At 40.3% G+C, this 288,358-nt stretch overlaps 1 protein-coding gene across 5 annotated transcripts; it reads left to right on the top strand.

Moving 5' to 3' along the window:
* The first annotated feature begins 114,045 nt into the window (after nucleotides 1-114,045).
* On the top strand, nucleotides 114,046-286,838 carry SULF1 (sulfatase 1). 5 transcript variants are annotated; one of them, XM_045063217.1, is made up of 22 exons: nucleotides 114,046-114,362; nucleotides 147,179-147,273; nucleotides 207,083-207,155; nucleotides 207,463-207,694; nucleotides 220,821-221,060; nucleotides 231,353-231,504; nucleotides 233,824-233,993; nucleotides 243,992-244,142; nucleotides 245,110-245,285; nucleotides 246,590-246,718; nucleotides 246,988-247,044; nucleotides 247,769-247,898; nucleotides 259,192-259,408; nucleotides 261,614-261,860; nucleotides 263,709-263,805; nucleotides 264,331-264,425; nucleotides 264,999-265,064; nucleotides 265,951-266,123; nucleotides 269,910-270,052; nucleotides 270,146-270,269; nucleotides 272,120-272,153; nucleotides 286,668-286,838. In XM_045063217.1, the coding sequence occupies exons 4-22, from the start codon at nucleotides 207,523-207,525 to the stop codon at nucleotides 286,696-286,698; spliced, it is 2,604 nt and encodes an 867-aa protein (XP_044919152.1). In that variant the 5' UTR covers nucleotides 114,046-114,362; nucleotides 147,179-147,273; nucleotides 207,083-207,155; nucleotides 207,463-207,522; the 3' UTR covers nucleotides 286,699-286,838. The 5 variants fall into 5 exon arrangements, with proteins under 5 accessions (XP_044919152.1, XP_044919153.1, XP_044919151.1 ...); XM_045063216.1 differs by lacking the exon at nucleotides 114,046-114,362 and adding an exon at nucleotides 137,999-138,444; XM_045063218.1 differs by lacking the exon at nucleotides 147,179-147,273.
* Nucleotides 286,839-288,358: the final 1,520 nt, after the last annotated feature.

Here is a 288,358-nt window from a genome sequence, read left to right as displayed (position 1 = left end):
CACACACACACACATACTTCCTTAGGTACTTTTATCCAATTTATTTTGTTTTCTAATTGCCTCAATATTCAGTAATGTGAAATTTCTCGAGTAACCATGAAAAAGAAAAAACAGATTTAAGAACATTATATCAATTTAGACTAAGAAAGGATATTTATTTCATAGTGTGGTGCCCAACATAACTTTTTTTGTAATTGGATGAATATGGGTAAAATGTATCATCTCTCTGGAGGGGAAAACTCATAATCTCTCTGAAATTATTTTTTGGCTTAGAGAATTACAGGAAATGACAGCTTTAAAGAGAAGAACAACCTAATGAAATCAGAGTTTCCCTTAAATCCAGGCAAGAGGGGCAAGAGTGCTTCAGAGGTCTCTGAATATCACAAACCCAAGCATAAAATAAAGTTCTTAAACAATTTTTTTAAAAGACTTTATTTATTTCTTTGGCAGAGACAGATCACAAGTAGGCAGAGAGGCAGGCAGAGAGAGGGGGAAGCAGGCTCCCTGACAAGCAGAGAGCCTGATGCGGGGCTTGAACCCAGGACCCTAAGATCATGACCTGAGCCGAAGGCAAAGGCTTTAATCCACTGAGCCACCCAGGCGCCCCTAAAATAAAGTTCTTAAAGGGCACATGCTCACCTCTGTCACTCACAAACCAATGCTCAGAGCAACCCATAACCAGCACTATTCAGATGTTTAACAACCAGTGCAAAGGTAAAGTGGAAACCTGCTTTGTATAATGCGCTGATTCCCAAGGTATAAATACTCCCACCAATGGCAGGTTTCAGACTCCCAAAGTGATGTTACAGACCACAGAATTGGCGAAGTTGCCATGAACGGATTTTCTCAAGCCCCTATAGGCTGGTTCCAGTACGCCACCGATGACAGCTCTGATGTGTTAGAGAGAGATCTTGACTAGGAGTGTGGGCGAGATTTAAAAGGTCAAAATTTTACATGTGAGAAAGGGCAAATTAATTAGCTTGTCAAATCTTTCCTCTCTGATAGCTTGAATCCAATAGATTCTTGCATAAGAAAATTTCAGAATTTGAGTAAAACTAACATAATTTCAAAATATTACAGTAAAAAAATAAATTAATGATTTCGCTAAAAGAAAAAAATAAATCTTATGTATTACATTTATAAGAACTTAAAATTGTGTATGTTTTAATGTGATCACTCATCCAAATATTACTAGCCCATCATCAGAACATTTAAGCAAGCACAAGAATAAAACAGTCATCTTTGATATTTGCCAATTTTAAGTTATATTAATAATGCAACTTCACACATACGTTTTATTTGTTATATGAAGTCCTATTTGTCAAGATAGAAGGCTAGAATATGTTATACCTAATAGTTTAATTGTCTGATTTATAGCTTTAAATATTTGGACATTACTAGTTAATTGACTATTACTTAGGAAATTGTTTTTCAGTATTATCACATTCAATATTATATTTGCTATGCAAAAGGACCACAAGTCAACCCTTTTGGAAAAATAATTTGTTTAATTTCTCACATATTATGGAAATATGGATGGAATATTATTATGAAAAATATGTTCATATTGTTATGAATATGGAATATTTTTTGAAATTCAGAATTGTATTTTTAAAGCAAGTTTTCTTTTTCCCCACAAGAATTAAGCATGGTTTTTTACTATAAATACAGCCATTTAAGCTTTTATGTACAGAACATTTTGATATCTGGAAATAGATTAAAGACTTTGAAGACCGCAAGCAATATTTTCTCTTCGTTTAAAGATTTTCTGAAAGCCCAACTCTACTCTTCTGAACAAGTTTTTTGTTCAAAGAATATGGATTTCCTTAATTAAACCTAAGTCATTCACCATTGTGTATAAAATTTAAAACAAATAATTGAACCTCCCCGAGTCTTAAATACCTTATCTGAACACAGGAATTAAGGATAGCACATATGTATCATACCTACATTGTGATTTTTTGTTTTGTGAGAGGACACGTTGCAGAACCCAGCACAAGGTGGACCTTCACTAAATATCATCTTCTTCTCTCTGGTTACTATCAATTAGATCCCAATCCCTGAAAGAGACTATGCCTCATTCATTTTTAAATCTCTAACTCCAACCTTGGGACCTGATACATTTCCCAGTGTTGGACAATGTCAACACCTTAAACATAAATGTGTTATGTTACGTTTGAATTGTGGAACCTGAGACATCAGCCTACCCGTAGGTAGAGTAAGTATTTACCTAAGTGATGGGAAGTGGTTTGAAGCAATCCAGTTGTTTAAAAATCCCCATGCCACAACGGCTCATATTCTATCATTAGAATTTAATTACTTTGAGGGGCACCTGGGTGGCTCACTGTTTTAAGCATTCAGTTCTTGATTTTGGCTCAGGTCATGAACTCAGGGTTGTGAGATCAAGCCCCCCCACCCCAAATTGGACTCCCTGCTCAGCAAGGAGTCTGCTTCTCTCCCTCTCCCTCTGCCTCCCCCCATCCCTGTCACTCAGGCACTCATGCGTGTTCTTTCTCTCCCTCACTAAAATAAATAAATAAACCTTTTAAGAGAAAGAATTTAATTATTTTGAGATTTCCTTCTTTCGATCTTCTTTGAATATACAAATAATCCTGAGAACTTAAAAAGAAATTCATTGTCTGTAGGGATATAGGGGCAGTACCCCGAGGCTAGTAGGAAACTAAAGCTGAGGTAAAAAAGAGTTTTTCTAACCTTCTGCAAGAACTAGCTCTAGGTAGTTAACAGGATGATTGAAAAGTCTATCATTCAGAACTTTCATGGGTAGTAACAATGACACTTATAAAAAAGAAAACAGACATTACACTTTGGAAGTCTCAGTATTTACCAGCATCTCAAACCAAAACTATTCTTTTGTGCCCTTTATTTTTGTTCCCACGCTGCAACCACTATATGCTGTTCCCTCCTTCCAGAGTCATGAAAAGAGTTCAAGGAACTAACTCTCCATTTTCAGTCATCACTCACTCTCATCCTGGATAGAAATACAAAATCAAACAGGAAGGCGAAAAACACAAAATATAGAATATTCACCCGGATCTGGAAAATCGCAAAAGCAAAGTGGAAAATGATGGAATAAATGAAGTAAGTGCAAAGTTTCTTTGTCTTGGTGAGGAAGAGGTGGGCGGAGTGGAGAGCAAGGAAGTGGCGGAGTGGGAGAGTTATGTCCTTTAGACGCATATGGTGCAGAAAAGGGAAAACATGTTTAAGCTCGGTTCATTTAAACTCAAAGTGTCCTAGCCTCTTTGTTTTTTAAGTTATTGGAGATGTTATCAGGCTGTTTAAAGTAAAGTCATTAAAGAGAGTCCTTGGTTTACTCTGAACAACAAGCAACAAAGTTTTGGCAAGGAATGAGGTTATTAATGTTGTCTGAAGGGTAAGTGTCTTGAAATGGGACCACGCTGAGTCCTCTGAATGGAGTCACCCTCTGGTATGAAAGATGGCTTCAGCCCTCTAACTTGTGACTGTTGCGGACACACAGCCCATTTATCAGTTTAGTGTCTGCCCGGGGAACTATTCTCTTTGTTTTGCTTCCCTGTTACAGCCTAGTTTAAAGAAATTATTTCATGCCCCCAGATACAGAAAACTTCTAAAAAATCTCTCTCTGGGGGTGCCTAGGAACAGAAATGTAGAACTTGGTGAGATACTGAGCCTGGATTTCCTTGTTGCCTCATAAAAGCAGAAAATCTAGAAGGGCGGCTAGGAAACTTTCGGAGGTGCTGTTGTAATTACTTAGAGTAAAACATTAGATAAAATTACAAGATTGCATAGCGCCGTAGGATTCTCAATGCATTTCCATACACACTGTCCCATTCAATCCTCACTCAACCCTGTGAGGTATCATGAAATGTTTTATTTTGCAAAGAAGACAGAGATTTAAAGAAATGATTTGTCTAATGCTGCACAACAAATAGGATTCAAACCCAACTTCTAAGTTCATGGGTCTGTCCTCATGATAACTCGTGAGCAAAACCCAAGTAATCCCGTAATTTGGGAGATTTGGGGAACTATGTTTCCTGGCTTTCTTTTCCATTTTAGTTATCTATTTATCTATCTCGAGAGAGAGAGACAGAGAGAGAGTGCTCGCACAAGAGATGGCGGGGGAGGCAGAGAGAAAGTCTTAAGCAGGCTCCACGTGCAGCATGGGGCTCAATCTCACGGCCCTGAGATTATCAACTGAGCTAAAATCCAGAATCTAAAAGGCTTAACCTCTGGAGCCACCCAGGCGTCCCTTCTTTTCCATTTAAAAAGATCACTTAAAGGGTACCTGAGTGGCTCAGTGGGTTAAGCCTCTGCTTAACTCAAACCACCTCAGGGTCCTGGGATAGAGCCCCACATCAGGCTCTCTGCTCAGCAGGGAGCCTGCTTCCGACTCTCTCTCTGCCTGCTGCTCTGCCTACTTGTGCTCTCTGTCTGTCAAATAAATAAAATCTTTAAAAAAAAAGTTCACTTAAAAACCTCTATTATTCCATGAGTCATTCATCTTTTCACCTCCCTGCTTTCATGCCTCATGATATCTTCCATTTCAATAGCTGTCACCATGATGAAGGATTTTTCTGGAGAAACTGTAAATTAGTCAACTGAGAAGGGCATGCAGCTGCAAATGCTCTTTTCAGTTTAGTCTTTGATTTTTTTTTTCATTACTAAATTTATGGAATTAAAAAAATGGCTCACTTTTGACCCTCTTAATCGACTAAGTGGGTCAGGAAACATTGGTCTGTAGAGAGAAGAAGGTGGCCACGCTTGCATAGGACAGCCCTGGGTCTCTGTAATTAGTAATGGTGCCCCTCCTCCCTCAAAACTGTCCTAATTTGAATAGTAAATTACTCTCTTAGGAGCAAACCAAACAAACCACCTTCTGCATAAGCAGAAGATAAGAGAAGGCAATCTTCCTCCTTTACAAAATCCCTCAAAGAACTTGCCTTTACAGGGTTTTGACAACCTCCCGGTAACACAGATACCATTCAATATGCTTGCTTTATTTTGATCAATTATAACCATGAAAGGAGGGAATGCCTGTATTATAAGATGGTATGTGTTCCAAAGGTCCTTTATATTTGACCTTGGGGTCCAGCAACAGTTATTCTCACTCTGCTTTTATTTGGCAAGAGTGTCCAGATTGTATCCCACAAAAGTCCAGAGTCCAGTAACATGTTCATAGCTGTTCTTTGAAAGCTGTTTCATTATTGAGCCTGGGAAACCCCCAGTTAAACAAGGTTTTTAAATAAATATTTATAAAAGCATTTAATATTCTAATGCATATTTTGCATCTCTGGGGGGTAGAGTGATAGTTGATATGGAATGTTTACTGATGGACTTGATCACTGATGACAGTTTGGAAAACAGTGGTGTAAGCTTAGATTTTGTACAGTATTAAAATGGTTTTAATAGGGCTTGCTATATCACAGTAATTGATATTTTAACTGACCTAAACTTCCCAATCACACATCAGCTTACTGATGAGGCATAACAACAAATTGGATTGAGGAATAGTATTTTCAACCAAAGCAGGAAATCTGTATGAAATCCATGCAGAAAATCTTTAGAAATCTTACCAGGAGGAGATGCTATCTTCAGTCACCACACGAAGAATTAATTGCCTAGTTTTGTATTTAAAATGATGTTCCTCACAAATTATTCTGCTAACATTAACTGCTGTATGTAGGACAATAATTGGCCAGAAGTATGGAGAGGTGAAATCCCACTGCCTTACTTTCTAATTCACAAATGAAACAAGTTCAGAACCAATATAATTCATCTATACATATATATACCTTTGTGTGTACGTATGCGTGTGACAACATTCTACACTCTACATTCAGTTTTGTAGCAGTAACCACACTTTTCTAATTGCTTGTTGCTATTTTGTTGTTTCCAACAAGTCTGGAATGGATTATAATTTTTTTCTTTTGGCATTCCCCCAAACCTACAAACAGTGTGTTCCACCAAAGCACATACATTATGTGGCTATGCCAAGAATCTAACAAGTATTTTTAGGGCAAATAAGATCACTAATTCTTGTTTGTTTCTCTTTTTAAAAATAGTACACCCGGGACACCTGGATGGCTCATTTGGTTAAGTGGCTGCCTTCAACTCTGGTCATGATCCCAGCGTCCTGGGTTAGAGTCCCACATCGGGCTCCTGGCTCAGCAGGGAGCCTGCTTCTCCCTCTGCCTCTACCTGCTACTCTGTCTGCCTGTGCTCACTCTCTCTCTCTCTTTCTGACAAATAAATAAATAAAATCTTAAAAAAAAAAAAAGTACACTCTACTGTTGAAGATGACATGAATACTTTATAGTGAGACATATTCATGAGAATAGCATTAGACTTGTGGTGCTTTTTATGTGTCAGTTTCATAGTTGTACCCTTTCACTTAATTCTCCAAACAACATGATGAGATAGATGCTGTTATTGTCTTTATTTTATATACAAGGAAAATGAAGCCAGGAGAATTTAAGTGACTTTCCCAATGTTACCTGACTTGAAAGTTATAAGGCGAGGGGATTTGACTCTCTGACCCCAAGGCATATATTTATAATCACCCTAGCAAGTAATATTTTCATGTAGAGTCCAGTACCTATACTTATACTTTAAAAATAACATATTAAAGAAGGAGCTGGTAGGTTTAATTTTTAAACTATCTCAAAAAAAAAAATTCTTGTCTCTTAAAAAAAATAAATAAAACCATTTAATATCTATAAATTTGAAAGAAATGTTTGTTTTGTTTTGTTTTGCGTTTTGTTTTTTTTAAGATTTATTTATTTGACAGAGAGAGAGAGATCACAAGTAGGCAGAGAGGCAGGCAGAGAGAGAGGGGGAAGCAGGGTCCCCACTGAGCAGAGAGCCCGATGCGGGGCTCGATCCCAGGACCCTGAGATCATGACCCGAGCCGGAGGCAGAGGCTTAACCCACTGAGCCACCCAGGCACCCCGGAAATGTTTGTTTTGATCAGCAAGACCCTTTTACTAAACAGAGAACCCGAAGTCAAACTCTTTCTTTGCCAATTAAAAAGCAATTAAATTGAAAAAGTTATCCTTCCATAAAATATTAAGAAAAAATAACTTGTGAAAACTATATTAATACATTGTTAAACTGGTTGTTAAGATTTTTTTTTTCATTCAGCTGAGAAAAACCGGGTTTTTTTTTAAGATTTTATTTATTTATTTATTTGTCAGAGAGAGAGAGAGAGAAAACACAAGCAGGCAGAGCAGCAGGCAGAGGCAGAGAGAGAAGCAGGCTCCCCACTGAGCAAGGAGCCCAATGCGGGACTTGATTCCAGGACCCTGGGATCATGACCTGAGCCGAAGGCAGTGGCTTAACCAACTGAGCCACCCAGGCATCCCAGAAAAACTGTATTTTTCCATCAAACACTAATGCTAGCTAGGTTTGAGTTTCTTTCCTTTGGTGAAGGAATTGAATTAATGTGTTTGTGCCCCAGGGTTTGGCAGTAGGTAGATTCAATATCATGTTTACACACTGAGCTCTTCAATATCATTTTGAAAAGGTAGGGGCTGACAGGGTGGATCCAAGGTGTCAAGATCTAGCAAACTCTGCAAATAGAGATAGCCCAGCAAAATCAAATCCGTTCATATGAAAACAAAATCCTCTATAATCAAAAGATATTATTTTAAGACCTCAAAGTACTATTTTATCAAAGTATTTCACACCTATGACCTTCTGCTACAACCCCCAGAGACAGTCGCCTGTGCATAAGAAATATGGTTTCCCTGTTTATTTTTGCATTGGGAATATTGTGTCTGCCAATCTGTGACTTGCGTGTTTTAAACTTGGGGAGGAAATGACAGAAATAAAAGTTGTCAGACCATAAAACTTAACAATGCTTTCATTAAATTCTGATGAGACATCAGAATTTATTACGATTATGATTTATTATTTATTATGCAATTACTTATAGTGACATGCTCATCAGTGTTTCTTTTGTGGTACTAGAATTTTGAAATGGGGTGGCAAAGGCGCACATGGGGCCAAGGAATGGGTAGAATGTCACCATATTTGACAGTTTTAACCAACATTCTACTCTTGAAACTTACCCGTACTTTCTAACTGGGAACATCAAATCTTTACCCTCTGAAACATCTTAAGAGTTCAGTGTCCTACGCCCTTGGTACTTGGGAGGAGATTTCCTTCTGATAGCCTAAGAGAGCTAGTCAGTTCGGAAATTGCAGAATCCGGATGGACTCAAAATCCAATTTTCTTTCAGTAGGCTGTCTTTTCTCTGCCTCTTTTTCCATTACTGGCTTCTCTTCATCTGTGTATCATCTAACTGAGGCTGGCCTGGATATTCAGTTTCCAAATCATTTCTTCAAAGATGATTAGATAGGTTTGGGTGTCTGTGTTTACTCTGAATCTATGCTCTGCATGTCTTTTGGTACCCCAGTCAAAAGTACCAGTCAAGTACCACACTTGAACTGAGTGCTATGTACCAATATATGAAACCTAGCATGCGGAAAACACAAAATATTACTTTTATCCTCCCAAATCAGCATTCCTTCCTACTACTTTTTACTACTAATTTTACTATTATTTCCATAGTCTCTTAAATTTATATCATGGAGATCTTAAAAAGTGATGCTCTTGGGGAACCTGGTTGACTCAGTCGGTTAAGCATTCAACTCTTGATTTTGGCTCAGGTCATTATCTAAGGGTCATGAGATTGAGTCCCTCTTCCTCTGCCCCTCCCTCCTGAGTTCCATGCTCAGAGTGGAGTCAGCTTGAGATTCTCTCCCTCAGTCTTCTTCCACCCCTCTCCCCCAACTCATACCCCCTCTCTCTCTCAATAAATAAAGTCTTTGTTTTTTAAGTGATGCTTTTTCGGGAATTACAGCATGAGTTAAGTTTTCAAAGAGTAGCAAGAGTTTAGTCTTCAAAAAGTTATGTTACAGATAATGGTATTGCAATAAAATTAAAAATGGCTTCCCACAAAAATGATTCCATAATAAAGTCCTCCCAGATATCTTTCATAATGTCTCTTGGGTTCAACCAAAAGGTTGACTTTCTTCTTCCATTCTCACAGTTATTAACCTTGACTTTTCATGCCTAGCTCATGACAAGTTAGCTATTCTAACTCTCCTTTGTACCAATATCTAACTGGTGAGATACTTATCCTTAAAATCTCTTTCATTTCATCACTTCTTCATTCAAGAACTTCCCTGAGCTACATTTTGCCCATCAGATAAAAGCTAAACTTTCAAGCTTCTAACTTAGCAACTGCTCCTTCCTTGCTTTTCCAATCGCTTCTCTCATTTATCTCTAATGTTGACCTCTCTCAGGTAGAAATAATTAGAAAGGACGGACTTCTAGGTGGGAATTAGCAGAGAGGGTGAAATTAATGGCAGAATGAAGACAAAGTGTCCTACTAAAAAGTGCATATGATATACAGCCTGACAGAGCTGGATCTGAATGTGTGTGTGTGTGTGTGTGTGTGTGTGTGTGTGTGTGACAGAGAGACAGAGAAAGAGAGAAACCTCTATAAAATAAGGATAATAATAACAGCAACAAGGTTGTTCTGAGCATTTAGATAAATGCTAGGCACATAATAGTCATCAATAATAATAACAACTATTAGATTAACACAAGATTCGAAAGCATTCACTTTATACTACCAATACATTAAGTACTTTAAATATAGTTGCTCAATTAATCTTTAAAACAACCTTCTAAATTAACATAAGAAATACTGCTCATTGTTCTCTAGTAGCCACTCTTCCCCTCTTTCACTGAATAAGAACCTCCCTACCCCAAGTATGATCTAGGCACATGGATGTCCAGCTTCAAAACAGATTTTCCAGCCTCCCTTGTTGCTAGGTCTGGCCATGAGGCTAAATTTTGGCCAATGGGCTATATGAGGAAGTACTATGAGCAAATTTCTGGTCACGTCCTTCATAAAGGATGCTCACTATTTCTTCTCCTACCAGTCTCCAGTGGGCTGACTCATGACATAGTTATAGTTGATCAAATGAGGACAACATTCATGATGATGGTAAGGCAGCAAGCCTCCCGAAACATGCTTCCCTGGAATGATCTTGTGGAGCATAGCTCCTATGTAACCTGGACTGCTTGCTACCTCTAACCTGCTAAATGAGAAAGGTGGAAAGATTATCATCTTAAAGTCTCTGTGTTTTAGGATGTCTAGGTCTTAGCAGCTTAGCCCATGACTCACTAATTAAAGTACATACTGTTCTGGGCGCCTGGGTAGCTCAGTGGGTTAAGCCGCTGCCTTCGGCTCAGGTCATGATCTCGGGGTCCTGGGATGGAGCCCCGCATCGGGCTCTCTGCTCAGCAGGGAGCCTGCTTCCCTCTATCTCTCTCTCTGCCTGCCTCTCCATCTACTTGTGATCTCTCTCTGTCAAATAAATAAAATCTTTAAAAAAAAAAGTTGGTTAAAGTACATACTGTTCTTACTGTTCTTTATTATTATTTTACAAATAAGAAATCTGAAACCAATACAAAAAAAAAAACTTTGGGAAAGTAAAAGATAAAGCAGAGTAAATCTGGGTTTCAGAAGAGCACTCCTGAGTCTGTAAACAGACTGCGACTTACCCAAACAGGGGAGACTGAGTCCAGCCTGGGTGTTCAGATACTGAGAAACTACCGCATGAAGTCAGTACATAACAGCTCGGTAGGGAAGAATGGAGAACCACCCCTGAGCTCCCCTCAGTACATTGCTCACTGAGTGGAGTGACAAGCATTTTGACACGTTCATGGTTAGCTCCCAGGTTATTTGGAGGATCTGCTGCTGCCACAGTGAGATTCAGTAGGAGGATTTAACATTAGTCTACATCTGGTAGCCAAATTTGGCCCTTACCTATACTTTATTTTTGACAATTTTTCTTATGCTCCCTTGTCTTCCCTCTGCCAACATGAGTCCATCAGTTCTCCAGACCCACCCTTCTCAACCAGCCTGATTTGCTTATAGCCTATCCACCGGCAGGAGATTTAGTCCTTTGGTGCGTGCATCAACAAGGACTATAATAGAATCCTAGAAGATTCTCACTCACAGCTGTCTGATACCAAATGGACTTCATTCAGCCCAAAGAGGCCTCCAGGGACTCTGCAGTAACACTGTGTTCTTTAGTTCTATCATCTGGGACAGTTATTTGTTATTCTCTGACTTTGTATCCCTATTTGTAAAACTGAGGAGTTCAATAGATTATATAGATTCACATGGGGATTTTGTGAAGAATAAATGAATTAATTGAAAAAACTTAAAACAGTATAAGCACACATGAAGTTGTCAGTAAAATTTAACTACTGCTGTGATTTATTTATTGGGCCAAAACCTAAAGAAATACGGGCATATCTTGTATGAAGTGCGTAGTCTAATCAGAAGAGAAAGATACATGCACAATTGTATGCAGTAATGTGCTATGAGTTTGAGGAGTCCATAAAAAGCCCAAGGCATTATGCCTGGTGAGGCCGGTTTTCTTACAGAAAGGTCATGAAGGACATCATGGAAGACAGGCGTCCCATCCTTCCAAGTAGACATCACTGTCCCCTTGGGGTTTTCTCCCCTACCTTACCAGTACACGTATAGGGATGTATTAAACAGAATACTCAAGTCAGAGTTTATAATACTGGTTTCTACTCCAAATTGTGAAGTAAGCTAACAACTAACTTGAAAAAGTCACTCTTTCTGGGCCTGGGTGGCTCCGTTGGTAAAGCATCTAGCTTTGCCTCAGGTCATGATCCCAGGGTCCCAAGATCAAGCCCCACATTGGGTTCCTTGCTCAGTGGGGAGCCTGCTTTTCCCTCTGTTTGCCACTCCCCCTGCTTGTGCTTTCTCTCTCTGACAAATAAATAAATAAAATCTTTAAAAAAAGAAAAAAGTCACTCTTTGAGCTTCTCTTTCCACCAGTAAAATAGAGATAGTAATAACTATTCTGCTAGTTCACAGTTTTCATGACATCCACATAAAGTAAACATGAAAACAGTTGCTAAGCTGTAAGGTACTACTCCAGTAAAAGATGTTAATTATTACTTTTTAAAGTCCATTATACTTTCTGTTCCAAGGAGTGCCGATGCCAGCTGTGCGGTAATGGCTGCTCACAGTGCTGGCTGATAGGAAGCTACAATGGCACCATACTGGGAGGGGACCCTGATCAAGGGCAATGGCCCCATTGGTACAGGCTGGACACGAGGACCATATGTTGTCTCATATTTACAGAATTTGCTTCATGCAATATCAAGGTCAAAGCAGATAGATGCTTCTGCATGAATGTAACCTAGAAAGGGAACATAAAAGGGAGTTAGCATTTAGTAGCTAAAGCTGCATGCTTGTGAAAAATAACTGCTCTCGGATTGTGGTTTGCTAAAAGCCAGTCCAAATTTCCAGGACCCAAATAAATTTTATTGGTTTTAAGAGGCTGACGCTTTTCAAAATCTTTCACGATGTGGCCAAGTTCTGAGCACCCCGGTACTAATGATAAACTAGAGGAACGTAAGACATTCTGTACCAGGGCATTCTTCAGTTGGGGCTTTGTTGTTCCAATACATATGTGGCTGTGGAGGGGGGCAACCAGGCAGGAATCAGTACCACAAGGCCCAGGCAGCAGTCAAGGCTGCAAAAGATAGGGCACATGGATCTCTCCAGAAGGTCGGAAGGAGACAGCATTATCCCTAATGGTCAGGAAACAGGGATTAGTCAGCAGGCCCAAGCAGTGAGAGTAGGGCCAGGCGTGGGAGACATGGACCCTGCATGAGGGAGCCAAAGATCCAACCAGAGTGATGGGGACCTGGAGCTATGGCATGTGCTGTTTTACACACAGTCTACTCTGCTGACTGTCTAGCACGAGCAAGTATACGGGAGGAAAGAGGAACCTGAGTACTGGGTGAACTTGGGGATCGTGACCATGACCAACAGAGAGATAGGTTCTAATGGCTAATTTGCAATTCTGAAATTAGAGGCAGTGTCATTATATTCATAACATTTTGCTTGTTTAAAAAAAAAATGCAGGTGAATTATCTTATCTCTTTTTTTTTCTTTTCCCAGCGGACCATGACTCATAACAAGTCTGCCACTGTAATTAAACATGAGTTTTTATCAATAAAAGGCCCTTGGTGGGCACTTAATGGTACGTAGGAGCAAGTTGAACATAATTATTCACACACCTTGAGACAGGAAAGACACTTTAGGATAGAATCCCCTCAGTTACCATGAGGATCTAGGCGACCTGCTTCTGTGGAGTTCTTCAAATATGGTTACATCTGGTCCACGGGGCAGGTGCAGTCCCATGGGGTGTGGGTTTTCCAGTGTCCTTTCCTGCTTCTAAAATAATAGGCATATAATATGCTCTGTTGAAACAGTTTGCATAATATCTGCTCCCTCCATTTTTTTTTTCTGTCCTTCGGGAGACTAGCTACTGAGAAAGAATAAGATAAAGAATTAGAGTAATAGTGTTTGTGCTGACTGTGAATCCCCGCCCCCCGGAAATAATCTTTTTGTCAATTTTCAAGAGACTCCAGCTGAAAATGGAAACCTATAGATAACTACCTCCACTTAACACTTCCGCTGTACATATTATCAGAGCATAAGAAATCAAAAGATGCAAAAGGAAGCATTCCAAGAAATCATGTTTCCTTACAGGAAGGTAGCCATCGGCCCTTGGAAAATGACTGCATATTTATTAAACGCCTGTGAAAACGAAATAGTCCTTTCTATTACGAAAAGCTAAGCATTGAGTCTGGAAATGTTTCCTAATGAAAAGGGCATTCTCATTGTCTCATTCTAGGTTGTATCTGTTTCCTGTTACTACAGTAACAAATTACTACACCCTTAGTAGCTTGAAACAACATAAATTATTATTTATCAGTTCTGGTGAAAGGTCAAGCACCGCTTGCACTGAGCTAAAATCCATGTGTTAGCTGGGCTACGATCCTTTCTGAAGGCTCTATTGGTGAATCCTTTTGCTTACCTTTTCCAGAATCTAAAGGCTCTATTGCCCCTTCTTCCATCTTCAAAGCCAGCAAGTACAGGTTCAGTTCTGATATGGCACCAGTCAGACCTTCTATTGTCACTTCTCCAGACTCTGTTTCCGTTTTTCCCTCCATCTTCTGCTTATTGGGCTCACCCAGATAATCCAAGATCATCTCCTTACAAAGCAAAGTAATAAGATAGAGTAAGAAGAGGCAGCGAGGGCTCCAGAGTGACTCAGTCAGTTAACCGACCAACTCTTGATGTCAGCTCAGATCATAATCTCAGAGTTGTGGGATGGAACCCCCAGTCAGGCTCCATGCTCAGTGGGGAGTCTGCTGGAAATTCTGTCTCTCCTTCTCCCTCTGCCCCTCCCCTCATGCTCCCAATCATGCTCTCCCTCTCTCTCTCTCTCTCTAAAATAATAAATAAATGCTTTTGAGTAAAAGGGGGAGCTATTGATAATGACACTGAGATGACAATCATAAACCAGGATTAAATTAGACAACTGGGATACATGGTAAGCCTACTCACATGTGTGTAGTTTGGACCATCCTGTGTAATAGAAAGACACCAAAGTGCTTTAAATAAAAATGACATGACATAATTTACATTTCAAAAGGTTATTGTTTGCTGATCTGGAATAAGGAGAAGCAAGAGTGAAAGGAGAACTCAATCTGAGATGGACTTTATCAGTCGAGTGATGATATTGGCTTTAATTGAAATGGTCACAGTGGAAATGCAAAGAAAGGGAAGGATTTTCTTTATTTTCTTTTTTTTTGTTTGTTTTTGTTTTTTGGATAGAGAGAGAGAAGGAGAGTCTCTGCCTGTGTGTGCAAATGGGGCAAGAAGTGGAGGGGCAGAGAAAAAGAATCTTAAGCAGATTCTTTTTCTGGGCAGAGAAAAAGAATCTTAAGCAGACTCCATGCCCAGCCTGAACCCCATGAAGGGCTCAATCTGACCACCCTGAGATCATGACCTTAGCCAAAGCCAAGAGTCAGCCATTTAATGGACTGAGCCACCCAGGCCCCCTGTGGGAAGGATTCTTAACATGATGGATGAGAGAGGAAAGGCAGAGAGATGAAACATAAGTTTGTGGCCTGCATAATGGGATGAATGATGGTGTCATAATTACAGGCACCACTGGGGGAGAAAGAGATACAAGTGGGGATGAAATGCAGAGCTCTGCATTGAACATATCATTCTTGATGATCCCTTTGGAACGTTCAAGTAGAGTTACCCATCATTAGTCAGGTATCAGGCCTGTAACTCAGGGGAGAAGCCCATACTGTGAGATACAGAGCTTGGATAGCATCAACTTTTTTATGCCATTTAGAGTGCTTACCACCTGAAGTCATCTACAGAGAGGACACAGAAAGGAGAAGAAAGAAGAGAGGAGGAGAAAAGGGGGAAAGGAGAGAAGGGGCTTAGGACCAGGCATCGAGGTATCTCAAACTTTAAAGGTTGATAGAGGTGCAGGAGCCATCAAAAGAAATTGAAAAGAATTTGGGGGCAAGAGAGGGCTTGCTTTGTTTGTTGTGGATTTCTGTCTGTTTTTTTAGGATGGGGCATTAGAATGCACACACATGTTGATGGAAATGATTCCATAGAGAGAGCACAGAAGATGACAGAGAAGAGAGGGAAAGAAAGGAACATATTTAGAAAGTCAAGAGGGTATGGATCCAGAGCAAAAGAGGTCAAGTTCTCTCTGTATCTGAGTCAAGTCTGCAAAAGTATCTTTGATTGTCCTAATGCAGGAATAGAAACGTTAAAATCTTTCCTTATGCTACCACTTTCTTTAACTGCCAAATCTTTTTTAATATGAAATATAACTTTAAACCTAATATTGCATCACTTAACAATATATGTGCTAGTCTTTAAGGGAGAATTTTTCTATTTTCACTCATTTTTATTATTTAGACCCAACCCTAAATTAAAGTAGTTTCAGTCATCATCAATTTTATTTGGATACAATATATTTTACATATATTGCATCATTGAATGCTTAATATTAACAGAACAGTACAGGCATATGTATTCTGTTCTTAGTAGATCAATGGAAATATTGCCAAAAAAAAAAAAAAATTAACTCAGATGTTTCTCTTTCACTGTTTGATTCATACACATGCAACCAATCCCCTTGACCTTCAGCTTCTTCATGAGGAAAAAGAACATAGAGGAAAAGAGACTGTGGGCTGCCCTACCTTTTCCCTTTCTCTATGTCATTTTCAGCATAAGTGAATAGCTAATACACAAGGGATGTCTTAGTTTGCTGGGGCTGCAAAGTTCCATAGTCTGGGTGGTTTCAGCAACAGATAGCTAGGGTGGCAGAATGCTAAGACTAAGACATCATCCAAAATGATGTCTTCTCAGTCCTTTCTCCTTTCTCCTTGGCTATTTGGTGGCTGTTTTCTCCATGTGTCTTCAGATGGTCTTTCATATGTGTGTGTGTCTGTGTCTATATTTTCTCTTCTTACACGGTTATTAAATTAGGGCCCACACTAACGACCTCATTTTACTTAATTTACTAATGACCAATCTCCAGTACTAGGAGGCAAGAGTTCAACATATGAATTTGGTGGGTGGGGGGTGGCAGTATACCAACTCAGTCCACAGTATTAAGAAAAGATATGATAGTGTTCTCTGGTTGTCCTTGCCTCTTAGAATGGCATTGGCTTCTTTCTGCATCAAAGCAAGCTCTGGTTCTATCAGGAAGCATGGCTTCTTGGAGCTGTCATCCTCTCCACTTACGCAACAGGGCACACGTACTTGTCTTCTCTCTGAGTCTCATTGAGTCTCTGTCTTGCACACTGTGGGCACACTGGAGTTCTGGAGCACTGAAAAGGCTATAGAGAATGGGGTGGCCATGAATAGCAGACACATTGCATGCATCTCCTCCATTCATACATGCTCTGTTTTTCTTTTAAAAATACAAATCATGGAGGCTTCCCGGGGGAATTCTACCAAACATTTAAAGAAGAACTAATGCCTATTCTCCTGAAACTGTTCCAAAAAATAGAAATGGAAGGAAAACTTCCAAACTCATTTTATGAGGCCAGCATCACCTTGATCCCAAAACCAGACAAGGATCCTATCAAAAAAGAGAGCTATAGACCAATATCCTTGATGAACACAGATGCGAAAATTCTCACCAAAATACTAGCCAATAGAATTCAACAGTACATGAAAAGGATTATTCACCACAACCAAGTGGGATTTATTCCAGGGCTCCAAGGTTGGTTCAACATCCGCAAATCAATCAATGTGATACAACACATCAATAAAAGAAAGAACAAGAACCATATGATACTCTCAATAGATGCTGAAAAAGCATTTGACAAAGTACAGCATCCTTTCCTGATCAAAACTCTTCAAAGTGTAGGGACAGAGGGCACATACCTCAATATCATCAAAGCCATCTATGAAAAACCCACCACAAATACCATTCTCAATGGAGAAAAACTGAAAGCTTTTCCACTAAGGTCAGGAACATGGCAGGGATGTCCATTATCACCACTGCTATTCAACATAGTACTAGAAGTCCTAGCCTCAGCAATCATACAACAAAAGGAAATTAAAGGCATCCAAATCGGCAAAGAAGAAGTCAAACTATAACTCTTCGCTGATGATATGATACTATATGTGGAAAACCCAAAAGACTCCACTCCAAATCTGCTAGAACTCGTACAGGAATTCAGTAAAGTGTCAGGATATAAAATCAATGCACAGAAATCAGTTGCATTTCTCTACACCAACAATAAGACAGAAGAAAGAGAAATTAAGGAGTCGATCCATTTACAATTGCACCCAAAACCATAAGATACCTAGGAATAAACCTAACCAAAGAGGCTAAGAATCTATACTCGGAAAACTATAAAGTACTCATGAAAGAAATTGAGGAAGACACAAAGAAATGGAAAAATGTTCCATGCTCCTGGATTGGAAGAATAAACATTGTGAAAATGACTATGCTGCCTAAAGCAATCTACACATTTAATGCAATTCCTATCAAAGTACCATCCATCTTTTTCAAAGAAATGGAACAAATAATTCTAAAATTTATATGGAACCAGAAAAAACCTCGAATAGCCAAAGGGATATTGAAAAAGAAAGCCAACGTTGGTGGCATCACAATTCCAGACTTCAAGCTCTATTACAAAGCTGTCATCATTAAGACAGTATGGTACTGGCACAAAAACAGACACATAGGCCAATGGACCAAAATAGAAAGCCCAGAAATAGACCCTCCACTCTATAGTCAACTAATCTTCGACAAAGCAGGAATGAATGTCTAATGGAAAAAAGACAGCCTCTTCAACAAATCGTGTTGGGAAAATTGGACAGCTACATGCAGAAAAATGAAACTGGACCATTTCCTTACACCACACACGAAAATAGACTCAAAATGGATGAAGGACTTCAATGTAAAAAAGGAATCCATCAAAATCCTTGAGGAGAACACAGGCAGCAACCTCTTCGACCTCAGCCGCAGCAACATCTTCCTAGGAACATCGCTAAAGGCAAGGGAAGCAAGAGCAAAAATGAACTACTGGGACTTCATCAAGATCAAAAGCTTTTGCACAGCAAAGGAAACAGTTAACAAAACCAAAAGACAGCTGACAGAATGGGAGAAGATATTTGCAAACTACATATCAGATAAAGGACTAGTGTCCAAAATCTATAAAGAACTTAGCAAACTCAACACCCAAAGAACAAATAATTCAATCAAGAAACGGGCAGAGGACATGAACAGCCATTTCTGCAAAGAAGACATCCAGATGGCCAACAGACACATGAAAAAGTGCTCCATATCACTCGGCATCAGGGAAATACAAATCAAAACCACAATGAGATATCACCTCACACCAGTCAGAATGGCTAAAATCAACAAGGCAGGAAATGACAGATGCTGGCGAGGATGCGGAGAAAGGGGAACCCTCCTACACTGTTGGTGGGAATGCAAGCTGGTGCACCCACTCTGGAAAACAGCATGGAGATTCCTCAAAATGTTGAAAATAGAACTGCCCTATGACCCAGCAATTGCACTACTGGGTATTTACCTTAAAGATACAAACATAGTGATCTGAAGGGGCACGTGCACCTGAATGTTTATAGCAGCAATGTCCACAATAGCCAAAATTTGGAAAGAACCTAGATGTCCATCAACAGATGAATGTATAAAGAAGATGTGGTATATATACACAATGGAATACTATGCAGCCATCAAAAGAAATGAAATCTTGCCGTTTGCAACAACGTGGATGGAACTAGAGCATATCATGCTTAGCTAAATAAGTCAAGCGGAGAAAGACAACTATCATATGATCTCCCTGATATGAGGAAGTGGAGATGCAACATGGGAGGTTAGGGGGGTAGGAAAAGAATAAATGAAACAGGATGGGATTGGGAGTCATAAGTGATTCTTGATTTCACAAAACAAACTGAGGGTTGCTGGGGGAAGGGGGGTTGGGAGAAGGGGGGTGGGGTTGTGGACATTGGGGAGGGTATGTGCTATGGTGAGTGCTGTGAAGTGTGTAAACCTGGCGATTCACAGACCTGTACCCCTGGGGATAAAAATATATTATATGTTTATAAAAAATTAAAAATTAAAAAAGGAATTAAAAAAAAATACAAATCATGGAGAATTTCAAGATGGCAACCAGAGAGCGCCAAGCCAAGTGCTTCTAAGCATGAAGTCCCAAATAATTGCACAGGTTCCATACCCATGAAGCTGGCCTTGAAAACACATGTGGACACCAAAGGAAAGTGTGGATATGTGGTACAGTGAAGGCTCCTCTGCTTAGCCTCACCCCTGAATTGGCTCAAGACAAGGTATGCTTAGAAACCTTTTCTCATCTTTCTTAGGGTTGCCATGTGGTTTCAGCGAAAATACCAGACACACCTGATAAAAATGTGTAGACTGAAATGTAGCCATAAAATGTACAGATCAAAAATTCACAGTCTACAAACTATGTTCCTAGCAGCCCACATTAGAGTTTCTGCATAAAACACTAAATATTATATATTACATATTATACAAATATCTTATATGCTTATAAATACTAACTAAAATAAAACAATATGCTGATGGTGCTGAACATACGTCATGTTATAATAAAGTGCTCTTAATTTTTTAAATGGGCATTTCCACATCTCGTCTTTATTTCGTCAGCAGAAAGTGCATATAGACTGTCAGCTTCTAAGCTGGACACCTGGGTGCCCTAACCTTTTCCTGTCTGACCCTGCTGTTCCGTTTCAGCAATTTTAAAGTATGTGTCAGCCACTAATGATTCATCGATCCAGCCCCATCTGTGTTGTGGTTACTGAAATTCTTCCCAGGGTTTGGCAATCTATTATGTGATATTCCTGGTTTCTAGTGTTCTTGGAACCTGGCATCTCTTTCTGTGCTTCCAAGATTATTCAATGGGAGCAGCAGGAAGGGTCAATCAGCTGTTTGTCTTCAGAGCCAATAAATCCACCTGCTGTATTGTCACTTAAAAACAAAGAGCCTTGGGTTTTCTGGGATCAAATAAAGCACAAGCTGTATACCACCTGATAATATTGGTTTGGAACACACACACACACACAGACACACAAACACACACACACAGTAGATGATACTCATGTGGGAGACACTTGCTCAAGAATACAACCAGGATTATATTCAGTTCACCACCCTCACTCACCCGCCACTACTGTGTAGTGAATTCTGTTGTAGGAGCTAGAATCCCTGTTCTTGTGGGACAAGACAGAAAAGAATAAAAATGTAACATGTCAAGAGTTGGAAGTTAAACAAGGTGGGGGCGCCTGGGTGGCTCCGTTGGTTAAGCACCTGCCTTCCTCTCAGGTAATGATCCCAGGGTCCTGAGATCAAGCCCCACGTCTGGCTCCTTGCTCAGTGGGAGCCTGCTTCTCCTTCTCCCTACCACTCTCCCTGCTTGTATTCTCTCTCTTTCTCTCTCTCTCTGTATCAAATAAATAAAATCTTTCAAAAAAAATTTTAAAAGGTTTTTGTGCCTGGCTGGCTTAGTTGGTAGAGCATGGAACTTTTGATATCAGGATCATGAGTTTAAGCTCCACAATGGGCAGAGAACTTACTTAAAAAAAAAACTAAACATCTCTGGGGGTTACAGGAAGACAGCATGGGTGGGGTGCTATTTTAGGTGGAGTCACTATAAACATCCTTTCTGACAAGGTGACATTTGAGAAGAGACCAGAAAGAGCAGCCACACAGATATCTGGGGAAGGAGTTCAGAAGGAGCAAGAGCAAAGACCTTGAGGCAAGTTCATGATTTGTTTGATCAAGGAAGCTAGTGTCCCTGGAAGACAGTAGGAGGAGAAGATATTTGAGATTTCTTTTCATTGTAAGATGAGAATCCATTGGCATGTTTGCAACAAGGAGCAGTGTGCTCTGTCTACTCGAGGAGGAAGAGATGTACGAGGCCAAAGGATGAGGCAAGGAGGACCCTGGAAGGGAAAAGTTATAGTGCAGGAGAAAGATGGCGGCCGCTCGCACCAGAGCAGCAGCAGTGGTGACAGGGAGGGGTGCTCAGATTTGGGAAGAATCTGATAGCTTTTCTAATGAATTAGATGTGAGGTATGAGTGGAAGAAAACTATCCAAGTTTTTAGCTCAAAGAGCTGCAGAACAGAATCACCAATTGTAATTTCACACTTTTTCTTTCTTTCTCAGAGGAGTACATTGCAATGCAAGCATTTGATATGATGATAATGGACAACCTATAATTTATTCTAATTTAGAAAATAAAATAACATTTTTAAACTTGGGTTTTCTTGACTGTTAAATAATAAATTACATGTAGCACACCTCAAAATTGGTAGTTGTAATCCCCGTGTATGCTTAGATGTTTCTGCACGTCCTTTATTTGGAGACCTAAAGAATAAATGTTTCCCAGTCAGAAGCTTATTTTAGGCTACTGTCTGAACTGGAAACTACTTTGGAGAACACTGAGTATTTCTTTGTAAAGAGGCATTAATCAGATAATGGCTTATAAACAGACTAATCAAATAATTCATCATCCAATGGAGATATGTTGAAGTGTGAAAGGGAGTAATAATAATTATGCTGTAAAATGAACACAAAAAAGGATGTTTGGCTAAAGGATATGATAAGGATAGGCACAGGAACTAACAGGGTGATATATAGGTTCCAAAAGGCTGATCTGTTGCATAGAGCTGAGATGTGTGACACACCAGCCTTGACCTTGGCCATTTTGCATTAGGAGCTGGTCTACCTTAATGGTGGGCTGTGTCAAGAGTTTCTAGGCAGAGGCGATTTTGAAGATGGAATGTAGGAGAGCCATCTGGTTTGGTTCAGTACAGTGTGGAGTACAGGAATCAGAAATTGGGATATCAGAATCTGGTCAAGAAAGCTAAGCTCGTAACAAGGCTGTCATCCCAGCATTAGAGCACCAGAGTGTGTACAGTCCCAACCAGTGTATGTGACCTAAATGTCACAGTCCCACAAAGAGCTGTCATGCATCCTAAGACAGTCAGTTGTCCCAATCCTCACCTAGTTATGGGGCAGGGCGGGGGCCAGGCTGCTGAGATTCTTTGCGCTCTAAGTGCCATAGCTAAATGAGCCTTGAGAAAGTGGAGGGCTCAAAAAGGAATAATGCCTGAAAGACACAATCTACATCATTTTAAACAAATAGGAAAAAAAAAAAAAGATATAGGATACATATTATAAAACGCATCAAAGGGGGCACCTAGGTGGCCCAGTTGTTTAGCATCTGCCTTTAGTTCAGGTCATGATCCCAGACTCCAGGAATCAAGCCCCCACACTGGGCTTCCTGCTCAGCAGGAAGCCTGTTTCTCCCTCTCCCACTCCCCCTGCTTGTATTCCCTCTCTCACTGTGTCTCTCTTTGTCAAATAAATAAATAAAATCATTTTTTTAAATAAATAAATAAAATAATATGTAAATAAAATACATCAAAGGCTATTGTCAGAGGGTGGTCAAAATTGGTATTATGAAATATTTTTAAACAAAAGAGAATGGAGGAAAAATAACACCCGTTTACTTGTCAATCAGTTTTGCTGAATATATTAAGATATACTTGGCAATATTTGCTTCACATATTTTGTTTTTAAGGAGTAAAACATCACAGGGGCACCTGGGTGGTTCAGCCTGTTAAGTATCTGCCTGTGGCTCAGGTCATGATCCCAGGGTGTTGGGATCAAGCCCCATATCGGATTCCCTGCTCAGCCAGGAGCCTGCTTCTACTTCTACCTCTCTCTAACTCTGCTGGTCCCCCTGCTTGTGTTCTCTCATGTACTATCTCTCTCTCTCTCTCAAATAAATAAGATCTTAAAAATAAAATAAAATAAAAAAATAAAAAAACCAAGAAGTAAAACATTACAGAATGCAACTAAATTCAGCTGTTGACCCTCTCCTAACCCATCACATTTTTTTCTCCCTTCCCAGATGTCGCCACTATCCAGAATTGGATGCTTCCCATTCCCATGCACATTTTCTGTTTTTTGCTAAATATGGATTATGCATTAAAATATCCTACTGTTATGAATGTTTTAAAATTCTATTTAAATGGTGTCATACTATTTGTAGAACTCTGCAACTTGTTTTTTTCTTACCACATAATTTTCAGTTATATCCATTTTGATAATGTAACTCTAATTTATTATTTAAGAATCTAAAATTTCAAAACTACACATACACACACACATGAAAAATCATAGATAGAGGATAGACAGATGTAGAAAAAAAAACTGTTGTCTGCTAATAGATATTTAGATCGTTTCCAATTATTTGCTATTTCAAGGACTGTAGCAATGAAAACACTTTCCCATTTCTCTCTATACCCACTTAAGAGTTATTCTTCAGCTGTGGCTCCCAAGAGGGCAGGATAACCCCCTAGGAAACAGTCTGGCATTTTGTGGGGGGGAGATTTTGTCCGTCATAATGATTAAATAACACTTCTAACATTTCCTCCACCGAAGCCGAGGGAACACAAAGAATTTTCCTTTAACCTACAGTAAGATGTTCATGTAAATTAACGTACACTGATGTCCAAGGAATATACCTTCTATGAAAATTGAAGATTGTATTTTATTTACAACTTCATTAATAGTTGCCTGCCATTTTGAAAAATCCCATCTTCAATAGTAACATCACCTTTGAAATGCCAAAACAATTGTCTGCATTTTTCTTCTTTTTTTAAAATTTTATTTAAATTCAATTAACTGACATATAGTACATCATTAGTTTTTGATGTCATGTTCAATGATCCATTAGTTGTGTATAACACCCAGTGCTCATCACAAATGGTAACTTTCACAGAAATCTTGCATATCCTTCGTATTATCTTCCTGAAGTTTGTCAAGTCCCATTCGCCTGATATAAGCAGGCACGTTGCTCGTTATTTCTTCTAATTCATCATACACAAACATGTACCTATTGAAAAACATGATTCATAATGTTGCTTTATTTCTCCTTTATATTTATGTAATGACATTTTACTGATTTCTGCTTGATATCGAAAGGGAGGCTATGTTGGGAATGCCACAAAATACTTGTTATAAAAAGGGACCATTGGATCTGATAGGCAAAGAGCTGCTACCATAGCAAATGTTCCTTACAGTGACTACCACGTACATCCTTAAATTTACTGTATTTTACCAAGTTTCCTTCTAGTTTGTAATCCCACCAGCTGTGGTTGAGAACTTTAATTGTTCCACATACGTGCCCACTCCTGAATTGTCACTTCTTAAAAATGTCTATCTAATGGGTATGACATAAAATATGATTGTTGTTTAATTTCCATTTCCTGATACTAGTGAGGCTGAGAATCAGTTTCACATGTTTGTGGGCCTCTCTGAGTTCTTCTAAGAATTTCTGGTTCACATCATTCACCCACTTTTCTGCAATTGTTTTTATATATTCCAGACCTAACCATTTTTTCATTATATGTTTTGCTAATGTCCACCACTCCCTGAATGTCTTTTCACTTTGACTTTGATGTCTTTTAGTCTATGGAAGTTTTTCATTGTAAAGAAAACAAACTCATCAAGATATATGTGTGTGTGGGTGTGGGTGTGTGTGGGTGTGTGTATACACACATATATATAGCTTATGCTTTTTGTGCCTTTTAAAAAATCTTTTCCTATTTCAAGTTTAAATTCTATGGGAAGTATTAACATTTTGCTTTTTATAAGCATGCCTTTAACTCACTGGGGTTTATTTTTGTAATTTGGAGGAGATAGGAATCTAATTTTTTCCAATGAAATAACTATTTTTTCCCCCGGAATTATGTGTTGAATCATTCATCCTTACCTCATTTGAAATACCTCCTCTGTCCAGTGTTCCTGAATCTTCTCCTGTTAATTAGTTAATTTTTCTGGTCCAGAAAAAGAAATCACTGTCTTAATTAGTTCAGCTTTATAACAAGTATCAATATTTAGTAGGACAAATTCCCCTACTATTTCTAACTACTATTCCTCTACTATTATCCACTTTCAAAACTGTCTAGGTTATTCTTAATCCTTAGTTTTTCCACATGACTTTTAAGGTCAGCTGCTCATATTCCATGAAAAATCTACAGGAATTTTTATTGAACATGAAATGAAATTTATGTGTAAATCTAGAGAAAAGTAATGTCGTCACAATAAAAAGTCATTTCTCGTATGCATTTACATCTCTTGTTTTTTAATCAAGACTTTGTTTATATTGTGCAAGATTCTGTTACTTGCCTTCCCAACAAACTCCTTTTTTTCTTCCTTAATAATAAAATACTAATATTTTTAGAGATGGCAACCAGCCTCTGATGTTGAACACACAGTAGGCATTCCATAAATGGCAGCTGCTTCCTATCATCACCCCATGGCCCACCATTTAGTAACCAAAGCAAAATAAAGTTCTATGCAGGGGTCCATGAAACTATGGCCCACAGGCCAGATCTGTCCCACTTCCTAATTTTGTAAAGAAACATTTACTGAAACATGCTATGCTCATTTATTTACACATCTATATTTTCTTTCATACTACAGTGGCATAGGCATAGTTGACTAGTTGCAACAGAGTCTGACTGTACGACCATGGAAGCCTACCTACCTGGTCTTCTACAGAAAATGTTTGCCTACCCCTAGTTTAGACCCTATTCTTAGCCAGTTATGGGCTTAAATGATTCTGTTCTACTTTCCAGATGCTTACTGTTCCATTCTTTTTGCCATTGAAAATGTCCATGGGGCTCAGAGATAGGTGAATGCCTCTGGAAAGATTTTTAAATTCCTGATAAAGGCAATGACTATGAAAAAAGACCTTGCTGTCACCAGCTCCTCTGCCTTTTTTCCTGGCTCAAGCATGGGCTGATGGCTGGAGCTTGGAGAGCAATGATGCGATTGTGAGGCAACTACTATGGGGACAGTGGAGGAAGTCGGGCAAGAAGCTGAGGATGGCAGGCAGAGCCAACTATGGAATTTGCAGGAACTAATACAAAAATAAAAATACAGGACCACTTGTTCAAAATACAGGCAGAAAAAAAAAAAGTTCTGTTAAAGGTAATAAAAATATAAAGCTTTTTCCTTTCTTCCATGGTTGCCTCCTTAATCTGCCTTGGTGACCCTTCTTTGCTATTTAAGGGAGTTATAGGTAAAGAAAAACTAAAATCACAAATTACGAGCATGAATTTTTTCAGGTCTTTTATACTTATATATAAATATATACAAATAACAAATATCTATAAATTCTCATGTTCTTTATATTTTTAAAAAGATTTTTTTTGTCAGAGAGAGAGAAATCGCAAGCAGGGGGAGCGCCAGGCAGAAGGAGAAACAGGCTTCCCACTGAGCAAGGAGCCCAAAGTGGGGCTCGAAACCAAGACCTTCAGATCATGACCTGAGCCAAAGGCAGACACTTAATGCACTGAGCCACCCAGGCATCCCTGTTTATATTTATATAAGTATCTTTATAATGGACAATACCAGTTTTAAATAAGAGCATTTGACTCATGTACAGAATCCCCAAAACACACAATTTGTATTTCACATTTACACATGTTTTTGTATTTCATTTCTACCAGAAGAGTGGAAAGGCTGCACCAGACTAATTCAACTGTTTGTTTGTTTTTTCCATGTCTTGATTTGCACACATTCTACCAATACTCTCTACCTTGGACTTACTGATAAGTAAGGACTGAAAGGAAAAGATATAATGGGATGCCTTATCTTTCCCTTTCCTTATATTTCACCATTTTTAGTATAAACAAACTGGCCCAGTAGAGGGAAGTGACAAAAGTAAGAAAGGATATAATAGGGTTCCTTAGTTGTTCATGTTTCTTAGAAAATCATTGCCTCCTCTCTATACTTGAAGCAAGTTCTGATTAGAATGGAAAATGTTGCCATTCTTTCTGGGCAGTCCTTGGGTCAACTTAGTCATAGATGTAACATGCCTAACTAGGATTTTGAGTCTCACCGAACTTCCACACACTGTGGGTCAACCAGAGTCCCCAACTCGTGGGCTATCACCAAGGCTATATGTAAATGAGATGACAAGGAATGACAGATGTGTTTATTTCACATATCTCCTCTATTCACACATGTGGCCCATTGTCCTTTTGGATGTCATTCACTAAATACAATTTCCAACATAAAATTACCAAGACTTTCAGAAGAGCGACACAGAACACTGACCCAGGCTTAGAGCCCTTCCACACGTGGAGCCTCGTGTGACCTTACAGATCAGACTCCCATGAAGCCGACCCTGACGAGGTCCCTAGAGGAGCCAGCCCAATGAGCCTAGCTCCTTGCTCACGTGGTCGAGCCGCCAAATCAAACCAGCTTGAGACATTTTCTTAACTAAACAATAAGTGTTCTTAGATTGAAGAATGTTTTTCATTTTCTGACAGGTGAAACCACTCCATGTCTTTCGTCTCTCCCAGGCACTTTAAAATGTTTAGCACTATTGTCATATATAACCTCTTCGGTTATTTTTTCTAATTATTCATTACTGCGGTATCTTCACACAATTGATTTTTGTATGTTGTTATTTTATTCAGAATCTTTGTTGACTTCTCTTATTAGTTCTTAATAGATCCTCTTAGATTCTCTTGGTTTTAGTCACAAAACGTAGCATATAAATATTGAAGGTGTTGCTTGGCTTTTGTCCATCTTGATGCCTTTTTCTCCAATCTGGCTACAGCTAGCTTGTACCTCCAGCACAATGATGAGCAAGGCTCCTGCTCTTGTTCCAGACTTCAAAGGAATTCTCTGTTCATCATTAAGTACACTATTTGCTATAGAATTTTGATGAATTCTTTTTATCAAGTAAAAGAAATTCACTGCTATTTTTATTTTTTGTTGGGAATTTTTATAATGAAAGAAAGCAGTTTTATCAGATGATTTTTTTGCACCTATTGGGATAGCCAAATGTTTTGTCCTCTAATACTTAATGTCACGAATTATATTAAAAATGATTAATTTTAAGTGTTCTTTATATTCCAGAGCTAAACCCAATTTGACCATGATGCTTTATAATGTTATATACACATGTTTGCATAAACAGTCATACACAAATATACATGTGAATTTAATATAAATATCTATTTCATAAATGTTCTTAGATCATAATTTACCTTTCTTATACTGTTCTTATCTGGTTTTATTGTCAAAGTTATATTAGCTTCAAAAAACTGGATGGGAAACTTTCCCTCTTTGCTTATTCTCCTGATCTACTCAGTAATGCATATATTTAACAAATATTAGTTTAGGAAATACTAGAAAATACAATAATTGTCTGTTGCTTAAATGTTTGAGAGAATGTACCTATAAATGACCTGTATCTTGAGTGAGCTTTTTTATTGAGTGTTGTTTTTTGTTTTTGTTATATTTTTAACTGCTGACACAATATCTTTACTGGTTTATTTCTTCTAGCTTCAATATTAGTAAGTTATATTTTTCCTGGAAATTTTCCATTTCACTTAATTTTTTTTAAAGATTTTATTTATTTATTTGACAGAAAAAGAGATCACAAGTAGGCAGAGAGTCAGGCAGAGAAAGGGGGAAGCAGGCTCCCTACTGAGCAGAGAGCCCGATGTGGGCCTCGATCCCAGGACCCTGAGATCATGACCTGAGCCGAAGGCAGAGGCTTAAGCCACTGAGCCACCCAAGCGTCCCATCCATTTCATTTAATTTTCAAACTGTCCTTCACAACTTTATCATAGCAATGATTATATTTCATACATTTTTATGTTTATAAATATATATCTGCACTAGATTAAAAATTCCTTCAGGCCAAGCATTATTTCTACTCTTCTGTATATTCCTGGAATCTAGTAACGGCAGGTGATTATTACTATATGTTGAGTGAGCAGAAGAATGAATGAATGAATGAATGAATGATAAAAGAACACTTTCTGAATCTCCATTTCATACACTGTTTTGTATACTTGTCTATTTCTATTATTTACTATCTTTTACTAAAATGTAAAAATTAATGCATGCAATTTGAGTAGCCAATTTAGGAAGATTTTGCTGCATTTAAAGAATAATTCAAACTCATTTAAAGCAACCATGTTATTACTTTATGTAACAGTTAATATTTCTAATAACTTAACTCAATACTCTAAAACCAAATTTTACTGCAACATGTTCAGAAAGTGTTTTTTTTTTCTTCCATGAAAATTGAACCTTTCTAACCAAGTAACAGTTGCTAAGGGATTTGGAATGGAGATTAGCATAGATTTGGGTAGCACAAATGATCCTTTGTGCATGGTAAACAGTCTACTTTTCATTTAAAAAATTAATATCCGTGTCTGTGATGCTCACTAAGACTAGTTTGAAAATAAGCTAAATATAATCCTCTTCTCTTTAATTTCCATGACAGCAACACCACTTGATTTGATTATGTAATGTCAAAAATTCAAGTTTACTGTCTAAATGCATAGTGCCTCTATGTCCCGACGCTGACAGTGTGAGGCAAAATTAAACTTCTATCTCATTAAAGAGGTTCTGAAAATACACTCAGGGGCAGGCAGTCAGAGGAATCTTAATGGAGAAACATTTTAATTTTGTTGCCTCAGAATTTTGGAAATTATTCAGATTTTTTTCATTTTTTAAATGGACTCCCACGCATGCTACCAATTTCCTTCACTTTAGATCCTGTCACCTCTTCCAAGGGACGCAACTTCCTATCCTTATTCTCACTGGCTAAAAATCTACTGAACGGACTCCAGGCCCAGCTGCAGCAGGACTGAGTTCAACCTTGCTGCTTCCATCCCAGGATGTCAAACAAAGAAGCCCGCTTTGGGCCAAAGTCACCTGTGGCGCACAGCCCATGACTTCTGTCTCGGACAACATTCCTAGCATTCACTGTATACCTCTGGCTTTTCCTCATGCTCAGATTTCCAAACTCATCCCAAATCTTCAGATGAACAATTCAATTTTAGAATTAGTCCCTGAAGAATGCTTGACCGTAGACACAAAGGACAATTGTACGAGCCACAAACATTTTTCATGCCAATCAAGAGATATTCCAGGGAAGCCGGGTGGCTCAGTGGGTTAAAGCCTCTGCCTTCAGTTCAGGTCCTGCTCCCAGAGTCCTGGAACTGAGCCCCACATCAGGCTCTCTGCTCCGAGGGGAGCCTGCTTCCTCCTCTCTCTCTGCCTGCCTCTCTGCCTACTCATGATCTCCCAAATAAATAAATAAAATCTTTAAAAAAAAAAAAAAACAACTATTCCAAGAGGCAGAATAGGAACTAAGAACTCACAGGAAAATCACTAGTCAAGATGAATCGTTAGGCAGTGGCCAATGCATCCCTTGAATACATCTGTGAGTGAGACGACTAACCTCAAATGTTCATATACTGTATCTTTGAAAATGTTGTGATTCTCAAATTCAGCATTATTTATGGAGAAGCTGCTGTGTGGTCACTATTCTAGTGGTTCTTGGGAGGCACAAAAGAATCATGCCTCTGTGGATTCATACTCCATTGAGAGTGATGCATTATTCCCTATAATTATATTAAAAATTATCTGAATTACTTTGAATTCCAAAATGTATCCTTGTATCAGAACAGCAATCGAACACATATGCCTCTATGTTTTTCTCAATTTTGTCATTTTCGTTATATCGTGTAATGCTGGTAGTAAATGCAAATTTAAAAGCATTTAACTCGTACACAGAATCACTAAAATTATATAATTTGTATTTTGTAGCTCTATAAACATGTATTTTGCTTGTACTACAATGGTGGAAATGTGATACAAAACTAACTCAGTCAAGATGCCTGGGTGGCTCACTCAGTTAAGCATCTGGCTTTGGCTCAGGTCATGATCCCAGGGTCCTAGATCGAGTCCCACATTAAGCTCTTTGCCAGTGGAAGCCTGCTTCTCCCTCTGCCTGCTGCTCCCCCTGCTTGTGCTTGTGTTCTCTTTTTCTCAGTCAAACAAATAAATAAAAAATAAAAAATAAAAAAAACCTCAGTCGTCTTTATTTCACTTATTTGATTTAAACACATTCAACTAACACTATCTTTGGCTACTGATGAATAAGGAAGTTCTAAAAAGTCAAAGCTTTGTCCTATCTTTCCTTTTTCTTCCATGTAAGGGAAAGTCTGAGTGTAATTGAAACGACTGATTTAGGGAAGTGACATAAGTAAGAAAGGATATGACAGGGTCCCTTGGTCATCTGTAGTGCTCAAAAAAATCATTGTTTTCTGTGTTCAAAGCAAGTGCTGGTTTGAATGGAAAGTGTAGTTTTTCTGGGCTATAATCCCCACCACCACCATTTAAGTCATAGTGTAATATGCGTAACTTACACTCACTTGGAGTCCCACTGAACTCCCGTGCAACATGGGTCCACTGTAATTCAAAGCTAATCGGGCACCCCAGAGGTTATACATGAATGACATGCTCCATTGTCCCATCAAATTTCAGATTAGAGCAGATTCCAAGACAAAAGTAGTATACACTTTAAGATGGTGACAGCAAAGCTTTAAACCAAACATTGAGTCCTTCTGAGCACAGGTCCATGAAGCCACCATGGACATTGGACTCATCTGAGGAGCTTTAATAAGTATTGATGCCTAGGGGCACCTGGGTGGCTCAGCCAGTTGGGTGGTAGACTCTTGGTTTGGTTCAAGTCATGAGCTTGGGTTGAGCCCCTGAATCAGGCTCTGTGCTCATCAGGGAATCTGCTTCAGGATTCTCTCTCTCCCTTTGCCCTCCCCATGCTCATATGCCATCTCTCTCTCTCTCTCTCTCTCAAATAAATAAATCTTTAAAAAAAAAAAAGTGTTCATGCCTGGGTGTTGCCTTCAGAGGTTGTAATTTATTTGTAGTCTTGGCCTGAGTATTAGAATATTTACAAATACTCTAAGAAATTCTATGTGCAAGCAAGGTTAAGAACCACTGCGATTTAAAGGTTTTTGCATTATTGTTCAAGGTGAATGGAAAAAGTAACCAATATTCAAAGAAGCATATATGGGGACCATGGGTTACCACTTCTCACTATACTTTTAGAAGGATTACTTTTATTTTTATTATTAAAAACCATTCAGTGTCCCTTACCACGTTGAGAATGTTTCTCAGAAGTTTTGTTTCAATGACAAGTAGTTCCTATTTAGAGGAGATACTGATGGCATTTACCCAACTTCTAAATGGTAATTAAAGCGGCACTGTTTGTAACAAGTAAGTATATAAATAAAAATAAAATGGAGGAAGATAGGAAGGAGGAGGAGAAAAGACAAGAAGAGAAGGGAGAGGGCGCCTGGGTGGCTCAGTGGGTTAAGCCACTGCCTTCAGCTCAGGTCATGATCTCAGGGTCCTGGGATCGAGTCCCGCATCGGGTTCTCTGCTCAGTGGGGAGCCTGCTTCCCTCTCTCTCTCTCTCTGCCTGCCTCTCCATCTACTTGTGATCTCTCTCTGTCAAATAAATAAATAAAATCTTAAAAAAAAAAAAAAGAGAAGAAGAGAAGGGAGAAGAGGAGGGAGAGAAGAAGAAAGAGCAGAAGGCAAACAAACAAAGAGAAAACAATTTACATGCCCAAAATAAGGAAATGATTAAATAAACTATAATATCTCCATGTAATTGATTACCATGCAACCATGTTAAAAAATGACATAGATCTAGACATGCTACCTAGGGAAGAAAATATTTTCAAAGTTATATAACTTATAGGAGTTCATTTATATAAAATATAAGTGGATAGGTTATCCATATATAGCTCTGTGTGTCCGTGTAGGTTGAGAAAAAAGTTCTGGAAGGATATCAATTAAAGGGATAACAGCTTTCAGCTCTGGGTAGTGGAATCTGTGTAATTTCACTGTTTGCTTTATCCATTTCTATGTAATTCAACTGTGTTACACTCCTGTGTTAGCAAAGAATAAGAAAAGAAATGATATTAGGAATACAAAAAGAAAAGTATTAAATTCAAATTCCAAGAACATTGTATGCATTCACGCATTTGTTTTCCACAGGTGATGAAAACCAGCACTTCAGTTGTTTATGCTTTGCTTTCTCCATCTAAAAACTGTGAATGCTCCTTCTTACTTCTCAGACATCAGTGAAAGTTTCTATATGGTTCAGAGACTATGAATTCAAGCTATCATTTTTACAAATACTTAGTACACATTGTAACTTGAAAATAGCATAATTATATGTGAAATATTGTGAACTGAAAGTAATATGGGTTTCCTGATTTTGTTCTCTTTGACAAAAATCAAAGTCATCCCTCTTAGGCCAAGGCCACCATCAAAGACCTTATGATTTCCATTGAAAGAAGCAGGGGTAGGGAGTGATATTCTAGGATATTTAACAAGGAACAGTCTCACTCAAGTCCTTGCCATTGTTCCCAAAGATGTCCTTATTCTTTCAGGGAAAGATAAATGGTTGCAATTGTCCCTATTAGGATGGAGGATAATCAAAAGGAAAGCACTTCCTCACTAATTCCCATCTCCATAGAAACCGTTCGCTCCTCTCCTCAAGCCTCTTGTCTACAGGCATCAGTCCACAGTTTCTGATATTGGGCAGTCTGAGCCCAGAGCCTGCGTTCTCTCACATTGTGATACCTTGTGAGTTGAAAGAACGCAAAGACTCGTGCCAAATTTTTAAAGACCCCACTGCATCAAATTTAAATCCCTTCCTGTATTTTTTCAAGTTTCTAAGAAACTGTCCCAAACACAAGTTAAACAGACCCACGTAAAATGTGCTTGTTATCAGAGCACCCTTAATCCTGCAGATCCCTTTCTGTGATTTACGCTCAAATGGTGCGTTGATAAGAATTTCCTCTCTCCCTTAACTCTTTTTTAAATATGTATATCCTCAGAAAAGTGAGACAGGGCTGTGGGAATTTTTACCTGCTGTGTGAATAAGTCGCTTTAATGTGGAAGTGATAAATGAATAGTATTCAAGTCCCCACATCCCTTTGTTCCCATTCAGATCACAGGTTGGGGGATGTTTTAGTAAATAGCCTAAGGTTGATTGGAAATAATTTAACTCAGTGGTTAATTGGATTTAATAATTACACCAGAGCCTTAAGTGCATTGAAGTCCGTTGACCTGAAAAAGAATGATCAAACTAGAATTCTGTGTTTAGTTGGGTTGATAGAATTTTAGAGCTAGAATTTTAGAGATAATTTTAAGTCAGGATTCTAACCCTTGCTTGGGTCAGCTGAGGAACTTAAAAAATAAACAAACAAAACAGATCCTTCCCCTACCCACTGAGTCAGAATCCCCATGAGTGGGGCTCCCCAAATTTGCATTTTTGTGGCTATGCCAAATTATTTCTATGATCAACTAAATTTGGAAACTGCTTTTCTAGTATCACCTGTCATTCTCCCCCTTGTCTATTTTACAGTTAATAATATTGGTACACCATGTCCAGCTCAGAGATTCCACACTCAGTACCGTCAAGATGCGGATGATGGAGAGGGTGGGCCATCTTCTTTTTTTTTTCCAAGAGAAACTGGACATCTAGGTTTTTAGATGGAATTTTCTAATTTTCTAAATGCTGTAAGAAAAACAAAACAGATGTTTGAACTGAATCATGGCCTTTAGGTACCAGTTTGTCACTTCCTTATAAATTTTTTTTAAAAATGACTCGTCAGACTTCATGCAAATGAGAATGCGACACTGGGAGAGAATAACTGAGGTTTTTTGTTTGTTTGTTTGTTTTTTAATCCCAATCCAAAACTCTTTCCTCTATCCTGTGCTGCCATTTCTTCAAGTGATAGCAACTTGTAAAAGTCAGAGAGGCAGGATGACCTCCCAACATGAAATTCTATGATTTGATCCTAGGCAACAGCTAGAGGTCTTTTTTTTGTAGCGATTTTACATCCTTCTTTTAAGAGACTCTCTGGGCATTTAAAAAAGCCTAGTTTGCACACTGGTTAAAATAAAAGCTAGTGGCTTAATGAACACATTGGACCATTCCTCTAATGATGTCCTTGGCTCCAGACCTACAATCAGAAGCTGACTGCTCGGTAACTTTGTTTTCATTATACCTGTCCTGAAAATTAGCGAATTTTCAAAGTTCAGATTAACAGCCTTGAAAATGGGCTCCAGGGAATATTCACAAGAACTCTAGGGGAAAAGCTTAGCCGAGGACCCTTGAACAGTTTCAGCTCAGCAGCCCTCTCTCGTTGGCTACTGCTGGATGTAACCTTCAGCGACCAGCTCCTGTCCCACCAGCCCCAGAAGCAGTCTTTCCTCCAGCCCCCTCCGCTTCCCTGAGTGACAGTAAACCCAACGGGCAACCATCCTCAGCTGCAAAGTGCCTGAGTCCCGAGGTACTGAGAAGACTCCCAGGGCTACAACTGTCTTCCTCCAAAGGCATGAAATTCCACACTTGCTTTCTCACACGCCTTGATATGCTATCCCTTAGAAATGCATTTTGCTTAAATGGATGACCTCTTTTCAAATGAGAACCACTCCCCCGGAGGGCTGTACCCTAGGGTAGATTTGTTTAGCAGTTGGCTATAGTTGAGAGCTACTGAAAAGCCACGGGGTTGGAATGCAGAGGAAAGGGAACTCAGGGGTCCCGATCTCTTCAGAGGGGCACAGACCAGTGGAGACCTGGTGGGGAGAGCAAACAACACAAAGATCTCCCCACTCCGCTAGGGAGGAAGAGATAAGAAAAAGAACTGGAAACCTAACCGAATCTTGCCTCAAAACTTGGGGATGGCTGGGGAAGGCGTGAGGAATTCAGGCCTGGCTGGCCTGAATTGTTGTCAGCCATGCTGAGGAAACTTCAAAGGCCTCAAATCTTGTTTTTTTCTCACCATACCTACCTCTTTTCCTCCCCTCCCAACAGTTTTTTTTTTCCCTCCACATCTTGAATTAGTAATTACTTTTTAGTCATTTATGTTGAAATTTCGTGACAGCTGACCAGGATTGGTTTTTAATTCATACAAAGACAAGTTATGATTTTTCTGTTAAGACCTAAACCAAGAAAAAAAAATCCTTATATTGATTAGACAGGCACATTTTATTCATTTTTTAATTAGTTAATGATTTTTTTCCTTTGGAATATCTCTGCATTATTGATATGCACTAGAGGAAAAAAACGTTCACCATTTTGTTGCTTAAAATTCAACAAATGTTGCAATTATAGTTGTTAAAAGTAGCTGACTTTAGAGAGCTTCTTTTTGCCTGGAATGCCCACTGAGCTCAGAAAGACTCTGGAGCAATGTGTTCCAAGTGTCTGTAAACTTTTCTGTTTTTTTTTTTTTTGTTTGTTTGTTTGTTTAACTTAAGAACTATGGGTTTGTCAGATACAATAAAAATGAATTCAGCAATAGTAATAACTTTCTTCCTTTCTTTCCTTCCTTTCTACCTTCCTTCCTTCCTTCCAACCTTTCTCTCTCTTTCTTCTGTTCAAAAACAACTTGTTGAATGCCAAAGAATTACTCTAGTCTCTTGGATTGCAAAGATAAATAAAACACAATACCTGTGTTTAAGGAAATACCATATATGTTTGCAAAATTCACAAGGTCATTTGTCCATTCCAGAATGAAGACTCAACGAATTGCTACATTGGAGGAGAGGAGGGAGTGATGAGCTCACTCTCCAAGGAAATAGTTTGGAAGGTCTGCAGAGAATGCACAGGAGCCACACTAAATGACAAGAGGGGTTAGTTAAGTACAAAAGGAAAGGGTCATTTTAAGCAGGAGGAATTGGCCGTCCAAAGGCAAAGTGTGATCAGGAAAATGTGTGTCGATTCCATGTGACTGGCAGAGACAATGGAAAGGTGGATTGAAATAGCAGTCATAGCCGCAGAGAAAGATTGGAGAATAAGCTCAGTATGACATGCTACTAGATTTGGACTTAATTCTGGAGAAAATGGAGATTCGTTGACAAATGTTAAGTGAGACCAAAATTGTATCTTAACAATATGCCTTCTAGATCCATGGGGTGGAGAAGGGAGAGCAGATAAACAAAAGGTGATGTTTTCACATGTCTATTTTCATCCACTAAAGAACCGAAGGAAGGCAAGATTTCCTCATCTTCTCTGTACAGAAGTAGATTTAGGCTGAAAAACGTTCAGTTAGCTGCCCAAGGGCAAGTGGTAGACTGAGAACTCCCACTGGATCTGTTTCTCATCCCAGTGAGAATCCGTTGGCCCCTGCTGTCTTCTTCTCTATGTGGTAACAATAGCTACGAGTTAGAGGACACTAGCAGTTGGCCCCACGTTGTTCTACGCACATTCCCTTCCTTGTCTCTTCTAAATCACAATGCAACCTGTGAAGTCTAGATGACTGCATAGTATAAATAAGGAACTGAGGTATGGAGAGAGTAAACAAGTGCACAATGACACATTTGTCACAAAGCTGAGACTCCAAACAGCTCAACCCGAATCTGGAGACCAGCTCTCAGTTACTATGCTATCGTTCTGCCCAATATTTCAGAAGAAAAACAAAACCAGACCACGTCTGCCATGCAAGAGGCATTCACAGAGGTTGGATAAATGTTGAATGAAAGCTTGAGTGGTGTAGCCAATTACGGGCAGAGCCAGGCCGAGAGAGAAACCAGGTCTCTGCACCAGCATTCTTCCCACAACCACACTTGACAGCAATCTACTTCAGACCTAATTTAGGCAGAAGAAGTTGTCAAGCCCACATGGAGAAAAGTTACAGAATGTCTGATGTTGGCTTGAAATCTCTGGCCTCCAAGATAAATCTTTCAAAACCTCATCTCCTTTCCGGTATGCTGCCAGTCCTGTGGGGTGGCTGAGGCAGGAACGGACCCTTAACAATGACCTAATAATCAGAACTTGAGAAGTTCAGCGGTAGCCTCAAAAAGCTAGAGGAGGCAGAAATCGGGATTTGTGAGGTTAAAATACAGAGCCTTAACCAATTTTTAAATTTTTAATTCATACACAGTGAGATCAGCGAAATAATGGGCAATGAAAAACACTTCCCAAAGAGAGCTCTCACTACATATCATACTTTGAACATTACCTATAACACAAGTTCTCATCAAAACATCTAGGAAAATGTGATTACACCAGAAAGAAAATGAAGGTACATACTAAGGAGACATTTGTCTTCTAGGAATTTAACTACAAAATAATTAAATTCAATGGAGTGTGTAATTATACAAAAACGAAACCTAATCTCCCTAGAAATTTCCCTCCCACTACCTCAGGGGAATGAGCCAGATCCTGGGTTTTTTCTTGTTTGCATTTTCTGTATTAATCTTGTCATGATTTGTAGAAAAGAATCCCAGTATACATTTCAGATGGGTTTCACATCTTCTGGAGTCTCACACAGGGCAAGAGTCTGTTTTGCCATTCTGCATGGTACTTCCGGGTCCCTCCTGGCAAGCAGATGTGTCCGAAGGCACAGTGGCCCTTGGCTGTGGCCCATCTGTGTGCCCGAGACTGTGGCTCTTTGTGGAACAGAAGCCTTTCTCATTACAGGTGCAGAGCTGAGATGAATGACTTTTTTTTTTTAACTGCAAAATTCAGGTATATCTCTTCATGGGCTAAACTCTGACACAGAATATGTCTTCTGAGAAGTACATTTTGAGGTAACCTCATTTTATTAACATTGAGTGGCTTATTAAAACTGTAAGGAGATAAGAAAGGAATGCATTTTTCAGATTCCAGTCCGACTTTTTTTAAAACTGTTAACTATGTGATTCACAAAAATGTAAAACTCCTTTTCACAGTATAACTCGACCAGCCTCTTGCTTTGAGAGAGCGTCTTGGTCAGTATATGGTATCTGAAAATCAATAACAATGTTCCTGGATCCGGTGGCTATGAGTCAATTTATCATTCAGAATTTAATAGTTAGGTTCTTTTTTCTTCAGCTAAGTTTTCAGTCTTCATGTGAGGATGCTTAGAACCACCAGGAAATAAGCATTTCCTTTCAAGCCATCCTTGGTTATGTGTCGGCAGCAGGTTTAAAAAGCAGAGATCTAGTGTCTTTTCTCTGCCAGTTTCTCTCCTTATCCCTTCTCCGTGCCCTTTAAGGGGGCTTTGCGGGAAAGGAAGTCTGAATTACACCCTTAACTGCAGCAAGAGAAAATCTCAGACTCCATTACTCTTGCCTGGCGTCCACATGTATGTCCTCTGTAAGATTAAAGGATTAGTGAGAGAGTAAAAGAGGCATCGTAATAAATTGTCTTTTCTATCTTCCTGGTTCTCTTGCTGAAAGCATGACTGCAATTTTGGGATTCTAGAAGGCTCTTCAATATCAGATCCTCACATAGTTCCTTCCAGAACTTGCCCCTGCTGTCACTGCTTTTTAGGACCCTCGCTTGGCCATGAGGAGCCTGAATCAGAGGTTATAAATTTGGAAAAGCCTGACAGACTTCCCATCTTTCCTCTTTTACTAAGATAAAGCACAACTTGGAGCAAGGCTGGAGTCCCCAGGATAGCTGCTTCCAGGGCTTATCAGTTCCTGAAGAAACTGATTTTTTTTTTTTTCTCCCAAGTCCTTTGATACATACTCTATGGGGAGAATTGGGAGTTCTCCGTAGTGAGTTTTCACATGACTGTTTTAAACCCAATACAAACATTATTGACCTAGAGCATTTGCCAATATGCTACTACTGTCAAATGCCCAAATCAAATCACTGTCTCTCTCCAGGAATCCCGTGGAGTTTACAGATGAATTCAATTGCAGAACTGGGATTTTTCCTGTGATCCTCTTCAGGGCCAGCGGTAAAAAGAGCAGAGGGCTTTTGGGATAGACTGTGGAAGTAGGAACAATAGGACTTAATGAAGTTTTGTTTTGTTTTGTTTTGTTTTTTGAATGACTCCCTTTTACTTCGAGGCAGGAGTGTTTCACGAGAGATAAGGGAGAAAAGATTCCTTGTTCTGTTTGTGTACAAGCACGTGGATTTAATGATTGCGGGTCAAAATACATCACAAAAGCCTGGTCTTTGAGGAAAGGGCTGAATTTGCATCTAAAGAGGATAGCTGAGGGAGAGGTGGCCCAACTGTATCACGTTACTTGGTTTTCTATCTTTGTTTGACCCTTTCCCTCTTCTGAAGAGAAGATACACCAACCGTCCTCATAGGCTGGGAGCGTGAACTGTTCCTTGAGCTGGCCACAAGACAAGAAGCCTGGCTTGTTTTCGTCTTTCTTTTTTCACTTCTCTTTTATATATATGTAATCAGTATATATCAAAATACATTCAATATATTATTGAAAATATATATCATATATATAACATATTATACATAAAAACACATATAAGTATATAAATAAATAAAATATATAAATATTATGTATATATATGTAGTGAAAATAAGTGAAGTTTCAAGTATACAGTAGTGGCTGCACAGATATCAACTGACTTTTTTCTGACTACAGAACCTCTGTGGGCTCCAAGCAATTTCGATTTCAGTGACCCACTGAATTCTCCCTGCATTACAATGTCTACATTTACCAGACCCAAACAGAGAACTCCTTATGCTGGTTTACGGTTTTCATACCTATAAATGTATCTATTAACTATTTTCCATGCATAAGCGACTCTGGCCAGAAACAAATTTTTCATATAGAGTCTGACGAAACTAAACATTAAATTTAAGCGATTATGAGTTAGATGACCAAAATCAGTCATAAAATAACTTGAAAATATTTCAATCCTGCACGTACTAATTTCTTCTCCACATAAAAATTTTGCATCTCAATGCTTTCAGTCTTAAACGACTCCGTTTTCTTTTTTCATAATTACATTTATAAATAGTAAAACTTAGAAAATGAGCATCTGATTCATTTCACCTTGAAAAAAAATCAGCTATAGATTATTAATAAGAAGTATCACATAATCTCCATAATAAAGCATATGCTATCGTGCAATATCTGTATCTTTTTTTTTTTCACTTGTTTGATTGAAACCACTAAGAATAGGGGTTATGTATGGGTGACTTAAGCCTCACAAGTTTGGTTTAACTTTCAAATTTTTGCTGATTTTGATTAAACTGAAGGGAGAAATATAGAGAAGATACTGATTTTAGGAACTGAGAGTGTGCCGTACAGATCATGACATCTGGTTGCCATCACAGTGAAGCTACTATTGTCCCTCACAGAGCCCCACGGGATGTCTACCTACTTCTCTCCCCTTCTCCTCCACACATTCTTGCCTTCCCCTCTCTAAGCTTTTGCTCATATCAAAGGACAGAAATAAAATATTTTCCAAGTCCCGTGCATCCCTTATGTTGCTATGCTATATGAGTTAGCCTGTACACACCATCCTATTTAACTTCCAAAACAATCCTCTGAGGTATGAGTCTCTACCTTCCAATTGAAGAAAATGAGGTATGCTGACTTGACTAAGGTCACAGATTAAGTAAGTGCCAGAATGACAAGTTTTTAAAAATGCTATGAAGTGTTGTTGCTAATGTATATAGAGTAAATGGTAGAAATGTTATGGGAGTGGCCCATTCTGCCCAGTGGGAGAAGAAGGGAGTGAGGTGTTAGTAGAGACTTCAGAGAAGAGATGCCTGGAGCTAAGCCGTAAAGATGAGGAAAAACCCAGAGTTTTCTGACTCCAAAGTCAAAGCTCTTCACACATTCACTTTCATTATCTCCTCTTCCTCTTTGTCCAAATAGATAAAATCTGCCGGTCAGCACCAAGTTCAGATTCCACTACCTTCATAAAAGCTTGCTGATCAGGGCGCCTGGGTGGCCTAGTTGGTTAAGCATCCAACTCTTGGTTTTGGTCATGGTGTCAGGGTCCTGGGATGGAGCCCCATGTCGGGCTCCATGCTTAGCCGGGAGTCAGCTTGTCCCTCTCCCTCAGCTCCTACCCCTACTCACTCTCTCTCTTAGCTCTAAAATAAATAAATAAACAAATCTTAAAAAAAAAAAAAAAAAAAAAACTTCTTGACCATCTTCATTCTCTGAATTCCTTGAACAATTATTTATTAGACAATATAATTGGTGACTAAGAATATGTTTTGCCTAATGAGATCCCTTCATCATTGAAATGTTGGTGTTATAAATTCTTTATGTGTTTGTCCTTATTTAAGGCTTATCTCATCAAGTATACAGCGAATTTTCTTTATCAGACTTTTTGCTATTTTTCTTCTAGTGCCTTGAAAATTACCTCAAAATAATTACATGCTTAATGGGTCTTTCATATAATTTTAAGACATGTTCTATGGCCTTAATTAAAACTGAGTTACTGAAGTTCTAACCATGTACTTCACACTGCTATGCAAGTATGGTATATGAAGGAAGAAGAGGCAGTCAACCGAGTTTTTATCTATTCATTTGTTTGGAGGTTTTCTTAATTTTTTTATCTATTTTCTTTTTTTATTTTATTTATTTATTTTTTAAGATTTTATTTATTTATTTGACAGAGAGAAAGATCACAAGTAAGCAGAGAGGCAGGCAGAGAAAGAGGGGGAAGCAGACTCCCTGCTGAGCAGAGAGCCCGATGTGAGGCTCGATCCCAGGACCCTGAAATCATGACCTGAGCCGAAGGCAGCGGCTTAACCCACTGAGCCACCCAGGTCCCCTATTTTCTTTTTTTAAGTAAACTTTACCCCCAACATGGGGCTCAAACTCAAAGAGAGAAAAGTCACATGTTCTACCAACTGAGCCAAACGGGTGCCCCAATATTTTATTTGATTGCTTTTAATTTTTTTAATTTGAGCAGAGTTGACACACAACGTTGCCTTACTTTCAGGTGTACAACATAGTGATTCAACAAGTTTTTACATTATACTATGCTCACTGCCAATGTGGCTACCATCTGTCACCATACAGCACTCTCACAATTAACTATCTCACATTGACTATATTCCTTATGCTATGCCTTTTATTACCTTGATTTATTCATTCCAAAACTGGAAGCCTGTATCTCCCACTCTCCTTCAACCATTTTTCTCTGCCATGCACGCCCCCCTTCCCTCTGACAGCCATCAGTTTGTTCTCTGTAGTTGTGGGTCTGTCTCTGCTTAAATTTTAAAATCTTTTAAATAAACAGAATCTTATACAGTGATCCGATTAAGCAAACATAAAGACCCGTCCACTTGGTAAAAAGTTCTTTCAGAAGTCAGTGTGTGTCTTCCTTCCCATCCTTTCCTTGTTTTACCAAGATTATACCCTAGAGCCTCGATCTATAATCCTTTATTGCAAAGGCATATTTGTCTCCACGGCAGTTTCCCTCTAACAGACACCACTGTCCTAGAAGAACAGATTGTGACCTATTCATTTTTATGTCACAACATCCACACAGGGCCTGACAGGTATATAGTAGGTGCTTATATTGTTGAGTGAGTAATCAAGGAATGGGCATATCCATTTAAATATAATCCTAGAACTGAGCTGCTCTATGAAGGAGCTCCACAGAGAGCTGTGGAGCTCCTGGGAAGTCATCTGGGACAGGAGAGAAGATTCAATTTAGAATGAAGCTTGAATTTAGTCATAAAAGATCAGTAGGAGTTTAACAACTAGTTATGGAGGAGAAGACATCCTAAGAAGAAAGCCCATGTGCAAAGGCATAGAATATGGGAGAGTCAATACAGTCAGGGAATGTGAGTCATAGTGGCCCTTGGAGCTCTTCAGGAAAGATTCGCCCTACCCCCCACAGAGACCTTGGTACTTGGACACCAACAATAAGTTTTCCTTCTGAGAAAGAGTGATAGGATTTCAACAGATTGTAGCTCCTCTGAAATCATTTATTGCAAGATCTCTTTCCCCTTTTCAGAGATAACCTGCTTATCTACTAGAGGAAGTACCATCTATAGATGCCCCTCATAAAAGTCCCTCTTAATTTATAAAGTATGTTCTTATTTATGTTTTTTAATAAAGATATTATTTATTTATATGATAGAGAAAGAAAGAAAACAAACCAGGAGAGTGGCAGAGGGAGAAGGAGAAGCAGGTCCCCACTGAGCGGGCAGCCCAGTGACATGGGGCTCCATCCCAGGATTCTAGTATCATGACACTTAACTGACTGAGACATCCAAGTGCCCCATCTTATTTATGTTTTATTTAAAAAATAAAAATAAAAAATAAAACCTAGAAATATCCCAAACAAGTTTTTAAAAAGTTGAAGAGTTTAGAATACCTGATTCCAAGACTTACTATATAACTGCAATAATCAAGACAATATAGTAGTGGCAAAATGAGCAAACAAAAGAAATATAAATTAATGGAACAAAATGGAATATTGATACAAAGCCACATGTATATGGTCAATTGAGGTTTTAACAAAAGCCATGATGATGAACTGGAGAAAATCTTGCCATGCCAACAAATAGTGCTAGAATCATTAGACACACACATTAAAAACAAACAAACTGGGGCACCCGCCTGATTCGGTCAGTGTAGCGTGCAGCTCTTGATTTTGAGATTGTGAGTTTGAGTTCCATGTTGGTAGTTGAGATGACTTAAAAACAAAATCCTTAAAAAAAGAAAAAACAATTTTACCTATCATCACATGCAATAATTAATTCAAAATTAATAATGGACCTAACAATTAAACCTAAAAAGTATAATATTTCTACAGAAAGACATAGGAGAACATAATTTTGACTAAGTTAGATAGGACATGAAAAGCATAACTCACAAAATCATGAAAGAAAAAAACTGACAAATTAGAGCTCATCAAAATGTATAACTTCTGTCCATTAAAATACACTGTTAAGAAAATGAAAAGACAGCCAATCCAGAGACTGGATAAAATATTTGCAACACATCTACATAACAAAGGATGTGTGCTCAGCAAAAGGAACTCTCAAAACCTAAAAGAAGAAAACAAACAACCCAATTACTAAATAAATAAATAAATAAGGTTGAATGAATGTATCATTATTGAAAATATGCACATGGGAACAAAACAAGCGAAAATGCTTGACATTATTAATTTAGTTAAATGCAAATCAAAGTGACAATGAGATACTACTAAAAACCTATGGCAATGGCTAGATTTTTTTTTTAACTCTTTTATTTTTAACTCTCATCAAGCTCTGACAAGGAAACAGAACAGTTTCTGGTGAAAATGTGAAATGGTTATAGTCACTTTGGAAAAGTTTGGGAGTTTCTTTTAACGTTAAACATGTACTCGCTATACAACTCAACAATCTCATTTCTTTTTTTTTTAATAATATTTTTAAACACTTTTATTTATTTATTTGACAGAGAGAGAGATCACAAATAGGCAGAGAGGCAGGCAGAGAGAAAGAGAGAAGCAGTCTCCCTGCCGAACAAAGAGCCCAATGCAGGGCTCAATCTCAGGACCCCAAGACCATGACCTGAGCTGAAGGCAGAGGCTTAACCCACTAAGCCACCCAGGTACCCCAACAATCTTATTTCTTGATATTTACCCAAGAGATTTAAAAACATATGTCCAGATAAAGATCTGCATACAAATGTTTATAGCAGCTTTATTTAGAACCTCCAAAAATTGAAAACAATCCAAATATGCATCAACCAGTGAAGGAATAAGCAAACTGTTACACATCCATACCGTGGAGTACTACTCAGCAATGAAAAGGAGCAGAATACTGATACATGCGACATGAACAAATCTCAAAAGCATTATGCTAAGTGAAAGAAGGCAGACACAAAGACTTTATATTGTATGATTCCATTTATATGGCATTCTGGAAAAGGCAGTACAGAAGAGACAGAAATCAAATTTATGGTTGCCAGGAATGGAGGTAGGGTGAAGAAAACCACTAAAGGGACTTGAAAGAGATTTTTAGAGTCATGGAATTTTCTATATCTTGCTTATGATGCTGGTTATACAGCTGTATATGTTTGGCAGAACTCATCAAACCACATTTAAAACAAGCGAACTGTACTGTATGTAAATTGAATCTTACATGTGACAGAAACCAGTCTTAGCATCCCAAGATAAGATGAAAAAATAGAAATTAAACTATACTAAGAATACTTAATTGCTGTCCTGATGGAAAATACAAAAGGGATCTGAGACCCTTCCTTCATTCTAGTCCCTTGGTCATGTTGGACTAACAATGACCTTCTGTTTTTCCCTATCACCTCTGAGCCCAAAACAGCTCAAATGACTAAACACAGCACTTCAAGCAGAGGGCGTGGTTTTACATACCCAAACTCTAAAAGAACACAATGACAACCCCAAATCTTTGATTCAGCCCCCGAATCTTCTGGATGCAGACTCTAGAGTTTTATTTACAGTATATGGACTTAAGGCTGTGAAACATGTAAAGGTGCCTGGATGGCTCAGTTGGTTAAGCATCTGCCTTCTGCTCAGATCATGATCCCAGGATCCAGAATCCCAAAAATGGAGCCCCCCACTGAGCTCACTGCTCAACGGGGAACCTGCTTCTCCCTCTCCCTCTGCTGTTCACCACTGCTGGTGCTCTCTTGCTCTATCAAATAAAGAAATAAAATCTTTTTTTTAAAAAGACTGAAATATGTAGTATACACACAAAATTGCAATTCAGGACATTGGAGTGTTACCAGACTAAATCATTACTACTTGTGTGGGTTTCCAGTGGGACTGCCTTCTTGTCCCCATGACTGTCGTTTATTATCTGCATCACTTGTCTATACTCTGTTAACAAAGCAAAAGTGTCATTACCAGCAATCTACCTGCAGCCATGCCAATCAAATCACATCATCACCACATTGTCAAGTGTCCTTTGCTCATTAAAAACGTGTGATCAAAAAGTGAAAATCATTAAACAATTCCCTTAGGACAGTGCCCCTCTTTGGGTGCCTCTGGTGTTCAGATTCTAGAATAAATCATGTTTTTAAACATTTTATTTATTTGAGAGAAGGAGACAGAGAAACAGAGATAGCGAGAGAGCACATGTGGGGAGGAGAGGGAGAAGCTGGCCTCCCGCTGAGCAGGGAGCCCAATGTGGGGTTTGATCACATGATGCAGGGATCATGATCTGAGCCAAAGACAGATGCTTCACTGACTGAGCCACCCAGGCACCCCTGCAATAAATCATTTTGTACCACGAATAGCATGATGAGAGTGAATCCGAATGTCCAAAAAGAGTATGTGGAGAAGCGAGAGCAGCAGCCCCAGCACAAAATCCTCAGAAGCATCCATAAATGCAGGTATGCAAAAGCCCAAAAATGAATGATAGGAGAGGCGATTAAAAAAGCCAGGTCTGGTGACTAAAGCCAGTGGAGTAGAGATTCAAGAGCTTATTGGTCCACTGTGTCAAAATCTATCAGTAGAGATTGGAAAGTGTCCTATTAAATTTAGCAATGTCATGGTCAAGGTAATATACATTGAAGCCATAATTTGTTGCATAATAGAATCAAAAGCAGGATTTCTGGTTAAAAAAAAAAAGAAGAAGAAAAGAAAAAAGAAAGAAAGAAAAGAAAAAGGGGAGGTGGAATTAAAGATGGTTCTTGAAAGAAATATGCCTAGAAAGGAGAAGAAGGAAGATTAGACTCTAGCTTGAGTGAATGCAGAAAAGAGAGTCTATTTTTAGGTGGTTACGACTTGAGCAAGACGACAGACTTGGAGTAAAGTGTTTAAGTAGGGAGTGAGAGGTTAAGGACAGAAAGCAGAGGATTGATTTATACAGCAAGGTCCTTGGAGGAGAGAGATGAATTATTAGTATTGGATCCAAAGCAGAGGTTGTATGTTTTCATATGTATTCCCTCCATCCTCATTAGATTTTAAACTCCTTTATGTCAGATTCTTACATAAACTGTATTTTTGCAGTTCCTCAGAACTTAACCGTAGTAGAACTATAATGAACAAATGGTGAGTCATTACACGAATCCTCCTTACCTAACCAAGATGGTAACATCTTCTTTCTTTTGGCTCAAAGTCAACAAGTTAAAATGAATTCAAGCCTTAATGGTCCTTATTTCTATCATTTTTATAATGTTGGTTATAAATACTATACATTTGGCCTTGATGTTCACTTTAATGATAAGCTAAAATCAAACATGGATTAGTGCACACAAAGTCTTATCTTCCAATGAAGCCTTCAAATGGGCCATGTATGGGGAGGATGTTTTATTTGTTATGGAAATTTACATACTTGCTTGGATTTCCACAGGTCTTGATAAAAACCAAGACTGTTTTCTAAACCTTGAAGCAACATTAAGACATGCCTGAAATAAGAACAGTGTTTGGAAAATTAATAGCTCAAAAGGTTATTTATTATGAGTGCTTCATTTTAGAGCAAAATTGTGAAGAGTAGCACATCTGTGCCCCCTAAACCCAGAGCTGCTTCCGACTGCACGTTGTAATCTGTACGGAGCCTTCTGGCCATTGTGGTCTGTGCCTGCACTGGCTTCATTTCATTGAAACTTCACTTTTCATTTTTTTAACAGGGCTCTCCCAAAGCAAACGGATCTTCTTCCCATTAAACCTCTCCTCCTACTATTTTTTTTCTTAGAAAAATATCATGAATCATCAAAATAATGAAAACAAATCTTCTGACAAGAAATAATAAGTGTTGGTGAGGATATGGAGAAAAAAACCCTTGTGTACTCTGGGTCGGAATGTACACTGATATAGCCATCATGAAAAACAGTATGGCAGTTCCTCAAAGAATTAAAAATAGAACTACCATTTGATTCAGTAATTCCACTTCTGGGTATTTAAGGAAAATGAAAACACTAAAACTCAAAAAGATATCTGCACCCCCACGTTCATCGCTATTTATGAGAGCCAAGATATGGAAACAACTTAAATGTTCGTCAATGGATGAATGGATTTTTAAAAAGTATAGATTAAGAAATTGCATACATATATAATATTTATTTAATTATTCAATCCTTCGTTTGTGGAATGGAATATTATTCAGCCATAAAAAAGAATGAAATCTTTTTTTAAAAAAAGTGAAATTTTGCTCTTTGCCACAATATGAATGGACATGGAAGACATTTTATTAAGTGAAATAAATCAGACAGAATAAGACAAATATGGTCTGATCTCACTTTTATGTGCAATCTAAAGCACAGTTAAACAAAACAAAACAAAACAAAACAAAACAAAACAAAAGCTCATAGATACAGAAAACAAGATGGTGGTTGAGGGGAGTGGGAGTGGAGATGGGGAAAATGGATGAAAGTACATTTGTCAAAAAGTACAAACTCAGTTATGAAATAAATAAAGCATGGGATGTGATTAGGATCCATAAAATAACTTCCATTTACATCTCATTGTATGAGACTTAGTCACTTATCCATGCCTTGCTTCAAGAGAGGCCAAGAAATATGGGTCAAATTTTTATGTGAAAATAAATCAGGTTTCTTTTACTTTGGAGTGGAACAGGTCCTTGGAGTCAACTCCATCACTGATTCTAAAGGTTAATGTGTAGGTTGATATTTTCTAGAAAACTAGCACCAGTTTTCTGAATGCCAGCTAATAAGTTGTTAATATTATTGTATATCCAGGACACTGTAAGACACTAATTTCCCTATCCTGGCCAGCCAAGTTTCTGAACTTCTCAGTCAAATATCTGTTTCAGAGAATAGAATCTAGCTAGTTTATTAAAGATTTATTGAAAGACTGATTTCTGTTTATTAAATAGCTTATGGAATTGTTGGAAAGGCCAAAGAAACATGGGTCTACGTAGATACGCATTCATTAAAATCACATAACAAAAGGAAAAGCAGTTTCGGGGTGCCTGGGTGGCTCAGTCATTAAGCATCTGCCTTGGGCTTAGGTCATGATCCCAGGATCCTGGGATGGAGCCCTGCATCTGGCTCCCTGCTCAGCAGGAAGCCTGCTTCTCCCTCTTCCACTCCCCCTGCTGTGTTCTCTCACTGTGTCTCTCTCTGTGTCAAATAAAGAAAGAAAATCTTCGGGGGGCGGGGAGGAAAAACTGCCCTGTATGACCCAGAAGCCACTAGCAAGATAGAAAAACTTGAGAACCACACCATTACCACCTACAGGATAGAAGCTGCCAAGGAAACACGAGTCAGTGCCACACAGTGTCAGCTAAAAGAAAGTAGAAGAAAGGGTAGAAATAGAGTTGCCACCTTTCTTTTAACTTAACAAAAGCATTTGAGCAGTTGATGGACAAACTTCTGTGACATCCAAAGTCCTAGTTGAAGAGAGTCTGGAAGAAGGTTGGAAGGGATGAAATGAGAAACCATATGGATAAGATATGATTTACAAATGTCTATCTATTACAAAATAATCCTCTTTTTCTAAAGATTTTATTTATGTATTTGAGAGAGTGTGAGAGAGAGCAGAAGGCAGAGAGGGGGAAGTGGGGGATGGGGAGAGGGGGTCACTGGAGAGGGGAGTAGCAGACTCCAGGGCTGAGCAGGGAGTGGAGACGGGGCTCCATCCCAGGACACAGGGATCACAACCTGAGCCTAAAGCAGCCTCCTAACAAACTGAGCCACCCAAGTGCCCCCAAATAATCCTATCTTTGTCAAGAACTAGAACAAGGGAACATGGATAACTGAAGTCCAAAGGTAAATGGGGCAACATCATTTCAAATAGTACTTAAAATGTCCCCCTTCCTTCCTTTGAGTGGAAATGGTCATTAATAAGCGGCACAGTGTTTTGAGTTTCATTTTTGTTTCTACACGCCTCCTTCCACAGTGCACTAATAAGTAGTAAAAGAACTGAAAGAAAGACAGCTGTCAGGAGGAAAAACAAAATGTTTAGATCACTCATTTATTGGATAATCAGCCAAGGGAAAAATCTGAGCATTGGAGGCATGTTTCCGTACTGTGATGTTCAGACCAACAATAAAATATCTAAGAATATGTAAAAAGAATATGTGAAAAGACATGCAAAGAATAAAAAGTGTTGAGGTATTTGAGTAAAACAGTTCACAGATATTTTAAAACACAGAAGAAAGAGTGAGGGACAAAGGGCCATAAAAGGGCATACTAATATGAATCACAATCCTTAACTAAAAATGTGTGCAGTGAAACTAATTTGAGTTCCAGCACAAAGAGTTTAACTAAGTGGGTTGTAGCCAATATTTGCTCTTCTGTGGGCCTGCACTGATCAGATTATAAATTTGGCCAGATTATAAATAAGGTGGGTGATGGGTCTCGTGCTAGTTGAAGCCCAAAGTTCTTCCCTTATGCGAGGCTTGGCTCTCTTTCCATCCACTCTTCTCCCTGATTCAGCTGCTTTTCTCCAGCTCTCAGTTTAGCCACCAGTTACACTTTTTCTGCAATCCCTAAACTGCCACATAGTTGCACTTGAATGTTTGCTGGATTGATTAATGATTGAGTGTAACAGTCTCTTCATCCTCCCATTTCCCTGCCATTACCCAAATTAGACACACTAGCCTTTAAAAGATGAGTGCCTCTTATCCTCATAACAAAGAAGAGAAATGACTTTTGCTCCGTCATGGTCCCCATTCCCTAATTACTAAAACTTCACTTGTTAGCCAATACCCAGTAACTCTTCTCAGCCAGAAACTTCTTTCTTTTTAAAGATTTTTTTTTTTTTTTTAAAGAATCTCTTCACCAAACGTGGGGCTCAAACTCACAACTCCAAGAACTAGAGTCACATGCTCCACAGACTGAGCCAGGCAGGCTCCCCAGAGACTTTTGTCTTCTTGATCCTGGATTTGAGGCTGAGCAGCTGAAACTCATCCTCGACTTTAAGACTGGCAATGATCACCTGGGTAAAGAAGTTACTTTTTTTCTTCTTCACTCCAGAGACTTTTTTTTTTTTTAACCCTGTGCTTGGACTGCTCCAAACCGAGTTTAGAGATTCCTGTCTCACACCTCCCTAGCACCTGGACCTAGTACCATATGGCAGATGAGTTTACAACAATGGCTGCAACAGTACTTACCAGTCTGTGTGCTTTTCTTAATGACATGATTCTGATTCTTCTCCCAGGGGGAGTCTATGTTCCCTCTCCCTTGAATCTGTGATTATGGTGGAAGGGATGTCATGTGCACCTTCTGGGGCTGGGTCACAAAGGCAATAAAGCTTCTGCTGGGGTCTCCTGGGTGTGGCTTGCTCTTGGAAGCCATACTATGGATGAGACTGTCTACAGTGGTCCCATCTAGAGGCCAGGGAGAATGTTCTAGTGGACAGCCCCAAGTGAAGTCACCAAGTAGACGGTCATTTCTAGATATTTAAATGAAGCCACTACCAGCTGATTACAGGCTCTACTGTTGGAGTCATCCAGACTTTGACAAGCCATTCCCACTGTGGCCTATGCAAATCCTAATCCTCATAATCCATGAACATAATAAAATGATTGTTTTATGCTACTAAGTCTTAAGAGCGTTTATAATGTAGCAATAGTTACTAGAACAATGATTCATCTAAAAGATGTTATTGGGTTCCTAATATGTGTTAAATGTGCATTTTCAGTCCCTCCCCAGGACTCCTGGTCTTTTCCTATGGCAACGTGAAAGACTTTTTCTGGTCTTCAGAGGACTTGCAGCTGCTCTTCCACTTCTCCTAGAAGTCTGTTTGACTTCCGTCTTCAGAAAGTCTTTCCCTTAGCCCAGTGCTCTCTGTGTTATGTGTTTTTGTCTGAAACACAATAGCTGTGTGGTTACTAAAGCTAGTCCGTCCTTCGGAGATGCTAAGACTCTTTGCCTATTATTCTAAATCAGTTCTAAGTCAATGTCTAAGCCAAAGCTTCCCGGTTACCACTTGGTTCAGATGGGGAACCTCCCAAGAGTTTATTTGTCCAGTATGTTGCCTCTGCAGCAGATCCCATCTCACTGACCTTTCTGGCTACATTTAGGGCACAAATACCACCACATTAGAGAATGACTTTGGGGGTCATTAGGACACATACATCAACTATCACATTGCCCAGCACACTGCAGGACTCAATGTATAATAATATTTTGATCTCTTCCTTTCTCATTCAGAAGGTCTTAAATTCCCACAGGCTGTCCCAGCATATTCTTGTTTATAATGGGAGAAATTTCTAAGGTCAAAATCCATTTCCAAAGCCAAAATTATTGTCATGCTCTGTGATTAGTCTTCCATCTGAATTTTTTTAACCTGACAAAATGTTTATCAACATTTTAAATATTGTGTTTTCAGCATCATGACAATTTCACAAATAAAATTCTTCCGCAGTGTTGATGCAAAATTTAGAGAAATTTTCATACAGTTCATCTTAATTTCTTCAGTTGATTTTAATTTAATGCTATTTCTCCTGTAGAAGTCCAGAGGTTTACAGACATGTTCCCAGAGCCCTGAAAGAAATATTGTTGTTGTTTTTGTTGTAAAATGGGCCATGTCTATTTAAATATAATTTTTAAACAATGGTTTCAAATTTGTGTTCACTGACTCTTGACAGGGCCAAGTTAAGGGAGTTCCTGAATCTGTATAGATCCATCATATTTTTAGACTGAATAAATGAAATCCAGCACACAGCTTTTCTATTACCCATCACATGTATATAGATACTATTATAACTATTAAAGTGCTACTGAAAATTCATTCCTATTAGTTTTAGCAAAATTTATTTTTTCAAGCAATGGTTAATGGAAGCATAATAACTATGATAGAGGAATACAGAAAATACTTTCCATGTGAAAAGGGTCCTTCTGCTCAAGAAAGATCAAGTGTCATTTCTACTCATCTCCTAGTTCTATTGTTAAAGATGATGGATTCAGGTGACCACCCTAGGGAACTGAGGGATATTTCAGAATTACAGCTTCTCATATGAAGATTACTTAACCATACATAATATTCATAATTTTCACCAAGGGAAAACAAGGGTTATTTCATAACATAGGCCACATTATAATGCCAGGATCCAACCGGAGTGTGAGTGCATACATGTGTGTGTGTTTCATAGAGGGCGATGGCTGTGGTTTTGTACAGATCTCTGATGTAACAATACATAATGTGATGGAAAATGGTTGGCAAATTAGTCTGTAAACACCCCATCCCAACCCTGAATTGATTAAGATATTCTTCATAGAAAATATTCATTTCCAAAAAAAAAAAAAAGATTAGTTTGAATAAGCCCTTGTTTCAGATAGTTTTTATTTTCCCACACTTACATGACAAAGAATAATTTAGCTAATCTCTTTCTATGGTATTTCTGGCTTATTTCTTAAACAGAAGGATTCCTGTTTTGAGAAAATTCATAAATGTCCACTTTTCTTTCAAAAACCTGGGTGACCTCTAATATGATTTCAATTTTACAGGGGGTGGGGGAGGAATGGCCAATGGGAATCACGTAAAAGTTATTGGTTCACTGCCATTATAATGAAAACCATGTGTATGGGGAAATTTACAGCCATAAATCTCTCAGTGCATATAACTTCTAATTAAAACCTCATAACAATCTTCTCCAAATAATGAACACAATTTTGAGATCGAGTTTAATTTCATTATTTCAGAAATGGACATGAGATCTGAGTGTCTGGGAACGTATTGCTCCGGAACAGTGACGAGGATACCAGGAGAAAACATCATAGTCCCTGTATCTCAAAAAAATGCATTAGGAGGGAGGCTGATGGCAAAAAAAAAAAAAAAAACAAAAAACATTTATTGTACAGAATTAACATCCAGTGGGTTTCAGATATATGATTTGGTTAGGAAGTAATGACTTTAGATAACTAGTCTCTCCAGGAAGTGTGTCATCCTCTAGGCAGAATTCATACTATATTGCATAAAAATTATCTGAGCTATGCCGAGAACACAGTTCATACTATACACTGTTTTGTTGATCGAAGGGATGGAGTGTGTGCACTGTTGAACCCTGACAGCTACTTTGCCTCTTGGCAACTCCTTCTGGCCAATCCAAATAGTGTTAACAAATTCCAGAGAGGACAAGTGTCTTTCCAGAGGAAGACAGATTGCATAGAGGGCATACAATAAAGTCTCAACGATTCCAGTGTAAGCCAAATTTCAAAAACATTCCATGAACAATGAAGAAAATATTTCCTTTCGGTTAGAATCGTAAAGGGAGAACAGTAATTTGGCCTTTAAAAGGGTATGTTAACTGCCTTCTTTATTGACGATGGTTTCTTATCTCAGTTGGACAATATTGATAATGGTAACAAACATGTTTAATCTATTAGTTTAAATGGAGCACTTATTCTGCCCTAAGGAGCCCTCTTTGAACTCCTTCTCCTTCTCCTGAAAGTCATGGTTAATCAACACGCATAAATCACTATTAAAATACAGTAAATCTAATGGGTGTATTACTTGCCTCTTAACATCAAGTTAGTTCAACTATGAATATACTCTGATAGTTGATAGAAATGACAAACGGTACTTTTACTGAAGCAAAACAACATTTAAGAATAGGTAATACAGGTGATAAACTTCCAGCACTGGCTCAGCGAGACCACATATGCAACCGCCTCTGCGCCAATGCAAATAGAGTTTTATTGAATGCACCTGATTTTAAGCCCCTTCCAGTGTTCCCTTTTAATAGCTTCATAAGGACCAGTTACAATCCGGCTTGTGCACACGTGCTTAAAATTCAGAAGCTACATCAGACAAGTTTATCAACGTACAGAAACTCATCAGAAGCAGCCTAACATGGATTTAATGTTTGAAGCGGGGAGAACTATTTTTAAATTAACCTGGCCCTTTGTTGTAAATTATTTTCACAATCTGCTTAGAACATCTAAGGCCCGGCCTATCAAAGGGTTCCCAAGACCCTTAATGCAGGCCCAGGCTTTTTTGTGAAAGAGCTCAAGCTGCTGGCTGCAACAAGGACTCTGGGATTACGACTACAGGAGGGTACCCAAGAGTGATCATTCTTCGCAGACACCTGCAGCCATTGAGAGGCGACCTGCTCTGAGGGCCGGGAAGCAGGCCATTATGGTCTGGCCCTCTGTGTCCTCTCTCAGCTGCAAGCACACACAAGTGCCAGGTGCAGAAGCCTCGCTCAAGAGGAGACTATAGACCAGGGTAATGGTCACGGCGATTACGAACTGATAATTATTCCCTCCCTGTTTCCTTGTTTCAACCAACCGGTTGCTCCACAGATTATTTTCTCTTTATTACTGAAAATGGTATCCTATGGCTCGGGGCTGATTATATCTTTCTTTCTGGCAAGACTTTTATTTCAAAATTATGTAGCACGTAGTCTGTTAGATTGGACCGATTAGCCACAAATCTTAAGAAATCACCCTATTGAATATTTCACAGTGGAAAGTTGGAGGATTAATGCAAAATATTATACCCTTTTTTATTCCAACTATAGCTCCATATGTGGTCCACCTGACTTTTTTTTCTTTTTCTTTTTTTTTTTTTTAGTCTGTACTGACTCTTAGGTTCTCTTTCTCTATCTGCATTTCACTAAAATAGACTGAAGAAGTTGTATTTTATTTCTGCCATACCTACTAAAACACACCACTCTGCTTGCATTCACAAATGTGGCACAAATTTTATCCAATACGATAAAATAAACATTCTTAGGGTTGTGTACTCTATGGCCAAACACTAATTAAAAACAGGATGAAGCTTTTATTTCCCCCATTAGAGATATGAGAGCCAAAGCCTTTCAGGAGAAGAATGGTTTTCAGTGCTGTGCAACGTAGTTGCTAAAGACTGTTGGAACACAAGTTTCAAATGAAGATTGTACAAGTAAGGGGGGGGGTCCTCTCAGTGATGCTACCTTCAGTGGCTATCTGCCAAAACTGAGTGCTGGGAAAGAAAGAAATTTGGAATGTGGTGTTTAAAAATTAAATAACTGGAACAATGGTAAAATGGGCACAGTGTGTTCACACAAGTGAATATATTCTTTCATCCAGACTCTCACAACCACCAGTTTGCCAAGTTTTTATTAGTATAAGAACATTTCAAGTCCTATAGATAATTTCAACCAACATCAGTGACATCTTAAGAAGAGATTAAACATTTCTGGAAATTTTGAAGCCATGAGAGGAAAAATCGTTTTCCATATTTTTGTTCTTTTCCTCAAAGGGGGAAGTAAAAAAGAGAGAGAGAGAAAGAAACCTAATTTGGGAATATTAAGATCATGAAATAGTGAAGCATGTTTTCAAGATCTAAATAAAACTTTGCTACCTTATGAATATTACCTATATTATATAGAAATGAGTTTGCTCACCAAACTCATTTAATATGTATATTAAATTTTAAAATAAAGTTCATCAGGCAGTGTAAAACTTACTACTTTTATTCCCATTTTTAAAAAAGCAAATAAACAAAAGCTCATGCCATTGAACTTCATGGAATCCAACACTTCTTTCTTAACATTTTCTAGAATATGAGAAGCAAACCAAGACCATCAAGAAAAATAATATTTTTAAAAGTACTCTACTGTGTCAAATGAATTCAGAAAGCAGTTCTTCCCCCCAAGGAAGTGGATTTGAGAAGAAAAGAGAAAAAACTCCATTGACCATTACTTTTGCTCTATGAAATATTATCTAGTACTCTCCCTTGGAATTGCATGTTCCATATGACATTAGCTTCTTTCTCTCTTGCGGTATGGAAATGTTTCCATATGTCAGAAGTTGGTCTCACCATTTAGCTGAGGGAAATAAATAAAACAAACAGAATTCTGTGGCCAGCTTGAACATAAACACCAAGTCACAAACATCAGGTACAGATCCAGCACTCACAGTCCTTCAGAGCTAGCTATCCCTAGCGCTTCAGTCCCTTGGGGTTCAATCTTGGCTCAGACTGGCTAGTAAATTTTCTATACAACACCAGATTGTTAGGGATTCCACTAGGATTTATACGTGAGTTGTAAAAATACTTATTATTGAGCCTAATATATATATTGAGCTTAATATATATATTGAACCTAATCGAGATAGATAGATAGATGATATAGATATACATATACATATAGATAGCTAGTGTCTAATTCATATGATATGTCTACTGTGATTCAGATATTTGGATGTTTTCACACACCTATTAATCTAAGGTAGAGAGTGATCAATTTCCTCATTTTCTTCTGCCCTGGTCATTTTTAGCAAAAAAAGCAATATGGTTTTTAAATTCTGATTTCTACAAGAATATATAAGATTGCCCTATTTCTGGTGTAGATCCAAGATCATAGGGTCCAAAGTGCACTGAATTCTCCCAGTTTCTTCTCTGCAGAGCAATGTGAGTGTCACCTCTAGGCAGAAATGCTTTGGCTCTGACTTCTTGGCCTCCGCTCCAGTGTCGATATCCATCACGTAGAATATTTAATAATCCAAAACCATTAATCATTTAATGAAAGTGGCTTCCTGATATAAGCCTTTTGGGCAATTTCCACCACCCCGCCCTCAATTTTTTACCCCCTTATTATCTCACTGTGAACCGATCTGGAGATAATAACATTGAATTCACTGAGAGTTGTTTAAAACAGCGCAAAAGTCACACAAGTGCACCCAAGCGCCTGGCCTGATACTCTGTTTTTGGACAAACGGAAGCACACCATGCCAACTAGATCTTATGCTCAACCTCATCTGCTTGGAGCAAATTGGGCTCCTTTCGCTACCCAGAGTTCTACTTCCTCGTAATTGGATAATGAGCCTTAACTACTTTTTGAAAGCAGTATCTGCCCTTTGGCACATTATGACGCATGGTTTTGTTTCTTGCTATTGTCAGGGGGATGCCAGGGGTGGGGGATGCTAAACATTTTAAAGTATGGAAAAACTTCACAGGGAAGCTCGCTTTTCCCTTATTTGTTGTGAATGCATTCGCTGGTTAAGAATGCTAATAATACGGAAAGAATTCCCAGAACTTTGTGGGAAAATTCCACATATATAGGAGTTAAAAAGATTCAGTGATAGGACTCGAGTACAGTCCAAAAACAAACATTGTGGCTGTGGACTTGACTTAGCTAGTCTTTAAAGCAACGGTGCGAAGCAGTAAGTCTTCAGTGTAACCTCTCTTCACCTCTTTGCTATGTGTGACTTGTGGTTTTCTCAGGCATAATGATGTCACTGTGTACTTTCATGATAAATTTTCAAACCCAGATGCATAATGTTCAAACCCAGGCTACCTTCACTCCACCCTAGAAGTATCTATACAGTATCTTGCTTATGAAAAACAAATAATTATTTTGGTTCCTTTTTTTTATGTTAACTTGGGTTCCTAGGTTTTTACATTTTTCTCTAGAAAGTCAATGAGTTCTTCAGATGCCCAAGATTTTCACTTTCCTGAAAAAAGATGCATGAATGAAGTATCGATTTTATAAAAATTGCAGTTTTATCCTGTACTTCTTAATGATCACAGTTAGAATGAACTTACAACTTGAGATTTTCGTATTGTGAACAACAACACCACTGTCTGGCCAGCACTCAACTTCTAGAACCGCTCCTTCCCCAGCTCCAACCTCGTGGGCCCAAGAAAGAGCAGTAGTGATTTTTTAGGCCTCTGTCACCCACCCCTCAAACACAGGACCACAGCTGATTGGTCCAGAGGTGGGCACCTGACTCAAAAGGACCAGTCAGATTCCTTCTTCGGGCCTTTCCAACTGAATCCAGTGTAGGGAGTTGGCCTTTGTCCTGTGGAAACGACACAATGAGAAACTCAGTTGTTTTTCATGATCATGTTCCCCGTCCCATGGTGCGGGGAGGGGGTGGAGAGGAGATGAAACTAACAGCAGCAGCAGTCATGTCCCCAGAGCCAGCCTTTCAACGCCCCAATCCTGTCTTTACTCTTCTTGTGATTTAGCTCTTCACTCCTTCCCTTCAGTTAATGCATCTGCCCATCTCGGCTACTGCAATTAATACCTTTGTGCTAAAACCTAAGGAATATAGATTTTGAAAATAAGAGATTGATGATTAAATTGGAAGCCAAAACTTCTTGACATTGGTGTTTATTTTCATTTACTCCTCTGCACAATAACAAAGGAAAAGGCTGTTAACAAATCAGAATCTCCAAGGTGTCCAGCCAATTTTGCCCTTGCCTCCAAAATCCTGTATTGCCCATAGTGAGAATCAATAAGGCAGCAATTATCTGGTATTTTCTATTTTCTCAGCACTGGCAGGGATGTAAGAGAAAGACAAAAAATGCGCCATTTGATTACATCTGCCTTATATTACTCACTTAGTAAGGAGTTACTGCCTTCGTAATTTAGCTAGAGTCACAAGGGTAGTAAATTTAAAATTAGGCCAAGATTTAAATACAGGAATTATTTCAGAGTCTAGTTTTTGTGTTTTTTTTTTTAACCACCGACTATGAGTTATTCTTTTCTTTTTTTTAAATTTTTTTATTTTTTTATTAACATATAATGTATTATTAGCCCCAGGGGTACAGGTTTGTGAATTGCCAGGTTTACACACTTCACAGCACTCACCATAGCACATACCCTCCCCGATGTCCATAACCCAACCACCCTCTCCCTAGAGTTATTCTTTTTTAATAAAGAATATATCTTTCAAAGTACTCATGAAAGAAATTGAGGAAGACACAAAGAAATGGAAAAATGTTCCATGCTCATGGACTGGGAGAACAAATATTGTTAAAGTCTATGCTACCTAAAGCAATCTACACATTTAATGCAATCCCTATCAAAATACCATCCTTTTTTTTTTTTTCAAAGAAATGGAAGAAATAATCCTAAAATTTATATGGAACCAGAAAAGACCTCAAATAGCCAGAGGAGTATTGAAAAAGAAATCCAAAGTTGGTGGCATCACAATTCCAGACTTCAAGCTCTATTACAAAGCTGTCATCATCAAGATAGTATGGTACTGACACAAAAACAGACACATAGACCAATGGAACAGAATAGAGAGCCCAGAAATGGACCCTCAACTCTATGGTCAGCTAATCTTCGACAAAGCAGGAATAAATGTCCAATGGAAAAAAGACAGCCTCTTCAACAAATTGGAAAGCCACATGCAGGAAAATGAAAATGGACCATTTCCTTATACCATACGAAAATAGACTATACTATACGAAAATAGACTCAAAATGGATGAAGGACCTCAATGTGAGAAAGGAATCCATCAAAATCCTTGAAGAGAACACAGGCAGCAACCTCTTCGACTTCAACTGCAGCAACTTCTTCCTAGAAACATTGCCAAAGGCAAGGGAAGCAAGAGCAAACATGAACTATTGGGACCTCATCAAGATCAAAAGCTTTTGCACAGCAAAGGAAACAGTTAACAAAACCAAAAGACAACTGACAGAATGGGAGAAGATATTTGTAAATGACATATCAGATAAAGGGCTAGTATCCAAAATGTATAGAGAGCTTATCAAACTCAACACCCAAAGAACAAATAATCCAATCAAGAAATGGGCAGAGGACATGAACAGACATTTCAGTAAAGAAGACATCCAGATGGCCAATAGACACATGAAAAAATGCTCCACATCACTCGGCATCAGGGAAATACAAATCAAAACCTCAATGAGATACCACCTCACACTAGTCAGAATGGCTAAAATTAACAAGTCAGGAAATGACAGAGGCTGGTGAGGATGTGGAGAAAGGGGAACCCTCCTATACTGTTGTTGGGAATGTAAGCTGGTGCAGCCACTCTAGAAAACAGCATGGAGGTTCCTCAAAAAAGTTGAAAATAGAGCTACCCTATGACCCAGCAATCACAATACTGGGTGTTTACCCTAAAGATACAAATGTAGTGATCCAAAAGGGCATGTGCACCCAAATGTTTATAGCAGCAATATCCACAATAAACTATGGAAAGAACCTAGATGTCCATCAACAGATGAATGGATAAAGAGGTGGTATATACACACAATGGAATACTATGCAGCCATCAAAAGAAATTAAATCTTGCCATTTGCAACAAAGTGGATGGAACTAGAGGGTATTATGCTTAGCGAAATAAGTCAATCAGAGAAAGACAACTATCATATGATCTCCCTGATATGAGGAAGTGGAGATGCAACATGCGAGGTTAGGGGGGTAGGAAAAGAATAAATGAAACAAGATGGCATTGGGAGGGAGACAAACCATAAGAGACTCTTAATCTCACAAAACAAACTGAGGGTTGTCAGGGGGAGAGGGTAGGGAGAGAGTGATGGGGTTATGGACATTGGGGAGGGTATGTGCTATGGTGCGTGCTGTGAAGTGTGTAAACCTGGCGATTCACAGACCTGTACCCCTGGGGCTAATAATACATTATATGTTTATAAAAAACTAAAAAAAAAAAAAATTCAAAAAACCTCGCTATTTAAAAAAAAAAAAGGAAAATAATATATCTTTCCCCTCCACCTCAATATTTATTTTGACAAAAACCCAACCTAAAGAAAAACTGAAAGAATGGGACAATGAAAAATCCATATACTCTTTATCTAGATTCACCAATTGTGGTTCATTTGATCATTCTCATGGTAATTAAGTAGGTAGGTGGACAGATAGTTGCCAAGCCATTTGAAAGTAACTTCGAGTTATCATGACACTTCACCCCTAAATAATTCAGTGTGTATCTCTAAAGAATCTAAGCTGAACAGAGTTCCTCCCTCTGTTTCACCTTTCTTAGCATTAATATTTTTGAAAGGTCCAGAGCAGTTGTCTTGTAAAGTATCCTACAATCTGGATTTGTCTGATCATTTCCTCATGGTTAGACTGAGATTACACATTTTTGTCAATAATAAGAGCATCCCATCAGGAGGCATATAAATCCATCTGTTTGATAGTGATGCTGCTAAATTTGATCACTTGGTTAATACAGTTTCTATCCGCTCTCCCATTTAAAGGTGCACTTATTTCTTTGTAATTGTTTAGTAACTTTATCATCAATCATTAATCTTTGCCTCAATCAACTATTTTGCTAATGATTAAAAAGTAATCTCCTAGTTGCTTTCCACATTTTATTAAGGTATTTCTGCAAGAAGAGCTTTCTGTCATTGACTCTTCACTTGTTTTTTTAATATCATGATAAAGTCGTGGCTTAATTTTTATTGAGTGTGTTATGATCCCTTACTACTATTATTCATTTTGATCCTTGAATTATTCCAAATGAGGACAGTGGAAGCCCCCAGCAAGCTAGCTTCTGTGTCCTTCTGACATGTTCCCATTACTCATTGAGATTTGCTTTCTTTGTTAGAATAAAATGTTCTAGGCTCATCTTGTACTTCCCTATTCCACACTTGAAATCAGCCATTTTTCCTTGGAGGTGTGGACCTTCTACTAGGGAATGGTATTACAGACTGAGATATGGATGCTGGAGATGCTTGTTGCTTCTAGAGTGTTGTTATTAGGCTCTCTCAGTGGACTGAGCTGTGAGCTGAATTTTCAAAAATGACTTGATCCTTATGCCTCCCATTCAAATCTCATACCATGGATTTTTGCTCTTGTCATAGGATATTTCTATATCCTCCCAGAACCCTAATTACCAGTGATATCAACATTATTTAAACATTTGTTCTATTCTGCAATACATATAAAATCAGTTAACATTAATGCCATCAACAAATCTGCCAAGTTCAAGTTTTCCTTGCAGTTCTTGTCTCAGTTTGTGCTATTGACAGTACAGAACCAGAAGACTGGTATCCTGGATGGTCACAGGCTTATTCTGAGATATAATTGAGTTCATGTGTCTGTCACAGTCCTTTCACATCGTGGTCCCCTCATTCCTGAAACTGTTGGCTATCTTTATTTTAGCTCAAATATGTTTCTAAGTAACTTTTTCGGGGTGATGTATATTTTCTGAGATCTTGCCATATCTCTGAATTCTTTCTGCTATCTTTATACATGAGTGGAAATTTGTAACTCCTGGTCCATTTATTAAGTTAATTCCAAATGTGTTATAAATCTGATGTTATTACTGGAACTTTATTTAAAACTGGAATTTTAGGAGCACCTGGGTGGCTCAGTGAGTTAAAGCCTCTGCCTTCAGCTCTGGTCATGATCCCACAGTCCTGGGACTGAGCCCTACTTCGGGCTCTCAGCTCAGCAGGGAGTCTGCTTCCTCTTCTCTCTCTCTGCCCACCTCACTGCCTACTTGTAATCTCTGTCAAATAAATAAATAAAATCAAACAAACATATAAATAAATAAATAAATAAAAGTGGACTTTTGTCCTGTTGTTTTTCTGATTATAATGATAGATATTGGTATCTTTGTTTTGAACAAGGTCACATTATTAAAACCATCTTATAGTTCAAATGGTTTTAATTGATTTTTGTGGCTTTTCTGAAAGATAAATATATTATTTGAAGATGCAGCTCTTCTACTTAAATGGTATAGGTAAGTGAATCAAAAAGTTGTTTACTCACCCCAATATTTGTTAGTACAAAATGACAGCATATGAACAATTGTTAACATCCAATGTGATAAGAAGAGCTGATGTATTTTTGCTCCGGTGCATTAAAATCAGTGAACATACATAGCACTGTTTATTTTTTTAATTAATTTATTTATTTTGAGGGTGAGAACATGAGCAGGAGAGGCAGAGGGAGAGGGAATCTCAATCAGACTCCCCACTGAGTGCAGAGCCCAACACAGTGCTCCATGAGGGACTCGATCCCATGACCCTGAGATCACGACCTGAGCCAAAACCAAGAGTCAGATGTTTAACCACTGCAACACCCAAGCATCACTAAGTACATGTTATACCTGCAGAAACGAAATCAAATGCAAGTGCTAGTCATAAACCTTGAAATGAACATAAAATAAAATTAGACTAAGTAAATTATTTAGTAGCAATTGCCAATGTCATTAGTAAATTAGACAACTGATAAACTACCATAAACTACCACAGTTAGGGAGAAGGATACCAGAGTAAAAGCAAGCTCAATAATTTACCCAACATTACAGTATATTCTTTCTTTTTTATATTGATTGATTGGATTTGAAAGAGAGAATGAGAGAGAGAGAGCATGAGAGGGGAGAGGTCAAATGGAGAAACAGACTATCCACCGAGCAGAGAGCCTGATGTGGGGCTCAATCCCAGGACCCTGGGATCATGACCTGAGCCGAAGGCAGAGAGGCTTTAACCCACTGAGCCACCCAGGTGCCCCTTGCAGTGTTTTTTGTTTTTTTTTTTTTTAAGATTTTATTTATTTATTGGACAGAGAGAGAGATCACAAGTACACAGAGAGGCAGGCAGAGACAAAGGGGGAAGCAGGCTCCCTGCTGAGCAGATAGCCCAACGTGGGGCTTGATCCCAGGACCCTGAGATCATGACCTGAGCCAAAGGCAGAGGCTTTAACCCACTGAGCCACCCAGGGTCCCAGTGCGTTTTTAAATGATTTAAGAAACCATGCAATTAGTGCATTTTAATTTGAACTGTGAGCTTCTCTGTTCTGTGTCTGTTAGGATCATTTGTCCAGCTGATATATTTGGAAGTTTTGTTGCCCAAGGGTTATTTCTCATGTGACAGCAAAATTAAGGATAAATGTATTAATTCCTATAATTTTTTAAATATTTTATTTCTTTTTCAGAGAGATAGAGCACAAACGGGGGGGAGCAGCAGACAGAGGGAGAAGTAGGCTCCCTGCTTAGCAGGGCCCCCCTACCCCACCCAATACAAGACTCCATCCCTTGGGATCATGACCTGAGCCAAAGGCCAACATTTAATCAACTGAGCAATCCAGGCCTCCCAATTCCTACAACTGTTTGAAATCATTTAAAAGGTAAAATCTCCACTAAGTTGTATTTCAAAAATCTAATCATTCCCTTTATAAGATAAACAAATTACCATAGCAAATTAAAAGTAAATGCTTGGCCAAACCTAAATCAAGAAAATATCTATCAAATGTCCACATTTGTAATATGGATGTACTAACAAGTTGACTTGAAGAGTTCCCCAGTTCTCAAATACTACATTGTGTATCCCAAAACTGAGAGAAAAGGAATGGAGTTGCACAGAATGTGTCAGGGATCACAAGTGATCTGTTACCCATCTTAGCCAGGTAGTGGTCAATAGCATCCAACTCTTTCCAATGGAAGGAACACCTGCCTTCAAAATGTCACCTCTTCTGCACTGGAAAAACACATAAGCATGATCCAACTGAATGTCAAATAACTTGGAAATGTAAGAATTGATTAATCTCAGAAAACTGAATCACATTATAAATCATCTGTCAAAATAAATAATAAATAGGCGCACCTGGGTGGTGAAGTCCATTGAGCAACCAACTCTTTATTTTGGCTCAGGTCGTGAGATCAAGATCCACGGTCAACTTGGAGTCTGCTTGAGATTCTTTCTCTCTCTCCCTCTGCCCTTCCCACTCATGCTCTCTCTCTCTCAATAAAATAAATAAACAAATAAATCCTTAAAAAATAGATAAACTAGATGAAAAGTTAAATAGAAACAACAAAAAGTTACTTGCTAAAAGTATAGCACATGTACCTGATTAAAAAAAAAAATCTCTTAAGATGTTAAGATCAAAACTTCTGTGAAGTGCATCGCGTAGAACTTTTCTCATCCCTCCAGGATTAGTGACAATCATAGTGACGAATATATACAACATGAAGTACCCACATCTGAATGAGCACCACCCATAGCTGGACCCATAACTGGGTCCAGTCAAGCCCCCCACCACAGCCTTTACTAAGTGAAGAAATCAAACACATAACACTACCTTGCCCTACCCCCACTACTTGGTCTAGGGAAAGAACTAGGACACAGAGAAGCATCATGTAGGTCATCAGCCTTATGGAGTTGCAAGGTTCATGAAATGAGATTGTCTTTCCCCAGAGGGAAGCAGGGCACTGAGGGGAACTGCCAGCACAGACTGGAGAGCCTCTGAAAAAGGAGGCTGACATCTCCTACTGCCTGGATACTCTGTAAGCCACAGAACCAGACCTTTGGTTTATTTGACATTTTTGGAAACGAGGTTTGCTGGACAACTCACCGCTGCCAGGCAAAAAAAAAAAAAAAAAAATTGTGTAGGGTGTCTGGGAAGAATACTGTCCAACGTCCTGCCTCCTTTGTGCTTTGGGTCTTGGTGCTTTCGGTGGGCACCCCAGCTCCATAAAGAGGACCACAGGTGGAGAGATGCAACACCTCAGCCAGGGTCTCTAGCAACAGAGAGACCCTGACTCAGCCATAATGAGACTTTGGAATTCTCCCGACCACGGACATAGTATTGCTGCTCAGAGCAAGTGCTCTGTATTTCTGAAATAATAAATGATGCAACTATCAAATCTCTTTTTGATATATTTTAATAGGACTTATATTTCAAGATGCATTTTAATTTGTGTTTATTTCATATTTCTCCTCCTGCTTTTTCTCACTTTTTGAGACCAAAGACCGGGTTCTAACCTATTACTGTATTCCTGATAAGCATCTTATGTTAGGGTTTTGGACAGAGATATTAAAGAAGTGTTTTTGAAGGGGTAAATAGATGAATGAATAAATAAATGTTGTATCAAATAGCCAACACACTGACCTGAATCAGCTTCTACTAATCACTGGCTCCACATTCCAAGCTCAGAACTTGATACTGCAATTACTGCTTTTGGCTTTATCCGATAATCCTAGTATAAAATACTGCTTTTTCCAAGTGGTAATAATGCTCACCTAAAAATTCCCTTGGTCCCATATTTCCATTAAGATACTGCCATGTCTCTCACTATCCTTGTCCTGGGAATTCTTTTTTTTTTTTTTAACATTTTTTAATTTATTTTTGAGAGAAAAAGAACATGAGCTGGCAGAGGGGCAGAGGGAGAGAATCTCAAGCAGACTCCACCCTGATCATGGAGCCCCTGTAGGGACTTTATCTCACCACCAAGAGATCATGACTTGAGCCAAAACTAAGAGTTGGATGCTTAACCAACTGCACCATCCTGGAACCCCTTATATTTGAGATTTCTTAAAGAAACGCAGTCTATGCTTGGGTGAAGTGGTGATATTTACTGTGAGAGAAAAAAAAAAACAACAAAGCACACAAATGGAAAAATAAGTGGAATGGGAGAGTAGGGTCCAGGGATCAGATCATCGGCTCATTACGAGCTATGCTGGGTTCAAGATACGTGTGAGACATCCAAGTGGCAATGCCAAGTGTAGTGTCTTGTGTGGTCAGCTTATTCACTCCTCCACATATACTTCTTGCTAGGCCCACAAATGTGGGCCCACCCCTAGCCAAGCCCCATTTCCACCTGCACTTTTACCTAATAGACATCAAATACATGTTTGCGGAACCAGATAAATCCACTCAACATTTCTCTTATCACCCCCTTCTTTGATAGTTCATGATTTTCTTCCCTTTGTTATCTTCTCCTTTCTTTCCTTATTTTTCCCCTTTCCTCCTGCTACAACATATATTTATTGAGCACCTATTATGTGCCAGAGACCATGCTGAGCTCCAAGAAGATAGTTTTTAGCATAAAAAGCTTAATTTCCCTCCCAGAATTTACAATCCAGGGTAGAAAATTGTGCTGATATAAACAAATCCATGAATAGGGCACCTGGGTAGCTCAGTCGGTTAAGCATCTGCCTTCGGCTCAGGTCATGATCCCAAGGTCCTGGATGATGGAGTCCCAGATCGGGCTCCCCGCTTGGCAGTGAGCCTGCTTCTCCTTCGCCCTCTGTCTGCCACTCTCCCTGCTTGAGCTCTCTCCCTCTTTGTCTTTGTCAAATGAATAAATAAAGTCTCTTAAATAAATAAATAAGCCAGTGAATAAAATTAGTAATGAGCAATGCTTGTGTCTTCTGTGGAGCAAAAAGCCCATGGCACATTGCATGGAGTGTGGCCGCTGCAGCCTAGCCTGGGTGGGGGTGGAAAGGGGAAGTTCCCTAAAGACAGCAGCTGAGAGCTGGAGGAATACTGATAGGAACTCGGTCATATGGGCAAGAGCCTGGAGGGGCCTGGGCAAAGGACCAGTGTTTGCAGGGGGACCACACGGACTTCAAGGTTCTGAAATGTGGGTGGCTGGCTGGCTGAGAACAGAGGGTAAGAGAAGCCTTCTGCAAAATGAGCTGCGCATTTTATTTAACTTTTTGGCCTTTTCTTCTTTTTCTCTTTTGGGTCTTTGTTTTCTTGCATATTCTTTTGCCTTTGTTATTTTATTTTATTTTTATTTTGAAATAGCCTAGATATTAGATAACCAAGATAAGATCCGTGCATTTAATTGCCTTACCGACATCTAGATGTCTACTCTAAGTGCAGGATTTGGAAAACATTCGAACTTGGAAACAAGTTCAAGGGGATTTATATTCTTAAAAGCTGAAATAACATTTTAAAATATTTAAATTATACCTTGAAAGGGGAGAATTTAAGAGTACCCAGTAAATATTGAGTGAGGACGTGTGATGCATTAGTGCAGGGAAATGTTAAAACCTGCTTATGTCTGTCTCTCTCTTTTGATTTACTGCCCACCTGTATGCTTGTTTAGTTACCATGGACCGTTTAATGATTATGCAGGTTTTCATTGTTTTGATTCATGGCATATATTGTTCAATGTATACCCAGAATGGACTACTGAATAAATATAAAAGCTGTAAAGAACACATGTGCAAAAATAGAACACTAATGAAGACCATAAAAATAATAAAAATTCTGCACAATCACCACAATATATGTGTAATGCATTCATCTAATCAAATTTGTTACATCATATTACCCCTGGTACTTTAGAACTAGAATTAAAAAGAGTAAATGTGGTGATTAGTATATCTAAATGGACTTTGCATTTCTTACAAATAAAAATGATAAATATACACAATGTATTATTTGTGGATAAGTGCTTGCAAATACCAGAGTCATATATATTAACCTTTTTAAGGCTTTTGAAAGTGTTTTAGGGGCACCTGGGTGGCTCAGATGGTTAAGCATCAGCCTTGGGCGTGGGTCATGATCCCGGGGTCCTGCGATGGAGTCCTAGATCCCACTCCCTCTGCTCAACAGGGAGAATGCTTCTCCCTCTATCTATGCTCCTCCCCCTGCCAATTTTTCTCTCTCTCTCTTTCTCTCTAATAAAGAGACAAAATCTCTTTTTAAGTGTTTTAAATGTACAGAAATGATAATTTTAGGGGCACTTGAGTGGCTCAGTCAGTTGAATGGCCAACTCTTGGTTTGGACACCAGTGTTTTCTGTGTCCTGAGATTGAGCCCCGGGCAATGGGCTCTACATTCAGGGCTTACAATTCTCTGTCTCCCTTTTCCTCTGTGCCACCCCACAACCCCACTCATATTCTTTCTCAAAAAAAAATTTTTTTTTAATTTTTATACTTTTTTTTTAAAGACTGTATTTCTTTATTTGACAGAGAGAGAGATCACAAGTAGGCAGAGAGGCAGGCAGAGAGAGAGGGGGAAGCAGGCTCCCCCCTGAGCAGAGAGCCCGATGCGGGCCTCCATCCCAGGACCCTGAGATCATGACCTGAACTGAAGGCAGAGGCTTAACCCACTGAGCCACCCAGGTGCCCCTCTATAAATTTTTTAATGTATGATAATGAATCAATTGGTAATTAAACTTTACAACAAAAATTTCAAAAATGTCTTCAGGAGTTTTTTGCCAATTTTGAATGCTAGAATATGTCAATTATATTCCAGTGTACTTTTTAATATGTGTTAAATCACTAAGTTTAAATTTTTATCATATTATGTTTGTTGATACCTCATTTTTCCTTCATATTTCAATTAAATTAAACAGCATAGGTCTCTTGATAAGTGGAGAAATTTTGAAGCTCATCTCTACCTCATAAATACTACTAAATATTATATTAAATAAACTTCTTAAATATAATTATATTAATATTATGACATAATTTTTTATCTAAAGTAATTTCTTTATAAATCAGTTCCTAAGAATTCTAAAATGTTTATAAAAATCATAAGGAAGGTCTGTAAGATTATATATTCCAGTAAAAAAGAAAAGTTGAGGAACCATTCTAACACATTGTAATTCTTTTCCAAAGAGTTCAAGTACACACAGTAGATATATCACTGGAAAAAAAGCACACCTGCTGGACACATAACATTTTCCTTTTGTTTCTTAGCACAATTTGTTGTATCTTTTATAACATTTTACATTTAAAGTTTTAATATATGCATGTATATACAGTGAAAATGACTTTTCAAGTCTTCCCAATGAACTGCATAGTCCCCTGAGTAAATGAGACTAAACTCTTCGATTTTTTTTCAACTCTTGAATATTTTTAAGGGAGGAAGCATCCAAGAGATCATCAAAAACCTAAAACAATAACCATCGAATGAGTTTCTGCTCCAAGTATTCAAGCCAGCATTTAGAATTTCATGTTTTTCAAAATGTGTATTATTTTAATTAAGTCTTAAATCACTTTCGATGAAAGTATGCAAAGAAAACTATTTTCCAACTACAGAATCACAGGGATTTAGCATGGCTCCCTGAGGTCTGTACAAATCACTTAATCCCTTTTCTTCAGTTTCTGATTGGGAGTTAGATCCCTACCATATAGACGCAGGATGACCAAATACTCTAACATCTCTAACAAGCTTTGAAGTTTGGTAATACAGAGGTCCTGGTTGGGGAGCAGCACTATTGTTTTCATTGTGTTTCATTACTTTCCTGACCCAGGGTCTCTGTTGATGTGAGCCCACAACAAAGGATTCATAGTGTGTGTGCCTCAAACTCCCACATTAACCTCTGCTCATGTTTACACACAAAACATCTACTTACCGGTAAATTGGTATGAGGTATTATTATTTGGTATATTTCAAGTTTTCCATTTTCCAGGTTTAACTTACCTTCAGAGTCACCAAAATTATTTCATGAATACTACTTGGCCAGAGATGTTCTTAATGTACACACTCTACATTGGATAACAATAGCTATTTCACAGATATAATTTAGACCTAAAAAGAGTGTGTTTTACAGACTGTCAGATGAAGAAGTCATCAAAAGAGGCTGATATTTAAAAATATCTGTGTATGATGAGATCAAATACTGCCAAATCAATGTGACTTTCTGAAATCCCAGCGAAAGGGAGAGCAGGAAGACTAATTCATTGACATTCATTAGAAGTACCTTAACAAAATAAGACATATTTCTCTTCTCCTTTTTTTATCAATTTCCATTTCAGAATGATATGAAGGTTTATATTCCAAACTGGAGCCAAGAATCACATATTACTACAGTTGAGGTTTTAAAGAATTTTGCCAGACTTTCCATAGAACTCATGCAGTGCCTTCATTGGCAATAAATAATAAATAAATAGATAGGTAAATAGATAGATAGATAGATAGATAGATAGATAGTAAACTTCATAAAATGTGTTTGTCACACAAATAAAGCCTCATTTAAAATACTAATCTATTTAAACTAACACCACTTTATTTTTCCTACATTACATTTATTCTGAAAAATTTAAATGAACAATAATTAAAATAGTTTTTTGTTTGAATATGATACAATAGTACATTAATATGAATGATATAGAATGCATTCTATATAAAGAAAAAAATAAATCCAGTCATAGAAATGTAATCATATTAGAAAACTACACATGTATTTAAATGGTATAGTTTGAAGTAGGTTTGTAGCTCTTCCTTTGTGCATATTAGCTATTCATTATTTGCTAAAGGCCTAATATATGAATGAATGAATAAATGAACAAATGAACTAATTGCCATCAGAGATGATGTAATTTTTGATATAAAATGAAAATAAATATTGATTCCTCAAGAGTAGTTTCAGAAAAGACAAGACTATTAGACGCACTGTCTGGTGAGTAATAAGGAGAAAGAAATAATGGAGAAAGTGAGGGATACCTGTGTGGCTCAGTCAGTTAAGTGTCTGCCTTCAGCTCAGGTCATGATCTTGCGGTTCTGGGATGAAGTCCCACATCAGGCTCCTTGCTCAGCAGGGAGCCTGCTTCTCCCTCTGCTTGCCACTCCTCCTGCTTGTGCCCTCTCTCTGACAAGTAAATAAAATTTTTTTTTTTAATGGAGAAAGTGTGACTGTTTAGTGAGCACCTACTATGAGCCTGCCCCAGAGTAAAACTGCTGATTTCCAGGAGTCTTTTTCTGACTCTATCTCCCATTTTTGTTTTTATCTCTCTCTCTCTCTCTCTCTCTCTTTTTTTTTTTTTTTTTTTTTTTTTTTTTTTTTTTGCCACACTGATGAAAACAAATCCCTTTCCCAGATTCCGGGGCTGATCTTCATGAATCTAAGGTAGTTCATGTGTATGAACTAGTAGGTAATGGAATTACCTACTAACCAGTAGTGGGTGGAGGGTAGGCATATGATTCTAGCCTGGTTAGACTAACAAAAGGATTTACACACAGTGATCAGGAAAGTTTTTTTCTTCCTCTCTCTGAATGTAAATGAAAAGGAAGCCTGTTTTTGCCGGTGCTCCTAGAAGCTCTGAGGTCACCAAGGAAAGCCAGCCTGAGGTCGAAGGAATAAACACAGATAAAAAGCATGATCAAGAGAATAGTAAGAGGAGTAGCAGTAGAGTCCTTTACACACCAAGACTGGTGTCCACCTAATCTCAGGAATTCTTGATGTGAAGGATAATACCTTCCTATTTGTAACCTAGTCCGAATAGGGGTTTTCTCTTATTTTAAGCAAAAAGCATCCTAACTAAAAGAATAATAACACTACTAATTACAGTGATAATTTCAAGGGTTTAACATTTGTGAAAGAAATCAGCAATGTTGGTCATTACATTTGAGATCCTCAAGTTCATTATCATTCATATGTTCCTTATCATTCACAACTGGTAATAAATACAATTCATCATCAATATGTTAGACACTTTGTATATGCAGTGTACTTTCTAATCACTAAGTTAATGCTTATAAAACAAGAATAACTGTCTGAGGGCAAAATACAAATAGAGACTTTCCAAAATTAGCAAGAGAAGAAAACGCAAAGTGCTCCCTATAAATACTATGCTCTCTGTGCCTCAAATACAGACCCAGAACTATTTGGCAGTCTGGGTAGACCTAAGCATTCAGACATTTAGCAGAACCAACAAAAACTATGGCTTAAACGGTTAGAGATTGTGAAGACCATTGTTCTTCAATTTCCCTTGATTGTAGCCATCTGAAATACACCATTGGTCAGGCCCTTGGGCAATAAATTCCCCCAAAGGAAGATATGGAAAAACAAAACAAAACACACAAAAAAAGCATAAATTTTATATCTGACCTCAAGGCACACTTTCATTGTGAGCTAGGATTCATATTCCAATTCAATGAAAACATAACTTTGCAAATACTTATTGTCTACCGACAAGCATGGACTTGAAATTGATTTAAAAAAAAAAACCAACATAGGAGTATACAGAAAATGTCTAGTCACACAATTGTCCATAGAATGTATCTAAAAAAGATATATGAACTATTCACATTTTGTTTCCATGAACTAAATTGCTTAATTTATCTTGCTCAGCTTTATGAGAGAACAAATTGTTCTATAAGGAAAATTTTAAAAGATTAAAGCTGAACATAGAAAAAAAGACCTTTCTTTCCAAATTTCCATTCACTTCCATTTTATTCCTGTCATTCTATCTTATCTTGATGCCCTGGAAACTGTAATTACCAAGTAAACTAGCTCACATTCACCCCACATAATGTAGAAAGGACAATGAGAAACACACACTCACACACAAAGATACAAAACCAATGAAGAAAATGTGACACTGTACTTTCTTCAAATAGTCATGAGGACATAGCAGGTATTTTATAATTTTATAAATCTCTTTCTCCACTACCCATCCCATGTTCTTTTTCCATAAAATATATCTTAAGTGATTCATCAGTGTGTCTTTATTTATTTATTTATTTACTTGCTGTGTTACTCACCAAGAAAATGTAAAAGACAACCCATGATTTTAAAGTTCAGCAAGCAAGGAAAACACGTGCATATAAAATATAAGTATTTATTCCAGTGAATACAATTCCTCCAAACAATCTGTCTTCTATCTTCTACCAGAATAGGATGCTCAGCTAGGGAGGGCTCAACTTTGATTATTTGCAACTGACAGATTGTGCATTCATTAATGACAGTAGCCTCATTAGCCTTCGCAAGGAGAAAGCCAGAGTCTTAAGTCTAGAGACTTAAGATAGTATAGATCCCTGCTAGGAGCCCTGAGGTAACTGGAAGAGAGGTTAAGACCTACAGAGCTGGTCATTTTGTGCACCAGACTATTGAAAATTTCTTCTACGGGGAACCCTTATGGAATATTCATTTGGGACACAAATATCCGACTCTTCAAACTTTCTTTTCACCAGTCTTCCAATTGTGTGCCCCCCACCCAAGTCCCTGGTCATCTGATCAAATCATTAATCACTACCCAAGAATCAATGAGTTTCAAACCAAAAGCAAAATCCTCTTCCAGCTAAGTGGAGAAGCAGAAGAAACTCTCTGTTTTTTACTTGAAGAATTTTGCTTCCCCAATATTCCTCAGAGACAAGACAGGTACTCTAATATATAATACATGGTATATGGGATACGATATGTCATAACAGTCTTTTCCTCGCTAGTGCCAGCACACCATGACCTACTCCTCAGCTGACCTTTGAGAATGCCCCATGAGGAATGAGCATAGGCTGAAAGATGGCAAAAGAGGGGGTGCCCAGGCACTGTGAGCCATCTGTTCTTAGCATCTGTGTCCTGAGGACCATCACTAGCCACCTGATGATGGGATGCTACCACGCAGACCCTCGTAACAGCAAGTTCACAAGGTATTTTCTACCCCAATCAAAAGACTTCATATACTTTTCTGTCACTTTTAACCAGATGATTCATAGGAGTACCTAAAAACAACTGGACTTCAGATAACTCACGTAGCTTTGCAGATTATGTAGTCAGAACTTAGTATTGTACTAAAATTAATAGTTTTTCACATAATAAGATAATCTAAAGTTTAGTCTACTAGTTGTAATTGCCTTTATTTAATTATAACAATCACCATCAAATACATTACCCTTCTAAGATAGTTCTCAGATCTCGATTTTTTTATTGTTTATCTAAAGAGATTATTTTCTGTCATATATTACACCTTTATTTAAATTTAGTTGAAAGAAAAAGAGGGAGAGAAAAAAAGAAAGAAAGAAAGAGAGAGAAAAGGAAGGGAGAGAGAGCAAGAGAGAGCAAGAGGTGGGTAAGGAGGGAGGAAAGGAAAGGAAAGAGGAAAGGAGAGAGAGAGGGAGGAAGGAAGAAAGAAATTTGTGTATTTCTATTCCAGCCATTGCATTCTCCTTTTTACCATTTTGGTATTCTGATCAGATGCTATTAAGCACCTGCCAAGAGTTGTTTTTTGTGTTAAGTAGTCTCATCAATATTGATTTGATTTTGGCAATTCAGCTGCTTAACCAGCACAGTGAGATTGTGTGAAATAGCACTTTATCTTTCATGGAGTCCTTCACATGCATGATCTCAGTTTAGATTCACAATAGATTTAGGAAGCTAGGTAAGCAGAGAAGGTATTCATTCTTTCTTTCATCTACTAATTTTCTTTATTTCTTGACCTCTTTTATTAGTGGACTTTACAAGCAATTTTAGGTTTACAGAAAGTAAGCAAATAGTTCACAGCCTTCACCATAGCCTCACTGTTTGATGTACAGTGTCCCCTATTACTAACATCTTGCATTAATGTGGTAAACTTGTTATAATTAATGAATCAATATTAATAGATTATTTTTAGCTTTTGTGACTCAGTCTGCTTAGGTTGCCATGCATAGACTCTGTGGCTTAAACAAAAGAAATAAATTATCTCCCAATCTGAAGGGTGGAAGTTTGAGATCAGGATTTTAGCATGGTCAGTTACTAATAAAGTTCTCTTCCAGGTTGCAGATGGATGACTTCTCACTGTGTCCTCATGTGGTAGAGAGAAAGAAAGAGAGCTGTCAGAGTTCTCTGGTATCTCTTCTTCTAGGGGCGCTAATCCTATCACATCAAAGTCCCACCTTTATGGCCTCATTTAACCTTAATTATTTCCTTATAAACCCTATCTCCAAATACAGTCAGATTGGTCATTAAGACTTTAATATCTGAATTTTGGGATGGACACAGACTTTCAGTCCATAACATCAAGTAACCATCATTACAGAATCCTACAGAATAGTTTCATCACCAGAAAAGTCCTCTGTGCTCTGCCTTTGCATCCCTTCCCCTCTACTGACCCTTGGAAATCACTGATATTACTACCTCCATAGTTTTTCTTTTCCAGAATGTCCTATAGTTGGAATCATACAATATGCAGGCTTCTCAGAATTCCTTCATTTAGAAATATATATTCAAGCTTCCTCCATGTCTTTTGGTGGCTTGGTCACTCATTTCTTTTCAGCGTGGGATAATATGGCATTGCTTGGGTGTTATCTTGTGGTTGACCAGGAGTCCTAGAAAGATGAACTTGTTATACAGAGGAGTGATACGGTTGGGTTCGTGATCATGCAAAAAATGAGACTGTCAAAACTGAAGTAACAGAGGGGGCTATCTAAGCCTTAGGGATGGTGAGGGGAAGTATACTTTTAAAATAAGTACAAGATAAAATTGACAATACTTCAGTCTATTGAATGTAAAGGTAAAGAATGAACATTTGAACCTGTATTCAAGCTTTTAAGTTGGAATGACTAATGGATCGTGTTGCAACTAACAAAGAAAAGAAATAATCTTGAGTTGAATTGAAATAATAATCTCGATTTTCTAAATATTGAACATGGGATGCCTTTAGAAATTTGTCAAGTGCTGTTTCAGTAAAGGTCCCAACACAAAATATATGGTATACTCGAAAAAAGAAAAAAAAAAAAAGGAAAAAAGAGACTTAAACTATTTAAAAAGTTTTGAGCAGTGTTAGAGGAAACCAGTAAGAAATGATGGGGGCATTCCAAGTCTAGAAATCAGAAGTAAGGCTCTACCACTGCCAGGCTTGAAGGGGTAAAGAAAGACAATAATTTCCAACCCAATGAGACCTATAGCTATAGCTATAGACAAGAGTAGCAGCCATCAGTATAGGAACACAATCACTAACAACCTTCTGACTAAGAGGGAGTGTACCAAGAGTTGAATATGTCCACCTTTCTTCTGTTCCTCCACAATCTCCTGCCCCTCCACAATCTCCTGCCACTGGCTTTCATCATTCAAACACAAATGGACATTAGAGGACAAGTGAGACTGTCCAGGTAGCCACAATGGTAGGCCTTCTGGGCCCCATAACAAGGTAAGGAAGGGGAAGGTGGATCTGGAGAGCCAGAGATCTGGAAAATATCCTACGAAGAGACTATTCCAGAATATTCTAGATGGGAGATATAGCCAATCTAGAGATTACATTTAGGGATTTATCACCATGTAGGTAGCAATTGAAACAATAAATCAGAAATGAGGCCCATTTCACAGATTAGAAAACTTAATTCATAAATAATTAGCTCATAAAATTAATTATAATATAGTACATAATGTTATCATTTATTATTATAATTTATGTTATATAAATTATGCAGATAATTTATAGAGTTATTTGCCTAAAGCCTTTTAACTAGTAAGCACTCTGATCTTCTGGATCCTAGACCACTTTCTCTCTTCCCTTCTTTACACTAGTTATCTGACCCTAGCGATGATAATAGGCAAGGACCATCAAACTTAGTGATGCAATCTTTTGTATTATGGATCAGAATTTTTTTTCTCCTCTATCTCAGTCTTTAGGGTTCAGATAGAGCTGAGCCTCTGTCCTAGCTTCAGAGTAGAGCACATGTCCCAGACATGACTAATTAGAATATTCCATTTCTCTGGACATGATGATTGATTCAGGGATTGCCATATGTCCCAAATTATCCCAATCAGAATAAATAGCTGGAAATGTTGGCAAAGAGGCTTTCTCCTGAGATTGGTAAGGTTTTAAGACATGAGCCAAGTGTTGCTGATGGCCTTTTCTGCCACCACTGGGAAAAGTCCAAGATTAGAACCAATATGCACATCAAAAAAGAAGAAAAAATTGGAGGAAAGTTTCTACAGCCTGCAATCCACAAATCCAGTTTAAACTCTGGACTTCACAGTTATGAAAAGATAAAAAAAATAACGTCAGTTAATATTTCATAAAAAATATTAACATCAGTTAATATTTCATGCTAATGTCAGTTTGCATTTGCTTCTGTCACTTGCAACTAAAAGAATGCAGGCTAATATATTAATGTTGACTTTCATATATATATAGAGAGAGAGTTGATTTAAAAATTTAATTCAAACTGGACCATTGAATATCTTCTGTCAACCCAAAAATATGTGAGTTACTAATTTTTAAGCATTTGACATTAATGAGTGAGTTCTATAATTATGATGTCAAGGAGATTATGATCTCCTTGGATTATGATCTCAAGAAGAGATCCACATAGAAGTCTGAACCTCATTGAGCTATTCCTAAACTTCTGGGCCCTTTATTCAGGCCTACTTCATAATAAAAGAGAAAACAGAGGAAAATAAAAATATCTCTATAGAAAATATACATTTAAAATTTGATTAACTCTCTCCATTTTATTTTCATGCTTTTATTTTGGCAAGTCATGACTCGAAACCTCGAAATCTAAGTAAAATAAAGCAAAGAAATGGGGAAATAAAAATTCTATATCATTAAATATTACTTACAGATTATTTAAAAATTCAAACACACTAATTACTCTCAGTTTCCCATTTGCTCTTATGTTTATCAAAACGTAAATGGGGCTGAGTTGTTGATACATCGTATTGTATGATTTATTAATTTATATGTAGAAATAATTCAGGATATTTGAAATTGTAATAGAAGGCCTGATATAGCCATTTCTCATGACAGCAAAATTACTCCAGGTTATAGAAATGTCTTTTCAATTTGCAGTGTAAGGTAATTTTAACATTATAAAAATAGAATTTAATTGAATTTGGGTAAAATTATTTCCAATAAATGTAGAGATGGTTTCAAGATTTGGGGGAAAGGGGACAAAGCAAGTATTCCTCCAAGATGTTTTCCTTCCAGCCCTAACAGTGACAACATGAGTCTGCCCTCTGCAAATTGTGTCATCTGGTCCTCACCAGAAGCGGCCCCTTACTATGTGGCTGCCATTGGTCCAAGACAGGGCTGGCCTCCTCCCTTTCACACCAATTTTCTGGTTTGAGTGCACGTGCTCTGAGGCGTATAAACCTCTTTACCTCCCTTATTAAGACATTGACATAAGTGTCCCTGGAGGAGTGAAGAAAGACTTCAAAATTGAAATGAACCACCCTCGGGGTTTAATGTTCTTGTCCTGTAGGGTTTCTTCTTTTCTTTCTTGTGTTCTTTTCTCCTTTCTTTTTATTTTGATAAAGACTATAACAGCAGGGAATATACAGACCCTGAAATCGCTAGAAAATGAAATGTTTCCGCAGCACTGAGACGCATTTAGTGCTAAGACAGAAATTTAGGTCTGTCTATTGTTCTTTTATAAGGAGGAGTTTAAAAAAAAAAAAAAACCCACAGATGAAATAGAAATAATTTCAGAGTGATGGGAGAGCCCCATGCTTCGGGACATGCTGCTCTCTTATCATTTCCAAGGTGTTTGGTGATAAAAGAAAGTGAAGAAAAAGTGAAAATTTCCTAATCAGAGTTCCAACAGCCAAGTGGATCAACCAGAGAAAACGAAGGTCAGTCTTTTACTCATTAAAATGACTTTTCAAAAGGGGAGATTTCAGAATCAGCAACACGGAGTGCCTGTTGCTAAATTCATTGCTGACTGCTCTTGCAACTTCTTGTTTTATGTACACTTCTCTATTTTCTTCTTCTGTGGCATAGCTGCATAATATGCATATACATGTACATACATATAGGTACACGCTCATAACTGTGTCTTTCTTTTTACTTTGATGTCTAAATTTAGATTGCTGGTATTTCATTGTTCTGGAAAATCACATTCAAATGAAATTTAGAAGTTTTTTAATTAAAAAAAAAACCTGCGATGAATAGTTCAATGTATATATACTTTTAATCCAAAAGATAAGAAAGAATAAACTGTACTTTTTATACATGTGTTCTTTTTATTCTTACAAAGTTCTTTATTTGATTTTTCCAGATGATAGCAGTATTATGTGACTATTGTAAACAAGTGAAATTAATATGATATAATATAATATAATATAATATAATACAAATATGTAGAAATGTATACACTCCCACCTCCCACCATCTTACCCCACTGAGTTATCCATGCAATGCCTTTGGATAAACCCTTTCATGCTGCTAAATTCATTGATCCTAGATGGGTATATATATATATGGAGATTCTATGGTGATTTTAAGGAAAAATAATCATTACATTTTTGTTAATTTCTCTTTTCATTTTGAAGATAGAAATTAATGTAAGATTTAAGTTATATATTTTTAAACTTTTTTAAATATAAATTTGCAAAGATCTACAAAAGCAGACATGTTAGTTCAATGAACACCCATGAATCCATCACACACCTTAAACAATAATCAGCTCATGAATAATATTTTTAACCTCAATCTTCCCCATCAATTATACTGAAGCAAATTTGAACATCATATGACTTCATCCACAGATATTTAAGATGTAACTCTAGATGATGATTTTTTAACATAAACATAATATTTCTAAACAATATAAAAAATATGCAGTTTCCAAATTTCCAATTTTCTTAAAACATATTTTTCTTGTTCATTAGTTTCTTTGTTTGAACTGGGATCCAAAGAAGACCTGAATATTGCAATAGGTCAATATGTTCCTTATGTCTTCCTTAATCTATATGAGACCTTTCTCTCTCCCTCCCTCTCTATCTCTGCAGTTAATGGGGGGGGGGGCAGGTTGTTAGACTTACAGAGTTTCTCACAATCTGTATTTTTTGTCAAGGATAACTCATAGGTAAGATTGTATATTTCCCCCAAGAGGCACACATCTGGGGATCTCTTTTTATGATATTAGCAGCCATTAATGACTATTGCCCACTTCCATTGATCCATTAATGGTTACTAAATTGCTACAGTCTGATGATATCATTTCTTTTTGATTTATGAACTGAAATATTTCTATAGAAAAAGAAAAAAACCTCTCATCAATAACTTGGTCCTTCAGAGGAATAAATTGTACAGGAAAGAGAGGACAAAGTGTTAACACTTATCCTTTATTTACCTTCTTTCAAAATAATAAGTAAGATCTCTATAGCCTCCAGAGATGACCAATGATTTCTAAATATCAATATGAATTTATGGAATCAAGCATATCTGGTATGTCTTAGTCCATCGTGTGCTTACTGTCCTTCATGATGTTTAAATTGACACATCTTTTGCCACTTCATAGCTCTTTGGACCCAACTCTAGTAGTCTTTGATAACTACCTTACCCTCAAATGACAAGATACATCAGGTTTGAATTATGCATTACCTATCACAGATCAGGAATTACCCATTTTGCCAAGAATCCCTGGTTCACCTTCATGAGAAATGATAGTTAAAGTGATATATTTCTAGGGAATAGATTACTACCTGTGCATTACTGGGTCAAATGACCTGTATGTCTTTATTTTTAGGATAATCAGAACACCATTAAAAATAATAATAGTTATTCATTGCTACTATTTTGTCACTGCCCCAAGCTTTCTTCTAGCCCTGTGTAATACGTCTAGGAAATATAATTTTGCACATGAATAATCTTATATATAGAAAACCCTAAAAACTTCACCAAAAACTGTATGATTCTGATGTCAATTCTATTGTGTTTTTTTCCACATCACCAAGCAATTTACTTAATTCTGACACTATCTGGAGATAGCATCAGATCGTATAATTTATGATCTACAAGATGCCTCACTTTAGAGACCAAAAACTAATTGACTTTAGACCAAACTGGCTCACTTCTTGAATTCAATTAACTTGGTAGAGTCACTTGCTAAATTCAGAGAAACATTTTACTTACTAGATTATGTTATAAAAAGATAAAATGAACAAGTTGTCAGATGGAAGAGAAACATAGAGCAAGATATGTGGGAAGGGGCCCAGAACTTCCCTGCTTTCTGAGCATACCAAACTTCCCAAATCTCCATGTATTCTCCAACTCAGAGACTCTCCGTACCCTGCCATGAGTCTTCCACGCATGGGCATGATTGATTAAATCATTGGCCTTTGGCAATTGATTCAACCTCCAGCCACTATCCCTTCTCTGGAGACAGAGGGAAGGAAAAACTGAAAGTTCTAACTCTGCAGTTACATAGTTGGTTCCCCTGGCAATCTGCCCCCTTGCTGAGAAACTTCAATAAGTCACCTCATTAGCATAAACTCAGGTGTGGTTGAAATGGGTTTGTTATGAATATCAAAACACACCTTTACTTCTCTCATCACTTCAGATATTCCAAAGATTTTAGGAGCTCTGTGACAGGGAAGAAGATAAAGGCCAAATATGTATTTTTTACTATAAATAAAAATATCATAACTGTTAAAACTAATAAATGAATTCAGGAGAGTTGTAAAATGCAAAATCAATATACAAAAGTCAGTTATATTTTTGTATATTAACAAAAACTCTCATAAAGAGAAATTAAGTAAATATCATTTACAGTAGCATCAAAAACAATAAAATAGCTAGGAATAAATTTAACCATGGAGATGAAAACTGTGTACACTGAAAAGTATAAAATTTAATTAAAGAAATTGAAGAAGGCACAAATAAATGGAAAGATGTTCCATGTTCACAGGTTAATATTACAACAATGTTAATACTATCCAAAACAATCTATAGATTCAATGTAATGTATATCAGAATTCCAATGTCATTTTTCACAGAAATAGAAAAAAATAATCCTAAAATGTTTACGGAACCACAAAAGATTCCAAATGCCCAAAGCAATTTTGAGAAAGGAGAACAAAGCTGGAAACATCACACTTCCTGATTTCAAAGCTATAGTAAACAGAACAATATGGTTTTGGCATAAAAACATACACATATTTCAATGGGACAGAACAGAGAGCCCAGAAATTAATCCGTGCATGTATGGTCAAATCATTTTTGACAAAGGAGCCAAGGATATACAATAAAGGGTAAAGGATCATCTCTTCAATAAAAGGTATTGAGAAAACTGGATATTGATGTGAAAATAATGAAACTGGACCCCTTTTTTACACCACACATAAAAGTAAACTCAAAATAGATTAAAGAGGGGTTCCTGTGTGGCTCAGTCAGTTAAGTATCCAACTCTTGATTTCAACGCAGTTCATGATCTCAGGGTCATGAGATCAAGCCCTGCATTGAGGTCTGTGCTCAACAGAGAGTCTGTTTGAGATTATTTCCCACTGCCCCTCCTTCTGCTTGGGAGTACATGCACACACTTGCTCCCTCTCTCTCTTTTTAAAATAAATAAATAAACTTTTAAAAAACAATTAAAACTAGAACAACCAAATAATCCAGCAATGCCACTTCTGAGCATATATCCAAAGTAAACAAAATCACTCTCTCAAAGAGGTATCTGTACTTTTATGTTCAACACAACATTATTTATAATAACCAAGTTACAGAAACAACTTAAATGTCCATCAGTAGATAAATGAATAAAGAAAACATGGTGTATATATATGCACAAGGGAATATTATTCAGCTTTTAAAAAGAAGGAAGTCCTGCTACTTGCAACAACATGGATGAAACTGAAGGACATTATGCTAAGCGATATAAGCCAGACAAAGACAATTACTGCATTGTATCACTTACATGTAGAATCTTTAAAAAAAAAACCAAAAAACAAAAAATTGATCTCATAAGAACAGAGAGTAGAGTGGTGGTTGCCACTGAGGCTGAGAGATGGAAAATAGGGAGAGGCTGGTAAAGGATACACACTTTAAGTGGTAAAATGAATAAGATCTGAGGATCTACTATACAACATATTGACTAAAACTGATAATACAGTGTTCTTTTTTACTCCCAATTTTATTAAGATATAATGACATATAACATGTATTCATTGAAGTTGTACAACATAATAATTAGATATATGGGTATATTGAGAAATGATTACTACTGTAAGTTTAGTCAAATCCAATCTCACATAGTTAGAATTTTTTCCTTGTAATGAGAAATTTGACATCTACTCTCAGCAAAATTTCAAACTTACAATACAGTCTTATTAACTATAATCACCATGCTGTATACTACATCCTCAGAACATACTTACAATTGGAATTTTTTTCTTTTTGCCCCCCCATCTGGCAACCCCCAATCTATTCTCTGTATCTACAAGTTCAGATTTTGTAGATTCCACATATGAGGGAGATCATGTAGCATTTGTCTTTCTCAGATAATACTCTCTTCTATAATAGAAATTTGTTAAAATATTAAAACTTCAGTGTTACCACACACACAGAAAGATATATGTGTGAGGTGACAAATGTGTTAACTAACTGGATGATGGGAGCCCTTTCGCAATGTATACACATATCAAGTCATCACATCATGTACTTTATTATAATTTTTGTCAATTATATATCAATAAAGCTGAAAAATAAAGTAGAATGCAGTCCTTTGGGCAGTAAAAAAAAAAAAAAAAAAAAAAAAAAATTCCTTCAAATTCTAAAGAAAAAAATTTCCTAACTAGAATACCACCCCCAGCCAAACTCAGATCAAGACAGAGAAATAATAAAGACAAATGAAGTCTCAAAATTTTGCCTTGTTTGTACCCTTTCTCTGAAATCTACTGGAGGATACACTCCAGAAAAATGAGGGTATAAACTAAGAAAAAGGAAGAAATGGAATATAGGAAAAAGAAAACCCCACACTGAAGAGAGAAGCAAGAATCCCAAGAGATGAAGAGAGATATTCAGGATGGAAGCTCTGACCTGCACACAAGTCAAGCAGGCCTATATTCAGTTCAGAAGGTTCTGGCAGGGATTTCCTCAAGAAGATAAAAATGAGAGAACTGTTGATCAGCTCAAAGGTCTTAGAACAAGCTTCAAACTCTCGTGCCTTTCCTGTGTCACTGAGTTGTCTAGATATTCAGGTTATTAATTTTATATACCATGAAATTTAGACAAATGATGACAAATTTAGATAAATTTGAGGTAAAATTATTGACCAGGACAAAAAAAATGAAGCAAATAAGAACAAGATTATTATCTGCAGAGAAAACAAAAACATGCTGACAGGAAAAGTAAGAATTACTTAGTACATGGTTCATCTGTGATTAGCATTTACCTTGATATCACCATGATACTATAAACACCAAAGACTGATGTAGTCAAAATTGTGATCCCACCCGGTTGGGAGGATGAAGCAATGTAAAGAATATATGAGCATGGGGACAGCATAGGTTGATAAAGGAGAGCTACATCTTCATCTTCTATAGGGAGAGGCAGATAACACCTAAGCTGAAAGTCAGAACTAGCAAGAAAATCATGGAATTTAGAGATTCCATGGTTTAAAATTGATTTAAATTTTATGATTTAAAATTATTTAAAATGATTTAAAATTTAAATGATTAAAATTTAAAATGGATTTTAAAATTGATTTTAAATTTTAAAATCAGCTAAAAGAAGGGGAAGAGAAATCTGGGAAGAAAAATCTGAGGGCAGACAGAGAATATTGCTAACTCGTAACTCACACAACTATCTAGGTCTTTAAACTAAGTGTATACACCATAGTGATAAAAGAAAAAGAAAAGAAAAATCACTTTTATGAAAATGGGCTTAGTAAACTGCATTTTGAAATTGGGATTTCCCAAATGAGATAAAGAACACTTCTTCAGAGCTTATTTCCATTATTTATTTCATCATGAAATCGTATCATTGATGGAGGGTCTCCTACTTTCATTAAAGGAAGATTTTCTTCATTAAAGAAAATTTGTTAAAGAATTAGTACAATTCTCCCATTTATTTATTCAATCAATATCTATTTAGGGGTTCCTAGTTGGCTCAGTTGTTAAGCGTCTGCCTTCAGCTAAGGTCATGATCCCAGAGTCCTGGGATAGAGCCCTGCATTGGGCTCCCTGCTCAACGGGGAGCCTGCTTCCCCCCTCCCAATGCCCCTGTTTGTGTTCCCTCCCTTGCTGTCTCTTTCTTTCTGTCAATTAAATAAATAAAATCTTTAAAAATAAATAAACAGATAAATAAATAAATAGATACCTCTTGAGGCATATTTGTCTTAAAGGTCTTCACAATACCTCAGGAGAACACTAAACCTAAAATCTTTGGCTTCTATAGAAAAAGAACATAGAAAATTCTATAACAGTAGGACAGAGATTGACCTGCCTGTGAACATCTCAGAAAGCTTCACGGGGATATTTTATCTAAGTCTGAAGGAGAGAGGATATAGGGTTTTATTTAAATTAAATGTAAATTTAAATCCACAAGATATGTAGATTTGTATGGTAATTCAGTATACTGTGTGTCACAGAGTGTGTCTTTGTTTGGATCACCCTAACAAGGGTTTAGGAAATGTGAACATGAATACGGATAAGGTCGTTACACTCACGAGGTACAAAATGCAAGGAGGAGTAAGGTAAGCACCGACATAAAAATTCAGAGTCATCGCAGCTGAGGAATCTGGAGTTTGGAGAAAGTGACTTTTAGCTGGTGAGACCTGCTTCGATGAATGTCTGTCCTACTGAATTATAGGAGAAGTACACTTGTTTCACCCATGCACTCAGTCTTTCATTCAACTGGAATTATTGAGCACAAACTAGACAGACACTGGCTAGGTATTGGGTACACAGATGAACCCGTAAGTGAGGGAACGGGTCACAAAACAAGTTCAGACAAATGAGAAGAGCCGGGAAGGTAGGTTTATAGGAGGGAACAGGGTGAGGAAGCGGGAGGAGGAGAGGAGAGGTAGAACAGGAAAGTGAGTCATAAAAATGAAGGAAGGAAGGGTTGGCTGTTTGATAATCCTACCCTTCTTGACATATTTTTCCCAATGCCCTCTATCTCTAAATTATTCACTCTCTGCTTTTAGGCATCTTTAAAACATTTTGTGGGGTGTGTGTGTGTGTGTGTGTGTGTGTGTGTTTCCCAGTGGGCAGCAAAGCAAAGTTTATAGAGCAATAGCAAAGTGATTATACAAAACTCCCAAGGAGGGAAGGGACCCAGGGAGGTTGCCTAAAGCCTTTTTTTAAAAATATTTTTATTTCTTTATTTAACAGAAAGAAAGAGACAGAGAGGGAGAACAAAATGAGGGGTGGGGAAGGGAGGGAGAAATAGGCTTCCCGCCGAGCAGGGAACCCAACACAGGGCTGGATCCCAGGACCCCAGGATCATGACCTGAGCTGAAGGCAGATAGTTAACCAACTGAGTCACCCAGGTGCCCCTCTTTAAAGTGTTTTTAAAGAACAACTCAAATTCTTAAACTGAAACTCCGCAGAAGTAAGGTTTTACAACTGGAGCATTTGCTGTTCTCTGTGGTGTTAGATGGATTAGTTCACTGTGCCCTACAGTGGAGAAGAAACCCTTCCCAGCCCCCAGGACTGTGAATCACTGGGTGCTATTCTGCCACTCCTCTGCTGTGCCTTCATTCCCTCAAAGGATGGAAATGGACAGTTCAATGTTTCAAGGTTCATCTATTTTGTAGCATATCTCAGCACTCTGTTCCTTTCTGTGGCCAAATAATATTCCATGATATACTACATATTGTCTATCCATTCATCTGTAGATGGACATTTGGGCTGCTTTTAGCTTTTTGTTGTTGTGAACAGTGCTCCGAACGTTCATGTACAAGCTTCCCTAGAGCTAAAATCAGATAGATGATGCCAGGGACTGGGGGAAGGGGTGGGGAGTGACGCCTGAATGCACCCAGGCTTTCCTTTTGGGGTGACAAAATTTTTCTAAGATTGACAATGGGATTGCATAACATTATGAATATACTTCATGCCACTGAATTGTGCACAAAGTCAATGTTACATTAAGTGTAATTTACAACGAAAAATGAAGGAGCAGCTCACTTCTTCATCTCTCTCAGAAGCGCCATTTCCCTTCTCACTTCTACCACCTGTCACTTGCCCGGCAACTTCCTCCTCCCCACCGTTATGAAAGTAAAGCTTGGGCTCCGGTCAGCACTGGAGCTGTGTTTAAAACCACAGGCAGAAAATGTGCAAACCAACAAACTCGACAGCAGGGCTTACCTGGCCTGGATAGTCCACAGAAAATCACCTTGCAAAACCCACTCAATCCCATTTCCACATTTGTTCTTGTGCATCTTTCTTCACTTTGCTGAAATCTTCCATAATTTCTGTTAAAACTGTTCTTCAGGGTGCTTGGGTGACTCAGCCGGCTAAACGTCTCCCTCTTGATTTCACCCAGGTTATGGGATCAAGCCCCACCATAGGCTCCCTCCTCAGCAGGAGTCTGCTTCTCTGCCTCTCCCTCTGCCCCTTCCCCCCACTCGTGCTTTCTCTCTCTCTCTTCCTCTCTCAAATAAATAAGTAAATCTTTAAAAAAAAAAAAAAGAAGAAAGAGAAAAAGAAAGAAAGAAAGAAAGAAAGAAAGAAAGAAAGAAAGAAAGAAAGAAGAAAAGAAAAGAGAAAAGAAAAGAACTATTCCTCAAATACAGGTAACTGTAATCTTGTTCCAGTTCATTCCCTACCTTTGACATCAGGCACCCACACATCCCACACTTGGAGCCCTTCATATTTCCTTCCTCCATGCTTTGGGAATAAGAAATTATCTACTCAGCTCTGTGAGCTATGACACGCATCTGTGCGTGTCATCCAGGGGAGAAGCTAGGCGGAAAGTCCAGCAGCAAGATTCTTATGGCTGAGTGATTTCACACATGTTGGCAGCAGAAGAAATCAGAGATCCACTTTCCTAAGTTATCAGGAGTTAATAGGACATCAGACGTGGCAACTAAGTGTGGATCTCCTCTCCATCTTACCCTCACCTCTAGTTTCCTTGAGAAAAATGACAGTAAAACCTTTCTGTTAGCTCTGTGTTTCTCAATGTTTGCTCTTATCTGCTGATTGGATGAGACTTATTTTGTTTCTGATGATGTGTGATTTTTTGTTTTTTGTGTTTTGTTATTTAACCGTCATTAGTAAGACTTCTCACTGTGCCTAATAATTAAAACAAAGCTAGTAAAAAGAATTATAAAGGACAGATGCCTGGGTGGTTCAGTGGGTCAAGCCTTTGCCTTCAGCTCAGGTCACTATCCCAGGGTCCTGAGATCAACATCCCGCATCAGGCTCTCTGCTCAGCAGGGAGCCTGCTTCCTCCTTTCTTTCTCAGCCTGCCTCTCTGCCTATTTGTGATCTCTGTCTGTCAAATAAATAAATAAAATCTTTAAAAAAAAAAAAGAATTATAAAAGAATTTTTAGGAACTTCATATTGATGAATAGGTAGATGATTTATAGTTATCTGCTACACACATATAGATAAAATCAGGTTAAAATGAATATCAAGGGTACATTTACAAGACACATGATATATTCTAAAACAGAAGTGGGTAGTCCCAACATTAGGTTTTATTAGGCATTTGTGTGTCTGCAAGGGAGAGGAGAGGTGACCATTGCTTTATACTCACAAATTACATAGGTTGGTCCTTTTGGTAGAAAATTCTGTCATTAGGAATTACAATTAAGTATGTAGAAAATTTTTAAGTTGAGTGAATCACAAATGTAAATGGTCAGAATCCTCAAACAAGGTATATTTCCACTTATCACTAGGGAAAACCTAAGAATACTTGGTACAGTTTTGTTTGGCTATCCCTTCCTGCCCTTTTTAAAATTTTTTAACTTTTTATTAACATATAATGTATTATTAGTCCCAGGGGTGCAAGTCTATGAACTGCCAGGTTCACATAGTTCACAGCACTCACCATAGCACATACCCTCCCCAGTGTTCATAACCCAACCACCCTTTCCCCACCCCCCTCCCCTCAGCAACCCTCTGTTTGTTTTGTGAGATTAAAAGTTTCTTATAGTTTCTCTCCCTCCCAATCCCATCTTGTTTCATTTTTCCGTCCCTACCCCCTAAACCCCTCATGTTGCCTCTCAAATTCTTCATATCAGGGAGATCATATGATAATTGTCTTTCTCTGATTGACTTATTTCACTAAGCATAATACCCTCTAGTTCCATTCATGTCGTTGTAAAAGGCAAGGTTTCATTTCTTTTGATGGTTCCATTGTATATATATACCATCTCTTCTTTATCCATTCATCTGTTGATGGACATCTAGGTTCTTTCCATAGTTTGGCTATTGTGGACATTGCTGCTATAAACATTTGGGTGCACGTGCCCCTTTGAATCATTACATTTGTTATCTTTAGGGTAAATACCAAGTTGTACAATTGCTGGGTCGTACAAGAGCTCTATTTTGAACTTTTTGAGGAACCTCCATGCTGTTTTCCAGAGTGGCTGCACCAGCTTGCATTCCCACCAACAGTGTAGGAGGGTTCCCCTTTCTCCGCATCCTCGCCAGCATCTGTCATTCCCTGACTTGTTAATTTTAGCCATTCTGACTAGCGTGAGATGGTATCTCATTATAGTTTTGATTTGTATTTCCCTGATGCCAAGTGGTGTGGAGCACTTTTTCATGTGTCTATTTGCCATCTGGGTGTCTTCTTCGCAGAAATGTTTGTTCATGTCCTCTGCCCATTTCTTGACTGGATTATTTGTTCTTTGGGTATTGAGTTTGATAAGCTCTTTATACATTTTGGATACTAGCCCTTTATCTGATATGTCATTTACAAATATCTTCGCCCATTCTGTCAGTTGTCTTTTGGTTTTGTTAACTGTTTCCTTTGCTGTGCAAAAGCTTTTGATCTTGATGAAATCCCAATAGTTCATGTTTGCCCTTGCTTCCCTTGTCTTTGGCAATGTTCCTAGGAAGAAGTTGCTGCAGTTGAGGTCGAAGAGGTTGCTGCCTGTGTTCTCCTCAAGGATTTTGATGGATTCCTTTCTCACATTGAGGTCCTTCATCCATTTTGAGTCTATTTTCATGTGTGGTGTAAGAAAATGGTCCAGTTACATTTTTCTGCATGTAGCTGTCCAATTTTCCCAACACGATTTGTTGAAGAGGCTGTCTTTTTTCCATTAGACATTCATTCCTGCTTTGTCGAAGATTAGTTGACTATAGAGTGGAGGGTCTATTTCTGGGCTTTCTATTTTGGTCCATTGGCCTATGTGTCTGTTTTTGTGCCAGTACCATACTGTCTTAATGATGACAGCTTTGTAATAGAGCTTGAAGTCTGGAATTGTGATGCCACCAACTTTGGCTTTCTTTTTCAACATTATTCTTGCTATTCAAGGTCTTTTCTGGTTCCATATAAATTTTAGGATTATTTGTTCCATTTCTTTGAAAAAAAATGGATGGTATTTTGATAGGGATTGCATTAAATGTGTAGATTGCTTTAGGTAGCATGGACATTTTCACAATATTTGTTCTTCCAATCCATGAGTATGGAACATTTTTCCATTTCTTTGTGTCTTTTTCAATTTCTTTCATGAACACTTCATAGTTTTCTGAGTATAGATTCTTTGCCTCTTTGGTTAGGTTTATTCCTAGGTATCTTATGGTTTTGGGTGAAATTGTAAATGGGATAGTAAATGTAAATTGTAAAATAAGGATAAATCCTTAATTACTCTTTCTTCTGTCTTATTGTTGGTGTATAGAAACACAACTGATTTCTGTGCAATGATTTTATATCCTGACGCTTTACTGAATTCCTGTACAAGTTCTAGCAGATTTGGAAGTAGAGTCTTTTGGGTTTTCCACATAAAGTATCATATTATCTGCAAAGAGTGATAGATTGACTTCTTTGCCAGTTTAATTTCTTTTTGTTGTCTGATTGCTGAGGCTATGACTTCTACTACTATGTTGAATGGCAGTGATGATAATGGACATCCCTGCTGTGTTCCAGACCTTTAAACTGGAGAAAAGGTCTGGAACACAGACCTTAAACTGGAGAAAAGCTCTCAGTTTTTCTTCATTGAGAATTATACTCACAGTGGGTTTTTCATAGATGGCTTTGATGATATTGGGGTATGTACCCTCTATCCCCATACTTTGAAGAGTTGTGATCAAGAATGGATGCTGTACTTTGTCACATGCTTTTTCAGCATCTATTGAGAGTATCATAATACTTTCTTAATGTATTGTGTCACATTGATTGATTTATGGATGTTGAACCAACGTTGAAGCCCAGGAATAAATCGCACTTGGTTGTGGTGAATAATCTATTTAATGTACTATTGGATCCTATTGGCTAGTATTTTGGTGAGAATTTTCACATCTGTGTTCATCAAGGATACGGGTCTGTAATTCTCTTTTTTGATGGAATCTTTGGTTTGGGGATCAAGGTAATGCTAGCCTCATAAAATGAGTTTGGAAGTTTTCCTTCCATTTCTATTTTTTTGGAACAGTTTCAGGAGAATATGAATTAATTCTTCTTTAAATGTTCGGTAAATTCCCCTGGGAAGCTGTCTGGCCCTGGGCTCTTGTTTGTTGGGTGATTTTTGATGACTGTTTCAATCTCCTTACTGGTTATGGGTCTGTTCAGGTTTTCTCTTTCTTCTTGGTTCAGTTGTGATAGTTTATACATCTCTGGAAATGAATCCATTTCTTCCAGATTGTCAAATTTGCTGGCATATAGTTGTTCGTAATATGTTCTTATAATTCTTTGTATTTCTTTGGTGTTGTTGTGATCTCTCTCTTTCATTCATGATTTTATTTATTTGGGTCCTTTCTCTTTTCTTTTTGATAAACCTTGCCAGGGTTTTATCAATCTTATTAATTCTTCCAAAGAACCAGCTCCTAGTTTTGTTGATTTGTTCTATTGTTTTTTTGGTTTCTATTTCACTGATTTTTGTTCTGATCTTTATTATTTCTCTTCTCCTACTCGGTTTAGGCTTTCTTTGCTGTTCTTCCTCCAGCTCCTTTAAGTGTAGGGTTAGGTTGTCTATTTGAAACCTTTCTTATTTCTTGAGAAAGGCTTGTATCGCTATATATTTTCCTCTCAGGACTGCCTTTGCTGTGTCCCACAGATTTGGAACAGTTGTGTTTTCATTATCATTTGTTTCCATGAATTTTTTCAATTCTTCTTTAACTTCCTGCTTGACCCATTCATTCTTTAGTAGGATGCTCTTTAGGCTCCATGTATTTGGGTTCTTTCCAAATTTCCTCTTGTGATTGAGTTCTAGCTTCAGAGCATTGTGGTCTGAAAAATATGCAGGAAATGATCTCAGTCTTTTGGTACTGGTTGAGAACTGATTTGTGATCCAGGATGTGGTCTATTCTGGAGAATGTTCCATGTGCACTAGAGAAGAATGTGTGTTCTCTTGCTTTGGGATGGAATGTTCTGAATATATCTGTGATGTCCATCTTGTCCAGTGTGTCATTCAAGACCTTTATTTCCTTGTTGATCTTTTGCTTGGATGATCTGTCCATGATCTCAGGGTCCTGGGATTGAGCATCCCATTGGGCTCCATGCTTAGCGGGGATCTGCTTGAGATTCTCTCTCCCTCTGCCTCTGCCCACCCCTCCAAAAATAAATAAATATATCTTCAATAAAATCACATAAATTCTTCCCCAAAGTTCAAAAGAAGTGAAAAGTTCTTCATCTAAAACCAGATGGGTAAATACTTTTTTCACTCAAGTACAAACTCCAATCAGCTGTTAGTGGCTCCTGGAATATTACATTAAGAAGGATTCTGAAGGGGCACCTGGGTGGCTCAGTGGGTTGAGCCTCTGCCTTCGGCTCAGGTCATGATCCCAGGGTCCTGGGATCGAGCCCCACATCGGGCTCTCTGCTCGGCGGGGAGCCTGCTTCCTCCTCTCTCTCTGCCTGCCTCTCTGCCTGCTTGTGATCTCTCCCTCTGTCAAATAAATAAATAAAATATAAAAAAAAAAAAAAAGAAGGATTCTGAAGCCTTGATCATGTTCAAAAAAAAATCACAGTGATCTTATGAACTTTTGTTGGTGTAGGAATGTAGCACCTAAGACATTTATTTGTCTTTTCTGAGTGTTTAAAATATTATCCCATTAAATTAAGGGCAGTAGAGTGCATTTTTATAGATGTTCCTTCTAAACAGTTTTTCCAAAGGTATGACCATTTGTATTTTTACTTAAAAAGACAAGTTTCGGGATGCCTGGGTGGCTCAGTCAGTTAAGCCGCTGCTTTCAGCTCGGATCACAATCTCAGGGATCTAGAATCAAGTCCCACATCAGGCTCCTTGCTCAGCAGGGAGCCTACTTCTCTCCCTGCCTCTGCCTGCCACTTTGCCTCTCCCCTTTCTTGTGCTCCCTCTCTCTGACAAATAAATAAATAAAATCTTAAAAAAAAAAAAAAGGACCAGATTCTATTGGTGCTTTACGTAGAGCATACTATAGTTAAATAAGGAAGAACAAGAAAATCAAGAGTGGGAAATAAATATATTAGGTAAGAATGCCTTCAGTATAATACTTGAATAACTTCTATGGTGAAAAGAGTAACAACAACCAATTTAGAGGAAAATCTCTTTGGACAAAGCTTGATAGCCAAAGGAAGTTTACAAACTAGTATAGTAGCCATATTTTCCAAGCCTAAATTGGAACATAAAATCCCATCAATGATTTTTTTTTAGGAATGACTAAATTTATTGATATAAAGATATTTTGCAATGATAGTAAATAGATATTAAAATTAAATAGCATTCAAGAATATTTTAAGTGAATCACCTTTGTGTTCAATGTGATATTAAAAAGATACACAAATATAGCGTATTGGGGAATGGACTTGGAAAATACAGGACTGATTATTTAAATAGCAGAAGAAGAATTTTACAGCTGCTGCTCTCTGATTTCTCTAAAGAAAAGTCCTTACATCCCATCCTGCCAGACCCATCACCTCCCTGACATTCATCACCTCCTTTAGCTTCTGACTGAAACCTGTACATAGGAGATCAACTGCTCTGGTCAGCTAGAAACACACATTTCTCTCCAGAATGAGCTACTATTCTTAAAAGCAAACTGTCACTCTGGTTCTGGGAGCTCAGTTTCTAGACACTTCCTAGGTTAGCAGTAATTTCAGGGTCATTCACATTCAATTCTAGATTCTTACCCTTTCGGACTCCTGAAATTTCCCCTTCTAACCATTTGCTTACTCACCAGGGCTGGCTTCATTTTAGTTTTAGTTTTATTTTCTCTGGTGACTGGTCAATCTGTTATTTTCTTGAGCAGTCTAGGAATTCTTCAGTAGAGTACGAATTCCTCCAAATTCCAGGTCTATTGTCCTTGCTTATGACCTTTAGCCCCAGTTTAAGATTTTTCTGTAGTTGTCTGAATTTAGCTTCAGGACACTTTGTCAAGCTCAAGCCTACAAAGTCTTTTTAATGTAGCATCACTTGTCAGACTTACTCCAGATGATTGTTTTTTTCTCTTTTGGCCACAATAAATATAAAAAGGGGTGCCAGTATATTAATAAGGTTGAAGCTCAGGTAAACCAATTACCCTTACTTTAATGCCCATCAATAATCCTTTCATTTTATCATGTTTTCTTGCTACCTTCTACCCTGTTAGATATTTGTGCTTGAATATTAAATCAAGCTTGCCCATTCCTCAATTTTTTTCTTCCTATTCTTTGATCCTATACTGAAATCATAATGCTGGATTTGTGACGTCACTCTCAATTGTTTCCAGATGGTTTCTCAGGCTGATCAAAAAGAAGGTGAAGCCAATATATGTTAGTTAAAAAGAAGATCTTCAAACAGGGAGATGGTTCAGGGAAAAAAAAAGTATAATAATAATGTTGAGAATACAAAACAACTGTAGGTAAATTGTCTTTTCTCTCTGTCTTAAAGTCTTTGATCAATTGTGCCAATGTATGAAAATTTGAACTCTAAAGAGGCTGGGCAGCTTTCTAAACCCAAACATCAAAAGCTTTGCTTCCATTAGAAAAATTTAAGCCCATGATACTTTGAATGGATTTAAAATTCTCTAAAATAAGCTCTAATAATAACCTTTACAAACAGAAAGGAAAAGAACAGTAGGTTATGTGGCTTCGTGCTACCATTTTCTCTGGTACATTAGTTTTCCAAAGATGGCATTTTGGCTTGTACCAAATAAAAGGGCAAAGGTTACCAAATGCAAGCCTGGGGAAGCTAGAAGAGAGAACAGCTATTACAATGGAGGGGAAAATCTAAGCTGTCAGCTCTGAATGGATAGAAGTAGCATGTGTGAAATTGACAACCAGCAACAGCATGACACCTCAAGAAGGACTAGGAAATTAATTCTTCCAGCATTCCTATTTACTGTATGAGAGCTATAGCTCTGTAGAGTTTGGTTCAAGATTCATGGAGAGAAATGTTCTAGTCTTTGATAACTTGAATAATATCCAGTTGTTGTTTAGAAAGCAATTTAACAAATAAAATATCATAGTGAGAATGGTAGAAAATGATACAGAGAAAAACATAAATAAAGAATAAAAATCAGGGCGCCTGGGTGGCTCAGTGGGTTAAGCCGCTGCCTTCGGCTCAGGTCATGATCTCAGGGTCCTGGGATCGAGTCCCGCATCGGGATCTCTGCTCGGCAGGGAGCCTGCTTCCTCCTCTCTCTCTCTGCCTGCCTCTCTGCCTACTTGTGATCTCTCTCTGTCAAATAAATAAATAAAATCTTAAAAAAAAAAAAATTAAAAAAAAAAAAAAAAAAAGAATAAAAATCATCCATCATCCAACCTCCAGAGAGGCAATGTTAACAACTGGGTACATTTGTCTCCTCTAACACATGTTGAAACCAACTTGCATGTATAATTTTGATTTCTCCCTTTTTTATTTAATATTATGTTACAAACACTTTCCCATATCAGGAAAATATCTTCATAAACATTGTTGCTAATATTTATAGAGCATTCTGGCGTATGAATATACAAACCTTATTTACCTTACCGTGATTAATTCAACTATTATCTCTTGCCCCATTCTAAAATAGATATTCCACTGAACAACTGGAGTGATCTTTAAAACACTCACAGTGTATCTCACTACTTTCCTTTTTTAAAACAATTCAATAACTTAACAGGCTCTTTGGGGCTTTATGCCCTTGCTGCTCCATCAGGATCATCTGGGAACGTAGAAATACCGAATCTCTCTACCTCCTCCTAGACCTTCTGAATCAGAATCTGCATTTGCACAAGATCCTCTAGGCACATTGTGGTTGAAAAGTGTTGCTCTTCATGATCTGGCTCTCCAGCTGCAGCACCAGCCTCACAGGTCCAGCCTCTTCAGGGCTTACTGGAATTCCACAGCGGACAAGGTGTACCCTCAGTGCCTCACTTACTGCCCCTTTCCCCAACAGAGCCTTCACAGGTGTTAGGAATGGAATGTTCGTGTCCCCCAAATTCATGTGTTGAAGCTCTAACTTCCTATGTGATGATATTTGGAGATGGGGCCTTCAGGAGATAATTAGGTATAGGTTAAGTTTTTGAGATTATAACCTTCATGACAGGATTAGCACCCTTATAAAAAATAGGATACCAGAGCTCTCTTGCTTTGCCTGCTTATGCTCGATTTCCCTCTTCCAAGGGAGGACACAGAGAGAAGGTGGCAATCTGGAAACCAGGAAGAGAGCTCTCATCAGAACTTGACCATATTGGCACTGTGTGCTCAAACTACCAGTCCCCAAAATCATGAGAAAATAAATTTCTGTTATTTAATCTCGTCAGTGTACAGTATTTTGTTGTGGTGGCCTGAACAGACTAAAATAGCAGGTCTGTGCCCTATACTCTTTGCCCAGAAAGATCTTCTCTGACTTTTTTTTTTTTAAGACTTTATTTATTTATTTGACAAAGAGAGAGAGAGATCACAAGGAGGCAGAGAGGCAGGCAGGGTGGTGGGGTAAGCAGGCTCCCTCATGACAGAGAGCCCAATGTGAGGCTCCATCCCAGGACCCTGAGATCTGACCTGGGACAAAGGCAGAGGCTTAACCCACTGAGCCACCCAGGTGCCCCTCCTCTGATTCTTTACCACATGAAATTTCACTTTTCTTTCAGGTCCTAGTTTGAAGTGCAAGTGGGAAAGATTCTAGTATCCTGACAATATAAAGAACTCTTAAAATTCAACAACAAAAAAACTCAAACAACCCTATTTATAAATGGGCAAAGGACATGAATAGACATTTCTCCAAAGAAGATATCTAATTGTCCCACACAAATATGAAAAGATGCCCAATGTCATTAGTTATCCCAGAAATGCAAATGAAAACCACAGTGATAGCCCTTCACACCCACTAGAGTAGCTAGGATCAAAAAAACAAAACAAAACAGAAAGAAATAACAAGTATTGATGAGGATATAGAAAAACTGGAACCTTCACACACTGCAGGTAAGAAAATCAAGTGGTGCAGCCACTACAGAATACAGTCTAGTAGTTCTTTAATAAGTTACACATAGGATTAGCATCCAACCCAGCAATTCCACTCCTAAGTATACACCAAGAGACATAGGTACAAAAACTTGTTTACAGATATTCAGAGCAGCATTATGCATTACAGCCAAAGTGGGAAGCCACCCAAGAGTCTACCAATTTATCGAATGGGCAAATGAAATATGATATATCCATAAAACATTAATTGGCCCTAAGAAGGAATGAGGTATTAATATGTGCTGCATCATGGATGAATCTTGAAAACATTATCCTAAGTAAAATAAGCCAGGAAAGACCATATAGTGATTCCAAGGACATAAAATATCCAGAATAGGCAAATTCATTGAGACAGAAAGCAGAGTAGTCATTGCAAGGGCTTTTGCTGATGCCTGGAATGGAAAGTGACTGCTTCTGATTTCTGCTTCACAAAGTCGGGGTTACTTTTTGGGGTGATAAAAATGTAACACATTCATAACAGGCAACACATTCATAACAGGCAACTATGATGATGATAGTTGCCTGTTATGAATGTAGCTACTAAGTTGCATAATTTAGAATAGTGAAAATGGTGAATTTTGTTATGTCTATTACACCAAAATGAAAAACATTTTGGGTGGGGGGAGTAGAAATGGAATATTTTTAAAAATTTTTAAAAATTAAAAAATAGGCTGGGAGATGAATAGAGACAGATTAAGACAAAGAAACCAAGATAAAAGATGATTCTAGGGGCACCTGTGTGGCTCAGTCTGTTAAGTGTCTCCCTTCAGCTCAGATGATGATCCTGGAGTTCCAGAATCTAGTCCCACATTAGGCTTTCCTCTCAGCAGGGAGTCTGCTTCTCCCTCTGATCCTCCCCCACCTCACCTTGCTTGTGCTCTCTCTCTCTCAAAAATAAAATAAAAATTTTTTTTAAAAAGACAATTCTAAAACTATTCCTGAAACCCAGCCATCCTCATTTTTTTAAACAATTCTTTATATTTGATGCTACTGGTAATCACATCTTCTTAAAACTGCTCTGGATTTTCCCAGATCAAAAAGAAGTGCTTTTTCACACTTCACCGCTGGGCACAGACCTTTTGTTTTGGTCCTTCCTTTCTTGGAAGCTGGAAATCATCTAGCTTGTGTGTAGTCTTCACTCTTCTCCTGACCTCAGAGATGGGTATTTCCAACTCTCCCACCATCCATACTCTCAACATATTCATAACTTCTCTCTGAAAATATCCCTCATCTTCCACTTTTGTCTCAGACTCTGTTGGCCAGTCATCAGAACACAGGGAATCCTGAACCCGGGGGACAGGAGTGAGCGGCAAAGTCACCTGGTTGGCCAACGCAACTCTGAAAGATGGCAGTCATCTTATACTCAACATTTCCCTTCATTCAGGCTCTCCTGTGAGTCAGTAAACATCTTGGTCTTTCCTTCAAAAGGCCCCTGTATCCACCTGCATGCTTCCAACCCCATTGCCAACCCCTAGATTTAGGTTTTCAACACCTCCTGTTCAGGGCCTGTAGAGGCTTCCAGGCAGGTCTCCATGGATCCCCCCTGAGTCATGCGGCTAGGTAGGTAGCATGCCTAAAACCACATCAGGCTTGCCGAAAAAGGATTTAGGAGATCATTGAGTCAATTGAGAGAAGATGTGAGAGCCAGCATGAACCTCTACATCCTGTCTAAGACTTTGCTGATTCCCAGACTATTAAGAGACAGGGAAAGAAGCACTGAAAGATGAATTTAAAGATAACCATGGCCCTGCCTCCCCAACAGATGGTCAGGAGGGCCAGTGTCATGCTTGAAGGGAACAAATAGTAGAGTTTCATAGAATCCCATGACCAGGAGCTCACGCACTACCCTATGTGCCATTTGAAAAGCTCCACGGTCCAGGAATTATCCCTCCTTCTCCCACACATGTATCTATAAAGTCAAAACAAAGGAATAAGGGATTTGACCCAAAGGGAAGGTTCCTGGGGTAATTTCTGGGTAACTTGGTACCTGTATTTGATAGTAAACGGCTGCCTAATGGAGGGTCCTTGAGGGCCACAGGGGTAGCAGAAGACTTTTTTTTTTTTTAAAGATTTTATGTATTTATTTGACAGAGAGAGAGAGAGAGAGAGAGAGAGAACATGCAAGCATGGGGAGCAGCAGGTAAAGGGAGAAGCAGACTCCCCATTCAGCAGGGAGCCCCATACAGGACTCAATCCTAGGACCCTGGGATCATGACCTGAGCTGAAGGCAGAAGCTTAACCTAATTATCCATCCAGGCACCCTACAGAAGACTTTAAAGTGTACCCCGAAGCCTTGAAACTGTCTCATTTCATGGACAGCAAAACCAAATCTCAGGCATGTGCAGTAACCCACCCAACATAACTCAAACTACAGGTAGCAGAGCCAAAATAGAAGCACGACTGCTTACTTCCCATACTAGTGCTCACTTTCTTTCTCATTATGCCTGACATCAATCTCTCCTGAATAGCATAGTCCTCCTAGCAGGGGAACATTTGAAAGATATCAAAATAGTAACATTGGGGCACCTGGGTGGCTCAGATGGTTGGGCATCTGCCTTTGGCTCAGGTCCTGATCTCCAGGTCCTGGAATCAAGCCCCACATCGGGCTCCCAGCTCATAAAGGAGCCTGCTTCTTCTCTCTCTCCCTGCCTCTCCCTCTCTCCCTGCCTCTCATCCTGCTCCTGCTCTCTGTCTCTCTCTCTAATGAATAAACAGAATCTCTAAAAAAAAAAAAGTAACATAATTCTCAGTAATCTTCCTTCAGAGAAATCCATCTCTCCCAATCCCAGGAATGAGACAACGGTCAAGGGGCCGTCACATTTTTAATATCAAGACCTTCAGAGAGCCCGCAGGCAATAGGTATTATGGGTACTCATTGCCATGCACAATGAAGAGTGGGGAAATGCTAGATATGTCCTGAGCTTACTGGATTTTTTTTTTTTTTAAGATTTTATTTATTTATTTAAGAGGAAGAGAGAGAGCAGGAGCAGGAGGAGGGGTAGAGGGAAAGAAAGCAGCAGACTCCCCTCTGAGCGCAGAACTACACTCGGGATTCGATCCCAGGACCCTGAGATCATGGCCTGGGCCAAACACAGATGTTCAACCCACTGAGTCACCCAGGTGCCCCCAAGCTTACTGTGTTAATAAAGGAGGCAGCAATGCCCACAGATCTTTATGATGCTGCCTCATTAAGTACGATGACAGAGGTATGAATGAAGTGAGTAAGTAATGATGAGAAAGCCATGATTATCTCTGTCTGTGAGGTTAGAAAATATTCTCAGAAGGAGTACCTGAGCAGGACTTTGCAGGGTAAAAGTTCTATAGGACAACGGGAGAGGGTATGTTCTGGCTATGTGCCTGCGTTTTTAATGTTGAGAACTCACTCCCAGCTCTTGCAGTCCTGCTTATTGGAGAACAGTGTTTGCCTGCCCTCATGACAGGCTCCTGTTCAGACACTTTGTTTCAGTCCATGCAAAAGTTCCTGGTCCCCTTGGTCCTTATCTGCTATTTCCAGGAAAGTATTTAATATCAGGACAGAATGAAGAAAACCTGTGGCTTGGCAACCATCTACTAATTAGGTGAACACACACCTTCCAGATTCTGCAATGATTTTCTGCTTTCCTGGCCCGAAATGTTTTTTTTTCTCTCTGATCATCAAGAACCCCAAATCTGATCCAAGCTTCTATACTACAACTGCATTCTGCCCCGCCTAGCTTAGACTGCTAAATCGCCGTGACACTTGACCTCTTGCCAATCCACTTGAATTCTGAACCTTCTCCAATTAGTGAGACTTCCAACTAGATCTCTCTCTCTCTGACTCTCTGTTTCCCTTTTCCCTGCCAGCTCCTGCCTCACGAACCTACTTCATAAGCCTTGATTCTTGCTTTTACCACGCATCCTTTTCCTTGACTTGCATACGGCTCTGTTCTGCATTGGGTGTCCACAGAGCGACTGAAAATCCCATTTTTGATGGTATCTCCAAATTGGACTACATTTACAGACCCAGAAATCCTCCAAAAGAATTGGGGGGGAAAACGGTTGTCGTGCAACTTAAATGTATGTCCTATTTCTAGCCTTTTGCTTGTTTTTGTGTACTAGGAATTACACTACTTTTGAGAAGTCTTATAGTCATTGTATGAGTGGCACAATTATATTGTGGCACCTTTTATATTTGTGGGTGACAGGTATGAGGTTTCCAATGTCAGTATTTACCACGCTTAGTGTATACCACGTGGACGTATGAAGACACTGTTGTCTCATTTTTTCCTCATATGCCGGAAACATCCCTTCCACTTTACATTCTTCTTCACAATATTGACACCAACAGGGGTTTGCAGAATTTGGTCCCCAAAAGCCAAAGCAGAGGTGAGGGAGAAAGAAAGAAGGAAAGATGGGAGAAAATATTTTTTCCCGATGATACAATGTTATAAATGTGGTTAACATTGGGACAAGTGTCAGAAGCCTAATTCATGTGTCGTGTAACTAAGTGTAACTAAATTACTCGGTACTGTGGAATGTCGCTCCCTAGCTTAGCAAAAGGTCAGTTCCAGGCACAGCTTCGGAATAGGCAGAGATTTTATCTGATGTCTTTCCTGCCACCCCTCCCACGTCACCCACCCTGCAGCACCCTCCCATGCAAACTCCAATATCCTGATCGTGAGTTGGCAAATTTCTTCTCTGAAGATTAAAGGACAGGAGGTTTTTATTTTTAAAACTACACCTATTAAACTAGATAAGCCTCCATCAGAGGAATTTCAGATATGAGAGAGGTCAACAGGGAGAACAGTTTCTGTTAGGATCGGTTCCTCTACATTTCCTCCTCATAATTCTCAGGTTAAAAAACCTAAAATTCCAAGGTTTTGCAGTGATTCTCAGGGCTATTCAAGGTAGGAGATTTGCAGTGCATGGTACTGGGTTAGGGGAGGTATCAGGTCAATTTTAGACACCAAATGTCATTTGGCTGAAGATTCTCCAAAGAATCGTCTTCCCCTCTCCTAGAAGACTGGGCTTCTATTTTTAGTTTGATATTATATTGAGTTCATTTTAATAGACTCAAACAGTACAGATAGAGCTCTGAGGAGTTTTTAAATTTTTTTCCAGATCCATTGCCTGCCTTGCAGCCATGGTAGACTTTATGTTTAGTGTCTGATATTTATGGTTATGATAATACCATAAATATCAGATAACAGTAGCATGTAAAGCAACAATAAAACACTTTGTGTAGTCCCTTTTAAAGACTACTGCTTTCCAGAGTAACAAAATGCAAATGCTTGGTTGACATTTCTGTTCTAAAAGATGATCAGGAGGCAGGGATTTGGAACCCTACCCTTTGTTAGCTCTGAGTGTGACCTGTGGAACTTTCTCCCAGTGAATGCTCTGTAGGGGGCATTTCTCTAAAACAAATTACCCCTGAATTAAGGTCTTACAAATTTATTTAACTTCTGGATTACCATTTCAAAAAAGTATGCTAAATTTATTCAAGTGACTCTAGAAAATATTTTATTAATGACTTCAGAGTCAAATGCTAAAATCTACAGTGCCATCCTCATTGAAGTTCTTTGAAAATCAAGGTCTGGTATATTTGTCTCTTAGAAAAACTTAATTTTTTTTTTTATCAATAAAAGAGTATTTAACTTAGAAGATTTTTAAAACAAATAAGCAAGTTTAATCAATTTGCTGGGTGACTTAGACAGCCAGGTAATCAAAGTAAAGGATCCCAAATCATACCAAGTTTTCCTTTTTAACATCTTAACAAACCACTTAAAAAATATTTCTGGGGGGATAAAAGTGAAAAGCTTAGGTAGTCTTCTCGAAAAATGCTGGAACCCTCTACATTTACCCTTTGGCTACTTTTGAATCTAATTTCTAATCCCATAATTGAGTTCACAGTTATTTAAACTATTTTCAAACATCGTTTGGGGATTAGAACTCACTTCTGGTTCATATGAAGCATTAGAAAATCATGCGTGTTGTTATCCTAAGAAAGTAGTACATACCAATTAAAATTCCCCTGGGATTAATTAAAAAAATTGTATTTAATGACTGCCATGGGGATTATGTATCTCATATATATATATATATATATATATATATATATATTTTTTAAGATCAAATATATATGGTTATTAGGCCCTGCAAAAGATACAGAGGCTTAGAACCATGAAAGCTGACCAACAATCAGCTATTGGGAACATAGTTGTAAACAGGTGGATGGAATGACCTCAGCACTATTTAACACAACCTGAGCACCTTCTAGGCCCTAAGTACTCCTGCATCCTCAAGTTGGAGAAGTGGGTCAATGAGACCCCTTCCCAGTAAATCCAAGAGAACATTCATTGCAGGAAGATTCGTCTTCATGGTTCACTTGTGTCTCTCATTCCAAAGCAAAAATGGAGAGTTCTTTCTATAATGTACAGAAAACCTCTTCTTGTGGAAGGCATCCTTAGACTTCATGAACACACAGAAAGATGTGAGGTTGAGGAGACTCTAGCAAAGTACTAGGAGACGCTTGATGGAGCACTTACCACCTTAAAATGCTCATTATTAAATAGGAGCGCCTAAGTGTCTTAGTCATTGAGCATCTGCCTTCAGCTCAGGTCGCAGCACTATTTAACAGCCCAGGAGTCCTAGAATCTAGCCCTGCATTGGGCTCACTGCTCAGAAGGAGGCCTGCTTCTCCCTCTCCCACTCCCCCTGCCTGTGTTCCCTCTCTCATTGTGTTTCTCTCTGTCAAATAAATAAATTGAATCCTTTTTTAAAAATTCTCATAAATAGCAAATAGAGAGCCGAAACAAGAACAACTTCATTAGTGATATAAGTTCTGAAGTTGGGAGTTCGAATCCCAGGAATCTGCTTCCTGCTAGATGTTTGACCGTCAACAGAGCAGTATATATTTCTAAACTAAGGTCTTCTTGTCTGTAAAGTATGGATAATAGTAGCTTCCTTACTGGAGTCTTGTGATGGTTAATGAATTTAGTCTGGACAACTATGTTAAAAAGCCTCCCTAACAGTGAGTGTTCTAACACTTTTAGCTATTATTATTTTTATGATGGTAAGAATTTAGAAGAAATAAGAGTCTTGTTGAGAGGATAGTTTGGGGGTGACAGGGAAGGCAAGACTAAAGCACGTTATCTTTAAATTAAAAGATGTGACTCTGCTTGCAAGGTTTTGTCTTTCCAGGAGAAAACTAAATGAATTTTTTTAAGATTTTTTTATTTATTTATTTGACCGAGACAGAGAGCGAGAGAGCGAGCGAGCACGAGTGAGGAGAGGGGCAGAAGTAGAGGGAAAAGCCAGCTCCCCACTGAGAAGGGAGCCCAATGCAAGACTCAATCCCAGGACCCTGAGGTCATGACCTAATCCGAAATCAGACGCTTAACCAATTGAGCCACCCCGGCGCCCCTGAATAAATTTTTTTAAATAAAATACAAAAAAAAAAAAATCCTCTCAGAGAATAGATTTTTTTTTTAATTAATTGCATTTGTCTTCAAAATAAATAAGAACTACAGTAATAAACATTTAAAATGTTAGAGGTAATTAAACCATTAATTAGAAATCTGCATGGACGTGGATAAGAAATTTAAAAACTTCAACTTTAGGGCATACATACATTCAAAATCAAAGCTTTCATTACATTAAAGCCGAAAGAGCTATTTAGCCTGAGAGAGAGTTAACACTGACTTCGAGGTGTCCTGTTTTTTTTTTTTTTCTTTTTAAGAAATTTGTTGGAAGATGCTTGACAAAACTGCCTCTAAAAATCAAGTGCAGGGGCGCCTGGGTGGCTCAGTGGGTTAAAGCCTCTGCCTTCGGCTCAGGTCATGATCCCAGGGTTCTGGGATCGAGCCCCACATTGGGCTCTCTGTTCAGCAGGGAGCCTGCTTCCTCCTCTCTCTCTGCCTGCTTCTCTGCCTGCTTGTGATCTCTGTCTGTCAAATATATAAATAAAATCTTTTAAAAAAAAGTGGCTTTAAAAATCAAGTACAAAAATATTGTGACTGCTCTTTCGACAGTTTTCCTAGGAAACTTAGCTGATGTGAAAAAAATCGTGGTTGTCAAAATAATAAGCAAACCACATTTTCCAGCCATCAAGAGAAAAAGCAGCAGAGTTTTCTATTTTATACAATTGTGTTGCTTGCATATCCTAGTGTGTGATGGCTAAGAAAGATTAGCATAAGTCTAGGTTAATAATGTCGATTTGTTGACTGTCTTGCTAAAATAACATGAAAAAATCCAAGCTTTTATTTAACTGGCAGAAATTACATCGGCCCGTTGAGTAAGCAACTGACAGGGGCTGCTCATTAAAAGAACTATATATTCATGGAAATGAACATTTTTTTTATTAACATCTGCAAGCTCTGGTTTCTTGGTAAAGACTATAATAGTAATGAGTGTGCAGCTGTTTTCCATCTGTTCTTCAAAAACTTTTACCCGAGTACTTCCTTCCCAGTAGTGTTAAGTGAATACTAGAACTGTACTACTTCCAAGGAAAAAAAGAAAGTATGACAAGGGACTATATTCTGCTTTTGAACAGCTATGGACTCAGCAGGTCGGCTATGTAGTCAGAAGTAAGGGCCTTCGAGCTAACTAACTACTTAATCTCCTCAGACAAGCTGAGCGCTGCTGTTCAAGAGGCTGCACTTGTCAATTCTAGCAAGACAAGCAACCCACTACCGTTAGAAATAGAGTGGAGGATCTATTATGTAAACACGCTGTGCTAAGTTCTAGAAAGAAAGGATGCAAAGATGAGTATGACACTTTTTGTCCCCAAAGAGTTGGTGATTTTAAAATGGATTCAGCTTAGGAGCCTGAAAGAAGGAAAACACTCCCGTGGGTTTTTGTGGTGGTGGTGGTTTGGTAACCACATTTTTTAACAAAATTACTTTTGAGCTATGTATCCCTGTTTCTATTGTCTTCTGTGACTCCTGTTTTGCCCGTTCTTTTTTTTTCTTCTTTTAACTTATTTAAGACTTAGCTTTACATTTTAAATTTTCAGGTAGATGCCAGGGAAACAGTGAACTCTACTCTCCCAATAAATCTTCATTAATTTCCCAGGCATTAGGCAAATAACAGAGACACATTCCTCCCCTATGTCCCAAATGTTGGATGGCTCTAATAAGGAAAATTTTCAGTTCAGGGTCTGGTGTCCATTTCTTTCAAAACTAATATAACATTAATCTCACTGAGATAGTCTTTTTTTTTTTTTTTAATTTATTTGACAGAGAGAGAGAGAGAGAGATCACAGGTAGGCAGAGAGACAGACACAGAGAGAGGGGGAAACAGGCTCCCTGCTGAGCAGAGAGCTCGATCCCAGGACCCTGAGATCATGATCTGAGCTGAAGGCAGTGGCTTAACCCACTGAGCCAGCCAGGGCCCCCCTCACTGAGATATTCTTAAACTTCTGATCCTATATATTGAATTAAGAAAGGGAGATGATGTGTCCCCTGGATCTAGCTGACTTTTTACAATAAAGCATGGCCACAAGGAAAATCTTATTATCCAATAATTATTAAGTAAAGCTGTGTTGCATTTATGATTACATTTGCCTGACAATGCCAAGCCACTCTGGTGGCTTACAGAAGAAATACTGCATGACCAAAGGTATTTTGTGCATCTGAATTACAGCAACTTCCCAAATTATATAATTTAACACTAATAAAACATAATTACTCCGGTTTAAGAGAATCTTTGCAGTTCTTAACGTTGTTCCTAATAAAAGTGCATGATGCCATTGAGAGAAAAATTTTCAAGCTAATAGATTGAATCCTGGAGTTCATTCCCCATTCCAGTGATGACTTAGACATTAGCCTGATCCTCCCTGAGCTTCACTATTCCCATCTCTTTTAAAATAAGAGGATTACGTTTTGTCTATTATTCCTCCCCAAAGCAAAATTCTGTGGTTTCTCTGAACACAAGTGATGCTCATCCCTGCTTCTAGTTTTCTACCTTCTTTCACACTATTTACCTTAACTGGGGAATGTATATATTACAAATAAAAGATGATTATTTGACTTATTAGGTTTAGGACACACTCCATCTTAAATATCCTCAACCCTTACTTCCAGACTTTTTTATTGCTGAAATTCTCATTTTCCTCTCACTTGATATCCATACTTCCTAATATTCTGCTTCCTAAACTTATTTATCTGTTCGAACGAGGATTAATACCCAATACCCAAACACTGGTTTCTACAAATATAGATTTAAAATAGATTTTAGTAAAAAAAAAATTTTTTGCATGCAATTTGCATTTTCTCTTCAATCCAGTACCTTTCGTTAAATTATCCCATTTGAGAGTCATTGTTTTGTCCTAAATGGTTTAGCACCTCATTTCACCCTCCCAAAATTATTTACAGTGTAGCTACAAACCCCCTTTCATCATACTTAGGCTTATGCTTCCTGGGGAGAACTTGGCTTCAGTGATCAAACCATGTGTCTGGTAAGAAAGCTACCACTGGTTCCAGTGTCACTTCCCATCTAACTGGATACTCATTGAAAATACGAGCTAGTCTGATGCTTGTTGCATTGCACGTGAGGTGACCTCATTGAACAAGCCATAAATTCTTCTCTCTTTCTGAGAATAGTTGAGCTCGATGTGAATCGAGACAGTAAAGTTTAGTTGAAGAAGAATAAGTAGACGTCTGAAGCTGGGTAGCTCTGAGTAATTTAGAAGTGCAAGATGTTCCAAATTACAAGATTTATTGTGCATCTATAGAGACTTTATATGATACGAACAGTAATGGGCTAATCCTTACACATATTGCTAGCATTGCGGGATTTCAGACGACATTTGTCATTTGCTTTAAAGGAACAAGCCTGAGGGAATGTTACCACCAAAAGAGAAAGGGGCTTCACAGATAATCCATATCCCATCAGATTACACTGATGATCAGAACTTTTTGCTTGTAACACTAGGGTTATGGAGGGCCTAAGAAGCCAACCTCAGAAACCATATTAAGCATAAAACATGTCACCAGCATTGGGGAATCTTATTCCTTCGGTCATCATTCATCCACCAAAACAGGTGCTGGAGAGAAGGTGATCTCAGAGGTAACCTGAAATGGAGAAATCTAATGATACCATTTTGACTTACCCTTACAAAGATTACACATGGCGGTTGCAGAAGATGAGCTTCTTGGCTGGCTTAGAAGGGATTGTTTGCCTCACAATAACACTGAATTCGAGTTGAGTTACGTCCCAAGAAGTAAAATGAGCACACATGAGGAGAGCTTATGGCTTTATGAGTTCTCACAATTTCAAGCATTTGCTGAAGGCCCTGACCTCCCCCACTCTCTTATCAGATTCTCCCGGGGACTTCAGGGGCATCGTCTATCCCAGCCCAGTGGTGCGGAGCAACCTGGGGCAGCCAGGATGCTGCGGTCCCGGTGACCTCTCTTCCAACCAAGTTATTGAAGGAGCCAGCCCCCTCGTTCTCACTGATCATTTATTTACTGTGCTTATGTGGGGATTCTTGGCCAGCTGGCGGCACAAGGCGGGGCGGGGAGGGGGGGGCGGGGGAGAACCACGATGTTTTAAGTGTGTTAAATCTTCATATTAGCCCCCTGGCTTGGTAAACCTTTATGTTGGTTTTGTTTTCTTTTTTTCAAGCATGACAAACAAGTGGTTTTTCTTTTTCACTTTAATGATTCTTTAAACAAAAAAGGGTAGTTTAGGGCTTTCTCTGAGGCTGATAGGTGTTTCTGTTTAATGAGGTTTTTATTATACTGTATTGGCTTCCCTGAAAAGAAATTACAAGCAGCAAACAGCTGATAATAGAACAAGACTGGAAGAAACAATAACCAAGAGGGGGGGAAATTAGTGTGGCTGTAGGTGCACACGTTGTAGCTCGGGGACCAAATGCCCCTCCCACTCTCCCTTGGCCACCATTGCCCGGGTAATAAAGGATGTGGGCGCTCATGTGCCGGTCCTGTGTGCCCGAGAGATAGGGGCATAGATCTAGACCCAGCTAAACTGCCCTCTGTGGAGGAAGAAGGGTGGTGAGCTCAGTCTAGACAAAGATGAGTGTGGCTCAGAGTGCGGGTTTACAAGGGCTGGCCGGTTACCATGGAAACTAATTGGAGCTAATAAGTAAAGGGACATTTTAACTGTGGGAACAGAATAGGAGGGGTTCTTTTTCAATATCACCGTTACCTACAATTAATCTTTCGTTTTAGCAGTGTCCTTACTTAATTCTTAACGATGGAGCCATTCCCTCCGCGCTCGACCTCACCCTGAGCCACATGACGTTCAAATGCCGAATGTCATCTTTCAGAATGTGCTGTGTTTTAGGTTTAGATCTCTCAAGACAGAATCAATTTCACTTTTTTTTTTTCCTAAAAAATAAACTGTTTGCAGATGGCAAGGAGAAAGGAGGAGAGGTAATGGAAAATTCTTAACTTCTAAACGGACACTCTGCTGAGCAGCGCAACCGTGGCTACAGGGAGAGGGGAAGCTGGGACCTTACCCTGCAGCACCAGCTTGAGGTTTTTGTTTGAGTTGATTTTCCTTAACAAAAGCATTTCAGAACATCAGCAACAACAAAAAAGAGAAATGTGTCACTGTGGACTCATTTTACAATATTTTTGAAAGGTAATGTTTGCGGACACCGCACAGAGCAGAAATGAAGTTCGTGGCAAATGAGGAGGATCTATTGCTCAACTTACATATATATTTTAAATTTTAACACAAGTTTTAAGCAGTATAAATAACTGAAGTTATCAATAAAAGGGAAATGGTAACTGGGATTTAATGAAAAGATTTACAATCAAGAATAGAATAAAAATGTTTGTGTTAAAAAGTACTTTCAACAATAATGTGTGTCAGAGCCAGGATCACTTGGGAAAAGTCTTATGGAAGGTATGTTACAAGCACAGGGTTGATAAAACACAATTCAACACCTTTATAGTTTCTGAGGTTTTACTTTTGTAACTCAATTTACAGTTTAAGAGAATGCAAACCACCTTAATAATGTCTCGAGGGCCTTCAAAATCTATGCAGTTGAGGTAATCCAGATTTTCAGACATGGGTCTGGTTGGATTGACAAAAAAAATAAATAAATAAATAATGAAAAAAATTGCCTCACAATAATTGGCACTATTAAAATTTTTATGGTGCCCGAGGGAAGTTTCAGCCCTGTCATGCCACTTGCCATTGTTGAAGCTTTTTGTGTTGATTATGTATCTGGATTTAGCTGATTAGGAGTAATGGTTTAGTACATAGAGTATATATTGTGAAACACACACCTCATAATCACTTCTGGGAAGAAATTAAGCAAATGAATCAGAACTCCAACCTCTAATGCTTTTTTCCCCCCTTATCTTCCCTGCAGCCCAGTTGTAGGGGAAAAAAAAAATCACTGTCTGAAAATTATAGTTCTTAATTCTGTACTTCAAAAAATGGCACCAGGAGTAATTTTCAAGTATCTTAATATAATAACACATAAAAATGCCTTAGAAAGCAAGCCGGTCAAGTCAATTTTGCTACTTATTGAAATAATTCTCTTTGTGATACTGGTGCTCCAAATGTGAGCTATCGATTCGCAGTCTAGATTTTAACACTTTGAGCAAATTTTAAGTTTTCTTGGTTTTTATGCCTGCACTCCCCATCCCAGTTCAAAGAAATTCAGAAGATGTAGTATTTAAAATGTTGGCTCAGCACAGACACTGTCAGGGAGTTGATAATATTTCAAATTTCTGTTTTCCTTTTCAGATTATCGAAATTCCTTAGATGTCTGATGGCATTTTTGAAGTGGTGAGATTTGTAGCAATTAATTTTTTTCCAGGTATCTCCTTAAAGCATTGTAACAAGTATAGCCATTTTCTGGTTCAGACTGCTATCAACGTAATTAGTTCTGTAAAAACAGTTCAGAGAACTCAAAAAAAAAAAAAAAAAAAAAAAGGAAAGAAAGAAAGAAATGCACTTAAGAAGGAGGTATCGAAATGACCAAAAATTGAAAACATTTCAAAGCAAAATTGTTAATGAGCTGTTTGAACTATATGGACATTATAAGTGCAATTAACTAGAAGCCAATAAAAATAATCAATGACAGAGTGCAGCCCTCTGGTACCCAGGGCTTTTACAAAGAGATGTCTGTGAAAGCAGCAAGTGATTAAAAAAGCCACCTTTATCTATGGGAGTGTGTGCTATTTTACATGAGTAGAAACTAAACTGATTTTCATTGACCATTTCTGAAGTTCAGCCTGTGGCCAAGAGCGAAAAGCTGTATGTGGGAATAGACAAGTTTCTGCTCTTAGTGGTGCCCCCCTCCCGCCCCCCCCCCCCCCCCCCCCCCCCCCCCCCCGTCCCTGGAATGTTGGAAGCAGCCATGATCTAATCAAAGGAAGGTAGGAGTTTAGATCTCAAACTGTAGATGTCACATTTCAGTGCAAACTACTCCTACATTAACACGTTATCAGTATGTCAGGATGAATCTTTTATCTCGTGGGGGTGGTGGTGGTGTATGTGTATGTCGGTGTGGGGGGAGCGGAGGTGCCTCGCTGGGAAGATTGCCCTCACCAGGTTGGCAGGGAAAGATTTTTGGTGTTTCCGTGCATCCCTCAGAGGGTCCCAGTGGTCCCCGGGGAGCACAAGGAGTTGTGAAAAGTAACGCACAACTGGCCACCAGAATAATTCATTCCCTCCACCTTCTGTTTAGCACCTCCCACTCCTCCTCTCTTTGGAGCCGTCCTTTCTCTCTGAAATCTCAGGTTACTTGACTGGGAGTTCTCAGACCTCCAGTTTCAGTCCTGCCCTCAGCCTCCGGTCGGTGAGAGACACCCAGCCCCAGCAATTGGATTGGGCAGCCGGTCTTGACACACCACTGTGCTGAGTGCTTGAGGACGTGTTGCACCAGATGGTTGGGGTTAGTGTGTGTCATCACATTCGAGTGGGGATTAGGAGCAGGAAGGCTGCCTTGCTGGAGCTGTGTGGTCTTCTCCAAGGGAGAGTTGCGGGCAAGGAAACTACTTTGCTTTTGGGAGAAGAGGAGGAATTCATTTTCTGCAGCCACAAGAAAGGCAGTTTTTTCAGGTAAAGTAAAAGACATTGAATGCTTCTCTCTCTCTCTCTCCCTTTCTCTCTCTCTCTCTCTCTTAACATAGTTTTGAATGGAATGCTAGCACAGCACACTTGTCAAAGCCCGTTGTGGCTACCCTATCAATGCTGCTATTGTACGGCGGACAGATAACAGTGAGCATAGCTTGGTGCTTGGCTGTCTTTATAGAACTAACACTACTCCTGCCTTGCTCTTGAAGGTGTAGCTAAGAAAATGTCTTTTGGAGCGGTGTTTGTACGCTTGAATAGCCTCGTTGCCTCCCCCAGACAGGAGCTGTAAATTGTTCCGGGAAGGACGGATCGGCCAAGAGAGCATTTATTTCAGCCTTCCAAATTAAAATGCACTTTCAAACTGTTGCATTTTACCGCTCCGTTTGTAAAGATCCTTTCGGGAGTCTATTTCTGAGTTTGCTGGCAGAGACGGAGATGCTTTCTTAATCGATTTTTAAAAGGTATATTGTGTCTGATTTATGACGGACTCAAGGGTTTCTAGCAAAATTTGGAGGTTGGAAACTCCTGAGGAGAAGAGGCTGCCCTCTGAGCAGCTGAGAGTGGCTTTAAAGTAAAAATGCTTAGAGCTAGAGGAAAAGCAGAAAAGGAGGAAGTAGGAAAATGCCCTTTAACGGAGTTTAGCCTCCTACAGCTGCAGGGGAGCAGATGGAGTAATTCATTTGCAGATCTGTTTGTGAAAGTTTTACAAGTCATTGAAAACTAAAGTAGCATCTCTGTAATGGATCGTTCAAGTCACTACGTTTATGGGTTTTAAACAGGCTATCTGAAGTGTTAATTAAATGGAAATAGATTTTCTGGCTGGGTTATAAACAAACAGTTAAAAGAAAAGGTTTTAATTATAAATTAGTCATTGGAAATTAATGGTCATCTGGCCCCTGAGCAACATAAAATGAGTTTTCAGCACATATGTGAGTAGCTGGTAAGATAACCCATCTGCTAAAAGCACCCACCCAAATTAAATCGACCTGAAATGTATCAATGGGACATACATACTACATTTAACGCGTGATGTGAAGAAGGCCTCCCAAACCGATGCCTTGTTTTTACAGGGATCAAAAAAGTAAAATCTTCACTTTTCCAAATTTTGGTGGAGCTAGGTGAGTCAATGAATCCCTTCTTTTGCCCCCCTGACAGACTTGCCCTCCTACGCCCACGTTCACATACCCGTGGTGCTCAAGATTTCTTACTCCTACTGGACTCTCACATTTGGTAGAGAAACCCAACACTGTCCTTACCCTTTGCAGGTGAGAAATTCGATGAATAAAACTGTATAGCAGCTATTCTGAAATAGGAGCTGTTTAATAGGCTGAACAACAGGATTTATGGCTAGAGCTTTGTGATTTTTCTGTTCAACGGTATAAAGATGCCTGTAAAATTATGTTTCCACTTGTAGTATACATTTTTTTCTTGCATCCTGCCAGTTGATATTTTTTTCATCTTGTCTTTAAAAAGTTACGATTGAAACAATATTTCAGCATGGTGTTCAGTTGTGATTCAATTCACGGTGTTCTCTGGTTCTGGTCCTGAAGCCCTCAATGAGAAAGTCTCCTCATATATAAGCAGGCAGTTATTATGACCGAGTACGATCCGATTCCCAATATTACATAACCGAAATAGGACTAAGTTCATAAACTGAAGTCTTCTGGAATTCCAGTCATTCCATTATGGCTCTACAATGGAACCGGGGCTTAAAAAACAGAAAGACAGAAAGGCAAACTCGTATCTCATATCTCGGGTGCCCTTAGGATTAGGACTCCAAGCACATCAGGTAACAGGTATGGGGCTGACCACCCACGGCACGTTTCACTAGCACAGAAGTATTTTCTAAGAAAGTAAAGTTTCTCCTCGCACGACGGAGGTGTGGTGTGGGCAGCTAACAAAGGCAAGTTCCGTTTAGCCGTGGGAGCCCCGCAGCAGATGTCATTCTTGTTCCAGACTGACCACCAGGCTCCTTGCCCAGGATTTTGACAATCTGGGAGCATTCCGCACCCCCTACCCCCGCAAAAGTCCATTGCATGCAGGATCAGGCAGGATGGAGACAAAACAGGAAGAGTTGAGAAATAATAAATTCACACCTTGAAAAGGCAGAGGGGGGTGTGTTATATCCATCCCCCCCCACCCCCCCCCACCCCCGCCAGGCTAAAGTAATGTGAAGTTAACTTAGCACAACTAAAAGGCTCTGCTTAAAAGACAGTGCCCACAGGGCAATCCCAGTTGCTTGTCAAAATCGAAATCTACGGTTCCAGATGGTAAACATTCAGAGACATATTTATGGTGACTTCTACATACCTCCGTTTGACATTTGGTTTCTTCCTGACAGCACTTGCGCTGGTAACACACATGAAGTTCCCATCAGTATCACGACAGCTGGAAAAGTGTTTGAGCACCAAGGTTGGCCCTCCCAGGGAAGGGAAAAATAACCGGGAGCGCAGATCTCCATGTGCACTGTGAATGGGTCCTGCTATCTAGGCGTGCAGTGAGCTAGCTCAGAGGCTAACAGTCTGAAAAGCTCCATCCAGTTAAGTTGCAAAATCCACTTTTAGGGCGGAGGGGAAAACAAAAATATAGGAATTCAAATACTCACTGACCTCCTGCTAGCTTATGAGTGGGAATCTTCATCAAATAATTAAAAGGGCTCTTCTCTCTTTCCTTCTAAGGAAATTTATGTGATTTCAGGCATATTGTTGTGGTCCTTTCCATTGTGATAGTCAATAGTAGAGACAAGTGTCAAGGGTGACACTTTGCATTTCCTTTCCTGACTGTATATTCATGTGGGAATGCACTGGGGTTTGGGGGTCTTTTGTATTTTAGATTTAAAATGGTTTACTCTTGACAAATCCATAAAGCAAGGTTTGTGATATTCAGTACTGAGCTTTTGCCAATCGTTGCCCTGTGGATGAGGCCAACCAGTGGGTCAAGTCAGGACATCTGGTTCTTTTTTCCCCCTGTACAATATTTTTGTGTAGAGAGCGTAGAGTACATTTCAGGAGATTAAAATGTTTAAGGCGCTGACTTTAAATAGATCATTATTTTTATCATCATTATTGACTTTGAGGGAAAAGAAGCTCATGTATGAAATTAATTCTATGGCCATATGGTAAATTTACCTTTCCTTTAGGTTAGGTCCTTGGGCAGGAGTGAGGGAGGCATTTGAAAGAAGATATTTTTGGGAAAAGTTTGCCCTGAAATATGTTTCCTATTTATTTTCAATTCTATCTCAGGATGCTGAGAAGGAGGGGAATTAGCCTGTTAGCTTTTTTCCCCCCTCCTCTCTCTAACATCCCCCTCACCCCCATAACTAATCTGTCGTCAGATTCTTCGAGTCCTTCCTTTAGAACATCTCTCACATCTGGCCGGCAGCCACCGCTCCAGAACGATCGTGCCACACGTGGGCCATGACAACAGCCTCCTTGCGGGTCCGTTCCCCTCTTGTGTCCATCCCTGCAGACTGAGCTTCCTACAAGTCTGCTTCGGTCAAAGCATTTCTGAGCTGAGAAGTCCTACGACATGGGCCCCCGTTACCCACAGAATGCACTTCACATGACATGCTAGCCATCCGTTATTTGGTCCTAACTTTCCGGCCATGTCTTCCACTAAGTCAATGCAGCAGCCCAAGTTTCCTGGTCCCTGTAGCCCAGGTGGCCTGTTGGGCTCCTAACCCCTCCTGGTCTCTTCTCTTAACCCAACCACTCTAGTTTTCTAGTTTGTCTTCAAATGAGAATCTGTCCTCATGGGCATCCTTCCTTCAGGTTCGACGTTTGAAATCCTGAGTGTGAAACATTCATCACCTCTCTAAACTCATCCTTCTCACGCTTAAGTCCCATCTCCTCCAAGAAGCCTCCCCTGACTACATCTCACGGTGATGTTTTCTTTCCCTCGAACCTGACCGTTAGTGATCCATGGGTTGCACTCAGCATATTGACCTTCTTCTTATCTTGTTTTCTACTTTGCCATCTTATCCCCTGACTCATCAGGTAGGGTGAAGTCTCCTAAGACAGGAACTGGTTTGGTCCACTTCCGTTTCCCATGGGAGATACTAATAAGTGTATGTTGACTAGGTCACAGGAACTTTCAAACATGCAAGGCACTTTTCTCTCTGGTTACCCCCACTTTAGAGTTATTTGCCAGCTCTAATAACTATCTCCACCCATGAGAGAAAAGAAAAAAAGATAACACCTGATTGGTTGTATTTTGCAGTAGGTTAGAAAAAGTTCCATTTAAACAGAATGTGGAATTACTGCCCCAAATTAAGTTTGAGTATTATAAAGGCATATCTCCATCTATTTCAGCTTTATGTAACTATCACAGAAATTAAGTCTACTAACTGCGCCTTATGGTATAAAATCTCAACCATGATTTTGGAAGCAAGAGAGTACAGTCTTTGCATTTAGACAGCCTTGTGCTCTAATCCAGGGACCACCTCTCAGTAGCTGAGTGGCCTTGGACAGGTGACTTACCGTTCAGCCCCCTGACAGAGACAGAGACACTTCCTTGAGGATGTTGTGAAGAAAACACATAAAGAAAGCTAGAGCTTGATGCATGTGCAATAAATGGGAGAGAAAGAAGGTTGGTAGGTACAGATAGAGACCCAGGATGCATGACTGTGTTCATCTCAGTTATGTAAGTCATCAATTTCATGTATTTATGGTGTGTCTTTCCTTTTCTGCCACCAAAGGCAGGGGGAAGGGGAAGGGAACTCAAGAGAGCGAGATTGGTGGATGTGGGGAGAGCTGCAGAGGGCAGGAAAAGGGAGGAAGAGGGAGGACCGAGGGAGAGGGAGATGGAGAGGGTGGCCGCTTTTGGCCTTAGGAGTTTGGAGCCACTGAGTTAATGGATCTGGGGGGACAATGGTGACAGTTGAATACACTTCGCAGGGAGGAGCAGAGTCCTGGGTCCTGCATTAAAGGAAAATAAAGAACAGGCACTGGGCTGCAGCGCTGGGGGGAAACAAAGGGTCGGAGCAGAGGACCCCAGCAGGGAGCTGAATTCAGGGAAGGGTCATGTGCTCCTCTTCCTTCCTTTGGGCCCACTATTTAGAAAGAAATAATAACTTGGCAAAACATTGTAGGAGTCAGGTCAAGCTTCCAGAAGTAATTGGTAAAGCAAGATACCATTTAGACAAAACACGGGGCTTGGACCTTTGCCGTCCTTCACCTCCAAACCAGGTTCCATGAAAAAGCTGAAAGCAATCAGTCTGAGCTCTGTTCTGTTCCCAAACTCTGCACCCACCATCACACAGCGAACCTTCTCCCTGTGCCCTTGCCCCAGAAGGGCAGCTGACTGAGAAATTAGCTCACGTAGCACTGTAGGACGCCTCACAAACGTGTCTGTGGACGCTGGTCATTCAACTGCAGTTTTCAAGCTCTTGGGACAGATCAAAGGATATTCTTTCCAATCCTGATCATCTGGTCTGCACCTGCCCCAGGCCAGGGAGAGGGAAAAAACTGGAACTCCTCTAAGATAAAGGGCAAGGCAGTATTTCTGGAGATCCCTCCCTCTCCCGGCAAACACAGTCTAGAGAACCTTCATTAACAGTTACGGTACCTCACCCCCCCTCAGTGGCAGCCACCAACGTGCACTCTCTTTGTCCTCAAAATATGTGATTCTTGTCCTACTCCACAATCATCTGCTAAACCTTGTTAATTAAAAATAAATAAATAAAATGTGGGTCTCTACTTCACCTTCCAAGGGTAAAACTTTTCCTTATACTCTGATTTTCTTTTTAACCGCAAAGCTACAAATCTGTGAGACACTTCTACATTTTTTGAAAATGTGAATCCAAGGGACTCTGACATGCTACCATTTACCTAGTGGGGGAGATGGATATTAAAATGCTATGCTGAATAAATGAACAGACACACCATGTTTCTGGATTTTAAGAAAAAAAAAAAAAAGCTCATTGTAAAAGGTAAAGTGTCCCCAAATTAATCTCCACATTTTGTGTAATGCTAATGACATTTTCACACAAGGTGAGATAGGACTGGTGGTGGGAGCAGAATTGGGGAACTGGCAAGGGCCCAGGGCACTCTTGCTTGGATGTAAAATGAGGATTCTAAAGTTCATCTGGGTAGTAAACTCAGGAACAAGCCATGACATTTTTGTAAGAAAAGAGGGCCATAGTAAGACAGGGACTTGTTTTATCACACATCCTAGTATGTTATAAAACTGCAATAATTGAATTTTTCTGTTCTTAAGCCATTTGCTCTGACGTAGATTTTTATTGACCTTCACGTATTTCTGTTTCTGTTGTGTTCTCCTCAGTTTTTATTCATTTGTTTATTTGGGGTTTGGGGGGGTTGTTTGTTTTGCTGGCCTTGTCCAGGTCTTCAGTTCAGCCACAAATTGCTCTTCCTAGATACTAGTTCTGCTGCCACAACTAATGGAAACCTGGCACTAGTATGACTTTGCTTTAGTTTTCCCATCTGCCTATAGAGCTAATACTCTATGAACCTTTTCACTTCATAAAAACCCTAAAGTCAGTTTGTCTCAAGAACTGAGGAGAATCCTGTGGAATCCATTCACTTGACGAAAGAAGCCCAAAACATACCAGCCTAAGAGTTCTCCCACTTTTCTGAGCAATAATAGAACGCTCCTAATGAACCAAATAGAAATCTGAGTTGCGGAGAGCTTTGTCTTGTTGTCCAATTTCGTGTTGTGTTGTTACGGCTCAGGCATGTTGTGGAAACACCTGCTATATTAATTTAAAAGAAAACTGAAAGTCAGACTCTTATAAGATATTAGCAATGCCCAAGTAAGTCGTGGTGAGAAAAGATTAACTGCATGCCGAGTGTGCATTTATTAAATTAATTTAGAAGTGTGCACCTGTGGATATTATCTTCAAACTCGTATCACTAATATGGCTTAGCACCCAAGTCACCTTTCTATAATACAACATGTCCTCTGAATAGACTTCCTGCCAGTTTAAAGCCTCCCCCTTACCCTTCACCTGCCCATAATCAATCTTCCCCTGAATAGAAGCTTCGAGTAAACAGATGTGCTTGGCATTGCATCCAGATATCCTCGAAACTTCAACTTTCAGCTTGCATGTATAAGAAGTGCATTCCGGCAAAGAGGCCCCTGCAAGGCTTGTGCTTCTTTTTCCCTCTTGAGAGCTTCATGCTGCTAAGAAAAAGAAAACTGTTCTGAATGTAACCGACGAATAAAAGCATAAGTGATGTAATATTTGTTATTTGAGACACCTGGAGGCTTCACATGTGTTGTCACCATCGTTTTCCTATAGGATATCTATATTTAGTAAAAGAGATATGGGGGATATACTCAATACTGAAGAGTTTAAATGACTTTTTAGCAGTTGAGCTGATGCCCTAAGCAATAGCCATTATGTGCCTTCCATATAGAATTGGAGCCAAATGGAACAAGCTTAAGAAAGCTCCATCGATTGGTTAATCCATTTATTCCATATGTATTTGAGAGCTTCCTGCATATTTCTATCCCAGTGTGGAGAGGAATACAAAATTATACACGACACTATCCGTGCCCTGCAGGATTAGCTAGCTTAGCTGCGAGGAGAAGACAGACACACAGACAATTGTTTAGTAGTATGCAAAGAAGGTGGTGGCTAAATATCAATTATTTGTCCTAAATAAATATAAAGGACATCCACAGAGCCCCCTATTGGGAGAACGGGAACCTGGGCTGGCCAAGACTTGGTCATCTCCATCTTTACAAACTTTGTGCAGACAATTTATTTACCCTCTTTCACTCAGCTTCCTTCTCTATAAAATGGAGATATGGTTACCAAAAAGAGTTGTTATAAAGGTTAAATAGCATAGTAAAAGTAAGGTGCCTAACACAGGACATAGACCACAGTAAGCGCTCCCACAGCTGTATCTTCTTCCAAGGTGGCAGAAAGCTCCACTTGAGTGAGGACTTGTACTTAAGCCAGGCTTGTCAATTTCACATTAGAACACAGCACTTTTGAATCAGCACATTTGCATAGATGCACTTTGGAAATACAGTGAAGGCAGGCATTAGGCAAAGACGAGAAGGAAGAAAGGAAGAGAGAAAGGGAGAAAAGAGGAGCGATAGAAGAAAAGAAAAGCTAGGAAGGAGGAGAAAGAGTGGGGGTCCGCTGATGCCTCTACTCTGCACCCTTTTCTGTCTTAAGCATGTCATGTGAGAGCTACATTAGGCTAGATTCTAGAGTGTTCTGACACAACAAGTAGACAGGTTACACTTTAGAGTTAAACAGATGCTTTAAGCAGTTTAAGCAGTAGGTTTTTCAAAAATGGAAGGAGATTGAGAGAGAGAGAGAGAGAGAGAGAGGAGAGAACAAGACAATTGGAATGGTACCAAAAGTTCAAAAAAAGTAAGATTGCCCAGTCCCAAGGACAATGTTGAGAATGAGAAAAGGATAAGTGTAAGAAGTGTTATAAAGAAATAAATAACAGTATCAACAACTTGATCATTGATCAAATAGAGGACAAAAGAAAGACAAGTGACAAAAATGACGCTGATGTATCAGACCCAGTGAACAGGGATGGTGACACCGCCTAAGGAAAATGGGGTGCTGGAAGTAGCATTTCATTTTGTAGCATCAAAAATTTCCAACGTGAAAATGGTCATTATGGACAAATGTTTATCTGGTATCTGTAAATTAATAAGTATGCCTGGGATAACTTTATAATACAAATATGGCAAATATATGTGTGTATCGAAATCCTCAATAATATAAACATGAAATCGAATTTTCTGATCATCGATGATACATAAGATAGAATGCATAATTATCAATATTTAAATTACTTATTTATGTAAGAGGGAGAGAGACTCTGAGCATGAGAAGGGGGAGCAGCAGAGGGAGAAGCAGGCTCCCCACTGAGCAGGAATCCGGATTCGGGATTTACTCTCCAGGACCCTGAGATTATGACCTGAGCTGAACTCAGACACTTAACTGAATGAGCCACCCAGGATCCCCTTAACTGTTTTCTTGTTTAATGACATTTTCCCTAGATAAAAAAGATCTCTCAGATTAAGAAAATGGCTGGCTAAATAACTATGCTAGTGTTTTTAAACTCTGGGAGAAATAATGAATTTCCAACTCAGCATAATAAATTACCTCTGCAGAATACCTATAGTTCTCTTCTTTTCACCAAGAAAATGCTGGTAGAGAGGGACATATCATTTAAAGAGTCTCACAGCAAAACAAAATGAAATATTTAAGTTGCTTCTGTTCATAAAACTTCAGATCCTACCTTAGAAGAGTTGAGTTGGACATCGTTTTTGCAGAATGTATGAATGATTTGTTTTACAAATGATATAGACACTCCCTTCTGTATTCACTCTAAAGAGAAATCATTCTTAATTTTAAGGTTTGGGAAAGGTTTCCCCCCACACACCCCCTCTTTTCTTTCTATCCCCTCTCACTTTGCCCTTTTATTTTCTTTGTTTCAGCCGCATTTCATGTTAAGATCCTCTTCAAAATAGGAGAGTCATGCTTTAGTCACTTCCTTATATGGTATCAATGAATAGTTTTCAGGATTAGGTATAATTTTATTACAAGCAGATTGTATTTGCCATTTCAAAACCTGGCCCTCGATGTTAGGGGCAGCACGACTGAAAGGATGCACTACTTGAGTCAGCAAGATTTGGAATTAAAATGTAGTCTTATTACTAGAAATTGGTGGGAATAGCATTGACCTGTGGAGACCTGACAGCATTCTGATTCCTCAAAAGAGACTTGGGTGCTATTCAAGTTTTTAATGAAGACTTTGGCCTGTTTCATTTTACTCAACTGAGTTTTCTGAACCATGTTCCCTGGTTCCTATGGGAGAGATGCCAGCCAAAGGAACAGCACCTGTGATCCATTTCTCGTTCAGGGCTGCCATGCATGATGGTCTAATTGGCATGAACATGTTTATATTTGAAAGCTATTAATAGCTAATGGCTTAATTGGTACTCCATGAGACATCCAGTTTAATGAACCAAGGGGAAAAGATGTAATACACAAGTGCCTCAGTAAGATCAATAAACATCGTCTGCAGCAAACACAAAAGTTGGGCTTTGCTTCCAAGCTTAAGACCAGGTCAGATCTCTTCACCTCGCACCCCCCTTAGATCAAGGGGCTAATGTGCTTTGCATGGAGATTGGGGTATGGAACATGAGCTGATATTCTTAAATTTCTTAATTTCAGACCACCTAAATTCTGATTAATTCAGGATTCTACTCCTCCTTGTTCAACTTCTGGACCTGCCTCAGTGGGACAAAGATGTCTTGAGTAGAAGTGTGGTCATTAGGGAAAAAGAAACAAAACAAAAACAAAGATTAAGAGGTGAGGAAGATGAAAGAATATTAATGTAGTCAAAATGTGTTCTGTTAGAGTCTTTTTTGACACCAAGATAAAGACAAAAAAAAAAAAAAAAACCCAGAAAGAAAATACGCTATCATTTGATATTTAGCAATTGTTATGTTCATTAGCCATTTTGCTCCAAAAATAATTATCCATTGTTGATCTACCCCTCTGATCAACCATTATAGTAGTCTCAGAAGTGGAATTGGAAGGGTTCCTACAGTCGCTTCTGCCACTGTCATATGCTCTATGGGAGCTTAGAATATCCCATGGACTGCCTCACTGGCTTCAGGCAAATCATATTTCATGGTGGGCAAGTAATAAGTTTAAATGTTACTAGCAATAAAATAAAATTCGCCAAATGATGCAGTAGTATCACAGTTAGTGGGGGTACAGTGCGCCACCCACCACCCCTTTGCCTTCATTTTGCTCCCACACCCCACCTCACAATCCCCTACTCCCCCCGCAACTGGATTACATTAGTCTTTACTGGCAAATTCTGCCCTTCCCTTAAGACAAGACTGAATAAAGAAAACTTTCTCCTTGAAACTAAAAGGCACGGTGGTGGGGGAAAGAGGAAGGACTTGAATCACCTCATACTAAATTGAACTCTGTTCTTTAAATCTTTTTCCTATTCCCACTCACCTTACCACTGTTAAGCTGACCTTCCTTTAGCTCTCTTTCCCCATTGTCCTGCTATTACCCTAAAACAGTCATCTCTCCATTTTCTACAGCATCCAGTCTAAAAAAACTTCAGTATTAAGGGACCTGCATAATCTTCTCCACTATGAACCACCCCACTTTATGTCTACGCTTTCTGCTCTTCACTAAACCTGGTGCAGCAGCCCTAGAATCCACTCCCACTTATTTCTACTACTAAGCATTTGCTCATACTGTTTTCTGGGTGGAGGCCATCCTCCCAACATGCTTCTGAGTGTCCAAATTTCACCCCCATTCCCTCCATGGAACTTTCTTTTCTGAACTATTCCAGTAATAGAACTATTCCTTCTCATAAGGGCTCACCTTTAAAATCTTGTCATATAATTGTTGCTCTTAATTAGGTACGATTTTGCATTAATTATTATTCTTCATATATTTTTAAGGACAATTGGGGTAGAAAATAGCATTTTGGTTATTGAGAAATTTTAGCAAACTAATCAGCTACAAACCCACAGCTATACCAGGCAATTCTTTGGATAATGTGGAAGGCACTACCTTGTGTGCTGGTTCTCTGGTTTAATTTTTTTTTTTCCATCTTCTGTCCACATCACTTTCCAGGGCTGCATTTTGAGCCAGCTGGATTCCATCCAGAAACAGATTCAAATAGACAATAGGCCAACTAGAATTCCCATCTTCCCTGATTAGATGTGAAATATACAAGCTGGGTGTCATTCACATGCCGGCCACTCAGAATTCTATGTTATCAATTAATTTCTATCAAGAGCTGAACCGAAAAGTTTGTGACAATTGTGTTTCCAAGGACCTGTAAAATTATGGCTAGACAAGAATTCCAGAGATAGTGACAGATATATAGACTTGTGCCATCTGAAAGGATGTATGCACTACCCGCTGCATGACATAAAATAAAATGCCCTATAAACTCCATAGTGAATCATCCTCCCCCGACTTTTTATTTTGTAGTAGGATTTAACTAAAAATTTTTTGGCTAGGACTTGAATTCTCAGTTGTAGGACAATAAGCCAGTCAGATGACAGGCTTTAAATTACTCAAAAGAAAAAGGAAGTTAACATACATTCTGTCAAAGCTACTGGATATTTTTTTAAGGGTTTTGTTTTATTTTATTTTGACAGAGAGAGATTGATCACAAGTAGGCAGAGAGGCAGGCAGAGGGGGAGGAGGGAGCAGGCTCCCTGCCAAGCAGAGAGCCTGATGCAGGGTCTCGATCCCAGGACCCTGAGATCATGACCTGAACCGAAGGCAGAGGCTTAACCCACTGAGCCACCCAGGCATTCCTGGATATTTTTTCTTGTAGCTGTTAAAAATACTTTAGAATAGGGATAGATTTTCCAGGAAGGATATATAAATTACTATAGAAACATGGAATGGGAGAGGTATACCTTAGAGATCATCGAAGTAAAGTCTGAGAAACTGAGACCTAGAGACTATTCAGAGACCCACCTAAAATCACAAAACTCATTCTTACCAGAGAAACTTCTATAGGCTAGGCTTCACCAAGAAATGCAAGTCAGTGAAATTCTACCAGGACCAAAGGGAGTTCATGTGTCCACTGTACATTAAGACCTAACAGAATGTGAAGGTAGGAGTCCAGCTCTGTTTGTGACCATGGACCGTCTAGCTGAGTGCCGGGATGAATAATCAGGTACTGTAGAGAATCCTTGAGACAGGAACAAATACTGGAAAAGGCATTTATTGTTCAGGTATACTGCTTGCAGAAAATCCATTCTCACATAAATACCCAGGAACTGTTGCTACAGATGAAAGTTATGTAGCTTAATATAGAGAACCTTCTTTGTTGAGGCATGTTCTAACCTAAGTGGAAAGGATCCTATCGAGATGATGATGACAATAGTATTCATTATTCCTTCAAAAATTGGAGGAAAAGGTTACTTGAACTAAAACATTGGAATTTGCAATATTTGGGTAAGCACCACAGAAAACTGAATCTGAGAGAGGACAAGCCCGACTCCAAAGAGGTAGAGTGTGTAATAATCAGCATCAGAATTCATGTCTTCTAACTCCTATTTCATTGTTCTGTGTGATTCAAGAGATTCAAAATACATCACATTTTCTCAATATTAGGGAAAACTTGTTGCATTAGAACCATTGAGATGTTCCTCAGAAACATCACCTCGTTGAGAAATAAATATTTGAAATTCTTACTCAGGTACTGGAATTTTCCCAAGAGAAGTTTAAGAGCAATATTCTTCATAGCTTAATAAATTACATGAGTGTATATACTGTTATATATCTGTATAATTTATGTTTAAAACTGATTTATTTACAAGGGAAGTAAAATCAATCATTATTGGATTATAAATGTACTTCTTAGTCATTAATTTAAAATTTCTTCTTGTTGTATTATAAGGAATAACAATTTAATAATTCAAAATAAAAGATTAATTTAGAATACTTAAGTGTGGTTTTGACTTTTTGAAAAACAGTTTTGTTTCTGAAACGTGCTTTAGATTTCCTTTTTTTGTTGTTGTTGTAAGTATCTAAAGGAACCATTATGATTTTTAGGTCAGTGAAAGAAATATGTGTACGGAAAAGCAGTATTTTCACAAATATTTTTAAGTTATTGGTCATATTTCACTCCACTGGAGAATGTGATCTCAAATCTGGTTGGAATTATAAAGAAATCAAACTTACCAGTATTACAACTTCTGATGAAAGGGAGAATTCTGCTGAGACTGTAAAGATAATGTGGCAGAATAATTACCTGTTTGTCTCAGAGCTAAACCTTATGACAGCAAACGTCGAAAAGGGTTTCTGTGAAAATGGTTTCTTTGGTTCATGAGAATACTTAGTTCATACTATCTTCGATTAGGCCTGCACATTGAACACTTCTGCAACACAACGCTTTCCTTTTTCCTATTTGTATTTCAAGCTGTTGTCTCTGATGAACATAAAGCAGGTCACATTCACTACTTAAAGGGAGGACCTGAAAAAGTAAAGCTGAGCTCTAACTAAACTCCTTACAGCGCTCTAGTTCTGCCTTCTCCAACATGCTCTCATAATCTCCACCAAGAAACACCAACCCAGAATGGCAAACGGTTAAAGTAAAAAAAAAAAAAAGCCCGGGGGGCATAAAGATTCAAGTCCCTGCAGGACGAATATAATTCAATAGATCTGTCACCAAGTGTGAGAGCATCTTTGATGCTTCTCTAACTCACCACAGAGACTCGAAAGTTCACTCTCACCTCCAGCTAGTTGCAGACATATGCAATGCACTTTCTCAGTCTGTCCTCCACCACAACTTGTAAGTCCTCTGAAGTTCTATGTCACTGGATTTTTCCCAGTTTGGGAGATACACATCCTTTGGTTTTATATAGCAATTTATGCTTTCCACAGTGTTGTCCAACACTGAGCTGATCTTGACAACCAGGTGGAGCACATCACATGACTAAGCATGGGTGCTCCTTTTAAAGAATTAGAAACAGAGCAACGTGCTTAGGCAATATACACTGAGAAACACATTGTGGTATAAGACCATCATGTATGTAACTTACTTTCAACTTCAAGGGAAAAAATACATATATATGTAAATACATATATATTTCAGTGAGCGGGGGAAGAGAGAGCAAGTGAGCAACTGAGAAAGAAATTGAGGCAAATTGTTAACGACAGAGGAACCTGAGTAAATTATTCTTGCAACTTTTCTATGAGTAAGCTCAACTCCCCAAACCCCAGTGGGGTTTTTTGTAGTTATTCTCAAGTACAATCTTTTTTAGGGAGACACAGGGGGGTGAAATAATTCACATACACAAGTTGAGCTGATCAGAGGTGCCATGAAGAACTACAATCCAGGTCCTCTGCTTTTCCACACTTCCTCCAAACTTAACATTTATTTCTGTATACACTGAAAAGCAACTAACATCTCAAGTACTTATAAACCACAATCACATCTTTCTCCAATCAGTCACCAATAATCAGTACCCTCGCCCAGGAAAACTCAGTATTTAACTGAAAATTATTTATTAAATCACCCACCGCAAATCACTTTTACAATCCTACTTTATCTGATCCTCATGACTCCTTGAACGAGGTAGGTAACACAGGCAGAATGGGACCCATTTTACAGATTAAGAAACAGGTTACGAAGGGGGTGTATCATTATTATTCATAGCCACTAAGTGGCATTCATATTCTATACATAGATAATCAAGTCCTAAAATTCCAGAACCAGTACTCTTTCCAATACCTCCTCCTGATGTTCCAATGCCTTTTTATACACTGAATAGTTATATCTAAATCTTCTTGAGCTCATGTTGTATTTAGCAATAGAAAAAAAGAACATTCTTGTAAAGAACAAAATGACTGAGAAAGATGCCTATGCTTTATTTACTGATATTACATTTAATGACAGTTCAGATTTATTAAGTACCTACCTGCCATGTACAAGTAAGTGCTTTATATACATCATCTAATTTAAATTTTTTCAACAGTTCTATGAACTGGAGTCCCCATCATGCAAATAAGGAAACAGGATCTGAGAGCTTGACTCATGTGACGGATGTGGTTGACCTACAGGGACCAACTCAGCACCTGGACATTTCCACACACCTTATCATTCATCAAATCATCCTTATTCCACATTTCTATTTTTTTCTTTAAGCTTGGTTGATAGTTTAACCAATTCCTGTATCATATGTCCAGTAATTTTTAAATTCTGTGAGTGATAGCATTTTTTCCAAGAACACAATTTGTATGGAAAAGCATATGGATGAAAAAGCAGGACCACATTTTACAGATATCATGATCTAAATACTTAAACATAAAACCTAAAAATTAAATAGGTTCAAGTCACCAAACCTCAGGTCTATAGCAAAACACATATTTTCAAAGCCAGAATGAAGAAATAATTTTAAAATATTTTCACATTTAAAAAAAAAAAAAAACTTTTCCTTGGAAGGCTGAACTGCTCTGTAATTAATTGGACAGATATGGCTTTAGCCTGGTCTGGATAGCCTCTTAAATGATCCCGTCTTGTCTATATGACAAAAAGAGATGCTCAGTCTTACTGCTAATTGGACTTTGTGATTTTTCTCTTTGCTCTGAATAATTGGGATAAAAAGTGAACACAGCTGACATTCTAAGGTACCCTCACATGGGGCTGCAGTGTGGCTCAGTAAGTTAAGTGTCTGCCTTCGGCTCAGGTCATGATCCCAGGGTCCTGTGGCAGAGCCCCGCATTGGTTCCCAGCTCAGCAGGGGTCTGCTTCCCCCTCTCCTCCTGATGCTCCCCTTGCTTGTGTTTTCTCTCTCTCTCTCTTTCTCTCTCTCTCTCTCTCTCATATAAATAAATAAAAATAAAATAAATCAGGTGCTCTCACTGGCACACTGAGCAATGATGTAGGAAGAGACCAGTCAGGAAAGAGGTGAGGTCAGGATAAGTGGTAGGATATACAATATATACATTTTTCCCTCTCTTCTTCCAAACCACAGTTTCAGCCCTCCTTTTTGTGGTTTCTTCCCACTCCAAAGCTTTAATAATACTCATCTGTATACATTTTTCCTCAAATAAGAATGGTTAGGTGAGCTGAGAAGTGAGACCACATTCACTTTCTTCCTTCCTCCATTAGTAATATGACCCCCATCCTGGCCCCTTCATACGGGCACAGCACACAACCTTAAGTGCACAACTTAACCTTTCTGCAATGTAAGGAAATTTCAGGCTAAAAACTGCATTCATAGAAGTCAGTCACATATCAGGTCTCAGGTTACTCAGCTTGGCACTGGTTTAAAGCATAAAGCAGTTCCTTTTAGAAAAGGCCCATTATCACTCCCTTTGCTGTCCATCATCCTTGCCTCAGGCTCTGGCTCTTAGCCTCTCATTCTTCTTACTAATGCACCTGCCAGCCCCAGACCAGGGTACTTGCAGATTCTGCAGAAGGAGGCTTTTTCCATTCTTGGTCTCCTCATATCCCCCACCATCCCTTCCAGAGGGCATGTCCTGCTGTTGGCTGTGTCCAGGTCTGTGTCCCACATAGCTCCTGCTTTCTCTTCACCCTCTCAGCCCAATCTGCTCTCCTGTGCTTTGCCCCAGCTACTCTCTCTGTGGCATATATGTCTTTGTATGTGCAGTTTATTCCTCCCCTGACCACAAAAACACTGGAGGGGACAATCTGAATTTGGCACATACTGAATTCCCTGGATGTTCATGTTTCCTACGTCTCTTTAACCCATTGTTTTCTAGCAAAAGCTTTGTTGGGTTTTTTTAACACAAACCCCAACACCCTGAGTTTACCTGATCCCCTGAAAAGCTGTGCCCCAGGCTGAAGTCACAATAGTAACACTCATGTTACTGCTAGTGATTATCAATTACTGCCCTTTTAAAGAGATCCCTATTGCTTTCCTTTATATAATTAAATATTCATATTTAAACACAGAAACTGGCGATTCACAGACCTGTACCCCGGGGCTAATAATACATTATATATTAATAAAAAATAAAAAAATTTAAAAAATAAACATAAAAACCTGGGCAGCTGTTGATAGGATCACCCCTTGGCTAATGCTTACTGAAAAAGGAATGTACTAGCGCAAATAATACCAAACTCATGCTTAGGACATGAACTCCGTAAAAGACTCTCAGAAAGGGGAGGAGAAACCGAGGGATACTGAGTACTTAGCTCCTGCTGTTCACATTAAAGCTTTATTAGTCATTCTAGTTATAAGTAAAGAAACTAGATGAAAACACTACACACCTGTAGAGCTAGGAATTGGACCCAAGTCAGTTTGTCTCCCCAGATCAATGCTGTCTCTCCCAAAGAAAGTTCTATATAAATGCTAAACAGTGAAACCCCATCACTAATTATGTGAAAGCAGTTTGCATTTTCCTGCAATTTACACCTTTTTTTTTCCCCAGACGAATTAAATCTCCAACACTGGTAAAGTGCTTCTTCCCACAATTTACTAGGTTTTTTGGTAAAAAGCTAAATGAAGTTTGGCTGTGAAGCTGGTGAGGAAGAGAAGACTGAGCTTCCAATAAAAACTTGTTAACTGGTGTGCAACACTGTACCCATTAAGGGTGGAAACTTCTTACAGAATACAGACTGGTCTGTACATTGTTTGTTAAGGGCCGGCCTGAGTGCTCATCTCTCAGACCTGTCTGGTGGGCTTAAGCCCAAGACAGCCTCGAGAGGTCGGGAAACAACCCCTACCTCCCCCCGCGCACCCCCCCCCCCCGAAAATACTACTGGTGATTTCGAATCTAGGACGTAGCAATGCCCGTGCAGCTCCATGTTTTCTGTAAGGCATTAACGCTGTTCCAAATAAGCAAGACATATACATACTTACTTAATGTGTTTTCCTTTGATTTACGTGCCCTTGCTTCTTAAATCATTTCCAGAAATCCTTAGGAAATGTGAAATAAATGTGTTATCTTTTCCTCCAACGGAATGTCAGATCACTTCTTGAAAGATCCTTTCCAAACGCTTTAGTTTAAACCAATTTTAACAAACTTGAATATATACACCATAATTAGGAAGCCAATTTATTCAGTTAATTTGCATCAGTCTAAATAATTTTTCCTGACAGATGACTTCCGTTCTAAGTACCAAGTACTTTTTAATCCTAGTCAGGTTATTGCTAAGGATAAATGATTTCACATTTCTCATAAAGATGCCGGTCATTAAGAATATTAACGCAAATTCCTTCCCCTTGAATAGAAATGAGCTGTTATGTTAGCCATGTTGCTGTGTCAGCTTTTCTATTGTCAAATACAACAAATGATGAGAAAATCAATTTACTCTTTAGAATTAGTCAAGTGAGGAATCCTTTGAAGTGGGGGTGCAGAGTTTTGCCTGGGTTCTATAATCACATAAAAGCGGGTACTGTATATACGTTGGTAAAATGTTGTGAAATTTAATGAGGACTATTTGCTGCCATCGACCTTCCAGACAGATCTATCTCTAAAAAAGAATTCCCCACTCCTAAAATAGAGGTCTGATGAGCAGCAGATGTGGTTTAAATGAACCCTTGTTCAACTGAACTAAGAATATATTTTGATCTGTATGAGGCACAGGCCAGAAAAGGGGGTGTTGGGGGTAGGGGGATTATATCACAGCCTTGGCCTTGGGCTTGGTGGTGGAGTTTGAATATATTTATTTGCCCCATAAAGTTTCTCTTGTAAAGCCGAATGCAAATGAGCTTTTAGTGAATAGTTTCTAATAGTCAGAGGATGCCATACAAGCTCTGCTTACGAAACAATTTACAGTTTTACTTTGTCGTCTCAGAATGTGTGGAGGAAGGAAATTCAATGGGCAGCCATAACCTTTAGAGTGATCTGTGCCCTGACAATGATTTGCAAGTTCCACAACTTTTTGTCTCCCCACCCATAAAGGGAAGATTAGATCGTTGTTCAAGAATGACAAGCATTTAATATTTGGAAATGACTAAATAATGAAGGGCCTGGAGTCTATAGAAATGCTGAGGAGAAAAGAAGATTAATTTCCAACCAAAATCTAGTACAAACATGACCTTCCTATTGTAAATCTCATGAATAGGAAAAGAAATTACATCTAAAGCTTTGTTTCTAGGGCTCAGAATTTGGAAATATATTAATACTGGAATGCTTCCGATGGGGGGAGAAAAAGATCTGTTTATTATAATCTCTTGTCCGTGGAGATGAGAAAAATTCTTTCTGCTACATTTTACAGAAAGAATGCAGTTGGTGAAGATTTAAATGACAGGAATGGAAGGGTCATCTTTTTATTCTTTTGCCTTCAGGCAGGGCTCAACTTAAGTCATCTCAGGAAAGAGAACAATGCTGTTGCTCCCAAAAATCTCCAGGTGAGAAGGATAAAAATTAAAATGGGCAGATGGGAAAGCTCTAAGGCCTTGAAATTAATAAAGGTCAATTCTGGCTGACATTCGTTTCAGTTAAAATTCATTCCTATTAGCAAATAGCCTGACACTTAGCAACACTCCAAAGGAAGTGATGTTTGGCACCAGTTCTCTGAAAATTCCACTTAGTATTAGTATTCATGTCTGGTCATTGTTTTGTTCACCTCCTCTTCACCCTGCTGGTGAGGAAAGTCCTGACTGAAGATTCTAGAATGACCAAACACAGGACATCCAACCCTGCACACATGGGATCAACAGCGGATTGTTAGTCTCATTTACTCACAGCCCAGGGGAGGAAGACACAACACGCCCGTAGAGCCACACAGAGGTTGCACTGAGGAACAGAGTGAACAAGAAAATGCTGTGGGGGGTGGGCTTTGTAGTAACAAGAGGATGAGGTGTACCTTGATTCCCAGGGTGGGATACAGTTGGCTTGATTCAGTGACTGTGTGGTCTGGCAGGGAAGTGAAACTTATTAGGCTGAAGACCAGGTGGAGTGCAGCTGGTCCAGCTGCAAGGAAGCTAGCCAGGTGGGAAGCCTTTCCCACTCGGGAGGGAAGGGAGTTCGCTTTCCCTTGGCTATATTTGGCCCCTCTCAGAGTAATATCTTTGCCACACTTAGTGTGTCTCATGTGAGGAGAGTTGCTTCTGACTGGATTAATAAATATAAAGACGTAAACAGCTTTCTAGCGAGAGTATTCTCATGCCAAGCCTATATAATTAGCTAGATGATCCATGCAGAAGTATCCTTTGCTACTCACTTTGATTTGAATGAAAAGAGGAAGAGAGCTCAAAATCATCCAGACAAATTACATATTTAATTCCTCACTTGATTTCGATTTGTCACAAGGTGAATATTGACTAACTTGAGACTTAGAGCCAAAGGGCTGAAAATGGTCTAGCTCGTGGAAGTGAAGGGGGTTCTGTCTTCCATTTGTCATGAACAATTCTGTCAGGAAATGCGGCCAGGTCAAACTCTCTCTCCCTTTCCCTGCCAGTTAACAAGTGAAAAAAATAAAGGATATGGGGAGACCAATGGTTTCAGGTGGAGCCTGGGCATCTGATGTTAATGCTGGGCCTGTTTATAATATGTTGGGCAAGGCATTTAAGCCCTCTGGCCCCCAAGTTCTGTACTTTCTCATAAGGAAGTCAAACTAGGCCAAGAGTTTTAATATACTTCTTTAGTGGCAAAACCCTCATTTCAAACAAAATTGTAAAAGAGGAATGAAATTTTTTGTTTGAGTCCAATGAGTGGAGCCCAAGCCGAATTGACCTGGCCTCTCCCTCACATTTCCTTCTTTCCAGTTCTTCCCCAAAGATTCCTAAAACACTTCCTCGAGAGCCTAGGGTTCCTTAGAACCCAGTTTGAAAACCAGCCAATGAGCTACTATCTCAAGTTCCTGTCAGCTTTCAGCAGAATGGAAAAATCGTAGGCTGGGTGGTCAGATAGACGTGGGTTCAAATCTTCGACCTGTCATTTCCTTCGCTGTGTTACCAGTTTGTTTTAGGACAAGTGCTACGTTAAGAATGCATGTAAAGCATCCAGTCAGTGTGTGGAGCCTCACAGGGCCTCATGAATGGTAGCTATAATAAATATTATGGCTGTGACCTGAGCAGGACCAAGAGAGGAAAGATCTTACCCATGAACTACTAAATTGCAATGAGACCTCTGTCATTCCTGCAGCCAAAACCCCAAGAACTTGAGGCTAACATTTCTCTTTCGAACCTGAATTGGTTTTTATTGTTCCAAATTAGTGGAGGCGGGGACATTCTTCTAATTGACTGAACATTTTGTATGTATTGGCGAGCATGTACTGTGTAGACACACCCCAGTTCTCTTAAATGACACCAAGGTTGATGCAACCACCACAGATGGAATTTAAAGCACGTTGCTTTCACCAAAGAATAACAGGAAAAATGTCATTAAGAACACTTTAGTACGAAGCCACAAGAAATGCGGTACCTGACAGCTCATGGTCTGTGTTTCACCCCGTATCATAAAACAATTCACCAGAGAGCGTTGTTCGTTCGTGGACCTGCTGCTGTGATGGCCTGCTTTCTTTCGGTAGCGGAGGAGTTCCCCCCCGTAAAATGCATCCCAGAAGTCTGATTTCTGAAAAACCTCACCTTTGGGGAATTTCCCTGGCATTCTATTACGTCAGTTCCACTTTATAGGTCCTCAAAATGTACAGTAGCGGAGACTCAAGTACAAGCCAACCATCCTGTTACCCTCACGAACTTACATCCGAGAGGAAGCTGATTCAAGTAAAGTTTGGACGCTCCCCTCCCTGTTTTATGATGCTTTTCTTTTCTTTTTAAAATTTATGAACATTTCCAAACATACACAGAAGTGCAGGATATCACACACTCCCATAAAACTAAGGTCCAACTCCACGATCAGTACTCCACCACTAGGTGGCAGTTCACCTGAGCCTGGGGTGTTAGGCCAGGCCCCTTCCACTCCAAGGGGACCCTTGCACTCCAAGAATGGCGGCCCAGGTAAGATCAGGTCTAACCCCAGGCAGTTAAATCCAGTCCACACCTATGAAGCTCCCCGTGCGGTAGGCCATCCTGGGGAGCCACATAGCGTCCCCAACCTAGGAAGGTACACTGCACAGTAGGAATGAGAGCAGAGAAGCTGAATACAGCAGAGAAAAAAGGGGGAACTTTGGGAAGGACTTTGTGGAAAGTTGGGATTTAACTAAGCTTTGAAGGAAACGGGAGTGCAGACATTCCAGATTGAGGAGGAGGATGTAAGGCTAGGAAGCGAAGGAACTGAAAGGCCATCATTACAGAATGATTCATATTATTTTTTAACTCATTTTTTAAAAAAGATTTTACTTAGTTATTTGACAGATGGATCACAAGTCGGGGGTGGGGGGGGGAGCAGGCTCCCTGCTGAGCAGAGAGCCCGATGCGAGCTCGATCCCATCAGGATCATGACCTGAGCGGAAGGCAGAGGCTTAACCCACTGAGCCACTCAGGCGCCCCTGATTCATGTTCTAATGTGCTGGGGTAGGTGAGGCAGAGGGAGGTCTGGGAAGTTGATGACTGGTGTGGAGACACGTGGAAGTTTTGAATCCCAGGATGAGAAAGTTCCTTAGGAGATGGGGAAGTTGGGGAGAACCGGGCAGAGTAACAACCATCTGAGCTGAGGAGGTAGCAAAGCTGGGTCTCGAGAGAGGGAAGCAGGAAGGACTGGTGCTGAGAGGGAATCCGAACTTTCTCACCAGGAGCTCTGGAGAGGGGAGGTGAAGCCCGGGGGTCGGGGTGGGGGCGGGGGAAGAACCCTCTGGCTCCGGCTCTCGCTCCCACAGAGAAAAGCGTGAGCCCCATGGGACCACAACTCGAGGATGAAAACAGGGGCTTCGGCCCGGGCTCGGGGAGCTCCCTGCAAACACCACTGCCGGGAAAACACGAGCCCGGGAATGAACAGAAGCGGCCGAAGCACCTGGTCGGAGTCTCCGAAACACCAGTGTTTACTAAGCACTTGGGCTCCGGACCGCCAGCCCTTCCAAACCCCACATCTTCCAGGCACTCCATCCCGCCACAGGCGGCTACTGTGCGGGCGCGCGGGGAGGGGGGAGCCGGAACCGCACGCCGGGCAGCCCGGGCCGCCCGCCCTCCGAGGAGCCGGCCCCCGCGGCCGGCCGGCCAGCTGCAGCTCGCTGTTTGTTTGCCGCGGTTTGCATACACATATTGGGTTGCCTTTTTTTTTTTTTTTCTTTTTTTTTTCCAGTCAGTTCAGCAGTGTCCCGAAATTCACCCCCAGTGTAACTTCTGCCTCTGCTCCTCCTCTTCTTGGAACTGCCTTTTGTTTGTCTGGCAGCCTTGGTTCTATGGGGGTGTGTGATGATAATAATACGCGGGCTTATATAACCCTCTTCATCTCGCAAGCACTTCGCAGACAGTCCCTAATGAATCTTCGGGCCGCTGTCAGGCCGGGTGGCTGGAGCGGGCCGAGAGCAAACCCCCAGCCCGGGCGCGCGGAGGCCAGAGGGGAGGGCGGTGCGGGTCAGAGGCCAGGCCTCCCTGGCTCCCCGCGCCTCGGAGGTCAGGGCAGATAAGGAACAATGACTCTCGGCCTGGGGAGGAGGAAGGAAGTCCCGCTGCCACCTTATCTCTGCTCCTGTGCACGCTCCGGGCTCCCAGAGCTTGTTCTCTAGAGAAGACTTGGAAGGCGGCTTTTGTAAGTATGATGCTCTGCTTTTTCTTTAAAAAGGAAGGAAACAAACTTTCCTTACTGCCTTTGTCCAGGTCACAGTATCTGTTGGTTAGAAGCATTTACCTCGCTTGGATTCTTAGGTGATGGAAAGTGTGTTTCTGGCCCAAGTCCTCCGCCCGGTTGGGTCCCTCCTAAAAGTGATAGGACCGGAAAGAGGCTGGGGTGGGTAATTCATTTAACAAAAGAACCCCCAGGCCAGGGGATGCAGTTGGGCCACTGTGACCTGATCCTCGTTGTGTATAACTGGTCTACACACATCTCCTCACCCTAGAGAGGAATCCTGGTTATTCACCTGGCGTGTCAGGCAACCAGAAAGGATGGCAGGACTTGAATCTTAAGTTTTTCTGCTTGCAGTGCTTGCCGTTTCAGACAAATTGAATTGCTGGAAGTTTCTTTTCACACTATGAAAGAAATCCCATCTTTTGGTGGAGGCTTGAAACTTGCACAGGCTTGTGTAAACTCTACAAAACCCTGTAACAGCAGTGGATGTGTGAATTGTTACTGTGTTTTTCACTGCCTTGCTGAAGGGTCTAAATATTAAAGGAACATAGACACTAACTTCTCAAGCCCTGGCAAAAACCAAAGCTCTGTCATTCAACTGCGTCTTTGTAAAGAATGCTGAATGCAGGGTCATTTTCTCAGGGGTGATGCTCATTGCATTGAGAAATTGTCTTTCAACAAAATGAATTTAAAACCCGAGACTAACACTAAGATACAATCTCTGAACTTATTTCAGTTCTATTTTGGGTCATTGTACGATGTGCATTTATAAAACAATCATGATAAGTTGGTGCATAGTGGCATATAGAAAACTACTGTCTTTGCTCAGGTAAGAAAACTAAGAAATACAGATTGACAAGACCTCTCACTTTTAGTACTAGAAGGACTCTGATGAGTACACTGAGCTTGACCATCTTTATCTCTAGATAAGCAGATCTGAAAACCACATATAATGGGTATGTATAAATGTGTTTATACCTACAAAGTATGTGTGTGTTTATACATACAAATGTATGTAAGAGTTCAGGATAATTAAATATATATTTACACATACACATACTCTTACATTTCTTATATCTATCTGGTGCTCAGAATTTTACATGATATTATATCCATAATGGGCCAAGTGGAAAGATTTCATATCAAAGTTCAGAATGCTGTAGAGCTATTTATTTGGCAAACATAGGAAACATTACAAAATTACGTCTATTTTAAAGAATCCCTTTAAATGACATTTCCACTTAGAATTCTCTGAGGATTCCAAGAAATTCTAAGGCATAATTAAAGTTGAAAATGAGACTGGATTGTAGTTGCTTTTACCCCTGAGTTTAAAAGTGATCTGTCAACACTAAATTCTATATGCTAGCTAATTTAATTACAAAGATCAGTCACATAATCTCAACATTAGCTTCAAAGGCATACTCAGTCATAGTAGAAGGAATACAAACCATGATGGGGTCCAGATTTGAGGCTTGCTTTTGCCATTACCTGGTTATATGACCAGCAACAAGATCTTTTAAGATTTGAAGCCTCAGGTTCCCCATCTATGAGATATGACCAATACCACTTACCCTAAAGACAGGATTGTTGAAAAGACTGAAAGGACATAATATATGTGAACTACCTAGCATGGTGTCTGAAAATGGTTGTCCATTTTAGGGCTTTTCCATTTCCATTTTCATCTTTGATTCAATTCATTCATTTATTGAGCATCTACTATGTAATTACATGCTACACTAAGGAACACTAAGGAATAATGCTGCAAGGGTGAATGAGATTAATACCCTGCCCTGGAAGAGTTTATAATCTAAGGGGACAGTTGGAAACAACAGATAATTTTCTTAACAGTGCACTACCTGCAAAAACAAAAGAGATTAAGATTAAGTGACAGAATTGAAACCAGAGTGATTATTTCTGCCTTATGTCAGTCAAAGGAACTTGCACAAAGATGACAGTGATTGTGTGAGTCTTATTAAAGGATCAACCAGAGGTGTGGAAGGACCTTGCAGAAGAGGAGAGCTGGAGAGAAGAAAGTGTGAGGGGTTGGAAGCTGATTTCAGTTGGTGCTGGACTGTTGAACCCACAAGGGGCTGGAGATTTTGTCAGGGACCCAATCATGAATATTTTGGTGCCTCATGTTGAGGTGTTTAGACCTATTACTCTAATAAAACTCAAACTCATGCGTGGATCAGCTTGTGATCTTCAAAAAGTCTGTTTTATAGGTTCATATCGATTAAAGAAAAATGGGCTGAGACCTGTACCCCTGGGGATAAAAATATATGTTTATAAAAAATAAAAAATTAAAAAAAAAAAAAGAAAAATGGGCTGAAATGTAAACCAACTGCATCATTAAGACAGTATTTGCTTTAACAGATGATGTATTTGTTTGTAGCAAAGCCATCCCAATGATGGAAGCATGGAGGCCCCAGCTCCTTAACTTACCACACTGACACTGTCTGAATCCCTCTTTAATCAGTGGGAGTCAATTTGCATGGATCGAAGAAGGCAGAGAGCAGCTATGATTTCTGTTTTAGGAAGGTTTTACATAGAACATCTAGCATTCAGTACAGAGTGGGGGGTGGGCAAGGTTAAGGAGGTTGGCAATGCTATAAACTAGGAGAGCAGTTCAAAGACTAGTGTAGTGTACAGGGAGAAATTCCTAAGCAGTGTAGGTGGACAAGTAGGACACAGATTCCAGAAATATTTAGAAGGTAGGACATTCTCCACTTGGGGGCTGAATGAGGGAATGAAAGGAAAAAGAAAGGTCTGTATTAGTTTGGGGCTCAACGGAAACACCACAAAAACAGGAGGAGATATATCTTCGTAACAAAAAATTGGGTTATGGGGGATTGAAGTGTCAGTAAGAAGGTAGACTGCAACACTGAGTAAAAAAAAAATCAAAAAAGTGTTTTAAAAAGTATAAAATTACCAGAATTGAGGGGAGGGTATTTTAAGCTCTCCCTATTATGCTTGATGCCCCCAAGAAATGTCAATATCTGGGCTCACTGGGCTCTGAGCTTTCATCTTGCATCCCTGCTGTTGAGCGGATTGTTTTTCCATTAACTTTTCAACAGGAAGGCCATGTCTAGGGCAGCATTGCCAATAGCCATGCATACCCTTAAAAAGACTAATTTGTACTTCCTCTGAGCCTTCAGCAATTAGGAGAGACTAGGAAAAAAGATCTGAGGGCTAGTAGGATACTTATTGAGGAAGAACACTTATTCACAAAGAATATTTAGTCATAAAGAAGCAGCTCTTCCTTACCAGACTTTTCCATTCGCTGCCCACGAATTAGGGGACGCACTTGGAGACTGGAGAAAAGGAGGTCATTTCTAAGACATTTCTAAGCAAATTCTGTTGCTTAGCCTACAACCATCTCCTCCTTCCATGTGATGGGCAAGTTCTTCCCCTGTGCTTGAACCAGGCATCATTGGAAGGTTGGGGTGGGGGGGTAGAATTGTAAATTTTTAAAAGATGACAAGTGGAAGAATTTTAACAGAATGAGTAGAAAACAATCTGATTAGCAGACAGGAAGCTGTGACTTTTTAAATCTTTGAGGTCTGATTACTTGATAACCTTAGTTTTCTTACACCTTTCACCCTTTCTGTATTTGGTACTTAATCCCCATGTCAAAGCCTCCACTGGATTTCCTGCATTTCAGAGAACCTTCCCCACCTGAACACTTCAGAGCAAATCCCATTTATTATGAAAGGGGCTCAGCCCCGGACTTCACGACTCATCTCACAAAGTCACATAATATTTCTTTCTGGTAGGCAAACTGTATCAACATATTTTAAAACAGATTTAAGAAGCTATTTCCACTTGTAAATACAAAGAGGTCTCTTGCTCATCAGAAAGATAATATTTGGTTATAAGCTGAATTCCATCTGGCTTCTGATGGTTCACTTCAAAATTCCCCACACTTCAGAAATTATTTTGGGCTTTTGAAATCATGAAAAAGGTTTCTATTTTTACCAAAATGTTTCCGCCATAAAAGAAAAAAAAGAAGAAGAAGAAGAAGAAAAAAGCAAAGTTCCAAAAAGGAACGGTTACTATATCAATTCTACAAAATAATCACCACATATATATTTTAGAAGATGGCCTGGCATCATGGGAAAGTTTATTATTTAAAAAAGGAGCGAGATCTATTTGGGGGAATTCCCATTAGTACAATAGAAAGTATGAAGAATATACTAAGCTTCCATATATGGTGTGGGCCATTCCACATGTAGGTTACTCAAGCCATTTAAAGTCTTGGCTCCATAAGCGAGTGCTACACTCTTCAGAGTCTTTCTGGGTTTGCTGACATAATGATTTACTCTGGGCTGGGTCAGCTGCCTGAGCCACTGTGCTCTCCTGCACAGTGTTTGAAGAGTGGACAGGGTGCAGCTGTGGGGGCCCCCAGACACCTGAGTCCAGAAGATTGCTGAATTGTGTTCCGTTTCTGTGCTGTTCGGAAAGCTGGACACTCCCCAACTCTCTCTTGGGTTTGGCTTCCTGTTCACATGTTTTCTGGTCTCATGTCATTGTGCATGAAGTAATAGTCCCCCATGCAAGCACCATGCACAATGGCAAGATTTGTGTGGTTCAGTGCAAGTTTTCTAATGAGGACATTTTGGACCTTCCAACAACTCCTTAGGGAAGGCAGTTTGGAACTGTTCTTACTTTCCAAGGCGGAAAGCAAGCACAGACAGAATGCACTTCTGCAACAAGACGAAGAGTCACTTTTAGGAGAAATTAAAAGACAACTGCCCAAGGAAACTACGCACTTACCCTACACATCTCTCTCCATGTGTATGTGTATACAGGGTAGAAAAATGCCTCCAACTCACAGTTTGAAAACATCAGTTACTGTTTCAGCATTTCGCTATGAATGGTGCTAGTGTTTTCCACTGAGGACTGTTATTTTAATGACATTTCTCTGCAGCAAAATCGGATGAGTTTACGAAGTTTGAGAGCCAGGAAATGCAGCTCAGTTTCTGAACAACTGAAAGCCATGAGAGTCAAGTTCAATCACCTACTGGCTTTATAGCATGGATTCGTAAGTGCTAAGTACAGAAGCCGTAGTACGAGAGAAGCCAAACCAAACTTTTAAAGTAGAGCTGTTAAACTATCAAACTCAGCTTCCCAGTATATTATCAGCAGGCGAAATTCTGGCGCATAGCCGCATTTATTTATGGGATGTTAATGTCAAATTAATAGGCGTAATTGCCAATGTTTTATAGAATTTTAGAGCAGAAAGGGATTTTGGATGTCTCCCAATCTTATCTGTGTTTTTTACAAACAGAGAAACTAAGTTTCATATGAGCGCTTGCTTTCTTGCTCTCTTTTTCTCTCCCCCACCCCCAACACGTGTTTGCGCAAGACATATCTGAGTCTTGGGCTGAGTCGTTGCTTACAGAAAATATCGTAAATCTGGCTTAAGAAAAAGAAAGGGCAAGATGACCCAGAGCCAGACCAGTGTGGCCCAGCTTCAGCGCCGTGTGGACCCACAGTTTATCCTTGATTCAGGAACCATTCAAGGTCTTATATTAGGTGTTTTTGGCCAAAATTTGAATAAACTCCAAAACAAATCCAGATCAAGAGGTGACTCAGATCCTGACGATGGAAGGATCCTCCATCAGTGCATCGTACTTACCGGCGACCACAGTGTGATTCGAGTGTGAGACGGAGACGAAGCCCCAGGTATAACCCTCATGCTTTAGCAATCCTAAAACCTGGTTGAGAGATGACCAGGAGAATAGGAGAAGGAGAAGGTGAAGGAGAGAGCCCTTCACCCATGTAGGCAGCAGTGACAACAGAGTGGACGGTATAACTGAATGCTACATTGCATGGCATGGATTTTTAAGTGATGGTGTGCTGGTGAGAGAAATGAGAATGAACATGGTCAGGAAATATCAGGATTTCAGCCAATCCCAGAGGGGTGCTAAGAATTTGAAAATAAGGGCAGATTTTTCTAGATAAAGAACAGAAGAAATGAAAGTGTAAAGAAAGTCTTACAGGGAGTGGGACCAATGGACCCTGGAGCCCCCAGTCTCTCCTTATATTACTATCTGCTAAAATGTTACCGAAATACATACCCTGAAAAAATGTGTTAATTATTTGAATTATATTTATATAACTATACATCTGCAATAGTAACATTGTATTTATAGCTTTGAAAATCCAAGAGAAATTGCTGATTAAATATGAGCAAAACCATAAACCAATAATACTCTCTTTAATGTTAATTTTCTTTGCCAGATGATGCCGGTTTGCTGAAACTAAAGAATGAATATTTTAACCGTGTTCATTCATGAAATTGTAAAAAAAAAAAAGAGAGAGAGACATTTTAATAAAAAGTTTCTATTGCGCATTTATACTATGCCTATTTATAATGAATTGTTCAAAGAGGGTCACGTGAAGAACAGGATCCAGGCAGAACCTCTGTTGGGGTCCGGGTTATGGAGCAGAGAGCCGTGCTGGCTTAGCCGTCCTATCACCTTGCTGTAATCTGGCCAATACGAGTTTATCGAGCACTGCCAGAAGCATTTGCCTCTTGTGGGCGCGTACTTAGCCAGGGATTCGGGCTGCCTGTGTTTTCCCTCTAATAGCCTACAGCAATTAAATTGTTACATTATTCTCCCACAGATTAACATTTTAATGATGACAAATCAGAACCCTCATTTATAAAATTTATGAAAACTCTGCTCTCATTCCATGAAAATACCTTTTTTTTTTTTTAAAGATTTTATTTATTTATTTGACCGAGAGAGATCACAAGTAGGCAGAGAGGCAGGCAGAGAGAGAAAGAGGAGGAAGCAGACTCCCTGCTGAGCAGAGAGCCCGATGCGGGACTCGATTCCAGGACCCTGAGATCATGACCTGAGCCGAAGGCAGCGGCTTAACCCACTGAGCCACCCAGGCGCCCTGAAAATACCTTTTGATTGCAAATTACCACTGCAAGGGCAGTGCTATCTTTGTTATAGGCTAGGAAAAATAAATAAATAAATAAAACCCAAGTAATAACGATGACCAGTGTTTATTGTGTGCTTTCCATGGGCCACAAATCCTTCTAAATTTTTTACATGGATGTTAGTGTGTCATCTTCACATCAACCCTATGGTCTTCAGTCCCCATTTTTCAGAGAACTCTGAGTCCCAGAGAAGTTCAGTAATTTGCTCAAGTTCACTAATGCTGTAGCCTGGAATTCAGGCATCAAATTCCAGGGTCTGCTACCCCCAGCAGTATATTCAGAATGGTCTGAGCGTTTTTTGGCCTTAGACTATGCCAACATGACCACAGCCAGAAACTTAGAGCTTTATGCTCCCATGTAAACATTCACTTCAGGAGATCACAATGTGTTCTGCGTCGTTGTAAACATACACATGTTCCCAGGAACATGTTTAAAAAGTGGACATCTGTGTGGTGCTTGTAGTAATTTGTAATATTATCAGAGACATGGGAACAGAGAATGGAAAAGTTGTCGGAGAGCTAAGCACCTCCCAGGATAGGAAGCACAGGGGAGCAGCCAAAAGGAACTAGGTTGGGCGTGCCCGATGACAGAGGGTGGCGTAGATGGGTGGAGGAACTGAGCATCTGTCAGGAATGGAAAGAGACACATGATAAGGGTGGTGTGGGAGGAAGGGTCCTGCAGCGACAGGCCAGCCCCAGGGAAACCCGGCTCTGGCAGTCTTGCTATAAAAACGAAGTTTCCAGAACAGAGAAAAAGGACTTGGTGCGGCCCACCTTTAGCCTGAATCTGCAGGGCCAGTTCAGATCCGGAAGACATTCCAGGTCTATTGTATTGAGGGAAATAATCTATACTCACTACCTCTGAGAGTTCCCTCTGTGCGTACCTATAGACACTCGTTTTCACTAGTGAAGAGGTAAGGAGGCTCCAAATGCAATGTTCTAATATTTACATGGGCAAGAGAAGCACTTTTTAAAGGTCAAGGAAATTTGGGGTGTTAAAATGTGTTATTGTTTTCTTATTCTTTTATACTTCTGATAGCTTATATTTCCTTGAAAGATATATATATATATATATATATATATATATATATATAATATAGCTTCTATTTCCTCTTCTATACTATATACCATATGATATATACATGTTAAAATGTGCTATTTGTGGCAGCAAGTTTGCATCATCAGATGCTGTGTTAATCTGGGTGTTTCTTCTTATTCGAAGTATCTAAGTTGATTTTAGTTATTTATATTTTTCAACTGCCATAAATGCAGAGTAGAAACAAACTCAACCACTTGTAAAAGCTTACTTTGCTACTCATCAAATAATAGCTTACAGCGGCTTCAGGAGATTTTATGAATCAGCACGTTCTCCTTCCAAACTGGTCTCATAACCTGAAATTCGATTTCACTCCGCTTTTAAACTTGGAATGCTTAGTAAACTTTTAAAAAATTCTTTATTAGTTTTAGGAACTCCAGTCAAAGAATAATATGAAATGAATCTAGGAGAAAGTCTTTCCCTTGATGAAGAGAGAGACGAATGGAGCCTCCTATTAGAGCCCTGAATTACCCACCTATTTCAAAGTCTCTCGCAAGTGATTGTAAGAAAAGCAGTGTGGATATAATTTGGAGACTATTATTCCTAATGATGTCCCCCTTTGAAGTTTGTGAAAGGGCGCCATCTGAGAGATGAGAGAAGCCACTGGTAAAATGCAACTGAGGGCACATTTGCTCTCCTCCGTTGTAGGTGCTGACGGCCACCCACCACCCTCTGAAGAAGGCGATATTGGCGGATGACATGCAGGTTCTCCAAGACAGAATAATTGCAGAAAATCTTCAAAGGTACTCGTATCAAACATTTAGCTCTTGCTTAATTAAACCAAGGTGCTAATTAAACCCCATGAGCACCCCATGTCATTTGAAGAGAGACTGTTCCATGGATGGGGAATTGTAAGAAACTGAGAACGGCACCTTCCTGTAGCCTTTTCATCCTTCCTGTCTGAGAGAGCTAAAAAGGTCCTTAACTGTGGTAAAGCCGTTGCATGAAATTAGTCTCCAGGAGTGGCAAAACAAACACCTGAGTAATGAGAATCTAAAGAATCAGGGGTGCCCAGCTGGCTCTGTGGTGGAGCCTGTGACTCTTGATCGTGGAGTTGTAGGTTTGAGCCCCACACTGGGTGTAAAGATTATAGGAAGGAAGGAAGGAAGGAAGGAAGGAAGACAAAGAATCAGGAATTTATTAACATGTTATGAGCTGTTTGGGAAGCTTAAGGGAATTAGAGCCACAATGGCAAGCCAACTCTACCCAGCCTATCCACAGTCTCGGGCGAAAACTACAGATGTTACCAGTCCTGTTCATAGCTTTGCCTTCACAGTTTCTTGCCTTGGCTAAGTAAATATTAGTGCCAGGGTGTTGTGGCACCAGAAAGAGCTACAGAGACCCACCTAAGCAATATGACCTTAGTTGCAAAAACATTCTTAGGGGTGTTGATTCGCCCCTAAGTTTAGTTGTAAACTTAGGGGAGTTTATTGCCCCATGTGTCTCTTCCCAAAGGTCAACACTGAAATTTGTTCCCTTCTACCCCAACCAAATGAATGCAATGGAAACCATTGAATTCCAGTTGGTTTCAAATGGCAGCTCTTCAAAATCATTATCCTTCACTTGCTTTTCATTCTAAGCCTTGTGTTGGCCCAGGCTGTCTTGGAAAGAGTCCTCTAATCACCAAAAAGTTTACGAACCTCACACAAACAAACAAACAAAAAAAAAATATGAAGTCTTCAACAGGTCTGGCCTGAATTTCAGATTTGTCTTTTGAGGATTGATTTATTCGGCTTCTCTTTCTAATAGTTAATGGAATTGAGCATTTTGTGTCCACACCACAAAGGGCAAGTTTAGCGGGGAAATATTTGGAAGTGGACAGAAGTCTGGGATTAGTTCCTTGACAGAAAATCGTGAGTGTTGCCAATTTTTTTCTGTAATTCTCAGTGCTTTGTGTGCAAATGATCTGGGGTCTCACCAGGAATGTATTAGAAGCTGGTTATCCACAAGATAAATCAAAAATAAGAGAAAATAAGTGAAAGTTTAGGTCTCCTTCCTTCAGAACTTCAAACAGGAGAGAAAATATTCTAAAACAGAAACTAAAAAAGGTATCTGTTTAGAAACAGCTCAATAAACAGTAGAATTATGACTTCTTAAGAATTCTTCATCTTCTTGAGTCAGTTCTCAATTTAATGGATAATTTTACTTTAAGCATTATATCCTTTTCATTTTTCAGCATATTCTTATTATGTGAAGACAGAAATGTGTTTGATATTGGTTCAAGTTAGAATCACCTGCTCACATGTAACACACAAAACACTTACTTCTTAAAAATCTGTAGGTCCCCTCTGAGAGATGTCTCCAGTCTGCTTTTTCTGTCTTTGGACTGGAAAATTGAGATTCAAAGTCCCACCAAGTGCCAGCTTCAAACTCTCCACCCTTCCTCATCCATCATTTGAGCTGGATTAGATAGGCAGCTGAGTCACTTTTCACCACCACATCTGTGTTCACAGATCCACAGTCCTCCCATCTGGTAAATTTTGTAGAGAGAAATGAATCCTTTCTCTGTGTGCTCAGACAGTCAGGTTTATAAAATAAGGACTATTTTAATGAGCCTTAGAGCTTCAAAATGCTGCCTTGTGCAATTTTGATTGGGTCTCTGCTCCTGTCATCTGAATATAAAGCTCATTCATTTAATATTTTTCCAGCTTTAAAAACTGCTTACCTGCCGTTCACTGAGCTTGGCATCACTTCCAAAATACATAACATGAGAAATAGAACCAGGAGATGTTATAAACAAAACTCAGAAGCTGCCTAAGCATCTCCTGACTGTCTGATCACCAGAAGATTCTCTCTCAGTCCAAGGAAAGATAGATGGTATGCACAAACAATACGACAACAAAAGGACAATTAAATTTCACAGCTTGGGGGAGATCGTGAGGGTTCTTGTCAAAAATGTTCACACCTGGGGAACAGACTGTTATTTTTTGTGGAGCCTGGTTTTCAGCTTGAAATACACCTGCCAAAATCTGAATGGCCACTATTGTATGTTCTGGACTCAAAAACTGCACTGTCAGACAAGGTTTGGGGCACACAGATGGGATAAGTTAGAACAGCGGCTATGTTGTTTGTAAGGAAATTAAGCCCTTTCCTAGCCCTCTTGATGCCTACATAGGATGGAAAATTTTATCATAAGCATGTCTTGGCTATGCCTCCCTGGCACTTGATTATTTTTTTATATTACCTTAATAATTTAAGTGATATTCAATACCTTAATTTAAATTTAAGAGGTTTTTTTTTAATTGTCCATGGACTGTAATAGTAAACTACATCTTTTCAAGGGACCACCACCAGATTTAGACACTAAAAACTGTTCAAATGATCTTTGTCTTGGTATCCACCAAGCATTTAAACTTGCTGTGGAATATAAAGAGCTGAATTTGGGGGTGGTAAGAAGCCGACTCTTTTCCCTTGTGATCATTCTTGCCCTTAACATTTCTCATTGCACATCCTAGTGTCAGTTAAAATAATGCATGTGCTGTAAAACAATGTAACAGCAATCCAATATGTTTTTTTTTTTTTGTGGCAAAGCACACACACACATAACTCCAGCCCCTAGAGTTTTTTGTATATGAATATATGCCCTGAGGAATCATAGAAAATTGCCACTATTTGAGTATTTTTGACCTACAATAGTAGCAGTTTCATAAGGTACCACTTAATATCTTCTGTAATTGGAAACTCGGAGAATATACAATTTTATTCTGATTCTTTTCACTATTGTATCGAAACGATCTATATTTCCTGCAGTGTCTTCCTAAGTTCATGAGTTTGAATTGGGGCATCATTCTCTATTACACGGATGTGGGGCTAACGTCTTCTCCTGCATCGTCCTTTCATCCCTCGGAAACGAAATCCCTTTTCCCCTGTGAGTCATCATGCGAATCTAAGTGATAAAGCAAGAGCTAGTGTGCGTGCGGGTACCAACGTGCACACAGGCATACTCGCCGTTAAATGGAGCTGTTTAGACAATAGCTCCTCGACGCCAACAAATTTGTGCTGAAAGAAAACATCAACTTCAAGAGGGTGAGAAACACTGCACCCATCAGCCTGTGCCACCTTTCGCTAGCTTTTCTTATTTCCATCTGACTCAGTGAGACCTGTCCCAGCAGATGGTCCTCTCAGTACACTTTGGCTGCCAAGAGAATAGAGCTTTGTCTGATATGGCCAGGAAACAAAGTCCAGGGATATTAACCAACCAGAGGAAAACCCTTTGCTCTTGCCATAATGATACATTCAGGCAGGAAGTTAAGAGGAAAATAGCTTCTCCCTGGGGATGAGGAGTGCAGAGGGGGAGGGAGGGAAGCAGTTTAATTATGATGAGGGTGGGGGCGGGGAGATGAGGACAGTCACAAGTGGAGATCAAAAAAAAAAAAAAAAAGAATGGGATGATGTCATTCTTTACTGGGACAGTCACTGAAATGAAATCAGGTCACACACAATGGTCTTGTTCTGTGCCTGCAACCATAAGTGTTATAAGAGATTACTTTGTGGCGATGCTTGTTAGGAAGTGTCTAAGGGTGCTGCTCACATTAAGACATCTTCAGGATGGATGAGAAAGGTAGAATCATCCCATCCAGTGCCGAAATGACCCGCATGGGTTACACAACATTTGTTTTAAGATCACTTAGCCACAGTTTAGGAGAGAAAAAGTCTGGATTCTTATAACAGTGAATTTTAAGAAGCAGAATGCAACTCTACAGCTTGGTTTCAGACCAGATGTTTTAAATTGATGCCCTTTCTCATAGGATAATTTTGAATGGCATTTTAAAGTTAAGGCGGAATATATTTCTCAGTATAAAATTGCATTTTCTGAAAAGAAATACTGCCTTGTTCTATGTTAGGGCATTTTTAGGCCTGATTAACTCTGCTTACATAGGAAGTATTTCATTTGTGTCAATGTTGAATCCCTAGAGCCACTGGTGGCAGATATATTCAAATTTAGGTTCCTTCTCTCAGTGATGTCCTAATTTAACCTCATTCATCTGCTTCAAGTTCACAAGAGGGCATCACAATTACCAGTGAAGGTTAGATTTTTTAAGAAGTCATCCCTGGAATAATTAGGCGATAGGGTCAAATCCTGATTTTAAGATTCTGTTGTAATTGTATTATAGGACTTAAAACAAATAAGTCATCTACCAAGGCTTTTTTTTTTTTTTTTTTTTTTTTTTTTTTTAGGACATCTTTGCTGTGCAGGTATTTATAATACTAGAACTAGAACACTGTAGGCTTTTTACATTCCTATCTGCAGGGTACAGAATTTACAAAATTTAGTGTTCAATGTTGGTAAATCACTGGTCTTGAGGTGCATGTGTATTTCCAGGGACAAAGTCCTTCTCTCTTTTGTAGACTTTACAAAAGTATACAAGCAAAATTAGATTACAGTAAGAATTCGTATTTGCTTTTTGATTTTACTTTCAAATTACTAGGGAATCTTGCGTGGTCATCACAGGTATAGGGGACGTGGGGATATATATATATATATAGAGAGAGAGAGAGAGAGAGAAATGTCCTTGAAAGTTGCTACGGACTGTGGCTATTACAGGGCAAAGAGGCATGTTTTGAAGGAATCCTTTTGGGGGACAGATTCTAACACAAATTTCAATGGTTTCTGCTGCCTTTATTTTTAAATGAAAGGTGATGAGGCTATAGGAGCTTTGAGAGAGGATAATTATTTAAAAATAAAAAGTAACCAAAATATTTCCAAACAAGTGATCAGCATCATGAGAAACCCTCAGGTTCTCAAGACAGTGTTTAATTTTCTTTTCCGTTTATTTTCTAGCAGGCTTTAAAGAGATCTAAGTCCATTAACTAGAGCTATTTGATAATAGCCTGTAAAAGGCAGGTGTTACTTAAAGCAAATCCGTTCTTAACAAAGCAGGTAAATCAAGCATGACTTCTTACAATGGGATTCACCATAAAATTAATTTAAAAATTACTTAGTTTTATAGTTTTACCAAAAAACTGTGTTGAAATGTATTTATGTATTACATAAAGTAAGAATGTCCCAGCAGATTAAATCTATTCTCTAATATTCATAGGAGCCAAGACGCTTGGGTGGCTCAGTTGGTTAAGCATCTGCCTTCAGCTCAGATCATGATCCCAGGGTCCTGGAATCGAGTCCTGCATCAGGTTCCTTGCTCAGCCTGCTTCTCCTTCTGCCTGCTGCTCCCTCTGCTTGTACTCTCTCTCTCTTTCTCCCTATCTCTGACAAATAAATAACTAAAATCTTTAAAACAAATATTCATGGGAGGGCTAGCCAGATTAGCCAGACATGATGCTGCTCAGTAAAGCACAGTGGCCGCAGGGGAGGGACTAGCAACCATTCAGAGCTTTCAGTTTCCCGTGCTGTAAGGGATATTGATATACTGAGTATCTCTGATGATGATAAGTTTGCCAGAATATTGCTAGTCACAAAATTCTGCTGTTCAAAGAACATTGCGCTAAGAGTTGGTGCCAACTTTAGGCATCTTGTTGACTGTGTAACTTTCTACAAAATGAGAATATACTTGTCCCACTTCTGTCACTAGGCTGTTGTAAATGTAAGATAAAGACTGGGAAAGTATATCTAGGGGGAGCCACAGACGTATGGAGCCCTTCAAGCCCAATCCCGTGCTCCTGCTGTAATATTAAAAGGCTAAGGTATGGCACGGCAATCATCAATTCCCATTATACTGTTCTATTCCCAGCACCTTTCTTCTCTCTCATTATTCTTTTAGTTCTATGTCTCTGCCAGTAAACTAATCCCAATGTGTATTTTTGATGGTTGGCAATAATTCAAAAATGCTCTGCGAAGAAGGAAGGCTATAGAATCACTTGGATTCTAACTATGCATTCAGTGCATTTTTCAGAAAAGCTTCTGAATGAAATATCTTTACTGGCGGAGGCATTAAAAATAGGAGTGGGAAAAAAAAAGCTTGTATTACATACACTTGTAGTTGTTGGAATTCAACTAAGGATAGACTCCAGATAATCTTTATGATCAGGGGGAAAAAGATGTGTAAGATTAACTTCCCGGGGATGGGTGCTAGTGCTTTTCATATCTTGCTGATTGGCTCCTGTCAAGGACTAAAGTGGATCTAGAAATTGCCATCATCTGCATCCCCTCAAAGAGAGGCCAGAGACAAAAAGTGACATCCCTCTGCTCTCTGTCACAAGACTGCCTTTCTCTTAGGGAAATACTTCATTTTCTGGTTGCTTTTTCCACCAGGAGTTTCTTTTATTTTTATTATTTTTTTAAGATTTTATTTGTTTATTTGACACACACACACAGAGAACACAAGCAGGGAACTGGCAGGCCGAGGGAGAGGGAGAAGCAGTGAGCAGGGAGCCTGACAGGGGACTCGACCCCAGGACCATGGGATCATGACATAAGCCGAAGACAGACGTTTAGCTGACTGAGCCACCCAGGCACCCCAGGAATTTCTTTTAAATGGCTGATACAATATCAACTTAGTATTCTGCACGTACTGAAATGTCCCTTCTGAGTGCAGGGACAGGAATGTAATTTACGTTTCACATTTGGAAGTCCATCTTAGTGTGAAGAACTTTCTCTCTGGTTGTAGAAATATTAAGATGGAGTTTGTATGGCAGGACTTGGGTATATGTGTATGAGGCATTGTTCCAGTGACAACCAACTACTAAACACAACAGATGATGATTCTATCAAAACGTTTTTTTTTTTTTTCCCCTCTCGGACTAATGTAGGCAGTAAGAACGTGCATATACCCGAATAACTAGGCTGAGATATTGGCCTTCATGGATGTCTGAAAACATACACAGTTGTGTGTTGAAGGAATGTAAAAAGAGCCTTTCCTACCTTGGAGAGCCTTGGGGAATTCAAGAGTTATCACCAGTCAAGGTGATCCTTTCCCTCTCAGTTTCTAATTTATAGTGATACATGGAAGAAGTAGACCATACTGGTTAGGAGCACAGATTTGGGAGACAGACTGCCTGGGTTTGAATGATTTGTTATATCTTGGTTAACCGTGTAACTTCATTTCTTTGCGTCATAATGTCCTCATCTGAAATATGGGGGTCAGTAATAATACTTTGTCTTGATGTTCAGAGGATTAGATGTTTCCTTATGTATAAAGGGCTCAGGACAATGCCTAGCACTTAATATAGTGCTTTATGCATGTTAAGAATTATTATTATTTGTGGCAATGCTAAAAATCTAGAAAAGGACCGGGTAGACAATAAGTTTCCGTGACATTCATTTGCCCGTAATTCCACACACTTACATACACACACACACTTACACTACAGAGAGAGCAGTCACCAGCCCCAGCACTGGCCTTGTGGGAACTGGTGTCAGACAGGAGTAGGGCGAGGGCCTCACAAATAATAGCAATCATAACACCTTCTGTGTACACACTTGTGATGTACATCTGTGCACTTCCAACAGTTGTGGAAACTCAAATAACGTGATATTGTAGTACTTTGGAAGTATATTATCAATATAGTGATAAAATCAGCTTTTAACTTCCCAATTTCTCTTCAGATCTGCTGAGACCTGGGTTCAGTTTTTTCCCTCATCCAGCTGTGATTAGCAGATCCTAACCAATAAAATCTGATGGTCACTAAAAGACAAAGATCCTCCTTGTAGAGACCCGGGTGATTCAGCAGATCCAGATTCTATCTGACCCCAAAGAGCTGGATATTTATTCGGTAGTCTATATTCTGAGACCCACAGAAGTGTAAAATGGGTTTGTCTCAGGGAAAGTTTTTTTTAATCCTTTGGTGATAAATAACATACACTTGATGGAGTTTGTTTGGGTTTTTATTGTTGTTGTTGTTTGCTTTTTGTTTTTTTGATTTTACAACTCTCAGTTTAAATGTCTTAAACTGAGATGTTTAAATGTTTAATGTTTAAATGTTTTAAATGTTTAAAGATGTTTAAATGTTTTAAAGAGTTTTACAACTCTTCAGTTTAAATGAAATCATTTCAGAGCTCCAGGCTGACAGCTGTGAGGCACCTGTTTTTCTAATTGTACCATTATTAGGATGCCCTTGTTGAAAGGAGAGGAAAAAATGTCTATGTCCTCAGAGAATGATAAAAGAGGTCTCTTGAAGAGAGGGCTCCTAAGTATTTTGGCAATTTTTCACCCAGTAGAGTGCACTAATTCTGCCTATATTTAATACTTCTGAAAATGACATTTCATATATAAAATTCAAAACTCGACGCATCCAGTGTTGCCACAGGATCTTAAAATAGAAACTTGGGGTTTGATTTTCCACTCCTTTTCTTTATGGTTAGGTATGTAGTTGTGCCCAGAGCTGGCACGTCCCTACTGCACCAGAAAAACTATAGAAAAAGTGAGTGTTGTTCGCTCCATCGTCCCCCTCAGAACCCTCGTCATGGTACGGTATTTACTGATCAACAGAGCCATGGCCATTCCACGCTGTGAAGAATCAAACGCAAACCTTTCAGGCCATCCAAGGACCGCCAGTATGATAGATGATACAGTGAAAAGAGAGTAAAGATTTTCCACCATTTACTAGCTGTGGAATCGGGCAAGGTGCATGGCCTTTTGGTAAAATATAGGTAAGAGCATTTACCTCATAATATTGCTGTGAGGGGTTCAGAGAGAAGGCGTGTGCAAAGCAGAGGCGAGCCGATAGCATGCATCCAGGAACATTCATCTCTCTCCTCAGCTTGTCTTAGCACAGAACTTTCCTCCTCCTCTTCCTTCCCTCTCATGCTGTGGCCCTACCTAACTTCCCAGCCTGTCCCTGCGAAGATCCCTATGTCCCCGACACGCCTAGCCAGACTGCTCGTGCTCCCTTCCACACCCTTCCTGGGTAGAGCTCTGGAAAGTCCTAGAGCCAGAATATTCCTTTACCACTTCTCAGCAAAAGCTAAATGCCATAATCCATTACAATAGTCCTTGATTTCCTCACAGCCGGAATTTGATTATTTCTTCTTTTGCAACCCCCGTGGTCTTTATACTTTAATTATGGTTCACATTTATTTAAGTCTTGTTTGTACCACACTGTCATTTACATTCCTGTGTTTCACGTTAGGCCGTGTGCTTTTTGAGATGAGTATCTTCCTTTCATTTCTTACTACATTTGGCACAGTACTTTGCGAGTAGTTAAGTGCACAAAAAATGCTTGTTTTTAATTTAAAAAACAAAGTTGCAACTTCTGGTTTAAAAATATTGAACTTTGAAAAATAAATAAGATAAAATAAAATAAAAATAAAAATATTGAACTTTGCGAACTGACAGAAAGAGACATCCATGCTTCAGAGGTCCTTAGTGGCAAATTTTATTTTATTTTATTTTATCTTATTTTATTTTAAAGATCTCCTTTGTTTATTTGAGAAAGAGAGCAGGAGCAGGGGGACAGGCAGGGGGAGAAGCAGGCTCCCTGCTGAGCATGAAATTCTGAAGCAGGGCTCAACCCGAAGCAGGGCTCCATCTCAGGTCCCAACTCAGGGCTCTATCCTGGGACTCCGGGATCATGACCTGACCGACAGAGCCACCCAGGCACTCCCCAGTGACAAATTTTAAAACTCACATAATCTTTCTTCTCTCTGCCTAAGTATTTGAATGTTTAAAAGCGCTATTGCACAAAAAGACCTAGAATTAGGTCCTCCTTGGTAGGAGGAGCCCATGGCCTGGCATCTGGCTTGTAGAGTTGGCTGAGAGATACCCAGTGCCTACAGAGCTGTTAGAAAAGACAAGGATCCTATGGAATAAGGAATGAATGATCTCCAAAGCTCTTCGTTAGATATCAATGTCTCTTAAAAGTAGCTTGTTACAAGAGATCGCTCTGCAAGACCATAATGCTCTGGATACGGGAGCTGCAGAGACAACAGCAAGCCTTGTGGTGTGACCATTCAGGACCAAGAAATAGCAGGACGGAGGCAGCAGGAAAGCCCCCTTGGTGGCTGGGGGACTTGGACCCAAGGGCCTTAAGGTGAGGTGATTCGGTACGAACAAAGCCCTTGTGAGACGCATGAGACAAAAAGCAGAGCCACCACACCTCAGGGCATTCTGCCATCCCCAGTGGCTGGACCAGAGGACAGCCTACCCATGTGCTTGGTGTGGGCAGGGCTTCCTGGCCGACTTTCAGTATGTCAGCCAGAGGCACAAAAAGAGACCGAAAGGATTCCAACAGACACTAACATCTGAAAGATGAGTGGGAACACATGCCCCTAGTAAGTTTTCTAGGAAGGGGGTCGAGACTATATTTTTGTTGTTGTCTATAAAGATAATAAGAGGGTGGTGGTATAAGGGAAAGTTACAGGAACTGAGCTTTGTCCCAGCTGTATATTTAAGTGGCTGTGTGATCTTGGGCAAGTTACTTAACCCATCTGGCCCTCCATTGTCTTATCTATAATATAAGTTCATTCACTTCCAGCTCGAAGATCGCACAACCAGATGCTACCAGTTATGCCTACTATGTCCTGCCAAGAATCGCATCACTCCTCAGATGAGGATTATAGTTCTCACCTGAGTTTGGTCAGAAAAAAGATGCAATGAGAATAACGAATGAAAACATAAGTGATTTTCATTTTATTTTCCCTTACTCAAACTGACTCAAGATTTTCTCAACAACTGAGATGAAACGTTTTTCTTGAAATAGATATTTATAAATATGGGCAGATTCCTAGTTACAAATGGATAATGTTAAAAAAGATCATTTATAAACTAGTCTACCAGTGGTTCAATCTATATTATCTAGTAATATTATTGATGTTATTATATTTTTACAGGTCCATTAAGGGTCAGATACACTTAGTGGGCCTGCTTAGAAATCTAAGCTTGACGTTTAAAGTTTTGGTGGGAGGGGCACCTGGGTAGCTCAGTAGGTTAAGCATCTGCCTTCCGCTCAGGTCATGATCCCAGGGTCCTGGGATGGAGCACCACGTTGGGCTCTCTGCTCAGTGAGGAGCCTGCTTCTTCCTCTACCTGCTGCTCCCCCTACTTTCTCTCTCCCTCTCTCTGTCAAAGAAATAAAATCTTTTAAAAAAAATATAACATTTTGGTGGGAAACAAGGCACTTGATGTGACAGTCTGTAAAGCCAAAAACCAATCTTCTCGTCTATGCTTCTCACCCCTCACCTACTTCCTCAGCCCTTGTAAGAAAACTTGGGGTTCCTCCTTCGTCCTAAGCCAATGCTGATGATCTAGTCAGCTCTGAAATTCCAATAAGAAATAAATTGCGGAAACAGAAAGTAGGGGTTTTAGGAGAGATGAAAAGAATTTCGGTTGGGAAAGGAAGTGGGGGTTTACCCCAAGGCACTAAAAAGGCAGGGGAGAGATGGGGCAAAATGAACATAAATTTCATTGGACCCAAGGGCCTTAAATAGTAAGTATGGGGTAACTTAATTGTAAAACATGAATGAAAAGTAAGAGAAAACGTGTCTCGTGTATAAGAAACCAGTGGACAACAAGGAAGGAATAAAAAAGAGTTTCTGTTTCCTCGTTCTGAATTGTCATCATCGGCTTCTGCCTCCTTCTACTCCTCACCACAGATCCCGGTCATCTTGTGATTTTTTTTTTTCTTTTCTTTCTATGACCAGTATTTCTCCCTGTTAGGAGTCACGTTTTCTGTTTTTTGTTTTTTGTTTTTTTTTTCACATATCCAGTAATAATTGACTGGCCACTGGATATTGTGAATATTATGTGCCTCCATGGTAAAACCCTACTTGCTTTCCAAGCCAAATTCTCGACACTCCCTCGGTAAGACAGGAAGCTGGGAGTGGGAGGGTGTTGACGATGGCTCCAAGTGGATGTGCAGAAAGAAGGAGAAATTAATGCACACACTGATCAAGGAAAGTGACGTACTTTATTTCAATTTGTCATAGGCTTACATTTGTGTGTGTTCTGGTATAGCAGTCATCGTATTGTATTCATTGGTGCTTGCAGTTGGTTGAGCTTTTTGGAATCTGAGGGCTTACATTTTTTAAGCACTTTTGGAATTTTTTTTCAGTCATTATTTCTTCACATATTTTCCCATTACCACGCTCCCTCCTAGGACTCCAATTACATGCATGTTAGACTACTTGATATTAAAATCGTTCCACAGGCCCCAGGGAGTACATTCACTTTTGAAAAGCCTTTCCTTTCAGATATTGTACTTTTCAGCTCTAGAAATTCCAGTGGGTTCTTTTTAATAGTTTCCATGTAGCTCGTCATTATGTTCACGTTTTCCTTCAAATCCTGGAGCATACTTGGAATAGCTGTTTAAATTCCTCATCTGCTCATTCATTCATCTCTGTCATTTCTGAGTCTCTGTCTCTCTTTTTCATTAAAGTATAATTAACATAAAATTATATTAGTTTTGGGTGTGTAATATAATGATCGTATATTTGTATATGTTTTAAAATGATCACCATAGTAAGTCCAGTTAACATCCGTCACCAATCTATTTTTTTTCTTGTGATTTCTTTTCTCTTTCTTTCTACAACCAGTGCTTCTCCCTGTTAGGAATCATGTTTTCTGGTTTTTCACATACCCAGTAATAATTGACTAGCCGCTGGATATTGTGAATATTACGTTGTTTAATGCCCGATTTGGGTGTCTTCTTTTAAAGACCACTGGATTTTGTTCAGGCAAGACAATTAACTTAGTTGAGGATCAGCCAGGAATCCTTTAAAGTTTGTTTGTAAGTTGCTTTAGGTCAGATCTAGGGTGATCTACACTCTAGGGCTAGTGAGCCCTACTCTTAGGTCTTGAGCTTTCTCAGGTCTCTTCTGGGTGCCCCATGTGTGTTCAGTGAGTTCTTCCCACCATGGCTGGTCTGAATTTAAGTATTCCATCCATATGTAGTATAAGTTGTTAATCTTACAGCTCCCCAGTAATTATTTTACCTGGTGGTTCTCCTTTGCCCAACTTTGTGGATTCTCACCCCACACATCCGTAGCTTAGTACTCAATCAACCACTCAAGAGAACCCATACAGATTTCTAGAGCTGTTGCTCTTTGCTCCTCCCTCCTCTCCTATTCTATCCCACAAATTCCACTTCCCTCCCCAAATTGCACTCTCTCGTCAGCTCTGCTTGGGTATCCCTCTTGGTGCCACTTCCAGAAAGTGTCTAGTGTGACATACCTCCCTTACGTTCCCTCTCTCAGGGATCACAGCTTATTGTCCAGCGTCTGAGGTAGTTGCTCCATATACACTGTCCAGTTTTCCAACTATTTATAGCAAGAGGACTAGTCTAATACCAGTTACTCCATCTTGATGAGAAATAGGAGACCCACCACATTTGTAGTCAAACCTTGTTTCTTTTTCTTTTCTCTCCACTAATCACTAAGACCTTTCAAGGCAGTGACAAGATCTCATTCATCTCTGTATTCCTAATGCCTAACATAGAGTTTAGCACATAGCAGGCATAATAAATATTGTTGAATGAAAGAATGAATGACGACGATTGTTACACTGATCCACAATATTTAAGGTATCTGTATTCAGTTGAGACATTGATGTAAATATCTAACCACTTTTTTAATATGTGCCTTTTTAAGCAATAGAGAAAACTTTATTCAACAGCTGAATTCACATTAGCTAGAGATCAATGCTAGGGTAGACAAATTCTATGTTAAGCTTACTTAACATTCCTAATAGCTGTAACATGCCAGTGTCCAGAAACAGAGATCACATGTTTTCAAGTATCTACAGAACAGTAAGGACAAATTATAGTAGAATCAAAAGTAATAGTGGCTGTTTTTAACATTTTTAACAGTCTATGAAGTTGGCAAATAAAATATTTACCTTCAGGGATTTCTACCTATAAGCATATGCCAGGATTATAGATGTCCAGACTGTAGTTTCATTAACCTTCATCTTTTGAGGGACTGTGATGGCTTTTTATTTAAATAACAAAATGCATTGAGTTGGTCTTTCAAAAGTCTATCTAGCTTTCTATGATCAAAAAGTCGACTTTTAAACTGAGAATGACAGTCAAACTTTTGTAAACTACACAAATTGAGTGGGAAAGGAGTCCTGCATTTTCATGTTAAAGGTTTCTCTCTGCAATCTTAATACAGTATTTGTACAAATTTCATAGAAGAAACATCTATATTTGGAGGACTGTAAGACTTATGGAAATACCTTCAAAATCTCTGATACTTAAAAGTCTCTGGATATGGGTACATTTCCTATAATTAGAATATCTCTACCTAATTGTTTAAAGGGTTCCTAAAATTCAGATATTTTCTTGTCCTACACACACGTGCTCAGACACACACACACACTCAAACCACACGCCTGATAAATTATTCCTTCTCCATAGGTCAAATTGGGGTTCACACAATACTGTCATTATTAAAAGCATGGTCTTTTAATACTCACTCTCATTTGATCCACAGGGTTCTTAAAGTTTCCTTTTGTTTCTTTTGACTCTATTTCTGGTTTCCTTCAATGGGAGGCAGCAGTTCTTTAAGTTAAGAGACTGAGCTGTGAATGAGATGTCAGCTCCTTTGGCTCATTCTCCCAGGTACCTTTGGCAAGTCACCTCTTCATCTTTGCTCTTTGATGACACACCCTACCAGACAGAAAGAATAATTCGATCTCCACATGAGTGTGAAGGACCCCTAAAATTCTAATATAGGTTAACAAAACAACAACAAAAAATTTTTATAATTTCAAAATCATGATTGTACTTGTTTAAAGCCTGACTGAGATGACCTTTGAGAGCAATGATTTGAGTTTGTGGTTCCAGAACTATTCAAAACTACAGGTTTTATTTCACTTTGTTTTTCTCCAATGATTACTCCCTCTGTTTCTATTTCCCAGTCAAGAATTTAAAGTAAACCTCGGCCAAAGCCTCAGGTTCCACCTGGTTTGGGGTTGAAACCACATGAAGCGACTGAATTTTGCATAGTTTCCATTTGAAAAGATATATCAGCTTGGGTTCTCTTTCAGTGTGAGCCCTGTTTACATAAATTTTGGCCAAGCTTTAGATGAACCTGCCCTGAATTGTGATTTTATATCAGACCCTAAAATGAGGCCACTTACCGAGTTCCGTCTTTTAAAAAGCTTATATGTAATGTCCCCAGAGGGTGCGTAATAGTTAACTAGTGGCTGAGGTGCAGCAGCACCTTGTTTTAGTATAATGTGGGGGAGAATTTCTCAGCGACTTGGAACTCCTCCTAATTGAGAAACCAAACAGACCTAGTAATAGAGGCTCTAGTGTCAGGAATAACATTTTGGGAAAATTTCTTTTGAAGTTTAACAAAAAGGTTTCCAAGTACATAGCTCAGAGACACCTTTTCTTTGTTCCATCCTTTATCTTCTGCTTTCATTAATTCAACAAATCCTCATTGAGCACCTGTCAACATGATGACCAAGCCCTGTTCTAGGTATTCAAGATGTATTTGTGCATAAAATATTTACAGATCCTGACTTTTGTGGTTCTTACATTCTAGTAGCAGAAGACAGAAAATAAAACTAAATATACCATATGAGTCAAATATATATAGTACATTCGAAAATGATATGTTCTATGAATAAGACAAAGTAAAGCAGAATTAGAAAATGGGGTGGGTTGCCGTGTTGAAGAGGTTTCTCAAGGAATCACAGAGATGGTAAGATTTGAACAAAGACTTGAAAGCAGTGAGGAAAGAGTGACCCAGGTCTCTTGAGGAAGAGCTTTCCAGAAAGAGAGAACTTTTAGAGCAGAAGCCCCAAGATACCTACATATTAGAGGAACCATAGTGACACCATTTTGACAAATATGAAGTGAGCAAACACAACAGTGTTAGAAAATTAAGTCAAACAAGTAACAGTAGGCGAGCACATGACCTGTAGGCCATAAGAAGGACTTTGTCTATTTCTCCAGATGAAAAGGAAGCCATCACAGGGTTTCGTACAAAGGAGGAAATTCTGATTTATATTGGCAAAGGCTCTCTCTATGGTATCGTGGAGAGCAGACTGTAGATAGGCAAAGGTAAGAAAAGAAGCGTTATTACAAGGCCGCTGAAAGACATACGCATGGCAAAAACAGTGGAAGTAGCAAAAAGTGATCAGATGCTAATTTGGAAGATAGAGCCAATGGTATTGCCTCACTGATTGTAAGTGTATGGGGGCTGAGGGAGAAAAGAACCAAAGATGCTTTGAATGTTTTGGCCCAAGCAGCTGGAAGGATAGAGTCACCATCAGTTGAGCTTGGAAAGGTTGCAGTAGGAAGTATTCTAGGAAGGAAGATCAAGAGTTCACTTTTGGGAAGCAAGTTTGAGATGTCTTTTAGACCTCCAAGGAGAGGAGTTATCATTGCATTGGCAGTTGGATTTATTTGCAGACTGTGTAGAGATTTGCATTTGAAGTCATAAGTATGATATCAACAAGGATGTGAGTATACACAGAGAAAAGAAGTGAAGACTAGCCTCTTGGTCACTTCGATATTAAGAGGTCAAAGAGAAGAGGCAAAGTCAACACAAGACACTGAGAAGGAACCCAGCAAAGTAGGTGGAATCTGAGGGGGTGGAGATCCTGGTCCCCTGGAAGCTAAATGAAAACAGTGTTTCAGGAAGGAAAGAATGAACAACTACACCTGGAAGGTCCAGTGTGATAAGGATTGAGAACAGACCATTGAATTTATCTCCTTAGAAGTTACTGGTTTTGTGCATAAGAGCAACTTTGGTGAAATAGGGGGAAGGAAAGCAGATCGAAGAGAGAATGAAGGAGAGAGACTCAGATAGCAATATACAACTCTTCCAAGGAGCCTGTTGCCAGGGGAGCAGAGAAAAGGGGTGGTAGCTGGTGAGAGAAGTAAGGTCATGAATGTTTTTTACAAGATGGAAGAAATGACAGCATGTTTACACCCTGGTGGGAATGATGTAACTGCAGGAGGAAAAATGATCTGAGCAAGACAGGGGAGCATTGCTGGAGCTCTGATTTTTTGAATAGGTGAGAAGAAATAGAACCTAGTACAGAGGTGGAAGAATTGGCTCTATACTGAAAGAATATGGCAAATTCATCGGCTCAAGTAGATGAGAAGGCAGAACATAGGGGAGCAGATGCTGGTGGGTGAGCAGACAGAGGTTGATGGGGGAACCCTGTGGAAGATCTCTTCCAATTGCTCTTGTGTCTTCAGTGAAGGATGAACCGAGGTCATTGGCTCAGAACGAGGGTGAATAAGAAGTGCTGAGGGTGTGAGCAGGGAGGAAAGGATGAGAAACAGACATCTCAGGGAATGGAAGAGTAGCTGGACTGAGGAAATCAAGTGTGGCTGCCCGGCAGCATTTGGGGCCTCCTTGAGGTCCATGGCAGGGGTAAAACATGAGTCCCTGCGGGGTGACATGTCTTTCTCTAGGCACGGGGCAGTGGAATAGGCAGGGAGTTGGATTTAACTAGGGCTGTGGTGTCCTAGGCAAGGGTGGTGGACAGACGGGGGAGGTGGGGGCTCCAGCATATACCAAAGGACTAATTACAATGACTTTAACTGATAAGGAGGGGATTGAGGGCAGGCAAGAGCAGCAGGATCAAAGCACGGAAGAGCTCTGCCATGTCAAGGACTTGCTGGGATTGGCCAACAGGAGGACTGAGTAATGGCAGAGGGCAAGAGGCAGGAAATGGAGATGACAGGACAAGAGGCAATTTCCAGTACTGTTCAGGGGTACGGATTGATGAGCTGGCCTTGGAAGTAACTAGAGTGAAAGAGAGGTGACCAGAAAGGAATAGGCAATGGTGCTGGGAAGCTCACATCTGTGAACCTGGAAATCTCCAAGAATAATGGAGATAATGGAGAGATTGAGAATGAAGAAAAAACTAAAATCACTTTGAAATGCGGAGGAATGTTCTGGGGTCAGTTGATAACTATGGAAGTAGTAGGCTATGTAATCTAATAACATGACTAATTTTTTTAATAAGATGAGAAATAAGAAAGCATATGAATTTAAGGAGGAAAGTAGAAGGAGAAAAAGATGGAGGGAAAGAGAATGGGAGGAAGGAAAGAAGAGAAAGAAAGAAGGCGGGCAGGCAAGAAGACAGGGTGGAGGGCTTTAAGAAAGAGTTGAGCGTAACACTGGATCAGTGGATCTACCCAAATTTATATTCAACTTTCTAGAACTATAGTACTCAAGGATAACATATTTATATACAAACTTGGATAAATTATTACATCTCATTAAAGTAACATTTTGCCAAAATGAGATTTTTCCCCCATATCCCTACCAGAAACTATCAGATGCACAACAACTTGCTGCTTCTTATTTTACAGTGAAATAAATTCAAGAAAGTCCTTAGAGGTGTCAACAACAACCCAGAAGAAAGAATCCAATTTAAGCATAGATGGACTAGGCTTGCTTTATGGCAATGATAAACCAAGTATCTTCTCTGGGGAAAAGAGCCAGAATATCGGAAGGATGGTGGATAGTGCTTTATATGTAGAATGGTGGCTCTATTACCCCCTTTTTATGGCTTTGCATCTTCTCCTTACTGAGACAAAAGATCATTCAGATGTGAATGTATCTTAATGATACCTATATAGGCTTTATGCCTGCAAAAGTAATTCATAGTATTTGTCCTGGTGACGGCTCAGAGGATATGATCAGATTTTAATACTTTCATAGTTAAGTCATATTCCGTCCTTGATCCCATAAGAACAATTGGGGAAAAGAAAAATTCCTGGAAGTCAGGACCAGCACCTTGGTCAGATTCTGTACAGTGTGAGCCCACAGATACTCAGAAAGTGCTCGATGGGACTAAGTTACTTGACTGTTAATCCTGTTGTAAATTCAGTTTTGTCGTCGAAAGGAATCCTATTTTTCTTGGAATGAAATTGAGGATGGCCAGGTAAAATTTCCCTGGTGTAATTCTCCCTTTCATGTTTGTGAGTCATGTCTTTTGCCTTGGTGAGCAGTGACAAGGATGACACCTGGTGACTTGTTTGAAAACTCAGGAATCCAGAAAAAAACTTTCCTTGTTCCTTTTTTAGGAAATTGGGTAGGGAGAATGAAATAGTCCAATGGGAAAAGACCATTAAGTCAAAGGGCTTTTGATAAATTAGGATCTTGTTTATACTTCATCATAGATGATAATAATGTTATAAATTACTATAAGCTTTCCAGGCAGCCGATACTTTGTGAAGTGGATTTTGTGGACTTTATCTGAAAGGGCAAAGCTCAGGCATCCTTTCAACAGATGTCAGCGCATGCTTTGCATGTGCAGGATATCTGTTAGTCTCGGGACTGAGACTCTAATGTGGGATGTGACCCACACACTCTGCTCTCAGAGAGCTTATATTCTTTTCTTTTCTTCTTATCTATCTTTTTAACTTAAAAAAATTATTTAGGGGCACCTGGGTGGCTCAGTCGTTAAGCATCTGCCTTCAGCTTAGGTCATGATCCCAGGGTCCTAGGGTGAGCCCTGCATCAGGGTCCCTGCTCAGCAGGAAGCCTGCTTCTCCTTCTTTCGCTCCCCCTGCTTGTGTTCCCTCTCTGGCTGTCTCTCTGTCAAATAAATAAATAAATAAATAAAATCTTTGAAAAATTTATTTAAACTCAATTACCAGAACACTTACATTCTAAAATGACCACACGTGTGAGCTGAAGTAACATCACTGAAGCTTTCTGTCAGCACAATTGCTAGAAACTGTCTTTATAGGGGTAGCAACAGTCTTTAGCACTGAGTCCAGTCTGAGGTAGAGGTCGGAAAGGACCCAGTGCTCAGCAGAGAGGACAGAAGACATCATTCCAGATGCCCCAAGACACAGAATGTATTTCTTCAAGCTCTTCAGTGATAATTCACACTCTACTGTTCACTAGAATGTATTTCAGAAAAAAAGTGGTCAGAAGTTAACAATGTAAATTCACTAGAACCTCCCCAGAACTGTAAAGTTTGTAAGTACAAATTGCTGTATGACCAAATGACAGACTTCTGTCCACTCTTGCCAGCTTAAGAATGCTTAGGACGGTGGCAGAAAGTACTTCCCTGCAATCTTCTCTTCAGCCAGGGCTTTGAATGCAACAAAATCCCTTTCCTTGTGGGGCCATATTAGAAGTGCAATTAATATCCAAGCAGAGAAACACTGAAAAAAATAAAAAATTTTTAAAAAATACCCGGAGAGCTCTCCCGGATACTCTCAACATAAACCTTCAAAGGCTATTCTTCAAAGGCTATTCTTCAGTGCAAAGGAGAATTTAAGTTTCTTGACTTTTATTCCCCAAGATCAACCTATCTTTTTTAAGTTTTATTTTATTAGTTCTGTTAAAATGATTGATTTTTATTATTAGCCAATTTTTTTTTAAATGCTATTTCAGGGGCACCTGGGTGGCTCAGTCTGTAAAGCATCCAACTCTTGATTTTAGCTCAGGCTGTGATCTCAGGGTTGTGAGATCAAGCCCCACGTTGGGCCCCAAGCTCGGCGGGGAGTCTGCTGGAGATTCTCTCTCTCCCTCTACCCCCTGCTCACACACGCCCACACTCTCTCTTTCTCTATCTAAATAAATAAAATCTTCTTTAAAAAATTAAAAAGCACTTTTGTTTCAAAATACTTCAAAATACTCATTTGCTGAAGTTTATAGTGAGAGGCTACTTTAGTTCCACTCAAATTAGAGAATTTGCTTCATGAGAAAGAGAGCTATAATGATAATGATACTAGTAATGCTTTCTTGCATCTGAAAGCTAGAACTAATCCAAAAGTAATTTAGACACTTCAGCAATAAAAATAATAAAATGTCAGTGTGCATGATTCTCGTCTGGCTTGAGCTGGTAATTTGTTGACATTCTGGAGAATTCCCCTCCAGTTTGCTGACAACCTTCTGCCTCCCGAGCCTAACATCACAGGCAGACAGAGATTATGAGCACTCTTTTTTCTTTTTAAAGATTTTATTTATTTATTTTAATAGAGCACAGACCCGCAGAGTGGCAGGCAGAGGGAGAGACAAAAGCAGGCTCCCCGCCGAGCAAGGAGCCCGATGCAGGTCTTGATCCCAGGACCTAACTTGATCCCAGGAGCCTGGGATCATGACCTGAGCCAAAGGCAGTCACTTAACCCACCGAGCCACCCAGGCATCCCGATTATGAGCACCCTTTAGGACAGACCCTGCGAAGGCAGAAGTAACTTGTATTCAGAGCCTCATTTCTAACAGTTTGTGACCATATTCTCAATTTGTACATTGTCAATGCCCAGAAAAGATGAAAAGAGAAAATAAGAGGGGGGAAACCCTCTAGCTAGCAGATTGTTGCATAGAAGGCCTTGTAGTGGAAGCCAAAATAATACAAACACCTTACAATAGCCGTGTCATTGGGGGCAAGTGAAAAGACAAGGCGAATGACCAGTAGAGCAAGAGGAAAGAGCCAGAGGTCAGAGAGGACAAAGGGCTCAGCAGAGGGGACGAAAGACTTCATTCCAGATGCTCCAAGACGGGATGGCTGGTGTCAGCGGGGGATTCCTGTGCAGCTTAGGGGCTCAGTAAGCACAGATTTTTGGTATACTGAAAATAACAGTTACGCAAAAAACTGGATTGCAGGTGTCTTGAAAGGATGTATTTCTCCACACGTTCCTAAGTAAGTAGAGAATAGTCAGAAGGATAGATAGATAGATTAAATGAGAAACAAACAACCATTGTCCACACAGATGTGAAGGTTTAAAAATGAATGAGATTCTCATTCTGTTGGTTCCCACCCACATAGCACGTCCACACATCTGCGTTTCCTTTCCCTTTAAAATTGCGGGGAAAACGCAGGATGAAAAATGTTGCTTGAGTAGCAGAACCTGTGTGTGTTTCTCTGGGGTGGGCAGAGAGAGATGAGGATGAGGGAAATGAGAAAAAGGGAATTTCTAAATAGTTTGATTAAACACCCTCCCCCTTCTAGTATAATGCGGTAAATTAAAGCGAGGCTCGTTTTGCTTATTATAGCGAAATAATGTAAATGAGTAAAGCTAAGTAATAAAAATGTGGTATACCGAGCCAGTTTTCTGCTTTCCAGGAACTCTTTTATGTCCAACTGCTTGGTCTTTATCTTCCTCTAATCCTTTTCAGTCTTCTTGCCCTTTGCCCCCACATGACCCTTGGCACATTGCCTCCTAACCTTAAAAATGAGAAGTTTAGAGTTTCAGGGAGATTTTGATGAAACCACCTGCTGTTCAAGTCTGCTCTGCACCCCCTCGCTGCACTGAATTCAAATAGAATGGCTGAGTGCATAAATATGCTAATATTCTGAACCACACTAAATCCCCAGCTCAACAATCCCTGTAAGATAGGACAGATGTGATTGGCTGGAGTTTATAATTCACCACGACACAAATAAGCATGGGAATCAAAGATCTCACAAATAGAAGTGGATTCTGATTTTTCCCATCGTACAGAAAAACACCGTGGAAAAAGTCAGACCAAATTCTCAATAGATTGGTCAATTTAGTATTGGGCTTTGAAACTGAGGCAACTCTTGATTTTTTTTTTCCTAACAATACTTGGCTTTCCTTAATTTTATCCTGGTAAACTCTGACTGGGACCCTGGAAAGCTTCCCCCCTAAAGTTTTCTTTTAAAAATCCAACTTTCAGATCTACCACTCTTAGAAGACAGTGTTATATCCACATACCCTGAGACAGGGTGTCTTTTAGGTCCAGGAGTCGGGAGGGAACAAGACAACATGGCATGGTCTTTGAGTGATCAGTACTGAGTGGTGACAGCAGAAGAGGCCAGGGAGGAAGCCCGGGCAGAACAGTCGACGAGCCACAGTGGCTCTCTCCAGTCATCCTTCCTTATTTGTTCCAGGTTCCAGATTCAATTTGGAAAACATCTTAATTGACTAAATGAATGAATTCATGGATCATGGAAAATGAAGAAACTATGACACCGTTAAAATATTTAGGTTGTAAAAATAAATTGGTGATAAAAATGGTAATATGTGGAACTTTCTATGTGTCAGCTGTTCTCCAAAAAACTTCACATATATTGGGTTATTTAACCCTCACAATATCCATGAGGTATGTTCTACGGCATCAGTTTATAACTGGGGAAACTGAGGTCCAGAAACCTAACTTGTACAAGTTCTAAGAGCTAGCGCACTAGCTCCATATTGAAGCCCAACTTGTCAGAGTCCCCAAAGCCATGCTTATTATAAGCCACTGTGCTAGGTCTAAAAATGTGCTTATATATATGAAATGGAGAAAGAAATGAGGATCTTCTGAAAAAATGATTAGAAAATGCCTTTTTGTCATTGGTATAGCTACTCAACTTCAGGACCCTTCTACTCTATATTCTCACAAATGATTAGCAGTTAGCACTGTCACTCTTGGGATCAATTTTTTAGAAGCCTCTTGTATAGCTATCTATCATTGCATTAAAAATCTATCATTGCATGACTCTAAATCTAAGTGGCTCAAAACAATAATGAACATCTATTAACTCATACAGTTTCTGTGGGTTGGTAATTTGGGAGCGATTTAGCTGGGAAGTTCTGGTTCAGGTTGTTCATGACCAGGCCTGCAGTCATCTGAGGGACCAGCTGGGGTTGGACGGTCCTCTTCCAAGATGGCTCACTCGCACGGCTGGCACACTGGTCCTGGCTGTTAATGAGAAGCTTCCATTCCTTGCCATGGGGTCCTCACCCTGGAGCTACTCCAGTGTCCTTACAACATGGAAGCCACTCTCTCCAGAGCAGGTGATCCAAGACATCGAGACAGAGCAGCAATGATTGTTAGAGCCTTGCCTCAGAAGTGACACCATCATTTCCACCATATACCATAGGTTACATGGGTCCGCCCTATTAAGTGTGGGAGGCAATGATATGAAGATGTAAATACCAGGAGTTGAGAATCGTGGAACTGTTTTGGGGGTTGGTTACTATGCATTATCAGTTCATTAACAGTACTGTCTGGTGACTTGGGTTCATTTTTCTACTTCAGAGAAAGAACAAAAGAGAGATGAAGTAAGGGCAATAGATACATTTGGACAGTTTATGATTGCAGCAGGCAATCTGCTTTTCCGTCCATCCCAGGAGAGCTGGAGTTTGAGGAGTTTTGTTGGACTCTCAACCCCTTCATTCTGCCCTACTGCTGACACCAAGTGTAGGAGTTGTGTCTCAGGATAAGGCTCATCTAGACACTCAAACATCAAGCACTTTGACCAAACAGAAAAAGCAGGCAAGTCTGGGACTTACTCTCCCAAGTCTAGGACTTACTCTCCATACAAATTCATATTATTTGACACATATTTACTGGCTATCTGGGTGGGTCAGAACCACAGTCTATATGGAATCTGAGACATAATGGACCATTGGGAAGGCTCAGTCTGCTACTCTTAGAGACTCATTGCTAAAATGAATCTTATAGACAGTTAAATATAACTACCACCCTTTACTGCAAATGAGAAAATTAAAATCTCCAGAAAACTAAAATTTGGTTACTATTACATGGCTATGCCTATTCTGCCTTAACTTCTCATTGATGAAATCACATGGCCTAATGCCTCAAACTCTTTTTAGATGTTCTCTACAGATTTCATTGTTTGTCCTCTACTCAGGTAACCATCTGGACCCTTTGAATGAATTTTACCTCTTTCTAGAGTTCAGCTGAGAGTCATAGGTTGCTTGTTCTGGTTCCTTTGTCTTAGAAAAAGAAAAATCTAGCTAAACCTCAATAGTGGCATTAACCCAATCCTAAATTAATACCTTCTATCCCCTTGGACCAACATATCAGATTAGACAATTGTATTTTCCAAAGAGGTTGAAGTCATTGGTATCCTACCTAAGTAGGTGCTCAGAAGGAGTGAAACAAAGTTAGAAAAGGACAAGGCAGTTGTTGAGGGTCTCCTGGGTGCCAGGCAGAATGTGGGCACTTTGATACTTTTACCAGTTCTGGAATCCCCACAAGAACAGTATGAGGCGATCAGCGCGATTGTTATCCCATTTTGCTGAAGAGAAAACTGACAAGGGAATGCCCATGCCCAAGAACACTCAGGACACAAGAAACAGATTTGAAAAATTAAATCCAGGTCTTCCTGAGCTTGTGTTCTTACCCACCAAGCTGCCCAGATACCACTCGAAACTGACTTTCTCAATGACCAGGCCTAGCTCGTGTCTATGCTGTCTCCTCGGGTTGTCCCATAGGGACTTGTAAGTGTTGATTTTTTAAAAAAGCTATTTTATCTTTCTGTGTGTGTAAATGAAGAGATTCCAAGTATATTAGTACCTCCTTAATAACAGTATTCCGTTTTAACTTCCCTTGCCCCACCAATAGTGCACTCTGCCCGTAGTGAGCTCAGAAGATGGTTTTGTCCTCATGACAAATGTTCGCCCAAGCCACCACCCGCCTCTCCTCCCTTTCCATCCCAACCCATTGAGCGTTGGCTCCTACTGGTGGGGGAAAAAAAATGATTTCTCATTTTTTTAGTACCCTGTTATTTCCCCCCAAAACTTGTTCATATTATATTCCCCAAAAAAGCCCTTCTTAGCCAATATGTGTGTTTGCCTCAGAGTTGTGATTACAGTAATTAATATGGAAGCTGAAAAGTCCATTGCACTGGGACTAAGAGAGATCCCTATGGAGACCCTACATCTTAATGTCATCTTAGAAGTATTTTTTATTCTGGAATCAATTTTTAAATGGAGGCATATTATAATCCATGCCTTTTCTCTCTCTCTCTCTGTAATTACCAAGAAGACCTTTTCTTTTGTTTCTGCTGCATGGTGGTTTCGCAGCTCAGTGTCACCACAGGAAAAAGAGGCAGTTCTAAACTGATTAAACACACCACCACTTCTCTACGGAGGGAACGCTTTGCTGCCAAGCACGGGAATTCACATCCTTAATGGCAATGGCACTCTTTAGCTAAAGATTTGAGAACCACTTGCCAGCAAATAACCTACGACAGGATAATTTCTAGCTTGCCGGCCCTCCGAGGCAAACAAGTTAGGGGTTAGGAAGCAAGAGTATTTGCAAAGTCACTCTTGCTCAGGAACACTGAGAAATAAGCCTTTAGACAAAGTATCATATCCATTCAGATTACAGAATTGTTCTTCAGTCTCCATATAACCTCAAACTTTATATCTTTTTATTAAAAAGTTTTGGTTTTTTTTTTGTCTCAGGGTCTTTTAAGGAAACAAGTCATTCTGTCTTAAAATAATTGTTTCAAAATAGACACATGAGAAAGCTTTAAGCTTCATTGAACCTTAAAAGAATTTTCAATACTTAGGGGGGGAAAACCACAACGTTCATTTCTTTGAGAAAAGGAAAAACGGACAGCCATATGAATAGAATAGATTCATTAGAATTGTGAAAAACAGGTCACTAGCTCCTTTTTTTCCCCCAAAACAACAACAAATACTTTGTTGCTATTAATAACTGTTAGAAAAGCCTGCTCATAAACAGAAAGAAGCTTGTGCTTTGGCTACCCTCGGAAAAAGAGAGTACATTGTGTGATCTTTAAATGCATTCTACAGTAGGAAAATGAAAAAAAAAATACGCAAGAAGAAAGGGCATGACTAGATAGCATAGATTTACTACTGATTTGAGTATTTGTGAGTACAACCAAGATTTAGATATGGAAACGGACTAATCTGGATATACTAATACTAAGAAAATCACAGATTAGAATCCCAACTGGTCATGTGATTAAGAATACTCATCTGGCTCCTACTGTTTCTACCACAGTCTTCTCCATGCTTGGTTTGGTGCAGAAGCTGCTGAAAAACCTGGTCACCGATACTCGTAATCCCACTGAGTTCAGGATTGTTCCAAGCTGTGGAGAGTGATGAAACCTAACTTGGGCCATTTGTTCAAAAACCAAACCAATTTGAAAAGAATGTGGTTCTTTTCACCCCCAGTCTGGTGCTAGTAGGATGTTAAAAATCAAAGGCTAGTGGTGAATAGCTTAAAACTCCATAATCAAAGTTAAAAGGCAAAAAAAGACCAGAAGAAAATATTCGCAAGGTTGTTTGTGAAGTTGGCTATTTTTCCCTGCTTAAGGGAGTTTTATGCTCAGCAGTTATGATGACGGGAAAAACAATGACATGTAATGGGAATGAGAAGGATGCTATTGATGGGTTAGGAAAATCTTCTATTAATGACTTTAGTGAGAGTTGCGTGATCAAAGTTCATCCTGAGGCTAAGTATACTTGATAATATACGTTTCCCTTTATCGAACACAGGTTTGCTTACTTCCAGTTCTTACAGGAAGTAGCTCCTAATTAAATAGGCAATCTCCAAGGACCAGATGAAAAGTGAAAAATTCAGGAAACATTTACAAATGATTTGTTTAAATGTCTGTAATATAATAATACATCTTTAGAGCCAAATGGCTCTTTGAGAAACCCCTTGATTAAGAGATACTCAATAGCTATTTTCACTAAACCATGCATGGTCAACTTCTGGGTGACTTACTATTAATTTGGCTTTTATGGGAATTACTTATATGCCGTAAGAAACAAGAATCTAGTGGACTTGATGATGCCAACTCTGAAGAAGAGGAATATATTTCTAGAGGCATCACCAGTCACTTGATATTTTCTAATACATGGAAACAATCACCAAAAAAACCCAGGAATATTACATTCCTTTTACTCATATCTATCTTATGACTGATTCAAACTTCAACCTCGGTGAGCTCGGCTTGGTCTTCCATCTGTCATGAACTGCATTTCCTCAACAAATGAGTGAATTAAAAGGATTTTATTTCACTACTCTTTGGAGACTTAAGAGAAATGAGACAGGATAACAGTAGCCAAAGGCAGTTTGACAAGGTTGGCAAGATTACAGACTTCACAGGCCTATGAAATGAATGTGTTATATTGATACAATTGATGTCATACATATTTAAAAGGAACCGTATTTTTAAGTTGTCCTAAACACAAAGTCACCATTCATAATTAATTAAGACTTAAGTGAAAAAATTTTAAATAATTCAGATAGAAATGGGCTGATTGGAAGTGAAATAATAGTAGACTTTGTAAGGATCATTTTAAACAAAAGCAAGCTGTTTTTTAAATTAAGGTTTGACATATACATATATGTGATATATAATATATGACAACATACATATGTATTATTATATATCCTATATATCCATTAAAAGCTTTGGGCTGAAATAGGAAAAAAAAAAAAAAATCACCCCAAACTGCATCAGGTAACAAGGGAATGATTGGTCTTACAAATAATACTTTCAGGTTATACTACTCGCTGCAAGGAGAGCTTATCCTGGAACTCACTTAGTATCACCTGCTGTGTTTCTTCACCCCTTCTCTTGGCTCTGGAAGCATAAACAAGAGAGCACTATGTTTAGGCACGTTTATGCTCTCATGTTTGCAATGTGGCTGCTAGAGCGCCAGCGTCTCATCCTCACAGTATTAAGTCAATGGACGACAGAGCACTGGCTTCCTCCAAGTTCTAACAACAAAACCTCTGAAGGAAGTCTCATGATTCTGAATGATCTGGCTTCGGTCAATGGTCAATCTTCAAAATGATCCCTCTTGCTGAGGAGAAGGGAAAAAGAATGTCCCCCAGGCAGAGCATTCTACGGGGGAGGTGAGGGAAGTATGAATATCCCTGGAAGTTCAAGGCATATACCAAAGGGAGAGAAATGACTCCTTCGGGGCTAAAAATCAGAGTCGCTGCCAAAAATTGGGAACAATTCCTGGATCAGAAAAAGGCAAATGCCACAATACATGAAGTAAGGCTCTAGCTGTATGTATCTATTCATTTAAAATCCATGAACCTGGCTTAGCTAGGAGGAAGGTTCCAACTAAATAGAGCCAATTGGAAAAACACATGCAACCTATCAGTGAAGAACACAATCTCCCTGTCCAAGAAGAACCCGTGAGAGCCCTGCACCTTCTGGCTCACACCTCACTCCTCTTGATGGGAAAAACCACTTCATTCATAGAAGCCTCCATCAATTTGATTCCATCATGATTTTTTATAGTATTTATGCCCAGGTGTTTTATGTGTGTGTGGAGATATATATATATATATAATCTCCCTAGACCTCCTGGTTTTTTGGCTGGCACTGCACCTATTTTCTGTTTGGTTTTAAGACTATAAGCAAGCCATATGGGTGGCAGGGAAGGCTCCCACATAAATTCGTCCTGAGGCTCATAAAGAAGGCATCATCTAGGACTTATTCAAACAGTGTTCAGAGGATCAGAAAGGAAATGTTGGTACCTTTCATCAAGCATGCTACAGAAACTCATTTTGTTTATACTTTATATAAACTCCATGATCCTGAGCATCATTCGTAATTAATTAAATTAAAAATAGCTGATGTCCTACCATTAATACATCGGAGGACATTCCAACTCTCTTTGCAGCCTGCTCTTCATGTTTATTAATAGCCGTGATACGCGGACACCCTGCTACTAAGTACATTTGGCCAAGGAAAGTGACAGGATAATAATATAATTAGATATTATTAATATTATTATCACTATGTTATAATGATATAATCCATTAGCCATATTCTCCAAGCTAAAGAGGTTGCATTTTAAGGTAATCCTTTGACAAACATAAAATCACTGAGGTTGAAGCCCCAGAGTGCGGGTGCTTGAGGATATGTCCTTTTTCTAGGAATGTTTGGAAGTTGATGCACTAGTATTCACTAGTGTCTATTCCTTTAGAGCAGGGTGGCAGAGGCATTTTCCAATTTTTATACCAGTGTCTCAGAAGAATCAACCACAGACACAAGACATAGAGTGGTAACTGCCAGGAAGTCTGGTGAGATGGTAGAAAATCTACTCAACGTGGCCCCCCTAGGGAGGCCTCATGCTGTCTTCCTTCATGGTAACCCAGGTTAACCTTGCAGTGATGGGTCACGTGACCCCGGAAAAGCCATCTGACCTCTCCTCCTCAGTTCCTCAGCTGAGAATGAGGAAAATAGGGTCCTACTTCCTTTATTGTGTAGGGAGTTCCTGTACTGTTCCTGGTGCATACTGTGGGCTCAATAAATGTAAGTTTTTATTATCAGCCTCTCTGACCTGTACTGTGCACCTCTTTAAGAGCACCTGTGCCCTTGGGAGAGAACGAAGCTCCAAGTTGGGCCTTTCCAGGCATTCTCTCGGTTTCTGTCTGCAGGTGGAAAGAGATCAGTTAGCAAACCAGGTACGAATACCTGGATTTCTGGGCATTCCTGACAGCTCGTGGTACACCGTGGGGCTCCTTAGAGGTTTGTTGGGTGACTGTTGGTACCCTAGCTGAAAACTGTTTCTCATCCCCTAAGGTAGCCTGGAAGTTTCATTCATTTCTTCTTAATAACCTCCTCATGTCCTATGAATGGATTTCTGCTGCCAGAAACTATCATTAAATATGCATAATTCTGTTAAAAGATGTTCTTGATCCGCCTCTGGTGTCCAAGAGCACATTATATTAAATAGATAGAAATGTCTCAGCTCTGCTCTCAGCACAGGGATGGGCATCTTAGGAGTACTCCAGGAATGTGAACGATTCAAGAAGACTCTCCCTCGTGACTAAGCCATTCCCTGATATTACAGTTCCATGCTTCCCATTTTTACCACAAAGGACAGGGTGGCCTGCAGAAATGCTTAATACCCTGCCAGAATGTCAGGGACATCAAGGCTAATCCGGTACCTTTGAAATGAGAATCCGTTACCTGTAGTGCTTTGTGCAATATAAGACCGCAACTTTGACTTTCAGCTTCTCACTTCCTGTGCTCATTTTCAGATTCCTCTGAGGCTATGTCATCCCAGAACTCTTATTTCATTCCAGATGCATGGAATTAAAATATTATACAACCCTAGAGAACGATTTTGGGGGGAGAAGCAATCAGCCTGCTTTTGTTTTATTTTGCCTCTTTGCTTATGTGCTTGTTGGCTTGCCTTGACTTTTTCGAGGCATTGAGTTCTTTTGTTTCAGTCCTGCGTCTCCTCCCCCAGTCTGCTGCACAACACCGCAGAAGCTAAACCCTAAACACCATGGCCATTTGCCTGCCATCCGTGACTAGAAATTTGGTTGGAGATTTCTAGGTTAAGTTTGCCAGTGCACGAGGGCCAGAAACCCTTTCTAGACTACGTCAGTATTCAGGAGTCCACCCCCACAGAGTCAGAAATTTCAGTGAGTTTTGAAAGCACTTGTCTAGAAGGTGAAGGAGGGAGGTTTGGTTGTTGGCTTCTGCAGGCAGAGCAGGGCTTGGAAACAAAGTGCTGAGCAACAACAGGGCAATGAGAAAAAACAGAAAATCCTGTCAGGTCTGAACCTTCCCACACTCCAGTCTCCTTTCTTTTTGCTTTAGTTTATTTCCAAAACACAGTGAGGTAAGCCAGGATCGAGCCCTGCAGCTGGATACCTGTCGGTGTCCGGGGCTGGCTTTGAAGAACACGGGGCACATCTGTCGGCGCGCATCTGTCGGGGAATTTTCCCCACGCGGCAAGGCTGAGGGGCCACTTCTGAATCCAAATACCTGAGCCTCTGTGCTCAGAAAGGCCAACTTGGGAGCTACAAAGCAGCTTTCAAATGGATTGGGAATAAAGTCAGACGATCACAGCTTTCATTCCCTGTTTGTTTTTTTTCCTACTGAATGAAAATGACCTCTTGGACACATTGAGGCTCATTAAAAAAGGCAAGGCTTTTAAAAATGAAAAATCACATGTTAGTCGACAGAGGCATTTAAATGTCCTAATTTTTCTCATATACTATGACATGCAAATATGAAAACATCTTGCCCCAAGTAATTACTAACTGGATGTTTAGATATGGCTGAAAAGACCAGAGTGTAACGTAGCCTATATATTTTTTAAAATATTTTACATCTGGGTTCCGGAAATACCCATGAGGGAATAAGTGCATTACCATGTCGACATCCATTCTTTTATTTCACAAACATTTCCCTAGCCCCTGTGCTGTGCCAGAATCCAGTGGAATCTAAAGAGGGAAATGATAGTTCAAAGGTGGAGATAATGCACAAGGTATTTCTAGAGTCCAGAGGAGGAACACAGAATTTCTGGTGATGGAAAATAAGTTCGAGTGGCAGGGGGAAACTAAGAAAGGCTTTTCTGATGTCTTCTTAACCTTCTTAACATTCTTCTGATGTCTGTACTTCTCAGCAAATAAAAAAGGGGCTGCCATTTTATGTAAGAGTGGAGTTGGTTGGGCAAATAATACATTGGACAATCTGCAAGTGCTTGAATCTAGAAGGTGTTTTTAATACTAGGGCCATGACTGGGAAGGCATTGAATTTTGAGGGGAGAAGAGACCTGGTTAGGCAGGCTAGCATCTAAGAAGATTGTTGTGGTGCCTGAGTGAACTGAAAATGAATTTAAGAGGAAGCAGACAGGAGACAGAAAGACCATTAGAAGCTGTTACAATGATCTGAAAAAGAGATGAAGGTATGATCGATGGTAGTGAAGAAAGAAATAGAGAAAAGGAAACAGAATGATAAACATTTAGATGTCAAAAGTAGCACGAAAAGTGATTAATCAGATTTAATGGGTGGGGAAGATGCCATAATAGAAGGAGAAAAGAGATCCTTCTGTCATTCTTGGAATGACTGCTGTACCACCAGTAGAGACAGTGATAAGAAATAGAGACAGTGGAAGTCCCTAAGCCACTTTACCCTCTGACACAATGACACGGATGATTTTCTGCAGGTAGAGACCAAGATTTTAGAGTGCCTCATTTGTATAAGACATTTTCATGTTTATCAAGCCGTGCCCCAATTTTAAATCATGTGATAGTAAAAACACTCTGGAAGACAGGCAAGAATGTTACTTGGTAGAGATGAGGAACCACTGATTCGGAAAGGGTGTCGACTTCAAAATCACACAAGTTAGTGGGAGAGCAGATATTCGAATTCAGAACTTCTTTCCAAACCCACCGCCCCCTCCTACCCCAGAAGCAGGTGCTCTTTGCCAGAGGAAAGGCACAAGCTGTTTCTCTCGAGGTGATGGCGTTTCTTGACTTCTTGCCCACATTTCCATGCCTGGTCCCATGCAGTGCCAACCACGGTGAGGAGTGTATACATTCTTTTTTTTTTCCCCCTAGTTGCTATATAACAGACATATAGCATTGTATCAGTTTAGGTGTACAATATAATAATTTGATATTTGATAGTAATTTGATAGGTGTACAGTAAAATAATTTGATATTTGTATATACTGCAGAATGCTTACCACAGTGAACATCCATCACCACACATAGTTACACATGTCTCTCTTTGGGGGCCCCTGAAGGCTCAGTCTGTTGAGCATTGGACTCTTAGTTTCAGTTCAGCTCATGATCTCGGGGTCATGGGCTCAAACCCCGTGTCAGGCTCTGTGCTCTGTAGAGTGTCTGCTTAAAGATTCTCTCCCTCTGCCCCTCCCAACACTGGTGCTCTCTCTCTCTCCCTCAAATAAATATAAATAAATCTTTAAACCAAAACAAGTTTTTTTTTTTTTTCGGGATGAGAACTCTCAAACGTACAATATGGCATTATTTTATGCATTAAATCCCCATGATTTATTTATTCTATACGTGGAAGTTTGTTCCTTTCGACCTTCTTTACCCATTTCTCCCACCATTTGCACCTCCTCTCTGGCAACCACCAATTTATTATCTGTATCCGTGAGCTTGTTTTATATTTTCGGGGGGAGGGAGTGTTTTGTCTGTTTTGTTTTGCTTTATTAGATTCCACACATAAGTGAGGATATAATAGTATTTGTCTTTCTGCCTGACTTATTTCACTTAGCATAATGCCCTCAAGTTCCATCCATGTTGTCACAAATGGCAAGATTTCATTCTTTTTTGTGTCTGAATAGTATGTCATTATGTATGCCAATGTGTGTGTGTGTGTATCTATCTATCCATTTATCTATCTATATATACGTGTGTGTGTGTGTATATATACATACATATATATAAACATTTTCTTTATCCATTCATCCATTAATGAACACTTAGGTTGTTTTCATATCTTGGCTATTGTAAATAATGCTGCAATAAACATGGGGATGCATATGTCTTTTCAAATTAGTGTTTCCAGGTTTTTAAAATAAATATCCAGAAGTGGAGTTGCTGGATCACATGGTAGTTGTATTTATAATTTTTTAAGGAACTTCCATGCTGCTTTCCATAGTGAATGCACCAGCCTACATTCCCAGCAATGGTGCACAATGGATCCCTTTTCTTCACATCCTCACCAACACTTACTTCTTGTCTTTCTGATACTAGCAATTCTGATTGGTGTGAGGTGATATTTCATTATGGTTTTGATTTGCATTTCCTTGATGATTAATGTTATTGAGCATCTTTTCATGGGTCTGTTGACCATCAGTATGTCTTCTTTTTTTTTTTTAAATAAACATATTATGTATTATTAGCCCCAGGGGTACAGATCTGTGAATCGCCAGGTTTACACACTTCACAGCACTCACCATATCACATACCCTCGCCAATGTCCATAACCCCACCACCTTCTTCCTACTCCCTCTCCCCCCAGTCACCCTCAGTTTGTTTTGTGACAGTAAGAGTCTCTTATGCTTTGTCTTCCTCCCAATCCCATCTTGTTTCATTTATTCTTTTCCTACCCCCCAAACTCCCCACGTTGCATCTCCACTTCCTCATATCAGGGAGATCATATGATAGTTGTCATTCTTTGACTGACTTATTTCACTGAGCATAATACCCTCTAGTTCCATTCACATCATTGCAAATGGCAAGATTTCATTTCTCTTGATGGTTGCATAGTATTCCATTGTATATATATATCACATCTTCTTTATCCATTCATCAGTTGATGGACATCTAGGTTCTTTCCATAGTTTGGCTGTTGTGGACATTGCTGCTATAAACATTTGGGTGCATGTGCCCCTTCGGATCACTACGTTTGTGTCTTTAAGTAAATACCCAGCAGTGCAATTGCTGGGTCATAGGGTAGCTCTATTTTCAACTTTCTGAGGAACCTCCATGCTGTTTTCCAGAGTGGCTGCACCAGCTTGCATTCCCACCAACAGTGTAGGAGGGTTCCCCTCTCTCCGCATGGTATGTCTTCTTTTTAAAAATGTCTACTCAGATCCTCTGCCAATTTTTTAATTGAATTATGTGTTGTTTTTCTATTGACTTGTATGAGTTCCTTATATTTTTTTGGATATTAGCCCCTTATCGGATATATGGTTTGCAAACATTTTCTCCCATTCAGTAGGTTGCCTTCTCATTTTTTTGGTGATTTCCTTAGGAGAGTACATTCCTGCTATAGGAAACCATTTGAGAGCTCCTCTCTAGAAACATATTTGTTTTGCCTTCTTTCTCCTTTTGCCAGTTACGACCCGAATGAAAGACCAATCACAAGTTCCTGGGGGAAACTCTTTGTAACTCTTTGTCACAGGACTTGTCACATAGGTGATGGCAAACATTTCATTAATGAAATCAGTAGAGGCTTATTAATACCTCCTTTAGGATCACTCTAAACTAATCTGAATGAACCTGGACTAAAAAAACAATCCACCATTCAGTACAAATCTATAACCTAAAAAGCTCATATCCTTTCCTTTATGGTACAGCTAAATGATTCCTAAAAAGGAGAATTCAGGAAGAGATGAGGGAAGAAACAGAATAGAAGTGTGTGTTTTGGGAAAGGGAGACAGAGAATGGTGGGTCAGGGGTGGAAAGGACAGGACAAGATTTACAGGGAAGACAGGATGGTATCTCCAGGTCTGTCTGTAATTTCCCACCAAACCCAATCCAATGTCAATAGAAACGGCATCTACATTTTACAGAAATATGATGGAAAAACATATTAACTTGAAGTGGCTGCCATTTGTGAGACCAGAGCAGACCCCAAATAGCCTCAACCTAGGTAAGGACGACTTGACATTTCCTCTGAGGATACAATGCCAGTTGCACTTGCCCAGTGTTGTCAGGGCAGTGTGAAAGATCACTGAACTTTATCTGTGTCTTTACTCAGAAAAACAGAGGCCATGGAACTAAGGAAAATTCATTCACTTTTCATACCATTTGTTTACCTTAACGTTATTTGAGAATTCGCTATTATATACTAACCTTAGAAGGATGGAGATAAGGCAATTTGGCTCTGAAAAGAGAATTATAGGACACTTTTCAATCAGATGAATAAATAGAAGGAATAGAAAGTAAAAAGAAAAGATAATCACTCAACATTTTTGAAGTAAGCATACAGATCCCTGAACATGTATTTGAAACCCCAGATGTCTTATTTAATCAGGGTGTCATGAGATCCCAAAGTTCTCCAGGGGAGAAGAACCTATGAAGAAAGTTCTTCCTTCTAAATATTTTTTGGGGAGGAGAGCAAGCCATTTTGATACAACATGTGAATCCTGTGAGTAGTTGCATGTATGGCTCAATAGTGATGTTTGATTTCCAGAGCAGAGGATATAAGACTTATTTTTTTAAAAAAGAAGAAGAAGCATAAAGATGGAAATGTTTGGAAGATTAAAGTTGGATCCACCAACTTGTAGATCACTGAAAACATTCACTTTTTCATTCTTCTTGAGTTACTTACATTTCTTGAGTTACTGCTCTCAAACCTAGGGAGTTCCACACACTCTAAAGAATGTTGGAAACAGTTTCGAAAATTTTAGGTATGTGGGTGTGGTGGGTCAGAAGACATTTCTTCATCATACAAATGCAGCTCATCATTTCAGCAAGTCCCTTAACCTGAGACAGAATTGATTTAGGCAAAAATACTTATGGAACTAGAAGGAAACTGGCTACAGTTAGTTTTGCATCAGATGCAATGTAAATTCAAATGTGATCACGTTGGAGTAGGAAGGTACATGGTGTGGGTTTCCTTCTGCACTTTGAGAAAGAGCAGTTTGGGGTGAACCATTGAGCCTCTCGATTCTGGATCCTCCTGTGAAAAAATAGGGAAAACAGCAGTGCCACCAGGAACTACTGGAAGATTTGAACTAGAAAACGTATGTGAAATCTTCGTACAGTATAGTTTCGTACAAATGGTGCTATCAACCACTCAAGGCCTCGGTTTCCTCAACTTTAAAAGAAGTCATGAGGTGCCTTGGTGGCTCAGTGGGTTAAAGCCTCTGCCTTTGGCCCAGGTCATGATCCCAGAGTCCTGGGATCAAGCCCCACATCGGGCTCTCTGCTTGGCAGGGAGCCTGCGTCCCTTCCTCTCTCTCTGCCTGCCTCTCTGCCTACTTGTGATCTCTATCAAATAAATAAACAAAATCTTTAAAAAAAAAAAAAAAGAAGAAGAAATCACACAAGATGATTTCTAAAGTTGGGTCTCTGGGTGGCTTAGTCAGTTAAGCATCTGATTCTTGGTTTCGGTTCAGGTCATGATTTCAGGTCCCATCTGGCTCCACACTGGGTATGGGGTCTGCTAAAGATTCTCTCTCTCCCTCTTCCCCTACCCCACCTCTCTTCAAGGGGGAAAAACAATGATTTCTGAAGTCTACTCCTGATGGATGAGTCTATGAGCTTGAGTTTATGAGCCTATGACTTCTATGATTTTGTGTTTTTATGAGGTGGAGATTTAATTGATTATGTAATTCGTCTTACATGTCAAATCAAATTACTTTTTTTTAAATTACTCTAAGAAACACAACTAAATACAGTATATACTTACAAGTATAGAAATTAGGCCTTTTTTTTAATCTTCTGTTTTTAATATCTGTACATAACATTTTGGGGCAGAGAGCCACATCGATATTAAAATCCTGATAATCCAGTTTGTCTTTCTAGATCACAACATCCTTTTCTTTCATTCTGCATTGGCAATGGATCACAAATCTATAATGGGGTGTCAAGGCGTTTACCTTATCGACCTCAGGATGACCGGGAGGTCTGGAACCATGAGAGCCCCTCTGAGACGTGAGCAGACTTGTGTGCTGTTCATAACCAGTATTACTATTTTCTTTGTGTGCCGTGACATGAAACCGTTTGGGGAAACGTGAGCTAGACTAATTGAATTTACCAAATAATTTCCATTTCAAGGCAGTTAAACGTAAATAAAATTGAATAAGTCTTTTGGTTTGTGGATTCATACTTTTTTCCCTTCTCAACTTTGCTAGTTATCAGTGATAACTTTGAATTAGCCTTTAGTAATTGTTATAGAATCAGTCTCACCGTCCAAGTGTAGATGTCATTTACTGAATTTACAAAATCCTAATTTGAGGTGTAACTGACACATAATTGACACCAGTTTTTTTAAACAGTTTAAAAAATTTCTTTTAACACATAGGGACCTTTAGTTTTAGGAGTTTGAATTTTTCAGGAAAGCCTTGCTACCCAAGTAAAGGGAGAATTCCTATTTTCAACTAAGAGCAAAAGTCCTATTTGCAGGAGTAAAGATGGAAAAGGGGAAAAGATCTGTAGGTGAAGAGAGATAATTAAGTTTTTCTTATAAATAAATATACCCCAACATTCCTGCAGAGGACTTGCTTTTGTTATCATCAAGTTTTGCATAGTCTGGTCTGGAAATACAGCCCAGGTATGTACCCAGACGTGAAGGATACAGGCTGCGTTATGTTGGACTGGATGAACCCTTGAATGGGTCACCAGCCACATCTACCTAACTGCAGAAATAATGCTAGCTCCTTTTATGTAAGAAAAAAAATTTTTAAGACTTTATTTATTCATGAGAGAGAGAGGGAGCGAGCACAAGCAAGGGAAGGGCAGCGGGAAAAGGAGAAGCAGGCTCCCCGCTGAGCAGGGAGCCCAATGCGGGACTTGATCCCAGGACCCTGGGATCATGACCTGAACTGAAGACAGATGCTTAACTGACTGAGCCACGCAAGCTCCCCTATGTAAAGAACTTTTTTAAGATTTCAATTATCAGTGTTTCAATGTGATGGAATAGTTAATTGATTACAGAAATTTCCTTCTTAAAAAAAAAAAAAGAAATTTCCTTCTTAAAATTCACTATTCTCAATGGATTCATTTTCAAAATATGTGACTTAGTTTCCTTCAGTTCTATAAAAGTATTCATACTAGAAAAAAAAGAAGAAAAGAAGATTCAGTTGTAGTACTGGTATGTTGTCCACATAAAAAAACTTATTTTTTTTTTAAAGAAACTAAAGAGCAATTTGTACTACAATAAAATCCACTTGAATCCTGGGAAATTACCAAAAGATAGAGGAATCTATTTTGTTTTTCATTTTCATAGGTAATGAGAGATTTCTAACATTCTTTAATTGACCCAGAAACCTTACACTGCCTTAAATATTAGTTTGGTCTTAATGCCTGCTGAGAGAATATCATGTTCACACTTGCCCCTATGGATTTCATAGCACTTACCATACTTTGTAATTACACATTTATTTGTGTAGTTCTTTGTGTCTTTAAATCGCTCATTAACCACAGGTTGTTGGGTTGTTGTTTTTTTTTAATCTATTCTGAATATAAACCAGATTCGTCTGGTTTGATTTAAAAGGCCATGTTTTCCTAACATTTCAAATCTAGGATGGTGATAGAATGAGAAAAACAATGGCGTTAGTTCAATGTCATTGGGAATTTGACTACACATAGTAGAAATCAAAGTAGTGCCTTAGCTACAAAGGTTTTATTCCTTCAAGTAAAAGAAATTCAGAGTCAGGCTGTCAGGGCTAGGACAGTAGTCACTAGGGACCCAGGCTTCTTTTCTCTCTCTTCTCCACCATAGAGCATTCCATTATCGAGAATCTTTGTGGTCCAAGGATGACCAGTGAAGCACCAGCCATGTTATGTGACAGATGGCCACTCCCACTCTTGTACTGAACCTTCTAGAAGACTCACACGACCCTTTCATTATGCCTCATTGGAAATGATTCAGTCATGTGGGCACAGAGAACTGCAAGGGAAGCTAAGTGAGGTCACCTAAAGCCAGGCACGTTGCCACTCAAATAAAATCAGGATCTTGTTATGAAAGAAAAAGCTAATGAATAATAAGATAGACAATGAGAAGTCCTTGCCAAATAAGTTAGGACTATTTACTTCAGTTAAAAGTGAAAATGTATTTTTTTCCTTTCAACACACAGTAACAGAATTTATAGGAGGTTGAGCATGAAGGAAAACAGGTCATTGCCATCAGAGACAAAATAAAGCAACGTTGTACCTTGTCATCATTCTACGGAATGTTTTTTTGGCCTCTTCCTTTATCCCCGTGGTCAGGCAAAGCAATGACTCAAGACGAGGTGAACTTCCAGGAATAACTGTCCTACCCTGCTGTCCTCTTTCCTATGACTCCCACCTGGAAAACTACAGTTTTCCAGCTGCCATCCCCCGAGAAGGTGCTCACTCCCTACCACACAATCTTTTCTTATTTCATCAAGTTTCATGTCAACTACAAAAACATTTTCAGCAGTATAATCAGTCCAGCTTCCTACCATGTGTTTGTGAAAGGAGTGCCAAAATGTTAAAATGGACATATCTTTTAAGATTCTCCTCAAGTGGGGCGCCTGGGTGGCTCAGTGGGTTAAGCCGCTGCCTTTGGCTCAGGTCATGATCTCAGGATCCTGGGATCGAGCCCCGCATCGGGCTCTCTGCTCAGCAGGGAGCCTGCTTCCTCCTCTCTCTCTGCCTGTCTCTCTGCCTGCTTGTTATCTCTCTCTGTCAAATAAATAAATAAAATCTTTAAAAAAAAAAAAAAAGATTCTCCTCAAGTTAATAATCCTTAAGGGGTGCCTGGGTGGCTCAGTCGGTCAAGCGTCTGCCTTTGGCTCAGGTCATGATCTGGGGTCCTGGGATCAAGTCCCACATCGGTCTCCCTGCTCAGCGGGGAGGCTGCTTCTCCCTCTCTCTTTGCCTTCCCCCTTGCTTGTGCTCTCTCTCTCTCTCTCTCTCAAATAAATAAATAAAATCTTGAAAAAAAATATTCAATCCAAGTTATCTCATAAACATATTTTTACCAAAAAGTTGTTTTTCGCATATGTTTAAGCCTATGATTCTATTATGACTGTTCTGATCAACATAATAGTATTGCTAAAATTACTAGAAAGCAACACTAACACATTAGCTCACTCTATTCCTATTACTAGGGATGTTCTTACTTCTTTGTATTTTCATAGATCAGTGGGTTGTGCAGAACAATAAACAAAACTTAATACAAACACCCGTTTGTCTGAGTTGTAGAAAAAAGTAACAACAAGGAGTTTACAACTCATACAAATACATTTTTTTCCTTGCCTGTTTGCACATTACTTTGGTCCTTCTATTTTTAACATATTTGTCAGTGCATAATCAAGTTGGGAATCATTCACAAAATAGCAAGGGAGAGAGAAAAAGAATTGATGTATTAGGGGGAAAAGCCACCAGCTGCAGAATCCAAAGGCCTGAGTGTGGGATGAGTTTCAGTTTCAGCCTTATGAACCTCCTGTGGGGGGTAGCATTGCGTTAGAGAAGAAGTAGCAATCCTGGCTCTTCCTTCCTATTGAGTTCTGGAGAAGAACAAATTTGATGATTTATGACAGTCTTTCCTGAACTGAGATAGTGTGAACATAGGAGTTATTTTATTCATAAAAGAACAAATGTATCTTCTAATGGGATCTGAAATATAAGAAAACACCTAAACATATGAAAAATCTTATTCCCAGTTCAATTATTATCAACATAAGGTCAGGCTTTCAGAGAATAACTGCCTTTAGCTGAGAGATATTTATCTGCTAACCAGCTTGGAAACATTTGACTTTCATCTATATTGATGGTCAAAAAATGGCTTTTAAGGGTTTGTTTTCATCCAAAAAGATGATCTTCAGACTCCACTGTGATGTTCAAGGTAGCATAAACCCAAAGTGAATAGCATGCACATTTTAAGGAGTCCTGGAACCTTTTGAAGTGTTCTTTCCTACCTGTCTTTTCTACCTTTAGAAAGAGGACAGGTGCCCACATTCTGGAACAGAATTATACCTAGCATTGTACGGAACTATCCATTTGATAGGGCTCCTTTCTCATTCATCCATTATCTCCAGTAGGGCATAACTAAGTCTCTTAATCAGCAGCTCTACAAAAGATTTCTGAATATAATGTGGATGCAATTAAAATAAATGATGGGTGGGCCTGGGTGGCTGGGTTGGTTGAGCTTCCAACACTTGGTTTCTGCTCAGGTCGTGATCTCATAGGTTATGGGATTGAGCCCCACATCGGGCTCCTCACTCAACACAGAGTCTGCTTGATATTCTCTCCCTCTGCCTCTCCCCCACTCATGCTCATGCTTTCTCTCTCTCTCTCAAATAAATAAATAAATCTTTTTAAAGAGTAAAATGAAATGGAATTGATCAAGAAGTGGCAGGTAGTTGTAATGCTTAGCCAACTAACTATCTAGAAAAGAATTCTTGTTAAATATGGAAAATGGCAAAACAGGGATTCTCCTGTGGAACTTTATCCAAAGCCCGTTCTTCCCTAACTTCATTTATCCCACACCCTCAACCAAACAGACAAAAACAAAGAGGAATCTAATAACCCCATGAAGGACCTACATCCAAACATTTGTCACAGCGTCGATGCATGAAATCCAATATACTGCCCTTGAAAGAGACGCCCATGTACTTTACTCTTACTTTAAACGCAGATCGAACAAGGTCCAACAAGCCGTCTTTCTGGCAGATGAGAGGAAAGAAAGTGGAGTTACGAGAGGCAGATACAGTCAGTAACTAGAAGTGATATGTGCAAAGGAGGCAAAAGCCATACTGTGAAAAGCATCCATAAGGAATTCCAAGCAGTATCAGTCCTATGTCATTTAGGTATTAGTCAAACAGCTTTTCATATCCTCATATCCCTTAGGGAAAGTCTGAATTGTTAACGCTGATGACCCAGAGCCATAAAAACAAAACAAAAGAGTGCTCTCATTTCCAGTATTCTTTGAAGGCTAGAAAATATAATTAATTTTTGAAAGTGTATGAGGTAGATTAACTCATAATCCCCAATTATCGCCACCCATCCCCCACCAGAGAAGTGACAAAAGTTCAACGTCCCTGCCCACGGTGTGGGACTTGTCCAGAGAGCAGAACATGTCCCCACCCAGCCTGGGTGCCCTCATGTGGCTTGCATTGGCCAAGGGTGCATAAGCAGGTGTGCGGACGCCAAGTCCGAACAGATGCTTTGAGCGGCATTCCAAATTTCTACCAGCTCTCCGGCTCCTGGTGTGGGTCCTGAGAATGGTGCGTCTCACCCAGAAGCTGCTGCCTCAGCCTGAGACCTGAAAAGAAAACTCAGAGAGCCACACCGAGGCTGAGCCACTACCTTCTGCAGTCGCCATGTAACTAACATGGGGAGAAATATCCTGTCTTCCATGATAAGCCGCTGAGTTTTAGTTCTTCCAGCAAAGAGAGTATGCCTTAGAATGGTTCCATTGTGTTTGTTTCTTTTAAGTTTCTGCCTCGAAATAGTTAAAGTAAGGTGTTGTGAACATTCACGTATTTGGAGACCCGCCCTACCCCCACTGTGATAGATAATTGAGGTATTACTGTGAACAATCTCAATCAAAATTACACTAGAGGAAACAGTCACCAGCAGCCACGAGCAGTATATGAACCAGATTGTGCTTCCTCCACCCAGTGCCGGGAAGCCGGGCCTCAGGAAGGGCTCCTGTGGCCTCCTTGGGGCTGGGGCATAAGACTCGCTGGGGGTGTGGGATCTCAGTGGGTGGAATTTCCAGCGACTGGAGATATTGAGGATGATGTCATGAGGGTGTGGATTAAAGACAGCTGGCAGCCACCTGCCCTTCCTTTTAGAAAATTTCAGGGATGGAGGGGTGGGGGGGGGTTGGATCTCTTGGATCACAGGCACAAAAGCAGAAAGTCAAGTCCGATCTTCTTTCTGTCTCTGGAAAACGTACCACTCCAAGACTCACGCACCGCCTGAGAATGACCAACGGCGTGACTGTGCACAAATTATTTCACCTTCTGCCTCGGCACCCAGGATTAATTAATCATTGCAAGTTGTCTCACAACTACACAATGCTAAATACAAATAGAGGAGACCCTCGAATTCACGGAGTTGTGACTTGTGGTCCTGAATATTCATGTTCAGCCACGCCAGTCCACTGTCTCACCCAGCAACGGCTCTTTGTTTTACTGAGCGCTGAGGGGTCCCCTTCTGTCTGTCAGGTGAAAGGGGGCCTGTACGTAGTATGTGGCCGCAATGCTGATGCCCTGTTGTGTTCTCCTGGGATAGATACTGTAAGTCTCAGTGGCAGGTGCCTGGAAACACGAGCATTTTTTTGCCCCAAAAAAGTCTCCCCGTTAATTTCACCAGTTCAAAATTCTTCAGGTGCCTGGAAACACACCCAATTTTTGGCCCCAAAAAAGTCTCCCCGTTAATTTCACCAGTTCAAAATTCTTCAAGCGTACAAGATCTTTTAAAGTGAAAAGACACTTCAGAAAAAAAAAAAAAATCCACACACAGAATAGTTAACAAAGACTGGTGTGGGGTGGCTCCATTTCTGTCCCTCACTGAGCCACCTTGGAGAGATTCCTTAACTAGCCTGAATCTCAGTTTCCTTATTAAAAAAATAATAATAATATAATAATCAACATAATATCATATATACATAAGATAATATGTTATGTTATATTATATTATATTATAATGAGTAGGAGTTGTACCTACTTCATAGAGATGTGGTGGGGATAAAATGAAGCAAGGACTATGAAAGGTCTAATACATGGTCACTGTTCCACCGATACTAGTGGAAATTGTTACTTCTTGATAAAAGGGAAAGACTGATCCACCAGCAGGAAATGGAAGAAATTTGGAGACTTGGGAGAGCAAAAGGAAAGAAGAAAGTGAAGAAATGGTCAGGGCTGGGCATGGGGGATCATGGGTCAGTAGTGTTTGAGGAATGAAGCAGCAGTAGATAATCACATGAAGGGGTGAGGGGAGGAGGGAAGAAGGAGAAAAGGCCCCTGATTCAAGATGCACCGCTTCTCAGTCATGCTCTGGTCCCCACAGCTGTGCGTATAGGGACGGAATATTCTTCCTGAAGTCAGACAGCTGGAAGACTCAAACTCCAAAATTCTTGCCCCTTCTCAGCTGGGACTAGAATCCTTCTGAGTTTCCTTCTGAATCTCCTTGAGAAATGCTGCTGTGAGAACGAAGACACTCAGTGTTTTTTGGAAGTTTGCTCCCTTGCCCTTGGCTCTGCTCTCCCGGTTAGTTCTGTCCTATCTTCCCAGTTTCCTTTTGTCGGAAGGAGAATTCAGCTTAGGGTCCCCAGAACACCTGATGTGCCGTGCACATTACAGTGGGTGGGTCTACTTTGGGGTCACGGTGTAATTCAGAGTTCATTACTTTGCTGCATCTCTACCTGTCGGCCAGTGCCTCAAAAGAGGAGATGGATGGGGTGAGAGGTCCAGACTGCCTGTTGGCAAAGAGCTGGACAGAATTGGAAACCTGAGTTGGGGGTGGGGGGAGGTTCATTAAAACAAAAGCAAATAACTCACTCTGCCTCCTTAATAGCTAGTAATAACTATGTAAAGATCTAAAATAAAATGGAGTGGTCGTACACCTATCTTGGTAGGTAACAATTGATTAGTAAACATAACAAACTTCAACATTGTGCCGTGTCACTGTCAGACTCCAGTAGTTCCCATATGCCAAGGATTTGTGGAACCTACCTTCTTCAGTTAATGGGAATGTATAGATAGGGACATCAGAGGGTCGTTCGAAAGCCACTTCTGGTAATTTGCTGAGGGAAGTTTCATTCTCTCCAGTGGAAAACTCTTTCTGTTGTCCACGCCTACTGAAGTCTGAATATGTAGAACATTTGCCTTCTCCAAAACTCCACAAAAGGTGATCTTACAAAAGAGTCTTATGGTGGGGGAGAGGGGGGCGGAGCCTGGATGGCTTGGTTGGTAGAGTGTCCAGCTCTGGGTTTCAGCTCAGGTCATGATCTCAGGGTCATGGGATCGAGCCCTGAGTTGGGCTCTGCTCTGGTGCAGAGTCTGCTAGAGATTCTTCCCCTCTCCCTTCCAATTCTCCTCCCTCTTTATTCCCACCTATAATTAATTAATTAATTTTTTTTTTTTTTTTGGAAGAGTCCTATCAACTATGAAATACTTGGCAATATCAGTAGCCCTGGCTGGTGAATGCTCAGCTGCCTTAGTCAATGCAAAACCTGGAAAGGACTTGAAAGACCTTCCCCAGACTTGGCTCTGTGTACCTCTTTTGTTGCTAGTTGTAATGGGGTTGATTGCTTTACCCTGGACCAGTACTATCCATATCAGCATCACTAGGAACTTCTCAAACATGCAATTTTGTAGACCCCATCACTGAATTGGGAATTCTGGAGCAATTAGCAAGCCCTTCAGGTGATTATTATGAACCCCTGCTCTACCTTGTGATTTAACTACTTGAGCTTGGGGCCTTTGTGTGATGGTAGAATAATGGCTCTTCTCTTGCATGACTTTTTGAAAGTACCCAGCTGTTCTGAAATTGGGAACCAAGTATGGTAAAAAAGATGTTTCTTGGTTTTTTTTTCTTTCAAATTTTTATTTAGATTCTAGTTAGTTAACATATGGTGTAATGTTGGTTTCAGAAGTAGAAGTTAGTGGTTCATCACGTACATATAACATCCAGTGCTCATCATAACATACCCTCCATAATCCCCATGACCCATTTAGCCCATCCCCAACCTACCTCCCTCCATCAATCCTCATTTTGTTCTCTATTATTAAGAGTCTATACAGTTTGCTTCCGTCTCTCTGTTTTCCTCCCTTTCCATATGTTAATCTGGTTTGTTTCCTAAATTTCACATAAGAGTGAAATCATACAATATTTGTCTTTCTCTGACTGGTTTATTTTGCTTAGCCTAATACACTCTAGCTCCATCCATGTTATTGCAAATGGCAAGATTTCATTCTTTTCAATGGCGGAGTAATATTCTATTGTATATACATATACCCTGTCTTCTTTATCCATTCACCAGTTGATGGACACTAGGACTCTTTCCATAGTTTGGTGATTGTTAATAATGCTGCTATAAGCATCAGAGTGCGTGTACCCTTTTGAATCTATATTTCTGTATCCTTTGGGTAAATACCTAGTAGTGCAATTGCTGGATTGTTGAGTAGTTCTATTTTCAACTTTTTGAGGACCCTCTGTACTGTTTTCCAGAGTGGTTGCACCAGTTTGCATTCCCACCAACAATGTAAGAGAGTTCCTCTAAGGAAAATGTTTCTGAGAAGGAATGCGTCATCAAAATCTAGAGAGAAATCAATGACTAAATTTTCAAGGGATGAAAAAAATCCAGCACTTGGATTATAACTCTTAGCCTGGATCTTCATCTTTCTTGTCTGACTTTATTCCCCAATAAAACTGATTAACAAGTTGATTATGTAAATTTTGGAAGATTTCCAAGTTGAATTTAGTCCAAGCACAAAAGTAGTAGTACTAAGGAAATTTTCCTTAGTGAATTTGGAAAGCATTGATTAGTAGTCTGGCAGTCAAAATTCCTTTGATCCAGAAAGGCATTGAGTATGCTGGCTTCTAATTTGTACAGTTACAACTGTATGGGATCTCTTGATCCAGTTCTTAGCCAAGAAATGGCCAAATTCAAAAATAACCCCTTCCACTGCTCTCCCATCTCTCTCCACTACACAAATATGTTTTTTTAAGAGGAGAAGATTTAGAAGTCAGATGGAAACCAACTTCAAATATTAAAACATTTGTTATAGAGAAGTATATAGAATTATTTTGTGGGGCTCAGTAGATTGGAACATAAATAAACATTTAGAAGAGAGGAGGACAGGATTTTGTTCAATAAAAGGGAGAATTTTCTAAGCTTAGAAGCTGCCCTAAACCACACAGATGGCCTAGTGAGTTCTGTGTTACCCAGATGGGCATGTTTTCATTGATGCTCTAGGGAGGTTTTATTCATTAGTTAGAAGTTAATCTAGGTAAGCTTTAAGATCTCTTTGTCTTAGTCCATCTGAGCTGCTTTAACAAAAATAACATACTCTTGGGGGTTTAAATGACAAACGTTTATTTTTCACAATTCTGGAATTATTTTCACAATTCTCTGTCTGGTGAGAGCCTGCATTCTGGTTCACAGATAGTCATCTTCTCTGTCCTCACATGGAAGGGGGTGGGAGAACGCTCTGGGATCCCTTTTATGAGGATACCAAGCCCATGTGAGGGTTTTCTCATGACCTAAGTAATTCCCAAAGGCCCCACCTCCTGATATCACCACATTAGGGGCTAGGATTTCAACGTATGCATTTGAAGGGAGTACACAAACATTCAGTCTATAACCCTCAAACTAAGAGATTTTTATGTGTTCTCTAGATTTTGTCCTGCACATTAACTCCGTTTAACACTGTTGCTGACCTCCTCTCTCATATACAATCAGGTGTGTGAAGCAGTGTTCCAATGAGGAATAGCACATTTTCTGTGTGTCAGGGTGCTGGGTTTTGCTAATTTCATAAACCAGTTCATGATCATTTACATGTTTTCTATTATGTCCTTTGCAAAGATCTAGAGCTGTGTGCAGAAGATCCTGAAATGGCTCAGTTGGTTAGGCAACTGCCTTTGGCTCAGGTCATGATCCTGGAGTCCCGGGATCGAGTCCCACATGAGGCTCCCTGCTCAGCACACCACACTCTACTTCTCCCTCTGACCTTCCCCCTCTCATACTCGTTCTCTCTCTCTCTCTCATTCTCTCCCTCTCAAATACATAAGTAAAATCTTTAAAAAAAAAAAAAACTAATCCTTTATATTTTCATCCTTGATTGAAACTAAATACAGTTAACCCTTGAACAACACAGGAGTTGGAGCCGATGTCTTCCTACATAGTCAAAAATCTGAGTATAACTTTTGACTCCTCAAAAGCTTAACTACTAATAGCCTACTGTTGACCAGAAGTCTTACTGATAATGTAGTCGATTAACACATATGTTTTAGGTTATATGTATTATACACTGTATTCTTGCAGTAAAGTAGGCTAGAGTAAAGAAAATGGTGTTAAGAAAATCATAAGGAAGAGAAAATACATTTATGGTGCTGTATTTATTTTTTAAAAATCCATGTATAAGTGGACCCATGAGGTTCATACCCATGTTGTTCAAGAGTCAACTGCACAATTAGAAAATAAAAAATGGATCAGGAAAAAACTAGTAAAATCCCCAGAGAGCCTTGAGTTCTGGAGGTTTTGGTAAACTATGGGCACTTACTCAGTAATTTTAACAATCCAGTTCTACAAACAACAATCGCTAATATTTTTAAGTTGTCTAATGCTGTTCTAGGACCCATTTTGATCATGTTTCACCATGGTGAGCCAGAAGAATGATGTACTAGAGATTCACAACTTTGCAAAAAATTTTCTAAATAATCCAAGCTCCTCATTATGCATAGTTGCAAATATTTGCTGTGCTTTGCCTATCTGTCCATCAGTGAAAACTATTTTCTAGTGTCTCTTCCACTTTCATTTTAAATTTTGTGTTATTTTATTTACATGCAATTAAGTAACATATAGTATATTATTAGTTTCAGAAGTAGAGTTCAGTGATTCATCAGTTGTGTATAACACCCACTGTTCATCACATCACGTGCCCTTAATGCCCATCTCCCAGTGACCCCATGACCCCCTCCCCTCCAACAGCCCTCAGTTCTTTTCCTATGATTAAGAGTCTCTTTTGGTTTGGCTCCCACTTTGATTTCACCTTGTTTTATTTTTCCTTCCCTTCCTCTCTGCTCCTCTGTCCTGTTTCTTAATTTCTATATTCTCCTCCACTTGCATATGCCAATTTTATATATAAATATAAACCCCATTCAGTTAGCAGGGACCATTCTTTATTTTTTCTCTTAATTAATAAGTAAACACCATCTACCTTTGCATGAAGAATGTTTTGAGTAAGCTTACACATATCATTGAAAATTGCTTTCTTTTTGAAGACTCAGATATGAAAATCAACCCAACCCTGTTGCATTATAATCTCTAATATCACATCAGGTTTTAATAAGCCTCCTTTTCGCAGCACACATGTGCTTAAGACTTCGTGGAAACCCAATCAGTAGAGAGAAGGGATTACTTTAGATTACTCTGAAATATGCATTGTTTGAAATGGCCTCTGATGACCAGCTTTCATGAATGGCCGATTTTACTTGTGGGGCACATCATCTGGTTTAATTATATCAGCTTCTTTGTGTGACAAGTACTGTTCTTGTGTGTGCTGAGAAATGAAGGTTTAAAACAAAGTAGACTAGTTAGTGAGAAAGTAAATTCTGGATGCGGCACTCCATCGAGTGTTTGTGATTTAGATGAAATCTAGGACTTGTCCAACTGTAAACATCTATTTATAGAGAACCTCTAGTGAAAATAACATAAATTTGCCTCAAACATTCACAGACAGAGATCTTAATTTCGGCCTTAGCAGGACAAGTACCTTACAAATATGACAATTAATAGTTTCAGGTGATAATATGACTCAAAATTTTCATTCTAGAAATTCTTCAGCTTAAAAACATCATAAAGTTTACTCTTGTGTAACAAGAGAGCCAAACATGGGTTTTTATTAGCTACGATTTTTCTCAGCTTCTGTCCAGACAATAAACTAAGACAGAAGGCCTATTTTAAGTTTCACTTTCCTACAGGGCTTTTGGTGCAAGCAGCATCATTTGAATCAGTAAATGTTAGTGAATTTATTTCTCCCGCTGTGTCTCTTCACGTGCTGATCAATCTGAAGACCTTGATAAATATCCCTAGGTCCAGATAATGAGTTGAGGGTAGGTAGATGAATCTGAGTGGACAAGAATGCCATGTATCTGATGGACGTCAACAAGGGCAGACAATGTGCATTCATTATATGCTTTATGCATGCATTATGGCTAAGGTTACTAAATTAATTTTCCAAGATAGGCCGATTAGTTACTCAGTGTGTTCCCCTGTAATAGTATTTTCCACGATCGCAGGCCTGAGTTTCACCTGAAACTTAAGTGTAGTTGCTCTTTTTACTTGATAAATACATAGCTGTGGTTGTTAGTGTTCGGAGGTAAGTGTACAACTAAAGGACAATCTAAGGCTCACATAAGGATTTAGGGACATATAAAGCACTTGTTGAAGATGATTTTGTCATTAAAAAACGTGGAATAAAGAACAACATGGAGGGCACGGAGAGATGGAGAAGAGAAGTGAGTTGGGGGAAATCGGAGGGGGAGACGAACCATGAAAGACTGTGGAGTCTGAGAAACAAACGGAGGGTTTTGGAAGGGAGGGGGCTGGGGGTCTGGGTGAGCCTGGTGGTGGGTATTGGGGAGGGCACACACTGCATGGAGCACTGGGTGTGGTGCATAAACAATGAATTTTGGAACACTGAAGAAAAATAAAATAAAATTTTTAGAAAAAAAGAAAGAAAAATAAATAAAATGTACAAAAGAAGATATTTTGCAGATTAAAATATATTAGTTAATGAAAAAAAAGGACTTGGAATTGTATCTTGAGCCAGTAATACAAAGAATTCTCAAAATAGTATTTCCCAGTACAAATTGTGAAGGAGCTTTTGAAATATCAATACGTGAATTAATGTGAATTTATAGATTCCTTGAAAATGTCTCTGAGCAAAGGAGTTGACTTAAATATGAATGTCTGGTTTTTAAGAGGTTGTCCTGTAAGTAATATATTTGGTGCGTGGGGGAAGAGGGCTGAGGGGGAGGGAGAGTCACTCTCCATATTTGCCCCTAAGTCTTTAGGAACTAGCATTGTTTTGAAATGCACATTCATCTTTCACACTCTGTTTCGCAGACTCCCTTTCTTGGTCATCACTCTGTGTGAGGCCAGCAGAATCCCTCAGAAGGAACTTGTAACTCTAATCTGCTGTAGTGAAACTCTTAGAAAATGTGAACGAGCATTATATTGGTGGTGATCTTGATGGCATAGAAAGTAGGCCAGTGGAACTCTTTTGACTGTGGCTTAATTAATATTGTAAAGTCAGGTGTTCCTCTTTCCTCACACAGATTTTTTTTTAAGATTTTATTTATTTATTTGATAGACAGAGATTGCAAGTAGAGAGGCAGACAGAGAGAGAGGAGGAAGCAGGCTCCCTGCTGAGCAGAGAGCCCGATATGGGGCTTGATCCCAGGACCCCAAGACCATGACCTGAGCTGAAGGCAGAGGCTTTAACCCACTGAGCCACACAGGCGCCCCTCGCACAGATTTTTTTGAAGATTTTACTTATTTATTTGTCAGAGAGAGAGAGAGCACACAAGCAGAGGGAGCAGCAGGCAGAGGGAGAAGCAGGCTAAGTAGGTAAGGAGGACCCCAATGCAGGACTTGATCCCAGGACCCTGGAATCATGACCTGAACCAGAGGCAGACACTTCATCAACTGAGCCACCCAGGCATCCCTCCTCACATAGATTTTAACTACAAGAAAATATTTGGAGAAACACTTTTGAATATAAATATAGCATCTAATTTATTTTTTAAAAAGTATTTTCTTCAAGGGCACCTGGGTGGCTCAGTCTCTTAAGCGTCTGCCTTCAGCTCAGGTCATGATCCTGGGGTCCTGGGATCAAGCCCCACACTGGGCTCCCTGCTCAGCAGGAAGCCTGTTTCTCCCTCTCCCCATCCCCTGCTTGTGCTCTCTCTGTCAAATAACCAAGTAAATAATACCTTTAAAATATATATTTTATGGGGGACACCTGGGTGGCGCAGTCTATTAAGCATCTGCCTTTGGTTCAGGTCATGATCCCAGAGTCCTGGGATCGAGTCCTGCATCAGGCTCCTTGCTCAGAGGGGAGCCTGCTTCTCCTTCTGTCTCCTGCTCCCCCTGCTTGTGTGCTCTCTCTCTCTCTCCTTCTGACCAATAAATAAATATTTTCTTCAACTAAATGTATTACAAGAATTGTGGAACTTTAAATTCGTATTGTAGCAGATTCTGTACATCAGGGAAAGAAACTAAAATGAAACATGTTCCCCCCAGGAATCTATAAATCTGTTAAAAGTACATTTTTAGCACCTAGGAATGGTTGAACTTTAAGTTACCCAGACTATGTTTCTTCATTAATTGAAATACATGTCCAAATGTATTTACATACATATTTTCAGTACTTGTGTGTACACACCTGTGTGTGTGTCTGGAGAGAGAAAACAAAGTAAATAAATAAGGTGCTGATGAAACCTGACGCTTGTGGCATAGACAGTAGTGCTCAGCAAACACTTCCTCTGCTCCCCCAGATTTTCAGCCCCTTGCAACTGGATGGAGTTGTGTGACAATGACAGCCAATGAAATGTTAGATATGATCCGGGTCACTTCCATGTTGGAGCCTTGAAAAACTTTATTGCAAGATTCTCCAATTTTTTTTTTCCCCTGCCTCTCTTGGTCCACTGTTCTCACTGCCCCCCACCCCCAGCAACTAATGACCGTTATTAGACCCTTCAGACACTTTGCAGTGTCTGCTTCAAGAACATCAGATCCTTGGGGCGCCTGGGTGGCTTCACTGGCTTGGCCTCTGCCTTCAGCTCAGGTCATGATCTCAGGGTCCTGGGATCGAACCCCACATCGGGCTCTCTGCTCAGCAGGAAGCCTGCTTGCCGCTCTCTCTGCCTGCCTCTCTGCCTGCTTGTGATCTCTCTCTCTCCCTCTCTGTCAAATAAATAATCTTAAAAAAAAAAAAAAAGAATATCAGATCCCTTTGGTTCTTTTCATAATTTTTAGATCACTTTGTTTTCCTTTGTTTTGCTAATTCCTACTTGAAAGAAGCTGAACAAATCTTCGTCTTGGACTTCTGGCATTCTAAAAATGCCCTTGGTGTAAAAATCACTTTTGTGTGATTTTAGTTCCTATCTCTGTGGGGCTGAGTCTCCAAAGTACATTTCTTGTTACCGCCTCTCACTTCGTGCTTACCTATCTATCCTCTTCCTCCCTGAGAAGACAGAGGGCAAATGTAGAAATCCTGCATTTATTTATCTCTATCTTTATAATGCAACAGGCCATTGGGAGGAAAAATATCCAATATAGACATGAATGAATTAAAAACAAAATCTGTTCCTCTCCCTCACCATACCCCAGGACAACCAATGATAACAGTTTGGTGAATAGATGAATTTTCAAGATTCCTTTCAATTTCAGGATTCATGTGTTGGCAGGAGAAATTGTAGTAAGGGAGAAAGGGAAGGAAAGCAAATATTGTTGGAGGAGGAGTTCTTCATTTAGCCCGGTATTTCCCCAAAGGTGCTCCAGGTCAGAGATGAACGCTTTCAGCTGTCTCTAGTTGTTGGAAGAAATTTATTATTACAGGGTAAAAAATGTTACTGCACCAGAAGGAGACTGTTGTCTATCGCCTTTGCTTAGAGTTGTAATAAATTAGATCAGGAAATATGCTTTCTGGGGATTAATGGTAGATGAACTTTGCCAGCTATGGGGTTTTTTAAAGAAAAAATTAGCTCCTTCTTGGTTTCCGTAGACCCTTAGAAATGTGAGTATGTAGACTGGCCATTGGCAAAGGGGGCCGGATGTTGATACCAGCTTCTCACTGGCATAATCCTATTTTAATTCACTCCTTGGATAAACTAAGTGTGTTCTTGCTAAATTCAGCTTTGAAGAATTGTATAACGCTGGCTTAAACTCTCCTACTGATTTGATTGCTTATGGTGTCTCTTTTTTTTCTCTGCCTTAACTATGGGGTGGCATTGCTTTGTACTAGAAATAATTGCTTTGCCCCATCCCTGAGAGGTTTATTTCTGTGCTAAGTGGGTTGTTCTGATCCTGTCTCTAACATACTTTGTAGCATGGGCATGCATTTGTAAAATTCTATGTCATCCTCAGATTAAAAAGCAAACAAACCAACAAATCACAAGGTGTCATCATTCATCAACAACCTCTTTGTATACTAGACATTTAGAACTTAGGACAGTTTCAGGGCTTTAAGGGACAAAACGGTGAATACGTTTGTGAATGGGGCCAGATCTGCAGCCTTAGAAGTAAAAATCTGGGCTTAACTATGGTGCTGGGTATATGCTAGGTCAGCAATTCTCAAAGCTTTGGGGCTCAAGATCCTTTTATATTATTAAAATTTATTGAAGATCCTCAAGAGCTGTTTTTTATGTAGCTTATATCTACTGATAATTAGAAATTACAACAGAGCAGGGAGCCTGGGTAGCTCAAATGGTCAAGCATCTGACTTCAGCTCAGGTCATGGTATTAGGCTGCTGGGACTGAGTCCTGCTTGGGGCTCCCTGCTCAGTGGGGGGCATCTGCTTGTCCTTCTGCCTTTCTCCCCGTTTGTATTCTCTCTCTCTCTCTCTCTCTCTCTCTCTCAAATAAGTAAAATATATTTTTTTAAGATTTTATTTATTTATTTGACAGAGAAAGAGAGATGGTAAGAGCAGGAGCACAAGCAGGGGGAGTGGGAGAGAGAGAAGCAGGCTTCCCGGTGAGAAGGGAGCCTGATGTGGGGCTCAGTCCCAAAACCCAGGATCATGACCTGAGCCGAAGGCAGACGCTTAACTGACTGAGCCACCCAGGCGCCTCAACACTATTTTACATTTTTACACATATTTATCTGAAGAAAAGAGAGCTGGATTCTTATATCTACTTCTGGATTTCATCTGTTGAAATATATTGTTTTGGTTGAAATAAAGTAATAAAACACAGCCTCACATGGATAAGTAGTTGGAAAAGGAAAAGTATTTTAATGACTTTTTCAGATACTTGTAGATCTCCTTTGATACTATGCCAAAACTTGACAAGTGGTGACTTCTTAAAGATTAGTTGTCATAAGTAATCTGAAACCCCATCAATAAGCTTTCCTACTCTGTTACATTAAAATCCAATGGTCATCTTGCACTTTGAAACTTTTTTGCTGATGTGTGATTCCATAGCATTTTACTTGGTCATTTGAGAAATATTGGTTCACTGAATTATGCAAACATGCTAAATTTTACACATTTCATTTTTTAATACCAAAAAATAACATTTGTTAATATCAACATCAATGTCATTGAAAGGCTTTACATATTGAGAAGCTGTCAAGTTCATGGCAGCAGATCCAAGTTTTCCAAAATTCTGAGTTTAGCTTGGAAGCTAGATTTCTATCATTGGCAACAAATACAACAAATATTGTCAGCTGTTTTCATTGAAATGACAGTCTCATTTCATTTATTCCTTAAGAAATGTCTGCCAAATACCCAAGTCCAAGTAATCCGTTCAAGTACAAATAGTGTTCCATGAGCCAAAAGCAGTATCCCGAGTAACCTGTCACTCAATCACACAAGTGCTGTTCCTCGACTATCCTCACACCTCCAGAGGCAACAAAGAGCTCCACATGTACCTCCTGGCTCATAAAACAAAATTAAAAAGAAAAGATGTGTGTTCAAGGGTCAGGATTTAATACAATTAGTCATTTTACGGTTTCACCTTGAAAGAAACTGGCCTTTTTTTCTTTAACTGTATGTGACCCTCCCTTTATTCAGACAAAAACGATTTTACCCATCAGTCCACAAAGTGAAAAAAGCGAATGTGTCAGTATTCTTATCAAAACAGTGTTGATCTTGTGGACTCTCCCTAGAAAGAGTCTCAGGGACTCCCCCAAAGTCCTAGGAGACACCTTGAGAACGACTGCAGTCGACCAAGTGTCTAGCTGCCAAGGCAACAAGGGTCTTGATTTCTTGTGGAGTGTTGCTCACCGAGCATGTGTGAGCTAGACTTTTCCATCCCGTTGGCTTGAAGTCTCCCTGGTCTGGTTTTTTTTTTTTTTTTTTTTTTTTTTCATTTTATATGTGACTTGAAACTTTTAATGTCACATTTATAGTTTGGCATGACTGCCCTAAACAAAGCCCTACAAACTTTCCACATTAACTGGCTATAGCTACCATTGGTGTTTTCATTTTAGGGCTTGAAGAGAAGGCGACTTGTATTGTGGTCCTGATTCATGAATACAACACCGTTCCTCGAGCTCACGTGCCGCGTGTGAGAAAAACCCCCTTTACCGTTTCTCCCATTTTCTGCTCTTTCTCAGGACAAATTGTTAGTCTCTAAGAACACTTGTTCTCAGAGAACAGATACAAAGTATCTAATTTAAATATTGCATTCTTGTCTCCTTAGTCAAGTTCTGTATTTGTCTGTCAATTTTTTTCTTCTTCTTCTTTACTTCTTTCCCTTCTGGAGCTGGAAACCAGGCAGTGAGAGGATGACAGGTTTTAAAAGGTCATTTTTTTGAATAAGGAATTGTCTGTGGGCAGGTTTTCCAGAGTGGTGTGTTTTGTGTTTTAGTGAAGGGAGATGAGGTAAAGATAGCATGTTCCTGCTGGTCAGATCTGTCTGAATGTCCAGGTTTCTGCACTACTTAGTTTCTCCTCGTTTACATATGTACTCCCTGAATCGATAATAAACTATGGCAAAAACAAACAAACAAACAAACAAAAAAAGCAAAATCTGTAGGCTTCTTATGCACCTATAACTCTCCAAGGAAGGTCACATAGGAAAAAAGAAAAGTATCAACTTGGCTCTCCCCTTTCTTCATTAGGAAACCTTTTTCATTGTAGTTCAGTGTCGTTTACTCAAGGTACCATTAAGGCTAATTTTCTTTTTCCTAAAGGAAGAGACAAAGTAAATAAGATAAAGAAAAGAATAAGCAGTAAAGTTGGTCGGGTTCCAGGGAATGTTATCAGCATCTTAATTGTGAAGACATTTCAGTTTCGTGTGGGGCTGATTATTTAAACTCCCAGTGCTGCTGTTTGCACGAAGCCGGGAGTCTGCCTGAACTTTCCGGGTCGCTACCGTCAGCAGAGGCTGGGTTATGACTAGAGCGGATCCAAGAGACTCCTGCTCGCTCTCTTCACTCACCCTTGCAGGCTTTGAGAGGGGAGCAGACTCTTGCTACTTAGAGGACCGAGCTTCTAAGAAATTTCTGCACATCACAGTTTAGCCTGATGCTGTTTTGCGGGAGACAGCCATTGTTTGACTTCCTTCTTTCCTTCTCCTGTCTTTCTTGCTCATATCAGTTTTCTCACGATTTGAAACAAATGCACAGAAACCAGTCAGTGCAGAACAATTGCTGGCTTTCAGTGTTCACCACGTACAGCAATCACTGAAATAACCCTGAGTTCTTTAAAAAAAAAAAAAATCCTTGTGTATTGACTTTCTCAGAGCCACAAGATCCATGGGAGGTGGTGGGTTTGATGTTCTGCCTTCCAAAAGCACTAGATTTTTGTTTAAAACCCATTTCCTATAGAGTGCATCTCTCTTACTCTTCCTCTCCCTCTCTCTCTCTCAAAGTAATTACAGGCTGCAGAGTGAAAAGCATTAGAACTGTTTACAAAACAGCTCATAAAGTTTAAAATAATAGGGGTGTGTATGTTTGTGTAAAACAAAATAATGTGTGTGACTGGGGTAAACAGTCCACAGGCTTTCTTCTTTCTTCTCCCGCTGCTCTGCGTCACCCTCCAGAATTTAAGGCATGGAAATGAGCGGTGGAGTCCCTTTTCTTCTGCCTGGCAAGTCTCACATTTGATTCGCTATGCTTGTTTATCCGATGTCAGTTTATTGTTGCAAATCAAAATACAGACCCTCAGGTGTGTGGGGACAGAGTGGCTGACGAAGCAGGCCACTAATTAATTTTAGGGTGGCCTAAATTCCCATGCAGACATTCCCCTGTGACATCCAAAAGAAAGATTTTTTTTTTTTTAAATGAGCCTTTTGCTATCAGAGGTCGAAGAGAAATGCTTTCAGCAGGTTAGTGCTCTAAAGTGAAAGGGGCATTCTTCCAATCCTTTCGGAAGTCTCGTCTTGGGCAGGTTTGCAAAGATTTTGCAGCATTCCCCTCCAGATCTGATTTATTTATTTATTTTAATGTGGAAGGGAAGACTGTACCCTCCAGCTTCAGAGCAATCAATCATTTTGCTTTGCAGGTTTAGATGTGCTGCGGCAAAACCCGTCTGCCGGTGGTGCAGCGCCAGGGCTCTGTGATAGCGAGGCTGGTGCTGACAGTTGAAGGAGGGCTCAGTCCCCTTAGGCGCTGGCACACTGAGGACACGGGCTGGACAGAGGGACAAGCCTCGCCCGGAGGAAGCACCCCTTCCCCTGGTGATTGATGGAGGACAGTTAGGAGCTTTTCGGGGGCTGGGCAAGGTTGCCCTCCCAGTCACCTACTATGAAGTCTTTGTCAGCAGAAAGAACTCTCCTGGGTAGTGAGTGACATAATGCAGATGACAAATGACAGCCTTGCAGTTGATTCTGCTTCTTAAGTACTCAGTGTCTATGCAGGTGAGTCAGCGCGCTCCTAGTACACCCACCTCGTGCCAGCCACTCCCCAGATGCAAACACTCCCCCAACCCCCCCTGGTTTCGCAGGTGCTGCGGGCACCGCCTGGTCCAGCCTGAGTTTTCCTGGGGATGTTGCAAGGACTGTCAGAGTGTGAGCAGGGATGGGACCCATGTCACCACTTTAAGGAGCTGATTATGAAATGAAGATATATTTTGAGTCATTTGTTAGCAGCTGTGAATATTGTTTTCTCCTGTTTCTCCCTTTTGGAGTATGGATTTTGTGTGTATATACATATACATAAATGTGTGTATATATATGTGTGTATATGTGTATGTATATGTATACATGTATGTATGTTTATATTTACATGTGTATATGTGTGTGCATATGTATATGTGCATGTATGTGTGTATATGTATGTGTGTATATATGTATATGTGTATGTGTGTATATATGTATGTATATGTGTATGCTGTTTCGAGAGACTACTTCACACCAAAATCTATACCAAAACCCTTGACCGACATCTGCACCTTGACTGACATCTCCTTTGTTTCTTCTCCCCCTTTAGGACCCCATCTGCAGAAGTTCTGAAAACCTCTGAGTACAGAAATTGATTATTCAACCAGGATACCTAATTCAAGGTATTAGCTCTTGTCAGAAGACTTTTATATTTGAGCCCTGTGTTGGAAATTCTGTTTTGGCAATGCATTTTGAAATAGGAAAAGTTGGAAGGAGAAGAAAGGACAAAAGTGAATTTGCAAAATATTCAAGTGCTTACAAACCTCCCCAGCGCCTGGGAGGGTTTTGCCACGTCTGACTCATGTGCAGCCCTCTCTCTAACAGTTCACGTGCCAGCTCTCACTTTGTTGTAGCCCTTTCTCTGCAACTGTGTTTGGGGTTTGGATGTCATTTTCATCTCTTCCTCTCACTTTTGCTCTGACTGCCCAGACCTGCAGAAACCAGGAAGCTGAGACATTCTGTCGGTTTCGTGACATTGGACCAAACACAATGAAGTATTCTTGCTGGGCTCTGGTTCTGGCTATCCTGGGCACAGAGCTGCTGGGGAGCCTCTGTTCGACCGTCAGATCCCAGAGGTTCAGAGGACGGATACAGCAGGAGCGAAAGAACATCCGACCCAACATTATTCTTGTGCTCACTGATGATCAAGACGTGGAGCTGGGTGAGACACTGGGTTTTGCACTTGTTAGTCTCTTTTGCGCAAATGATGCACTGACCTTTCGCCTGATCAGTAACACTGAGTGAACATTAGGAGGGGGGGCGGGGGGTGGCCCTTGACTGGAGGGTCTTAACCAGCAACCTGAGTTTATAAAATGAACTTGTATCGATTATAAGGCTTTTGGTTTTTGTTTCAACATGATTTCTCTGGTCTTAAGTGTACGAAACTGTCTGGGGAGGGTCCTCGAGTAAACGGAGAGAGAGAAAAGAGCAAGCCCGGGTACTATAGAAGTCAAGGATTCGATTATGCACCTTGGGTTCTCTTGATCAAGAAGTGTTTTATATATTTGGGCAAAATTGTTTCCAAGAGTATGAGCTTATGGCTGTAATTCTATGCCATGTATGTGAACACAGATACCATTACTCTCTTCTGTTATTATTATTCAAGTGAATGATACGTTCAGAGCTTGTGATAATTGCTAGGTAATTAAAAGTTACAGTATTCTTTGTGTCTTCTGGTGGTAATTCACTACTACCACCCTGGAGATGAGGCTTTTCTGAAGAATTAGCTATCGTGGGTTCATTCCAGAACGCTTGGAGAGCCTGCCAAATTCTGGCCGTTCCAGCAGAGCTGCTGAACCATCTGATTCCGTTTCTTATCTCCTCACTTTCTTTAATGGCCCAGCTCTATGGTCTTGTCTATAAATCTAGGTATGACCTTTCATAGGACCCTAAGACACATAAGAAGCTCGTCCTTACAGATTGTCACCAGCACTCATTTTCAGTCCTAGAACTGAACTTGGACTTAGTGCTAGCAGAGCAACTGGGCTTCCTTGCAAAGCTCTGCAGGCCAGGGTTGTTAAGGAGCAAACCACCCCCATATTGGAACATGGTCTCCATGGAGGAGGACTTCAATTTCCAGTTTGAACCAAGTCATGGAATCCCAACGGAGTTAACCCCTTGGGTTAAGCTGGAAGCACGTGCAGTAAAACCCAGCAGCGGGTAATGATTGTTGAAGTTGCTTTGCAGAGTCTGCTGTCTGTCACTTCACTTTTTAAAGAAGAGTATTGGGGTGCCTGGGTGGCTCAGTGGGTTAAAGCCTCTGCCTTTGGCTCAGGTCATGATCCCAAGGTCTTGGGATCGAGCCCCGCATCGGGCTCTCGGCTCAGCAGGGAGCCTGCTTTCTCCTCTCTCTCTGCCTGCCTCTCTGCCTATTTGTGATCTCCGTCTGTCAAATAAATACATAAAATCTTTAAATTAATTAATTAATTAATTAAAGAAGAGTATTGATTTTCAGGCAACATGCCCAGGTGAAGCCTAGGCAGTCCAACTTTAGTATGAGTGTGGCTTGTACTTAAAAAGTTTTCGTTTACCTATAGAGCAAGTAAAATGAGGTGAACACATTTTAATTCACCTTCCTTAACAGCCCTCAAATCCATCCCTTTCATTACAGCCAAGATCTCCAGACCATTCTCTTTTCTCTAGTGCTTCCCTAACTGATTAGTCAGTCCCCTGACCTACCCGTCTCCCGTAGTCCTGGTGCCTCTTGCCTATTCTTCACTCCATGATTGGAGTTATCATGTCAGTATCTGATCAGGTCTGTTCTGCTTAAAACTCCCCATGGTTTCCCATTGGAAGAGGATTAAGCAACTCTCCTCCATAGCAAATGAGCTCTGGACCAGGCCACTGCCTATTTTTATGAGGCTCTTCCTTTCCCCCACTTTTGCTCAGTGCTTCATGGAAATAACTCGTGCTTCCTTGAAGGTGTCTGGTGGTTTCATCTCCCTCACCTATATTTCATGACTTTGTACATCTTGTCTCCTCTGTCTTCCCTCTCCCCCTCTCTCCACCTGGAGAAACCCTACCTATTCATGATCCAATTCAAATGTCTTGCCTTCGGGGGTCTTTCTTCACCAAAACCATTCTCCCCTCCAGCAGGGTAGATGGAACTTTCCTTTGTACCACCTTGGACATGCCTCCAGTATGGCCCTTAATCCATCATGCGTTTCCATACTTGTCTCTTCCACTGGCCTGCGAGCAAGGTAGTGTTTTACTGGGACCATGCAGGAAATATAGTAAGTGCTGAATAGATTCCAAGTGGACCTACAGGGGCCTGAGAATGCTAAAAAAAAATTCTCGGAAGTGAGTACAGGTATCTGTCGTAGTCTACCTCTTCAATATACAGTCCTCGTCTTTAAAATAAATTAAGGACTCATTTGACAATTTTTTTAACAGATTTAAAAATTCCAGCCTTTAGCCTCACCCTATAATTATTTAATTTATCCAGCAAATATTTCCTGAGCAAATATTTCACTAAGTGGAAGCATGTGGATATAATAGACACAACTCATAGCCCAGGTTCTATCAACCCAGTTGTTTCCTATGTATTTGTCTCTAGCTCCTTCCTTGATTTTCTAGCCAGATACAATGCTAAGTATTCATTCATTTACTCTTCCCAATAACTCAGTGAAGTAGCTGCTCTTGCTCTCTTTAATTAGCACATAAGTAAAATGAGGCTTAGAGAAGTCATGTAGGCTGTGATGAACTAGTCAATGGTGAAACTAGGACCAGTGTTAGGACTAGGTCTTCACAGCTAATATTTAACCATGATGTTTTCCATCAGTCCTTCAACAAATATTTATTGAGGACTTCCTAAAAGCAAGTTGTAAATGCATAGTAGTGTTCTAGGTTCTGAAAGAGAGATAACAGAAGCATAAGATAGGTCTTATTATCTCATTGGCAGAACAGAATGATGAACCACAGTGAACCGTGGGGTAGACTTTAGAAAAGACCTCCTTTCTCTACCTTAACAACTATGCTCTTGATAGTGGACACTGCCTGGTAGAGACTTTCACCTAGACTTCTGTAATGTTCTCATAATCCTTCTTGAGCCAAACTGCTCTAGACTTGACTTGAATTTTTTTTCTTTATTTTGGCCATCCTTAGACCATTTTTAAGCGTGTAGGTAGAAGTATTAAGTACATTCACATTGTTTTGCAACCATTTTCCAGAACTCTCCACCTTACAAAATTAAAATTCTGTATTCATTAAACAATAACTCTATGCCCTAGTAACCATCATTCTACTGGACAAATTCATAGAGATAAATTTGACTGCTGTGGGTACATCACATAAGTGGACAAATACTTTGTCTTTTTGTGACTGATTTGTTTCACTTAGCCTAATACCAGTCCTCAAGGCTCATTGCTGATATAGCCTGTTTCAGAATTTCCTAATTTCCTTCTTTTAAAGGCTGGATAATAGCCATTGTATGTATATACCACATTTTGTTTATCCATTCATCTGTTAATAGAAATTTGGGTTTCTTCTATTTTTTGATTATTGGAAATCTATGTAAATAACGCTACTATGACCATAGTTATTTAAATACTTCCTTAAGTACCTGCTTTCGATGCTTTGGAATAAATACCCAAATATGGATCATTTAATAACTCGATTGCAATTTTTTGAGGAGCCTCCATCCTGTTTACCATAACAACCACACCATTTTACATTCCCCCCAACAGTGCACAAGGGCCCCAATTTCTTCACATCCTTGCCAACATGTGTTATTTTCTGGTGTTTTGTTTCTCGTTTTTGTAATACCCATCCTAATGGGTTGAGCTGGTATCTCATTGTGATTTTCATATGACTGGGTTTTGCTTTGTTTTTATTTTATTTTATTTTATTTTATTTTATTTTATTTTATTTTATTTTTACTTACATGTTCTTATGCTTGCCAGATGCTTACATAGAGTAGAATCACAAAACTATTTGCACCTGTCATACTGCAGGCAATTTTGGCTACTATACCTCGAGAAAGATATAACCGACTTAGGAAGGGCTTAGAAGAACAATGACAAAAATTGTAATAGAATGCTTTTCTTTGGGGGAAAGAAGGAAGCTATTCTACTTCTTTGTCTGGGAAGACAAAGGCTGAGAAGGCTTGTAATGGGAATTTATGAAATCAAGCTCAGAAAGAAAGCTCTTACTCAGTAGGAATGGGGGCCACTCCCTCAACTTTGTCTATGGACAAACAAAATAAACTAGTACTTTGTGAAGGGAGTAAGACACATAAGGAATTCATTAATAAAAGTGCTAGAACCTTGTATGTTATCTTTTTCCAAAGAACACTCGTTCTCATTATTACGCTTGTTTTCATCCCACCCAAGTTGGGTGGATAGGACAAATATCATTATCCCAGGAGAAAAGTTAATCTGTGAAAAGATGACATGACTTAACCACTGGTCCGCTAATGTCTGGATTTACTTTTTGCACAATTTATGCAGTAACTTAGGTCGTGTCTGTACCTGTAAGTAGTTCACGTTTTTAGACTATATTAATAGGTAAAAGATTTACACTTTCTTTTAAGCTAGAAAAACACACATGGACATGATCAACATGAAGTTGGGATGATGGTTTCTTTTGGAGAAGGAGGAGTAACCAAGAATATCAATGATAATTCCACATTTTGCCTTAAAACGTGAAAACAATAACTGAAGCAATTATCATCAAATATTAAACTTTTTTAAAAGCTTAAGTTTAAGAGCTTGACACTTAAGAATATTAAAGCTAGGAACGCCTTGCTGCATCCCAAAGGTTTTGAACAGTTGTGTTTTCATTTTCATTTGTTTCCATGAATTTTTTAAATTCTTTCATTTCCTTGTTGAGCCATTCATTCTTTAGTAGGATGCTCTTTAGCCTCCATGTATTTGAGTTCTTTCCAAATTTTCTCTTGCGATTGAGTTCAAATTTCAAAGCATGGTGGTCTGAAAATTTGCAGGGAATGATCCCAATCTTTTGATACTGGTTGAGACCTGATTTTTGACCTAGTATGTGATATATGTGTGTGTACATATATGTGTGTGTACACACACACGCACAATGGAATATTACTCAACCCTCAAAAAAATGAAATCTTACCATTTCCAATGACGTGGATGGAACTAGAGAGTATTATGCTAAAAGAAATAAGTTAATCAGAGAAATTATCATATGATATCACTCATATGTAGAATTGAAGGAACAAAACAGAAGATCATAGAGGAAGAGAGGGAAAGATAAAACAAGACAAAATCAGAGAGGAAGAGAAACCGTAAGAGACTCTTCATCATAGAAAACAAACTGAGGGTTGCTAGAGGGGATGGTAGTGGGGGTATGGGGAACTGGGTGATGGACATTAAGGAGGACAAGGGATGAAATGAGCACTGGTATTATATGTAAGCTGATGAATCACTGCCCTCTACATCTGAAACTAATAATACATTATATGCTAATTAATTGAATTTAAATTTTTAAAAAGAAAAAAAAGAGAGAAAGACCCAGTAAAAATAAATAAATAAATAAATAAATAAACCTTTTTAAAGAGAAAGAAATAAAAAATAAAAATATTAAAGCTTGGAGACACATTATTCTAGTATTTTCCTGCACTTAGGTATTTTCTAAATCAAAAAGAACAAAATAAAAAATGCTCGTGGAACTCGCTGAACTTCCTAAGACTAGAGTCAAAGAAATTAAGCTCTAAATCTTTCCAAAAGTGTCCCTTGGTGCCACTCTGAGGAGTGAACTGTGGAGCTGATCTGACTCAATGTGGCATTTATTAAATTCTTAGGAAACTGAGCTGATGCTAACGTCTCAGTAATGCTGGCCCATTGCTTCTTTCAGATCATATGTGGATTTAAGAAATCATAAATACATGAAATTACTGTCTTTAAATCAGAGGTCACAATTGAAATCTATAGTCCTGAGCTAGCCCACAGATGTGTTTTGCTTGACCAGTGTATTGTTTTTAATTAAGACATTTTAAAAATCAGATGATTTCTTGTTTAAAAAAAAAATCCAGTTTATGACTTTTCTTGAAAATCCAGAAACAGGAGAGCAGAGCTCGCATTCTCATGAGACGGCAATCAGGTATATGCTTGAAGAGTAATCAAACTGCCCCACTAGGTGGAGCTTGTCCTCAGGTCATCATGGTCCCCACCACTCTCCATTGCTCCCCAAGATTTTGGCCAATGAGCCATTTACCATCCTGCCCATACTGCTGTTTTTCTCATGGTCGGGGAAATCTCTATACTCCCACATCTCTACCAAATGTCAAAAACAGAAAAGATGAAAGTTCCTTGATTTTTCTTATACCTGGCTGTCTTCACTTGCCTACCTCTCTATCCAACCCTGTAGACATTTTCAGTCCATTTCCCTGAGAAACTAGTCTCCTCTTTTGTTCTTTGGGGGGAAAAAAAGTAATGAGTCTTAGTTACCTGGAGACATTCCAGATGGACTTATTATCACTTCTTGGTCCCTTCTTCCCCAATCTCATTTCGTCCCTTGGGCTTTTGCTGAAATTTCTAGGGTTTTTTTCCACCCACCCCATGGTTTTGGTAAAAAACGTGTACTCTTCTACCATGTTACTTTTTTCTTATGCTTTCAGAATTAAAATATTCAACAGATCAATATAGCTATTTTTAATATTGGAAATATCACCGTTTAGGGTTTCATATTTTACTGTAAAGATAACTATTGGTGTGAGAAGTTAGCAATAGAATATAGAGGTACTTAGTACAGACCATTTACATACTTAAAGCATTAACTGTAGCTCATCGTAAAATGATGACATCAAGAAACAACCCCACACAATTAATAAGAGTTGTGCTTGTTTGTCATCATTGTTCATCAAACCATGAACCATTGCAGGGACGCCTGGGTGGCTCAGTCAGTGAAGGGGCTGCCTTTGGTTCAGGTCATGATCCCAGGGTCTTGGGATCGAGTTCTGTATTGGGCTCCTTGCCCGTCAGGGAGGAGTCCTGTATTAGGCTCCTTGCTTCTCCCTCTGCCTCTGCCTGCCACTCTGCCTGCTTGTGAGCTCTCTCTCTCTCTCTCTCTCTCTGATAAATAAATAAAATCTTAAAAAAAAACAAATAACAAACAAACAAAACCATGAACCACTGCAGTCTGCAAGGAGGTGTGTCTCTCTAGAAAACCAGGTGCATTTGAACCCCACATGCCTGGAGTTCCCTTAAGAGATGACAATGGCAATACTTATTATTGAATTTTTGGTTTTGTGAGTTTTTCCAGAATCATGATAAACAGACTTGATGAAAACATCAATCTTTCATAGTACAAACCATTGAATAATCAAACACTAAGGCACTGGAATCAAGAAAGATAAAGTTTTGTTGTAAAGTTTGACATGTAAAGGGAATTCAAGCTCTCTGTAATTTTGGAAAAGTCATTCAGAGAAGTTGGACATTTTCTCTCTGCTGACCTTTTTCACACAGACGATGTGAGAATAAATGAGTCGGAGTGTGTAGAATGATTTAAATTCCTGGCCCTGGTCCCAACCAGTCCCAATAAGCTATCCCCATACTCCATCCAAAGTACTGTTCCTCGAGCCTTGATTCTTTAAAAAAATTCCACTGAAATTGCAAACGTGCTAGAACTTGTAGGATTCCTGAAAAGTGCCATCTCTCCCCTCCCAGTCACTGCTGACCCAGCAGTAGCCTCCTTTCTAGCTGATTGCTGTTACAGCACCCCTACCCCTGCAGGGGCACTGCAGACACCCCCCGTCCCCACCTGGAACTCTGGCACTGGGACAGCTTTTCTTGGCAGATCTAGGACTCAGCTGTGGCCTGGACCTTCTCTGTCCTCAAGCCAGACCAGTCAGCAGTGCCCCCACACCAGCTACTGGACCCAATGACAGTCACCTCATAGCAACCTTGTCGGGCTTCCACCTCCAAGGACAATTTTATTTAAAGATTTTTTTTTTAATTTATTTATCAGAGAGAGGGGGGGGGGAGAGAGAGCGAGCACAGGCAGACAGAATGGCAGGCAGAGGCAGAGGGAGAAGCAGGCTCCCCGCTGAGCAAGGAGCCCGATGTGGGACTCGATCCCAGGACGCTGGGATCATGACCTGAGCCGAAGGCAGCTGCTTAACCAACTGAGCCACCCAGGCGTCCCATTCAAGGACAATTTTAAATGATTATGAAGTCGGGCTTCTTGTGCAAGGGGAGTGTGTGTGTGGCATGGGAGAGAACTGATATTTTTAACTATAAGCCAGCATTAACATGTTAAGTCTTAAAACATAGAAATGATAGCTGACCTCTGTCTTAGTCATGAACAGACGACCACAAAATACCGTAGACTGGATGGTTTTGTGGCTTATTTCTCACAGTTCTGAAGGCTGGGAAGTGTTAGATCAAGGTGCCAGCCAATTCAGTGTCTGGTGTGAGCCCGCTTTCTGGCTTACAGATGGCTGTCTTATTAGGTATCCTCACATGGCAGAAGGGACAAGGGAGCCTAGTAGGGTGTCCTATATGAGGGTGTTAATCTCATTCATGAGGGCCCACCTTCATGATCTAATCCCGACTCCCAAAGGCCCGACCTCCCGATACCACCGTCCTGGTCATTAGGTTTCAACATATACATTTTGTGGGGGACACGAATATTCAGTCTGTGGCAACCTGTTTAGTCTCATCCCTGCTTTCAGAACTCAGATGTAGATTACAGACAGGGGAATTGAAAAGACAGGAGAAAATCAACACCGTGGGTTGAGGCGCAGGCAGAGTCCAGCCCCAGCCCCCTGATGACACGCGTTTGCCTAAAGCGCTCGAACAGCGAGCGTTGTTCTGCCATTTGCTCCTGAACCGCCCTGTGAACTAGTTGGAGAATGATTCTTAGCTCCATTTTACAGATGAGACATTTGGACCAAAAGAGAGTAGGTGACTTGTTCAGCCCGATCTGTGGCCAAATCCAGATGTTTCCCCACAAGCTCAAGTTCAGAGCTCTTACTTGTCTCTTTCTTACCCTCCTAAGTCCTGCCTTATGGATCTTTTTTTTTTTTTTAAAGATTTTATTTATTTAAAGAGAGATCACAAGTAGGCAGAGAGACAGGCAGAGAGAGGGGGAAGCAGGCTCTCCGCTGAGCAGAGAGCCCGATGCGGGGCTTGATCCCAGGACCCTGAGACTATGACCTGAGCCAAAGGCAGAGGCTTAACCCACTGAGCCACCCAGGTCCCCCCCTGCCCTGTGAATCATGTTAGAGTTTTCGGTCTTAAGCGTCTTCTCCTTCCTACAAAATAATAATTCTAATAACTGAGAATCAGCACGATTGGGGTTGTTGGCCCCAAAGGCCTGAAATTCAGGGAGGTGAGTAGTTGCAGCTTTAAACAACACTGAGCCCTTCCAACAGCGAGGCAGGACATCGTCCCATTCATTCATCCCGACAGCTGTACGTGCGGAATGACGAGTTTCATCACAGAGTAGCTTTCGGGAGAGTTTCCCAAGGAAGAGTCCACAGTGCGGTCTCAGTGGTGAGGGAGGCGGAGCGAGACAATGGTACTGCCCGACATCAATCCTCACACCGCGGTGAAAAAGAAGGTTCCTCGTGCTTTCCTTCCCACTGCCCACTCACTCAGAGGAAAGAGGTAGCGTTCCTGTGTTCCGTCCTCTGCAGAGAACCCAGCAAGATCAGAGGGCATTTCACGCCGCTGTGAGGACAGACACGTGGGCAGCCCACTCGGCCCTCACTGGGCCTGAGCTCCTGAGATCACATCAGCCCCTGGGGGCAGGGTGGGCGGGAGGCCGTCATTCGTGTGCCTCAGTGTCTCCCCTAAGAGGCCAGATGAAGCAGAATATCAGGCTGTGGAAAGTGAGACGTATCTTGACTCTGAGCGGACACCTTCTCTGTTTCTCGGTCTTGACAACGTCAGTGTCACAGCCCATACTCGGCCGAAATGGAGCTTCAGAGCGCAGTGTCTGGAGCGGATCACCTGTCTTTGCTTCCAGGCTTTGCTCCCTAGGGTACGTGTGGCCCTCAGAATGCTATTTAGCCCTTCTGCCCCTCAGTTTCATCATCTGTGGTATTTATATGGGAATAATAGGTAAGAGCACCTGCTACGAAGGCTTACCGTCAGGATTAAACGAGTTGATGGGTGTGAAGGCCTCCGAAGAGAACCTGGCTGATGGGAAGCCTGAGTCAGGATGTTTTGTTTTGGGTTCCTGTCTGCAGAACCTTACAGCCTCGCGATGGGCTGAGCCGCTGAGGGCCACCTGCCGAAGTATCTCCCAGCTCTAGGCTTCCCTTCTTTGGTGTCCAACCTGGACTACTTCTCTGAGCGCGAGTGTGGTCCGTGGGCAGGGAGCAGCGGCCTCACCAGGGCCTCACCAGGGGGCTTGTTAGAAGCCCACAAATTCTCTATCCAGTGCCTCCTGAAGTCTTCCAAAATCAGCAGCCCAGGGTGGGCCCAGAATCCTGATGGAACATGTGCTCCAAGTGATGTTTAAAGTTGGAAGAACATTGTGTCAGAATCTTCTCTTTACTGAGAAACTTCAGGCCAGATACCGACTTTTATGAATCCTAATTGTGGGGCTGCAGGGGTCGCTGTGACTCTGGGGATCAAATGGCCTCGACAAGCCCTTTGACCTGGGGACTCATTGGAATTTGGACAGCTCGTTTAGGACCTCAACATAATCTGCCTAGTTCATTAGAAGAGAGACATTTAGAATGGGAGGGGCGTCTACGGCCATACCACCCTGAACGCGCCCGATCTCGTCTGGAATGGGAGGGGAGCCCTTGCTGGGGTAAATCCAGATTATGAATTGGGCTAAGTTTTAGTACCAATTTATATATTATTTACCTTAGATCCAATTCCCACCTACCGTCCTATATGTGCAGTCTGAATGAGTCTGTAAACAGAAGATTGCTGGTGATTCAGGGGCTTTGAGGATGGTTTCTGGTGCTTTTTTTTAATATGAGTGGAGCTAAGGCTCATAAAGGAAACTGAGAGCCCATTCTTTGTAATAAAGAGAGAAGTAGGCAGTGAAAATCCATCAGTAGTGTTTGCTGAGTTTTCCCAAAATTCCAGATACTACACTAAGTAAGCACTGCAGAGAGGTAAAGAGGCAAGAGGAATAAGTGAAGAGACGTGACCTTCTACCTTGAGCTCTCTCCCCACTCCCATGTCTCCATCCATCTACTTGTCTCCATCTGCAGGACATTTCCCCCATCTGATCAATAAATATAAAACACATTTCTGAAATGGACTTCCTTGATCTTCTACAATACAACTGTGTTTTTAGCTACTTCTTAAGCAACAGTGAAACCATTACTTTCCCAGTTTTCTTCCTGTGCTGAAAACGTTGAGGTATGAGTCAACTCATTACCTTCTGATGCATGACAACGTCTCTGGGATCTGTTTCTTCTAGCCTCCCTCCATTTTGGAGGCACAATCCAGTTCAGGTTTGCATCACCTCATTGCCGAATGGCTTTAGCGACCTCTCGGCTGTAACCTGGATGGACCAGCCTATTTCCTCTTCAGGGCACATACCTCCATCCCCCTTTGCCACAACAACTCCCCTTGAAGACCTTTTCCATACCGTGTCATTCATGCCTTTGACAGAGAAACAATTCTGCCTTCATTTTGGCTCTTCTATCAAAACCAAGTATCTCTGCCCAGCCTCAAAGCCATTCGCTAACTCTACCTCCTATGTTTCATCAAGAGAATTCCCCATATTCTTTTTCATCCTAGGAAATCAATGTGCTGTACTCATCCCTCAACACCCTCCCACCTCCAGAGCACCCACACTGTCCTCCCCACACTGCCACGAACACACTTCGCCCACCTTGTGTTTTTCTTCCTGCTGACCTTCCATTTGTCCGTCTCTTGTTTCAGAACTCCCATCAGGCATCCCCTTCGGTCCTCTCTAACCTTATTTGTACTGCTACTGCTCTCTCCATGCTCTTACGTGGCTTTGCAAATATCCCCAAGTGATTTCTATACGTCAGTTCTCATCTAGGTAGTTTACCGCTAAAGACTGAGGCAGCAGAGAATTTTCCATTTCTTTTGTTAATGCTACACTTGGGGGAGCAGCCCAGAGATGAAGTGGGCACTAGCTCCACGTTATTCACCAATTACAAAAATGTTGCTTGATCCCCCGAAGACAACCAGGGGGGAAAAAGCAGTTAGGAATCCTCCTCACTAAAGCCTGTTTTAGGGAGCTCTAATGAGACCCAATTAGAAACATTCCTCCTGTTTTCATATGTTTCATGTGAACAGTAAGAGCTAATACATGGAAAAATCAGGCTCACTGTGGCTTTTTGGACCGTTATACACTTCTCTTCTGCTCTGAATGCTTGCCTGGTTTGCATTACGATTTCCTTCCTTGCTGGAAAACTACATAGACTTTCTCCCTTTCTTTGGAAGAAGTGGGACCTGTTGGAAATGTGAGGCTCCAGGATTCAAATGCAATAGGCTTGGCTGTGGCGCTCTGTAGTGCATTTCTTGACAAGTCCTGAAAAGACTATTGAATTCTAGCCTGTGCTTTTTTTCTGCAGTATTTGGATGTGTTTCAGCGGCAGTATTTGGCTGGATAGAGTAATCGAAGTCATTTTTTTCTCCCCCAGCAATCTTAAGTTACAATTTCATCCTTTGCAGTCAAAGTGGAATATTTTACTCTATGCAAATACTTTGGAGTGCGGTAGAATCATTGCTCTTTCATAGCAAACAATCTCCCTTTTAATACTACATGTAAACAGGTGAAAGTATAAACTGGCAGTGTTATCCGGATGGAAAAACTGGTAGGTATTTGGTGACTTAGCTAGAGGATACCAAGTTACAATGAAGATTTTTTTTTTTTAATTAAAGACAGGCATTTTGGAGGACCTTTTACTTAACGGGAAAAAAATGGTTTTCCTCTTTACTTTCCTATGATTAAAACATTGTAACTAATAACCTCCTCAAGGTCACAAGCTTTGTGCCTATGTGGTGGGTTGGGGTTTTGATGCCCTGTGTAACAGGCTCTTGTTCTCTGGTAATCTTCAAAAGGCTGCTGGCCTTTGAATTTGCTCCATATCTAAAATTCTAGCTTTAATTATCAGATTAGCCTGCATTTTTTTTTCTTTGTGAGTAAGGCGAGGAGAAGCTGAAATGTGTTTTATTATTCTGCAAAATGCTTGAGATGGTCGGATCCCAAATGTTTAATTCTGTTCTGGAAATGGGAGCTGTCAAATTATCGACTGCTTCAAGCCAATGGAGGGAAATTAATAAATCAGGGGAACAGAGTCACTGAGTGACATGACATCAATGGGCGTTCATGTGGTGCGCTCTGCTAAACAATGCTGGAATTGTGCCTTCCAGGGTCCCTGCAAGTCATGAACAAAACAAGAAAGATTATGGAGCATGGGGGAGCCACCTTCACCAACGCTTTTGTCACCACCCCCATGTGCTGCCCCTCCCGGTCCTCCATGCTCACCGGAAAGTATGTGCACAACCACAACGTCTACACCAACAATGAGAACTGCTCCTCACCTTCATGGCAGGCGATGCATGAACCTCGGACTTTTGCTGTATATCTTAACAACACTGGCTACAGAACAGGTAAACGTGGACTTGTTAGCCAATGAACCTCTGCTGGCACTTCTTAGATACAGGAAAATGCCTTGTGTCATGAAAATATAAAGTTCCAACAAGTGGAAGTAGTGTAGGTTTTTGGTTTTGGTTTTGGTTTTGGTTTTTCCTCAATCGGGAGCCTCCCCATTTTTTTTTTCCTCTGAAGAAGGTACCAATGTGAGATCCCTTAGAAAAAAAAGTGATGCTCAGGGGGGCACATTATGAAAATGTTATATTCATCAGAGCACAAAATGGTTGGAATTTTCTAAGAGGATCCGCAACAGAACAGTTTTCACCCTCATTTACCTGCTTACCTCAAAGTCCCAGATCTCAAGGGATCATGGTTCAGCTTGAGGCTTGTCTTAGGTGTCAGTAAATTCCTGCTGATTGTTTCAGTGAGAAATCAACAAAGGCTTTGAAGCTGTTTAGCATCTACTTCAAGATCTGACCACAATAGGTGATCAGAATGATTTTTTGAATTAATAAAGAACCGAATGAAGAAACCAGTAGGGTATACCTTATTGATTCATTTACTCATTCATTCCTAAAATCGAGAGAATTCGGAGTTTCTTTAGCCAATTTGTGGTTATTTTTAGGTCCCATGTGTTCCTGCCCATCTTCCATGAAGGGAAGGCATCCCCAGTACTGTATAGAGTAAGGAGAGATTTTTGGTTAGTTGGTCTTTTGAAAATTGGGGGTCTCTTTCAAGAGAAGTCATAAATGTCATGCCAGTCTTTCTAAGAAAGAAACAAGCTCCTTCTGGTAAGGTTAACCCCCAAAACCTTTGAATAAAACCTGAGAGAATTCTCAGCATGTCGATATTCTCTTGGGTTTTCTGAATGCTTCCTTTTGAAAGGCAACAAGGATGTTTATAGAAGAGTGGGAGAACAAAACTAATTTTTTTTTTCAGAGCCACCTAGACTTATAAGATTTAAAGATACTATCATTAAATCTCATTGGAAATAATTTTTAGGTCTACAGATTCTCTGCTGAAGATGAAGAAGAAAAGGGTTTCAAACAAGTGTATTCTCTTAAGTACCTTTAAAAAATGAAATGAATCTTTCCCACTGGACTTGAAAAATACGAGGCCATTTGCTTGTTTTGCATTCTGTGGGCACTTAATCCTTGTTATTTATGGATAAAAATATTGATTTTGACTATGATAGTGTTGTCATTCACAAGCATCTCAAAGTCTCCTCCCATGACTCTCAAGGGTGTTTCCTTATGCTTTGGAAAGAAACTAGGTTACTCAGAGTGCCTTATCCTAAGTGTGTTTTCTCACGTAAGTGATTTAAATTTATGGCACCTTTCATCTGAGAGCTCTAAGGCACTTTGCAAATCCATCAAACATCCCCGTAGGGTTCAGAGACAGCAAATGTACTTGGCTCTGTTTTATAACTGAGGTGGGGATTTCAAATACCGTGTGACCAACTCAGAAGCAAAATCAGAAATGTTCTCCTAAAGCCTGGTTCCTCATTGTAACCACCAAGTTATGTTTTGTTCATGAGAAGCATCATGTGAAATTGATGCCTTTCAAACTCCCAGGCTCCCTATCATTTAAAACCTAGTAGCAGATACATAGCTTGAAGGATCAGGACTCTCCCCATATCCAGAGTGATATGGACAAAGTCTTTCATAAGAAATAGAGATGCAGGATGACACAGGGAACCCTGTCAGGACTTAGAGTGGCCCACTAGGTTTTGCTAACTTGTTTCAGGGCAAATCAAGAAAAAGCAGGAAGATAAATGAGTTCTGAAGAAACTGTGTACAGCAATGGGCCCCTAGTTGACAATATTGTACTGTACTTGAAATTTGCTAAGAGGGTTGGTGTTGTCACCATATAAGAAATGAAAAAGGAACATAGTAGAGGTATGAGGTGATGGATATATTGGTTGGCTTGGCAGCAGTGAATATCTCACGATGTTTAAGTATTTCGGGCCATCAGGTTGTACACCTAAAATATATTACAGCTCTTTTAGGATTTTGTTTATTTACTTGAAAGACAGAGAGAGAGAGAGAGAGAGAGCACTCGCAAATGCAGGGTGAGAGAGGGACAAGTAGACTCCACACTGAGCGTGGAGCCCCACCCAGGGCTTGATCCTGTGACCCTGAGATCATGACCTGAGCAGAAACCAAGAGTCGGTCGCTTAACAGACTGAGTCACCAAGGGGCCCCAAATATATTACAATTTTTGATTGTCAGTAATACCTCAAAGAAACTAAGGAGAAAAAAGTAAGAGGGAAAAGAAGGAAATTAGTATTTGTTGCTGACCTACCATGCAGCAGGCACTTTCACGGAATTGTCTCATTGAATTCTTCCGGCTTTGCCTGTGTTACCAAAGACGAAAAGACTCAGGAGTTGTCTAGGGTCACAGGTTAACCAGTCTTGGGTTGGATTCAGCACATCTGACTCCAGAGTCTTTCCTTTTCCATCATCTTATTTCTTTATGTACGTTTCTGTCCTGGCTCAAACCAAAGTTTCTTCAGGGATACGTAAAACACACCAGGATACAACACGGTAAGGACCCTGGAAAATGGAAATGAAGACCCATACCAGTAAAAGTCAAGGCAAAGCTAGGTGTACAAAGTTCCCGCTCTGGAGTTGTGCCGGGGAGGGTACCTATGTGGAACTAAGCTTCCAGATGGCAAAAGCAAAAATCAAAATGCCATCCATTGTGAAGTTTACCAGGTCACTAAGATAAAATAAATCGGTTTCTTCTAAGAAGCATAGCATATTCTGGTACTTGTTTCAATTAGACTATGCTGTATCTACCCTACAAGGGATCATAAGACAAAAGATAAAACAGAGTGAATTTAGTTCGAGTTCCTTATTTTCAGGTGAGCAAATTTATGCCAAGATCAAAAGTAACATATCGGATGTTCTAATCCAGGGAGCGGGTGTCAAGACCTTGGTCTTCAGGGTTCTTGCAAGTGTGCTACCCTGCATGTATGGGTGGGGTCTCAAATGACACTGCACACCATAAGGCTGTCCCAGTGACAATTGTCAGGCTCTTTGTGAAGCCCCGTTGTCTTCTCTCAGGGTAGAAGACTTGCTCCCGGAAACCTAGTCTGATTCTGAGGCCAAACTTCTTTCTGCCCAGGGGTCTAGACACTTAGTAATAATTGGACTTATAGTGAGTCATCGTAGAGAGGAAAAGGAATTCTTTAAAGGAAACAAGGACTTTTCCGAATAGTTAGAAATAGAAAAAGGATGATCTTCACAGAAGAAAATTAATGTTGATGTGCCCCTTAATGAATCAGACAAAAGTACAAATTGGAAGACGAAAATGGCAGTGATAGAGATCTATACAATTTAAATTTATCTTTGATAGGAAAATATTGAAGAATCTCAGGTGATTAGGAAGCAAAGATGCCTTCTTAACAGTTTATTGATCTAGCCAGGGATAGAGATCCATTCGAAAATACACAAATAAGAACATCAGGATGACAGGCATTTTAAGAAGTCAAGAGAATGAGTGAAGGGATATTAAACCAACATAATTATTTATAATCTACTAACCTAGAGGAGGAAAAGCTGATATATAAAGATTTTATTGTTTTTCTAATAATGAATACATTATCTGGAATGTTTAGCTGAGAACCCAAGAAAAATAATGTAAGAAATTGAAATATGTATCATACATAAATATTCATCGAGAGAAAAGCACAACGTAGTAATCAGTTTTATGAAGAATAACTCCAAGAAGACAAATTACTAAGAGACGGGTTTTTGGGAGGCATCCAGAATACATGGATTTCAATGGACTGAATTGATCCAATATTATATTTACCAGCGTATGACATGATTTTTTTCTTTCTCAGAACTGAGGCATATTTTTGGACTGGCTATAGCCTGAATTTTTTCTAACTTTACTCATGGAAAATATGACTCTCCAACAGCTTAAATGTTCAAAAGGGGAAAATATAGCAACATGTCTATTGCATTTTATGTTCAGACAAGTGAAGTGGGAATGATACTGGATTATCTATCATAAAAATGAATATCCTACCTGACTGTCCGCTCAGAAAAAACAAAACAAAACTTAGTGTGAATTTCTTGTGAGACTTGAATGTAAAACCTGGATAGAATTGAATGTAAAACCTGGCATTAGTTTTAAGGTAAAAGTAACAATCCACGTTTGCAAGATAACAACAAATGTCAGAAAAATCCCTAAATCAAGACTGAGGAGAGCTAGAGCTACATCCCATCTCTGCCTTTAATTTGTTTAGAGAACTTGCATAGGCTAGTTTTCCAACTCATATATGTAATACAGAAATTAAATTAGGATGATTCCTAGTGTTTTTTCCTGTCCAAAATTATACTGTAGTTTTATTATAATCCCTATAATTTTTATATTGATTCATTTAAAGATTGTAGTGTTCAAGTTACAGTCAGAACAGATGATACATAAAATCACATGTGAATTAAATTTTAGTCATACTCATTTGACTTCATGTCATTTGGGGAGAAAGGGCTATATTTAATGGAGAACTGCAATAAATTCTTTTGAAAAAAATCCCTTTGTAACAAAATAATTTGGACAAAGGAAGTTTCTGATTTCACGTCTTTTTAGTTTGTGAAATTTATTTATGTTACTTACAGCATATATATTTTATTTGTTGTCCAATATGGGATTTTTTAAAAATGTAGAGATGACCTAAAATAAGACACACTAATATTCTAATTTTAGTGAATAATGGCATTACAGATTTTTGATAGTAACATGAGGTGGAGCAAACAGTTTTTGAACTACACATGCCTGGGATTACACTAAATGCTGGGATATAAAAAGATATAAAGTAAGAGCCCTGTCTTCATTAGACTTACAGTCCAGTTGGGGAATTACAGTTTGTTTTTTTTTTTTTTTTTTTTAAAGATTTTATTTATTTATTTGACAGAGAGAAATCACAAGTAGATGGAGAGGCAGGCAGAGAGAGAGAGGGAAGCAGGCTCCCTGCCGAGCAGAGATTCCCGATGCGGGACTCGATCCCAGGACTCTGAGATCATGACCTGAGCCGAAGGCAGCAGCTTAACCCACTGAGCCACCCAGGCGCCCCGGGGAATTACAGTTTTAACTTGGTTCAAAATCATGTGTGTTTTTAGTTTGTCAGTTACTACCAGTAAAATCCTGTGACCCCAAACCTATCAATGACATGGAATAAAAGCTCAATTAGTGTATCGTTTGTTATGTTATGTAAGATTTAACTTCTCCACAGCATCAGACAACTTTTGTGTAGTTCCTACTGCTGACTGAAAGGTCTTTGCTTCAAAAAAGTTGAAGGGGAATTTTTAAAGTATTATGTAACAGATAGTCTTGGACAGAAGTAGCATGACATAAAGTCAACACTAATTATAATCAGGTCTTTGTGATCTTTCACCCTGTCACCTGACCTCCCTACCACCTTCTCAAATAGCCGTAAAGGGAAGTGTTTAATGGTGTCTCAGAGAAGAACAGGATACAGGACAGGTAGATGGTGTGTTCGGGATATACTCCCATAGTAGTAAATTGACTGAATTGCCAATGCCAAAGTATAAGAAAAACCTCATACTATACGTAATGCAATAGCATTATGGGCAAGAAAAGAAAATTCACCTTAGGGAGGGAGAAAGAGATTCAATACATCTGGAGGAAAATAATTAGAAGCCCAGATAATCAATTGCAGAGCGCTGACAGGAAGCGTAATGTTGAAAGAGGCCAGGGGTGATTACAAATGAGTCTCAGTGTTATGAGGCAACAAGAAAGGCCAGAGTAACTTGAAGCCCATGGCACCAGGGGTGCCGTGTGGTGACGCACGAGGTCCTGGTCTCTCTTGGAACAAGTGTGATGGGTGAGGGCACATCTGGAATCCTGAGTACATATTTTACACTCCATTAGCTCAAAGACACCGAAAACCTGGAGGGAGTTCTGAAGCCTGTAACAGGGACTATAAAGAGACTTGAAGGGATAGTTTATAAGGGGAGGATGAAGGGAGGGGTGATAGCCATGGCAATAGGTAGAAAGCAGAGGTAACTAACTCAACAAGGACAACCATGAGGGAAGGGCAGGAATGACCTGTCATGGCTGCCCCCAGTGGAAAAAAGAAAAAAAAAAAAAAAAAAAACAGAGAACAAAATGAATGAAGCCAGAAAAAAATCTACAAACTAATGAAGCAGGAAAATGTAAGCCAAATGGGAACCTGTTGCCACAAAATAAGTCTGATTGGGCAGGAAAAAGATGTAGAAATGTTTTCAAGCACACAAGTGCAGAACTCGGACAAGATTTCCTCATAGCACAGGGTGGTAAAGGACTTTGAGTCAGGACTCAGGGATGGGAGGACCATAGTAACGGAGCTGCTAATAAGAATACGAGCAGAAGTGGCATTTAATATGCCCTTGTTAGGTGCCAGGCACTGTTTGAAGTGCTTTACATATGTTTTAATTCACTGGATTCTCACAGCAACTGTTCTTACGATGATCCTCATGGTCTTACAGATGGGAGAACTGGAGGTGAAGAGAGGCCAAGTGACTTGCCTGTAGACAGACAGCTGGCAAATAGCATGGCCAGGATTTAAACCCAGGCAGGCCAACTCCAGGGTTTATACTCCAAACCCCTGTACGCTTCTACTTCTTTTAAGAGAAAAGGAGGGGCGCCGGGGGGGGGACCCTGGAGATGAGGAGCAGGCCAGAGGACAGAGCTGGGCTCGAGCTTATTGAGTGAAAAGTTCCTGGAAATAGTCCCCACTGAGGTTATGTTGGTGGGGTGTGGCCCTCATCTGCTCCCTCTGACTGGAAGTCATTATTGCCTTTCGTCAGAAAGGAAAATCATCTCGTGGTTCTCTGTGAAAAGGTGGTTGGTCTCTGCAGACGAGAAACCCTCATTAGAATTCCTACTGCGCGTAGTCAGCTCAGAAGGAAATCCTGAGTCCTATCTGACCTGAGATCCTGTATGCTTTGTCCCACACCCATCGATCAGCTCCAGGGCCTGGCTGGGTAACCAGGCAGTGGGCGTTAAGCCAACTGACTGCTTGATGGATATACTCATTTGCAGACTCAACATGTAAGCATTCTTTCAACAAATAAATAGTGCTATGTTTCTCGATTTGAGTTAGCTCTTCAAAGAAAATTAATCAGAAATGGCAGCTCCAGCCACTTTTGATTCCAGTGAAAACATCAGTCTAGAACTTGTGGAATCCCTGGAATACACAGAGGTCCATGAACCTCAGTGCGAGAAACAAAAGCTATGAAACCCCCTATGCTATGTGCAAGGATGGGGAGCAGGGAGAGTACAGAGATGAGGCAAAGACAATGTTTGCGCTCAAAGCCTTACAGACTAAGGGGGATTACCTTACATACGAGCATGACTGTAGCACAAGGAGGGAAGGGAAGATGCCCTGTGAACCAAAGAGACAAATCGCTGTGGGGACTGAGCAAAGACTGGGATTAGAATGTCACCTGGTCTAGCCCTGGTACAAAGCGGGGAGATGAGGGAACTAGCACTGGCAAAGGCAGAGAGGTGAAAACCAGAGCAAACAGAGAAAATGCCTTCTTCAGAGAGAGGGACAGATAACCAAGAAATGTGGGCTGGGGTTGGAAATGGAAAGAAAGGGATTTTGTCCTTGCATGGCATGCTATCAAATTAAACTTGATTCTATCAAGTGAAACTTGAGGTGGGGGGGTCCGTCCACGATTGTGACAAAGGGTGATGTCCCCAGAGTTAGTCTTCAGGAAGGTGGTATTAAGAGTAGAAAGGTCCGGAAGGCTGGCTAGGGGAGCTGGCAGGAGACTAAGAGTATTCATGAAGGGTGACGAGTCATTGGAGAAAGAGGGGCAGGTTCAAGAGCTGTTATCCGCATAGAACCTTCAGGTGGTGGCTTCCTCGTAGCAAGGGGGCCAAAGGAGCAGGTGAACCGGGGAAGGCCCTGGGGTGCCATGTCTGGTCAACCAGGAAGACGATTATGACTCTTGGAGAAGAAAAGAGTATCTGAGGAGAGAAGTAAACTGGGAAGGGAAAAGGATTCATTCCATTCTGGACGATTCTATGAAGAGTAAGGAAAACACTCAGCTGCGGGTATCCTACAGGTAGCTGTGTGTCAGGATGAAAGCGAGCTAGCTAGCCCATCAAGACACAGATATGACGTGTCGTGGACGAGACTGAGATTCAGAAAGGCGTGCTTGAAAAGCGATACCAGTAAATTGCCTGATTCAGGGATCTGTTTTCTTCTTCCCTGGCTCGTCATCCGGGAACTACCTTACTTACTTCATGTGTGTAAGTGGAGGTGCCTGAAGCCTGCTTAGTGAAGATGCACAGTGGCTTTGACACGGAAGGCATCTGGCTAGCCAGAGTTTCTCCCTAAAATGAAAGATGGCGGCCTTGATTAAAAATCAGAAAAATTAAAGCTTGCCTGCATGTGTGTATTACATACACACGTATGCGCAGGTCTAAGCATGTGTGTACACAACGCACAAACATACCCCATATATATATTTTATATATAGATCCTCTTTGGATATATATATATATAAATTTCTCTACTCCTTCTTACTTAAGAGGAAGGCTATGTTTATGGCTACTACAGTGACCAAACATGTAGGTTACCCAGAACAGGGCTTGTTTATGCCTGCCTTCCTGGTGGAATTACAACTATTAGGAATAGTACCCTCTTTGTCTTATGGACTGATTGGGTCCTGCAGTTTTGAGGGCTGGTTGGTTCTTAAAGAACCCTTTCAGAACAGCGTATGGGCTATAACAGTCTCTGCTTTCCCCACAAATGGAAATGTGTGTGTGTTTATCCAAAACTAAAAAAAACCGGTCACAGCTGCTTGGAAGTAGGCTTTATCTCAGGATCCTGCATGTAAACGTGAGAATACCTTAACAATGGATCCCAGTTTGGTTTTTCTGTAACGGCCGAGTTTGAGCTACGCTGCTGCGGTATTAGAGTAATTTTTGAATGTCATCTTGAAATAGAAATGTGGATTTTAAGTACTAAGGCAAGGGTATAGGAGAAACACTTCTTAAACATATGCAATGTATTTTCTCTGTAAGAATCCTAAATGTTGACGCATTACCTATAATCGAAGTGGCTAATGACTTTTCAGCAAGGTGATTTGGTCAGACCTTAGCCACAAACTTGGGTATACTCCACAATGCTTTCCTGCACTTGTGAAGCTCTCTTGTCTAACCTGAATTAATGTCCGTGGTGATAACGTGGTGTATGCAGTGTGATTAGAGTAAGTGAACATATTTTAAAAAAAGAAAAAAAAGGGGAAAAACAGTAATGGTACCCTCTTTCATTTTTGTCTCCCCTTTCATTTTTGTCTCCCCTTCTGATAGTTATAAGGCATTTGACTTCAAGATCTAACACATTTTGCTCCTGAAACCCCAACCTTTCCTACTTACTCCCTCCTCATTGCTCCTCTCTTCTCATCATCTGTGGTAGAGGACCACATCCAAATCCAAAGTTTCCCTCTGACAGGACCGTAAGTTCTGTTGCCCAGTGGCCTTCCTTGGGAGTGGCATGCCAAAGTTAGAAATGTGAAGTCCTTCCAGGGGCCTCGTCAATGAGCAGTAGAAAGTCAGTGTCCCACATACTACTGTGCAACTATGATTCTATGAAAGTTAGTCATCTGTGCAGTACTTCTGTGTCACCAGAATCCTTCATTATCAAGAATAGATATACACGTTCATAAAAGACACATAATGTGAACACCAATGCCATAAAATGTGTATGACATAGAAACCCTCACCATGTGCCTAAGAAATGGAGTTTACCATGGTTCCGTGACTTGGAAAATTTGTACTCTGGATATGCAAACACAAAGACAAGCTTTTCTATACTGTTTTCATAATTTATAACTCACAAATAGTAAGTTAGAAAACTTACTTTCTCACCAAGACTGAATTTTCAGTCCCCCAGTATTTGCCCAGAGACAGCACTCCACATTGCCACTGGCTACTTCTCTGACTGTTAAATCAACTTAACAAAAGGGTACATTCTGCTTTCATCCCAGCAGACCCACAAGAAATGGATGCACCCTGAGTACCATGATCATTATGGTGATTTTATTGCACTGTAATCTGTGTATGTGGGTGCTATGCTTTTTTATTCAAAAGGGAAATGTACGTCTGTCACTTTGCCAAAGAATCAGAGTATTACACTATTATTTCGGCATTCATTGTAAACAAGGTTTACTTTGGTTTTATTCTTTTTCAAATCCTAATTTCATACTTATGCATTTATGCATTTATTTGTGATTAATCATTTCATATGAGAAAATAATCCTTTTTTTTTTTCCCTTTGTAGCCTTTTTTGGAAAATACCTCAATGAATATAATGGCAGCTACATCCCTCCTGGGTGGCGAGAATGGCTTGGATTAATCAAGAATTCTCGTTTCTATAATTACACTGTTTGTCGCAATGGCATCAAAGAAAAGCATGGATTTGATTATGCAAAGGTAATTTTCAGGCACTTTTACACTGCATCAATTTACTGTGTGCATAATGGGGAAAAGCCATTTTCAGTGAGTTAACTTATCCGCGAGATTGGCTTTCTATGTTCTCACAATGTTAGAATGAGAAATTTTAAGGTAATTTTAAACTCCAGGCAAGAAAAAGACTTTCAAGGAACACTGACTTTGAATAGTGATTCTTTTTTCCCTCATTAGGATGAAAGGCAATCAGCCTTTGATGAAGTATCATCAAGAAAATCATAGACGCCTCCACTCGGTCTCGTGATATTGTTTTATTTTTCTGCTCCCTAGAGGATTTGTCCACATAATCCAGTGTTCTTCTTGTGCCATTTTGCTTTTCACTGTCGTGAAAGTGCATTTCATCTGTGGCTTCAGGTTTAGAGCAGACAAGCACAATAATCGAAGGTCAGGAAACCACATTCTTTGCTTTTCCTCCTGTCTGACCAAGCATTGATATGTGACAAGGACACCTGCCCCATGGCAGCGAGAGTCCACAGCTCTGGGGCCATCAACCCTCAGATTTCCAGATCTGTTCACAGAAACTGAAATCAACACGTCCCTCCGTATCTCTAACAAATGCATCCCAGATTAGACTTTTTAAAATTCACAAAGGTTTTGTGATTGCCAACCAAAAATAAAACAATTTTCAGACGACAAGAGTGAAGGGGAAAATATCTTCGAATTTAGCCCACTAATTAGCTTAAAATATCCTCTTCTCTTCTAGCCATGCCCAGCTCTTCCTCACTTTTCTAAAAGAAGCCGGCAATCTGCTCTATCTAGAGTAGATCACTACGAAAGAGTCATTGGTGAAAATCGGAGAGAAGGAGCTTGATTTAATTTTAGCATGGTGCTGGCTTTATGCTTGACCTGATTTGAGTGGGGGGGGGGGGACTTGGTGGGAGATAAGGTGTAAGTCTGGCTCTTCCATCCCCTTCAGAAAACAATGAATGCAAATGAATTCACAAACATTGCTAATAAGATTCCAGACTCATCAAAGTCGAGAGCTGGCGGGGACCTTGGAGGCAGATTTGAGCAATGTCCTACAAAGTGCGCTAATTGTCACTGCCATCATTTTTTATCTGTAGGGATGCTTTCATGCTCCTTGTTCAAGCTATTAACCTTTCTTTCCCTGTTGTCCTAAGGAGAGCAAAGTAATCAAGATTCCCTCCAAAGACTAAAATTAGCGTAACTTGCCCATTATCACAGCTGATTAAGTGTCAAAGACAACTGTGTCCGAAAAGAATATATGGCCTTTTTTTTAGTGAGAAAAAGGAATGAAACAGACACTCCCATGGAAGAAGGTGATGGCCTGTGGAGTTGTCCTCACAATGACATGTGACACAGATTTCCTCCCTTGGGCATGGCTTTGGCAGCTGTGCTGGTCCTTGAATCTACATGTGATTAGTCATGCCTGGGAGCCTCTGAACTGTGAATGCTGTCTGGGCACTTTCTGAATAAACTTTGCAGTGGAGCTCCAGGCCAGCAGTACCCACTTAGAGGAAGCAGGTGGTTTAAGTTTTCATCGTTCCTTTTCATTCCATTTCTTCCTTCCCCCTTATGGAGTTGCATCCGTCCCTCGGATGGCAGCTCAAGTCATTTTATTAGCCAGTCAGGCTCAAATCCCAGCAGCTGTATCATTTTAGTTGTGCAATTAACAGTATAGTCTGCAGGAAATCAAATGCTCCCCATATTTACTGTTTCAAGTGAATTAATTGATAAAACACTGCCGCTTTTCCCTGTGCACCCAAATTTGAGCTATGGCTTTCATTTGGCAATTACTGTATAATTCCCACAGGTGAATTTTGAATTTAAAGAAAAGACCTTTCCTTTTGTTTGTGTGTGTGCAAACGTGCGCATGTGTGTGGGTGGGGGCGTGTTCTGCAACTGTGAATTTGTAGTGGGCGTGGGTGTTTCCTGCCCTTGAAGTAATTAAATTTTTTGTCAAAGAATTACATCAATGAAATCTGAGAATGAAATATGTATCCGGTGTTTCATGGGCTCTAGCATTTGGATTGCCAGATCTGATCATTATCTTGGGCAAACAGGACTGACTGGACTCTTTTTCTTTCCTAATTGCTAAGTCGTGCCCTTACTTAAAATAAAATTTTTGCGTGTTACCAAGCTAGCCACCCTAGAAAGTAACTGGCAACTGATTTCGTCCATTTGGGAAGATATCACCTTCCTTCCCGCTTGAGGCCTCGTGCCTTCATTGAGTGAGACGCTTCTGAAGAAAGCAGTATGCAAATGCCATCTGATGAATGTCACCTTTTGTAATTTTTGTTTTGTGTCAAATGTATGTTTCAGGACTACTTCACAGACTTAATCACTAACGAGAGCATTAATTACTTCAAAATGTCTAAGAGAATGTATCCCCATAGGCCCATTATGATGGTGATCAGCCACGCTGCGCCCCACGGCCCCGAGGACTCGGCCCCACAGTTCTCAAAACTGTACCCCAATGCTTCCCAACACATGTGAGTAATAACATCAGTTCTGGGACCTGCTGAACACGGGCCTTTTCTTTGCTCCCCACCTCCCACCTCCCATCTCTCCCTCACCCCATTTCCTTCCTTGCCCCGTCTCCCGAGGCAGGAACATCAACCAGTTCCTGCCAAGAGGCCACGGGGCAGGCTGGCCATGGGGCCTGGCATAAGGACCAGGTCTCATGGCGTGATTAGGAGTCACAGTATGTCCAAACTTTGTTAAGTAGCTAAATGGAAAGGATGAGAAGCACTTACGGTGAATGGGGGAAATTTGTATCAGGTGTTCCCTTCCGTTGTCTTAAATAACATCCCTGAGCATGATCTCATAAAAATAACCATCCAAGGGTATGCTCCTTGTAGCGGCAGAGTGGCGCCCCCTGGTCTCTGGTGGTAGAAACACGGGTCTGTCTTCCAGGAAAATACGGGGGTCAGCTTTGCTGCAGATGTGCAATTAGGACTCCTGCAGAAAGCAGCTTGCGCAGGCTTGCCCGAGAGGCCTTCTCAGGTCACGGCTTTAAAATAACCTGATGTTTTCCTTTTGAGAGGCAGGAACTTTGGTAAGGAGGGGAGGGGAGGCCCAGAAGAGGGATTGGGGTGAGGAGGGAGTGAGGCAGAGAGCCCTGTTAGGCTGGTAACTCCCCCTAGCCAAGAATGAAAAAGTCCGGATGCTTTGGCAGCAAAGAACATGATTTTGTTTTTTACTCCCTGGACCCACTTCCTTCCTGTCCGTTGTAGTAACTTACAGCCTTCCTGACAGAGCGCTTGGCTCTATGTCTACAGAAGGATCCGCCATCAGGAAAGTAGGGACCAGGGAACTGGTATGTTTCCTTCATCACTAAACCTCCAAAATTGGTTCTTGCTCTGTTTATGCTGAAGTAGCATCTCTTCTCACCCACACTGATTTCCCAGCCACAATCCTAGACAGAAAGAAAATTGAGTAAATGTATTTATGGAAAGAGGGACATACCGAAGGCACTGTTATTGCTGGTCACTATATATCCCTGAAGAATCCTCCCTTATATGCTTATTTTTTTATCTTATAACTAGTAAACTCATGGCTTTGGGCCAGTGGTATTCAGGTCGTCTCTGCCATATCAAGTGATTTAGAAAGAAGGAAGGAGGTCAGAGCTGACTGAGGACAGGAACTAACAGTAAATATAAAACCAGGACAGACACCCTGCTGAAATGCCCAGTCAGGATGGAAGGATGGAAGCATCTCAACATGAACTATTGTCAACAAAGAAAGCTGGTTCCCCCTGCGCCTGGGGAATGTGGTTTGGGTGAGCCGCTGTGTTTCGGAAAGAACGCTGTGGATGGATATACAAACCTCTAGAAGGTCTACCTACATATAACCATGCAACAAAAGTCATGAGCAAAACCCACAAATGGCGAGGGGCTCTCCATTCTAGATCACTTACAGATAGGCAACCTGCTGGTTCAGTGAAAGAGAAAGGTCTTTGTAGTTTTCTTCCCGGCCCTGGGACCCAACTTTCTCTTTCCTTTTTGAATCAGAAAATCATTCTGTGTCAGTTTTCTTGTTACACTGGCAGATGCTCAGCCTAGGGAGGCTTGCTACAACTATAACCCTTACCGGTATTTTTGTGAGGTTGAGGAGAGGGCATTGACAAAATGTGGTTTTTTTATGGCTCCTTAGAAGTCAACCTGCTTTGAAGCTTCTGGGCAAGGTCTTGAGCCTACAGAAAAATCAGCCACAGGTCAAAAGGTTCTGAGAGCCAGTGGCATGCACGGACAATTATAGGAGGAGAGGAATCTGCAGACTTCCCTGGGCCTTCATCATCATTGAACAACAGCATCTCCGAGCCCAGCAATTACAAATTCTATTTGATTCTACAATATTTATGAGTGGTGCTCTCCAGTACCGCTGGGATGTAGGCACGAGGAAGACACAGTTGCTTACAACCAGAAACCAGGGAACAAAGACAGGCATGGGCCTCTTGGGGCCAAATCCAGCTTGCCACCAGCTTTTGTTAATAAAACTTTATTGACATATAGTCACATTCATTCGTTTTTGTGTTATCTGTGGCTGCTTTCACAATTCAACTGCAGAGTAGTTGTAGCAAATACATTATGGCCTTCAATGCCCCCAGTATTTGCTCTCTGACCCTTTACAGGATGAGTTTACCCCAGCCCCTACTCTGGGGGGAGGATGGGCAAGTGTCCAAACAGCCGTAGCACCAGTCAGAAGAGAAGGCATAAGTACTAGGACAGGCCTTCAAGGGGCTATGGAAGTTTGGAGGAAGAGGCGTTCTCAACACCAGAAAAGTCATGGACCAGCCGACATTCAGAGCAGGCCTCAAAGAATGGGTACGATTTCTGCAGCTGATCCTACAGACTGGCTCGATGATTTCAGGAAGAAAATGCAGCGTGGACAAGTGGCCGCCACGTTCTGTGAGACGATCTAAGAAGTGACCTAGGAAAATGGAGCATAAGGAAGGCAAGAAGGGATAAAGCCAGAAAGGGAAACTAGCAGAATTTTGAGGACCTGAATGAATTTATACGTGACCTTAAGCAGAGTCACCGGAGGTCATTTGGTGGGGTAGTGACAGAATAAGTGACTCGGTCATTTTCTCATGAAAATTGCTTCAGTTATTTCTTTTGAGTTCCCGTGAACTACCTGTGTGGCTTACTAGTGACTATAAAAGAAATCTTCACTTGGCAGAGTGAAAGTATTTAGGCCTTTGAGACAAATAAGCATGATGGGTTCTTTTCTCATGTCTTCTCACTACAAAGCCTGTGGGCATTCTTTTTTTAACGTCTAGGAAACCCCATCATCTCATCTGTTAAATGGGGATAATACTAGCACTTTGACATGATATCATGAACACAAACTGAGACAGGAAGTCCCCCCAGAGGGCCTGGGACACAGAAGCCACTTCATGGACGCTGATCCTTATTGATCTTTTCCATTCAGAGGAACCACATAAATCTGCTTTCTTGAGGCCCTCTTTCCTGACCCACAAAAAGTGCAATTTCATTTGGTTCAACTTCACGTTCAGGAGAAGCAGCTGAAGAAATGACAAGTTGATAAGTGTCCATTGTGATGTGACAAAGCTCTTGACAAGCTAAGACTCACACTGGGACGAGTCCCTCGCACCCGGCCGCTCTAAACACCCAGGCAATACAAACACCCATCTGGGCTGTGTTATCTTTTCCTGCTGCAAAATGGGTGCTGCAAGCAAGTGCCAGTGAGGAGAACATCCTCAGCGCTAGAAAATGAAAATCCATGCAGTTGGCTAGGTGACTCAGCCTCTGTTTGCTGCTAAGCCTTGGGCTTTGGTGTCCCCGGCGTGGAGAGAGGTGCTGCGGCTCCCTCAGGCCTCCAAAGGCCTGAGTTAGCTGAGTCCTCGTTGCCCAGGCCTCCCTGGCTGCCGCTCACTGGAGGAGGGGACCAGCGAGAGTCCGTGTGCGGCTCTTGTCACCGTGAGTGACTGCACAGGTCCACAGTTCAGTCTGTAGACAAAAGGAGTGAGACAGATGAAGACAGGCGGCTAATTGTGGAGCATGGAGCCCCTGAATGGCAGGTTTCCTTAGCAAAAACATTCGCCACACACTCGAGCATACTTTGCAGACATGTTTGGCAAGCCCTCTGCAAACAGGAGAAGCTGTAGACACTCCCCTGTTGGGAGAAGCAAGTCATGTGGACGCGTTCCCGGCGGTGGCCTTCCTTGGTGGTCACGCAGTATCCTGGTGCCTTTCGTGTGGCCTTAGGCGGTCGTCATCTGGCCCCCTCCAACCGGAGTGAATGAGTCGTGTTTCCACGGTACTTTCCACTCCCAACAAAGGAAGGAAGCCGGGCCAACACTGGCTTGCTGGCTTTACACTTCAAGGCTGAAGGTTTTGCCAACCAACTAAGTACGAGGACAGATATGGACCCTTGGTGACAGGAGGCACTGCTTAATCAGAAGCGGTTCAGCTGTTCTAGGCCTCGGTGATACCTGAGGGAGTCTCCGTCATAAGATCACACATGATAATCCTTATCCTAAAGCTCTTCCCTGTGGCAAAGACCCTGCTGTCCTTTTCTGTAAATTACCTCCCAGGATCCTCCTAGGACTGCTATACCCTCGCTCTTTCTGTGACACAGCTTTTGTCTCCTGGCCGCCATGACGTGATAATGTGCAGTAGTGACAGGGAAGGAGACTCTATTTACCTACCCTAGGATTCTGGGGGAAGCTAAGAGACTCCCTCAGCACTTTCCTACCAACCATCTTCCTATCAACTGAAATTTTTTTATTATTCCATTTCACCAGTTCTTTCTCCCTGTCCCTGGAAATGTGTCTGATTGTGCGTATGAACACACCAACACCGGTTCAAGTGAAATCTAAACTCTTAGTAGAATGATCCAGCTCCTCTAACTTGCAAGAATTGGTCTAAAAAGCGCAGTTTGGGGGATGACAAAGTGTGCTAAAGGGACAACAACCTCTGTGTAAGCCTCAGAACAAAGTTTTTAAAGCACCTCTGTTGTCCGAAATGGGAAAGAAATGTTTTCCCTTAGAGGAATTTGCACATCTTCACTTCATTGCTTCCACAGATCCATAAAAGAAAATGCTTTTGAAGATGAGAGAATTTTAAATTCTCTGTAAGAATCTTCAATCTGGGCAGAACTCATCGCTCCCTCCCTGTGTTCCCACTTTGTTCTTCTCTCTGTCATTGACTGCATATCCCATGGCACTGGCTGTTTACCCAGACCCTTGAAGTCAAACTGCACACCTCCAGGGGGCAGCATTCACACAAGATACGGTGTGAATGAGGCCCTGGAGTTAGGCAAGATAGCTCTTGCCAGAAGGCAGGGCCAAGTTTTAACTCTCTGCTTCCGGTGTCTGGAGAACATGTCTCCTTCCCCATCCCTTGCCAGATATTTTTTTTGTTTAGCAAATGAATGAGCGTGTTAATCCCAGGTGACATTAAAACGTATTTTGATAGCATAAAAATATTTAAGCAGTCGGTTTTATGAATTAAAGGACACCTAGAAATCATCGAATGCCGTAACATTTTAGGTTAAAAAATGAAGGCCCAAACTCTATTTCAAAAAAATAAAAGACCCAAATGGCTCTGCCCAAGTCACATAAGTAGACAGGGACAAAGCTGGAGCTAAACCTCTGATCTCTTGCCCCCAGGTGACCTTTGTACTTCCCCTGCTTTGCTCAGCCCTCCTCACAGTTTCAGTTAATATTAGAAGTGGCTCCCGTGTGTGGGTTTGCACAATTCTGTTGGAGTCTGCAGCATCTTAGAAGACTTTTTAAATTAGTTTCCTGCGGTATCTATAATCAAGATCATTTGATATTATTCTGCGTGCGTTCAAATGTTACCTACCTAAAGACATTTGAACTCAGGTGGGGAATATCTCTACAAAGTCAATTAAATAAGTTCAATTTGAGTGAAAGCTGAGATGGTGTGGCCTGGGAGATTAAGTATAGAATTTCCAATTTAATGCTTTGATTGTGTGTCTTAAATCTATATAACTAGCTTATTCTGGGAATTGAAACCTATTTCATTTCTCACAGAATGACGGACCCACTACCACTGCTCTTTAAGAGTTAGATCATTAGAGTTTTTGTTGTTGTCCGAGACTAAATAACAAATGAAGAAAACACACGTGCGGATATGAAATGCTAGAAATGTCTTTCTTTTCACTGGGTGACAGTAAAGGCCATCAGCAGTAAAAATGAACTGCTAAGTTCTTTGCAATTCCTGGAATATGGATTTCATACACAACACATGCATTTCTTAAAACTGTCTCTCGTCTAGTGAGAATTATTCTCCCCAAATACCCACCCATCAGAAAGAAAGGTGACATTACTGATTTTCAGGATTCGTGTTCTCGTTATGCCAATAAGCAGCAGAGGAGAGGGAATCAAAGCCCAGAGAGAATCGGCACGGACGGCAAAGGTTGAAGTCACAAATGTGAGGTCAAAAGGATCTATGATCTAGTGCTGAGCAATAAATTCAAACACGAAGAAAAAGCAATGTGCAGAGAAGCCTCACGAGGGGAAAGTTAACATTTTAAACTATGAGAATAGTCTAGGTTTGGGGGAGAGTATAAGGCCTGGAATGCAGAATTACTGGTTAAAATCCTTCTTGGAACAGACAAGAAGAGACTTACCAGGTCAGACATGTGCAACTGTGACCCCAAAGTGGATTTTTTTTTTCCTTAAAGCAACAGAAACTTAAAAACGACAACTTAGTCATCTCTCCTCTCAGTTTTTAAGCAAAGAGCAGTCGTTATCTGTCTTTTTTGCTGATGCATCCAGTATGCCTTGGACGGTCCGACTTGATCATGTATTGTCAGCAAAAGCAGACACTAGGCAGCTGGTGGGAGGTACTTGAACAGGGAGCAGAAAATGCTAATGTACGAAGGGTAAGGATTTTAGGACTTAGTTTTGGCAGAAAGGAATGTATGTATCAGATCTTTGAATGACAGGGATTTTGAGGTGCTCCTTGGGGACTCTGGTGCAGGACTCTGGTCTTTGTGACGTCATGGGAGGAACTCCGGCCCCAGGAAGGAATTTCTGAGCCACCTCTGTACACTTTACTTTCTCATTTGTGAAATGGGAATAAAGTGTCCTGCCTGCTCCTCAGGGTTGCCACTGCAACCAAAAGAGCTATTAAATGACGAGATCTTTCCCAGCTACCCATGAGAATGAGTGTGATGTGGTCCCAGGATGTGTTCTCTGGAGTCACTGAAATCTCCTTAAACCCTCACAAAGCTCTGAAGTCGTTATGCCCATTACATTGAAGGAGAAACAGTCTTAAAGGAAAAAAAAAAAAAAACATTGCCAAGATCATGCTGTAGTCAGTAACAGAGCTGGGATGAGATTTCAGGTCTGATCCCCAAAACATTCTGGAACAATCGGACCTGTGATTTTCCACTTTTCCCCAAAACAGTTACCTGCTCCTTTCAGTGGCTGCTGTTCCAGCTGAGGGCTCCAGGCCCTGTTTGAGTCATTGTAAGTCAGTTCTTACGGAAGCAAGCCTTAATTATCACTGGAGGACAGAAGGCTGCATCTTCCAGGAATTTGGAAGAGCCCAGCAGGAGGCAACCACAGGTCTTTGGCAAAAGATCATTTTTCAGCAACATTGTCAATTCCAGAGACCCCCGACCTTCCACCTGCAGGTCCCGGAACAGCTGCTGTTCAGTGGGTGGGAAGCAGGGGCAGGCTGTCTTCCTTTAAAAGGCAAATGCATCTCCCCCTTGCCCCCTGCTGAGATCCCACCTGGGATTTCAGCTCCAGAGCTGGGGGTCAGCTCCCACTTGGAGAAATTAAAGGGGGTGGGGGAGAAAAAGGCAGTTGGGGGTAGGGAAGGACATCTTTGACAACAGACCTGAACTCTCCTTTTTAATATAAGCCAGATTTAACATATGTCACTGTGTAAATCAGGGAGCCCAATTGGAGGCTTGTAATTTGCTGCGACCTTCCCCATTCCTCAAAGTGAGATGGAGTTGTGCCAAGCACATCAAGGTAGCTGGTAGAAGATATAATTTGCCCGCTGCGAGTCTTCGTTTCAGTTCACTATTGTTAATTTTTATTTGTGTTGAGGTTTTGTGGCTTTAAAAAAGTCAACTCGATTTATTTCAAAATTAAGGCAAACCAACATCAAAGGCAGTAAGAGGAAGATGTTTAGGTATTATAAAGAAACGTTGTATGATCTTTTATAACCTTATTCTTTTTCGAGACACGTATCAGTAAATGGTTAGGGGACCTTTCATGACCCACTTGCTCTATTTTTCTGACCTCTAGCCACCCCTGCGGGTGAAAATCCCTCTCCGATGGGGTTTAGAAGCCCCCTCTGTCATCCTGCTCAGCCTCTCCATCTAATCCTGTTTGTACCACGACATGCTGCGTGAAGAATAAGAAACAGGGTTTACATCCTTTCCTACTGCATGAGCCCCTGAGATTGAAGAGGCTGATTCCACCCGTGTTCACTTTTAGATATCAGGAAAACTTTCAGGCCAAAAACACGGGACAAGTGGTTCTTGAGTCATTTCCGGCTAAACATAAGAAAGTTTATGTTGAAAATTTCTCTTAAAAAGAATAGCAGGTTATACCTGGAGAGCTTGTTTGGTTTTTAATACAACAGGATTTTTCCAACCAGACACTTACATAGAATGTTTATTGGCTCATATAGAAAATGCATGTGCCTCTGTACTAGCACTTTCAAGTGACATAGAGATAGATAGATAGACAGATAGATAGATAATAAATAGGTGATAGATGGATAGAGAGATGATTGATGATTAGATAGAGATAGACAAATAGATCTGCTGTTCCTCAAAAGAGCTTTTTAAGAAAGGTACTATTATCCCCATTTACAGATGAACAAAGTGAACCACACTTGCTTTTCCTACTCTGCAAATCTGCCCCTTTAAAAAGGAGTTGACTTACACTACTGAGCACAATTTATACAATTTTAGGGATAGTGTCTTCTGTGCTCACTATTATGCTGGTATTTGTGCTGTTGTACTTCTGCTAGTTAACTAGCATCCAAGAAGCTCAGTGGTACCAAAACAGCATTTAAAAAAAAAAAAAAAAAAGACTTTATTTATTTATTTGAGAGAGAGAGACAGAGAGGGAGAGTAAGAGGCAGAAGCAGACTCCCCACTGAGCAGAAAGCCTGATGTGGGACTGGATCCCAAGACCCTGAGATCATGACCTGAGCCAAAGGCAGACACTGCGACACAGGCACCCCAAAACAGCATTTTCAACTATCAGAAGTGAGATTTTGAAAATGCATAACAACAGGCAGCATTTATATTGTTCAGCATGCATAGGAATAGCACAGTAAACAATTGTGTAGCACAGAAATTCCAGGTTCACCCCAAGGGAAATTTGCACTAGAGCAAACCAGCAGAGTTCATGGTAAATGCTCCTGAATTCACTCCAGCTCACAGTGATTATTTCTCTAGGGTTTGTCAGTTTGGGGTTTTGGGGGGGTTTTGAGATTTTATTTATTTATTTTAAATTTATTTTTATTTTAGAGAGAGAGCAAGAAGGGAGAGGAACAGCGGGGTGTGGGTCCGTGGGTGGGAGGGAGAAAGAATCCCAAGCAAAAGGACACTGAGACCATGACCTGAGCCTAAATCTAGAGTCGGACGCTTAACTGCCTGAGCCACCCAGGCGCCCCTATTTCTCCAGTTTTGTAATATAAAAGATGGCACAGGAGGATGAGGTAGAAGCATCTAATGGTCAAGGGATTTGGGTTAGATCTCAAAAAGAAAGCGACATATTTTGTGGGTCTCCAATAAAATGTATGAGACACCACTTGGATTTCTGCAATAAATTAAATATAGACTTGAAGCCACATGTTCAAGAGGAATAAGACCCACCTCCCTGTAGTTAACAAAAATTGTGTCTGCACGTGTATTGAATTGTCTATAAAAAAATGGCTTTACGGATAAGCATGTATATTGAAGAAGTAGATTGGCTTTAATTCCAGCACAGCCCATTAAATTAATGGTATCTATATATAAGGTTAGGAATGAGAAAAACTCATAGACTAGATATGTAAGTAATCAATATAATAGCCCAGTAAAATCAAGAGGAAAAAAATACGTTATTCCACATCTTTCTGACTATATCTAATAGCCTAATTAACTACAACATTTATAGAGTTAACTTCACCATGAAAACATCCCCTTGTGTATTACAGAATTTTATCTTTAGATCTTACATGATCATCCTGATGTCTTTTTACACATTTTATTCAATGAATCAAATGAACTTGCACTAATTACCTTTTTAGCTGCCCGTCTAGGTTTTATAAATTTGAATCCATATGCCTTTTGGGGATGTGTGATATTTGGGGTAGTGAAGTTTTGAGCTCTTCTTATAAACATAGAAGACCCGTGGGAGACAAAAGTAACAATGTCTAAATTACCTTTCCTAAATGATTACTTCACAACCTTCAACTTGAGATTTTTCTTTACCTGACTAAAATTATATATAGTAAGAATCCTTTCTGGGTATTTTCAGAACCCCTAGTTATAACTATGCACCAAACATGGATAAGCACTGGATTATGCAGTACACGGGACCCATGCTGCCCATCCATATGGAATTTACAAACATTCTACATCGCAAAAGACTTCAGACTTTGATGTCGGTGGATGATTCTGTGGAAAGGGTAAGTACACAAACTTGCCTCAGTGACAGGTTTTGGTCCAGCTTCCTTGGTGTAGATCCATTCTTGCTAATTCCATCTTCATCTCAGAGGTGTTTTCAAGAGAGAGAGAGAGCCCCTGTGCGTGAATATGTGTATGTGTGTGTTGAGTGACTTTATCTTCTCTCCCTTATCTTGACCAGGCTTGGTTCTTTGGAGCCAGCAGCAAAGAAAGGACAAAATCAAAACACCCTAAGTCAAGAGCTACACTCACAAATACCTTCAAGAATTGGGCAAATAATGTAAATACCTAAAGCTGGTCTTGTATAAAGCGATAGGGCATGGCGGGAACTTTGGGGCACTTTAAACGCCCACATCTGTAACAAGGAGCAACTACTCAGCTCCAGCTTATTATTCCTGCGTAGGAAAATAGATCCAGTGTCATGAATTCTTTTGACTTTTCAAAGGAAACCAGAATCCCGCTCCCTTCGATAGCTCAAAGGAAACCAGAAATACAAACATTTTATTTGAAATTTCCTGAATTTAAAAAAATAACAGAAGCCAAACAAAACATGCCCAGAGGCTGGATTTAGTTGGCTCAAGCTCCAAAGCAGCCTCTTCGTAATCCTTGATAACTATATAAAGAGTAATGATAAAATTTAACAGTGAATTTTCAAAGTGAAACCTGTAAGTTAGGTGGCAGGAGCTGTTTTGAAGAGTTTGTCGTTTGGTTTTTGTTGTTGTTGTTGTTGTTTTTAATAGGTGCACAAAAGCTTGAAGAACAATGTGCCAGATTCAAAAAAGTTACATTACTCTATTATTAGACATTTTCCCTCCAGGATTGTAAGCAACTGGAACATGTAGATAGTCATCATGTTTCTCAGCCTTGTTGAAATAACACTTGCCTTTAACAAATAATGGTGAAGACTTACGGGGAGAATCACGGCGACACTCTTGTCATCTTGCCCATCTTGTCTCCGTTGTATTTCAGCTGTATAATATGCTCGTGGAGACAGGGGAGCTGGAGAACACCTACATCATTTACACCGCTGACCACGGTTACCATATAGGCCAGTTTGGACTGGTCAAGGGGAAATCCATGCCATACGACTTTGATATCCGTGTGCCTTTCTTTATTCGTGGTCCAAGTGTAGAACCAGGATCCGTGTACGTATTTCTCTGCTTGCAACATTTGGCTATCGTGGCTTATGTGTATCTGAGATGATCCGATTATCAATCTCAGGGTCTGGTTTCTTTTCACCCAAAACAGAAAAGGGTGTAGGTAGGGGGAGGTTGGTAATTTAGAAAATGAAAATCTTGGTTTTTTTCCCTGCCACATGTTAAATTAACTGAAGTATGCTATTTAAAGAGAAAGGAAAATTAACTATCAATGACTAATTCTGCCAAATGAACCAAAATCCACATCTCATGGCCTGTGCTCACAGACATAGAATGGGATCGTTAGGGACATACCTGTACTCTCTTTGAATCAGACATACACTGTCTTTAAAAACAGAAACAAAAATGGAAACAGTGCCTGCCTCTAGTTTTTTTTTTTTTAATTATTACTAAAGAAAAATTTTTAAAGAAAATAAAATTTTTAAAAAGCATGATTTTCTTTTAGAAGAAAAAAGGGTCTAAAAGACTAGCGTTCTATCTCTGCTACCTTAGACAAGTCACTGCCTCCCCCTGCATTTCTCTTTTCCTGTTACAAAATGGGTTTTATGTTCCCTGCCATCTACATCACGATGTTCAGTGTAAAATAAGATTGCGTACATGAAACAAGTTATGGAAAGAGTTAAAGAAAAGAATCCAAGTGGAATTTCAAATCTGGAATGATCCTTAAGGAGCATCCAGCCAGGACTACTACTTCTTTTTCTTTTTCTTCTCCTCCTCCTCTTCCTCCTCCTTCTTCTTCTTTTAAGAATTTACTAATTTATTTGAAGGGGAGCATGCCAGCATGAAGAAAGAGGGGAGCAGAGGGTCAAGCAGACTCCCCACTGAGCGAGGAGCCCCATGCGGGGCTCAATCCCAGGACCCTGAGGTCACAACCTGAGCTAAAGGCAGACGTTTAACCCACTGAGCCATCCAGGCACTCGCCAGCCTGGACTCCTGATCTAACACAGAAGAAGCTTGGCACAGCACCAGTGCCTCTCTCAGAGTCCCTGATTCTGGAAGTGGCTGCATTGGGGCCCAGAACCTGGATATTCTGAATCTCCTCCATGTGCCTCCTCTGCCGCTACATCTGGGAGATGATAGTAGTAAAAGGGTTTCTTTGAACGTTATTGTATCTCTTCAGGTCATTGGAAACACTTTGAGAATTGTCTGATCTAGGTGAAACAGTTTTATGTGGGAAAGACTAAGGTAGGGGAAGAGGGTTGAAGGCCGAGAAGTATCTGTGTGGAGAAAGTGGCCCTCCATGCCACCCACACAGACGTTAATTCCGGGAGTGACCACTTGTCCCTTTGCAGAGTCCCACAGATCGTTCTCAACATTGACCTGGCCCCGACGATCTTGGACATCGCTGGGCTTGACACCCCTCCCGATGTGGACGGCAAGTCCGTCCTCAAACTTCTGGATCTGGAAAAGCCAGGTAACAGGTGTGTCCATTCGCTTTCCCTCAGCCAGCCCCAAGCACCCCAGCCCCCAGAGCCAGCCGGCCGCTGGAAGGAGTGAAGGCCAAGTACATCTTGCCCATGAGAATCACCCCAAGCTGAGAATGTCTTGGCTGTTTGTGAGCAGCATACTGATGGAGGGGCAGTTGCGGTCTGCGGGAAGCGAGAGGTGTTTCTTTAAATAAACTGTGAGCACAGATGCATGTGGAAAAACGTCCAGATACCAACAGTAAATATTATTATTTTGCTTTCAGGTTTCGAACAAACAAGAAAGCCAGAATTTGGCGTGATACGTTCCTCGTGGAAAGAGGGTAATTACTGGTTCCTGGGGTGCTTCTGGGAACTAGGCCTAGTGGGCAGCTCTCCCTGCTGGGTATTTTTTTCCCCCTTATTCCAGTTTACTAAGCATGCAGATTTCGTAAGCTTGGTCACAAGATTGAATGGTTTGCTACTCATTCTCCACTGGCTAGCACAGTAATGATTGTTGCATCAGAATTGTAAAGCATAAGTTCTCATACAACGGGACCAAAACGTTGACTGTTGCATTGTTCGACCTCAGTTCTGAATCAGACCAGTCCATCCCTTCCTTCCCGAGTCCTGCCTCGCCCTCTCCTTTCTCCTTCCTTTCCATAAGTGCTTTCCTAGTTTTAAATACACATATGAGACTGTCATTTCCAGAGTCCCTTCTGGGTTTCCCCTTTTGATTCATAATCCTCATTGTCTCTCTCTCTTTTTTTTTCATACATATATTGAGAGAAAAGCATTTACATGAATCTAAAACTAAACACTTATGCCCAAAGTTTTGAAATTAATGTTTTAGGGAGATAACGATTCCTCCTAGTACTTGGCTTATAATTTTCACAAAGGAGTCAGCAAATGTTGAGTTCCTATGGACAAGGTCTTATCATCTATTTCACGCCATTTGAAGAATATGGAGGAGTCATGCTGCAGGGGAGAAAAAGAGAAAAGGAAAAGACACTGGGTGGGTAAATCAGATCATTTCTCACATCAGAAACTTCCTCTTTTCTGTCAAAGGAAGTTTTTACGTAAGAAAGAAGAATCCAGCAAGAATATCCAACAGTCAAATCACTTGCCCAAATATGAGAGAGTCAAAGAATTGTGCCAGCAGGCCAGGTACCAGACAGCCTGTGAACAGCCTGGGCAGGTGAGTGATACGGCTTGTCTTTACCACAGGTCACATGCTTCTTCATTTCTAATTTTAACAATTTCAACATATAAAATAATGTACATTTATATATAAATACGTTTTTCATAGTGGTCATGCAGCGCTCGCTGTGACAGCTCTCCTCGGACTGAGAATTATCTAACTGGTCTAAGCTGGGCCTCCTCATCACTGCTTGGGCTCCCTTCAGTGAAAAAAAGATGGTGCCCTCAGAGAGAACTAGATATCCACTCAACTAGCCAACACCAATTCAATATATCACACTTGTGAAATGGGTAGTCTGGTTAGAAAGATCAGAAACTTGGTTCCACCTGAGGAGTAGCCATCACCCCTTGGAGTCCTGTTAACTGGTTATCAAAAAGGGTCAAGAAACTACTTAGTCAAGATCCAGGGGTAGATGCTAAGCCCGTGGGCGGTGAACCACCCAAGAGACGTGATCGGGTCTTCTCATCCTGTAGTAAAGTCAGATGTCATCCAGCCCACAGAGGAGGAGAGAATCATGACCAAGACTGGGAAGTGAAAACAGAAGCCATATTGTGTTTGCTTATTGTTTCTACTTCTGCTCACAAAATTTCTGACATCAACTATTTCATTAGAATGAATTATTTTTATCAATGCAAATATTACTACAATTGGGGTGCGTAGGTATCTCAGTGGGTTGAGTGTCCAACTCTTGATTCTGGGGGAGGTCATGGTCTTGGGGTTGTGAGATTGTGTCAGACTTCACACTCAGTAGGGAGTCTGCTTGAGTTTCTCTCTCATCCTCCTGCCCCTACCCACCCCTCTATCAAATAAATAAACAAATCTTAAAAAAAAAATTACTATAGAATTAAGGACTACCCAGAACACCAACTATTATCAATAAGAACTAAAGAAATACCATATGATGAATTAACACAGGCCTATTTCTAAGGAAAGTGAGAACATATGAATGCTATTTAAAACACTCTTGATTGACATCTACACTAGCTAAAAGAAGTACTGTATCATGATGAGAGAGGAATTACCTAAGTCATTGAGACAAAATTGAAGGAAAGTGAAAAATAATAGTTATTACGCATTTGTCTTACATAAAGCACTATACATGGAGTTTAGTATGTATTAGCTCAGTTTAATCCTCATATCCGTCCAATGAGGTAGGCATTGTTGTTCCCATTTATAAATGGGCAGCTGGTGAGTGCAGAGCTGGAATCGAAATGAGTTGTAGGATTCAAAAACTCGGGCCACTTGCCGCCTTCCAAGGTCAGTTACATGAACGAGGCAAAGAGAAGTTCACATCTGTTCTGAGTCTTTTCTTCTCTTCAACTTATCTGACCTCTAGATAGCCACACAATTAGCCAATACCAGTTCAGGATACCAGGTACACGAAATAGATACACAGTCATTATTAAAATGACCTCATAAATGTAGGACATCACAGTTGTACTGGTGATATGGTATCTAGCTTATTGAATAGACATTCACAATAAACAACTTGAGCCTCATACTTTCTGCATTTCCTCATGACTTTTTGTCCTTGGGGATTCCTTTGAAATAGAAAAAGGTGGGGAGGGAGGTTGATGAAGGAAGGGATAAAACCAGGCCTTCGTGGCGTTCTAGTAAGTCTTAATTTTCAAGTGTCTAGTGGAGAAGCTTAAACTTATTCGTTATATTTTAATATGATGTCTTCAGATCCTTCTCAAGGAAGCTCTAAGTGTTATTATGACTAAAACCTCAGAACTGTTTTGTAGCTCTAAAATGATTTTTATGAGCCAGCCTCAATAGACTAATTTGCTTTTATTCGGGAGTTGGAAATGTTTGGTGTTAAATATATCTCACACGAATTGGTGATTCTGTTACTATTTTAGCCTTCTGAGTGGCAAGCATTACACCCTTTTGAGAATAAGGTACACTGCCTACCTTTCAGTATACAATTTTGCAAACCTCTCTCCATATGGCTTGCCCTGGAATTTTAATACATGTCCTAAAGGGCAAATGTAGTCTCAACTAGATTACGACATGTTGGCACAAACTCTTCCCTCTTATGAAATGCTAACTGTGTTAAGAATGTCATTTAATTTTTTCACAGTTTTCTAAATTTGTTTTGCACCCCATGAAATGTTTTAATGACTGGTTCCCTGAGATTCTCCTCTGCTGCTTTATTTCGATGTGAATCAGTCTGAATTTAGATTATATCACATGGATATACGTAAATGTTCGCAACAATTTCTTTTAGAAGTGCCTGAATTATTAGAACAGAGAATTACACTCTACCCCGGATGGTGATTTCTTTCTTTCTATAGGTGATGCTCAAATTAGAGCTTAAAAATCTGAGAACTTCTGGAAATTTTTGAGCCTCTTCAAGTCAGTTACAGAAACTGTGGGTCAAACCTGATAGCTCGGTTGTATTCTACAGAATCTTTATGTTTTGGGACACGTGCTTTTTCTATCTGGTTACTTTGAAGATTATCTTTTTAGTTACAGTATCAGTGACTTTTAAAAAGGAAAAGTCCAGAAGAATGAGATTGTTTTGCTCTGGGTCAAGACATCAGTTAAGGCTAGAATGAACTCTAATCTAATCTCTTCTCTTGACACTGATTGCACACCTGGCCCGTGGTCTGCAGTCTGCGTCTCTTCCTCTGACCAAGGTTAACCAGCTCCATTCAAAGACAACACAATCTTCTCTTTGGTTTGACTCTGTATAGGATAGAGAGGAAAACCCCACAATACCAACCCCATTCTCTTCACTTCAACCCCCAAAGAAATGGTGTATTTCACCCATGCAACCATACCCTCCTGCCTGATCCCCTAAGGACTGTTTGGCAAGGTCAGTGTGGATGCACGAAGGAGGTAAATGAAGGAAAAAGAAATAGGACATCACAAAGTTTGGGTTAGAATATCGGCATCCGCTACTTCTTACCTGTGTATTTGGGGACTGGATTAAGAGTCTTGGGCTTTCTATCCCTAAAGTTAAGAAAATTAATCTCAGTCTCATAAAGATTCCGTGATATCATATATGTAAAGTGCTAGATGAGTTACAAGGCTACGTGGGAATGTTGGGCGTTATTTCTGTTCCAGACCATCTTACCTGCTTTTTCATTCCTGTGAAGCCAAAAGGGAATTAAAATGGGCTGGAATCCCAGACATTTGGCAATAGGTCTTCCACTTCGTGAACAGAGGAAGCAGCAGGGACTCATTAAGACGGCATGGACATATGTGTTTGCATTACTTCTGTGTTCCTGAATTAATATGAGGCTGAGTATGAATTCCCACCACTCTCTGAGCTGGCATTACACCCCCAAGCACATTATGTACAGATTTATGTATGACACACTATACACACACACATGCAGATCTCAGCTTCTATCTGAAAAGACTTTAGCTCAACAAAGAACACACATCAATGATGCTCAATTCTGGCCGCACCCTAGAATCACCTGGGCAGCTTTGGAAAATATCGATGTAAGGGCGCCTGGGTGGCTCAGTCAGTTAAGCGTCCAACTCTTGGTTTTGGCTCAGGTCATGATCTCAGGGTTGTGAGATTGAGCCCCGCCTTGGGCTCCGCACTGGGCAGCGGCGTGGGGGGGGGGGCTGCTGCTTAAGATTCTCCCCCTCTCCCTGCGCCCCTCTAGAAAGAAAGAAAGGAAGAAAGAAATGAAATACCAATGTATAGCCTCCCCCAAACCAATCAGAGTCAGAGGTGAGGTCAAGGTATCTGTATTTGTTAACATAGTAAAGAACCAGAGGTCTAGAGTCAGAATATTAAAGTTGGAAGGAGTCTTAGAAATCTCCTACTTGAAAGGTATCCTTTTTCTAATAAGGACATCTAGGTCGAGAAAACTTAAGCCACAAATTCAAAGTCAGAACCTGCAACTCTTCACTCCCAGCTTAATCCTTTCTTCCCCAGAACATGCTGCCTCTTCAAAAATGTAACAGAGTAATTCTTCTCTTTGAAATTATAGATGGCATTTGCCTGGTGGAAGCCCCGAGCTTAGGACCCACTTAGAGCATCTAGGGAAGTGGATCCCAAGCCCTGCACATTAGAATCACAGAAGCAGCTTTACAAATGCTGATGCTCAAGCTTCACTCCAGACAAAGGAACACAGAATCTCTGTGGATGAGACCCAGACACCCCATGATTGTTTTCCAGCTCCTGGGTGATTTCTTTGAGCCACCAGGACTGAGAATCATTCATGCCGGAAAACGTTACTCTATTTTTCCTCTTCTAGGTATAGGGATTAACTCCTTAAAATAGGAATTACATAAAAGAGAAATTCCCGAGGCCTTCAGTTTTGGAGTACATTTCATCTATTCTCTGTTGTTTGAAAAAAGCTTGTTTTTCTCTTTGATAAAGAAAATTTCATGTCCTTTGCAAGTTGTTAAATTCCAGCAACCTGGCAATTTCATTTGCCTTTCTACTATTGTGTCAATATGAAATCAAAGATTTGTTGACCATTATGGAAGAACCCCAGATCAAGCAAGCGGGTACTACTTGGGAAATTAGAATGTGGCTTGTCGAATGTCCTGGTTTAGCTCCAGGATTTGTGTTCTCATCCCAAAATTATCCCTCTGACCACAGATCCTCAACCTTTTGTGACCAGCTGCAGAGGAGGAATAAAAGGCAGTTACCAGTAAGATCTGGCAAGTTTGCCAGGAACTGACAGCCTGTTTCCAGAAACTCACTGAGCCCTGGCTAAAATTTCAGCATGGCTCGCAGACCCTTGCCCACGGCCCTCCTTATTCCAGAGGGACGGCCCCAAGGACCGAGCCCCAGTGCCACCCTCTGGCTGGACGCTTGTCTGCATGGAGCTCAGCACCGCCCTCCGGCCGCAAAACCTTACCTCCTCCCCTCTGCAACCTGCACTGAAGGACATTTCTGACTAGATGTGCCTCTGGATGTTTTGACTTCTGTGCATTTTTTAAAACACAAACCACAGGCTTAAATGTCAAACCATACTTAATGATGCCCCAAAGGAGTCAGAAAAAAGACAAACATAAGGCCATTTTACTTATAAACTACCTAATGCGGCCACACCCAATTTAATTGACGCTCTTGTTTCCCACTACTCCAGAGCACAGCCCGCTCTGGGCAGGATCCTCTTCTCCCTGCTCGTAAACAGAGCATTCCTGTTAGCGGCGGCCAGCGGGTAAGCTGTTGCCTCTGCTTCCCAAATGCTATTCCCTCCACCAAGGCTGTTGGGAAGCCTCACATTCTACCACTCTTTTTTATTGGGGTCCTAATCAACTGGGATTGCATCCTGGGTCCACTGCTTTCTTGCTACGTGACCAGAGGCAAGTTACTCAATCTAACTCTGCTTCAGTTTCTTCATCTTGAAAATGGGCATAATAATAAGTACCTGCCTCAGAGGGTCGAAGTAAACGTTGTAAGAGGTAAGTGTATTAAACATCTAAACCAGTACCTAGTACATAATAAGCACTCGACAAATACGGGCTATCACTTGTTGGCCAAGGTCAGTGTACCAGGGGTGCTTTCCCCAGACTGTAAGAACAATACTCCTTTCGACCTTTCATTACTGACTTTTACAAAGGATTACCCAGATGAAAATCTGAAGGAAGAAATATTTTCTTCTGTTTCTCTTTCCTTTCCACTTCTCCCCTCTCCCATCTCACCCTGTTTCAAAGAAGACAGGAAATAAATCTTAGCACAAGTAACTCTATTTAGACCGGTGAGAAAATCTGACAGTGGCTTCGGCTAAGTAGCAGTATGAAGAGGATGTTTATATGGTACTTTTATAGTCCCAGTGTTGAGATGAAATTCTAAATGCATGTCCACAGACAGGTAACCGTGTTTTACGTGATTGGTACCAGCCTGAAGGTTAACCAGGCTATCCCAAAATTACTGTATGGTTGTTATATTTTGGAGAACATGATTTGACCTGCATTATGACCAAATCCACATAATAAGACATATAATGATGACAACTAACCCACGTGTGTTTGTGCGTATGTGTGTGTAAAATTAAGCTTTCATTGCAGTGTACTTTTGAAAAAGCTGTAGCCAAATTCTTCGGTTTCTTGTTCATAAATAAGTAGGCATAAATAAGAATATAGAACATTCTTAATCAATCGGAAAAATATCTGCAATTAAAAGTGTAGAAACTATAATAATTATCTGGTAGGTATTCAGGAAAGGGAAGTAACCAGAGCTCTATCTTCCACTAATATTATGCTAGGCACTTTACACAGAACATTTTATACCTGAAAATTATTCTGTAGAAGAGATCTTATGCTCATTTTAAATATAAGGAGACTAAAGCTCAGATGGGAAAGTCACTTGCCCAAAGTCACAGAGCTGGAGGTGTGACAAGTCTTGAGTTCAAACCAAGATCTGTGTGATTCAAACCCACAGTCTCCTCCACTAAATAGTAATTATTGTATTATATACAGTTTGCAAGCATGAAACATGAACTTGCGCAAGGATTGGATAACCGTTGTTAAAGGTCAATTATAGTAGTATTGCTCTGGATTTATATAATGCATCGTTTTCTCAGAACTCCAAAAATATTCAACGACTTATTCTCATAGCATATCCTTGAGGCCAGGAGAAGCAAGTATTATTTTACTAGATGTGGAATCTGGAAGAACAAAGAGATTCTGTAGTTTGCTCAAGGCCGTAGAGTTAGCAGGAAAACAAAATGAAAATGGAGGTCTTCACATCCCTAACCCAATACTTACCTTCATATCCCTAAACCAATACTTGCCTCCATTAAAAATGGTACCTCTCATTAAGTTTGCATAAGACCAGGTTAAGTAATAAACTTAACTTGTGTGTGCAGAGGGAGATAGTCTGTGAAATAATAACAATAATAATAACAATAACTGCCTTTGTTGGGTGCCTACTGAGTACGGAGTTCTTCCAGCTCCTGAATGAGTTCTAATACTCATGAAGCTCAATGGTATAGCTGACTTGCTCAAGGACACATAGTGGTGTGAGAAAGCTGATAGTTGAATCCAGACTTTTCTAGGTTTGAAAGTCCAGACTTCTGCCACGGAGCCACATCGATATGGATGTAAAATGCCATTCTCAAGCCCCAGGAGGAATATGGGTGATATTCACCACTACAAAATCCTACTCCGTTAAATGAGTTATGGTAGCACTGTAGGTTATAGTGGTGATTACGTGGATAAACTTACATAAAGTGCTCTAGACCAGTATCTGACATCATTAGTGATGTTGAAGGGAATTGTTTAAAGGACATTTGTCTCATTTCCATTGGGTTTGATTCCACCAAACAAGTTACATACTTTAATCCTTGTATCAAAAGGGCCATCTCTTCTTCATCAGGTGTTATTTACACATAAGTGTATATAGTCAATCAAGGCCACCAAGACATGATTACTAAACAGAGTGGTTAGACGCTGAGCTAACGTCAGGGAACAATTCAGGAGTGTGAGACACGGTCCTTGCCTTTAATTTGAAATTCCAGTGTGGTTGGAAAGGCTAAAATGAAATCCTAATATAAACTTACAAAATTATTTCAATAGTGTAATTGAGCCCCTCGCTCGCCGAATGCGTGCAGAAATCACTGTGGAATGAATGTACATGAAGTGATTGGTAGAGTCAGAGATGCAGGAGAAAAACCGAGAGGATGTCCCACGAAGTGGCAGAGGAATTTACGGAAGGGGAGAGTGGTTCAGGGAAGATGGGATCTGGCAGTTCACTGATTCACCGATAAACTGCCAGAGAGTAGATAAGAGGGAGCAAGTATGCTATCTGTACCTCGGCGCAGGCGCGTGTTCAACAAAGCACGTCCCGGAGGCTGAGCCGCGTCCCCTGGGAGGTCGCCTCCTCTGAGTCCCCGCTCCCATCTGGTTGCTGCAGCTCTTAGGCAATGCCAAGTCCGTGCCATGGCATGAGTTTCAGAGCAATTCCCTGAGAGCTCTCTTCCTTCGCACTAAGATTTTTAAAGCTGCTCGCTAATGACTCTATTAATAGGGCCTATGACTTGTTCAAAGGGCCCACGGTAGAGAAATCGTTGGCATTTTTCTCTGTAGCTCTTGTTTAATACAAGAATGTGTATAGATGTATACATGTGGGTATATGTGTGTGTACATGTGGGTATATGTTTGTGTACGTATGCATCCATATACGTATGCCTATAGTATATGCAGGTATATGCATGTATGTATGTATACATTAATATATGTGTGCATATAGTATATGTGGGTATATGCATGTGTGTATGTATGCATCCATATACATATACCTATAGTATAAGCGGGTATATGCGTGTATATGTACACATCCATATATACATGCATATTTGATTTGTGAGATATGTGATCCGTACCCGGGATGGTGCCAGATCTCAGGTTTGGTTAAATTCATCTCTTCAGGAAAGAAACACCCCTTCCCTTCACCTCTGCCCTGTAGGACATTAGCGAGGAATTTGGCTAATGGGGAAATGCAGGTTGGATTCCAGATAGACCAAATCGTTAAAAATTCTGCCTAGACTTTCTGTTCTAGAAGAATCTACTTGTACCCTCAGCTCTTCAGGCCACACCAAAAATGTAGAATTTTTTAATGCATCGTGACTATAAAACTAGGAGGGTTTTCACTGTAGTTGCGTGTTTTAAAATTCAACGTTTATACTGAAATCGAAAAAAATTCAAGCCACAGAAGACACATTATTTTTCAAGAATAAAGTTAACCGTGTTTTTCTGTCTGGTAGAAAATAGAGCACTTCTTAAACAGTTACGAGGCTGAATTGTGGATCCCCTGGCCACTGCTTCCGCTAGCATATGCATCAAGTAGCAAACTCTTAGCTTTGGGATGCTTGAGTTAGAGATCACCCAGATTGATGGACAGGTCCTCAACCATCTGGATTTAGGACAAATACAGATCTAGAATGACACTGAAGCACCACCGATTCCCAACTTTTCTAGAGCTTTGAAAGCTTACAGATTATTCTGCTGTCAGCAGAAATTCTATTCTATTCTATAGGGCATATAGAATGATACACATTCTATAACACCGCTCCATGGAGCTGTGTATCAGTTTCTGAGAACTATTTTTTTTCCTGAGAACTATTTTTGAGAATTTCACGGCACCTCCTCCCAGCTCATGGGATGTGTCTAGAAGGGCTACAAAGCCAGACTTGAAAACCACTGGTCTCCACGTTGAATGACAGAACCCTGCCGCAGGCCACACACAGCTTTGTGCTCAACCTTTATAAATACTAAGTTCCCTCACTTGTCAGCTAACTGTAAGGAAAACTGGTTACTCTTACAGAAAGCACATAGTCCTGCCTGTAGAGACAAGCCGGTAGTGTTCCTCTGTTGCAGCTGGAGTCGTCTTCTGATCCAATTACATCAGTATCTTTCTAGACACAACTTCCTTTGCATACCCACACTGCAATATGCATACGCCCCTCTCAAAGACTCATCCTTCTGAGCTGCTTAGACCCACAAATACCTCTTTTGCCCATGCCATTGGTCCCAGCTGCAGAAAGTTCCAGGGACCAGATGCAAATCAAAGTTAGTTGTTCTTAACCCCAACTGCACATTGGATTCACCAGGAAAGCTTTGGAAACTCCAGTGCCCAGTCGTGAGAACCACTGAGCTCACATAACTCCCCGGTGCCTAATCAACTTGACTTTGCTTTTTTTTTTCCAGTTAAATCATCTCTAACTTAGTGGATCTTTGACTGTTCTTGTCTGTGTTGCCTTTTCATAGCTTTGTGAATAGGGTTAGTCACTTTGTCTCTAGAGCCTGCTTCTCTGGATGGAAGGGATAGACATTAAGGATATGCTGGTCAAGCCTCAAAGAAGATTGTCATCTGATGTCACTGGAAATGACCAAAAGCAGTAGCACCAAGAGGGTGTGGGGGTAAAGCAAGATCACAGTGCAAGCCCTATAAACCAGGGATTTGGGAACTCTGTGGTAGAGACGCAAGGCGGCTCTGATAATTCAACACTTACAGAGGGCACATGGCTCCAGTAAGAGAAAGTAAGCCAAAACTGCACCTCGCTCCACTGTGAGTGGTTGAACCCCATTTTGTACACAAGGGTCATTTGCTCACCAGGACCTCCGGGACCTTTGACTAAACTTTACCTTGCATTAGGTCACTTGGACATTAAAATATAATCCAAAGTATGGTACAGGTACAAGGCTGAGATGGGGGAGGGATCAGCTGAGATCATCTTACAGTGGTGCAGGGAAAACCATCTTTTACTGGATGATATTTTTTTTATTTATTGAAAATATGTAACTCGCGCAACAAATGCACAATTTGACAGGTACTATTGCTTTGGCCACTGATTAAAAATGTGTCCATTTAAGGAAAGGTATCAGTAATTGTATACAGGTGATACTCTTCTCTGGAACAAAAACCAGAGACAGAAGTTCTCTGCACACTACGTGCACACTATGTAGCACACTATGTGCTAGCGTGGTCAGCTTCAATTCAGGGTCAGTGTTCTTCCCAAACTACCATTTGAGGGAGCGAGTAGGGGGAAAAGAAAAAGAAAGGGGAAGGTTATTCAGTCTTTAAGTAAGATATGGAGGAGCCCATGAAATGCCCCCAAGGTGAATGCTCTTCTTTCCGCCAGATTGCTATTCAAGAAGCATGGGCGGGAGGTGAATGGGACACTGAAGCCCATGCTGGGTCCTGTTGGTAGAAGGCTCAAAGGAGAAAACCCTGGGGCAGCTCCCCCATGCCCATCTCTTGGGAAGGTGAACGATGTGTCCTCCCGAGCAGCTCGCTCTGCGGGGCGTGCAGGGTCTGGAGAAGGCTAAGAAGAGGCCCAGAGAACACCTGGCATGCTGACTCATGCCATGTGAAAGCTGGTCCGCTTGCTCCGCGTAGACTCTGATTAAACTCCTCTCTGTCTTCCATGGTTCGAGGCAGAAACTCGGGGGCGAGAACAAAGCAGCCAAGTGTGTTTCTGCAGAGAAAAGAGGGGTCTGGCGAAAACAGCCCTGACAGCTGGATTCTGTGGCTTGGCGAATTAAGGGCTTTTACATGTTTCATTCAAGACTCTGTTTAGTCTGGATACCGGGGATTTATATATCAATTTTTGGCTCTAGTGTCGCAGAGGTGGTTCTGATTTCCAGTGATTTCCTTGTCATCCGCAGTTGCCTACAGTGAGAGAAAGAGCTAAGAGCACGGGGTTGGGGGGTATGGACTGAACGGCAGGCTCAGTTAAAAGCTTGCCTTTCTTGCTTGGCTCTCCTTAAGGGGGTTTCTCATGCTGCCCCAAACCTAAGGCAGCCGTCCTTAATCAGAAACACCTGGAGCGGGATGGGTAACCCGCTTTCACATTGGCTTTTGCAGAAGTGGCAGTGCATTGAGGACACATCTGGCAAGCTTCGAATTCACAAGTGTAAAGGATCCGGGGACCTGCTCACGGTCCAGCACAGCACGCGGAACCTCTACGCTCGCGGCTTCCCAGACAAGGACAAAGAATGCAGCTGCGGAGAGTCCGGCTATCGTGGGGGCAGGAGCCAGAGGAAGAGTCAAAGGCAGTTCCTGAGAAACCAGGGGACCCCCAGTAAGCTTCGCGCGGGGGCCCTGTCAGGGGAAGGCAGAGTGCTCTGCCGATGGACAACAGGGAGACGAGAAAAGGCTTGCTCCCTCTACGTTTGAGATCTTATCCATGCAGAGGTTTAGCGCCAAAAACAAAGAATTGTTCTGTTTAGAAGAGCGAAACTAAGTTGAAATCTGGGGTTTGTGGACATTTTAACTTAAGCATAGAATGAAAATATATTCAGTAAAAGTACTAGACACAAACTATGCACACACTTAAAAGAGCTAAAAAGGGGTAACAGGTGTGGGGAAGAGCAGAGGGTATAGTTTAGGTCAGTTTTAGTTTACATGAATACTAATGTCCTGATTTGTCTGCCTTGAGCTGCTCTTTAAAAAAAAAAGGAGGAAAATAAAAATTCGAGGTTTCATTGCTTATAGATTTAATAAGAAAAATATAAATACTTTTTTTAAAGGTACATCTCTTGTAGGACAGTATTTTTTTGTTGTTGTTCTGGTTGACTGGCAGGGTCAAACTAGTCAAATTTGGCATGAAAAGCCTAGCATTTTCTTTATAAAAATTCTATCAGGCAACTCTGAAATTCCTGTGATTATACAGATGTGAAAACCCAGTCTGGCACCTTCCGTAAAAGAATGAGAGTCTATTGCCACCTAGTGGCAGATTAGGAAAAGTGACTCATTTCTGTGGCAATTCTTTTCTATACTGGTTTGGAAATGAGTAAAATACATTTTCTGTGTTGTTATTTTAAGTAGGCTATACACAAAACGTGGGGTTTGAACTCACGACCCCAAGATCAAGAGTCGTGTGCTCTACCGACTGAGACAGCCAGGTGTCCCCCACATTGTAAATTAGGAAATCAAATCAATCACTAGAACAATAGAGGCTCTTAGCGCTGGATTTTTTATCCTGGACTCCACAGATGGATTTCAGGGGATTGTGAGCCTTCTAACATTTTATCCAAAAAGTCTATTCTGTATATATGTGCACATTTTTCTGGATATCCCTAACTTTCAACACATTCTTAAACAAATCCCTAACCCAAAGGCTAAGAATGATTTAAGAGATCTTTTTTCCTCCTTAAGAGAAAATGCCAGGTTTAATAATTTACACAAAGATATCAAATGGAAAGCCGGAAGGGGCAGCCTCCACAGCAGTGACCACGAACACTGATTTTGTCCGACACTGAACACAAGTGGAGATGCCCGGGGCCGTTCTTTCAAACCATGTAGAATCTCACCTATTGAAGGACAGGAGTTGTTCGTGAGCACACTCAGTGCCCTGCTGACTGTCACAGAGGCGTTTCCTCCTCCGGAAACTGCCATCATGGCGGGATCCTGTGGCCAGTGCCTTTCTGAGTCCATGGCCTGGGTGCTCTCTTCTTCCTATTTTAGCAGCAGGCTGGAGAAAGAGGGCCCTGTGAGTATGTCCCCTCGGAGCCAAAGTGCATCTGGTAAGGAGGGGCCAAGGTTTATGCATTAAAGCCCGTGTCCAGCACACTATGAGCCTTGACCACATGTGCAGACCAGAGACCATGCCGGCCTACCCCTCGCATTGCCCTCCATCTGCCAGGTATTAAAAGTCAGCTGCCTGATAAAAGCATTTGCAAAATTCAATTTTTCTCTATTTTTTTTTTTTTTGTACAAATAGAAGGTGTCGAGAACATGTACCCTTTTGTAAAAGCAGCCCAGCGTTGTGGAAAGACTGTGGCCTTTAAAATCTGGTAGATTAGAACCCTGGCTCCCACCGCTGTTGGCTTCATAACCTTGCAAAATGTAAGCAGCATTCAGAGCTTCAGTTTTCCCGTCCGTAAGAATCATCACACCAAATTTATGAGTCTGTTCTGGCAATCTAATAAGTTTTTTTTTAATATAAGGATTTATTATAATAATACAGGTCTTCCAAGATTGTGGATTAGAGATAAATATGAACTGAATAATATATAGCAAAGGCCCAGTCAATGAGAGTCAGTATTATGATTAATACCATAATTGGGAATATAGATTTATGCAAACAAACTGCCTTAGCAGTTCACGTTGAAAACGCAGTACAGAAGTTCACGGCTTGTTGTGAGTGGAAAGGAACTGAGATGCACCCCCCTCTCCACTGGAGGGACAAAGGGCTAAGGCCAGGGGAACATGCCGTCCATCCACTGCTATGCAGCGCCCAAGCCCAGACAAGAACCCATGTTAATGCATATTCCCTTATTTCCAGAGTACAAGCCCAGATTTGTCCATACCCGGCAAACACGTTCCTTGTCCGTCGAATTTGAAGGCGAAATATATGACATAAACCTGGAAGAAGAGGAATTGCAAGTGTTGCGACCCAGAAACATTGCCAAGCGCCACGATGAAGGCCACAGGGGGCCCGGAGGTCCCCAGGCTGCCGGCGACGGGGACGCAATGCTGACAGACAGAGACAATGCCCTGGGCCTGCCCACCACCGTCCGAGTGACTCACAAGTAGGAAGGCTTTAGGTGTTCTCGGGGCCTGGGTTCCCAGTCATCTTCCCCTCTCCATTATCACTGTTTTGCTTCTTTTTTTTTTATTATTATTATTAAAGATTTTTATTTATTTGACAGAAAGAGAAATCACAAATAGGCAGAGAGGCAGGCAGAGAGCGGTGGGGGGAAGCAGGCTCCCCACTGAGCAGAGAGACCGATGCGGGGCTTGATCCCAGGACCCTGAGATCATGACCTGAGTTGAAGGCAGAGGCTTAACCCACTGAGCCACCCAGGCACTCCACTCTTTTGCTTCTTCATAAAAAGTGATATTGCTCGGCTGTACAGGGTCCAGAGGTTGGCCTGCAGAACAACTGGAGTTTAAAGAAGCAAGGGGGTGTCCAAACAGTTGTACATTTGGACACGTGCCTTGGGTTCAGTTTCACGTGAAGGCTGATCTGCTGGGAATTTAGCCAGAGCAGTTCTATCACATCTTAACTTAGCGGCATGGAGCTCTGCCCTTGAACAGTTACCTTTGTGGGAGTCTAGGAACTTGATAGAAACCAAGACTGGCCTGTAGTGGCTCAGAGGAGCTGTACACTCATACCCCAAAGGAGGACTGAGAGTCCAGGAGAAGCTTCTGGAGAGGTGGGATGTGGTGGGAATGGAGGTAAGATGCAGAAACACCTAACTAGCCAGGGCAGATCCCAGAGGGCAAGGAGGGCCTCAGGAGTTATGGAGGCAGGGAAGGAGATGATTACCCCACAGCTGTAATGCACCACCTCCTTCTCCATTTCCTTCCAGAATCGTTACTCTCATGAGAGAGAAAAATTTTTCTTTCTGAATTTAGTAGCCAGGGTTTTTTCTTTCTCATTCTATCACTTTGGGGAGACCTGGTATTACGAGCTCTGGCAGGATTTTTTATCTTTGGGACTGATCTTCCCGTGCCTGTGCAGTTGACCTTGAACAAGACAGGGATTGGGGACACAGACCCTTCCCCTATTCCACAGTTGAAAATCCACTTATAACTTTTGACTCCCCAGAAACTTAACTGCTAGTGGCTTACGGTGGACCAGAAGCCTTAACAATGATATAAACAGTCAATTAACACTTATTTCATATGTATCATATACGATATTCTTACAGTAGTGTAAGTTAGAGAAAACAGTGTTGTTAAGAAAATCATAAAAAAGAATGAGGAGAAAATATGTTTACAGCTCTGGACTGTGTTTGTTAAAAAAAAAAAAAAAAAAAAAAAAAAAAACACCTTTAAGTGAACCTGTGCTGTTCCAGCCTGTGTCATTCCAAGGTCAACTGTAGTTGTTAGAATTACATGCTAGGAGATTCAGACCAGGATTTGTTTCTCTTTCAGTACCGATCAACCCCCTATCCCAATATTTCTATGCCGTAGGGGTATTTCTTTGCTTCGAACTGAATGGGGTACTTGAGGCAGAGTCTTTGTAACAAAATGAATAGGATAATAACCCCTTTCTAACTCTGCATCTCTTCAGTCAGACAACTTGCTTCCATTGTAACCGTGGAAACCTCCATGTCTCCTATGTAGTTGACAAGGCTTTCAAATCTGGACTTTTCCGGTGGTCGCTGTTCTTGCGGACATGAATATTGAACGTTGCTGTAAAAGGGGATCTCAGTAAGGGTCTCTGACGCCATCCTTTCTGCACCCGGATGTCCAGGAGACATTCCCACATATCCTTGCCTAGGGCTCAGCTTCAAACTACTGCTTGCCTCCAAATTAAGAGTTTAGAAGACAATGTTGTTCCCTTTGCTATTTCTAATGGTTTTTTTTTTTTTAATGCAGATTAGCTTATAAACCTATTTCTAATGTTCTGGGTTTGTTTTTTTTTGCAGGTGCTTTATTCTCCCAAATGATACAATCCACTGTGAGAGAGAACTGTATCAATCGGCCAGAGCCTGGAAGGACCACAAGGCGTACATTGATAAAGAGGTTAGCCACGGCTGTGATTGGAAGGTGTAGTCCAAAGGCAAACCCGGCTCGCCAGCTCCATGGTGGCCGGGAGGGCTCGTTGTGTGTCCACTTCATTTATTTTATTTTTTTTTTTTTACAATGACATCAACGTGAAAAATAGCGTAGCAACGTATTTATCTTTCCCTGGAGATAGAGTGATCATCCTCTCTGAAAACAAAATAGGGAGTGAGAAAACCATGGGGATTGGCTCGAGGACCTGTCGAAATCTCCTCGAGGAAATGATCCAGTCGTAAGCAAGGCACCTGCTGATGTTTGTCTCAGCGGGAACATGAGCGGGAGGACCGGAACATCATCGGGTCATGATCATCATGACCAGCGGGAACATCGTGGTAGACATGCTCTGTGCCCAGTTTGTTTCCAAGCTAATTACCATCTCAGAGGATAGCCGGAATGATGGAACACAAAAGACGAGGTGAAAAGAGGGGCACTCGGCACACAAAATCCTGATCTTCAGATGTCATTGTTCAAATATGTGTCTTCCAGATTGAAGCCTTGCAAGACAAAATTAAGAATTTAAGAGAAGTGAGAGGACACCTAAAAAGGAGAAAACCAGAGGAATGTGCCTGTAGTAAACAGAGGTGAGTGCGGACTCCTGGCGGTCTTGCTTCCAAACTTCTGTTTCCACAAGCTCCAGGGATAAGAACTGGGCTTATTTCTCTCTTACGCCAATAGAAAGCTTAATAAATTGAATTTGTTACGTACACTGTAATGACCTAAACTCCTTAGGTTAAATGAAATATGTCATAAACCTAAGCCGAAGCTTTAAAAAGCCCTATTAAGCTAAGATCGTTAAAGTAACTACTTTCTTTCACTTCACTTCTGCTTTTGTTGTTGTTTTCTTTTCTTTTCTTTTCTTTTCTTTTCTTTTCTTTTCTTTTTTTTAAGGGACGCCCGGGTGGCTCAGTTGATTGAGCAATTGTCTTCAGCTCTGGTCATGATCCCCGGGTCTCAGGATCAACCTTCATGCTGGGCTCCCTACCCAGCAGGGAGCCTGCCTCTCTCTCTCTCTGCCCCTCCCTCCTGCTCAGCTCTCCCTCTCTCTCTCTCTTTCAAGTAAATAAATAAATAAAATCTTTAAAAATAAAAGAAAATGAACTGTCTGATCGAATGTGAGACTACGAAGACTCACTTTTCAATTTTCTTGCCCGTAGCTACTATAATAAAGAGAAAGGTGTAAAAAAGCAAGAGAAAGTGAAGAGTCATCTCCACCCATTCAAGTAAGTGAGTCTCTGTTTTCCGCATTTGCTGGGAGTGGAGGACTGTCCACTGGGCACTTCTGAAACATAGTTGGGGCCCCTACGTTCCACGTAGTGCTGCTTGCAAGCAAGCAGATTTAGCCAGGAAGGCATAGAGCCCAAGAAGTTGAAAACAAAGCCCATACCTTGCCAAGAGACCACGGGGATGCTTTCGGAATCCTTTGAGCGGGAACCACAAGGAGTTCTGCTCTAATTCTGAGTGTGTTTTCCATCCGTCTGTGGGGTGGTACCTGGATTTTATTCTATGCCCTGCTTTCTCTGGATAGTGATTGGGAAATGGAACCGTCTTGAATAGGATGGTGCGTTCCACAGAGTGGTCTGCAATCATGCTGAATTCTGAAAGTTGGGAGAAATACACATTTTTTTAAATAACAGTAAAATTTGCACGTGAAGGGGATTTTGGATTGAGCCTCAACAAAAGTTGAGTACTTTATGGAAAAAAAAAAAAGCAAAATAATAGCAAAAGGAATTCTTTCCAAGCCATCTAATCCCACTAACCATGGACTTTATTGCCAATGAGTCCCGAGTCCCCATGGAGTTAAGCCATTTGTCCAAATGCTGTGGTTAGCGGGGTCCATGGATTCATGCTGACATTCCTTTCCACCAGTGTTTCCATGTAAATAAGAAAGAAAATGTTGATCCTTTCAAGCTCAGTAAAATTCTAAGAGAGTTGTCACTTAACGAGTTTGTCTTCACTCTTGCCTATTAGAGTTCGAGGTCCTCTGTGAAAAAGAAAAGTCATTCATTATTGTGTGTCTGCCTCTTTGTGTGAGGTTCATAAGGACGATAATATTTTTAGTCAGGAAAGTGCTTTCTGATCCCGAACGCATCCCTTCTACTGGAACAGGGAAGCTGCTCAGGAAGTAGACAGCAAACTGCAGCTTTTCAAGGAGAACCGCAGAAGGAAGAAGGAGAGGAAGGAGAAGAAACGCCAGAGGAAGGGGGAGGAATGCAGCCTGCCTGGCCTCACCTGCTTCACCCACGACAACAACCACTGGCAGACGGCCCCATTCTGGAACTGTAAGTGTTGCACGGTTTTGGTTTCGAGGGTTTTTTTTTGGTTTTTAGAAATATATTCCCCAGTTTTGTGGCACCTGGGCGGCTTCATGGGTTAAGTGTTGACTCTTGGTTTTGGCTCCGGTCATGATCTCAGTGTCGTGAGATCAAGCCCCACATGGAGCTTCTCACTCAGCATGGAGTCTGCTCCTGACTCTCCCTCTCCCTCTGCCCCTCCCCCCCACTCACGCTCTCTAAATAAATACATAAAATCTTTTAAAAAGTCATTCTTGGGGTTCCTGGGGGAGTTCAGTGGGTTAAGCCTCTGCCTTCAGCTCAGGTCATGATCTCAGGGTCCTGGAATCGAGCGACCCCCGCATCGAGCTCTCTGCTTGACAGGGAGTCTGCTTCCTTCTTTCTCTGCCTACTTGTGATCTCTCTCTCTCCCTCTCTATCAAATAAATAAATAAATAAATAAATAAATAAATAAGATCTTTTAGAAAAAGAAAAAAAGTCATTCTTTTCCCCAGTTTTATTGAGCTCCAATTGACACACAGCACCTTCCAAGTTTAAGGTGTATGGCATAATGACCTGACTTCTGTGTATGACCACAGTAAGTTCAGTTCACATCCATCACCCTATCTGAGTTGCTGCTAACTGCCGCCATGTGAAGAGACACCGACTCACATGACAGTTACTAAGATGAGGGCTTCAGCAGCCTGAAATCGGGGATCTAGAATGATTTAAGAGGAGACCATCATATTGTGTTCTGTACCGGCAACTAGAATGATCTTGCCGAAAATTACTATTTTCTTTGGAAATCAGTTTCCATATTTTATTTGAAAATACCATGCTCTCCCTGGGTGTGTCTCCTGATGGTGTTATTTCACATACGGCCCACTCCAGGCAGAGCTCCTACCCGGTAAGGCTGGGTTTAGTCTTATCTGTTACCAAATAGCTAAATGGATGGAGTCTTGCCTTGAATACATTTTATTTCTGCTTTATTTCATGTCATGTTCTAAGTGTAATAAAAGGAAGGGAAAACCCCTTCAATGCAGGGTCTGTATTTGAAATCTCAGTCCTCTTTAGTACCTAACACTATGCCCACAGAAGAATAGGGACTTTAGAAAATATATGGTTTTACATGGAATTGCTGATGATATGACTAATAGCAATGTGCACTTTTTTTTTTTTTTTTTTGGAGAGAGGGCACAAAAGCAGGGGTGAGGAGTAGGAGGGTAGAGGGAGAGGAAGAGAGACAATCTTAAACAGGCTCCACACCCAACACAGAGGCAATGCGGGACTCAATCTCACGACCCTGAGATCGTGACCTGAACCAAAATCAAGAGCTGGACACTTAACCAACTGAGTCACCCAGGTGCCCCATCGACTGTAAACTTTTAAAATTCACACTTACAGTGCTTTAGGGGCCTATGCACAGTATTAACAGAGGTCATCTAGAAATAGTGCCCTCAATTTTTGTGACACATCATCTGATTGAAGTCTTACCATCCCAGGAAGTAGCTAACACTGCAGACCTTCTCCTTGAAAAGAGCCCAGGAGACCACCTGTGTCAATATTTCTCAAAGTAGGATTTGGATACCCCAGGAACCCCAGATGATTCTTGGGGATTTCAGTCCTATCTCTGAGGATTTCTGTTTTATCTTTCCATTTTGATGCTTTTTGATTTCAGTGTCTAAGTTTGCATTTTCATTTCCAGCCACATTGAGGCCAAGTGAAGTCTTAGACTCATAGCATTTAATGTTTAATCTCGTTCCCTAAACTGGGGCATGAGGATCTCTGAGGGTCATTCAGGTTGCAGGGGTCCGTCCTCCACCAAGATCCGGGCCAGGGCACCAGAGGCACAGCAGCCTGAAAAATCGTTTCTGCGGGGCAAGGATGAATAGATGAATAGGCAAGGAGCAATGGGGACATTTAGGGCAGGGAAACTGCTTTGTGTGACACTAGACTAGTGGGTACACGGCGTTATACATTTGTCAAAACCCATAGAACATACAACACCAAGAGCGAACCCTAATGCAGACTATGGACCTTGGGTGATGACGTGTCAATGTCGGTTCATCTGTTGTCACAGATGTGCCACTGTCATGAGGGATGTGGCCAGTGGGGAAGGTTGGGCATCATGGGCATAGGGTTCTCTCCAGAAATTCTCTGCCTTCTGCTTAGTTTTGTTGTGAACCTTTTTATGCCCTAAAAAGTCTATTAAAATAAAATTGGGGAAAAAAATCATTTCTCACTCATTGTTTAAAACCTCTTTTTCAGCTTGAGTGTGTTTAATATTGGTTGCTGGTTGGGGGGAGGGGGGAGGTGCCTGAGTGGCTCAATTGGTTAAGCATCTGCCTTCAGTTCAGGTTGTGATCCCAGAGTCCTGGGATGGAGCCCCAGGTCGGGCTCTCTGCTCAGCAGGAAGCCTGCTTCTCCCTCTCTCTTTCTCAAATAAATAAAATCTTAAAAAAAAAAAAAAATACTGGATGAGGGTTAAGCAGTATGTAGTTATAAGAGTATCTCCTCTAGGGACACCTGCGTGGCTCAGTCAGTTAAGCATCTGCCTTTTTTTTTTTTAATATAATTTTTTATTTTTTATAAACATATATTTTTATCCCCAGGGGTACAGGTAAGCATCTGCCTTTAACTCAGGTCATGATCCCAGTGTCCTGGGATCAAGTCCCTTATCAGTCTCCTTGCTCATCAAGGAGTCTGCTTCTCCCTCTGACCCTCCCCGCTCTCATGCTCACTCTCGCCCTCAAATAAATAAATAAATCTTAAAAAAAAAAAAAGGATTAAATGAGTTAATACATGCAAAGTACATAATGGACAGTGAATGCTCATTAAGTGTACCTATCCCAATTGTTTTTAAAAAAATCTTGCTGGACAGCACACTTTGAAAATGCAATTATCATTGCAAGAAAGGTCAACAAATTTGGAAACTGCCTTTCTATAAAAGAAGACCAGGTAGTTTGTTTTGTTTTGTTTTGTTTTAATTTGACATCTGTTTTGTATACTTTCCACAGTGAACCTCTGCGTGGTACGAAACGGTTCATAGTCATAGCCCGCCCATTTCATCTTAAAAATTGTTGGGACACCTGGGTGGCACAGTTTGTTAAGCACCCCACTCTTGGTTTCCACTCAGGTCGTGATCTCAGGGTCATGAGACTGAGCCCCAAATTGGGGTCTGCACCGAGCTGGGAATCTGCTTGAGATTCTCTCTCTCTCCCTCTGCCCCTCCCCCCATGCATGTGTGCGTGTATGCTCTCTCTCCCAAATAAATAAATCTTCAAAAAAAAAAAAAAGTTGTCTACAATGATCAGAATAATCCCCTTTCTGCGTACCATTTGTGAGTGTGACCATGACGCAGAGAACAAGCAAGGGCACAGCGTCCTTCTCTGTACTATGTAACTATTTTTTTTCCTTTTTTAAGAAAAGATCAAAATAACCATAATACAAGTTCTGATCATTTCCTTCCCATTCTCCACTCACTCACCCTTGCTTCAGAAACCACTGCCTGATGGTGGGGGGCAAATGAACGTGCCGGAAACCTCACGGTGGCCTGAAGTCTGTATTCACGATCATAGATGGCCACTGTTCTCCCCATTCTCCACCTGTTCCCACGGCAAACTGTTTAGGGAGGAGTAGAGTATAATTTTTTTTTATAATCCAACCACATAGTAGTTACAAGACAGAAAATGTGCCCCTTGCAGTATAAAGATAAGGAAATGTTAGAACGGCTAGCCTGCTCCCTTCTCATTGTTGTTTCCTTCTTTTCATTTCGCTGTTCTGTGTTTACAACAGTGGGATCGTTCTGTGCCTGCACGAGTTCTAACAACAACACCTACTGGTGTTTGCGGACTGTCAACGAGACGCATAATTTTCTTTTCTGTGAGTTCGCCACTGGCTTTTTGGAGTATTTTGATATGAATACAGATCCTTATCAGGTAAGTCGGTATGTTTTCGTGGGATGACACCTGTTGACGGTGAACAGCCGGAACCTGAGCTTACCCCTCCCGTCCTGGCCTCTTCGTCTGCAGCTCACCAACACCGTGCACACGGTGGAGCGGGGTATTTTGAATCAGCTGCATGTACAACTCATGGAGCTCAGGAGCTGTCAAGGGTACAAGCAGTGCAACCCAAGACCGAAGGGCCCGGAAGTTGGTAAGGGGGGAATAAGGTTTTGTGTTTTTTTGTGTTTTGTTTTTTTTCCTGTATTTTCTGGGAAATTCTTTGTGTTGTCGGGTTTTCTACCTGTGAAGTGTTTCCAGGCATAGACGCAGAGAGTTTAGGATACTTACACGGGAGGCTTGCCAGGCAATTCCGAATGTAATGTGTTCTCTGAGTTTACCTCTGAGAGCATTAATGAAACAGCTATCGCACCAAAGATTGGGTGAGTGTTTCATTCTAGTTTCTCGCACACATTGGTTCTCCTAGTGAATCCTCCTGAACGAAGCATCCACTGGGGCAGGTTGGATGAAATCCTGGGGGATTTATCTGTTCTTGCTGTCAACAGGCATAATATAGACTCAAGGCAAACTGGGATATCCTCAAATTTTTAGGTGAATTTGGACAGAAACACCCAGTGCCCTGTTTCTGCTTATCCCACAGCTGGGAGCTGCCCCAGGGGAATCCCTGCCTGGAACATGGGATTAGATTTCTTTTCCCAGGATTTTCCCTCTGAAACTAGAGATACTTGAGTAATGCACTGTCTGGGGCTCTAACAGCGTTGGAGGGCCCATACGGAATCAGCCAGATGTCCCCTCTCTGGGCTGCTGTGTTAAACTTACTTATCGCTTTGTTTCATAGAGCTGCAGATCTTTTCAGTCTGTCCCCGCCCTTTCCTAGTTGATGGGAATACTGATTTCCTCGTAATTCTGGTAGAACTATAAATTCCAGCAGTCCACAGAAGGAAGGAGAAGGAGCTGGCACTGGCAAGAGCATGCGTGTCAATAGGGCTGGCCAACCCCAAAAGGGCAAAGTGCAGGGTGCCCAAGCAGGGGAGGACACTTTGCAGGAACCCCTTGTATGCAACAGCAAGTCCTGGGTCATGTGACCAGAAAGGGGGGAGTGCCCATCCCCAAAGGATCAATGTCCACCACCAGTCATTTCTACCATTGTAGGGTCCTGAGGCTTTCAAGCTTTGAAGGGAATTTCCTAATTTTCCTAAGGGAAATTCCTTAATTAAATTAAATTCCTTAATTTCCTAGGAAATTATAAATCCTGCGAGGGGGGGTTACCTCACAGCCATCAGCCAATCCTTCTTCATTAACACCTTACTCAGATGAATGGCCAGCAGAAAAGGGCAATCCTGATTTGCAAAAGAGGTCTTTTGGTCACGAACCCACTGAGCTCAAATCTTTCCAGATATCCTTGCTTCTCTGAGCTTTTCCTCAAATCTTAGCCTTTCATACACCAAGAAGAGGAGAGGGGAGGTAAAAAGCCCAATAAGGCCTAGAAATTAAAGCAGTTTTAGAAGCATTAGAAATATGACACCCAAACATTTCTCCCCCAAAAGACCTAGCTCTCTTACAGGTGGTGACATAACTGCCCAGAGAAGTCTGACAGTCCCTTGATGGGATGACACACCCGGGGGGAGCCCCTGAGGGCTGTTGGCCCAAAGTAGTCCTCTCCACCTTCTAGACATTTCCTCAGAGAGATGACCATTGGCCCCCTTTTTTTTTTTTCAAGTGTTTTGTCTCAAAATAACCAGGATTTTACTGAGACTGGAAGGACTTCTCTTCCTGCTCTTAAATGGGCTCTCCTTCCTTCCCATTTCTTTCATGTCTCAAATGAACTCCTCTGCATTTTTATCTCAGACCTTTTTATTTATAGCCCTCAAGCCTCATTTTGAACCCGTCTCTAGAAAAGTCCTGTGGGACTCCAGCCCTGTCTGCATTTAACACAATCTGTTTCTTTCCAGGATTTAGATGTTGTGCATGGGAAACTACGTAGTGAATGGTGTTATGAGTTCTAAAGCTAACGTAAATTACTCTTGTATTTTCCTATGTCAGGAAATAAAGATGGAGGAAGCTATGGCCTGCACAGGTATTCACCCTTTTTTATTCTCCCCCCGCAGCTTCTTTTCCCAATAATTGCATGATCCAGCCATTTCAACTAATTTCCGTTTCTCACTGTGTAGCACAGAGCATAGTGTGGGGTGCGTGCACATGCTAATAACATTCGCCACCAGATTGTGTCATTGGTTGCGGATCTGTCATTTTGCTTTTAATCAGCTGACTGTCACCGCGGGGTGTCTCTCAGAGCCTTGCCTCCATATGCGTTTGCTCATTAGATGATGCTTTTAAGCATGGAATGATGTGAAAGGGGAAAACAAACAAACAAACCAGAATGATCTTTGGGAACCCTGGGGAGGAGTTGGGAGAATGATTTCCCTTGTGGGGCTCACATATGGATTTGCTGGAGAGGCTTCATGGAAACTAGTTTGAGATTTTTATGAAATATAATGTTAAAGACCCAGAAGGAGTGATGGGAATTTCTAGAGCATTCTGAAGCTGAAGTTGGAGGAAATCGAAAGAGCTTCCTTGCTAAGAGGCCTTAATTAACTTGGGTGGTGAAAAGCATCAGTGTTACGATCCAGAAGGCTCTGCTGGTGGTGAGTGAGGAGAAGGCACTAGGGTCAGGGACCAAGAGGCCTCCGCATTAGCACAGAGATGGTAATGCCTGACGCACCCAAACTTCATAAATGGGCCTCAGCCCAGCCATCTTGTTCCCTCTGACCCGCCCACACATCCTTCTTAACTCAATGTAACGTGTGTGCAAGGTGATGGAGTGTTACCTGTCGCCTTCTCACCGCCCCACGCCAAAATTCCCTACCAAAGGACAAATCTAAGGAAACTCTGTAACTCAGAATGCCCAGCGTTTTTGGATCCCACCGTTCTGTAAGGCAGGGGGCGAGCTGGATGTCCGCGGATAGCCACATTGCAGGCGGGAGGGAAATTATGAATCGGGGTTCCTGAGAGAGTGTCTGCCGGTCACACCTGGGGGACTCGCTGGATACCCAAAAGCAGTGTCTGATGCGACCTCTCCTGCTTGCGGTGCCCTGATGGACTGAAAGGGAACAGATGCCAAACAAGCCACCCCTTGTGTGGAACTGCCGAAAATCCTGTCTCCACATGGTGTCTGCGTGTACGCCGCCCTCCAGTGACGGCACTCCTGACAGGCTTCTTCAGAAGCCGGGACTCTTCGAGAAGACTCTGATTTTTTTTTTTTTTTTTTTTAGAAAACTAATTAAATGCATTTTTTAATCATAAAATCTCATTATAAAAGACTTTGAGAAAACCGGTTAACGACCAAACCTGAAGAATATGAAATTTGAGAATTCAGCAGACCAGTGTTTCAGAAACATTCACCTTGCACAAGACTGACTACATAATAGTTTTAACTGCCTTCAATTTTGTGGATTTTGAAAATTTCATCTTTAGATTCGTTTCAAAATGGCCTTTTGAGAAGCAAGTCTGTTCCTTGTTCAGCTTCATTATTTATTTTATTTCTTGATGGCTGGAGCATGTGCCTGGGGCTAGGCCCCCCAAGAGGCTCGCTGACTCTCCCCAGGTCATTTTTCCTGTTAGGACAAGCACAGAGTAAGGGCACCACTCAGAAAGTAGCCCCCATGACTCAGGCGATCATTTTTGGCTCTAGTTGAAAGCAGTCATTTCTGTGTTGCAAAATAGAATAGGAGCAACAGGTTGAGGAGGTGTTTATTTTTCCCATTGCTTAGGAAAGCTAATGCCACTGCCTTTTGATGTCCTGGAAATACTCCTGGGAGGCACGGTGGGCATCCAGCAGCTGTGTGGAGCAGCCCAGGGCAGGGGGCGGTTCTGGGCGGCCTCATGCTGGTGGGGCTACTCCCGGGCCCTCCGGGTGCCGCCCTTTGGAGACCAGCAGGCCATACGGCGCTTCACCCTCCACAGCCAGGCTTCTGCACACCTTGCTGTTGCGTGTTTTGACTCATCTCCCCTGGAACAGCAGCTATCGCCTTGCAGATGGATGTAGATGAGCGAGCTGGGTGATAGGGACTGGTTAGCATGGAGGAGTCAGTCTGCCTTGGGTTCAAGTCCTGCCTTGCTAAGTAAGAAGATGAGAACAGAACCTGGCATGTATCAAGCCCCAGGAACGATGAGTGTTATTAGTAAGGTATATATGAGATATGAAACATTAACACGAAGGAGACAGTACTTGAAAGGGAATAGTGACACCAAAATTCCGAAGAATGCTCCTGTGTTTTATAAGAGATAGCCACACAAATAGAGATAGTCATCACCACCACCGCCATCTCGTTCATCACTCTTTGGCAATACAGAGCTCTCTTTTTTCTGAACTGCCTGGACTTCTTGAAGGACAGAACCCAACCTCCACGGCCCCGCTCTGGGTTGCTTTAATGAAGTTTTACCTGGTTCTCTTCTCTCTGCCACGTTTCAGGACTCCATTTTCTTTTTTCCTCTCCATATTTCTTCCCAGTTCCACTGAAAAGTAATTGGCATGCGTCACGTCTAAGTGCATTTTATTCGTAAGCTGCCTGGTTAACCCCGTTGGACTTTTCTGTTTAAGAGGCTTGACCAAGAGTTGGATCAAGGTCAGGGTTTGGGGTTAAAGGGACCAGCCTCCTCAGGTAACAGAGGGCTGAGGTTCGGAGTTGTTAGGACATGGGTCAGAGGCAAAGCTGCTGTGTGGGACGAAGGCACTGAAATCCAGCCAAAGTTCTGCTAGACAGGCCATGCCCACTGGTGGGTTAATGTTTCTTCACACCACAGCGGCCACCCTGGTCGGGATCAGGGGCAGAGACAAGTCAGGATCGTCTAAGCTCCCAAAGAATTATCAGAATTTGGTCTTACTTTCCCACCAGTGATTCTATTCCCAGTGCCTTGTTTCTTATACCATAGAAGAAGAAACGAAAATATTGCAGGACTCAACCCTTCCTCCAAACGGAGGAGTGAAATTTACCTGTAATTGGCTTCAAAATCGAGAGAAAGGTGCGGGAATTAATCCTCTCTCATCATTCAATGGTTAAAGAGGGAAAGAATGTACGTGGCCACCTCTATGCATGCCACTGCTTTCTAGGAGAACATAGTCAAGTATTACCATTACAACATAGAAATCAAAGTGCTCTGACGGGAAAAACATGACGCTATAAGAGCCATGTGGGGCCCCTAACCCACCCCAGGGAATCCTGGGAAGCTTCCCAGGGAGGCAGCATTTAGTGCTGCATGCAGAAGGCAAGGCTGGCATGATCTAGAATAGGATATTGAAGAAAGAAAACCATTCCAACTAGAAGGGAGTGTTTTTTCAAAGTCAAGATTCATTTGGGGGAATTGTGATCAATTCAAAGTTAGGACAAGGAAAGGAGGTGAGGGGTAAGCAGAAGAGGTAAACAGAGCTGTTTCATGAAGAGTGTGGTATGTAGTGTGACCACAGAATTTGTCTTCCAAACAGGGATGTTTTGACCATAGAGGGAGTACTAAAAATAATTAAAATGATCTAAATGTGATATGTGTCTTTGCTGATCAATGACTTGACCAGTGGATGTATCAAATAATTGTATTTAAAAATGATTTTCTAAACTAAAATTCCAAAAATTCTGGACAAATGCTTAATGGAAGAGGGTGCCAGTCCAACACACATAAACAGGACCCTCCCGGGCAATCTAGACAATTTGGTTACCCTGGTTGCATACTGCATCCCAGGATTGGATCTTTATCCTGAATGTAGTAGGGAGATATTCAAGACTGTTATAACCTATGAGAAATAATATGATAGGGGGCGCCTGGGTGGCTCAGTAGGTTGAAGCCTCTGCCTTCGGCAGAGGTCATGATCCCAGGGTCCTGGGATGGAGCCTCACATAGGGCTCTCTGCTCAGCGGGGAGCCTGTTCCCCCCACCCACCCCTGCCTACCTCTCTGCCTACCTGTGATCTCTGTCAAATAAATAAAAATAAAATCTTTGAAAGAAAGAAAGAAAGAAAGAAAGAATGAATGAATATGATAGTATTTGGGTCGATCAGATTAGGTAACATACATAGTTGCAAGGACAGTTTTGTGGGTCAGCTTAGTCCCAAGGTCTGACTCCACTGTTTTCTAATTTGGGGACAATTTCTAGCTGCATTACCTAACTTACCTTGTTCCCACACTCTCCTAAGTTCTTTACATATGATAAATCACTTAACTGTCACAATAATTTTGTGAAGGCAGTACTGTTACTGCCATTTTATTGATGAGAAAATTTAGTCACAGAGACACCAAGTAACTTTCCCAAGATTATATAGCAGATAAATGATGGAGTACCTACCCAAGGAGTCTGGAACTAGCATGTGCTTTTCATCTACATACCATGCTGTTTCACTCAAACAATTTATTTAACCTTTTAACTTCATTTTCTCGTCTGTAAAGAGGTGATCGTACACAGATACATAACACATAAAGATTACATGAACTGATATCTGAAAAGGGCTTAGCCCTGACTGTACATTATTCATTTTTAATTATTTTTTTATTAGCATATGCAGTACTTGTTTCAGGGGTACAGGTCTGTGATTCATCAGTCTTACACAATTCATTCTATGAACGAAGTTTGATAATAAAGTCGAATAGTGAGAGAAATAGCAAAGAGCCCTAGAATTTTGAAGGACATTTACCATCCCATTAATGGGTAATGAAATTAGAGGCTTTTTAAAATAATGAAATGTTAAGAAAGAAGGAAAATTATGTGCATTTGCCCCAATAAGCAGGTATGTGCTTTTAATCAGCCATTGACTATGCAAAGTTATTCATCTATAGATAAATGACATAGCTTACTATTTGTAGTTCTATACTGCCTTCTTAGTGGAACGTTCATGGTCTTGTATCTGTAAAATAAATAGGTGTTCTTGCAATTCATCAATAAAATTAGTGCCCTAGAAATCTTCTTTGCATAACAAATAAAAAGGTACATATGATTGATAGGCTTTTAGTTATGTTCAGGGCACTGAATTCAGAGTCTCTGGAATTTCCAAACCCAAAGTGAATTCCATTTCAGCCTAAAACATGCTGTGTTTCAAGCAGCACGAATGTCACACACAAGGCACACTGCTTTGGTCCCAAATATGGAAACTCCGTGCCTTCAGAAAAATATTCAAAGAGAACACAAAAAAACAGTCAAGGGCTTTGGAGAAATGAATGGATATGTTAGCACAGATACTCTGCTCGGGCTCTCTCACTTTTGGAAAATCAAATGAATGCCTTCAGAACTGAAACCTGGAGGGGACTAGCCGTATCAGCGAAAACACCCCTCAGTTTAGCAACCATCAACAGAATTCCAGTACTTGTGAATTTCTGGTTGACCTAGTACTTGCCCCTTGAAATTATGGACATCTAGCCTGGTGAAAGTCAAAGTGAGCTTCTGAACACAAGTCGCCAGGACCATCTAGAGGTGGGTGCATAATGGAGGGGCTCCCACCATGCTGAGGAAACCCGATGGGAGGCATAAGAGGGTCACGAAATTGTAGAGGGAGTGATGCTCAAATTTCATTTTGAAGGCTGAGAGTTAACTCAGATGATGAGGCAGGGAAGTAAATTCTAGGAATAAATGCCAGGGCTGAGAAGGGAGAGAGCCTGGTGTTTTCAGGAAACTACATTGTTTTGGCGAGGCTATGGCAGAGGCCACGTGGGGAGCAGGAACAGAACAGGCTGAAGAAGTCGGTAGGCATCAGGCAGTTTCTGTAGAAACAACTCTTTCTGCTTCCTAGGACACCAGGAGTCCTTGTGGATTATACCACTGCTCCAAAAGAGGGACAACATCTACCCTTATGTGATCTCTGCTACCCATGCAGAGACAGGGACAAAATTATTGGTCATGTTTTTAAAGATGTATTTATTTTTTTCAGAGAGAGGGAACAGGGGGAGAGGCAGAGGGAAAGAGACAATCTCAAGCCGACTCCCTGCTCAGTGCAGAGCCTGACTCGGGGCTTGATCTCATGACCCTGAGATCACAACCTGAGCCCAAAGCAAGAGTCTGAAGCTTAACCGGCTGAGCTCCCTTAGAGCCCCGAATTATGTGGTCATGCTCTTAAAAATAAATAAGTGCCATCCAGGAAGAAATGAGACTCAGTTGGAGACCTACATGTGATTTGCATTTCTCTTAGGGGTTTCACAACCTTTCTATTTTCCAGATTGGATGAGAATTACCTGGAACTTGAAATCATTTACATTTATTCCAAAAATTCACTTTTCAGAACAAACCTACTCATATGTTTACTCCCCGAATAAAGAACTTCAGAATGGCCCAAGAAAGAGGGTTCCTTTTGTGAGATGAGGACTGGCAGAAACCAGGACAGAAATGTGGACAAGTTAGTTCTAATATCTAAAAGGATTGTGACTAATACTTTGATACAATGTTACATGTACAGAAAACTTGCAAGAACACTTCCAAGAAATTTTTCCCCATTTGTCTTACTGATTTTTCTTGTTCTCTGGCTCTTTCTCCACATACACTACATATACTTCTTTTTTTTCCCTTGAATCATTTATAATTTGCAGATATCATGTATCTTTATATATAAGAGCTTTAGTATACATTTCCCATGAACAAAAACATTCTTACATAACTCTTGTACATTTATCAAAATCAGGCAATTTAATGCTGATACAAGTCTATTTTCTGGTCCACAGTCCATATTCAAATGTTGCCAATTGTCTCAGTAATGTCATATTTATGGTTTGGGGAGGATTTTGTTTTTCTGGTCAGGGATCCAATCCAGAATCACACACTGTAGTAAAGTGTAATGTCTTTTAAGTCTCTTTCCATCTGGAATAGTTCCTCAACTTTTCATTGCCATTCATGACATTTTTGTTGTTGTTGTTAACATATAATGTATTATTTGTTTCAGGGGGACAGGTCTGTGAATCATCAGTCTTACACAATTCACAGCGTTCACTATAGCACACACCCTCCCCAATGTCCATCACCCAGCTGCCTCATCCCCTCTCCCCAGCAACACATTGATGACATTCTTAAGTGTACAGGCCAGTTATTCTGTAAAATGTCCCTCAATTGGGGTTTTTCTGGTGTTGCCTTGTGATTGGACTAAAATTGTGCATTTCTGGCAGGAATACCACAAACATGGAAGTGTATACTCAGGATATCTTTTTTTTTTTTTTTTTAAGATTGATTGATTGATTTGAGAGAGTGGGGGCAGGAAAGGGAACAGAAGGAAAGGGAGAGAGAGAATCTCAAGCAGACTCCCCACCAAGTGTGGAGCCAGACATGGGGCTCGACCTCATAACCCTGAGTTCATGACCTGGGCCAAAATCAAGACTAGGATGCCCAACCCACTGAGCCACTCAGGTTCCCCCCAGGATATCTTATAAGGAAATCCCTGACATCTGTGGATGGTCTTACCTTTGATTACTTGGTTCAGGTGTGGTTTGCTTGGTTAATCTGCTATAAAATCATATTTTTTCCTTCTTTAATTAATAATTTATTCACTAGCTTTGGATGATTTTATCATTCTTAATCATTTTGATGACTGCAAAATGATGATTTTTTTCCAACTTCATTATTGTTGCTGCATTTCTTAAGTGGTACTCTACCACAAAGAAGAAACTGCCCTTTTCTCATACATATGTAGACATGTATGTATAGTAATAAGGACTCATAGACCCTTACTTCATCCCACGGATATCCTTTTGCTACCATTCTTTATTTTGATCCAACTTTCCCAGTTTTGGCCAACGGTGTCCCTTCAGATGTCCCTTCAGTACTTTTGGGGTATCCCCATCATCTTTTGAGCACCCCCTTGCTTTGGGGCCTGTGTTGCAGGTTCCCTTTGTAGTTTCACTCCCTTACAACTGGAATCAGCCATTTCTCCAAAGAACCCCAGTTCCTTTTAAGTGGGGACTGGCATTTGGACCCAAGATCTAGGTTTGAGGTGCGTAAAATTGCTATGGAGGCAATCATTGTATGTAGACCCTTTGGGTGGACAGAGCTAAAATACACACGCACGGATATTGACAGCCATTCCTAGATATATTACAAACCATATGTTCATACTGATACCTCTAATTCTAACTCAAAGGCTCAAGGTTCATTCTAGTCTTCCTAGTTTCTCTACGGTAACTTCATTTTCCAGCTTTGAGAAATCTAGTTCCCATTATCGTCAAAGGATTAACTCATCTGTTAAATGCTACAGCACACAGAAAGCAATTTAGAATTGCTAGATCCTGCAACAATAAACACAACCCTGCTAACTAGAGTTCAGTATATTTTTCAGGTCTTTCTGTCTTGAGAGGAGCAAAAATAGCTCTGTGTTTGAAATTACTGGGGCTAGCTCCCTGCAACCTCCCCCTTTATTGTGGTTATGTTACTCATTTGAAATAGACCAAAGTTTGTTTATTTCTGTCTGTATTTTCATTTTTGGTTCTATTTTTTCCTCATCACTGCTAGTGTAATTTTCTTTTTCAGTGTGTAATACTTTAACATAGTTCCAAAAGTCAGAAGTGCCAAAAGCATATGGAGAGAAATGTCAGTCCCTCCCACCACCTCTTCCCACACGTGTGCTGTAGGTAACCAGACTCCTCAGTTTCTCCTTTACCTTCTTGTGTTTTTGTTGCAGTAGTAAGCAGATGGTGATACCTGATTTCTCTTATTTTCTTACACCGAGGATAGCATACAATATAAACAGGATTGCACTTGGTTTCTTTCTCACTTAAAATATTTTCATTTTAAAATCTATCCTCTCCCTCAGTTCATAGAGATCATCCCATTCTCTTTTCACTTCATCATAGTAACCTACTGTGGGGCTGCTCCATAATTTATTCAGTCACTCTTTTATGTATGAGCATTTCGGTTCTTCTCGTATTTTGCAATTCCAAATGGTGCTGCAGTAAAGAGCCTTGCACAAATATGTTTCATGTTCTTGAGGTTATCTTCAAAATAAATTCCTAGTTGGAGGATTACTGGGTCAAAGGTAAATGCCTCTATGGACCTATTAAATACTGCCAGATTTCCCTCCATGTGGTTTGTACCATTTTGCATTCCCACCATCACTGTGTGACTATCTGCTTTCAACAGCTGTCCAGGTTCTAAATTTTTTTTCCAATTGAATGAGAAAGAAAGGGTATCTCAGTATGGTTTGAATTTGTGTTGCTCTTCGTATGAGTAAAGTTGAACACGTTTTTGAAAGTTTAAAGGCCACGTTACTTACTTTTGTAGATTATCTGGTTATGTCGTACACCCACTTTTTTATCTGGTTTTTGAAAAATTATCAGAAAGAACTTGTATCTTTATGATGCTGAGTCTTCTATCCAGGAACGAAGGCTATATTTCCACCCGGTTAAGTAAATTTCCAGGTCTTCCAGGAGCTTTCTGAACGATCTTCTCATAGGTTTTGCACAATTCTTGGTACGTTTATTCATAAGTGTGTTATCCTCTCTGTTATTATTGTGAATAGGGTTTTCCTCCATAATCAAACCCTCTTTGAGGTTCTCATTCGTGTATATGAGGGCTACTGATTTCTGTATATTAACTTTATATCTTGCTACTTTATAAAGTATTTCTATTTTTCAGTTAATTTTGTCACTGATTCTCTTGGGTTTTCCAGGTATACTTGTCATATATTTGTGAGTAGAAATAGATTTGCTTCTTTTTTTGTTTTGTTTTGTTTAAGATTTTATTTATTTATTTGACAAAATGAAAGAGAGGGAGAGCATGAGAGGAGAGAGGGGGAGGGGGAGAAGCGGACTCCATGCTGAGCAGGGATCCTGATGTGGGACTCGATCCTGGAGCTCCAGGATCATGACCTGAGCTGAAGGTAGTCGCTTAACCAAATGGGCCACCCAGGCGCCCAGCTTTGCTTCTTTTCCAGTTTGTTGGTTCTGACTGATACCTCCTGTCGACTTGAATGAACTAATACTTCTAGTACAGTGTTATCTTGTTGCTGATCTTAGTGAAAATGCTTCTCAGATTTCCCTGTTAAGTGAGAAGGCATGTTTTAGGACTAAGTTGTACACATCTCTACATGTTAAGGAACTAACCATTAATTTTTTTTTTTTAGTGTTTTTATTACTAATGAATGTTGAATTTGTCAAAGGCCTTTTTCAGCATCTATGGAGATGCTCAAATAATTCTTCAATCTTCCAATATGATATGTTATATTCTAATATGATATATTTTATTCCAAAGTTATTCTATTATAGTCTGTTCTATTCAATAGATCTTCAAATATGATATATTATATTAACGGATTTACTAAGAATAAGCCAACCTTTCATTCCTAGAATACATTCCACTAAGTCATTGTGTGTTATTTTCTAAATATAATATTGAGTTCTCTCCAGTAATATTTTACTTGGGATTTTTATATTATATTAATAAATAATACCAGTCTGTAATTTTCTTTTTGTTTGCACTAGTGTTACCTTTTTAGGCATCATATTAGTTTTCTATTGCTGCTGTAAGAAATCACCTCACTGTCTTAAGCAACACAAATTTATTCTTTCATTTTTAGCAGTCAGAAGTCCAAAATGGGTATAACTGGTCTAAAATCATGGGGTAAGCAGGTCTGTGTTCCTTCCAAGATCTTTAGAAAAGGATCCCTTTCCTTGTCTTATCCAGCTTCTGGAGGCTCCCTACATTCCTTGTCCAGGGCCCTCCCCCACATCTCCAGAGTTCGTAGTGTAGGATCTTCAGATCTCAATCTGTATGTGTCTGTGTGGGCATGTGCAAGCGCGTGTCTCAGACCCAGGTTTCCAAGCTCGCATCTTCTCACTCCCCTGCCTCTTTCCCTACTAAGGACCTTCGTGGTTACATTGGCCCCATCTAAATCCTTCAAAACTATGTCCCCCATATCAACATAATTGAAATCACATCTGAAAAATCCCTTGTGCCATGGAAAGTAATAGATCTACAGTTTCTAGGATCAGGATGTGGCTATCTTTCTTCCTACCACAACTAAAAATGTTATAGTTGCTTTATAAAAAGAGTTAGGAAACTTTCTTTTGCTATGCTTTGAAACAGTTTATCTAGTGTTCAGATTCTCTTCTCCTTGAAGGCTTGGTAAAATTCTCCTATGAAACCATAGGGACCTGGTGCATCTTCATAGTTTCTTAATAACCTTTCTTTTCCTTCTTTGGAAATTGCTTTATCTAAACTTTCAATTTCTATTGGGTCAATTTCAATAAACTACTTTTCTGGGCAATTATCTCTCTCATCTAGGTTTTCTAATTCATTTGCTTTGAGGTCTACAAAATGGCCTCTTATGTTTTAAGTTCTGCATATCTCAATGATTATTTCTCCCTTGCCATTTTTTTGGTCATTCAACAAATTTATTAAATATCTACTAACTGGTTTACAATTCCATTTTTTTATTAACATATAATGTATTATTAGCCCCAGGGGTACAGGTCTGTGAATCGCCAGGTTTACACACCTCACAGCACTCACCATAGTACATACTTTTCCCAAAGTCCATAACCCCACCACCCTCTCCCTATCCCCTCCCCCTGGCAACTCTCAGTTTGTTTTGTGAGATTAAGAGTCTCTTACGGTTTGTCTCCCTCCCAATCCCATCTTGTTTCATTTATTCTTTTCCTACCCCCAAACCCCACAACATTGCATCTCCACTTCCTCATATCAGGGCATATGATAGTTGTCTTTCTCCGATTGACTTATTTTGCTAAGCATAATACTCTAGTTCCATCCACGTTGTCGCAAATTCCCTTGCCTTTTTTATTTCGTGTATGTGAACTTTCTCTCTTTTTTCTCAAATAGCTGAACTCGTGATTGTCTGTTTTGATACTTTTGTAAAGAACCAGGATTTTGATTTACTAGTTAGGTATGTCATTCTTCTGTTCTCTACCTCATTAATTTTTGCTTTCACCTTTATCATTTCCTTCCTGGTGCTTTCTTTTGATTTACATTGTTCTTTCTGCAGAAAGAAAGAAAGAAAGAACATCTTTCTTTTTGAGTTTGGTGTTTAATTCATTTATTTTTCATGATAAAACTGTTTACGGCTAAGAATGCTTAAAACGATGCTTAACTATAATGCCTTATGCATCATAGGTTCTAATAAACAGCGTTTTCATTATCATTTTTTTAAATTCTGCACTTTTAGGTTTCTATTTTCCTTTTCACCCAGATGACCTTAGCTTCCAGGTCAAAGGGCTTTCTTGTTGTTTTAATGTTATTAATTTCTAGTTTTATTATATTGTGTCAGAGGGTTTGTGATATTTCTGTTTCATGCAACTTACTGATTCTTTTTTTGTGACCAAACACATAATCAAGTAATGTGACTTTCTATGTGTGTTTGAGAAGGTGTGTCTTCTACCCTTGGAATATACTATTGGACACATTTAAATGAGAACTACCTGACTGATTATATACTCAGGTCTTCTAGATTCATACTTATTTTTAGTCCATTTGGCCTGTCTTAGATCGAGTATCACTTATTATTATGTTTCCACATATTTCACTTTGCATCTTTCACAGGTAGTTTCTTCTTTATCAAGACGGTTGTCTTCCCCTCCCGCTTTGGAACTTTGTAGGATTTGCATTTTTGTCCTGTTGGTTGCCTTTGAACTTAAACGTTTTTAATGTCCCTAGTCCCTGTTTCTTATTTAATCCTTTATTATCTCATTGGTCAGTTTTCAATGGAGTTCTTTGACTCCCAACTATTATTTCAACTCAATGAGCTTCTCTTTCAACTTCTCTATCTTTCCTCCTATTTCTAGTTACATTATTTTTTACTTTGTCATATAAAATGTATACATTATCTCTCAACCCTTCTCCTATCTTTATCAGACTCCTAAATCTGATAAGTACATTAAACGCTCACTATCAATCCTTTTGCTCCAGTGATTTCTTGGTTGGATAAAGACTGTTCAAGAAGAGCTGATGTGGATAGTGTTCTCTGCATTCTTACATTTTAATTTTTAGGCCTGTTTTTCCGTAGCCTTGATACTTGAAGAAGGTCTTGGATGGTTGTAAGATCCTTGGTTTGTACTTTAATTTCTGACTTAAGATGGTTTTCATATCCTGGGGTGCTTGACTGAACATATTTAATTTACTTGGCAGTGTTGTATTGTGATTTTCTTTGCTTTATGGTTTATTTCGTAAGGGGATTTGGCATTTTCCTAAGACGATAGATTTTGTTGTTCTTATTTTCTATTTTCTTTTATAACAATTTTGTATAGATTTAAGCTGTTTTTCCTAATTTCATAGATTTCAAGTATTTACAAGATTTCTACTTTGAGAGGATACTTTCTAGTGGTGTATCCAAGATACGTTCTTTCTACTATTTTATTTTATTATTATTTGAGGATGATGATTGGGGAGGTGGTGTGTTTCCAATTTCTTCTTTCTCTTTTTTCCTCACAGGATCTGACATTTCCCCTCTTTTGCTATCCTTTTCCCTTGTCACCCAGTTTCCAAAGGATGTTGCTTCTTGCTTTGTGTTTTTTACCCCCTGCCTTTCCGACTGCCACCTCGATTCACACCCACTTCTGAGTCTCTTCCTCGTTGTCGCCACTGCGGTTTACCAGGATTCTTACGGTCTTTTCTACATCAGGTTGACATTCTTTCAGCGATGGCTTCAACTCAGTTCTTGGATGCCACCTCATTTCCTGCTTCTCTCATCTGTCCTGTTTCCCCAAGGCTCGTGCCCTAAGTGTGACAGACAGCTCTGTCGAGATTCAGTTTTAACTTTCTTTTTTTTTTTAACTTACAGGTCATTTGAAGATTACATAATTTTCTATCTTCTTGTTTACCGAGAAGTGTGGGTTTTGTGTAGTTTTCCTTATTCTTCCTGTTGGTCCGTTTTGCTTGCGGGTAGTTGATCACATTAATCTAGGCTGCCTCTTTCTAAATGGTACTGAGACATAACAAAAGAAAAGGTGCTATTTTCCACAGGACTAGAGCCACCTTGGTGATATAGAAAGACCTGAGAGAGAGAAAGCTGGTGCGTTCTTTGTGGAAACCATTCAAAGATTGACTTGTCTAGAGCATAGAACTTTTAGGGCAAAAACAAAATCAGAGAGGCCGAGTCAAGCATCGGATTTGAAGAGTTCAGTTGCAGTCACGTTTGTTTTTATACGCAGTCCCAGGGAGCATAAAAATGTCTGACTAAGTATTGCCTGTTCATTAAAACCCTTTCAGATTCATCATTCACCCAGTGACCCAGTAGGTAGTAAAGTTTCCATCACACAACTATTCCTGCATCTGACAGATGAGGGGTTGGAAGAGAGAGCCTCACTCACGTGACGTCCTGGTCGCAAAGTTGACTTGAGGAGAGCCAGCAGTAGAACAGCAGCCCGCTGACTGATGATGCCATGCATTTCCAGCCCAGCTTCGCCTCATCACAGAACTTTGTCCTTGTTTGAACCTCTTTGCAATCTTGTGTTACTGTTCAGTCACTTCTGTAACCTAAGTCCACTCCCTGACAACAAATAACTAGGAGAAAGTAGTCTTTAGCGTTGTATTTCAAATTGATTTGCCCTTTTAAAAACAATGTAAGTTGCTTGTCCGATGAGTAGGAAACACTTTCTCCACTAATCTACCTCCGTCTCTCTTTTCACAGAGGACAGTTATGGGATGGATGGGAAGGTTAATCTGCCCAGCCTCGCGGCGGCCGATGTCAACTGGCAAGGTCTAGAGGATTTATACAGTGTGAACGAAAGTGTCTATGAGTACAGACAAAACTATACACTTAGTCTGGTTGACTGGACTAATTACTTGAAGGATGTAGATAGAGTATTTGCACTGCTGAACGGCCACCATGAGCAAAATACAACAAACAAGACTAGGACTGCTCAAAGCGATGCATTCCCGGCTGGATCTGCTGAACTCTCGGTGCCGGGGGAGGGGGCCTCCGCGGAGTCCGACGAAGACCCGAGTCCTAGCGTTGGGGAAGCGCCTCATTGGACCCTGCCCGCTGACCTTCCAACCCTGCATTGGAACCAACCAACATTCAGTCCAGACACGAAACTTGAATGGAATAACGACATTCCAGAAGCGAGTCATTTGAATTCTGAACACTGGAGAAATCATAAAACTGAAACGTGGACGGAGCACGAAGAAGGAAATCATCCTGAAACCGACTTCAGTGGCAATGGCCTCCCAGAGCTGGTCCTCCCGCCCGGCCCCCGGCGGCTGCCCGGGAGCTGGCCGCTGCGAGAACTGCCCCGGGCTGGCGGTCCAGGCGAAGACGGTTTTGAAGATCAGCAGCATCTTTCGGGGCCCGCTGATGTGGATGCCGTTCATCAGACGATCGATGCGTCTGCCGGGCAGCGGCCCGCGAACCCCGGCGGCGAGAAGCGGCTGTCCAACAAGGCGAAGAATGGCAAGACGGGGAGCTTACAGAGTCTAGAAGGCAGTGCCTCCTTTCCACTCTCCTCCAATTAGCGGACATTGTGACCTTACCCTAAACACAGTATTTTTGTAACTTTTTATTAGGAAACTAACAACGACGATCAGGACAGCCAACATTGTACGCTACCCCAGGCACACAGGTGCAGGAGTCAGCGCCCGCGCGAGCAGGAGGCCCGCCGGGACTCGGTGTTGTGATTCACCATGTGTCAAGAACAGAAAGAAAGGTTGACTTGTGTGTGTGCGTTTGTTTGTTTGTTTGTTGAGTGTTTAGGGAACACACAAACAGTGGTGTTTTTGAAAGTGATAGGGATATGTCTATACAAATATTATCCGATCAAGATGGCTAGAATTGTACCTTTCTGAGTTTCTAAAACTTGACACCCTCCGTGAATGTGTCAGCACACTTTCCACTGCCTGCATAATGGGGTTTTGATTCCGTTTTTAACCACTGGACCTTTTCAGTGCCATCACGTTCAATGATTTTGCACTTTGAGATCAGAATGCCATGTCTGTTTGGTTAGTCATTTTTTTTTTTCCCTTCCCATAAGCATTTTCATAGTCTCACCGCTTGCTTTCAGTTTGACCACTGGGAAGCAGACCCCAGGAATGATACCCAGTACGGATGACATATTGCTCAGTGTACGCTTTTGCCAGAAAACATTGCATGCGTTTTCCTCGACTTGCTAAAATTGATTAGCAGAAAGGCATGGCTAACGATGTTGGCAGTAAAAATAAATAAATCAACAAAACCACGATTGCCTGCTCTCTCTGTGCCTAGCCTCAAAGTGTTCATCATATGCTTTAGATTGCTGAATTTTTATTATTTTATTAACAGGATAAAAGGACAGATGACTTTTTTTTTTTCTTTCTATCTTTGTTTTCTTGACCTGGCAAGTCAGT

This window comes from Mustela putorius, unplaced genomic scaffold, assembly GCF_011764305.1.
Source record: "Mustela putorius furo isolate JIRA1106 unplaced genomic scaffold, ASM1176430v1.1 tig00003846_pilon_pilon_pilon, whole genome shotgun sequence".
NCBI classification, from domain to species: Eukaryota; Metazoa; Chordata; class Mammalia; order Carnivora; family Mustelidae; genus Mustela; species Mustela putorius.
This window is presented reverse-complemented; position numbering and strand designations above follow the sequence as displayed.

What these genes read in the sequence shown, in the direction of transcription:
- SULF1 (XM_045063218.1), top strand. Translation starts at nt 207,523, where the DNA reads ATGAAGTATTCTTGCTGGGCTCTGGTTCTGGCTATCCTGGGCACAGAG. An exon ending in TGATCAAGACGTGGAGCTGG is followed by an intron (nt 207,695 to 220,820) that starts GTGAGACACTGG and finishes TGTGCCTTCCAG; the next exon opens with GGTCCCTGCAAGTCATGAAC. An exon ending in TGTGCCTGTAGTAAACAGAG is followed by an intron (nt 264,426 to 264,998) that starts GTGAGTGCGGAC and finishes TCTTGCCCGTAG; the next exon opens with CTACTATAATAAAGAGAAAG.